This window comes from Panthera onca, chromosome B4 (genome assembly GCF_046562875.1).
Source record: "Panthera onca isolate mPanOnc1 chromosome B4, mPanOnc1 haplotype 2, whole genome shotgun sequence".
NCBI lineage: Eukaryota > Metazoa > Chordata > Mammalia > Carnivora > Felidae > Panthera > Panthera onca.
This window is the reverse complement of record NC_138345.1, coordinates 55,072,620-55,360,977: the sequence shown is the minus strand read 5'-3', so window position 1 is coordinate 55,360,977 and position 288,358 is coordinate 55,072,620. Positions and strand designations below refer to the sequence as shown.

The 288,358-nt window shown below is 36.9% G+C and overlaps 3 protein-coding genes across 12 annotated transcripts in view; 2 read left to right on the top strand and 1 right to left on the bottom strand.

Annotated features, from left to right (window-relative positions):
• Positions 1-9,560, bottom strand: part of CMAS (cytidine monophosphate N-acetylneuraminic acid synthetase) — an 18,810-nt gene extending 9,250 nt beyond the window's left edge. Inside the window, exons 1-3 of the mRNA XM_060658154.3 lie at positions 9,198-9,560; positions 3,794-3,936; positions 3,492-3,647 (exon numbers count right to left, since the gene is read on the bottom strand). Coding sequence (XP_060514137.1) covers positions 3,492-3,647; positions 3,794-3,936; positions 9,198-9,457 — 559 coding nt within the window. The 5' untranslated portion in view covers positions 9,458-9,560. The remainder of the gene's footprint in view (positions 1-3,491; positions 3,648-3,793; positions 3,937-9,197) is intronic.
• A 74,084-nt stretch (positions 9,561-83,644) lies between these two features.
• On the top strand, positions 83,645-212,756 carry ABCC9 (ATP binding cassette subfamily C member 9). Of its 7 annotated transcripts, none has more exons than XM_060658159.3 (42): positions 83,645-83,828; positions 83,996-84,129; positions 85,255-85,369; positions 87,883-87,943; positions 89,488-89,649; positions 92,022-92,163; positions 97,910-98,031; positions 106,648-106,814; positions 107,814-108,056; positions 109,950-110,144; positions 111,989-112,141; positions 112,616-112,771; positions 115,814-115,948; positions 117,999-118,161; positions 122,558-122,598; positions 123,497-123,639; positions 132,519-132,627; positions 137,320-137,427; positions 143,222-143,294; positions 144,187-144,292; positions 152,318-152,356; positions 153,742-153,843; positions 155,516-155,600; positions 156,811-156,891; positions 167,341-167,478; positions 167,799-167,924; positions 171,784-171,880; positions 173,966-174,195; positions 174,857-175,005; positions 175,239-175,308; positions 177,332-177,489; positions 181,446-181,538; positions 186,144-186,246; positions 195,282-195,383; positions 195,965-196,085; positions 197,393-197,523; positions 198,246-198,324; positions 200,211-200,319; positions 202,269-202,372; positions 204,941-205,074; positions 207,056-207,118; positions 212,078-212,756. In XM_060658159.3, the coding sequence occupies exons 5-42, from the start codon at positions 89,508-89,510 to the stop codon at positions 212,213-212,215; spliced, it is 4,650 nt and encodes a 1,549-aa protein (XP_060514142.1). In that variant the 5' UTR covers positions 83,645-83,828; positions 83,996-84,129; positions 85,255-85,369; positions 87,883-87,943; positions 89,488-89,507; the 3' UTR covers positions 212,216-212,756. The 7 variants fall into 7 exon arrangements, with proteins under 7 accessions (XP_060514142.1, XP_060514141.1, XP_060514147.1 ...); XM_060658157.3 differs by lacking the exons at positions 83,645-83,828; positions 83,996-84,129 and adding exons at positions 84,637-84,907; positions 207,795-207,970 and having other exon boundaries at positions 212,078-212,190; XM_060658158.3 differs by lacking the exon at positions 83,645-83,828 and having other exon boundaries at positions 83,856-84,129.
• A 15,714-nt stretch (positions 212,757-228,470) lies between these two features.
• Positions 228,471-236,229, top strand: KCNJ8 (potassium inwardly rectifying channel subfamily J member 8). Of its 4 annotated transcripts, none has more exons than XM_078450036.1 (5): positions 228,471-228,521; positions 228,856-228,994; positions 229,847-230,288; positions 234,474-235,715; positions 235,780-236,229. In XM_078450036.1, exons 3-4 carry the CDS (start codon positions 229,915-229,917, stop codon positions 235,372-235,374), a joined length of 1,275 nt encoding a protein of 424 aa, XP_078306162.1. In that variant the 5' UTR covers positions 228,471-228,521; positions 228,856-228,994; positions 229,847-229,914; the 3' UTR covers positions 235,375-235,715; positions 235,780-236,229. The 4 variants fall into 4 exon arrangements, with proteins under 4 accessions (XP_078306162.1, XP_078306161.1, XP_060514148.1 ...); XM_078450035.1 differs by lacking the exon at positions 228,471-228,521 and adding an exon at positions 228,603-228,701; XM_060658165.2 differs by lacking the exon at positions 228,471-228,521 and having other exon boundaries at positions 228,609-228,994.
• Positions 236,230-288,358: the final 52,129 nt, after the last annotated feature.

The window sequence follows — 288,358 nt, the reverse complement described above, 5'->3', positions numbered from 1 at the left end:
TCCATCTGCCTGATAGAAGAAAGGGTGTGTCCTTTTGGAGGAAAATAATATATTCAGTTGACCTTTGAACAATGCCGGGGCTGGGGCACCAACCCCCCACATGATTGAAAATCCACATACAACTTTTGATTCTCCCAAAACTTAGCTACTAAGAGCTTACTGTTTACCAGAAGCTGTACCAATAACATAAAGAGTCAATTAACCCATATTCTGTTTATGTATTGTACTGTTAAAATAAGCTAGAGAAAAGAAAATGCTATTAAGAAACTCATAAGGAAGAGAAAATACATTTACAGTATTGTACTGTATTTATTGGAAAATATCTGTGTATAAGTGGACCTGTGCAATTCAAACTTGTGTTGTTCAAGGGTCAACTGTACTCCAGTCTCTACGTCAGGCATATGACAAAATTTGAGTCATGATGAAGAGGCACAAATACATTAGCCGTAATTAGAGAAAAACAGTTGTAGAAACAGAACTATAAATGACTCAGATGTTGGAACCTGCAATTGAGGATTTTCAAATAAATATCATAAATATGTTAATGGTATTAGAGGAAAAGATTGAAAAACAAAAAAAGATGGAGAATTTCAACTGAGAATGTAATCTCTAAAAAATAACTCCAATGTACATTCTATAAACATATAACTGAAATAATTCACTGGACAGGATTTACAGTGTACTACATAAGTCAGAAGAAATGATCAATGAACTCAAATATGTCAACATAAATTACTTAACATGAAGTACAGAGAGAAAATCAACAAACGATACAGAACAGACTGTGAGAGACCGGCTTAAAATTGTTTAAAAATACACTTAAATCTGGGTCCCAGAAAGAAAGGAGAGAGAAAAATGTGGCAGAAGAAATATTTGGAGAGATAATGGCGTAGAATTTTTGCAAACTGATGACAGATATCAACCTATAAACATGAGAAGGTTAAAAGAATTCTAAACAGAATAAACACACACACACACACACACACACACACACCCCACAGCAGTACAAATTGGGAGTCAACTATGAAAAATTAAGATACAGAGAAAATCTTAAAAGCAGGGGAAAGGGAAAAAAGGGAAAAAAAGACATTATATTTAGAGAAACAATGATCAGAAAAACAGCTGATATCTTAAAAGAAACAATGGATGGTAGGAAATAATGAAATGACACGTTAAAGATGCATCTTCAAAGGGATAACATCTTACAAATGCAATCTTAAAATGCTGAAGGGAAAAAGGTAAATCAAAATTTTATATTCAATGAAAGTACCCTTTTAACATAAGGATGAATTATAGACATCTTTCAACAAACAAAAGCTGAAAGAAGCTGTTACTAACAGGTACACACAGTAAGATAAAAGCACAGATAAGTAGAAAGAAATGAAGAATAACAGAGAAAGATAAATATGCAGGTGGCGGTAAATGATAATTTTAAAATAATTTTTAAAATACCATTAATTGCTTAAAATACAACCACAATGTATTGTGCAGTTATAATATATAGAGAATTATATGTAACAATAATAGTACAAAACAGCAGGGGCTAAATAGAAATTTACTTTTGTAAGGTTTTTAATTATTTGTGAAAATACAAATTCAGGCAGGCTATAACAAACTGAGGGTACAAAGTGTAATCTCTAGAAGAGTGATGTTGAATAGAAATATAGTGTGAGCCGCATATATAATTTTAAATTTTCTAATGGCTACAGTTTAAAAAGAGTAAAAAGAAGCAAGCGAAATTAATTGTAATAGTATATTTAATTTAGCCCTATGTATCTAAAATGTTTTTTAACATGTAATTAATATAAGAATTATTAATGAGATGTTGCATATGCTTCTTTCATACTAATCCTAGAAATCTAGTATGTATTTTACACTTAATGCATATCTCAATTTGGACTAACCACACTCAAGTGCTGACAGTACAAGAGGCTACTATATTAGATGGTAAGGTTCTAGCATTAACAACAAAAAAAAATTACAAAAAGTTATACAATATGAAACAGAAGGATTTTTCAAATATTGATTAATCCAGGAGCATGTTTAGTAGTACTGATTTAATAAACAAGGAACATAAGAACAGAATCATAAGAAATACCATTCTAGGTTAGAATCCTTGTTCTTAATAGCATTCTGTTTTACAGTGGTTCTAGGAAAATATATGACAAAGACAAAGCTCTTATCCCTAACATTCACGTCTCAGTGTTAAAAGATATTTATTCAAACATTTCTAATTTTCTTAAAAATACTTATGGATATATTTTATATGGCTTTGTCATCTATTTAATGTACATATTTCTTGAACTTCTTTAATCATATAGCATATGAATCTCAATATTCAGTTTAACACTGGGCTTCCTTGATTTGCTTCAAAAACTTGTTTTAAAGCTTTAATAGATTCTTCCTAGAAATTATTTCCTCAGAAATAAGAACTTCTGGGCCACCTGGGTGGCTCAGTCAGTTAAGCATCCGACTCTTGATTTTGGTTCAGGTCATGATCTCACATTTTGTGAGATCGAGCCCTGCATTGGGCTTTGTGCTGATGGTGTGGAACCTGCTTGGGATTCTCTCTCTACCCCTCCCCAACCTCAAAATAAATAAAGAAAAACATTTTTTAAAAAAAGAAGTAAGAATTTATGAGATTTGGTAAATAAGTTCAAAGTTTTATACATATAACTTAACATAGAACCTGGCACAGAGAAGATACTCAATAAACATATACTGAATGAAGTCAATCAGTAAGTATATTTACTGGTACATTTTATCGGTTTGGATAACATTCATATGTTGAGATAGAAGAGTCTTATTTTCAGCCCTTCTTTATCCTCTTGATTGCTCTGTTTTTGCACTGTCTCCAGTTTCACTGCATCTTCCTTACTATCTCCTTTAAGTTACACATGTTAGAGACAATTAGGCCAGCTTTCCTATATTCAACAAATGTCAGGGCACCTAACAGAAATCACACTGCCTTTCCTTACGCATGTTCCAACACTTCCCTATTTGTTGTTCATCCTATTCTTTACTGCATATTTTACTAGTTTATCTAGCTAGAAATCTGGATCCAGCTAAATACTATGGAACTCTTCTTATACAGGAGTTACATATTTTGAGAAGTAATTCTACAATTCATTCTTAAGGTCCTCCAGAACTTTTTGGTTGATTTCTATTCCCATGATTCTAATATAATTTAGGAATTTACCAAGCAAGTCTAGGACAAAGAATTATTTCACATCTAGAAAAAAATGACATGCCTGCCTGCCTCAAAAGGCAAATAGTGTTAAAACGTCCATTTATAAAATGTTAAAGCAAAGAATTTGGTCTGTCTTGTTTCAATAATCACAAGACTTAGAACTGATTATAAATGTCATTGCCTACTACAGTTAAGAATCACGTGTTCTCTTTTACTGTTCCCCTCCTGCCTAAGGATTATTTACCTATGAAAAAGCTGATTCTCCACAAAAGCTAAAATAAAGACTGATATGACAGATTACCTCCTTTCTGAATTTCACTCCATCGAAACTGATGGCGTCGCACAACAGAGAAAACAGAATCGTATCCTTCTTCTCGAATCATTTCTGCAACTTTTTGAAGGTCAGTGGGATGTAAACACGGAGAAGTTGCTTGAATATTTCCCACAATGTCAACCTCTTAAAAAGACAAAACAAATGAAAAGAACATCAAAGTTCTTTGCGAGAAATAAAAGATCTTAAATTCAAATGTGAAAACAAGTCTTATGAAACAATTAGCAAGTTAGAAATTACATAACATCTTGAATAAACTATCAAATTCATACCATTATGATAATTAAGAAATTCTATGATGGCATCTAGTGAGGTAGAACTGTCTTTTGAAACTTCAGAACTTCTTCGATGAACTTGGGCACCAAATTGTTTGGCCACATTCTCAATTTCATCATGGTCTGTTGAAACCCACACACTGTATGGATATTAAAAAATAAATATAAAAAGCCAAATCATTAAAAGAAACCACTAAAGATAAAGAGGAGCTCTGCAACCCCAAAATACAGCTTACGTAATATGAGAATAGTTTTTATGCCATCAAAAAATAATTGCAGAGCTGAAGTATTATAAAATTTAAAGAATTATAAAGTATTTTGTATATAAACTTTAAATGTCTGAATAAAAATGCAGTATCTACTTTTAACATAGAGAAGGTGAAGGTATGATGAGAAGATGGTAAAGACAGTAAAAAGTGAACAGTACAACTTCACTTTACAACTTCAAAGGTCCAAATGTCTAATCTGTATGTATGAAAATAGCATCCCATATGTAGACTTAAAATACAATGATCATCATTTATTAAAGGGACTACGCAAGCAGATAATTTTCTTTTGGTTTAAGGGAATCAGAAGAGGGAGAGCAAAAAAGAAAGAATGAGCAAGTGAATAAAGAGGCCTAATAAAATTTAAAACCAGTACAGAGTAAAGCCTAATGCTAATGGCTTTAGCCTCAAATGAAGTCATACAACATCTAACAGGATGAACAGGAATATCAACCCTGAAGCCTACGTACATTATTTCAAATCATAAACTGCCATTTCATGGACACTACAGCACAGGCCTGTCGTTAATCATAAATCCACACCCTAGAAATGAAACTTCATGTTTGTTTTTTTTCCCAAGTATGTTAGGCAACATTTACAAAATCTATTTATTCTGAGGTTTACTAACACAGCACTGGACCACTGTTGAAAATCAGGCTCTTATAAACTCATCTCAAACAATAACTTTTTACTAACTGAAAAATTATCTCAGCATTTTCCTCAACTGCTAATTATCCAAATTTGTATGCAAAGTTAGTAACTTGGAAAGTATCGTTAACTTTGACTCTGTGCAGGCCAGAAAAATCTACCTCAATTACTACATCATGGTTTTGAACAAAATAATCTCCAAAGCGTCTTCCAGCCCTGAAAAACACAATCAGGCAGCTACAATTTTCTTCAATTCCTTCCTAGGGTAAATATTTGTCAAAGAAAGTAGAGGTCAGGGGCAGCAAGATTGCTCCAAACTTGGGACTGTAGCTTTAGAATAAATCAATTAAATCCAAATAAACACATTTTAACTGAGGTTCTAATACATTAAGCATACCAAGACAAATGAGTACCTGCTCACAAGAAACTCTTCAACCTGTTAAAGAAAGGGTCAGCCCAGGCCAAATCTGGCTCACAGCCTGCCTACTTCTGTTAGTAAACTTTTAATGGAATACAGCTATGTTCATTCACTTATGTAATTTATGGCTATTTCCACAACACACAATAGCAGAACTGAGCAACAGAGACCATTCAACCTGCAAAGCCTAAATTATTTACCATGTGGCCCTTTACAGGAAAAGTTGGGTGGACCCCTGAAACAGAATAAAGCCACAATTCCATTAATTCTTCAAGGTCAAAGCATGCTAGTATTAGGAAGAATTCTGAAGATAATTACAACTTTCTCATTTTACAAGTAAGGTAACTGTGGCTCATGGAAGAGATGAAGATTGTAAAAACCCTCCATACAAGGGGAAAACGTCAAGGATGGATCACACACTATATAGAGATACTATTCTAAGGGCTGTGTATACCACTACCTCATTTAATTCCCTCAGCAAGCCTATGAAGCAGATAATTAAGTCCATTTTGCAAATGAGGAAACTGAGGCACAGATGTTAAGTGATTTACCCAAAGTTCCAATTAACATGTGGTGAAGCTAGGAATTCAAATCTAGGGTCTACGACTGTACTTTGCTGCAATAGTGCACGCACTAAAGAAGGTATGAACAATGCTGCTATGTGCAGAAAACAAAGGCACAGTTACTTTCCGTTGAGGGGATCAGCAAAAGCTTCACTAAGGACGTAGTGCTATTCCATTTTATTACCTTTTTAAACTTTCCAGATCCCTAGAAATGATGTCACATAGCAGACAGCTATGTGAACTAAACAGTAAAATCACATTATTATATAGTATTGTAAGTCTGAGAAGGCAGGAGTCAGATTATGCTCATTTTTCTGGTTAAGGAAAATACTGGTTTTATGTCTTCAAATTCTATTACTAGTACAGTAGCGGATACCATAGGTGGCTGGAAGTATAAAGTACCATTCCTATTGTCAAGATGATTATACTCTAGTCTAGATGTATTACATAAAACTGGTACAGAAAAAGTTCTCAGGAATCATTTATTCTTTCATGGAGTTTTGTACAAATGCATTTTAATAAGTGGAAACAGGAAAATCACTGCTTAATATATACATATATTTCCAATCATTTCGTAGCAAAATCCCCTATGTCTGCTATAATGGCTGTCTGTTGGGTTTTGACTCCCACCATCTATTGCCCTTTGGTGATCATATTCCAATTTCTCTCTTGATGAAACTGTCACATGGTGCTTTAGGGGGGGCTCCATCACCGGCTCCAAGAGTGGAAGAGGCCCTAAAGTGTACCAGTACAAGCGCTGTTTTAGCCAAAGTGACTGGCTCAAGGATGACCCAAAGAGACTTTAAAGCTGCAAAGAGGGCAGCTCTTTTTGGCTGGACTGAAACCTGGAAGGATAGGAACAGTAAAATAAGGGGATAAACAAAGCTGGACACTAATGCAGATAAGGTCAGGTTTAATTTGTTAACGATGGCATAAACTAACTCAAATTCCTCCCAAAGGCTGGAGACTTCTTAAAGGCAGGTGTGTTAAGGCAAAGGTATCGTGTCGGGGCTAAAGGAGGTCCGTCCATGTGACTAGACCATCTGGATTTGTCAACTGGTGCTTATCCAGATCAGAAGCACACTTCTAACTTTAGGATGGGCAGCAAGGTGCAAATTGAAGCAAGGTGCCCATCAAATTTAGGCCCTTAATTTTCCCACAGGGACTGGGAGGGAGTGAGAGTTACCTACTGGGATGTTTGCATTTCAAAGAGATAGCTCTCAGGTCCTTGAGGAAACAGTTTTGGATGGTAGATTTACATTGTGAAGCATGGTGAAGAGGGCTGTAACTGAAAACTTTTCTAAAGTAATTGTTCTGAGAGGGGGTTCAGAGGCTCCCTGCCTGTCACCAGGTTGTCCCTGGAACAAACAGTAAATTCTCCTGGCAGCACTGAGTTTTCTCAGCCATCTTAAGGGGGTTGGGGGGCTGAGATCATCCATGGCCTTAAGCTGCTAGAAACCATACTAGAGTTCAAACAAGTTCTTCTGCGCCAAGTTGTTTTGAGGCACTCGGCATAGCCACCTGACACTATAAAGGGAGAGCCTATCCAGAAGAACCAAGAAATAGAAGATTCTGGGGCACCTGGGTGGCTTGGTCAGTTGAGCGTCCGACTTCAGCTCAGGTCATGATCTCATGGTCCGTGAGTTCGAGCCCCGCGTCGGGCTCTGTGCTGACAGCTCAGAGCCTGGAGCCTGTTTCGGATTCTGTGTCTCCCTCTCTCTCTGACCCTCCCCTGTTCATGCTCTGTCTCTCTCTGTCTCAAAAATAAATAAACGTTTAAAAAAAAAAAAAAAAAAAGAAATAGAAGATTCTGGTGATGGAGGGCACTGGCACCATTCCCTTACCTTGCTTGATTTGTCTTGAAACTATTTATCGACACCCAATATAGTATATATTGTTTGTATACCGCCTGTTTCTTATTATAATGCAAGCTCCCTGAGACTAGGGACTGAACCCACTGCTGCTAGTGTTACAACCTCTGGTTAAGGACACAGAACAGTGCCTGTCACTGTAGGTAGTCAATAAATATTTGCTGAATGAATAAATCGTTCTTTGCCTTTGAATCTCATTGTACCTGAAACAAGCCTTACCTTTTGTTAAGCCAGGTTGAAAGGAGTTTCCTGACATGCTACCTAAGAGTTGTAAATGAGTTTTGTTCTTAATCTACTGTGAATGTAAGTTTTGATCTCTACTTCATTTCACAGAAATGGCATATCACTGTTGTCTGGATGCACCCTCTCTCGGTCCTCTTATTTTCCCCCAGTGTGCACTCTTTGTAGGGATGAAAAAATGTCCAAAGCCTGTGAGCTCCCCAATGACAAGAATCATGTCACTTCATCTTGGTGTTTCCTTAGGTGTCTATGGCAGAAATTAGGGCTCAGTAAATGTTTCCTGAATTGAACCAAATCCCCAAGTCCTTCCCTATCTCTGCTTTGCACACTTCCTACTACACTACTACATTAGTGTTATCATCTGGGTGCCTGCTCCTATTTACCTTGCTCCACCCAGGGCTTCGTTTGGATTAAAACATTAAGAAAATTCGTAAATTCTTACTTTGGGAGTATCTTTTTTTAAACAAGACTAGTTTAATGAAAATCATTTACCCACATATTAATGTGGGCAATTAATTTGCTCCAAAAACAATCATCTCTTTAAAAACCAAAAACCCAGGCATCAAAAAGTTAAAATAATTTACTTTCCACGGTAACAAACTGAAGCACAATTAGCGTGAAGTTACTATGTGTAAACTCATTCCTGACACTGAATTCTATCTTCTTTTATGAATGACATCAGCTTGTAACTCCTGACCAAAATGGCATATGGTAATGGCTCTGAATGATGAACAATTAAAACTGTCTTTAGGGCAGAGAGGTTCCAAAGATATGATAAAAACCATTTAGAAGCATATCATAAAACAGCCTGCTGTACGTTTTCTATCTCTTACCTATGTACAAATGTAGGTAGCTTTTTAGATTGTGCTGACTCACAGGCACATAGCTTGGAGTATTTTTCAAAGGTCAGAAAGAGATCTCCAAGCTGAGCTTGAAACTCGAAAGCCTTGACACCTCACTCCATTCATGAACCCGATGCCTCCCTAATCGATCGGCACCAAGTGGTTATCAGAGGCTGAGCACCAGGGGAACCCCAATGGCCTCTGTCTACAAGAGTTCACATATTACCGCAGAGGTTTCGTAGGGGTGGCCTCCTTTACCCTGTGAGTCAACCAGGGCGGCGGACACGGTTGAAAAGGGGAAATCTCCCCTTTTACTCAAGGCATTCTCAAGGGCAGGGACAGGAACTGTCCCAGGTCAAGACTATTAGCAGCTACGGAACAAGGAAGAAGCTGGAGCACTTCCTCCCTGGGCTCTCAACCGGAGCCCAGCCAGCCCGGATCTTGCACACCCCTTCTAATAACAATTGCCCTGGGAGCCCCAGCTCTGCCAGCGGCCCGGCTCCCCGTCCCGACCCCCGCCCAGGCCGCGCCGCCCACTCTCGCACATGCGCACCTCTGGAAGACCCCCGAATCCAGGGCCGCACGCAGGACCCAGCCAATAAGCGGGACCCCCGCCAGGTGCTTAATGTTCTTCAGGGGGATGCCCTTGCTGCCGCCCCGGGCCAGAATTAGGGCCGCCAGGTGCGGGGGCTTCTCCACACCTCGGCCCTGGCCTCCGCGGGAGTTGCGCTGCAGCTTCGGCGGCCGGCCCCGGGAGGGCCGCCCCCGCGGGTTGGAGACGGAGGTGGCGGCCCCCTTCTCCACCGAGTCCATCTTCCTCCCACGCCTTCTCCCCAGCTTCTCCACATCCGGGAGCTCTTCTCTCGCTACCTCAGCTCGGCGCCGCCCGATCTCCCCGCCCGACAACTCGCGGGGGTGGCTGTTCCTGGCCCCGCCTCCGCCAGGGGCCGCCCCTCGCGAGGCATGCCGGGAATTGTGGTCCGGGGCCACCTCGCCTGGATCCACAGGCCAAGGAGGCTCTGGCAGGGCGACCCCAAACACACGCCAGGCGGTGAGAGTTGAGAGATAACTGCAAAGAAGTTCAGCTTCTAGAGGGAGGGGGTTGATACTATACGGAGGTGTCTAAAATAGGCAACATAGATTATAGATTTATTGCTAAAGAACTTCCCCACTTAAGAACTGTAATAGGTTTCCCACTGCGCATTAAGATGCACCCTGACACAAATCAGTCTTGTATTTTAAAATTACGTTTTAAACATATATCTTTCTATGTTCCTGACTCTTTATTTCCAAGAGATCACCTCATCCGAATGTCCCACAGTCACCTTAAATTCAACGTGTAAAACCTCAACTCTCCATATGGGCTCAAACTGCTCCTACCTCTGCATTTTCTATCATCATCACTCAACATCTAGTATCAAAAGCTTGGAAATCAACCTTGACCATTCCCGTGCAATGTAGTAACAACCTATTCTTGGTGTTTTTGGTTGTTGTTATTTTTTGTTTTGTCTGCTAAACATCTTTTCCTTTTACACATTGTTACTTGCATTATCTGGTGGGGCTTTCACTCACATCCTCTGCATTGCAGCCGTGGGTGTGTGACCTGAGCTGGTCAATATAGTATCTCATCTGCCTGACTTAGCTGTGGTCTAGGGAGGGGCATGTGACCAAGCAGAGCCCATTGGAATCCTTCCCAGAGACTCTGGAGAGGAAAGGATTTTTCTCTTGCTGAGTTTTCGGGTACTAAGAACACTATAACTCTGACTCCTCAGGGCAGGATGAGGGAGGGAGAGTGGGGGGGTTGCTGTTCTGAAATGGGCTGAGAGACAGATGTTCACACAGAAGAAAGCAGGGCCAAAACATGCAGGGAGAAGAGAGAAAGAGCCCCGATGGTATCATTTAGACCTCTTGATCCACCAAGAAGTTCAAAACCATGTATACACATGCACACACAATCTCTTTTTTATAGATTTTTGGGAAAGTGTTTCTGACCTAACACACATTTTGTTTTTCACCACTTTGCAAGCCTGAATCTAGAAATACAAAGAATCTCCTTGTCTCATAGAGACTAACATATCCAGAAGGAATGGGAAGTGGTATTGCTGTTTCTTATCAAGGGGGGTAAAAAGGCCTTTGTGCTTCTCAGGTCTTGACTCTTTCTGAAAGGGAGACAACAAGCCTCTAGTGTTTTAGGTCTTAGGAGGGGCACTGGAAACTTCACTTCTCTTTGGCTGTGAGGTGGCTGATGGACTAACCCTTCCAGGGACTGGTTCTGGGAGAAGGTGCTACACTGGCAAATGTGGGGAAGGATGGCTATGAATATATCAGTGCATGCCTGGAGAGAGGATATAGGCTCCAAGAACCATCCCAGAAGTCTAGGCCAAATGGTCAATTTGCCCCCACTCACTGGCTCTTTGAATAGAACCCTTGCAGTTATTGTGCTTCAGAGACACCAACTGATTTTTTTTTTTTTTTTTTTTTTTGGTAACCATGTGAGGAGGACATCTACTGCTTCTTACACACCACAACTCTTTTTCCTTTCCACCTCAATAACAACCTTAGTTCCCACCACCGATACAGCTGACATTCTCCACAGTAATTCTCTAGGGTTCCATAAACCCTACTGGGCCTCCAGCACCGCAGTAGTTTGACTCCTGTGACACATTGGTGTCCTCCAAAGTGGAGACATGACAGGTGCCACTGATGTTACTTATCAAAGGGATTGCAGCGATTCGCATAAATGCTGTGAGAGCGTGGACTACTCCAGGAAGACTGTTCCTTCTTTGTAATGGCATCTAGAATACTGTGTGAGTCAGAGTATGTGTTCAGTAAATGTCAGGGAACTGCATTTCGTATTACTTTCCCAGTCTCTGCCCACACATTCTTTTGTTTATAGTTGCAGTCTTATGATAATAAAGCATTTTGTGTTCTTTGTATTGTTACAGTACAATTTTGGTTAGACTTCAGAAGTGGCTGATTTCAATCTTGAGAGAGAGAGCAAGACAGCGAAAGCATGGTAGTAAAAGTGGAAAATAATTCCTCTAGTTCCATATATGGCACAAGGAAGTATGATAAATATTTTTTTCAGGGGCACCTGGGTGGTTCAGTCAGTTGAGCATCCTACTCTTGATTTCAGCTCAGGTCATGGTTCAAGCCTTGCACTGGGCTCTGCACTGACAGTGCACAGCCTGCTTGAAATTCTCTCTCTGCCCCTCCTCCACTTGCACGCACTCTCTCTCTCTCAAAAATAAATAAACATTTTTTAAAAAAATATATTTTTCAGTAAAATTAGAGAATGCTTATTTAATGTATTTTTCTGTCTAATCAATAGGCATAAAGTTTTAGTTAAGCAAGATGAATAAACTCTAGAGATCTGCTCTACAACATTGTACGTATAGTCAACAATAATGTATCATACACTCAAAAATTTAAGACAATAGATCTCAGGTTAAGTATTTTTATCGCAATACAATAACTTTTTTTTTTTAAGAGAAAGAATGACTTACCAGGGGAAAAAATGTTAGCTTGCCTTTAGATTAGTGTGGAGGAATAAAAATAAACAACCCTCAAAGCAAATATTCGGATTCATCCTTCCCTTAGAGATGAGTGTGAAGTGTTGTTGCCAAATAATAATTCATTCATATTTATAGTGAAAGAACATATTTTTATATTAACTCTTGTTTTATGGTTCTGTATGTGAACATAATGCACAGAGGAGTCCTTTCATTCATTACTTGTTCACATTCATTGCATTCTGTAAGGTGGGTGTTGTGCTGGACTTTAGAAATACCAAAGCAAGACGACCAAGACACAGAGCTTAGAATTCTGATGGGAAGACAGGCAAACCCTGTAGAGTGTGGTTTGTATAGTGAAGGAAGTGCATGTGCTGAGGTAGGCCAAGAAGTATTTAGGTGAGAATGAGATTTTTCTTGGCTAAGATAACTCTTGAAATACTGTTAAAGCAGAAGAATGTTCTATGCTGAGGGAACAGCATTGTGGGAGGCACAGAGGAATGAAAGAGCATTATAAATGGGGAAACTTTAAGTAGGTCACTATAATTGGAGCGATGATGCTTGCTGGTTAGTGGCAAAACATGCAGGGTGGCTGGGGTGCTCAGTCAGTTAAGTGTCTGACTCTTGGTTTTGGCTCAGTTCATGATCTTACAGTTCATGAGTTCAAGCCCTACATCTGTCTCTGTGCCGATGGTGGAGGGCCTGCTTGGGATCCTCTCTTTGCCTCTCTCCCACTCATTTTTTCTCTCTCAAAAACAAAAAACAGAAAACAAAAACAAAAACAAATGTGCAAGAAGAGACGAACACATGGACCCCATTACAGCACATCAAGGTATTATGGGCCAAGCTGTGCTAAGGAATTGATAAAGAGCAGGGATATGACATAAATGACTTTGTTCATTCTTTCAACAAATCATTATTGCATGACTGCTGTGTGTCAGGTACTTTTCTGGACATTCGAAAAACAAACTGAAGATGATGTAAAGAGTTTAATATCTGAATATATCTTAAAAGTATAACTAATATAATTTGCTGACAGACAGCAGGATATTTGGCCTGACCGTTAGCAGGAGGGAGCTGTTATTAACTGAGATGGAAAAGACTATAAAAGGACCAATTTAAGAGAAAAATTAGGAATTCTGTTTTGTGTATGTCATTATGAAACGCATGTTAGACATCCAAGAGATATAAAAGTGGGCTATTGAATATATGGTCTGGAGTTCACAAGAGAGGTCTAAGGGATAAATGTAACTTTGGAGTTATCAGCATACAGTTATTCAAACCCATAATACTAGATGAGATGTAGCAGGTGATGGTAGATAGAAAAGACAAGGAACTAGGTGAGATCAGGTAAAATGAAAAGTTGATAGAAAAGAAGTCCAAAGACTGAGCCTGGGGGCTTCTACCATGTAGGAGTTCAAGAAATGAAAAGGAGGCAACGAAAGAGACAGAATGGCCAAAATTTAGAAAGGTAACCAGTGTGGTAGCCTGGCATCAAAGTGAGCAAAATTGTTGGAGGAAGAAAACGTGATCAATTATATCAAATGCCAGGATGATCACATAAACAGAGGCTGTTATATTTAGCAATGTGGAGTCATTAGTAATATTAAGGAAAGCAGGTCCACAGGCTTGGTTGTGGCAAACCCGCAACCAGAGTGGATGAAAGAGGAAATGGGAGGAGATAAGGCAGAGATTGTGAGTACAGGCAACTAAAGAATTTTGGGGTAAGGACAAAAGAGGAAAAGGGCAGGAGTGGAAGGGCTAAATGGGGTCAAAAGAGGCTTTTATTCCTTAAGAGGTGGAAAATAATAGCATCTTTGCATGGTGATAAGGGGAATTGGAAAAGGAAAAAAATATTGACACAGAAGAAAGAGGGAAGAATTACTGCCTGTCCTTTAGTAGACCACAGGAGATGTGATCTGATTCTAGGTGGCAGGACTGGCTTTGGCTAATAGAAGAGAAGATGGACTTTAAGGGCACATGTTCCAGTGTGTGGGTTAATGTGGTACCAAAACCAGGCAAGAGATCATAGGAAAAGTACAGACCAATCAATATCCCATGTAAATATGGACACAAAAGTCTTCAAGAGAACTAGTGTATTAGTTTTCTATGGCTGCCCTAATAAATTACCACTAACACGGTGGCTGAAAACAACAGAAATTTATTCTCTCACAGTACAGGAGGCCAGAGGTCTGAAATCAGTATCTCCGTGCTAAAATCATGGTGTCAGCAGGACAGGGCTCCTCTGGAGGCTCTAGGGGAGAAACCATTCCTCGCTTTTTCTAGTTTCTGAAGGCAGCTTGAATTCTTCACCTTGTGGCTGCATCACCCCAAACTTTGCCTCCATGGTTATATTATCTTCTCTTCTCCTGTTTGTAATCTCTCTCTGCCTCTTTCTTATTAGAACACTTATGACTGAATTTGGGGCCCACTCAGATAATCCTTGATAATCTTCTCATGGCAAGTCTTTAATTTAATCACACCTGGAAAGTCTTTGTCCTGTAAGATAACATCTCTCTGGGGCTGTCAGAGAATCCAACGTCTTAATTCCAGACTCATTCTTTCCCTCTGTTGAATTTTGTTTCAGGGGCCCAACTATCCCCTTTGAGAGTTCCCTCTCAGTCCCCCAGGCATGTGTATGTAAATGAACCCCCACCACAGACACTAGGTGAATTATTTTACCAGATGCTTCCTTCTGCCTCTGTGTAGGTTAGTTTAACTTGTATAAAAACTGTGGAAGGTATATCATGCACTATACCTAATCTGTACCATGGTGCCATCTAACAGCCAGGTATAAATTTCAGTTCTGGCTTAAGTGGGACCATTTTTTTTAATGCTAGAATTAATTGAGATATCATAAAAGTGCCTAGCCCAGAATCTAGCACATAATAAAAGATTGGTGAATGGTAGGACTCATTATAATTTTTTAATGTTGTTTAATCTCACCAGCAAGTGGGTAGGAATGAAGTCACATAAACATCTAAATCTAGCAATCAGTCAGTCTCCAGGGATGAAAGAATCCAGTCCTATAAGAATTCCCCTTTCTGTTTGTATTTCTTTGAGTGTCTAAGGAATATATGCTCATGAAAATGAAATTCCTGGCTGTCATTTACAGTTGCAATTGCTAGAGACCTACAGCTCCTGGAGACTTTACTTCTATTGCTGGAGCAAAGGTAACACTTTGTAACTAGAGTTTTAATGTATAGATTTTTACTGAGTTATAATTACAATATATGTATGTTTTATATTCTGTTTTTGTTTATATATATTGCATTATAAACTCTTTAAACTTATTGTTAAGCATTATTTAAAAATCACTGTAAGTTGACAGAATATAATTTATTTCACAATCCCTTATTGCTGAAATTTTTATATAAGGTAATAATCCCTAGTAACTGCATATAAATTTGTAATTATGTAGGTGATAGTTCCTGGAACAGATTTCTAGAAATGAAATTACTTGATCAAAATGTACTGATTATCTTCCTTTGAATCCAAATTAAATTTCAGTGCTATCTGGGTATTCTGGCAACTATTACTAGTTATGTTTAAGTTATCTCTCGCTGTATAATAAACTAACCTAAAATATAGCAGCTTAAAACTACAAATACTTATATCTCACAGTTTCCAAGGGTCAAAGGGCTGGGTTCTATCTCAGAGTTTCTCATGAGGTTTCACTTAAGATCTCAAATGGAGCCACAGTCATCTCAGGGCTTGATAAGAGCTAGATAATGCAATTCCAACATGGTTCACCCACATGACTGTGGGCAGGCCTCAGTTTCTTGTGGGCTATTGGACCAAGGTCCTCAGGTCTTTGCTGACAAAGGCCAAAGGTCTCCCTCAGTTCCTTGACACATGGATCTCTCCTTGGAGCAGCTCACAATATGGCAGCTGTTTTCCCCAGAGCAAGTGATTCAAGAGAGAGCGAGAAACAGAGCAACCAAGGTGGAAATGATAGTGTCTGTTAAAGGCCTAGTCTTTGAAATTGCACACTGTCACTTTTGTTCTTTTTTTTTTTTTTTTTTTTTTTTTTTTTTTTTGTTAAAAGTGAGTCATTAAGTCCAGCCCACACTCAAGGGGAGGGAAACTGGACTCCAATTTTGGGGTGGCACATCAAAGAATTTGTAGGCATATTTTTAAAATCACCATAACCTAGGAGTTGGGCCGTCCTTCCTTCCTCCCATTCCTTCTTCCTTCTCTCCTTCTTCCCTTCCTTCTTTCTTTTCTTCCTTACCCATTCTTTTTACTTGTTGAAGAAAAGAGGGTGTCCACCCTGACTTCAGATTCCTGAGAAGGATCCCCAGAAGACTAGATTAAAACTTCCAAATAGGCAAAAAATTGGTAGAATTTTCATAAGCCCATGATAGAACCAACATGGTCCTCAAATCATAGGAGTTCCCAGATAGTGTGATGACAGTGCCTGAAGGGGAGAAATTTCAACCATAGCCAGACCCTATTGCTGGCACATAACTCAGGATGCGCCTCCCTTGAGGAGAAGAGATAATAAGCAGTGTGAAAGAATCCTGAATAAGAGGGCTTCCACAGTAAACAAAATTGCTAACGGTTTGGTGTTTACGGCCTTGTAATTATTAAGATTTGAATTGGCATTTGATACCTCGAATGAACATATCCATTTTTGAATTTAAATCAAATGATTAAACACACACATGGATTTGTTAATGCCAAGGAAATTACTCCAAAAAGCAGGGTGGAAAGGAACTGCAGAAAATAAACTTGAAAACTTCTGTGGAGCAAGCGAGAGAAAGTTTAATCTGCGGGGAAATGCCACTGTGGAAACTTGGATTATTTGTAAGACTTGAAGGACTCTCTGGACCTTTATCTGACTCTCCCTGCCAAATTCATACTGATAACGATTTAGGAGGAGAAAGAAAGGGAGATGCCTCAGAATGCTGAGCTCAGAGTCAGGAAGGACTTTAGTTACTTCAGTCTTAGAGCTCTGTGGGAAGAGTTGATAGGGTATGGCCTGGAGGTAGTACAGCTGTTTGCGGTACTAAAAACAAAGTATCAGATCCTTATAGGCACACACAACCATTGTTCTGTGACTGGCGTAGGATAGAAGGTGGGGATGGGAGATGAAGCAGGTAAACTGTAACTGACAGAGGTGCCATCCTCTGTTACAGAGAATGTCAGGGCTGGATCCCTGGGTGGTTCAGTCTGTTAAGCATCTGACTCTTGATTTCAGCTCACGTTGTCATCTCGATGTTAGTGAGTTCCAGCCCCGTGCCAGGTTCTGTGCTGATTGTGCAGAGCCTCCTTGCGATTCTCTCTCCCTCTCTCTCTGCCCATTCTCTCTCTTAAAAATAAACAAATAAACTTAAAAAATTAAAAAAAAAAAAAAGAATGTCAGGTGGGTCAGGAAGCAATCAGGATTTAGTGTTCCATAAAGCTATGGACCTGGCCCCTCAAAGACCAGATTTAAGTCCTACAAAATAAGAGAAATTTTTGCCTAGCATTGAAAGGAGAATCTTCTGGAACAATACTCTGCAATGCAGTGAATTAAAACTGACCATCACTTTGATAATGTTAATGGAAAATGGCCGTTCTCTACAGGCATGTATTGTTTTTCAATTTTTAATGTGTATTTATTTTTGATATATAGAGAGAGACAGAGTGCAAGCAGGAGAGGGGCAGAGAGAGAGGGAGACACAGAATCCGAAGCAGGCTCCAGGCTCCGAGCTGTCAGCACAGAGCCTGACATGGGGCTCGAACCCATAAACCGTGAGATCATGACCTGAGCCGAAGTCTGGTGCTTAACCAACTGAGCCACCCAGGCACCCCCAGGAATGTATTCTTAATCATAATTAACATTTACTGAGAACTTCTGTGTCATGCAGACTTCTGGTCTTTGTATACATTATTTCATTTCATCCTTACAATTATTCTTGACCACTTAACATCACCTCTGACTGAAGATAATAAAACTGAGCCTTACTGAAGTCTCCAAGTAACTTTAACTCTTGTTCAAAGTCTCACAGCTGGCAAGTGGGCAGGGGGAGATTTGAATGCAGTCTCAAACCCTCCAAACTGGATTCAAACCCCTATGCTATGAGAACAGTCTGGAATGACTTTTTTTTTTTTTTTTTTTGTAACGATTTAGTAGTTAAAGTCTGACCTGCTGGGGAAAGGAAAGAACAGAGGACATACAGACTCAGAATAGACAGGATCTAGCAACAAACGTGTCTGTAGCATGGTCACTTCTCTGGTATAGGGGGTTTTGAGGGCAAAATGGTGAAAAGCTATGGAAATAATGAGAACATAAGAGTGAGGTAGTGCTGAAAACATCAGCACTGAAATAGGGCCAATGAAGAATTCCACTATTCACTGTGCACTTGCTGTAAAGGCACTAAGTCTGGGATACGGCAAGAAGGAGGTATTCCAAAAGAAGCCACCCAGCAAGTAGAGACACCCTGATCAGAATGTCACCCTGATCAGAAAATATGAAAAGGGTGGATCGTCTGACCAGATCATTGTCCCTGGATATGCCTTGAGCAGAAGATAGCTGCTAACCACAGGTCACATAGGCTCAAATCAATAGGACCCAGCCTGTAGGTCCAGCCCCATTCCTGCAGGAGTCCATTATGGGGAAAAGGAGGCTATGGACAAGGATAAGTAATCTACAGAAGATGTCACAAAGTTGCCCAGTTTCCTGGTCACATGCACTGCTTCTGTTCTGCATGGGCATGGGACTGACCAGCACATTCCCTTCAAGCACGTAGGAGTCTATGACCCTGAGAGGAAGCCAGAAATACCAGAATGCCCCAGTTAACACATTGCCCATTTCTCCAACTGCCACAATGTTATGTGTGGGTGGGGTGCAGAAGATCTTTGCGTGGAATTGAAATATTCTTCAGAGAACACAGTGTCTATGTTGTATGCTCAGTGGTCTATGTGTTCAGATCTTCCTTTTACCACTTATTAGATTGACCTTGAGAAATTATTTACCTTCTACAAGTCTAAATTTTCCCATCCATCTGATAGGCTTGATAATAATAACGACTACATCATAAGATTATTTTGAGGACTAAGTCACAACATACAGAAAACATTTACCACAGTGAATAGCATATGGTAAAGGTCCTATATGGGGGATTATAGAAATATTTATGTATTAGAGAAAAAAATGTTAGTTCATGAACTGGCACAATGTTTCGTGTTTTATAAGAACATTATTGATCATTTTTTTTTAAATGCACAATGCCTCAAGAGGCTCATTGAGTAAAAAAGATGAAATTTCGGGTAGAAAAGGTAAATAGCATGACCTGGATGAGCTGGAGTTAGAGCATATTTAAGATGCTTGCTGTGCTATCTGTGCTGTTCTGTAAACACCTTCTGTGCCTTCCTGTCTTCAGCTAGAGTCGGCTACTCACACAGCCTCTGTGAGGGCCCAGGGCATGGGTTGGGAGAGTGTAGTCCTCAGGGCCATGTGGGGCATGTGGAAAAGAGTGTAAAGTGGATAGAATGCACAAGATGGGATGTGTAGAGTGGGATTGAGAATGCTGCAAAAGCAGGAAATCTGAGCTAGTGATGAGCAGGAGAAATGCAAGCCTCCCAGGAGTTCTTGGAGACACTCAAAAGGAAAATGGATATCCAACTACATGTGCAATGGGAGTTTGAGCAAATTTTATTTAAATCTTGAAGTACTGGGTAGCCACAGCAGGTTCAAGGACTCTGAGGACTTAGAAACAGCTGATACTTAGGTTACAATTATTAGTTTGATTCCAAACTTAATCATATTGGTCAATAATTGACAAAAATGGTGATGCATCTTGAAGTACTCATTTATCTGTGTTTTCATGAAGGCATTTGTGTTCTGCTGAAGGAAGGCACAGTGGGCTGAATATAAGCTTGCCAAAGCCAAATCCTAATCCCCAGAACCTGTGAATATGATACATGGGTAAAAGCGGTTTTGCAGCTGCAATTAATTTAAGGATTTTGAGCTGAGTGGATTATCCTGGATTATTCAGGCAGGGCCAGTGTAGTCACAAGGGTTCTTTTTAAAAAATTATTTATTTATTAAAATTTACATCCAAGTTACTTAGCATGTAGTACAATAATGATTTCAGGAGTAGAATCCAGTGATTCATCACCTACATATAACACCCAGTGCTCATCCCAACGAGTGTCCTCCTTACTGCCCCTTGCCCATTTAGCCCATTCCCCCACCCACAACCCCTCCAGCAACCCTCAGTTTGTCCTCTGTATTTAAGAGTCTTTTATATTTTGTCCCCCTCTCCATTTTTACATTATTTTTGCTTCCCTTACCTTATGTTCACCTGTTTTGTATCTTAAATTCCACATATGAGTGAAGTCATATGATATTTGTCTTTCTCTGACTAACTTCACTTATCATAATACACTCTAGTTCCATCCACGTTGTTGCAAATGGCAAGATTTCATTCTTTTTGATTGCCGAGTAATATTCCATTGTATATCTATACTACATCTTCTTTATCCATAAATCAGTGGATGGACATTTGAGCTCTTTCCATAATTTGGCTATTGTCTACAGCACTACTATAAACATTGGGGTGCATGTGCCCCTTTGAAACAGCACCCCTATATCCTTTGGATAAAACCTAGTAGTGCAATTGCTGGGTCATAGGGTAGTTATATTTTTAACTTTTTTTGAGGAACGTCTATACTGTTTTCCAGAGTGGCTGCACCAGTTTACATTTCCAGCAGCAGTGCAAAAGTGTTCCTATTTCTCTACATCCTTGTCAACATCTGTCATTGCCTGAATTGTTAATTTTAGTCATTCTGAAAGATGTGAGGTGGTATCTCATTATGGCTTTGACTTGTATTTCCCTGATGATGAGTGATGTTGAGCATTTTTTTCCTGTGTCTGTTAGCCATCTGGATGTCTTCTTGGGAAAAGTGCCTATTCATGTCTTTTGCCCATTTCTTCACTGGTTTATTTGTACTTTGGGTGTCGAGTTTGATAAGTTCTTTATAGATTTTGGACACTAACCCTTTATCTGGATATGTCATTTGTAAATATCTTCTCCCTTTCTGTCAATTGCCTTTTAGTTTTGCTGATTGTTTCCTTTGCTGTGCAGAAGATTTTATCTTGATTAGGTCCCAGTAGTTCATTTTTGCTTTCATTTCCCTTGCCTACGGAGACACATTGAGTAAGAAGTTGCTGTGGCCAAGGTCAAAGAGGTTCTTGCCTGCTTTCTCCTCTAGGATTTTGATGGCTTCCCATCTTACATTTAGGTCTTTCATCCATTTTGAGTTTATTTTTGTTTGTGGTGTAAGAAAGTGGTCCAGGTTCATTCTTCTGCATGTTGCTGTCCATTTTTCCCAATACCATTTGCTAAAGGGACTGTCTTTATTCCATTGGGTATTCTTTCTTCTTTTGTAAAAGCTTAGTTGGGCATATGTTTGTGGGTCCTTTCTGGGTTTTCTATTCTGTTCTGTTGTTCAAAGTGTCTGTTTTTGTGCCAGTACCATACTGTCTTGATGATTACAGCTTTGTAATACAGCTTGAAGTACAGGATTGTGATGCCTCAAGCTTTGGTTTTCTTTTTCAGGATTGCTTTAGCTATTCAGGGTCTTTTGTGGTTCTATACAAATTTTAGGATTGTTTGTTCTAGCGCTGTGAAGAATGCTGGTGTTACTTTGATAAGGATTGAACTGAATATGTAGATTGCTTTGTGTAGTATCAACATTTAAACAATATTTGTTCTTCCAATCCATGAGCGTAGAATGTATTTCCATTTTTTGTTTGTGTCTTCTTCAATGTCTTTCATAAGCTCTCTATAGTTTTCAGTGTATAGATTTTTCACTTCTTTGGTTAGGCTTATTCTTAGGTATTTTATGGTTTTTGGTGCAATTGTAAATGGAATTGATTCCTTGATTTCTCTTTCTGCTACTTCATTATTGGTATAGAGAAATGCAACCAATTTCTGCGCATTGATATTTATATCATGCAACTTTGCTGAATTCATGGATCAGTTCTAGCAGTTTTTTGGTGGAATCTTTTGGGTTTTCCACATATAGTATCATATTGTCTCTGAGGAGTGAAAATTTGACTTCCTCCTTGCCGATTTGAATGCCTTTTATTTCTTTGTGTTGTCTGACTGCTGAGGCTAGGACTTCCAACACTATGTTGAATAACAATGATGAGAATGGACATCCTTGTCGTGTTCCTGACACAAAGCTATCAGTTTTTCCCCACTGAGGATGATATTAGCAGTGGGTCTTTCATATATGGCTTTTAAATCTTGAGCTATGATCCTTCTATCTCTACTTTCTTGAGGGGTTTTTATCAAGAAAGGATGCTGTATTTTGTCATATGCTTTCTCTGTATCTATTGAGAGGATCATGTGGTCCTTATTCTTTTTTTTTTTATTAATGTGATGTGTCACATTGATTTGCAGATACTGAACGAGCCCTGCATCCCAGGTATAAATCCCACTTGATCATGGTGATACTTCTTTTAATGTATTGTTGGGTCCAGTTGGCTAGTATCTTGTTGAGAATTTTTTCATCCATGTTCATTAGGGAAATTGGACTATAGTTCTCCTTTTTTTTAGTGAGGACTTTGGTTTTGGAATCAAGGTAATTCTGGCCTCGTATAAGTTTGGAAGTTTTCCTTCCATTTCTATTTTTTTGGAACAGATTCAAAAGAATAGATGTTAGCTCTCCTTAAATATTCAGTAAAATTCCCCTGGAAAGCCATCTGGCCGTGGACTCTTGTTTTTTGGGAGATTTTTTATTACTAATTCAATTTCCTTACTGGTTATGGATCTGTTCAAATTTTCGTTTTCTTCCTGTTTCAGTTTTGGTAATTTATATGTTTCTAGGAATTTGTCCATTTCTTCAAGATTGCCCAATTTGTTGGCATATAATTGCTCATAATATTCTCTTATTATTGTTTGTATTTCCACAGTGTTGGTTGTGATCTCTCTTCTTTCATTCTTCATTTTATTTATTTGGATTCTTTTCTTTTTCTTTTTGATCAGTCTGGCTAGGGGGTTATCAATTTTGTTAATTCTTTCAAATAACCAGCTCCTGGTTTCATTGATCTGTTCTACTCTTTTGTTTTTTTTTTTAATTTCAATATCATTGATTTCTGCTCTATATTATTTTCTGTCTTCTGCTGGTTTTGGGCACTATTTGCTGTTCTTTTTCCAGATCTTTAAAATGTAAGGTTAAGTTGTGTATCTGAGACCTTTATTCCTTCTTTAGGAAGGCCTGGATTGCTATATACTTCCTTCCTATGACTGCCTTTGCTGAATCCCAGAAGTTTTGGGCTGTCCTGTTATAATTTTCATTGGCTTCCATGTACTTTTTAATTTCTTCTGTTAACCCATTAATTCTTTAGTAGGACGTTCTTTAATCTCCAAGTATTCATAGTCTTTCCAAATGTTTTCTTGTGGTTGACTTCAAGTTTCATAGCATTGTGGTTTGAAAATATGCACGGTATGATCTTGATCTTTTTGTGATTGTTGGGGGCTGATTTGTGTCCCAGTTTGTTATCTTTTCTGGAGAATGTTCCATGTGCACTTGACAAGAATGTGTTTTCTGCTGCTTTAGGATGCAATGTTCTGAATATATCTGTTAAGTCCATTCAGTTCATTGTATTATTCAAAGCTATTGTTTCCTTGTTGATTTTCTGCTTCGATGATCTGTCTATTGTTGTAAGTGGGGTATTGAAGTCTCCTAATATTATGGCACTATTATCAATTAGTTTCTTTATGTTTGTGATTAATTGATTTATATAGTTGGGTATTTCCACATTGGGCTCATAAGTGTTTACAATTGTTAGGTCTTCTGGGTGGATAGATCCCTTAATTATGATATAATGCCCTTCTTCATCTCTTGTTACAGTCTTTATTTTAAAATCTAGTTTGTCTAATATAAGTATGGTTACTCCAGCTTTCTTTTGGCGACCATTAGCATGATAGATGGTTCTCCATCCCCTTACTTTCAATCTGAAGGTGCCTTATGTCTAATATAGGTCTTTTATAAACAGCATGTAGATGGATCTTATTTTCTTATATATATGTATACATAAGTATGTCTTTTTGATTGGAGCATTTGGTCCATTGGCATTTAGAGTGAGTACTGAAAGGTAGGAATTTATTGCCACTGTGTTGCCCGTACAGTTGGAGTTTCTGGTGATGTTCTCTTGTCCTCTATAGTCTTTGTTGATTTTGGTATTTTTTGTTTTGTTTCATCTTTTATCCCTCAGAGAGTCCCCCTTAAAATTTCTTACAGGGCTGGTTTAGAGGTCATGAACTCCTTTAGTTTTTGTTTGTCTGGCAAACTCTTTATCTCTCCTTCTACTTCGAATGACAGCCTTGCTGGATAAAGAATTCTTGGCTGCATATTTTTCCAATTCAGCACATTGAATATATCCTGCCACTCCTTTCTAGCCTGCCCAGTTTCTGTGGATAGGCTGCTGCAAACCTGTTCTGTTTTCCCTTATAGGTTAAGGACTTTTCTCCCTTGCTGCTTTCATAATTCTTTCCCTGTCTGTGTATTTTGTGAATTTGACTATGCTATGCCTTGGTGATGATTGATTTTTGTTGAATCTAATGGGAGTTCTCTGTACTTCTTGGATTTTGATGTCTCTGTCTTTCTGCAGATTAGGAAAGTTTTCCACTATAATTTGCTCACATAAACCTTCTAACCCTTTTTCTATCTCTTCATCTTCTGGGAATCCTCTAATTCAGATGTTATTCCTTTTTAATAAGTCACTGAGTTCTCTAATTCTTGTATCATGCTCTTTTGCCTTAATTTTCCTCTTTTTTTTTTTTTTTTTGCTTCATTATTCTCCATAATTTTGTCTTCTATATCACTGATTCTCTGCTCTGTTTCATCCATCCTTGCTGCCATGGCATGCATTTGAGATTACATCTAGGTTATAGCATTTTTAGTTTTGTCCTGACTACATTTTACTTCTTTTATCTCCATACAAAGGTATTTTATGCTTTTTTTTCACCCCCAGCTAGTATTCTTATTATTGTAGTTCTAAATTATAGTTCAGACATCCTACTTATATCTGTGTTGATTAAGCCCCTGGGTATCATTTTTTCCTGTTCTTTCTTTTTGGGTGAATTCTTCTTTTTGTCATTTTGGAGAAAGAAAAAGAATTAATAAAATACAAAATTAAAATTAAAAACTTAAAAACAACACAAAAAATCAAATAAAGGAAACAAGATCCTAGGTGTTTTGGTCTGGTTGTTGAGAAAAGCTTGATATAATAGAGAAGAAAAGGAAAGAAAAGAAAAAAATGTAAGAAAAAGTTTAAAAATTAAAAAAATATATATATGATAAAATAGAATAAAATGAAATAGAATTTTAAAATTTACAAAAAATAAACATAATAAAAAGAATTAAATTTTTTTTGTTTATTTATCTTTGAGAGAACACAAGTGGGGTAAGGGTAGAGAGTGGGAGACATAGGATCTGAAGCGGGCTTTGCGCTGACTGTCTGAGAGAGGCAACCCTAATGTGGAGCCCCAACTCACAAACTGCAAGATCATGACCTGAGCTGAAGTTGGAAGTTCAACTGACTGAGCTATCCTGGTGCCCTGACACACTTTATTTTTATCTTCTATGTCTTCAACTGTATTTTTAGCAGTACGTATTTTCCCTTGTGCTCCTTTCAACTCATTTTGTTTTGTGAATGATTTTATATTTTCTCTTCTTTTCTGATTTCTCCCAGCTTATATTCTATCACTTTCTATTTCTTCACCAAACTTCTCACACTCAAAGAATTATTAATATTACTGCTGTTAGTTAAATAAATGAGCCTATAAAAGAAATTGTGTTTCAAGTTGCATATGTGTCTGGGTATTCAGAGTAACGTCAAGGTATTCCAGATAATATGAGGAAATGTTGAGGAAAGAATGTTGTGTTACCACCTATAAATATAATTGTATAGTGGATTTTTGCTCAGGTGTTATCAAAGAGTGTATCCTGAAAATAGGGGCAATCAATGGATGAACCTTCTTATAATAGCTAATTCTGCTCTTATTGATAGTATATAGTAGAAGTGAGTTTTACTAGTATGTGTCATAAAGAGCAATGTCTAGTGAAGAGTTTGCTAATACAGTGCCTGGTAAGCCTCCTATGGTAAATAGGAAAATAAAGCCTAAGGCTCATAGTATAGCAGGGGATCATTCAATGTTGACTCCATGAAGGGTGGTGAGTCAGCTAAATACTTTTATTCCTGTGGAAATAGTAATGATTATGGTAGCTGATGTGAAGTATGCTCATATATCAATGTCTATTCCCAAGGTGAACATGTGGTGAGCTCATACAGTGAAACCTAGAAAGCCAATAGATATTATTGCTCAGACTATTCCTATCACTGCTCCATGTTCTTGTATTATAGAGGTAATTGCTTAGTTAAGATTTGCTCATGTATGTTAAATATCTGGTGGTAATTTTTGTTTGCTCCTTGGTAACATTATTCTAGTGAGTGTTCTTAACTTGTTAGTTGATTTTCCTTTTCCTTTCTTCTTCTGCTTCTTCTCCTTCTCCATCTAGTACTTTATGTGACTCCTGAACAAATTTATTTTTTAAAATTTATCAGTGAAACAGATCATTTCCCCAGTTATTTGCAGGAGTTTTAGGGAGTGAGAGAGGACCAACACTTTGTGGCAGAATAGCTGGATAGGTAACCATAAGTTTTGTTTATTTGTTTAACAATATAAAATCTCTCTTCCACTGCTGTAGAGACAGATTGCTTCATTAAAAATGGCTCCTTTCTATGACTTCTCATTTGGCTTTGCCTTCAACAATATTTGGAACCAAACTGAATTCCTGCAGTTAATGCATGTTCCTTCTAACTATTATTGTAGACCTGGGATATAAGTTTTTGTACCTTTGTATGTGTGCCTCTGTTCCAGGAAATGTACTTTTATTTTGGATCTTTTGAGCTATACAGCTGCAGCATTCGCCCCAACCCCCTCTGTTTCTTTGTGAGCATTTGCCTGCTTGATCCTCATTGATTTTGAAAGCTCTTTAACCTATTTTATGGTTTGGAGTTTTAACTGTCTTCTAGTTTTGCCAAAAACAACTTTAGTGTTTTGTTTCTCTTTTTCTTCATTGGTTTTGGATGATTTCCAGGAAAGGAAGGCAGAAATGCCAATTTTATGCCACTATTTTCAAACAGGATATTTCTATCTTAAATTTAGACATTCCTCATCCTTGCTTTCCTCCCCCCATTTACATTCTTCCTCTTTGTAATTTATCTGAGTTCATAGTCTCATCTGAATGAATTACTATCAAATTGTCATCTTTATCCCTGGCTTCTCTTCTTTTGATTATTCTCTCCTTTGCCTATTGTCATCTTCACATGGATATTTCTAAGAAATCCCTTATATTACTGTCCTTCTCTATACTTTTATGTTCCTGATCTTAGTCAATGGCATCACAGTTCTCTCAGGTCATCTAGCTGAAAATCCTAGAATTAAATTTGTGTGCCTCTTTTTGTCCATTCTATATTCAAAATTTTTCCTACATCATCTTTTTCTTTTTATTTCCACTGTTATCACTCTAAACTGGACCCCACACATAGATACTGCAAACTATTATTCTTGTATGCCTTATCCAATGCCAATTCAACCATACACTGTGTCAGAGTTAACTTCCTTAAATACATCTCATTGTGTTATTCTTTTCCTCAAAAACCCCCATGGCTTACCAACATACACATAAAAATCTCTTTGACCTTCCTTAAATTGACATCTGGACTGTCTACCAACATAAAATTGTTTCCTACGAATACTCTTCATTCCTTTATTACATAACTTTATCGTTTGTTCTTTACCTGGTAGGTCTATTTCTTCATCCTCATTTGCTGATATTCAAGGTTCTGCTTAATGAGGCAATTTCAAAATATCCACTTGTAGTTATTTGCTCCTTTCTCTACACTCTTAAAATTCTTTTTTTTTATACTTATTTTTTGCACACATTGTTGCATGTTGTGCATGTGTTTGCCTTCCCCATTCCTATCAATTCCTGAAACACAGGAACAGTGCCTTTTTCACATTATATTATCCATATCACATAATATATAGTATTTGCATAATGAATGTAATTTCTTGATTTGAATTTAAATAAGTTATGCTAACAGATATTTGTAGTATATCCTAGTGAATAAACATACAAAACTTATTTTATATACAATAATTATATACATATCTTATATATAATTATATATATTGCTAATATAGTATATTATATATAATAATATGTATTATATATATGTATTTTTTTTCTTTCTTTCTTCTTGGATTCTACTTTATTTGGTAAAACTCAGAAGCTAACAACCAATTCACTTCTCTCTGAGGAAGGCAGTTGACCAGAGACAAAAAGTGTTGCTTGGGCATCACCCAAGCAATATAAAACTATCTCCAGGTTTTATGCTCAGGCAATCCATGGCCTAGTGGTCAGGCCTCCAAATCCAAAGCTCTCAGAAGAAATAAAAGAGAGTAGAAGGGAGCTCTCATTTTGAGACAACAAAATCTTCTTGCTCCTCTTTTCCCCTACCCACAACCTGCCCATCCTGTAGCTTCAACAAAGATAATAGAAGACAAAGTATGAATGTGAGAGATAGACAGGCATACACACACACACACACACAATTTTCTTTCTTTCAAAGAGCTACAAAATCCCTGCCTGGAAGGAAGCCAATTGGCAACACCACTCAAGGCTTGGTGGTCCAAGGTGATCGTTGGAATCATGTGGAACTGATAAAATTAAGGGGAAAAAACATTTCACTGTCAGCTCACTTCCAGGTCTCCAGTGAACTGGTTTCAGTTTTAGGAAATCCTCATTTCCAAAAGAAGTGGACTGTGGCCTCTGGGGCAGCTGGTTTAGGGAAAGGCTTCCCATGATAAGGAAGTCAATGGTGGGAAATGGAGAATCAGGGTAGGAGGGCAAAGCCTTTGAGGAGAGTGTAGGAAAGGAGATCCTTGCCCTTGGATATTTATAAATAGATAATATATTATGATATATAATAAAATTATCAATATTATTTATTGTGTTATATAACATACACTTAAAATTTGTTTGAATTTTTATGTACTAATACAATATCTTTTAGTATTCCTTTAGTTTTTATTTTCCAGTATATATTTTTTAAAAACCCCTGCATCTACCTTTCCAATGGTTTGAAAAATTTGCATGGTTGAGGTGTATGTATCCTGGTTATCAGGAGATTTAACGCTTTTTAACTTGTTGTGGTGTTTACTGTCCTTCCTCTGCAACATATTACTAATTGATAGGTATTCTTTCCATTTATTTCTCAAATCACCAATAGCACAAGGTTGTTGTAGATTTCCTGAGTTTTAATGACAGTTTGGGGTTATAGAACATTGTTAGAGTGCTCAGCACAAAAACTTCCCAGCCACCTCTGCCATATGGAAGTTATCACTGCACAACCTTCTTAGGATTCTCCTTGCTGATTTCTTGCTCATCTATTCCTCCCAATCCTCAACTATTTTGCAAGATACTTCTCCATAATTCCATAACTCCCAAAGTAGTTATCTATTTTACCTTCCAGGAAAAGATTCAAAATTCTTGTTGCTTTATATATCAAGATGCTTTTATTATTTTTTTAAATTTTTTTTAACGTTTATTTATTTTTGAGACAGAGAGAGACAGAGCATGAACAGGGGAGAGGCAGAGAGAGAGGGAGAAACAGAATCGGAAACAGGCTCCAGGCTCTGAGCTGTCAGCACAGAGCCCGACGTGGGGCTCGAACTCACGGACCATGAGATCATGACCTGAGCCGAAGTTGGACGCTTAACCGACCGAGCCACCCAGGCGCTCCAAGATGCTTTTAGTAGGTACAGAAAACCCTATGCAAAATGGCTTAAGTCACAAATGTTTATTACCTCATACATGAAGTACAGAGATAGGGAGGTTCTAGCTGGAGTTAAAGGTTAATGACACCATAAAGTACCCTGGTTCTTTAGAGTTTGTTTTTCTTATCTACAATCCTTAGTGTATTGGTTCCTTTCCCAGGCTACCTCTCTTCACAAAATATCTGCAGCAGTTCTCAGCATCATAATTAAACACAACATTGAGAAGTACAGAGAGATTGTCTCCTCCAGTTTCTTATTCTTAAGGGAAGAGAAATCTTTCCCAGAAGCCTCCACTCAGAACTCCCTCACATACCTATAGGAAGCCCCAGCCCTCATGCATCACTGACTTAGATAGGCAAGATTTACTTCTGAGTTAGGGATATGCCCACTTTTGCATAGGAATTCAAATTCTCAAAATATTGTAAGCATGGAAGAAGTAGGGAATTAATTTTGTATAGGCAACCAATAGTGCTTGCATACTTCATTATGCATTACAATTTAATACTTTCTGTTCTTTAAATTTTTTCTGCCTAAAAAGATCGATGGGGGAAACTCATCTTTATAATCATACCAATATAGTGAGGTATCTTCTCTAAAGAGAAGTGCAGTTTTTTTGTTTGCTTATTTTGTTTTGTGAGGAATTCTGCTTTCTTGGGCTCATCAGCTCAACCTGCAGCAATTAGCTATTACACAACATGTTTTTTCCATCTTATGATTTTTTAATTTTTAATTTGTCTTCAATTTTGCAAGGTCTTAGTGAGAGCATATCTAGGTCTTTAAAATTACTCAATTTATTTATTTATTTATTTATTTATTTATTTATAAATGTTTATTTATTTTTGAGAGAGAGAGCATGCATGTATGGGCACATGAGCTGGGGAGGGGCAAAGAGAGAGGGAGACAGAGAATCCAAAGTGGGCTGTTTGCTGACAGCAGGGAGCCCGATGTGGGGCTTGAACACATGAACTGTGAGATCATGACCTGAGCCCAAGTTGGGCCCTTAACTGGCTGAGCGACCCATGTGCCCCCCCTTTTTAAAGTTTATTTATTTATTTTGAGAGAGTGAGAGAGACAGTGAGTAAGGGAGGGGCAGAGAGAGAGGGTGAGAGAGAATCCCAAGCAGGCTCCATGCTGTCAGCACAGAGTTTGACAAAAGGGGTCAATCTCCCTACCCTGAGATCAGCACCTAAGCCAAAGTCAAGAGTTAGACTCCCAACTGACTGAGCCGCCCAGAAGCCCCTAAAATTGTCTCCTTTTCATCAGGCAAATTTCCTTTTTCTTGTTGTAAGAATCAGAAAGAGAACTAGTGTCAACGGAGTATTGGGTTTTTGGCTTCATTGCCTTAACATCAATTAACACTTTGCCTTGGCTCTTAACCTAGTAGTGATGAGGCACAGAAAACCACTGGATTACTTCAAGAAATTTATTCTGCCTGGTTTATATAATCTTGACTACTTAAATCCATGATAAATATCCTCTTTGAATGTACAAATAATGAATACAGCTAATAACTTTAACATTTGCTTATCACTATATCAAAAAGATGCATCAAATGTATATTTTTCAACGTCAATATATTTTAGTATCACATTAGTGTTTTCAAAAGATATTTTATGTTGTCTTGATAATATACCAGGTGGCATAAAGGTCAAAACTCCAAAGACTGGGGTTTAATGACCATGTCTGTATATATTTTTTCTTTTATAATACATAATCTCAAGACCTTGAATGTCATAAATGTCATCGGCTATTTCAATTTTAAGGGATACAAAATAAAAAGTAAACTGAAAAAAATTAGTATTCATGAGATAATACAAATCTGGACGAATGTAAAATGTAATCCCATAGCCAGATTATACTTTTCTCACAAATCTTGCCAAAAATATGTGTGAATTATTTGATTATCATATGTAAGAAAAGACAACCAAATTAGGAGTCTTGTTTGCTTAAGGTTTAAGTAGAAACCAATTCAATTCAATGTGCACTTACTGAGAATGTATATAAGATATGTAAGCAATATAAAGATGATAAAGTACTTAGAGTTTAATTAACAAGTTGATACAAAAAATCATTTTAATTTATGTTACCTAAATCAAATTATAAACTTATTAGTATTACTTATATTTATAAATTATATATAGATCTTTTTATATACAGACTTTATATTTCATTATGTCAGATCCTATCACCAACATGATCTGCTATCAACTAATTTTGATTTGCTGTTGGAAGCCCTGATCACAACAGAAGAAACTCCAATGATACAAACATAACTAAGGATCCTACATTTAAAAACTCTTCAATAGAGTGCTTTGAATTCCTAAGAGGCAACAATAACCTACATTTTGAATTAAAAAATCAGAATTGAGTGAAATGAGATAGAAAATTCTATTAGTTTAACTAAGAACAATGTCCTGCAAACCTGAACCCAGTGTTCAGAAATCCCTGAAATCCCTGAAAAACACCTCCTGAAGAGCCAGGCCCTGGACAGTGTATGACCCTCCTTTAATATAGCAGGGCTTACAGGTGCAGAGCACACAACAAGCTTTTAAAATGCATAAGAGACAGAAAACTAGCCAAAATGATTAAACAAAAGAATTCTCCTCAAAAGAAATTCCGGGAAGTAGTGACAGCTAACGAATTGATCAAAACTGATTTAAGCAATATAACAGAACAAGAATTTAGAATAATAGTCATAAAATTAATTACTAGGCTTGAAAAAAGCATAGAGGACAGCAGAGAATCTATTGCTACAGAGATCAAGGGACTAAAAAATAGTCATAATGAATTAAAAAATGCTATAAACGAGGTGCAAAATAAAATGGAGGCGGCCACAGTGCAGATTGAAGAGGCAGAGGAGAGAATAGGTGAATTAGAAGATAAAATTACACAAAAAGAGGAGTCTGAGAAAAAAAGAGATAAAAAAAATCTAGGAGTACAAGGGGAGAATTAGAGAACTAAGTGATGCAATCAAACAGAATAATATCCGTATCATAGGAATTCCAGAAGAAGAAGAAGAAGAGAGAGAAAGGGGCTGAAGGTGCACTTGAACAAATCATAGCTGAGAACTTCCCTGATCTGGGGAAGAAAACAGGCATTGAAATCCAAGAGGCACAGAGATCTCCCTTCAGATGTAACTTGAATCAATCTTCTGTATGACATATCATAGTGAAACTGGCAAAATACAAGGATAAAGAGAGAATTCTGAAAGCAGCTAGGGATAAACGGGCCTTAACATACAAAGGTAGACACATAAGGGTAGCAGCAGACCTATCTACTGAAACTTGGCAGGCCAGAAAGGAATGGCAGGAAATCTTCAATGTGATGAACAGAAAAAAAAATATGCAGCTTAGAATCCTTTACCCAGAAAGTCTGTCATCCAGAATAGGAGATATAAAGGTTTTCCCAAACAAACAAAAACTGAAGGAATTCATCACCACTAAACCAGCCCTACAAGAGATCCTAAGGGGACTCTATGAGTGAAATGTTGTAAGGACCACAAAGTACCAGAGACACCACTACAAGCATGAAACCTACATCATCACAATGACTCTAAACCCATATCTTTCAATAATAACACTGAATGTAAATGGACTAAATGCTCCAACCAAAAGACATAGGGTATCAGAATGGATAAAAAAACAAGACCTTTCTGTTTGCCGTCTACAAGAGACTCATTTTAGACCTGAGGACACCTTCAGATTGAAAGTGAGGGGATGGAGAATTATCTATCATGCTACTGGAAGTCAAAAGAAAGCTGGAGTAGCCATACTTATATCAGACAAACTAGGCTTTAAATTAAAGGCTGTAACAAGAGATGAAGAAGGGTATTATATAATAATTACAGGGTCTATCCACCAGGAAGAGCTAACAATTATAAATGTCTATGCACCAAATTCGAGAGCCCCCAAATATATAAAACAATCACAAACATAAGCAACCTTATTGATAAGAATCTTCTAATTTCAGGAGACTTTAATACTCCACTTACAACAATGGATAGATCATCTAGACACAGGATCAATAAAGAAACAAGGGCCCTGAATGATACATTGGATCAGATGGACTTGACAGATATATTTAGAACTCTGTATCCCAAAGCAACAGAATAGACTTTCTTCTCGAGTGCACATGGAACATTCTCCAAGATAGATCACATACTGGGTCACAAAACAGCCCTTCATTAGTATACAAAAATTGAGATCATACCATGCACACTTTCAGACCACAATGTTATGAAACTTGAAATCAACCACAGGAAAAAGTCTGGAAAACCTCCAAAAGCATGGAGGTTAAATAACACCCTACTAAAGAATGAATGGGTCAACCAGGCAATTAGAGGAGAAATTAAAAAAATATATGGAAACAAATGAAAATGAAAATACAACAATCCAAACACTTTAGGATACAGTGAAGGCAGTCCTGAGAGGAAAATACATTGCAATCCAGGCCTATCTCAAGAAACAAGAAAAATCCCAAATACAAAATCTAACAGCACACCTAAAGGAACTAGAAGAACAGCAAAGACACCCCAAACCCAGCAGAAGAAGAGAAATAATAAAGAGCAGAGCAGAAATAAACAATATAGAATCTAAAACAACAGTAGAACAGATCAATGAAACCAAGAGTTGGTTTTTTGAAAAAATAAACAAAATTGATAAACCTCTAGCCAGGCCTCTCAAAAAGAAAAGGGAGATGACCCAAATAGATAAAATCATGAATGAAAATGGAATTATTACAACCAAATCCCTCAGAAATACAAGCAATTATAAGGGAATACTATGAAAAATTATATGCCAACAAACAGGACAACCTGGAAGAAATGGACAAATTCCTAAGCAACCACACACTTCCAAAACTCAAACAGATAGAAATAGAAAATTTGAACAGACCCATAAACAGTGAAGAAATTGAATCAGTCATCAAAAATCTCCCAACAAATAAGAGTCCAGGACCAGATGGCTTCCCTGGGGAATTCTACCAGACATTTAAAGCAGAGATAATACCTATCCTTCTCAAGCTGTTCCAAAAAATATAAAGGTAAGGAAACTTCCAGACTCATTGTATGAAGCCAGCATTACTTTGATTCCCAAACCAGGTGGATACCCAGCAAAAAAAGAGAACTACAGGCCAATATCCCTGATGAATATGGATGCAAAAATTTTCAACAAGATACTAGCAAATCGAATTCAACAGCATATAAAAAGAATTATTCACCATGATCAAGTGGGATTCATTCCTGGGCTGCAGGGCTGGTTCAACATTCGCAAATCGATCAATGTGATACATCACATTAATAAAAGAAAAGGTAAGAACCATATGATCCTGTCAATCGATGCAGAAAAAGCACTTGACAAAATTCAGCATTCTTTCTTGATAAGAACCCTTGAGAAAGTCGGGATATAAAGAACGTACTTAAACATCATAAAAGCCATTTATGAAAAGCCCACAGCTAATATCATCCTCAATGGGGAAAAAGTGAGAGCTTTCCCCCTGAGGTCAGGAACATGACAGGGATGTCCACTCTCACCGCTGTTGTTTAACATAGTGTTGGAAGAGCTAGCATCAGCAGACAACAAAAGGAAATCAAAGGCATCAAAATTGGCAAAGATGAAGTCAAGTTTTCACTTTTTGCAGATGACATGATACTATACATGGAAAATCCGATAGACTCCACCAAAAGTCTGCTAGAACTGATACATGAATTCAGCAAAGTCGCAGGATACAAAATTAATGTACAGAAATCAGTTGCATTTTTATACACTAATAATGAAGCAACAGAAAGACAAATAAAGAAACTGATCCCATTCACAATTGCACCAAGAATCATAAAATACCTAGGAATAAACCTAACCAAAGATGTAAAAGATCTGTATGCTGAAAACTATAGAAAGCTTATGAAGGAAATTGAAGAAGGTACAAAGAAATGGAAAAACATTCCATTCTTCTGATTGGAAGAATAAATATTGTTAAAATGTCAATACTACCCAAAGCTATCTACACATTCAATGCAATCCCAATCAAAATTGCACCATCATTCTTCTTGAAGCTAGAACAAGCAATCCTAAAATGTGTATGGAGCCACAAAAGACCCAGAATAGCCAAAGTAATATTGAAGAAGAAGACCAAAGTGGGAAGCATCACAATCCCAGACTTTAGCCTCTACTACAAAGCTGTAATCATCAAGACAGCATGGTATTGGCACAAAAACAGACACATAGACCAATGGAATAGAATAGAGATTCCAGAACTGGACCCACAAATGTATGGCCAACTAATCCTTGACAAAGCAGGAAAGAATATCCAATGGAAAAAAGATAATCTCTTTAATAAATGGTGCTGGGAGAACTGGAAAGCAACATGCAAAACACTGAAATTAGACCACTCTCTTACACCATTCACAAAAATAAACTCAAAATGGATGAAGGACCTGAATATGAGACAGGATACCATCAAAACCCTAGAGGAGAAAACAGGAAAAAACCTCTCTGACCTCAGCCGCAGCAATTTCTTACTTGACACATCTCCAAAGGCGAGGGAATTAAAAGCAAAAAATGAACTTTTGGGACCTCATCAAGATAAAAAGCTTCACACTGCAAGGGAAACAATCAACAAAACTACAAGGCAACCGATGGAATGGGAAAAGATATTTGCAAATGACATATCGGATAAAGGGCTAGTATCCAAAATCTATAAAGAACTCACCAACTCCACACGTGAAAAACAAATAATCCAGTGAAGAAATAGGCAGAAGACATGAATAGACACTTCCCTAAAGAAGACATCCAGATGGCCACAGGCACATGAAAAGATGCTCAACGTCACTCCTCATCAGGGAAATATAAATCAAAACCACACTGAGATACCACCTCACGTCAATCGGAGTGGCTAAAATGAACAAATCAGGAGACTATAGATGCCGGCGAGGATGTGGAGAAACGGGAACCCTCTTGCACTGTTGGTGGGAATGCAAACTGGTGCAACCGCTCTGGAAAACAGTGTAGAGGTTCCTCAAAAAATTAAAAATAGATCTACCCTATGGCCCAGCAATAGCACTGCTATGAATTTACCCAAGGGATAAAGGAGTACTGATGCATAGGGGCACTTGTACCCCAATGTTTATAGCAGCACTTTCAACAATAGCCAAATTTTGGAAAGAGCCTAAATGTCCATCAACTGATGAATGGATAAAGAAATTGTGGTTTATATACACAATGGAATACTACTTGGCAATGAGAAAGAATGAAATCTGGCCTTTTGTAGCAACGTGAATGGAACTGGAGAGTTTTATGCTAAGTAAAGTAAGTCAGACAGAGAAAGACAGATACATTATGTTTCACTCATATGTGGATCCTGAGAAACTCAACAGAAGACCAGGGGGGAGGATAATGGGGGGAAAAAAAGTGACAGAGAGGGAAGGAGGCAAACTGTAAGAGACTCTTAAATACTGACAATAAACTGAGGGTTGATGAGGGGGGGCGGTAAACTGGGTGTTGGGCATTGAGGAGGGCACCGTTGGGATGAGCACTGGGTGTTGTATGGAAACCAATTTGACAATAAATTTCATTAAAAAAAATAGTCTGGACTATTTCTCTCACCTTGTTCTTCACAACCTGCCACTTTCCTTGGTTTTTATTAACCTTACTTCACAGACATTTCTTGCAGAAAATTTTTGAATAAGCAGTTTGCAGAGAGGACTACAAAAGGTGATTATTGAATATTTTCAACCTCTAGATGGTGTGACAGATTTTCTAATACTGTTTAGTTTGCCAAGTAAACAAAATTGTGCAAATCTTTTATCTTTTTTGTCTACTTTTGATTCAGTCTTTCAAACACATCACTCTTGTATACCTCACACTCTTTGGCCATACAACCTTCTACTAGGTTTCAGATAACCAAAGAATTTTTTATCACAACTTAATTTTTCCTCATAAAAGTTTATAAATTGAAGATGACAAATTGGCTCAGTAACTTGAAAACGGATTTTTTTTTGTTCAAGTGGGATCTGTTTGAGGGTGCTCAAGAAGTGACTTTGTAAATTCAAAGGGATCCATTTATAAACTGTGAGTAATTTATTGACTGGAACATTTCGTCAGATGAAATATATAGTTGTACAAAACACAAATGATTATATGATGTATGAGTGTATGTACAAACACACACACACATATACATGCACACTTGCTTTTGAATTGAGTATATTTTTTTCCACACCTTTAAAAGACAACAGATAAATAAGCCACTTGATTTGTGTAACATTTAGTTGTAGGCAGACAAATTACGATTTTTTAAGGTGCAGTCTGGTCAGTATTTTTTAAACTCTTATTATGTAGAAGATGCTAGAATGAGTAAGAGACAAGTTTTGTCCTCAAAGATTTACTGAAGGATGTTATATGAGTAGAGTTAACAGAAAGTGGGTGGAGGAATGTGAGTACCAAAGGACAAGTAATAGAGTTTGGGTCTTTTTTTTAAATCTTTTATTTATTTTTGAGAGAAAGAGAAAGAACGAGTGGGGGAGTGGCTGAGAGGGGAGACAGAGGATCCAAAGCGGGCTCCATGCTGGCAGCAGAGAGCCTAATGAGGGGCTAAAATCCACAAACCTGTGAGATCATGACCTGAGCCAAAGTCAGACATTCAACTGACTGAACGACCCTGATACCTTTAGAGTTTGGGTCTTTAAAGGAAAAACAAATTACTTTCAGTTCAGAGTATAAGGAAAAATTTCAAGGAGTACCTGGCCTTTTGAAATGAGCCCTACAGAGGGACTGGACCTGACAGGACACTACCTATCAGACACTCCAAATGTTTTAATTTTTTGGTGATTTAATTTAATTTTTAATTTTTTAATGATTTATCTTACCATTTTATAAATAGCATGTGTATATTGCATATGTACATATTACTGTATATTATGGTTACTATGACCATCAGCTTTTGTAGTTTATCTTGGCTTCCTCCTCGCCATTCCTATTGCTATAGTACACACTTAGCTCCATGAGGCCAAAGTTTGCTCAGCATTGCACACCCAGAGCTTGCACACAGCAGAAATCCAATAAATACTTGTTGAGTGACTGAACAAGGGAAGCATAGGGGAGAGGAAGGAAGGGAGGGAGGAAAGCATCAAGATAATTGCATTTATAATTTCTTCATTTTACTTATTAACCTCATCTTTATTTTTTTCAACTTTTTTTTTTTTTTTTTTTTTTTTTTTTTTTTTATTTTTGGGACAGAGAGAGACAGAGCATGAACGGGGGAGGGGCAGAGAGAGAGGGAGACACAGAATCGGAAACAGGCTCCAGGCTCCGAGCCATCAGCCCAGAGCCTGACGCGGGGCTCGAACTCACGGACCGCGAGATCGTGACCTGGCTGAAGTCGGACGCTTAACCGACTGCGCCACCCAGGCGCCCCTAACCTCATCTTTAAAGTTCACCATTTACCATTCTATAAATGACTTACAGAATAATTGAAGTATTGACAGATGAGATGATCTTTGATTTCCTAACAGATGCTGAGTGTTTAAAGCACAGAGGGAAGAAAACAAAACAGTAAAACAATGACATTCTGTTATTATGAAAACACAAAGACCTATGTCCTGCTAGAGTCTATAAGTTAATCTTATGAAATGAATATAATATTTTGTGTTGATTCCAAAGGAAGTAAAAATAAGGAGAGAATAAAAAGAAAAGATGTTGAATATCAAATTTGGTTGAGGTCTATGAATATTTGAAATTTAATGATAACATTTTAATTCAGGTCTGGTCATTGTCTATCAAAGAGGAGGAGAAGAGTGTGTATAACACACATTAGTTACAGAATTTGGTCCTCAGTCTCCTCAGTAGGCCAAAGCTTACAGGCCACCTCCCCCCCCCCCCCCCCACAGAACTCTCCCTGTTTAATATTTTCCTATCAAAAATGACTTCTGGTTTTTCACACCTTAACTTCATAGAATATATTTATCTCTCATTACAATGGTTCTCTAAGTATAAACTTTTTATTCATACTACTAAAACGGAACATAACTTTATTCTTTTCACTTTTTTTATTAGAATTCCTTTTAATACTTAATTGTGGTTTATAATTATGTACTTGAGTCTACTCAGCAAGGTATATTTAAGGAAGCCTTGCTTCTATCCTTGTTTCCTGTGATCTAATCTCTTCTTTCTTCTGCAAGGTATTACTTTTCATTTTTTTATTTGTCCATTTTAAAAATTATAACACGATAATACCTAATATGATAATACATAATATACTCTCTCTCTTTTCCTAGATAAATGATAAATTATACACAATTTTCTCTACCTTACTTTTTTCATTTAACAATATATCCCAGAGACAGTTCTAAAGGAAATATAATATATTAAACAGGATGATTAGGGAAAAGATTTGGCCTTGCATTCCAAATAAAATTGAAATCACTTATAAACTTTTTGAAAAATATATCTGTGTTCAACAAATGTTACTGCGTGCAAAACAGTTGTTTGTTAAACAACCATATTGATAATTGTTTGGTAATCAGAAAGTAATGTTTTAAGCTATAGTTTGGTACATACATATGTATGATATATGCATACGTGCATACACACAAATGCTTCAGTGAGTTTTAACAAAACTCACTCATTTTATAAAATTGACTTTTGGGTTGATGTGGAGCATGTTAGTTATAATTCTTCTTTGTTCAAATAATGCGATGTATTCTCCAAGTTAGTGTTATTACACAGAATACCTGATTTCCAGAAAGAGATTACTGATAATAAGAAGATACCTGTATTTTATTTCTCTTTCCTAGTTGCCAGCACGTTATGATTTTACTACCAAACAGTAGATGGCACTATAAGTATACACTCATTAAAAGCCAAATTAATTTCTAATAAACTCCAACATGTAATTTATATTATTTAATATTTGAAGTTTTTGTGCCTAATGCTGTTCAAAGAGGAATGGACCATTGTCTAGAAATATATTTCTGGTATATTCAGAATTTCTATTCAATTTTATTTGAAATACTACTAGTTGTCATTACTAAAGGTTTTTATGTCGATAAAGATGATGTTATGGATACAAAGTCTACACTTTCACATTTTAATTCAGCACGGTGAGTAATTTTGATAGGTTAATCCTTTCAGTTGTAGACTATCTAAAACACGGACTGTATATATTCCTTAACTACCAATGAATAGACTACCCATCCCCCATGTTAAAAATATTTTGATACTTAAAAAAATATCAAAGAAGTCTCAACGTCAAAATCAGAATTTTGTTGGTCTTCTCAACTTATGCTATGATTTTTTTCTTTCACTTTGAATTTTTTATGGTGTTTTTGAAAAGTTGCCAAAGACCTTTACGTTGCTAAGATATTTTTTCTCTGGCCTCATTTTGTTTGACCTTTAGCAGCATTTCACACTGCTGATCACTTTTTGTTTCTGAGAACATCTTTTTTTCTTGGCTTTCGGGTCACCACATTCTCCTGTTTTCCTTTTACCCCACTGGCTGCTGCTTCTCTGTCTCAGCTGTGTCTTCTCTCTCATTTTCTAATCTTTAATGTTGGAGGGCCCCAATATTGGTTTAACTTCTTTTTCCTGTCTACATTCACTTCCTTACTGATATTATCCAGGTGTGCCGCTTTAAATGCAAGTAAAATGTCCACATTTTAGGTGGAGTCCAAAAGACTCAATTGTATAAAAGGAATTGCTGCATTATTTTAAGGTTAGCGTGATGCAAAAGAAGAGGAGTGATTACTAATTGAGTGATATTTACATTCTAAAAAATTATGGGATGTGTTGTTGTGAGTTTGTGTGTCATCTGAGTGCAGTGACCACCTCTGTGGTGACAATGTTCAAATTTGTATTTCGAGCCTAGACCTACTCTCTGAATTCCAGACATATAGTCAACTGTTCATCTGCCAGTTTTATCGATATCTACTAAAAATCTCAAATATGCCCAAATTTTCTTCCCATCTCCAAGACTCCTACACCATGATCTTATTTATCTCAGTTGACATCAACTCTGTATCCTCTCAGTTGATGAAGCCAAAAACACTGAAAGTTTTCTTGACTCCTCTATTTCCAACCTGTCATGAAGTCCTGTTGGCTCCTTTAACTTCAACGCATCTCTCACCACTTCCACCGTTAACACACTTGTCCAATCAATCATCATCTCTCATGTGAATTATTGCAGTAGCCTTCCAACCAGTATCTCAGCCTCCACTCTGACTGCCTTCCATTCTATATCCAGCAGAGCAGCCAGAGTGGTCTTATCAAAATGTAAGTCAGTTTATGTTACTCTGCTTCTCAAAACTCTGCAGTGGCTCCACACTTCATTCAGAATAGAATCAAAGTGCTTATAACGAACTACAAGGTTAGATAGGATCTGGCCCTCAATACAACTTTGAGTTCTTCTTTTACTCCTTTTCCTCTCTGTCAGTCCATTCCAGTCCTACTGGCTTTTTCCTTGCTTTTCTTCAAACACAACAGGTGCAATCTTACCTCAGGACCTTTGCACTGGCCATTCCCTTTTCCTGAAAGCCCCTCCTCTTAGTATTTACATGTCTTGCTCTTTTACCTCCTTGCTTTCTTCACCTCTCACACCAAGGAGTACATTGAATGTCCTGTTTACAATTTCAAACTTTATCCCTCCCCCAGAATCCCATCTCTCTTACCGTATTATTTTTTTCCAAAGTTCCTGTCACCTTTGATAAAATATTTATTGTATTATTTATTTGCTGCACTAAAATATAAGCTTCATATGAGCAGACATTATTATCTTTTTGAATCGCTTTTCTATCAGTGCCTAGAACAATGCCTGGCATATTGTAGATAACCAATAAATATTTGCTAAATGATGCATGAACACATGAATAAGTGGTGAAGAAGGTAGTACACCACAATCCTTTCAGTATTTGGGATCTCTAAATATCACTTGGTTTTCACATAGCAACTATCACTCATTTTGAAGAATGACTCATTGTTATGATAGTTTGTTTTTTCTTTTAATGCTGGTTGAAACAATGGTGGACTCACTAGAATGAAATTCCAAAGTAATTGGCAATGTCCTAGTTAAAAATATAACTTGCACAACTTAAGGTTTCGTAAGTAGGTGCCTAATATGTAAGGGAAGTTTAATATCTAGGTTGTTTAGTAAGGAAGGACACGGACATTAACTCGGTTGTCAACATACATATGACAGCATAGGCTTTTCACTTATATATTGTCATTTATTTTTTGCATTTCTGTGAGGAACATGCTGCCTTAATTTTGCTGACATGGAGGTTTCTGCTCAGGAAGATAAAATGACTTAAAATTACTTGACCAACATCACATAGTAGCTGGTAACACAGCTGGGATTCAAACCCAGCTTTGCTCCCCAAGCTCACAGTCTTTTAGGACACCAGCTACCTTGCCTCTTTAATATTTTTAAAGGGAAATATGTTTAAATATGTATTATACCAAGACCAGGTATGTGAAAAAAATCACATTGTCCAGTGATTCTTGAATATTTATAGCCAAGAGTTAGTTACCTCATCTTCTGGATTTACCTCAAGTTCCCACCTAGTTCCAGGATGAATTTTATTTTATTTTAATTGAGAAAAAAATAAGTGAAAATGAAACACTGGTGTTAGGTTTCTATGTATATACCCTAGATCTGGATAAGTGGAGGGAGACTATTTCAAGTCATGTTATACATTGAACCCTTTAGTCCTTTTATAAAGAACAAAGCGGTTTAATCTGTATAGTAAAATTATCCTGAGAAGGATACAATCAGCCTGATTACACTTTAACAGCCACTATAGATTTTTTTGACTCCCCTCCCCCAATTAACCTATTTACCTGACCTAAATTTGGATGGGAAAATGATAATAGGACAAAATACTTTTCTCTGAAGTACATTCTTCGGGTACCTACTCTGGCTCATAATGACTCCAAGGGCAAATCACAAGCAAAGTACATGCAAAGATCATATGCTGTTTTGAAGTGAAATGAGGTTGCCCAGCTCACACATTGGCTCTCCACCCCCAGACCTCTGGAGGCTGCTGCTGATCAGACAGAACCCATGTTGTCTCCACACCCGTTCTGTAGCCACACCATCAGGAAAAGTGTTCTCCTGGCACTTAAACTATAGCTCAGAGTCACAGAAAGTTCTTTCCTCTCTCATGCCCCAGTGTTAGTAAAGTGACTTTTTAGGGCTGGGGATGTTTCATGTCCCTTTTATTTTGGGATTTCACGTCTTGAGACAGCTGGTGAGTGTTAATGACCAGGCCCCAGTGCTCAGGTCTGCACGTCCACTCTTCCCATTTCAGAACAAGGGAAACATCCTGGGAAGTAGTTCTCACAACACAAAGGAGACACTAAAGCCTTGGGACGATCCTCAGTGGGAGAGGAGCTATTTTTCAATTTGGCTTGGGACCAAGTACTGAAAAATGTGTAACCATTGATTACATATTACTCCTTTTGGCCAAAAAGTCAAAATTATACAAACACACAAGAAAACTTACTATATTTTTCCCACATTCTTTCTTTTCCCTAGATATATTGTTTAAAATTTGCACAGTTGTACAGAAGATCCCATGGGAATGACACTTCCCACACGAACAGCTTCCTTGCTTATAAGAGATTCAATTCAATTTTCTGGCAGCTGAGGGGCCAATTTAAGTCTAAGTAATTTAACCCTAGAAGTCCTCTTATGCCAGTATGTGGGGGAAGGGAAGGAAATGAAAGATAAATGCAAATCTCTATGAGTTGAGAAAAGATTGTGCTGTGTGGTATTTGGCTTGGCATTATCTTCATGCCATATTTGCCTGGTGATACAAAAGAAAAGGTAAGGAGATATAATTACATAGGTATAGGCATTCATACAAGATATACTGAGATATATTATGGCGTAACTCAGGTCAACTGCCACATGTTAAGATCCATATTCTAGGAAATAAGCTAGTTGTGGGAGATTCAAAGGTGAGTTACATTCAGTCCCTGCCATGAGCTTTGCCATCTAAACAGAAAAAATGGGCTAGAATTTAAACATGGTACCTCACAAACCAAAAGCAAGGATAATACCTACAACAAGTAGTTATGATCGATTACCTTACAATCACTTTCAACACAATGATGCTATCCCTGTGAGCCACTCTCAATCACAGGGATGAAATGCATTAGCAATTTTAGCTAATGAACTGGCTAGACTAATGAGCCATCCAAAGCAAATTGAAATAGAGAAATAGTTTACCTATCTCCAGGACATAATTTATATTGTCATGCAACTGCATTTTACTCCTATGAAACTCAAATTATGACATTTTCTAAACAGAAAAAAAAAATGGAGTATGAGTGAAATTGGAAGGGTTCAGGGAGGCATTCTGTTTCTTTGATAAATGTTGTTGTTATTTTAGTCATTATACTATCAGAGCCCCCATAGTGTCCTGCAGCCCTCATATCTCAAGGACTCAGGAAGACCTCATTCTTTTTATGCTATGGGGATTCACTCTACTTCACATAAAATTCTGATAAAATTCAGTCTACAACAAAGCCTACAGAGAAATGCATTGAATATTACTTTATGCCATGTTCTATATCAAATGCCTGTCCATATATCATTTTATCAGCTTGGTAACGGCTCTCTAAAGAAGCTGATATTATTCTTGTTATTCAGAGGAAGAAATTATTTGAGATTAACCAACTTGCCCAAGGTTACTCATCAATTAAGTGGTTATATTGGGATTCTGAGCCAAGGTATAAACAGTGACCAAAAATGATAAGATATAATTTGTTAATAACAAGCATTTTTGCTTTATGTATAATTGCTAAATAAAAATATCTTTGCTTTTGCCAGAGTGGCTTTGAATTTAACAAAGCTTTAATTCCACTTGAAAGAACAGGGTTGTATCAATGTACTAATTAAGGTCAAATACTTTTCTCAAATAAAAGAATGATTTCTTTTGAGAGAAGAAATTGAGAGAAGGCTGGAATGTTAAGAAAAATCTGTGTTTTTTTTTAATCCTTCCTTTTCTGGGAAATCAACCAATGTTGTCTTGTTGATATAATTTCTGCCAAGACATTGAAAAGTACCATATATCTAGAATATATATGCTCTATAGAGTAGCCAGAGAAGGGGGATACTTTAGTGGTGGTGTTTGAATGGGAAACAGGAAATCAGGCTTCAAAATAGTGTTAGATAATGTGATTCAATTAGCCTCAAAGCCTAAACATGCTTTTCTTTTTTATGCCTTAATATTCTTTTTTATTCTTTTTTCCACAGTGTAAATTGCTTTTACACTGTGAAGAAAGTATTTGTTTAGTAAAAATGTAGGTAAGAATTAACTTTTAATACAGTGATAAAATCTTACAGAGCATAAAATTTATTTAAAAACACATACACATATAAACAATCCTTAAAAAGACAGAATATCAAAAACAAATCAGCTTCCTGCCTGTCCTGAATAGTCACTTTCTTTTCTGTTTTATTTTTAAGCTTATTTATTTATTGAGAGAGAGAAAGAATCCTAAGCAAGTCCTGCACTGAGTGTGGAGCCCCAACAAGGGGCTCTATCTCACAACCGTGAGATCATGACCTGAGCCACAATCCAGAGTTAGACACTCACCCACTGAGCCACCCAGGTGCCCCTCTTTTCTGTTTTTAATCTCTCCTAAAGTTGGGATGAGAATAGCTGAAAATAAGCTTAGTCTCTGAACTCTGGTTCTGGAGATCTATTTATCTGCTCTTCAGTTAGTTCATTATCTCATTTTATAGCTTCTGTAACACTTAGAAGAAATAAAACAATTCCCTTTGAGATCATAAAGCTATGAACACATATGGGATTGCAAGATATAGAGAAAATATATATTTATTATCATTTTAATGATAATGATAACAATTTTTTAATATAATTGGCTACTTTATCTCTAACGATTTGATTTACCTGTGATGTTTAAGAGAAGAAGGTCTTTGCTTTGGTAGTGAACCTGGGAGGATGTAACATATGTAACTACCACAGGTCATGACCCAGCCATGTGGAAGATGCTGGTTCACAATGGGGGAAATAAATCCAACACACAGGAAGACGCAAAAGTGAGAGAGAGAGAGAGAGATGGAAACAGAGAGACAGGGAGACAGGGAAACAGAGAGACTGAGAGAGAACTGATGGCCTCGAATTCCTGATTCTAATCCCTGGGGGTCCTCAAGCTGCTCTGGCTCCTGGTTTCCTGCAGCCTGGCTTCCCATCTTTAATTCTGCAAGCTACACCAGCAGCTTTCTAGTAAGGTCTCCTGTATGGCTTTCCATTTGCTGTTGTTGCTGCTGGTGTGTTGTGATTTTTGCTTAAGCTTGCTCAGTTGGAGTTTCTGTCCTCTGCAACCAGAAGCTCTTATGCATATAAGAACGTTATCATCCCAAGTGTTGAACTCGAGCTGTTCTGTGACCAAGAAGCAAAGGATTATACAGGGTATTGGTCCAGCCTATGAAATAGTTTTCAGGGGCTAAACATCAAAAAGCCTGGAAGACTCCATGGTAATAGTGCTAAATTCTGGTTTACCTGAAAAGTCCCAATTTACACCCATGGTCATGTTCTCCGGTCTGCTTAGCGTCTGTCTCAGAGGGTTGGTTTTTTTTTTTTACGTTTTATTTATTTTTGAGAGAGAGAGAGAGACTGTGCACAAGTAGGGGAGGGGCAAAGAGAGAGAGAGAGAGAGAAAGAGAGGAAGACACAGAATCCAAAGCAGGTTCAAGGCTCCAAGCTGTCACCACGAGAGTCCATATTCACTGAAAAGTCAAATACTTAATTTCCAATTATCAAATAACTCATGAAGGATATGTAATTTACAGAAAATGTTTGTTGACATTTATCATCACTAACTGTATGAAAACCAAGAGACATGATCTACTGAAGGAGAATCAGCATCTACTTGAAAATTGAGTTGTTATTTTTAGAAGAATGTGCCCAAAGACAACCATTTTATAAAGTAAGCTGTAATTTGTGCATTTATTATAAATCACTCATTTAAATCAGTAACTTTTATTAATTGTTTCATGTTTTCAGTTTCCAAGTTTGGTCATGCATCTTGGAAAGAGAAAAGATATTAGGCCCCAAAAATATGTATTTTTTTGTGAATGATTTATTTGTTGACAAGTAAGAATAGAACATTCATGTGAGAGAAATAAATATAGGTATAATAATACCTATATTATTATAGGTATATTATAGGAAGACTAAACCTTAAGTTCCTTCTGTATAACAGTTGTTTAATAAATACTTGTGAGCCAAATAGGACAGGATTTCCATGGGTTACTAGATGGATGTTGAATATCTTTCAAGGGCTGCTGCACTCTAATTAGCAATTTTAAATGTTGTCAGTCCTTTCATCAACTTGTGCAGGATCATCTAAAAGTAATTAATACCTGCACATTTAGAGATTTCACTAAGAGGGTCCTAAATATAATTGCAACAGTTCTTTTTGTTGATACAGATTATTTTGCAAATGGCTCCTGGCAATTATAAAGAATGAAAAACAGCTGTTGGCTGAACTCCTGGTTAAATTTAGGAACCCCTTTTCTATGCAGGGCTACTATTTCAGGGGCTGCTTGGGTGTCACTTTGCCCATAATTATGACTATATTTCTATTTATTTATTTATTTTTAATGTTTTTATTTTTATTTTATTTATTTTGAGTGGAGGAGGGGCAGAGAGAGAGGAAGAGGGAGAATCCCAAGCAGGCTCCATGCTGTCAGCACAGAGACTGACAAGGAGCTCAAGCTTGTGAACCAAACTGTGAGATCATGACCTGAGCTGAAATCAAGAGTCAGATGCTCAACTGACTGAGCCACCCAGGCACCCCATGACTATATTTCAGTTTACTAGATTTGCCTGTAATAATTAGGTAAAAATCTTCTTTCTAACAGGTCTTCAAAATGTAATGGTAGTTCTTTGTGTTTTCTTCTGTCAATCCTATCCTTTCATTGACCTACAAAAAAAAATTACATGCTGAATGGATCTTTAGAACTTTTTTAGAAATTAAACAAAGCTTTTAATATGCTAATATTTTCCTAATTTAATAGTTTTAAGGATTAAGTTATTTTTATTATAATTTGCATGTCATTAAGCAAGGAATTAGGATAAAATTTATCTTCTAAAGAAGTAAAAAGACTATATAGTTTCACTTTTCTTCCTAGTTTCAAAGTCTCTCTCTCTCTTTTTCCCCTCTCTTTCCCATCCTCTCTCTCTCTCTCTCTCTCTGTGAATGTGTGTATAACATCAGACCTTTAAAATTGAAATTGGACTCTAATTATTTGGAAATCCGTGGCAAGTTAAATGTAGGAGTGTGTTGGGCAATTTTCCAAAGAATTTAGTCAAAGGAAATAGCTAAGGCTGATAATTAGCAGATAGTTTGTTCATTGCCTAAATTCAACTGATAATTGCTCATAACTGTTTTTCTTTGTTTACATAATATAAATTTGACCCCACTGTACCAAAATATATTGCTGACAAAGAAAGTCCAAGACATTCTGACACTCAAATTTGCTCTTACTCTTCCCTTCCATGTAAGAAGACTTAATTAGATAGACACCTCAATTTATCATCTTATTCCAGAAGAACTATGGTCCAGGCAGATTATCACTGGTTCAAGGTTCTCTCCTGTATCCCCTATTTAAACTTTCCCCACAAAGCCAGAATTCTCCACGGAGGTTTCCTGCATGTGAAGAGTAAAGTGGGAACATTTGTATGTTAAGGTAGCATAGTGATGTAGTGGTCTCGAATCTCACTCCCTTAATACCCAAACAAGACTAGGCACAAATGATAATGATAGGCAAAGCTAACGATTCACCAAAACAAACCAATCACAGAACAGATTGGGGCATACATTTTAAAATGTCAGAAATTTTATCTGTCGATAATGGAAGCCAAAGAGTGAGGTGGTTGAGCTTCTTTCTCAGCAGCCTCATCCAAGAAGCAAAGGGGGAACTGATAAGACCCTGAGAAACACCACTTACAGCCTTCAGCTTGGTGAGAAGCCAGCTAAGGAAAGAGAAGAAAGTACAAGAAAAGAATCTATGTATATATAGGTCAAGCAAAATTTGTCGAGAGTGGAAATCCCTGCATCCCGTCAGAAGACCTCAGTAGAGGTTCCATGGCACTGAGCTGAGGTGGAGAAAATGAATCACAACCCAGAGAGGTCACACCTTGACTAGATGTAAGAGTCTCTGATGTAGGATAATTAAGGGAATCTTGGAAGATCAAGCAGAATCTAGGTCCTTAGCAAATATTTCATTCAGCCCCATCTGGGTTTTCTCCCATCCTTTCTCCATACCCCAGACTATCACCGGTGTACAGCCTCTGATACTACAAGTGTAGAATATAACGGGGTGGGAGAGAATAGCCCAGGGTAACTGGAGAGAATATTTTTACTATCCCTCCCCAGAAAAAGTTCAAAACCAATCATTTAGGAAAATGTCTGTGGGCATAGAAAGCTTCTGAATTGCTTCACAAGCTTGTTTCACATAGACAACTAAAGGAAGAATTTTGACATTAGTCCTCCAAGTGTGTCAATAAAACATAGCTATATTTTTCTAACCCCAAAGAGTATTAACACTCTTTCCCACAGTTATTTTGACTCTTCTGATGTTCCCTTATAATAAAATTGTCATTAACATCTGTTTTAAGCAGCAAGACATTCCCACGGTAGCAAAACTGATGATTTTTTCATATGAAGAATGTAATGGAAACACATGAATTGAGGGAAACAAACAACAACTTGTAAAATCTTTGGATTCAAGAAAAAAAACTTTGATTAATTAATATAAATCTTATTTTGTGGGGAGGAATGTGAGAAGGGTACATTAGTCACAGTAGATTCTTCTTTACTGAAAACCTTAGAGAAGAACCAACCCATAGCAGCACATCAGTTATTCTGAGACAAGACTCAACTAACTCTTCTCCATCTTCCTGCCCTTTCTGGGGGCTCTCTCAAGATGGAAGGAGCCTTTCAGATTCAGTCTTTATTGTCATTAATGGGTCTTTGCAATGTGGCAAGACAAAAACTTTTCCTTAATAGCTCTAGTACAGGATAAACCTAGGTGCTGAAAGCCATTGTATGTAACCAGAGAAAGCACTTATTTTCACTATTACAGCCATTCAAAGGCTAAAACTGCTGATATTTCCCATTCCTACTGATATAAATTTTTACTCATTTCCTTCATGAAGAGAAGTAATGAAAGAGGGCAAACACCACAGAACTAACTTTGTCCATATGTTCTTTTTAGAAAGGTTCTTGATTACTTTCATGAACAAGAGCTCTCCTCAAACTGCTCAAAACTCATGTAAGTCTTGTGGATCCTTTTAAACACCACATTGTGGTATTGTACCCAAAATAAGTATGCTTCACAAAAGGCAAGGGGACAGTTGGCCTAGCAAAAGCATTCTATGTAAGTGTCTCGAGATGTTGACTAACATTTTAGAAAGTTCTTTGCGTAATTAAAAATTTAAAAGATTAGCTAGAAAAAATTCTCAAAGCTATCTCGTGTCTCTCTCTCTCTGGTCTATTCTTGTTTGATGTACAATTCTCCTTAATTACATTCCTTCTTTTATCTGTTTGAGAGATATTTATTGGGAGCCTATTAATATCTGCTAGGCATTGGGTCTATCGACTGTTGACAAAAACAAATACTCTCTGACTTCATGGAGTTTTAAGTCTACTACAAGAGGCAAAACCAAATTCATGCAAATGACTACATAATACCAATTTATAAATTTCAATTTTTCCAGTTGCACAGAATTTATTACTTTTATAGGTAGTCATCTTATTTTTATAGTGCTGTAAGAAAATTCTCCTAAATATATTTAGTAGTGTGGGCCATCATATAGTGTGGGCCTCAGGTAGTGTGGGCCATCACTTTTCATATGCTTCTAAGGAGCCATCCTAATATGTTTGCACCATCTTCTTTCCTCTTTGCCAGGGTTTTAAATCCTGTGTCTCAGGGAAGTGTTCTCTAGAGAATTCAAATTTACGTCCCACCCCTTTTGACCCACCCTCTGAATTCAGCTCCATGTAGATTCTACAGCTCCTTTAGGGTAGAGTGCCTTTTCTCCTTTATCAGGTCTAATATATCTTGGCTGAGTGACTGCTATCCTAAAAGCTGGGAGGGCAAGTGAGGGTAGATCCCCCCTTCGTGGGGAGGAGTAAGCTATTTCTGAGGCTCACATGGCAGGGGAATTTGGGGATTCAAGAATTTCAGATGATCCCATCTCTGTGTCAGGATCTCATTCATTCCCGTACAAATGATAAGATGACTAACTTAAAAAAGTTCAAGGATTCAACAGTGAATCTACTAGAACAACAACAGCAAAAGCTCAGTAAGTTCTCCAGTTTCATTACAAATAAACAAAGCCATAAATTTCCTAAATTTAAAAATCAGAATTTATAGGGGCGCCTGGGTGGCTCAGTTGGTTGAGCATCCGACTTCAGCTCAGGTCATGATCTCACAGTTTGTGAGTTCGAGCCCTGCATTGGGCTCTGTGCTGACAGCTCAGAGCCTGGAGCCTGCTTCGGATTCTGTGTTTCCCTCTCTCTCTGCCCCTCCCCTACTCATGCTCTGTCCCTCTCTGTGTCTCAGAAATAAATAAAACATTTAAAAAAATGTTAAAAAAATAAAAATCAGAAGTTATAAAATACAACTTCAAGATGTTCTATTCATTCCAGTATAAGGGTTAGGTATCGCATTTTGTTGCTAACAACAGTTTGTTAAAATGTCTAATTTTTAAATAATAAACTAATTTTCCTATAGAACCATCACAACCTATAAAATACAACTTTAAAGTCTTACATTTACAATATTGTATCAGTTATGAGATGCATTTTGCTGCTAGTAACAGAGACTGAAAATAGAAGTTGAATAAATAAGACAAGAGTCTCTTTATCTTTCACTAAAAAGAGGCCTAGAGATAGGTAGCCCAGAGTTGCTATGGCTCTACAATTGTTAGGCTTATCTCTTTCTGTCTGTCATTCTTACAGAGCAGCTTTTCAATATCAAGTTTATTCCATGTTTCAAATAGCTGCTGGAGCTCCAACCATCACACTCATAGTACCAAAAAAACAGGAAAGTGAAAGTCACATGGTGCATGCATCCTATCTGTATGTCTCCACTTTAATAGAAATTTTCAAGAATGTCATCTAACAACTTTCACTTTGTCCCACTGGCCAGAAATTAGCCACAGGCCACACCTAGCTATAAGGAAGACAAGGAAATATAGTCTTTTAACAGAGCCATCTTGACTCTTTTAACCATCTTTTAAGCCATCTTTTAACTTTGCCATCTTGAATCAAATCAATGTTAAGAAAAGGACAATGAATATTAGTGTTGGCAAGTAGTAATCACTGCCATAAATAGCATTTAGAATTACATAATATTGAGCACTACTGAGGATTTGTTCTTGGGCATATAAAATAAGATTTGAACAAATTAAATTTTACTGAAGTTGAAAAATATCTTTGAATGTAATTAGAAGTACAATGGTGGCTTTGGGTGGGAGAAACCCAAGGATAGAATAGATTGTTGTCAAGATGCTAGCTTTTGTTTTGTGTGGTAGTTTGCAAGTGCTTATTTAATTGTTAAAAATTAATAGTTAACTAAATGCATAGGAGCAGACCATTCACAAACAAATAGTAAGAGTGTGTCATGAGCCAAGATTTTTTATTAATCTATTTCAAAAAGAAAGTGCAATTTTGAAATCCTACTTTTTTAACTAAAAAATGACTGTAAAATGTATATGGAAGTGTAAATGGGTGATAAAGCCAAGAAAGAAAGAAAGAAAGAAAGAAAGAAAGAAAGAAAGAAAGAAAGAAAGAAAACTGGGAGGGGAGGAGAATAAAGAAAAAAAATGTGCACTCTCAGATTTCTAAAATTCCTGACACATCATTCTAATTAAGCACTTTGCCTCTGAGAAGGAGGAACCAGATCCTAGTCATTAAACCATGTTGCTATTGATTCATGGTGACATCCTTCGCATATTTTATTGAGAGTAATGGAAAGGAATTCGTTGTTCATCCTCCTACACTAAAGAAAGATGATTATTGCTGTGCTTATACTACTATATTTTCCCATGACTCATCTACAGGTTTCAAGGTGCCTTTTTATGCTGTGTCGTTACCACCTTCTGCTGCAGAGACCACCGGTTACCTATTCCAATATTTATTCCCTCTCTTTCTACTTCAGTCTTATTCATAACCATCAATAATGTGAACATGGAAGTGTGTAACTACCAGAAATTTTCCTTAAAAGACAGATGGTGTGCACCCTTTGGCCTTTCTGCCATTTCTTCCTTCCTGCTGCCTATGAGGCAGAGGTAACGCATTTGGGAGCATGATGGATGGGAGAACTCAGTGCTTCTCTGGAATCCCTGTGACTCCATGGAGGCACTGTTTCAGGCCTGGGCTGCACTCTCTGATCTTTATTGAACATAAATTAGCACAAACTTATGCTTTTTAGCTTCTCTAGTAAGTAGGGTCTCTGTTATATGCACTGACTCCAGTCCTAACTGACACACTTTCTTTCTCTTGGTTATACGCCAAACTATTTTAAGAATCAGAAGGCACAGGAAACCAGCAGCAGACTGCTAGGCAGAACCCACATTCTGAAGCAGGATCTTGAAGATAGTGGTGCAGAAGATTCTTTCTACTGTGCATTGGAAGATTCTTTCATATGCACATTCATTATATTTTACTGTTGTATCTTACAAGTAGGAAAACTACCTCTTCCAAAGCAGCTCCTTCATCCTGAAAAAATGTAAGCGCTCCTTACACTAGCACTACATAAAAAATTGTATTTAGAAATATGAAATGGAGCATTAGTGAACCAAAATTTTCTGGGATTGATTAATATGATAGTTTCAGTACAGAAAGCATGTTTGTTGAAGTGTAAGCTATGTATATGATATCCAGACATGGAGAAGTATGCCATTCCTAAATGTTTGCACCTCAATATTTTTGAAATGTGTTATTTAACATAAGAAATACAGTTGACCTTTGAATAACATGGGTTTCCACTTATATGCGGATTTTTTAATATATAAATACATTACAGTACTGCAAATGTGTTTTCTTTTCCTTACAATTTCTTAGTAACATTGTCTTTTCTCTAGCTTACTTTATTGTAAGAATACACAACGTAATAAATATACAAAATATGTGTTAATCAACTGTATATGCTATCAGTAAGACCCTGGTCAACAGTATGCTATTAGTAGTTATGTTTTGGGAGGTTAAATGTTTTACACTGGTTTTCGCCTGGGGGAGTTCGGCTCTCCTAGCCCCTGAGTAGTTCATAGGCCAATTGTGTATCTTTACTAACACTGTTACTTCAAATGGAAAGTCCTTGATCCAATCTGAAGTGGCAGTTACAATGATCCCAGTCAACAATGTGCAAGTCAAAAAGTTTGGTCAACCAGAGGGTGGAGGAACATAGATTTAGGGGAGTTGGATAGGAAAGGTGAAAAGTAAAGAAAAGACTGGGAGCAAATGGCAGGCTGTTGAGAGAGTGCAGGAGAACTCTCATTGGGTAAATCTGACTGGGTAAAATAAGTTTTGCGAGAAGCTATCACTAGCCCTAAAGGATCATGGGATTCATGGCTATTCAGTAGTTCTAGCCTGTGACATACAGACAAATTCCTCAAAAGTCTATGGACACAATGTCCAACCATCAGAGTCACTTCACTGCTAAGTTGGAAAGTGCTAAGTTGCTTCTTTCTGAGTGTATTTTAAGCATGTACTTCATTCTTTGAAAAATGTGGAAACATTTTTTAAGAATTAGTTATTCAATGTTTTCATAGCTAGTAAAATAATGCTGTTGTATGATAAGATGTTTCTAAAAATTTAGGTGCCATTATACAAGGCATATTTTAAATTTAAAAATTTAAGGTAGAAACGGTTTTAATTTTTTCCCCATTCTATGTATTCTCTCCGCAGTTTGGTTGAAAGGACATTTGTTAGGAGTCAATGCTGCACTCCCAGATGGAGATATGGTGATGACAAGGACCCTATCCCTGATTTGCATATAAAATACTTTTAGTGTGTAAATGCTAGAATTCTTTCTGCAGTTATCTTTTCCATTAGTTCATTTAGCAAAATGCTTAGGTTGTTTCACAAATATTCAGTGTTTTGACTCAGCACTAGGGGGAGCAACACTGCAGAAGAAAAACAAAATTTGAGTTTCACAACCATTATAGGAATAACGAAAATTACAAAATTTCAGAAGTGAATGGCTGAGAAATGGTAGGATGTCTAATCACAGATTTGTGATGGTGAGCAACTTCCATAACCAGTCAGGAAAATACTTTCTAAGTGAGGTTAGATGGTGGAAGTTGACTATGCTGCTTTGGGTTACTGAAATCTTTTTAAGGGAAGCTTTTCCAAGACTGGAACTTTTTGAGTCCATACATAAAACAGTCTCCAGGAAACTAGAACATATCACTTTCAAAGACTGTGCTGCCAAGTTTTGCTAATCAGCAGGGATAAGGCAAGGATAAGTAGGTAGAACAGTTTTTGGCCAAGAGCAATACAGTTATGACCTGGTCTTGGCCAAAAACTAAAACTAAGTCCCTAAAACGAAGGACTTTTAGAATGAATGATAATTTTATAATGCAAAGAACATACTATGTTATTTCCTTGTAAGAACTTTTTTTAATTCAAGAAATTTTGAGTCGAAAACAAAGAATTATGGGAAAAATAGATTGCAATACTGAGGATGGAAAAATAGCACCCTTGGACCAAGTGCCTATTCTTATGCTTTATATATGTTGTCATTTAGGCTTCCCTTGGATGATAATGAGATTGGTTATGCCAACCATATTTTTCAAATTAGAACACAGGCTCTGTATGAGCTAAGCATTACACTAATACTTAATTATTTGTTTTTCTCACTATAATATATTTACATAATAAATATGATCAGAATCTATACAAAACATGGTTAACTTTATTTTATATTTAATTTAATTTTAATTTAATTTTATTTTTACCCTGACGAATAGCTTTAGAAGATGAAGACTTTATTAAAATACAGTAGAAAGACATGGTTAACTTTATTTTAAAGTTGAATGCAAACACTGAAAGTGCATGTTATCTGAGAAAAACTTGTAGTATTTGGTATGATATTCCGCAGAAAAATAAATTCTTCAAAAGTAAACCATATATTTTATTACCAAAAGAGGAAGCTCAGCCCATATGGTTCTTAACTTTTAAAAGTGGTGGTTTTAATCTTAACTTACTTGAGCTGAATATATCAAGAGGATGTGTTTATTATCAAAATTCACTAATACCCTATAAACTCTCTCTAATTCCTTATGCTGGTTCAGATGGTGTTGATGTCACTGTCTTTCAGTGGTTTCATAACATGAATGTGTTGATGTGGACATGAGGATATGATGTACCAACTCAGATCCTTTCCAGTGTCCCCTAGTGTTAGTGACTGGTGAGTAGGACATACTAAACTCACAGCTGAGAACAAAAGACACTGAATTCACCTTTTAAGCACAAAGAATGTCCCTTCTCTCTTACTCCTAAGTTAATGGGGCACCCTATTGTTCAATTTACAAAGTGGTGGGTTCCCACAGAACCCTGAGGGGAAAGAGAAAAATAGTCACCTTCTTGAGAGTATAGTTACTGAAATATCTAACCAGCCCCTAGTCCCCAAATTGGAGGAGGCACTAGACTTGCATGTTCCTAAATTTGGGTTCTAAAAATTGAGGAATACCATTGACTTTTTATCTGGAGATTTATGAAGACAGAAAGCCCACTTGTAAGTGGGTTCACAGAAGCAGAAGGCCAGCAGGGCATGAAAGTAGCATAGAGTGCCTATAAAGAGGAGACATTAAGGGCCACCATACCCTTATTCCTAGAGGGCACAGAAGTTAATATTCAAGATTCCACCTGAGAGAGCCCAAAGTTGAGCAGAGAGACAGGAGCCCCTTAGATTATTGTTCAGTAGAATGTATACTCAGAACGTATACTCAGTATACACCCTTCTGCGTGTATATATATATATGTATGTATATATATATACACATGCATATATGTATATATATACATATATATATACACATGTATATATGTATATATATACATATATATATATATACACACATGTATATATGTATATATATACATATATATATGTATATATATACACATATATGTATACACACGCACGCACACACATATATATACCACAGATGAGGGTTTGGGGAGATGTACATTGGCTAAGTAAACCCCAGATGCCGTCTACATGGAGACTCCCAAGTCACTGGAACCAATGACATCACACTGAATCTGATGGAGGACAGGGACCTCCTCTCATCCCTCTGAAAACACCTGACTGTGACTTTGTCTTTGGCCAATTCCAGTGGTCAAACCAGAGGGTAACATTGGTGGCAGATGCCTCTGAGGAGGAACAGATAAGAGGTGGGCGAGAAAATCAGGGAGGTGGAGAAGGATGCCATGAGAATATGACTTAAAGCTGGACAGTATACATTTCCATGAAAAGATTAAGGGACACATTTCAGTGGGCAGGATTGAATTCATCAGGAAGGACCGAATCAGCATGAGTAGTGGTTCAGTCTTTAAGCCAAACTGCTATGTTTGAATCCTGGCTACTCTGTTCACTAGCTATCTGACCTAAAGCAATTAATTGTCCCTGCACCAAAGTTTTTTGAAAAAACTAAATGAATTAGAATAGTATCTTGGACATAAGAAACAATTAATACATGTTAGATATAATAATGATGGTGATGATGACAAAGTCACCACCCAGATACAAGTAGGCTCGTAAATTTGGTACCAGTTAGGGAAAATACATCCTAATTTTGCACATAACTGAGTTCCAGTGCTTGATCTACACCTCTTTCAATGTTTATGTTTATATGAAGCACAATATAAAGTTAATTATTAATTAAATATCCTTTTACCAATTATATAGTTATGCAGTTAAAATTGAGTCCATAAAAATAAATAAACAATTATAACCATTAAAGTGGTTATTTTACTCAAACAAAATAAAAACATTCTTTACTTTTTAAATCAAATCTTAAAACATGGATTTAAAATTCCCATCTCTTGTTGAAATAGATGGCCATCATACACACGGCTTTTTGTAAGATTAAATGTTAATTCCTTTGTTCTGCATGGAGACTTTAGATCTGGTACCTGTCTGCTCATCCAACCTCTTATTCTTCAGTCATGATGTCCATTCTTTTGCCTTTACAGAGTCTTTTTTCTGCTTGTAGACACACACACACACACACACACACACACACACACGATCTCTTTGCTATAGGCAGTTTCTTCTGTTTTGCTCAATTGTATTTATAACACTTTCCTCCTCTGAAATACCTTCCATGAATTCTTTCAACATTGATTTTCATTAATTTTCAACATTCATTTTAACATTCATTCTTTGAACAAATATTTCCCAAAAACATAATTGTGTCAGGCATCATTCCATGCCGTTGGAGTACAGTGATGAGCAAAGTTAGACAAGGTCCCTCATCTCAAAGAAGTGGCACACTGCTAGGAAGAGACAGATAAATAGGAAGACAAAAAAAATGAATAGCATTGACATTTAGGTCACTGATGAGGAAAGACCTTCTGAATCATAAAACTGCCAGGGCATATACTCTATAGTAACAGAGTCTTTTGTATGTTTTCATGGCTGTGTTCCCAGGGCCAAGGACAGTGTCAGGAACATAACTGATCCTCAATAAACATCTTTTGATACAGCCATGAATGCAATGGATACTTTTGGAATTCAAAGGCAGAGTGTTCCGGGCAGAGGAAAAAGCAAGTGCAAAGGTCTTACAGAAGGAAGGAGCTTGGCATGTTTGAGGAGCACAAAGTAGGTCAGGGAGCCAGAGGAAGAGCAGTAGGAAGTGCAGTCAGACAGGAAGATAGGACTTTATAGATTCTGGTCTAGGGTACAGTAGGAAGCCATTAAAAGCAGGTGGAAACTTTGCTATTGTTTTCTTCTCCTATCTTTATTATTCTTTTTATTCTACTTTGGGTTTTTTTTTTCACTTCTTGATTTTGACAGTTTACTCAATATTTTTTGCTAATTTTACTAGTTTCACTAATACATGAATATGACACTATAAAATTTCTCTAAGTGCTGCTTTGACTTTATTCCATAAGTTTTGATAAGCAGTATTTTTAAAATATATAACTGTTTTATCCCAATTTGTATTTCTTTGAGAATTTAATTATTAAGAAATATGTTCTTAAATTCCCAAACATATGGGCTGTTTGGTATTTTGTTTTTAATTTTTTATGGTAAGAAAACATGGGTCTATATAGACATGAGTCACATGGTATTTGTTGAGACTTGCTTTGTAGCCTAATATGAGGTCAAATTTTGTAAATATCCATGTGTGCTTCAAAATAATTTCTTTCTAATTATTAGATACAAGTCTCTCTATATGTGTATTATATCATGTATGTTAATTGTGTTGTTCAAATCACCTATATTTTTAGTAAATCTCAATCTTTTCATCCTGTCATAATCGTAATTCATATATGTTGTTAGGGGCATGTACAAGTTCAACAGTGATACATCTTCCTAATGAATTGCTCCTTTTATACAACCCTTTCAAAATATAACAGTGCTGTCCTTCCACCCAAATGTCTCTCATCTGATACCGATATGGCCACATTCACCGGCACTGTCATCTCATTCCAGTTTTCTGCTTCCCATATTTCACTTTGTATCTTTTCTTCTCTTTTCCTACTGCACAAATCATGTTTTTTTCAAAATATCCTGTTGTTCTTCTTATATTATCATATGGTAAAAATGTATTCATTTTCTATCCTTTAAGTGGATAAGTTCACAATGTTCATATATGGCATAGAAAGTGTAAAGATGACTAGCATTCTACTCTCCTCTCAGATTATATAAAATTGGTGGAATGAATTAACTCTAATCTCCTCAGTGATCTATGTGTGTTATTGTTACTGAAATTCATCTTGCTGTTAAGCCCTCCCCTCCCCACAGTGAGCATTTTTGTTGCAGGGATGGTAGTTTTCAGGGTCTATGCTAATTAGTTGAACCATATCTGTTTACCCACTTTCTTTTTCTGTTCTGCACTGTTTCTTACATCTCAGACCTTCCTCCTGGGGTCAATCTCTTTCTTTAGCGAAAATCTATTAACTACCTTATAAAATCTCACAGTCACTGTCTGAAAATGTTTTTATTTTCTCCTTCTTTAGTGATATTTTAATTTGGTTTAGTTTATACTGATGGTCATTTTACGCTTTGAAAACACTATTTTGCTCTCTTCTGGCCTCTGTCATTGCTGTCCTGGTAGTCTAATGATTCTTTCTTCATGGTTAATCTGTCTTTCCTATCTGGTTACTTTTAAGATGTTCTCTCTGCTTTTGTGTTTTGCAATGTCTATTTCAGATGTATCTACTTTTTCCTTTTCTTTTTCTTTTTTTTTTTTTTTTGTCTTATTTGGAATTGTGTTGTTTCCTCTCTCTCATGACTTCTGTAAACTATTGAGACATTATTGTTTCAGATGTTTCCTCTCCACCATTCTTTCTATTCTCTTCTTGGGAATTATGAGAAGTATGGCAAAGCTTTTCATTGTTTTCCTGTATCTCTTAAACTCTCTGTCATACTTTCCATTTTTAGTTCTCTCCATCTCTATCCTGGATAATTTATATATTCTGTCAAATTGTTTTTCTGTTACATGAAGTCCTTAGTAGCACTGAATACTTCTGTTGTTGTTTCTGCACACTCTGTCTCAGACAGATGTATGTTTTGTAATTTTTTTCTAGAGAGTGTGTCTTTAGAGGTGCTTGTTTATTTTCCTGAGAGAATCTCATGGGAGTTTGTTGGGTCACGTTCCTTAGAACCAGACATTTGAGATGAGGGTTCACTGGTAGTGTGTATTAAAGGAGTATTCTAGGCAAGCTGGTGAGGGAGTGGAGGAAAACAGGAGGGAGAAGAGGAGGAGTCTGAGCAAGGGTGTGACCTCAGGCAAAGTCCCATAGAAAAAGATCTCAGCCTGATTCTGGAGTTTAATTTATGTTGCCAAGTTGTTGCAACTGAGACTAGAGAGCTATGAAAATCGGATGGGAGAATGTGTCTTGGAGGGCAGTGCTCTGAAACAGGAGGTCCAGTGGTGCTGGCTGGGAAAGCATACCCCAGAGGGAGTCCCTGCCTCAAGAAACAGTAAAAATGGATCTGGGGGGTCTGGGTGAAGCCCAGACACTGACATTATCCACCAAGATGTCTCTGCAGGGTGATTTTACATCCGATTTAGCACTTAAGAGTACAACTGGCTGAGGACCAATATTTATGTTTGCTTCTCAGTTAGAGGATTCTCTGATACCATGCAGGTTTCTATTCTGAAAAGCGCAGGCCAAAGGAATAGATTTCTCATTTAAGATTTGTTTTCTCCCAAAGTGCAAACCACGATGAGCTTGCGTGTCAGTGCCCTGGCTGCTGAGCCACTTTTTTCCCTTCCTAGATCTACGTTAGGGACAGCTTCTCCAGGAAAGGCCTTTCAGCAAGGTTTCATTCAGTTCTACACCTTAATTGTGTTCTGTGTAAGGATTAAAATCTGATCCAGGTATTAGCTGGTCTCATTAGCCTTCCACACCCCTCTCCTACCACTTCTGAGGGCTGCAAACATGTTTGCACACTAGTCTGGTTAGAGACTTGGGGCTGTGTCTATGAAATGGCTCTTACTCTTCTTTTGTTTCCTTGTTTTTTAATTTTTAAATTTTTTTTCTTAATCTTTCAGTGTGGATCTTCTGTCTCTTTTCTCTTGCAGATGAGTTTTATGTGGAGAGAACTTCAAATTCAAACTGTAAGCAAGATTCTTATCCTTCTAGTCTTGGTTAAGAACCCTGTAGTATTAGGTGCTCAGCAGGGTCCTAAATTGTCCTTAATTATTAAGATCAGTGACAGAAAAAAATTGGAGAGAGAGTGTAGACAAAGCTGTGAGATCAAAGAGCTCCAGAGACAGAAGTGTGGAAATCCTGATATCCTCAAGAAGGATAGACAGGAAGAACATGTCACCACTGTAACCAGAAGAGGAGGTGAACATAGTTGTATGCTCTCTGGACTACAGATGTGTTTGATTTCTGTAGCATGAAAAGGATTGGTAAGGAATCCTCTCTTTTATTGTCTTTTTCTTAGAAAATAATTGGAGGTTTCTGAGAGAGCTGGGGAAAAAACTAAAATGCTACTTGCCTCAGTTTCTCTTCTATCCCAAGGAAACTGAAAAATTGTCATATGCTGAATGAATGACAAGAAATGGGCTTAAAGTCTTGAATGCTAATGGTTTTCTTCAGTACTTTCCTAAAAGTGCTGACTCAATACTGCCCCTCCTAACGTTGTCTTATAAGGTAGCAACCCAGATAAAGGTGTGCATTTTAGGGCATTTAGGCTTCCAGCGAGGAACACTTTTAACAAATGATTCCAATGTAGATTGTAGGATTGATGCTCAACTTCAAGGTTAGTTCCAAAGTATTAAGCATTATCTTGATTTCCTCACATGCAAATAGCTGGGCTGAAAACATTCTAAGCTGGTATTTGTGTAACACATGGAAAAATCAAATATAAGATTCAGGACTATTTGTGAGGAGTGTTGATTCTGCCCAATTTGGCCAGCAGACCTGTAAATTATGGTCATGTGAGGCCTGCTATTCTGTCAGGAAGAGCTCTTTAACTCTTTATAAAGACATAAAAAGGGTTTGCTGAGAATAACTGGACTTACACTGTAGATGATAATTGTATTCAGTTTCTTACAGAAATCATGCTGTAAAAATTATCAGCTACTCCATTCCTTTCTAATATTAGTTTCCCATTCCCTAGGAACTGGAGAAAACTCTTAAGCAAATATTGTAGTTATCTCAGATTGCATCCTCAGATATAAAAATATCTGCATAAGTCTGGAAAACTGGGAATGGGAAACACAACAAGGGTCTGTTTTCCAACCAAGAAAGAACTCCCCAGGCAAGAGAAAATAGAAGTACAGAAGTTTGATCAAATCCAATATATTATTGTCAGAAGGGAGTGTATTTGCATTTGTCACTTAGATTATCAATTGGCCCAGCCATCCTCAGCCTGACAGCATGGGAGCTACAGTAAAAAAGTAAGCAAAATCTCAGAAAGCTGTTTCTCTACAACCTCCATGAGACAATGAGTCTTCTGGAAATGGTGGAATCTGTACACATCGACAGAATGTTAGCTGCACTAGTGGTGTGGATAATAAGAAAGAGGTGGTTTCAACACCTTCTATTCTCTGCAATAGGAGCCCTGACTAGATATCAAGTCTTGGGCTACTTGGCATCATCAGTGGGCAGTGTCTGGGCAGTGATACTATCAATGTGTAACAATGGCATAGCTGCTACTCTTAACTTAGGCACAATTAGACACATTATCTCAATGATCTGGACCAGGATCTAAGAAAAGTAGTAGGTTTCCCCAAGGTAGTCAACAGAATGTTATTAAAACTCACGTGAGGGGCACCTGGGTGGCTCGGTCAGTTAAGCATCCGACTTTGGCTTGGGTCATGATCTCATGGATCGTGGGTTTGAGCCCGGTGTTGAACTCTGTGTTGACAGTTCAGAGCCTGGAGCCTGCTTTAGATTCTGTGTCTCCCTCTCTCTCTGCCCCTCCCCAGCTCTTGCTCTGTCTCTCTCTCTCTCTCTTTCTCTCTCTCTCAAAAGTAAAATTAAACATTAAAAAACAAAACTTGTGTGAGAAACCCACTGGATATTCTCAAATTTATTTGGAAAGGTCTTCTGGATGCTGTATTTCTTGAGGAGTAAGAAGGATTATAGATAGATAGCCTTTCTTTCTCTCTTTCTTTCTTTCTTTCTTTCTTTCTTTCTTTCTTTCCTTTATTTAATATTTAGTGATTTTTAAGGGATACAGAGCAAGCTGGGGAGGGGTAGAGAGAGAGGGGGACACAGGATCTGAATCAGGCTCTGTGCTGAGAGCAGGAACCCGATGCAGGGCTCAAACTCATGAACTGTGAGATCGTGACCTGAGCCGAAGTTGGATGCTTAACCAACTGAGCCACCCAAGCAATTGGCTTTTTCTTTTTTAATAGTTGTTTTTATCATCTTGTTCTTAAATTCAAACTGTTATGACTCAGGAAACGTAGGGGACATATGTATGGTCAGAAGAATGATCTCTGTTCTGCTTTCTTTTCCTGACTCATCCAAACTCTGCTCCTCTTCTGTGTATCTGTGGCAGATGCTGAGGTGAGCTGTTCAGATCCCCTTCAAAGGGCCTGCTACCCCACCACAAGGAGATGGGGGTGGGAGCTGACAATTCTCCAGCAATTGGTTTCCTTATGATCTGCATAGGTTTTTGAACAAAGATGAAGATTCTTCTCAGTGTGCTCCCCAGCCCATGACTGAGCAAAGTGGGCTCAGGGGCATGGCTTTGCTCTGGAGATTCCTGTCACAAGGCTGGCAGAGCTTTTGTCAGGTCTGTGTCATGGTCTGACAGTTCCCCTTGTCCAATCCTACTTCCTCCTCTTTCTTTTAAGGTCTTATACTTTCCAATCAACAGTTTGCACTCCTGACTCATCTCGGTACCTGTTTTCTAGAGTCCAAAAGGAAAAGGATCCCACACTGTCCTCATTCCATACAGTTCTGTGTTATGATATTTTGTGCAACACAGAATCCTTCTCTTCCAGGACCTTACTTCTTAATTATTTCTTATGCAGCCAGTGAATTGGGTACTGTTACAAGAGACCCGATTTTGGATTCAGACTAGGTCTGGGTTTGAATCCCAACCTTGCCTTATGTTTAACAATAGGAACTTGATCAAGTTATAAATTTCTATGAGCCCCTATCTTTTCATCCTTCCAGTATGGGACTGAGCTAGCAACAGATCCTTCACTGGATGGAAACCTGGATATATATAACTTATGTGTGAAACAATTAGACATCCTCCCAACAGTTCCAGAGTCAGAGATCGCATTTCATGCTCACTGTGGACAGCATGGATTTAATTACATTTATGTCAAGATTTTATTTTCCTTTATAAGAAGAATTTACCAGTAACATGTGTAAAATGGATGACACATTATTTTTTCTTCCTCCTATTAAAAAGAAATCCCCAGCACTATAAAATTTGCTTGCACATTTTCCCTTTCTCCTCAGAATTTCTAGTTTTAATCATATCTCATCTTCTGCCTCTCTTTGGAGTAAATCTTCTCTCCTTAAAGTTTGGTATATTTTCCTATCTATTGACTAAGTTTTGTTGCCATTTTCCTATGACAAGTGGTATTAACTCTTGGTTTTTATAATTACTAGTTCAGCTTTTGGATGAGAATTACATCCGTTGTGTTGTTTACTGTGTTTTGAAAGAAAGGTTTCACTCCATTTAACTTCCTCTTTGTCTTTTAAAATAACTACTTGAAATATTTTCCCTGGTGTTTTTCCAGAGAAACAAAAAATTGGGAGAAGGACGAAAAGACAAGGGGAATTACGGAAAATGTTTTAAGTTAGCTTTCTTTTTTTTCTTCTTTTCATTTTCCTTGCCAAGTTTAAACCCATGAAGTCTTGACTAAATACTAAGTACAGAAAAGCCCCAAACAAACTAAACCTGGTTCAAGTATGGTTACATATCCCTATATTACATTTTGATAAGGGATCTTTTTAGTGTAATAAGTATTTATAATAAATGAGCACCAAATAACACTAACATCTTACCATTTTATGGTGTTTTACAGTTTGCGAAGGGCTTTCACTTTATCTTCTTTTAATCTTGTCTAAAAATACCCCAAAAGCTGAACTGCTCCTTTTGGACTTTTCAGAATCCTGTTTATATGGTATTAAGAAGATTAAAATGATGTGTAATAGAGTGTGAAAATGGAAATCTTGCTTGAGACCTTAAGACAACAGAGACCAGAGATTCCAAACATGTACAGGACAGTCTTCCCCCACTTTCTGGGGAGCTCAGAGACTTGAGAGCAGTCACAAATCACAGCCCAGCAAGTACAACTGCTGGGAGTGGAGTTCTACTATATCTCACACTTCACCTTTCCATCCAACCTCTCGCCTTGTAGAATTACCACGGATGATGTGATGTCTGTTCACTCTGTCCCTCAAACTACAGGAGGCACACATAGAGTTCCACAATTGGTTTCCTTAAATCCCCTCTCCCATGACTTGGGTTTAGGAGGAAACTCCTCATACTCTTCCTCTTTAGGGGGCTCTTTTAAAAGACTGTTCCCAAAGTCCCCTTCAGAAATCCCCTTCTATGCTCTAACTCCTGACTCCTGTGGTCAAGGAACTATTAAGAGTTACATGATTGGTTTTGGCTAGCTAATTTTTCCAAGTGCTACAAGGTGTTCTTCCACATTTTGGTATCTGAAATCTGCTGGTCTTAGCCCAAAATTCTATTTTGAAAGCCAAGTACAAATAAAATTTTGAAAAACAGTAACACACGTGCACAGCTTGCATAGATAAATGTGTGCCATGAGAGCTGATTCTCTACCAAAATCAGTGACTCTGACTTCAGAATTCATCCCTGATACTAAACAAATGGGCTCACATGTTATGAGATCGTCACTCGAGATTTTTCCATGTCTACTTAAATATCAATGAACACAATAAAATTCAGCAAATATTCACTTATGGCTTTCTAGATGCCAAACCCAGAAAAAAATTAAAGAAACAAAGGTTTTTGAAATAATTTCAGATATGTAGGGGTAGAAAAATAAAAATCAAATTCAACATTCTCACTGGATGTGAGACTTAAATGGGACTTAACATAATAGCAATGGGACTTAACATAATAGCAACACATGAGTGTGGGGCTTTACAATAGGATGGGGGGGCACAAAATGTTGGGTGTCCCAGTTGGGTGGGGGCTGGCAGCACAGGCAGTGAAAGAATTCACCCAAAGAAGAACAAAAGAGTTGGAAGTTTATTGAATACACTGCAAGGGAGCAGCGGGACAGGACAGCAAAGGAGAAATGGCCAAAAGACGGTGGTGGGACCACAGTTATAAGGCAGAGTGAGGAAGTATGGGAACATATGGAGTTTTCCTTTTTTTTGGTAATCCTAGGAACTGTACCTTGTTGTCATTGGTCAGTTAGGGCTTCTGGCTATTTTGAGGCTGTTTGCTTTCAGCTCAGAGGGCACCATGGGCCCTTTTGCCTTGCTCAAGTTTCCATTGTTGAAGCCCGTTGCCTAAAAGCAGCCTCCACAATGAGATGGTTTCTATACTTTCTATAACAAAATCTATTGACTGTTGCTTTCTTGGGCACATAGCTGGATTGTTTTTCCCAGCTTTATTTACAGATAATGCATGACTGTGTGCGTGGCTTCAATCAGTGGAATATGTGTCACTTCTGACACGAGACTTTTAGGAAGCATGTATGCCTTTTCCACACTCTTTTTTCCCATCACTAGCTGGATGTCTTGCTCCCACCTTCAGACATTCTGATTTAATTTATACAGGGTACAGCCTTGGCATCAGGATTTTTAAAAGCTCTCAGGTGATTCTAATCACCTTCTTCCAGCAAAGCTTGGGAATCTCTATCCCAAGGGATAGCACAGCAAGCAGTTGGAAGAAGCTGAGGTCTTGAGTCACCACATGGAGGAAAACTGTCTGTTCATCAGGAACATAAGGTTTGAACTGTAATATAAATAAGGAATAAGGTTGTGGGGTCTCTTTGACAGAGCAGCTTAGCATTACCTTGGTTAACATACTTAATAATTTAGCAAAATGTGTAAAAGAAAAATCATAATGCTGAAGGTTGCAGTGATAGTAGTTTGCTCACAGGTATTGCTTTTGCAAAGATATATTATAAGTACATATGATATTAATATATAATATGAGAAATGAAGATATTTCTACCATGTAATCAGTAAGCTGATTTAGTATTATATGAAAAAATAATTCAACACAAGAAATGAGATGAGTATAAAAAACTTCTACATACGCTGAAGTAAAAAAAAAAAAAAAAATGTTTGCCTGCTGCCAGGTGTCCTATTGATATTAGAATAAAATTTAAGCTCATTACCATGAGTTTCCAAGACCGGGCGTGTTTGTGTCATCTTACCTTGCTCTTCCTTGCACTTACCATCATCCTTCAGTGGGTGATCTTCTATTGGTGCCTCAATAGGCACACAGCCCCTTATACTTCAGGACCTTTGCACATGCTTTCTTGTCTTAAAGCATAATTATCTTTCCTGGGGCACCTGGGTGGCTCAGTCAGTTGAGCATCCAGACTTCAGCTCAGGTCATGATCTCATGGTTGGTGAGTTCAAGCCCCTCATCCAGGTCACAGCTGTCAGCTCAGAAACTGCTTAGGACCCTATGCTTCCTTCTCTTTCTGCCCCTCCCCTGCTCATTCTCTGTCTCTCAAAAATAAAAACATAAGGAGCACCTGGGTGACTCAGTCAGCTGAGCGTCTGACTTTGGCTCATGTCAAGATCCCATGGTTCGTGAGTTCAAGCCCCTCATTAGGCCCTCTGCTCTCAGTGCAGAGCTCACTTCAGATCTTTTGTCTCCCTCTCTCTTTGCCTCCCCCCTGCTCATGCTTCTCTCTCAAAAATAAACACTAAAAAATAAATAAAAAATAAAAAAATAAACCGTTAAAAAAACAAAAGAAAAAACATAATTATCTTCCCTAACTTTTCTTGCTTTTCACCTGGTGTACTCTTTCTCACCCGCCAAGCTACAGCTTAAATTTAATTTACATAAGGAAACTTTCTGGTCTAGGTTTGGTCTGGCAATTATATGCTGTATACTTTTTCCTTGTAAGAACACCATTTTATTTTAAATAATGATTCTTATTTATTTAACAGTTTCCTTCCTTGCTAGACTTAAAGTCCTAGAAAAGCAGGAGGTATGTCTACTTTCTGTAGTGCTATTTTCTCCAACCACATATGAGACACATAGTAGATGGTAAGTATTTGTTGAAAGAATAAATTAATCCAAGTCGCAGTACTTTTTGTTACAAGAAATAATAGCTCATTGGAGCTGGTGGAAGCAAGATCAACCTGTTGGTTTTCAAGACATTGTTTTCACCAAGGACCAATGAATTGTACTTTCTCTGTCTTAACACGGATATCTTTTTTCCCAAATGAATCATTAAAAAAGGAAATGCACTCTTTAAAAGGCTCACATTTGCAGAATAAAAAAAAAATGTTATTACGTGACTCAGCCAATGTAATCGTTAGGGCTTATCTAAGTTTATTAAATGCCCCCAGGATCCGTTTCCCATATTAGCCTCTGTGATCTGCTGTTCCAGGAACAACATCATGTTGTTGGTTTTTTTTTTTTTTGTTTTTGTTTTTTTTTTAAATTTTGACTGTAACCTTATGTCCTTTTATAGCATTTCCTAAGGAAGTTTGTCTACATTCACATCCCCAGTAAGAGCCATTGAATATTCAGTATTAAATGCATGTGTATAAGTCTGTATTTCCAGATTTATAGGACACATAGTAATGGAGATATAGATCTTACTTATGCTTTTGTTTTGTATAAACATTGTGAGTATCCTTCATTCCTACAAACCATCCTTGGAGGAGCTGCTCTCTGGTTTCTATTGCTAGACTCACATAACAATAGAATGATTTGGAACAAAGTTCATTGCTTTAAAGACAATATACTTGACTCAAAATCCTATTGGGCTCACACCTACAAGTGTCCTCACTGATATCCCTCCAAGAACACAGCTCATTGCTCTTACCTTCTGCAGTTCTCTCCAGGTGAATCTCTGCTCTCATATTCAAAAGGCTTAAGGTACGAAAATACCCAGCTGTCTATGAAGGTTGCTATGAGCTAGTGAGCAAAGGCATGATTTAAGAGATGATAGAAGACTATTTGTTTGGCTAGAGTCCACCAGCCTTTTCTCATTTGTCCTCTGGGTAATCTATGTTTTGCACTTGAAGGGAGAAGAGAAGGAGTAGCAGCCACTGAGACCTCTGCCTTCTAGGTTACCTTGACTTAGGGACAAGTATGCTGGCTGGAACTTGAGTCTGTGCCTCATGGGGGAAACACTGCAAATGCCACCATGGAGGGGGCACTATGACCGCAATTACCAAAAAAACCCTCTGTAGCAATCAGTTTTATATCCTCAATGTGGCAAATGCTGTGCTAGATCCACAGTTGGGTGATACAGGAAATGAGTTGTTTGGGGAGAGTATCGAAGCAGGAAAGGATTCGGAGAGGGAAAAGCATAAAAGAGATCATTTGGGCAGTTGGATGAGCAAAAGCAAGGATATTGAGGTAGTTAGTACAGGAGGTATATCAAAGCTGTAAGTAGTAGAGTTTGGTTGGTATAGAAGGGGTCACTGAGGATGAGAAGGGGTCACTGGGAGGACCTTAAATGACAGAGGAGTCATGAAAGATGTGTGAGTGTGGCGGCGAAGTGTTTGGAGATGAGTTTTAGGAAGATGAATGTGAGGAGGAGCCAAGATGGTGGAACAGCATGGAAGTTTTTTGTGTGTCTTGCATCCATGAAATACAGCCAGACCAACACTAAACCATCCTGCACACCTAGAAAACTGATCTGAGGATTAACACAACAATCTGCACAACCTGAACCACGGAATTCAGCACTCTACTTCAGTGTATTCATTTTTTCAAATTTTCAAGCCATTTCCTTTTTTTTTTCTTTTTTCCCCTTTTTTCTCTAATCTATCAAGCCACTTTCAACACCCAGACCAAAACACACCTAGGATCTAGCATAATTTATTCTATTTTGTGTGTGTATGTTTGTTTTTTATTTTTTAATTTTAATATTTTTTTAATTTTAATTTTTTTAATTTAAATTTTTTCTACTTCGTTAATTCCTTTTCTCCCTTCAAAATGATGAAATGAAGGAATTCACCCCCAAAGAAAGAGCAGGAAGAAACGACAGCCAGGGACATAACCAACACAGATACAAGCAAGATGTCTGAACCAGAATTTACAATCACGATAATAAGGAAGATGAATGTAATATGTATGTGTAAAATGGTTTAGGCAGAGAGAGATCAATTAAGAAGTTGATACAATAAATAATGAGACTTGAAGAGAGAAGGGAGGCAGAGAGAGAAAAGAGGTGGATGGAAGTCATTGCTAAGTGTAACATAAATGATTTAGTAGCTGTGAGGATGGAGGAGGAAGAGTAAAAGAAAGTGGGCGATGAATTCAAGATTACTCCAAGGCTTTAAATCTGATTACCAGTGCAATTAAATAAAGCATTGGGAGGTGTGGCTAGTTTAGGAGTGGGGAAAGAGACACAGAGAAAGAGGAGTATACTATATAATGATAATACAGTATACTAATATACTATAGATATTTACATTTTTATTATGACTACAAAGCTCTAAAAATATACACTTTATTTCAGAAAAGAGAGCTTAGATTTTACCAAGGTCCTAAAGAGATGGAGAAATTTTTCCCGACCAACACTGATGTTCTGGGTTTTCCCTACTGACCTCCAAAATTATGTCTAACCCTTATTGCAATTGCTTGTTTACTTATCTTTATTCTGCAGTGTTCTCTAGTCTTCAGGGAGGCCGGGAAAATCCTTATTATATTCCCAGTATATTCCTTATTATATTCCCAAAGAATCTTGTAATTTCGCTATTTCCCACTACTTTGCTATTACCTAAGTTATGAGGATGGCTACTCAGCTTCCTACTTCACAGTTTGGACAAAGAAAGAGCTGACACAGAAAGAAGAGAGGCCCTAACCACCTGAGCAACAGAAAATTTAGGTTTGACTATTTGAATAGTGATTTCATTAGCCCATTGTTAACCGAATAAAGATATACAGTTAAATTCTAATCACTTTAGACCAAGAGCTGTATTTGGCACCATGATTCAGCATCATTACCTGTATGCAAAAATATTTCTGGAAGTTTACCTGGTAAACAATCAGTTGTGAAGCCACTCTACCACGATGTTTCTCAAACTGGGATATAGGCATTGGTCCCTTGACACAACAGACTAATCATGGAGCATATTCCTAGTGTGTTGATTTTACTGGAAGATTTGAGAAGATATGCTTTTTTTTTTTTTCACTGAGGTCAACTTGCATATATTATTTGGCCATTCAATAAATACTTATTGCATTCAGGCAGAATATCAGATTCTGGGAAGTATTGATTTAGAAAATGGATTTGGGGACATCTGGATGTCTTAGTTGGTTAAGTGTCTGACTCCAGCTCAGGTCATGATCTCACAGTTTGTGGGTTCGAGCCCCATGTCAGGCTCTGTGCTGACAGCTTGGAGCCTGGAGCCTGCCTCAGATTCTGTCTCTCTCTTTCCCTCCTCCTCCTCCATTCATGCTCTGTCTCTTTCTATCTCAAAAATAAAACAAATGTTAAAAAAATTTTAGAAAATGGATTTGGTAGTGGTATTAGGTCCATCGGGTAAAGTGCAAAATTCGTATGTATTTTTAAGTTGAAGCATAAGACCACAAGAAATTTTGATCTTGAAGTGGATTCCTTCGGATTGAACCATCATGTCCATGAAGGTATTATTCACTCTTCTCAAGTGCTCACAGTGACTCTTGGGAAGAGCTGGGGAGGTAAGCATGGAAAGCTGTAGAAGTGTGAGAGCAACGTGCCCTGAGGTGCTTCATGGGGCAGGCACAACAGTCTAACATTCCTGCTCTGTCTCTGAGTGGCCATATTTGTGAAAGTTCCACAACGTCTGGGAAGTAGATATTGTCTTCATTGAAACTAAATTCAGTTTCTGGCCCAAAGAAACTTCTTGTGGCCCCTGAACACTAGTGGTGCAAGAATGATTTTTCTCTTTGTTTTGAGTTTAAATAGAGAGTTGAAAAGGGCTGGAAATATCTTTTTACCTTTCTGCACGCTTACCCTGAATTGAATGCCTTATTAAATATACAGAAGAATACTAATAGTTTTTAAATACGCTTTATTTGATTTTGGAAACTGCATGTAATGTATATGGTATAGATAGGCACATGCACACAAAATACACATCTGGAGGGGTGCCTGGGTGGCTCAGTCGGTTAAGTGTCTGACTTCAGCCTAGGTCATGATCTTGCTGTTTCCGAGTTCGAGACCTGCATCTGGCTCTGTGCTGACAGCTCAGAGCCTGGAGCCTGTTTCAGATTCTGTGTCTCCCTCTCTCTCTCTGCTTCTCCCCCACTCATGCTCTGTCTCTCAAAAATAAACATTAAAAATTTTAAGAAAAAATAACAAAACAAAATGCACATCTGGAGTTTTATGTATACCTAGATGAATTCAGAAAAGTATTAAAATTAGACATACTTAAATATGCTCTGTAAGATTTAGTTAATCAGACATACTATATGGCACAATAAGAAATTACTTCTAGAATTCTGCCTGCTAAATTCTTAAAAAAAATTTAACATATTAAAGAGGTCAGTTTTAATAAAAATAACTAATTACAGAATTCACAAAGGGAAAGCAATTACATGACCTTTAATGTGATTTAATTTAATATAACATCTCTGAATGTCTGTTTAAAGGATTATATAGAAAATACATAGAAGTAGCATATCATATTAACAGGTTTCTTTTAAAATATGTATATCAGGTTATTTTTTTGAGTCATGTAATTAATAGCCTTGAAATGTTTACAATACTAATCTGATGAGCTATTGTCAAAAATACTCCAAATATAAATCATGTCATCAAAATTGTTATAATACTCAAATTAGCAAGGTCTAAATTTATTTATTTTTATTATTGTTAGAAGCAAAAAGTTTTATTATTTTCAGTTTGAGTAAATAGAAATAGTTTCCTTAAGCATTCCATTTAACTAATGACAAAAGTATGAATTACTAATTGTGGAGATAATTAGGTTTGCTAGCAATCCTGTCTTTACTAAATTTGAACAATGTTGGAGCCAGCCCAGTCCCTTTACTTTGACAAATAAAGTTGAAGTCTCTGTCCCATTTCTGAATCTACATTATTTTTAATCCTTGGTATCATTTACATAATTTTTGTTTATTTGTGTCATCAAGTCAATGTCAAAATTGCACCAAGATATAAGCAGAATATTTAGATTTGCTTGGCCAAATTAAAAAAAAAATCACTCATGAAGTTAATGTTACTGAGATTTACTACCAAGCCAATGAAAAGACAGTGTAATAGATATGCTCTAGAAAAGAATCTTAGCAGGAAAGTGGATGTTATTGCTTCCTGATGTGTCTCTGATTGTTTATAGACATGCACCTGAACTTTGGGGGTCACTGTCGCCTATCTAGAATGAGGAATCCTCCAGTTTGGAGGAGACTTAGACTTAAGGTTTACATGCAATGCAATTCTTTGTTGTCCCTCAGGGACATACTTTTGCATTCTATTCCTTTCTGCTTCACTTGGCCTAAAGTAGCACATAGAAAAATAAAGAGTAAAACAATTCACTTTTCATTCAACACATTTTCATTGATTGTTTGCTGGGTAATGCAATAGATATTGAAGCTACAGAGTTGAAAACGACATGGTCCAAGCTTCCAAAAATTTTAAAATCGCATTGGAAGAGAGACACATAAATAAGTATAATGCAAATGTAGCTCACTAAAAGATATAGACACCAGCAATTATAGAGCCTAAAGACTATAATTAACAAGCCATGTTCAATAGCTGGACAAAGAGGGGAAGAGCGTTTAAGACAAGTGGAGCAAAAGCATGCCCTGTGAGTAACTTGTCCTGTGAGTATTCTGCAAGAACAGTTAACGTATCTAATCAATTTTAATTTGGTAAATGAGTGATGTGTTACAATAGGAGTAGTATGTGACACTGAATGTCACATGACCACAACTAAGCCAATGGTTCTTCTCACACACGTGCGTACATACTGCAGGATTGTAGGTGATAATCTCCCATGCTTGGCTACTCGGTCTCAGGCCATGGTGTTTGGCAGAAATCAGTGATTTTTCAGAACATTAGAAAGTGCCCACAACTGGCACTAGTGTATGTTTTGTCACTTCAAAGCACCTATGGACAGTCCTCTGCTTTTTCATGCAAAAGTAAGGAATGTTTTCCTTCATTCTAGCTCAGACTGCCTGCAGATATAGACCCTTTCCTCTGCTGCCTTATTGCCAGTTACATTAAATATAGCATATGACAAGAATTTGTTAATACTGTACTGTAGTCAACATCCGTGTGGGTGTATACAATGACCCTCATGCAGAAAAAGATTCCATTGAAGCAATAGATAGCAGTTTTTCCACTAGTGATAGTGAAAGTCATCCTACACAATAACCCTCCTCTCTCTGGTCTCCCTCACATCAGCCCCGAAGGTTTTCAAAGGTAAGTGCAGGTTAATTTGTTTATTTTTCCTCATATTTTATATTTTCTTTATTATTTTGTATTATGTTACAGTATTGTAATCATTTTTATATGAATATTTTTGGGTTGTGGAATGGATCCTCTGAGTTTCCATCATTTCTTATAGGGAAATTCGCTTTGAAATACAAGTGCTTTGGATTATAAGCATGTTTACAGAATGAATTATGCCAAACAAAGGTTTTACTGTATTAGCAAATTAAATCTAGGAATATATAAAAGGGAGATGATGACATAACCAGGAGGAATTTATCACTGGAATCCAAGGTTGGTTTAATACTAAAAAATCCATTCATTTTGGCATATTAACAGAATAACATAACATTTACAGAAAACACGACATTAACAGAAAGAGCATACAATCAGCACAATAGATGCATAAAAAACATTTGACAAATTTCAACATCTATTTATGATAAACTCTTTCAACAAACTGAACAGCAGGAAATGTCCCTGATCTGACAAAAGGGATATACAGAAAACCTACAGATGACATCACACTTAATAGTGAAAAATTGAATCCTTTTTCAGATTAAGAACAAGCCAATTATACCCACTCTCATTATTTCTATTCAATATCATACAGGAGATACTAGCTAGTGCAATAAGGTAAGAAAAAGGAAACAGGAGACTGACCGGAAAAAAGTAAAACTTTCTTTATTGGTAGATGACATGATCATGAATGTAGAATGTTTTTAAGGAATCTGCAAAAACACTAGAAGTCATAAGTGAATTCAGCAATATTCCAGGGTACAAAGTCACTTCCATATTCTAGTAGTGAACAATTAAAAAATGGTATTCAAAGAATGCCATTTATAGTAGCATTAAAATGATAAATTATTGTAGGGTAGATTCAATGAACTATGTGTGAGACATACACACTGAAAAGTTGAAAATACAGCCGAGAGATAAAAGAAGACCTGGATAGAAAGATGTATTGTGTTCATGGATTGGAAGACTCAATATTGTTAAGATGTACATTCTCCCCAAACTTATTTATAGATTCAACACAATTAAAATCAAATTCTTATCAGAATTTTGTAGGAATTCTCAAGCTAACTTTAACTTTTATATAGAAATGAAAATTGCATTGAAAAGTCCAAATAATCTTGAAAATGAAGAACAAACTTAGAGAACTAATCATACCTGATTTCAAGATGTACTATAAGGCTATAGTACAAAAACAGAGTGGTAAAGGTAAAAGGATACATATGGGTCAATGGAACAGAACAGAAAGTCTAGGAAGAAATGTATATTTGTTCAAGTGATTTTTGACAAAGGTGCCAACATGATTCAGTGGGAGAACAGAACTATTTTTTTTTAACAATTTATGCATGAAAAAAATGAACTTCAACTTCCATCTCATACCATACACAAAAATAAACCCCAAATAGACCATAAACCCAACATAAAAGCTATGAATATATTTTATGTTTCTAGAGAAACATATTCATAACTTTAAAGTAGACAAAGATCTCTTAAAGAAGAAAGTCAAAGCAATAGTGAACAAACAAAAAGCAATAATTGGACTTGATCAAAATTAAAACATTTAAAAAACACCATTAAGAAAGTGAAAAAGCAATCCAAAAAATATTGACACGTATAGCTGACAAATGACATATCCAGAATATACAGATAGTCCCTGACTTAAAATGGTTCAACTTGTGATTTTGTAACTTTATGATGATACAAAAGGGATATGAATTCATTAGAAGCTTAACTTTGAATTTTAAAGTTTGATCTCCTGGGCTAGCAATATGCTATATGGTGCTTGGTTGTGATACTGGGCAGTGGGAATAAGCCGTAGGTCTCAGTCAGCCACACCCATGAGCAAAAACAAACAGTGTAGTTACAACCATTCTGTACCCATTCAACCATTCTGTTTTTCACTTTCAGTACAATGTTCAATAAATTACATGAGATATTCAACACTTCATTATAAAATATATTTTGTGTTAGATGATTTTGCTCATCTGTAGGCTAATGTAAGGGTTCTGATCATGTTTAAGGTAGGCTAGGTTAAGCTATGATGTTTGGTAAGTTAGGTGTAATAAATGCACTTTTTTATTTATGATATTTTCAGTTTACAAAGGGCTTATCAGGCCATAACCCCATTGTAAGCTAAGGCAGATCTATAGATGAAAAGTTGCAATGCAATAAGAAAATAACCAAATTAAAAGTTTGAATAGACACTTCATAGAAGAATTGTATCAGTTTTCTATTGTGGGATAACATATTTCCACAAACCTAAGTGACTTATAACAATACCCATTTATTGTCTTATATTTCTATAGGGCAGAAGTCCAGGTGAGCTGAACTGGGAGCTTTGCTTAGGCTCTCCCAAACACAAAATAAAAGGTGTTGGCCTGACTGGGCTCTATTTGGAGGCTCTGAGGAAGAATTCACTTCTGAGTTCATTCGGGCAGTGGGCAGAATTTAGCTCCTCATGGTTGTAGAAATGAAATTCCCATTTTTTTGCTGGTTGTTGGCTTGGGGACTGTGCTCATTTTCTAGAGGCCACTCTCAGGTTCTTGCCTCATGGCTTCTTCACCTAAGCAAGGAGAACCTCCTTCAAATCAAATCCTTCTCATTTTTCAGATCTACCTGACTTTTTCTTCTACCACTAGCCTCAGAAAACTGCTTCTAAAGAGATCATGTGATTAAATTAGGCTTATCTGGATTATCTGCCTACTATAATCTAATTTTTAACCTATTGTAACCCTAATTACATCTGCAAAATCCCTTTTGCCAAGTAACATAATATAACGTAATGCAACGGGAGTGACACCAAGAGCAAAGGTCATGACAGCTATCTTAGAATTATGCCTATCACCTGGAGATATGTGAACGAACAGGTCCATGAAGATATTCTCCCAAAACCATTAGTCACAAGGGAGAGACAAATTAAAACCACAATCAGGAAACTATCCACATCAAATCAGGAACGTAATAAAATTAAGTATTGGCAAGTCTGTGGAAGAACTGAAGCTCTCATACTTTTCTGAAAGGAATGAAGGAACGTTTCAATTTCTTCAGAGAATATTTTGGCAATTTTTGTAAAATTATATGTGTAATTACCACATGACCCAGCAAGTCCACTGCTTGACATTTACCCGAGAGAAATGAAAACTATATTTATAAAACTTTCATTGAAGCTTTATACATCATTATCAAAAACTGGAAATAACCCAAATATAATATACAGGTGAATTAATAAATTGTTGTGTATTCATACAATGGAGTTGTCAGCAATAAGAAGGCATAAACTACTAATCCATGTAACAACATGGATGAATCTCAAAAAAATATAATACTTAACCAAAAAAGCCAGGCACACAAAAATATATACTGTATGACTACATTTACATGACACTTTTGAATAGGCAAAACTAATCTCTAGTGATAGTTTCAGATCAGTGGTTATTGTAGGTGGGTGATGGCGAGATTGCCTAGTCAGAAGCACAAGAGAACTTCCTGGGGAGATAACAAATATTCTATATCTTTTGGGTGGTCATTTTTATGCCCAAAAGATTTCAGATTTTTCATGTATAGTGGATTGTTTCTATTTTATGAAAATTATACTTAAAGTTGATTTTAAAATATAATGTACATATTTCTAATGAAAACAAACAGATTTGTCTTCTTTTATTATTTAACACCATTCTGGAATTTGGAGTTGATTAAAATTAGAGATAGAATATAAATAAACTATAAGTATTTGAAAGTGGTAAGTAAGTTGTCTTAGTTTGGGTTGCTGTAACAAATTACTGGAGTAGTAATTTGTTGACTGGACGGTTTAAACAACAAACATTTATCTGTCACAGTTCTGGAGGCTGGGAAGTCTAATACCAAAGTACCAACAGATTTGTTCCTTAGTGAGGGCCTTCATCCTGGTTTGCAGATATCTATCTTCTCACTCTGTCCTCACATAGAGGAGAGCAGAGAGAGCAAACGCTAGTCTCTTTCTCTTCTTATAAGAACACTAATCCCATCATGGGGCTCATGACCTCATCTAAATATAATTATCGAGGACTGACTTCCTAATATTATCCCATTGGAGGTTATTTTAACATGTGAAGTTTGGGGGGAACGCAAACATATACTCCATAATACAAGTGTAACACTATTTGCAGATAAAATATTTTCTGCAAAGTCAAGGTAACATGGTAAAACAACACTGAGATTATTGAGAAAGCTTAGCAAAATTGCTCAATATAAGGTAAATATATAATCAGAAAATATAAACAAATAATGCATTCTAATGGGAGTACAAAATGTGAAATAAAAATATGAAATTTGTATGATTGATCATTACAAGAAATGTACAAACCTATATAAATTTGATAGATAAAAAGAAGACTTAAGTAAATGGGAAACCATGTTTTCAAATAGAAAGAAGACTAAAAATATGGGTTTTTTTTGTACATTATTTCCTAAATTTAATAAAGTTCCAACAAATGCCCAACAGAGAATAGCTGTTTCATTTCTCTCGGGTAAATGTCAACAGATAATTTTTTTTTTTTTTTTAATATATGAAATTTACTGTCAAATTGGTTTCCATACAACACCCAGTGCTCATCCCAAAAGGTGCCCTCCTCAATACCCATCACCCACCCTGCCCTCCCTCCCACCCCCCATCAACCCTCAGTTTGTTCTCAGTTTTTAACAGTCTCTTATGCTTTGGCTCTCTCCCACTCTAACCTCTTTTTTTTTTTTTTTTTTTTTCCTTCCCCTCCCCCATGGGTTTCTGTTATGTTTCTCAGGATCCACATAAGAGTGAAACCATATGGTATCTGTCTTTCTCTGTATGGCTTATTTCACTTAGCATCACACTCTCCAGTTCCATCCATGTTGCTACAAAAGGCCATATTTCATTTTTTCTCATTGCCACGTAGTATTCCATTGTGTATATAAACCACAATTTCTTTATCCATTCATCAGTTGATGGACATTTAGGCTCTTTCCATAATTTGGCTATTGTCAACAGATAATTTTGAAAGGAGTGAAAAGTAGACTGGAACTCGCAGAGTTAAAATATACTTTAAAGCTATAATAATCAAATTCATCAGATCATCGTAATATAGTTTTAAAAAATATGAAAAAAAATGATTCATTAAACAGAATAGGTGGCCCATAAACAGATCTTATTATAAAATAATGGTAAGTAAGTGACAAAGATCAAAGACGGTATTACACATCAGAGCAGAGGAAAAAGATTAAATGGTGATTGTGTAACAAATAAAATATTAACTTAAGTTCTCATCCCATAGCATATGCCAAAATAAATTCTAGAACAGAATTAAAACAAACAAACACCTTTAAGGGGCACCTGAGTGGCTTAGTTGGTTAAGCATCCGACTTCAGCTCAGGTTATGATCTTGTGGTCCGTGGGTTCAAGCCCTGCGTCGGGCTCTGTGCTGATAGCTCAGAGCCTGGATCCTGCTTCAGGTTCTGTCTCCCTCTCTCTCGGCCCCTCCCTCGCTCGCACTCTCTCTCTCTCTCCAAAAATAAATAAACATTAAAAAGTTGAAAAAAAACCCTTTTAAACAGATATAAATAAAAAGTTAGTATTTATTAACTAAAGCATTGGAATACAATGCAATAGTAAAGGCACCAAATTTGCTTAAGTAAACTTTCCCTTAGAAAAAAAAAAGCATCATGAATGCAGAGACCCTGGAGGTCTGACTCATCACTAACCTCTGTGACCTCCAGGAGATCTAGCCAGTGTATGTGCTAATAAATCTTTATAGAATGTATAAAAACAACTGTTTTTATTTTTTGTAAAGGCAGCACCACAATCGTTTTCTTAAACAACAAATTGGGAAACATATTTGTCATGTAGATGTGAAGATTAATATACTCTTGTAAAAAGTTCATGCAAATAATAAAAAACTTCATTAAGACCCATTAGATGGACAAGTATATGAACAAGCTATTCAACAACAGAGGGAATACAACAAAGATTAACGAACATTTGAAAAAAAGTTAATATTAATAACAAAGAATTGCATGTTATCTGTCAAATTACAGGATTTTTTTTTAGTTTATTTATTTTGAGAGAGAAAGAGAGAGAGCGAGCATTAAGGAAGAGGCAGAGAGAGAGGGAGAGACAGAATCCCAAGCAGGCTCCGTGCTGTCATCTCAGAGCCTAGTACTGGGCTTGATCCCACCAACCTTGAGATCATGACTTGAGCAGAGATCAAGAGTTAGACTCTCAATTGACTGAGCCCACCAGGCACCCCAAATTACAGGCTTTTTAAAAATAAGAATATTCAATGTTGGTTTCGGCATAAGTGTAATAGGTCATTTCATACAGTTTGGGGGTAGTTAACACAAACTTTTTAGAAAGGTAATTTCACATTCTATATCACAGCCCTAAAAATACTACTTTTGACCCTGCACTTACTTTTCCAAAAATGTACCTTAAAGAAATTATCTGTTGCAAAGAAAGAAGAAACTTTATTTTAAAAGCTCATCAAAAGATTAAATATGGTAGTGGAAAATCGGCAAATGTATGTCCAATAATCCCAGGAATATGGATTTTAAATTATGGTATAGCCAGACAAGGCATTATGCAGGCATTTAAATGATTTCTATAAAGATTTTAAAATTCTATCAGAAAATAATTGTTTTAAAAGGTACTGTGAGGAGACAAATTATTTTGTGATTGGAACAACATAAAATATGATAGAAAAAATAATAACGTTGGCATACATAGTAGCTTTTACTGAAAGGGCAGACACTCTCAACACTTTAAAGGGATTATCTCATGTACCCATTTACCCTTCAAGACTATGAAGCCATATATATTTTTTCAGTTTTCCCCATTGAACCGGTGAGGAAACTGATACAAGGAAAGATTAAGTATTTTGCCCAAAGTGTTTGACCTGAGTCAGGTAGCAGGGTTTGATAGCAGCTTCGCCCTCAGGTCCCTGCTTTAACTCACCATTAAAATGTAACAAAATGTTATCAGTTTTATAGGTTTGGGGGCTCCTTGGGCTCCCTTATACTCTTCCATAATTTCCAGTTTCTACAATAAGCATGACTTTTAATCTTTAAAAATCGTCTTAATAATAGTGATATATCGATATCGATATCGATATAGATATAGATATAAAGTCTCAGAGTCAACCTGATTATCTGTAGTGACACTCAGAGTCTAAATCTGGGGATTATTTGCACCTACTATTTCCAGGTGTCTCTCCCCAGCCGCCTGCGGAGCCCTAGGCCCCCCTTCCGGCTAGTTCACCGGGTCTCCCCGGGATCCACCCACAGTATCCGGATCCCCATTCTTGAAGCACGGTTTCTCTGTGCGCTTGCGCCGTGGCAGTCCGCTCCGGGGTGCAGTTGGCAAACTTCCAGGGGCTGTAGGACCACGGTCTTCGGGACCCTTCCAGATGTCGCCCCGCAAGGCCCCGCAGACCTCTAGCGGCCGCGAGTACAAGCTTCAGTCGCTGGCGGAGGCCCGGCTCTCACGAGGGAACGCAGCGACCTTCCCAAGACTGAGGCGCCCGCGGGAAATCCCCGGGGCTCGCAGGGCGGAGGTCAGTCTCTGTCCGCCAAGCGTGGAGGTGGGGTGGCCGCCCGGGCTAGGGCGCAGGTCCGAGGACCCGCTCCGGGTGCCCGCGCTCCTGGAGCGGTGCCCCTGGGCGGTCGCGCATGGAACCTGGGGGGCACCAGCCCGCCTGCATACCATCCTGTGTCATATTAGGACAATGGTTGAGAACAATGATGACTTCAAGCTGATCGAGGGCTGGCCCCGCAGAAAATCGCGTGTTAATTAAAGAGGGTTGCCCGGGGACAAAATTTACAGCTTGCGCCCTGGGGGCAGTTATTTACTGTGGGGTGAGTGTATTTTAAACACATTCTCTCCTTGAGAATTAATTCTCTCGCACGCAGGGAGCAAGAGTGGGGGAACTGTTTGTGCAGATGTGGAAGCCGAAGTCCTACTTTCGGGGAGCTAGGGTGACGGTCGCCCTTCGGAAAAGCGCCGCGGCCGGTCCGGAGGAGGAACCAAGTTTTCCCGGTCGCTGGGGCAAATATTAGATTTGAGCCCGCCTGGCTGCTGTGAGACCCTTGCACGCGCCCACACAGCCTGGCAGCGGGGTCTTCTGCCTTGAATGAGCCCCTCGTTTCCCAGGTCCGCTTGGGGGGAAAAAGGTGAACTCCCCAGATCCGCTTCCTTTTGTGGTTAATAAAAGGCGTATAAAACCTGGAGGGAAATTACAAGTGCAAGTTGAGTACCTTGCATGTTTTGACGTTTGAAAACCTGACTCCAGAGAATCATTGACTCATACATTGCAAGTTTCCGTGCTTAATGAAGTTTGGGGCACACATATTACTTGTGTTTGTGAGATCGCCGCATCGCGCACCCCAAGTTTGTCGCTCCGGTACGGAAAGCAGGGCCGAGCGGGGGTGGGGAGGGTCTCCAGTCCCAGGCGCGGCTGCACTCGGGGCTTCTGCCCAGTTTCCTGCCTCGGAGTTGTCGTGTCCGCCCCAGCTCAGAGCAGTTTGTGCAATTTAGAAACCCGATAGGAGGCAGCAGCTGATCTCCCACCACCCTAAAAATAATCCGCTCCGTCGCCCTGCGTGCTTCGCCTAGGGGAGGAAAACTGCCTTCGGAGTAAGTGCGTCTGTATTTTTTACATAAACATGATTTAAAAAATTTAAGAGTAACTGTAAACTGTCGATTTTGGCAATCAAAAGGCTCCCGCGCGCTCACATGGCGCTCTGACTTCAGGGAAGCTATTTCTAGGATTAAGGCACCCGGCCCCAGCCGGGGAAGAGAGGGCGTGGGGATCAGGTTTCCAGCTTTACTTACAAAACTTTGCCGACTCCTACTTAAAACCAGCCAGGAATAGTGCAGAGAGTTATTACTAATTTTTTTTTTTTTTTCTCTGAGACATTCTCCTGTATTGTTCATGAAGTTGCTTTCTATCTGCTTAATTTTTGTTACTCTTTACTTTTTAGGAGTTCTGCGTCTGGGTTTGAAATTTACACTTAAAACAGTGTAGGAAGCCGGTGTTTTGAAGGTAGTGCAAGTGCACGAGTAGGGGTTTGAAGCAGCGTCAAGCGACCGCCCAAGGTATTTACTTTTAACTTTTTGTTAAGTTTGGAATTAAAAAAAAATATATATATATATATATATATATCCCACTGGCATGTGTGAATCTTATCTTCTGAGTACCATTTCCTTTAGTGTGCGATAGAACTCCAACGGGTGCATTGAGATCAGGCACTAAATCAGGAATCAGTGGTCATTTTTGCTAGTGATTTTCCTACTTGGATCTGTCATTTGTAGATAGATAGATAGACATCTTTTAGTCATATTTTGTGAACCACTGACTGAATGAGAAATTTCAGAGGTTATTAGATTACATGCCCTACATTTTTTATAATGCCATGTTTCTCTCTCATAGTGTATAGTTAATCTCTGAATAACTAAAGAACGAGTTATGTTGTATATAAGAATTAAGTTTTTATATTGCTTTTAGCATGTTTTCTTCAGGTGTTTCCAGCATGTTTAAGTTCCCTGTGGCTGTTGCTCCGTTAAAACTGACACTTTCTTCTGGGTGAACAGGAAAGAGTGTTAGTTTTTACTTACTTTACTTTATAGTCATCAACTACATCCCAATTTTATAACTCCTGAGGGTGTGGAACTTCATATAATGCATTTCAAAGAATACTGAGGGTAGGATTCTTGCGATGAAATCATAAGTTTGGTCCTCAAGGAGTATTTTCTTTCTGTGTTTTCTGTTTTGCAGACCATCCCTGTAATCAGAGTTTCACTTTTGACATTTGTCTTTAAGATTCATTCAGTCAAGTTCTTCGACCCTGTCTGCTGTCATAAACACTTGAACATCTTTCAGTAGACGTGTGCTCGTGGGGAGAAAAGTGTCATGTCTTCCCATCTGGCCTCTTTTTCCTCTCCCTCCTCCTGGATGCTTGGGCCTCTGTCCGTGCTTAGTTGAACTAGACAGCTCCAGAAGGGGCAGGACTCAGGGGGGTCACGTGACAGAGTTTAGCCAGCAAGAGCAGCAGCACGTTACACTGTTCCCAAAGCGTCCCTGACTTAATCAGGGTTCTGGGAGGGAAAACCCTGAATGACAATCAGAGATTTAAACATTAATTAAAAGTCCTGATTGAATAAAATGCCTTTGGTAAACACAGTAATTATCAACATATCTATAAGTTTACTCCTTTCCTCTTTTTGCCCATGTTGAGTTGTAATAATATGGGCTGACTGTTAGGATGTGCCACATGTGCACTGCATGTTGGAGAAAGAAGCTAAGGGTCAAAGGGAAATGGATGGAGGAGGAAAAGACAGAAACAAAAACAAAAGGAGAGATGTGGTGAGAGGTAGAGAACAGGTTGGGAGCCCCAGGGAATGTGAGGTTAGAGATATGGTAGAAGGAAGAAATCATTCTAAAGCTTTCACTTTATTAATCTGAAGTGTATGCTTTAGTATGATCATATCATTGTATAGCTCCCTGTCTGGTAGATCATAACCTTTACATTATACCAAGAACTATTGGGATTAGTGTAGTCTGATTTATACAGTCTAAGACCACAGGTACTGTTTCTGTCATATGCACTCTTGGTTTCCCAGTGCCTAGCACATGTTTAGCATCAGTAAGTATTTTTATAGTTAAGTAATGGCCCAGAATTTCAGACATCAGGTACACGACTGGAAATGTTCTTTGACTTTTTCAACTTGCAGTAGTGCTCTGATACTTTCATTCCACCGTTACACATTTATCCAGAGGTTACTTGATTGGTAGGTTTGAGGATTGATTAAACATAGCAGGCAGACTTACTATAGCCAATGAAATATATGTTTTGCAAATTCAAATTATACTTTAGTGTCTGGTGCAATGATAATGATTAAATGTCAAGATTTATAAATGTGACCAATTGGAATAGCATAATTTTGAATAAAATTATAAAATTAGCAAAAGTAAAAATTATTTCCCGTTCATTCTAGGAAACAATTTATACATGTCTTTCAGTAAGAGTGAGATCAAGTTTCTTTTTATCATTTCTACTTAATAAAAGAAATAGTCTTAGAAGTTCCATTAGTAGCTATTATTTTTTAGGTGTTTGTTTTTTCTAGGTTTACGGACATACATCACTGTATAAGTTTAAGGTGTACAGCATGATGTTTAATTCAGATGTATTGAGAAATGATTACCACAGTAGGTGTAGTTAAAATCCATCACCTCATATAGCTACAAATTCCATTTTACTGTTATTTAAAAACCTCACACCGCTTTTAATTATTCTATGAGGCTTAGAGCCTTAATAGTTGCTAAGAATTTGCCAAGTATATACCCTCATCTTGAGTTGTTTTTAATATAATTTTTTCAGTGAGAAAAGGTCTCAACTAGAGATCATATCAATGATGTTCAATGAAAGGGCTTAACAGAAACAATATGTGAGAGGAATTCCATATAAGTATCTACAGACTGTAAGCACAGGCATTTTAGTTAGTTCTAGTAATATAAAGCTTATAAAACTTGTGCTTGAAATTTGGTTTTTCCAATAAATTACCTACTGTTGCCAGTATTTTTTGTGTAACACTCTTTATTTTTTTCCTAGGAAAAAATATTGTTTGTGACCATTGCTAAATCATTTCTCAATGAATGGGAAGAGAGAAAAGGTACTTATAAACTCATTTAAACTTTCGCCAACCTTTGATAATCTAACTCAGAATCCAGTGTGACATATATGTGTAAATTCTTTCCAAAGTCCAGAAAGGTTAAAATCTTAAATTCTACTTTTTTAATGACAGTAGAGAAGATGTTTAAAAAAATAGGTTGGAGGCTGCATGATGCAGTGGGAGAAAAATAGTTTAAGTCAGACACATGGATATGGATCACCACTTCTCTACTGGTTGGCAAGTTACTGAACCTCACGATGCCCTTATGTAAAATACAAATAATTAACATCGCACGGTTGTTATAAGGATAGTGTATGCAAAGTGCCCAGAATTTGGCAGAGACTAAGTAAATAGGAGGCATTATAAAACATTTTTTCAGAAGGCTAAAACTTTTCAGAATTTCATAGTAGTATTTTGATGAAGCAAATCCTTGCTCCTATACCATCTGTTTCAGCACAGCAATGAGAGGAATTAATTTAAAATTTGAGTCAGAGGGCACCTAGATGGCTCAGTCAGTTAAGCGTACGACTTTGGCTCAGGGCATGATCTTGGAGTTTCCCGAGTTCTAGCCCCACATCAAGCTCTGCACTGCTTGGGATTCTCTGTCTCTCCCTCTCTCTCTGCCCTTCCCCCACTTGCTCGCAAGTGTGCCCCCTCTCTTTCTCTCTCTCTCTCTCTCAAAATAAATAAACTTAATTTTTTTTTTTTAATGTGAGTCAGAGTATGTCAGTCCTCTGACCAAAACCCCCAGTGGCTCCATTTCACTGAGTAGAAGCCAAAGTCTCAACAATAGCTAGCAAAACCTCTGGTTTATCTTGTTTCCTTTCTAAATCTGTCTACTTCTACTCTAATGTAATATTGATTTCTAATTAAAAGACATGTTTTTTTGTTTTAAAACTTGAATAGGGTGCATTTCATGTAAGAATATTCTCTGACTGTGGGACCTGAGTAATTTCACTAAGTTGTCACTTGAGTTATATTTAATTTGTCTGAAGCACTTGGTTTTAATATCCTTCAGAGAAAGGCTGATTGCTGTTTGCAGCCACATTGGTCTCTGTGTATTCGTATTTCCTGCAGTGAAAAGGGATGGTAAATTTTACCAAACCTAAGTTGTTTGCTAATGCATTTTCAATGAGAGAAGATGAAAAAGGATTTGATATTACACTATTTTGTAATATCGGTGAATAGTTTCATTTTTTCTTTCTTTTTCTTGAGATATGACTATTTTTGTTCTTTGAAATCATTTTAGTCAAACACACGCTTCTTTAAGGTACCATCATTGGTAGATATTAATAATGACATATCTCCCAAGTTAAAATAAAATATCTTTCTCTGAAAAAAAAAAAAGATTGAAAGAGAATGATCTATAGAATGCACAGGCCTTTCTAAGAAATTCTCAAATGACTTTGGCATACAGTTTCCTGTTTCCACAACTGCAAAAATAAAGGGGGTTAATTTTATAATAAAACCTCTTCCTTAGGGCTATGATTTTATAAAAGGGAATTTAGTAATAAGAGGCTCTTTCTCTTTTCTCTTCCTTTTAGAGTAAACCATATAAGAAGAAATGAGCCTTTCATTCTGTGGTAACAACATTTCTTCATATAATATCTGTCATGGTGTATTACAAAATCCCTGCTTTGTGGATGCCCTCAACCTGGTCCCTCATGTCTTCCTGTTGTTTATCACTTTTCCAATATTGTTTATTGGTAAGTAATCTACTGTCCTATATTTCATCATCTAATATTTATTTTAAAAGGCTTATTAGTGGCTGAGATTTGGTATAATGTTTATTTAATTTTTCCGACATGAAAACTTATGCGTAAATCTGTAGGAAAAGAACAAACAAGTATCTTGTGCTTCCCAATTATTTATATTTGTGGCATAGGATATTCTGTAGATAAAATAGAAGTCAGATGCCTTCTTAGAAATGGACTTGAAGTAGTAGCAGCAGTTTTTTTAAAAAGGGGGAAAGAGAATTATATGAGATAGATCTAAATCCTTTGTTGAGCACTTGTTTTGTGCTGGTTGAAGAGAATGGAAAATGGGTAAAATGCTTATGAGTGGGCCAGCACTATTCAGAAGTGGCCTGGAATAGTACTTGGCCTAGAATATTCACTGGATTTGTTCAGTGAAACAGATGCATCAAAGTCAAGAGAAAAATGACTATCCCACATTGTAAGCCCATGTGCAGATATAGGAATACATTTTCCTGGGCATTAACTTGCTAGAACAACTAATTCTTGGGACTAGTGGGAAAGATTGCATGGGAAGTGACATGTTTGGGGACCTGAGGACACAGAACTTGCAAATTCAAGTAGGAGTGATAAGGGTGCATTCCAGGTAGAAAGAATACTTATGCGAACTATTTGGAAAGGAGTTAAAAATACAGTTTTCCCTACTATTTTTCAGCTTACATATAACAAAAATCCAGTTATTTAGAGCAATTATATATAATTTGCATCACTTCCCCAAAACAACCAAAATAGACCTTTAACTTAAATTTTTTTAAAATACATTTCATGTACAAAAATGACAAAGACTAATATAATAAACATCTATTGAGTCTATCATCACTCATCTTAAGGAATCTAATGGTGAGAATATAAGTGAATCCCTCTGTGTACAATTTCCTGAGCCTGTTACTCTTCCCACATCCTATGTTCCTAACCCTTCAAGAGGTAACCACTATCTGATTTTAGTGTTTGATACTCCCATGCACAATGTTGCTTATAAAAATAAATGAAAAAGCTACCAGACTGATTTTCTTAAGAAAATTAGCATAGTTTAACAATCTGCTTTAAAAGGAGGTTTAAAAATAATTTGTATGATTTTATTTCTTAATTTAACAAATGTTAATTGAGAGACTACTATGTACCTGGCATTGTCACAGTGATCAAAGAATTTCTGTTATATATCTTATCATGCAGAGGCCAGTGCAACTCTTGATATGGACACTAAATATTTGGACTATGATGGCCATATATAAAAACACAAATTGTTGTTTACATGGTGTTGCTGGTAGGACAATGCCCTTTGGCCAAAAGTAGCCTATATATTTTTTTATTGCAATACAACAGTTAATTATTCATTTTTGACATTCATCCAACTTCTTCAGGGCAATTACTGTGACAGTCTTGTCTGTTTGCATCTCGAGCCTCAAACACAGGCTGGCGAAAGAGTATTTGACTCAAGTAGAATCAGAGTGAACATTGTCAAAGAGGTGGGGAAAAATAACAGACTGTTCATCTATAATATTGGCTCCTTGAGCTAGTGAGAGATCATAAATAAATCCTAAAGAAGTATCAGGTATAAGGAAAGCTTGCCTGCAAGAGTTTACAGCATAAATTCTAGTTCAATATTTTAAATGTAACTAATCTTTCAATAATGAAGTTCATTTGGGAACAACTAAGACATGAATAAATTTGCTTTTCAAAGAATGCTTCAGGGGTCCCATTTGTTTTTGCAGAAATTGCTTCCTGCAATATTTTGAGTGCAAACCCCGATTCATTCTTGAAGTATGTGAGGTTTCTCCACAAACAAAAAATTTCTTTGAGAAAAACTACTACCACTGATGAATAGTGCTGGCCCACTAAAAGGTTATAATTTTTCTCACATGATATGCATAAGATTGAGTTGACTCAAGTAATGAGTTCTACATTTCATTACCAAATATGGCTTTTTTCATTAGTCCCCCTGCAGATCCCATGTTTTGAAAGAGTTTAGACACCAAATTGCTTTTATTAACATCATCATTAACTCAGTTTCCTTTTGAATGAATCAGGGACCTGTCAGTAAGAGCTCTGATTAGCATGAGTTAACCATGTTACCACCCAGAGTTGGTGTTATTCTTGAGCAGTGCAGCAAATGTCAATGTGTTAACCGAGGCAGTCTCATAACAATTGAAATTGTTAGTTTTTTAACATAATGAAAATAGACCAGGATTTTCATTGCTACCCTAGAAAGCACATCTCGTTCCTGTTTGAGGAACCACCCATCCCCCAAATGATATCACAATGTGAATTATTTCCATGATTATAATTACTACTTTCATCTTTCTATTTCTTCTCTTTTTTTCCAGGGTGGGGAAGTCAAAGTTCGAAAGTACAAATTCATCACAACACATGGCTTCATTTTCCTGGACATAACCTGAGATGGATTCTTACATTTGCTCTTCTCTTTGTGCATGTTTGTGAAATAGCAGAAGGCATTGTTTCTGATTCGTAAGTGATTCAACATAGTTACTATCATTACACTATACTAGTTGAGTATGTTGATATGGATGGGAGTTAAGAGAACACCAGGTCAGGCTTAACTTTTTTAGTTATGACTTATTAAGACAACAGCTGTCACTCATTTCATAGTAGTCCTGTTTATTTATGATTTCATTTACCCATGATCAACCGAAGTCTGGAAGCAGATGATCCTCCTTCTGATGTACTGTCACAAGGTCAATAAGGTCAGTAGTAGCCTAACATTACGTCACAGTGTCTATGTCTTTCACCTCATCATGTACTCATTTTATCATTTCACATCATCGCAAGAAGAAAGGTGAATACAGTACAATAAATTATTTTGACAGAGAGGGAGAGAAATCACATTCACATAACTTTTATTACAGTATGTTATTATAATTATTCTATTTTATTATTAGTTGTTAATCTCTTATTGTGCCTAATCTATGTATTAAACTTTATCATAGGTATGTATGTATAAGAAAAAACATAGTATATATAGGATTCTGTACTATCTGTGAGTTCAGGCATCCACTGAGATCTTGGAACATATTCCCCACAGATAAGGGGGCACTGCTGCCTTTGATAATTATGTGTTTTGTCTGTGTTTTTATGTTGCTACATAATTTCTCTGATAACAAAAATTCAGATCACTGTGGCTTGCGCTTATTCATGTGTTTTCTATTTCTTTGTTCCTTCACTTATGTAGCCCTTGCAGAAAGTTCTCTCCTTTTAAACAGTTTGATGTTTATATTACCAACATAGATATACATAGAAAGATTGTCTATATTGACGTATAGCTCTAAGAGTTATATATTTACATATAAATATATAACCAGTTCTCAAGTGTTTCAGTTTATTTTATAAAGAAGCAAAGGTAGATGAGGCAGGCATTAAAGATGTCTGAGAACCAGTGAGAATATAGCCACAAATTGAGGCAAAACACAAAACTGTCTTAAAATCAGGATTTCTCATAAAGCTCATGTTTTTGAAGGAATTTTGCCATTTATTTTTTTATTTTTTTTAAATGTTTGTTTATTTTTGAGAGAGAGAGAGAGACAGAGCCTAGGAGGGGGAGGGGCAGAGAGAGAGGGAGACACAATCCAGAGCAAGCTCCAGGCTCTGAGCTGTCAGTACAGAGCCTGTCGTGGAGCTGGAACCCATGAACCACAAGATCATGACCTGAGCCAAAGTGTGCAAATTAACCAACTGAGCCACCTAGGTGCCCTGGAATTTTGTCATTTATGAGAATGAAAAAAAACAGTTTGCATTTGGCAGTTAGAATATAGTGAATTCTACTTATAAATTTAAACATAATGTGGGGAAGATATTTTTATGACATACAAAAAATAGGAAATAATTTTGATAGGCAGTATCAAATAGAATTTTGAAATTATGCTAAATGGTACACCTTTTTTTTTTAGAGAGAGAGAAAGAGAGCACAGGCGAGCAAGTTAGTGTATGGGGAAGGGGCAGAGGGAGACAGAGAATCTTAAGCAGGCTCCACACCCAGAGCCTGAGGCAAGGCTTTGGGCTCTAATTCATGACAGTGAGATCATGACCAGAGCAGTAATCAGCAGTCTGTGCTTAACTGACTGAGCCACCCAGGCGCCCCTAAATGGTACACCTTTAATTAAAGAATTGATATGAAAGTTTTTTTTTTTTTTTTAAAGAAAGCCCTGAAATCATTTTCCTTTTATCTAATCAGGACCTTCCTTGACATCTGTTTATGTTTTTCTGTTGCAATTAATGAGGGATGAAACTTCTAAACTTTCGTCAGAGAGCCAACTATTTTGTAATGTTTTATGACAGTTCTTTTCATAGATATGCACATCTTAGTTTCCGATAAAAAGAAAAATCAGGGACTCTGAAGATATCGCATGCCTCCAAGCATTTAGAAGCTTAATTGGCAGGGTGCCTGGGTTGCTCAGTTGGTTACACGTCTCTTGATTTCGGCTCAGGTCCTGATCTCATGGTTCGTGGGATCAAGCCCTGCATCAGATTCTCTCTCTCTTTTTCCCTCTCTTTCTGCTCCCCTCAATAAATAAATAAACAAACAAATAAATAAATATTTTTTAAAAAGAAGCTTAGTTGACTATTATTGATTACTGTTTAAAACCCTTCGGTGTATTTGTATTATATTGTATTAACATAGCCAATTCTAGTCTTCATTTTTTATTCCCTTAACATACAAGCTAACTCAATGTGTTTCTATGTGTGTGTATAAAGTGAAAGATAGATTAGTCCAATATTTCCTAAAAACTTGACACCACGTAGGCAAGGATGCCTCCTTCTTTCCAGCCTCATGATTGGTGGGTAGATTCAGTCAGAGACTTAGAACAGAGGCTGAGCTAACAATGATGAAGATGTATGCTAATGGAAGAAACTTGTTTTATTGACGTGGTGATATTAGAGGCCCATCCTGAAACCAAGCAGAAACGCACTCTTGATTTTGTGTTACCTCCTCCCATTCTTTAGCTGCAGACTGCTTTCCCTTACCATTTTCATCCAAGCTTCTCAAAAAGTCATTTTCCAATGATTCCTGACCTCCAAAATTTAGTTTCTTTTCTTGTCTGCCTTGTCCTATTCTGGAAGCTGCTTCCACAAGAATCCTAGTGAACATTAATGACACCTTGATGTACACCTTTTCTTCCTTATCATACTTACTACGTTTGACACCGCTGATCGTTCGTTCCTTCTTATTTAAGAAAATATTTGTGAACAGTTCTTTTCTTAAAATATAACAAATGCTCATTATAATTAGTGAAACAATGCAAAGACTTTCCAAATTGAATATTTGGTTTTCTTTTTAGTAAAACAAATATTGAAGCTATTCATTTTTTCTTTTGAAACAAACATCCTTATCTGTTTTGCATGGATTTTTATAAGAAATGTCATTTTTTATGTTTCTATCTAAATAGCTTGTAGTTCTGGTTTATTTACTCTCCTTGGTCTAGGAATCATTTTTGGCTTGCTTTTTAGTCTAATATGGTTGATATATTATTAAAGCATGTAATTTGTTAAATACATTTTGGGACTTATTAACATTTTCATTATAGTTAAATATTTGATTATTTCATATGTTTTTTAATGAGAATTAGAAAATAATTTTCTATTTTCCTTGTTGGAGATAAAATTTTATTGAGTTTACTGATTAGATTACTCAAGTCCTGTGTGGTGATTATTTTTGTATTATTTAATTCTTCAAATTCTAAAAGTGTGTATTAAAATATTCACTATTATTGTTTTCATTTAAGCTTTTATTTTTTTCGTATTTTTTTTTGAAATCATTTTTTCTCCTCCATGATGAGGACAAAATCAATGCATTTTGATTTTCTTTCTTACTTTCTGAGTAAAGATTTTCTGCTATAATGTGATATATGTATGTCTACCAGAACCTTGAAGTCTGTGAGTCATACTCTAAAAATAACAGAGCTTAAGAAAAGAATAGGGTTGGGACACTACTCAAAACTTGTACAAGTTTGTAAGTAAACAACTAACAATATAATAGCAATCCTAATACAGATACTAGCATGCTTAAATCACACATCAAATCCCTAATAAAGAAATGCCACAACATAAATATAAAACCTTACTGTGGCTGTTGCTGTCTTTATTCATCCTTTACCATTGCCTTCCTTAATGATGTTTTGTCATTCTTTTTCCTCTTGAATTGACTACATAATTTATTTATTATAAATGTTTTCTTATTGAATATGTTTAAGGTTATAAACTTTTTCTGAATATGGTTTTGACAACATTATTTAAAGGCCTTGATATGTAGTATGCTCATTTTTAAATTTCCTAAATATTATGTAAGTGATTTTTTAATTCTTTCTTTGATTCAGTAGTAAAAGAATGCTGGAAGCATTTCTTAATTTCTGTAGTGATGAAATATTTATTTCCTACTTTTTGACTGTTTTGAAATATCTCTGGGGGTGGTAGGTGGTTTTTAAACCAGCTTTTACGCTATCATGGTACTTTAAAATTTTCATTACTGTGTCTATATTAATGATTCCAGGAATATCAGTGGTCATGTTCCAAATCTCTGCATACACTTGGCTTATTAGACAACTCCCTTTGCATGTTTATTAGACACCTTCACAGCCCGCGTGGCCTTGCTAGAACTTATTGGCTTCCTTTCTCCAATCTGCTCATCCTCTTGAAGTCTTATTTGGTTACCCACCCCCCATCCAGGCTCCTTGGTAATTATTCTCTACGTCTCCATCACCATCACCCTCATACCCTAACACTATTAAAAGTCCTGTCCATTTTAACAATGAATATTTTCCAGATGTTGTATTTCTTTCATGTTTTTGCTACTGAAATTTAATTCAGGCTTCTGTCATCCCTTGCCTGGTTTATACCCACAGTTTGCTAACTGCTTTTCTTCCTTGTATGTCTCTCCCCCTCTCCTCAGATGCACACACTACCTACCTACTGCATCATCCACATTATTACAAGATTGATTTGTCTAAAACCCCCCAAAATCTGACCATGCCACTTACCTGTTAAATTATTTAGATTTTCCAAAAGATTAGATTCTGGCTCCTTACCGTGGCATACAGAGCCTTTCACCACATATCCTGTTTCAAACTCTCTGAGAATATTAAACTACTTGGAATTTTGAACATGTTACACAGTTTCCTCCTTTTATGTATTTACACATTCTGTTCTCTCTTTTTAAAATGCTCTTCTTCCACGTTCCTGACTAGTGGATTCCTTTTCATATTTCCATTTCCACTGTCAACTGTACTTCTTCTGAAGCGACTTTCCCAAATGCTCCTTTTTCCCCCACTTTCAAACTAATCACTCCCTATACCGTTTATGTCTGAATGTATTTAAGTAATTTGAGAACAGTTAAATGTTTTACCAGCTTACATTATTAATGTAAATGGAGTTGAGGGCTGTCCACCACGTAAATCCAGTTCTGTCATATTTCTAATCTGCGTGAAGCTCTCTACTACCCTCAGAATGAAATCTGGTCTCTTTTCAATCATATTGAGTTGTTTGTGTTAGACATGTCTGGATCCTCTGCCTGGAACAGTCTTCTTCTCTTCCTTCTCTGAACAGCAGTTCCTCATTCTTAGGGCCTCAGTTCAGAAGCAGGTTCCTTCACACAGCTTTCTCTTCCTTACACACTAACCCTGCATGCACTTATAGTCCCTTCACCTGAACGATAATTTCCTACTTACTCTTGGTATCACCAACAGACTCTGGGCTTTATGACTATGGACACTATATCTTGTCACATTCACTATTGCATCTCAACAACTAATGCCTGGACGCAGCAAACACATTTGTGTTGAACGAATTAATAGAAACGGAGAAATCACTAACAGCCATATAGTTTAGGAAAGCCATCAAAAGAATAAGTGTACTTCTCACATACATTAGAGTTCACATTCATCCGGTAGTTTTTACTTGCTTTAGGTGTTAAATTATTTCAGCAGTTCTGCCCTTCAGAATAGGAGTAGTTACATATTTACTTTTGTTGTGAGTATTTAAGATCTTGTTGAGCTGTGGTACCTGCTCCTCTGTGTTGGGATAAACCCTTTGAGCAGAATTATGTCTCCCAATGGAGTCTACCTTTGCATGTTCTCGTAGCCACTGCTACTGCATTCTGTATATTAAATATCTTGTTATTAAGAGAAAGTTTTAGAGAACAAATGGAAACAAAATGAGAATCTGGAACCATCAGCTCTAGACACTGATACTGTACCGCTCTCTGTAGACGGCGGGAGTCACGGCATCTCCACCTCTTCATGCCAGCTGTGATGGGATTTGTCGCCACTACAACATCAATAGTATATTATCATAATATTGAAACATCAAATTTTCCTAAATTGCTTTTAGGTAAGTATGATCAAGTGTCCCCCTCAACCCCAGAACTATTTTTTTCCTCCTAGTACACTCTGTCTGTGGGGGGTTGGGACTGGGAAGCATGGGAAAAACACTGTAGTTTATTCTTCTCTAGTCTCCTGGTGAATGGGGAGATGAAGATACACTGAGTGCTCTAGGCTGTGAAAACTCTCAACCCCCAGGACATCCGTTCACAGATGCCCCTTGTGATGTGTTAGTGTGAGGCAGGAGCAAAGTGGATGGGTGTGCTAGCCTTCTGGCTAGTAGAGGCTGTACTCTTAAGAATCTGAACCCGTGCACCATCCTGCCCCAGCAGCAAGTTGGTGTGTCTAGTTGTGTGTTTCTGCCCCTGGCTTGGAGTCCTGAGGCATTTTCGGAAGGTCTCAGCCTTCACTGAGGCAGGAGCAATGTCACACTCTTCATAGCGTTGCTGCCGAGGTATCAGGGGACTTCGTGCAGCAGAGTATGCTTCACAGCATGCTGAAAACTGTACTGTCCCCAAAGCATGGCCCTTCAGATCTGCTTCATGCCTAACCTTTTCTTTTTTAGCCTCTCTTGCTTCCTTGTCCTATGGAAATAAGAGCATCTCTAAGGTGTTCTAATTTTATTTTTGCCTCACAATGAAATAGTATCACTTATCCAATTAGTGGTATTTAATACTTTGACCAATCCTTGCATTCCTCGGTGTACATTTTCTTTTTCTTTTATTTATTTTTTATGTTTTATTTTTTATATTTGAGAGAGAGAGAATGAGTGAGTAAGGGAGGGGCAGAGACACGGAGACAGAATCTGAAGTAGGCTCCAGGCTCCTAGCTTGTCAGCACTGAGCCCGATGTGGGGCTCGAACCCACGAGCAGTGAGATCATGATCTGAGAGGAAATTGGACACTTAACCGACTGAGCCACCCAGGAGCTCAGGGTACATTTGCATAAAGAGAGCTAAGATGAAGGTGTAGAACATGGATCATGGTTCGGCTTCAAGGACCTGTGAATATCCTAAAATAGCAGGCAGACCTATCTGTGTGTGAATGAATGCTTACAATTTTATAAGTTTCAGAGAGTTCACCTGATTGCTCAATGATGAATATAGAAATTTGTGAAAATAATAATTAAACCCCACAAATATTTTATTTGCCCGTCCAGAGGACATTAAAATTTTAAATGTATTAGTGGGAAATACTGATTATTTAATTGTGTTGCACCACATCAGATGATTGGGCAAAGGCAGTCTAACACAAATAAGTAGACTGGGTTAAATATTAATTTAAAAGGCTTGTCAAAGTCTGAATTATCTTAATAGAAGGCCGTCTAGTACAACATGATAAGCAGATGCTATCACAGAAATCTTTTTATGAGGATGCCAAGAAAAAGAGTGAAATTTTTAACAGCAATAGCAAAAATATATATACATACCATTGGATATCCAATATGCTAGACATTTAAGTTTTTGAAAAACTAATGATGAATAAGATATAAGAGTTGTAAGATATAATTAGAAGGGAAATATGCATCTTAATAATATTTTGAAGGAGATGTGATCAGAGTCTGGCTTGGAGATCAGAGCAAATACAAGACAGAGGGCACAATTTGATCATATTGTTGGATGGACTTACAGAGATAAAAGTCTAAGTTTCTCATTATTTTAGGAGAGAAATATTTGGGCCCAGAAAAATTACACTTATTTCCAGATCACAAAACTACTGATTTTGTCCCAACATTATATTATGAACATCACCAAATATACAGAAAGTTGAAAAAAAAACAAAAACAAGAGAATACTCATGTACTTAGATTCTTCAGTTTACAATTTATTCTGTTTATTTTATCACATGTCTACATCTTTCCATCCCTATATCCAGCCATCTTATTTTTGGATACATTTTAAAGTACATTACAGACATTAATATGCTTTACCTCCTAATTATTTCAGCATGCATATCATTAACTAGAGTTAAATTTTTTCTACAGTTCTTTTGGGGAGATAAAATTTGCATACTTAAGTATAGAAATTTTAATTTGCTAAATACACACACCTGTATAACCATATCATGATACAGAACAGTGCCATCATCCATGAAAGTTTTCCTGTGTCCCTTTACCAGTCAATTCTCATTTTCATCTCCACAGAGGCAAAATCTAATCTGATTTTTTTCCACCAAAGATTAGATTTGCCTGTTCTAGAACTTCACATAAATTGAATCATACAGTATAAATTCTTTTGTGTAACCACTTCTTTCTCTCAGCATTCTTTTCTTTTCTTTTTTTTTAATGTTTCCTTATTTTTGAGAGAGAGAGAGACACACAGAGCACAAGTGGGGGAGGGGCAGAGAGAGAGGGAGACAACAGAATCCGAAGCAGGTTCCAGGCTCCAAGCTGTCACAGAGCCTGATGCAGGACTCAGACTCATGAACCATGAGATCATGACCTGAGCTGAAGTCAGACACTTAACCAACTGAGTCACCTAGGCGCCCCTCAGCATGATTTTTTAAGGTTCATTCATAACATACTACAGATCAGTATTTTTTTCTTATAATTGTTGGGTATTATTCCATTGTATAAATATACCACAGTTTTCCGTTCTCTTAACAGTATCTGGACTGTTTCCAGGTTTTGGCTATCATGGAAGAAAAGCGGGTATAAACATTCATGTGCGATTTATTTATTTTGAGACAGGGAGAGAGAGAAAGAATGAGTGGGGCAAGAGCAGAAAGAGAGGAAGAGAGAGAGAATCCCAAGCAGGCTCTTTGCTGTCAGCACAGAGTCCAATGTGGGCTCCATCCCACAAACCATGAGATCATAGCCTGAGCTGAAATCAAGAGTCAGAAGTTAAGCAACTGAGCCACCCAGGCACCCATGGATATATGCTTTTATTTCTCTTGAGTAAATACCTAAGAGTGGAATTGCTGGGTCATAGGGTATGTAGGTAAATGTTTATGTTTTGTTAAGAACCCACAAGTTCTTTTCTCAAAGTGGCTTAATTTATATACTCACTAATAATGTGTAGGAGTTCCAGTTTTTCCACATGCTCACCAACATTTGATGATTTAATTTTTCTAATTTAGCCATGCTGGTGGGTATGTACCGATAATTCATTGTGGTTTTAGTTTGCATTTCCCTGATGGCTAATGATGTTGAGCACTTTTTGATAAGTTTATTAGTCATTTGTGATTTTTGTAAAGTGTCTCTTTGATATATTTTGCGCATTTTTCATTGAGTTGCAGGAGTACTTTGTACATACTAGATACTAGTATGTCATTGGATCTATGTTTTGAGAATATTTTGCTCCCAGTCTGTGGCATGCACATTCATTTACTTAACTGGGTCTTTTGGTGAGCAGATTTTAATTTTGATGTAGCATAATTTATCATTTTTTCACATCTAATTATTGCTTTCTGGGTCCTAAGAGATTTTTGCCTCTGCTCTAAATATGTTTCCCTCATTCTCTTGTGTGTGTGTTTTTTTAAAAGAAGCTTTATAGTTTTAGTTTTTATTTTTAGGACTATGATCCATTTAAAATTAATTGTGGTGTAAGGTTGGTGCCAAGCCTTTTTTTTTTTTTTCCCCGAGCGGATATCCATGTATTCCAGCATAATTTGTGAGGTAGACTTTCCGTTTCTCATTATATTGCTTTGGGACCTTTGTAAAATATTGAATCAAATTACTATTTAAGTATGATCTGTTTCTTGCTTCTATAGTTTGTTCCTTTGATGTATTTGTGAGTTTTATAAGATTACTATTCTGTTTTGATTACTATTGCTTTGGAGGTCTTGAAATCATATAGTATACCATACAACTTGTTGTCTTTGCTTTTCTCCCAAGATTGCCTTGGATATTCCGGTTCTGTTGTATTGTCATATATGGTTAGAATCAGGTTGTCAATTTCTACTCTCTCCCCAAAAAATTTCAGTAGGATTATGATAGGGATTGCACTGAATGTTTACAACAGTTTGAAGGAGAATTGACATTTTAACAATATTGAATTTCACAACCAGTTCTTCATTTATTTAAGTCTTCTTTTTTTTCTCTTAGCAATGTTTTCTATTTTTCAGGGTAGAGGTCTTCCATGTCTTACTAAATTTATCATTAGCTTTTTTTGTTTTCCCATTGCTATTATAAATAGACTTGTATTTTAAATTTCATTTCCCAGTTGTTTGTCATGTTTATGAAATACAGTTGATTTTGTATATTGACCTTATGTTTTGAAACCTTGGAAAATCTCTTATTTCTTCTAAATATTGCTTTATAGTTTTCCTAGGATTTTCTATATATACAAACATATCATCTGATAATACAGTTATACTTATTTCTTTTCGAACTTTATGCTTTTTTCATCGTATTGTACTAGCTAGGACCTCCAGTAAAATGCAAAATAGACATGGGGAGAGTGAAATCTTTGTCTGGTGTCCAATTTTAGGGGAAACAGCATCAACATTTCATAATTAATTATAAAGTTATTTATAGGCTTTTCGTAGATGACCTTTATCAGGTGAGTAAGTTTTCTTCTATTCAGAGCTTTCTCAGAGTTGTTTTTGTTTTTGTATTTTTAAATCATGAATAGATGTTGAATTCTATTAAAGATTTTATTCTGCATCCATTGGGACAATTATATTTCTGTTAATGTACTAAATTAATTACTTGAATTTTCAAATGATAAAGTAACTATGAATTCCTGGGCTATGTTACACATGGTCATGATATATTATCCATGCTATATATTGCTAGATTTTGTTTGCTAAGTTTTTTTAGATCCATGTTGTGATGCATATTGGTCTGTTATTTTCTTGTAATGTCTGTCAGGTTTTCATATGCTGGGTTATACTGGCTTCTGAAAATGAATTGGAAAGTTTTTTCTATTTTTCTATTTTCTGAAAGACATTTTGTATAATTAATTTTATTTCTTCCTTAAATGTTCAAAATAATTCATCAGTGAAATCATTTGGGCCTGGAGATTTTTTTTTTAATGTTTGTTTATTTTTGAGAGAGTGCAAGCGGGGCAGAGGCAGAGAGAGGGGGACAGAGGATCTGAAGAGGGCTCTGCACTGATAGGCTGACAGCAAGGAGATTCGAGATTCAGGGCTCTAACTCACAAACCATGAGGTCATGAGGTCATGACCTGAACCACAGTCGGTCGCTCAATGAACTGAACCACCCAAGTGCCCCTGGGCCTGGAGTTTTAACTAAGTGAGGATTTTATTTATTTTTATTATTTATTTATTTAGGTATTTATTTATTAACACACATACAATATTTAATTTAAACATAAAGCTTTGCATTTATGCACAGTAAATTGCATTCTGCTAGATTCAGTCTTTCCAGGGTTTAGAAATCCTTTTCTCTCTTTTTTCTTTTTAATCTTGATTCTTTTATTCAGAGTACACACTCTCTATTATGGGCATATGTCCTTCTTGCCTGCCTAGTCATCTAAATGAGGATTTTAAATTATAAACTTACTGTTCTATTAGACATAGACTTTTCAGAGTATTTCCTCTCATGTCAATTTCGGTAAGTTACAGGTTTCAAGAAATTTTCCCTTTCATCTAAGTTTTTTATTTGTCATGAAGTTGTTCAAGATATTCGCTGATTATCCTTTTTAAGTATACAGGATATGTAGAGATAATTCTTCTTTCATTCCTAATACTGGCAATTTATGATTTCCTTTTTTTCTTAATCAGTCTAGCTGGGGAATTAGCTGAATTAGCAATTTTCTTGATCTTTAAAAAAAAATCAACCTTCTTGGCTTGGTTGGGTTTGTTAATTTTCTCAATTATTTTTTTTTTCTATTTCATTGCTTTCTACTCTTATCTCTATCATTTTCATCCTTTTATTTTGTTCATTCTTCTTTCCCTAGTTTTTAAGATGGAAGCTTAGATCATTGATTTTGGATCTTTTTTTTCTAAAATAAATATTTAAAGCCATAAATTTTCCTTTAAGTGTTGTTTTAGCTGCAATCCTTAAATTTTTAATATGTAGTATTTTTATTATAATTTAGCTATAATACTAATTTCCCTAGCGATTTCTTCTTTAACATGTGGTCAATTACAACTATGTTGTTTAACTTCCAAATATCTGGAGACTTATAGATATCCTATTGTGTGGAAAGACTTGAAGTTTACCTTCATAACCTCTGTCCTTGGTGTTCATACCCTGTATAATTCTCTACCTTTGAGTGTGAGTGGGACCTGTGACTTGCTTCTAGCCAATAGAGTATGGCAAAGATGAAGACATCAAATTAGTTGAGCTTCTGTTGAAAGACTCCAGCCTTAGTCAAGGCCTGGATTGCAGTCTGGTGAGACCCTGAAGCAGAGAACCCACTTGACCCATGCCCAGGCTCTTGACCCATGGAAACTGTGAGAAAATAATTGTGTGTTGGTATAAGCTGATAACTAAACCTGTCATAATTTGCTTAGCAGCAATAGAAAATCAATATGCTTATTGTCCTTGATTTTTAATTTATTTTTATTGTGATCAGAGAACATATGTTATATGATTTCTGTCATTTTAAGTTTATTTTTTCTTGTTTTCTAAGTATGTAGCCTATGCCAGGACCATGCACTTAACAAGAATGTATATGCTGCAGGTGTTTGGGTGTATTTTTATAATACTAAGTATTATATAGCTTTATAAATATCAAACAGTTCAAAGTGGTTGATAGCTACCAGATCTTCTAAATCTTTATTAGGCATATGTGTATTTTTTTATTGTTGTGTCTCTCTGAAAAATCGACTGACCCTTTGTCATTATTAAAAGTTTTCAAAATTTCTGGTAATACACTTTGTCTTTTTTTCAAGTGTTTATTTGAATTCCAGTTAGTTAATATACAGTGTAATATTAATTTCAGGTGTACAATTTAGTAATTTAACACTTACATACAACACCCGGTGCTCATCACAAGTGCCCTCCTTAATACCCATCACCTATTTAACCCCTTCCCCTGTCCGCTTCCCTTCTAGTAACTATTAGTTTGCTCTCTGTAGTTAAGAGTCTGTTTCTTGGTTTGCCTCTCTCTCTCTTTCTTTTTCCCTTTGCTTGTTTGTTTTGTTTCTTAAATTCTACATATGAGTGAAATCATATGGTATTTGTCTTTCTCTGACTGAGCTATATCACATAGATTAGTACTCTCTAGCTCCATCTATGTTGTTGCAAATGACAAAATTTCATTCTTTTTTGTGGCTAAGTAACATTCCATTGAATATATATACCACATCTTCTTTATCCGTTCATCCACTAGTGGAAATTTGGGCTGTTTCCATAATTTGGTTATTGTAGCTAATGCTGCTATAAACATTGGGGTGCATGTATCCCTTTAGGTTAGTATTTTTTATGATAATACTCTTGGTCTTTAAGTCTACTTTATCTGATATTAATATAGCCACTCAGATTTCTCATGTTTACTGTTTTCATTGTATGTCTTTTTCCATCTACTTACTATCTGTTTCTTTATATTTAAGATGAATATCTTTAGTTAGCATGTAGTCTTTTTTTTTCTTTCTAAATCTATTCTGGCACTTTTCATTTTATGCTAAAACAAGATAGATGATGAGCTTATATGCCAGTGTTCAATTCTTTTTCTAAGGAAGTTGTGACCACCTTTAAACTTTAATAATTCTGATAAGTGCTGTACAATGGATCGTCTCATATGTGTTTTGGATTTCTTCTTTCTCATCCCATATTTATTTGTACTGACCTTTATTTAAAGTGTGAAGTATACTGAACCTTTTATTTCTAGGAAAGTCTCTGTGCCCATCTCATATTTGCTATAAAAGGCCGGCTGTGGGTATGAGATGGTATAGATGCCTACGTTTCTCATCCCACTACTTAAGGTCGAGTTTGTTCTGTAGGATCATTGTTCTTCTCTTCTCTTTGTGGAGGCCTGTGGTATTTTAAACCATTTGGGTGAGATGAGTTACTACTTGAATGCTATCTGGAAAGCAGAAACCCCATTATAAAGCTATATGCATTCCATAATAATTCCAGCATAATACCATTAGATTACCTATTGGATAGGTTACACAGATAACAACTTGTGAATTCTTCATATAATATAATTGAGGCTTCATAAGAAAAAAACACAAAAAACAAGACCAGGAGATCAAAGCAATTTTAAAGTCTACAGAATTACACATAAGTTCCGGAGTGTAGGTTATTCCTATTTACATGTCTCTTTCCATCTGTCCATCTATTACATATAATCAGAGTGGAAGCACTAGCATTTTTAAAAAAGTTTTATTTACTTATTTTGAGAGAGAGAGGGAGGGAGAAGGGGAGGGGAAGAGAAAGAGGGAGACAGAATCCCAAGCAGACCCCACACCATCAGCACAGAGCCCGATGTGGGACTCAAACTCACCAACCTTGAGATCATGACCTGAGCTGAAGTTGGACTGACTGAGCCACCCAGGCGTCCAGAAGCACTAGCATTTTAAAGTCATCACCATACCTTTAGTTCAAAACTCCATATATGTTGTTTTCTTAAAAAATAAAATTATGTGGAAATAGAATATTTAAAATTATATTTGTTCTTAAAGAGCATGATATTTATATTGAAATTTCAATGAAGTTTTTTAAAATCAGGGAAAAAAATGCATCTTTTTCCTTTTCCTTTTTATTTTTCCAGCCCTATTTCTGTATTGGGTAATGGCCTTTATTACAAAAACCATAAAATTAGTCAAGTACTGGCAGTCTGGTTGGGGAGTATCAGACTTGCGTTTCTGCATCACTGGCATGATGGTCATCTTGAATGGACTCCTGATGGCTGTGGAGATCAATGTAATTCGGGTCAGAGTAAGTATCTAATCATTTTTGTTTAATTACCAGAATTCAAGACTTGAATATTAGAGATTACAGTCAGCCAGAAATCATTTGTATTTAAGAAGACAAACAAATGTGTATCATCTATGTGTATAAAAGTTGAACTAATCACTAAGTTTCAGACCATTGGTATTCCAGAACCCTAGCATCTATTTATTCATTTGTAAATATTGATTGAATGATTGTGTGCCAAACATTAATCTCAGTTCATATTATAGATGAAACTGTTTGCATCAGAAAATTACATCATCCATGATGTGTCCCAAGCACACCTATATTAAGCAAACTATTGTATTCCTAGAAATTTCAAAATGAAAAGAAGATAATATGTTTACTGATTCCACTGATGAAGAAACTTCTACAGTGATAACTCTAGTTATATCCAAAGTCGCATAGCCAAGAGTCATGCCTGGTCTGTTATTACAAACCTGTTGTAGTTTGCATCACATAATGCTGTTATGTTGTGTGACATAGTTGTGAATAATTTTTTAATATTCATTTCTACCAGAGCACTTTGAGTTTGCTCTGAATGTCAAGATAGAAGCTGCAAGGAATAGTGGAGTATAGTTAGTGAACATCAGCCAAACGATGAATTATCAAAGAGTGACTCAATAATGGTGTCAACACATTTTAAAAAACCTAAGTGATGTAAAAATCTTTATTTAATTGACCCTATCACAGTATATCATGAAAGACTGATTCTTAGCAATAACTATATTTTAAAAGGATAATCTATAATTTTAGAATTGTCTCCAAGCGGGATTAAATGTGAAATTCTGGTATTTAACTAATTAATCTAGTCACAGTGAAAGGAAAGTATTTCAAAGAATATTTCCAAAGGAATGAAAATGTTTAGTAAAATAAACATTTTTGCCTGTTGAAATGAAAATGTAGAAAAGGTTAAAATTTTATTTTAATATGTGGGAAAAGAATTGGGTTAATTATCATTCTGTGGAATTTTTCTTGCCACAGAGATATGTATTCTTCATGAATCCTCAGAAAGTAAAGCCTCCTGAAGACCTCCAAGATCTGGGTGTGAGATTTCTTCAACCGTTTGTGAATTTATTGTCAAAAGCAACATACTGGTGGATGAACACGCTTATCATATCTGCTCATAAAAAGCCTATTGATCTGAAGGCAATTGGAAAATTGCCAATAGCAATGAGGGCAGTAACAAATTATGTTTGCCTGAAAGATGCATATGAAGAACAAAAGGTAATTTAGTATCTGTTTTTCATGCCCATAATTGTAGAAAATAGATCTATTAAATATAAAGTCACTAAGCTTAAATATCTATGGTTAAGGAAGAGCAGATTTTCTTCATCTGTCTTTCCCAGTAGTTTTGAGTCATGTGAATTGGGCCAATGAGAATATACCAGAAGGGCCAATGAAATAAAGTTATATTGTGGTAGTTGCCCAGTTCATACCTGAGGAGGGATAGAGGGAACACTGTCTTTTTTCTGAAACCAACTGGAAAGTTAGAATTAAGCTTAATGGTCATGTATATATGATCGTTATTCCCATATAATGTTAATAATTCATGGAATTGTTGTTATGAAGCTTTTCCAAGTATCTTGTCAATAATTTTGTTATATAACAGTAAAATAGATCATATCATTAATAACCACATTTAAGAAACCAAAGTCCTTAAATTAATTATTGACTATATTTTGGAGTCTGTATTCCAAACTTGTGAAACTGAATTAAATAAAGTTGTCTACCATTCCTATATGTTTGTCAAAACTGGTCTCTTCTGGTACTTTCTTTGAGCCTTTATAATTACTTTAAACACCTTAAATAGAGTTTTTGGATATTTTCAGTTTGTCTTATAATCATTCTATACAGTCATGTACACCATACATGGTGGTAGATGTATTTTATATTGCAGTCATCTATAAATATTATCATAATTGAAATTATTGGTATTCACAACAACATTGGAAAGGAGTAGGGTATGGTGAATCGGTGTGAGTTTTGTCTGTTCTAAATCAAGACAACAAAGCATTTATGGTAAATGATGAAAATGACCTCTGTTTTGTGTCAAAAATGTGTGTTATGAAATTAATATTGCAGGAAATGGTTACTACAAATGAACTTGAGTCATCTCTTTGGTTTCACCTCTGGGAAAAGTATTGCATAATATTTTTTAAACTTCTCTGCTAAAGTAAAGATTAAGAGTATAGCCTAAACATATTTTAAGTGTTCCTAGTACTCTTTATTACAAAGATCAGCTTGAACTTGGTGTGTTAATGTCTTGTATTAATAAACTTTTAAAAATAATTGTATTGTTCGTCTAACAGGGAAATGAATATGAGACACAACTGAATTATCTTCCATTGACTTGGTTTCTTTGCCACAGTGAAAAAACTTTATCTACCTCCTCTCTAAGACTTAATTATGATTATTAAGGTCATAAAATCCTTTCAACAAACAACAACATATGTGTGAAGCCGTGAGTTGGCTTAAGCATATATGCCATTCTTCAATTTTGCATTTCTTTGTTGAATAACTAGGAAACACAAGTCTAACACAACTTTAAAAAGTACTGACTACTATTCATGGAGACAGGAAATACCTGAAAGAGAAACAACTTGAAGTTAGGATGATCTGTTTTGTTTAGCTTGTAGTAAAATATCTGGAGTAAAATATCTTTAGCTTGTAGTAGATCTCTTGTGATCTAATAACTCCACAAATCTTGACTAATCTTTCAATAATCTTGATCTTAGTATTTTACTATCTTCTTTTCCATACAATGGTATTTGGTAATAGTCATGACAGAAATACATTTTCCAAACCAAAGAGAATTAAAAAATTAATTTGGCCTTAAGAATTTTGGGTTATCCTTTGACAACTAAAAATAAGGCAAAGTCTTTGAAAATGGCCTTTTTACTCCTCATTCTATTCCATACTCAGTGGCTACTGTTTGCATAGAGTGCAAGGATATGGGTTATGCATACTATACTAAAGGGACATTTACTTATAAACTTATAAACTTTACTTATAAACTTAACATATCATCAGAAATATCATAAGGAATTGCCCATAGTTGGTGAGGTTAAATGCCGCTCCAGTCATTTTATCTTTGGTTCATCTGTTTTTTTCTTTCAGAAAAAAGTAGCAGATCATCCAAACCGGACTCCATCTATATGGCTAGCAATGTACAGAGCATTTGGGCGACCAATTCTGCTTAGTAGCACATTCCGTTATCTTGCAGATTTACTGGGTTTTGCTGGACCTCTCTGTATTTCTGGAATAGTTCAGCGTGTGAATGAAACCCAGAATGGGACAAATAACACAACAGGAGTAAGTCTGTGGTGCTTTTGAAGGGGAACATATTATTGGCAGATTTTATTGTAATTGTTACTTTTTATTAATGCAGTTCTATGAACAGTTCTTACAGTCTTATTTACAGAGAATTGAATGCATTTAAAACAAAGAAAACAATTTTCCTTGTAGAGAAAATCATGTATTTATGTATTCATTGAATGGATCTGTTCAACAAAATTATTTCTCAGATTCAAAGCCTACAGGCATTTGATAAGTATCTACTGTGTGCCAGAAGCCATGCTCAGGAATTTCACGTTGATTATTTTCTTTGATCTTTTTAGCAACCCTTAGAAGAATTTTCATGCATGAGTACATGAGGGATGGCTGAGTCATTTTTTTAGAGGCCTGTGACCGATCATGTTAGCAATGCGATTTGTACTATATACATATTTCTTTTCTTATATGATAAACACCATCACCTTGATTCACAATGATAAGGGCAAGTCACATTATGATATTTTTATTAGATATTATGCTAATATTTGGGGGGCTATATGGTATAAGATACTATATATTTGCTGTTGTAAATATAGTCTTTTATTTTCTGTTCTTAAGAAAATCTCATCATGAACTTCCTAGTTTCTAAGATAAGAATTGATTTCCCTAGTTTCACAGATAGAAAAATCTAGTCTAGATGAATCAATTTTCCTTTTCTATTCTCTCAATCTGATTTCCTGTCCTTTTTTCTTCACCTATTAAAATTTCATGCATTTTTCAAAGCCTACATTAAATGCCATCTCTTCAGTGAAGCTTTTCTGATTGTTCTGGTTGGAATTTGACTCTCGTTCATACTCTCCAACACATTGTTGATTTCACCTTGGCACTTGCTGTAAATGCTATTTATAAGGAAGCATGTTATTTATGGATACACTTATCTCTCTGGGTGGTAAGCTCTTTAAACAGAATGACTGTGAACTGTTCATATCTGTGTTCACAATGTGTAGCCCATTTGCTTGCATATAGTAGTGTTCAGTTATTTTGAAATGAACCAGATATTTTCACCATTGAATGCACTTTTGTGATGTTTTGTCTCTACTAGCCTCATTGCATTCCATAAGTTCCACATAGAATTTTTCTATCATCCCTCTCCCTTACACATATTAATCACACATTTTTCTGAGAAGGAAGAACTTACACATTTGTATGTATCCCCATGAAAGAAAAGGAAGGGACCAGAAGTAGAATTTAATGGATCTAACCCACAACAGTATTGCCCAAACTGACATGATGTCCTTATTTGAGTGTTACCTTTCTCTCACTTCTAACCAAGTTACCACATAGTATGGTTCCAAACAAAAAGCAATCAGTTTTGTATATCCTTATGATGACTTCAGTCATATTCCTACTGAAACAATTTTATAAATTGTGTTTTGTCATTGGAAGTGTCAACATGGTGAAATCAATAGCCAAATTACATTTATCATTTATCTTGTTAATATAAATTATGTGAATATTAGACTAAGTCAAATAAATTACAGTCTAAATTGACTTTGATCTTCAATTACTACTTCTCAAGACGGAATATATCTTTTCCGAAAATGTACGTACATTTTTAAATCAAAATTTACCTTTTTACTGCAATCAGGCATTTCCAGCAATCTTAATGATCAATTTGGGATTTTATGCATTGAACTAGTTTGAATTTGTATCTGTGGACATGATGAAGAAAAACCAAAATTACCTTGGCTCATTCCACTGCTGCATTATAAAGACATTGAGTTTTTATATTTAAGAATTATGTATCGTTTGATAAATGTGATCTGTACACCTGGTATATGAAAAGACCAGTTCTAATTTATGTCTTTTTCTTTTGGGACAAGATTTCAGAAACCCTTTCATCAAAGGAATTTCTTGAAAATGCTTATGTACTAGCAGTTCTTCTTTTCTTGGCCCTTATTCTGCAAAGGACATTTTTGCAGGCTTCCTACTATGTAACCATAGAGACTGGCATTAACCTCCGTGGAGCTCTGCTGGTATGTACAAGCTTTGAAAGATCTTTGTTTCTTGAAAATGCCATATGCCATTCAATGACAGGAAGGGTAGGGGGTCTCAGTTTTGTTTCTCTTTCTGTTTGACTTTGACACTACAACTTCAACACTTCTACGAGCTACTTGATAAAAAAAACAGAACTAATTAGTAGACCCACTGAATTTTAAAAAGTTTTGTAGTAATATATTAAGAAAGCTTTTGAAATCTTTCATTTGATGATCTCTGTTTCAATATGTTTAAAGTCAAATATATGTTTTGATCATATGGCCAGTTAGGTTTGTGTTTAGCTAAAGACTGAAAGTAACAATTCTAAAATGAAAATAGTGGTTGACTGAAGAAGATGTCATTACAGGGATTTTTTTTTCCAAAAATTTTTTTAAAATGTAATATTTTCAATGGAAGTAAATAAACATAATGTTGATTAAGTTTAGAGCTTCAAATACACTCTTTTTTTGCAGGCCATGATATACAATAAAATTCTTAGGCTGTCTACATCTAATTTATCCATGGGTGAGATGACCCTGGGACAGATCAATAACTTGGTTGCCATTGAAACCAATCAGCTCATGTGGTTCTTGTTCCTGTGTCCCAATCTATGGGCAATGCCTGTTCAGGTAAATCAATATAAGTAATATTCTCATTTGCAGAGGAAACAAAACAAAAGGAGTATGAAATATTTAGCTCAGTAAAAGGTAACTTTTTGAACTTGCTAATGTTATTATGCTTTTTTTTTGGAGAGAGAGAGAGAGGGGAGAGGAAGAGAGAGAATCTTAAGCAGGTTCCACACCCACATGGCACCTGACATGGGCCTTATCTCACGACCGTGAGATCATGACCTGAGTTGAAATCAAGAGTCAAATGTTTAGGGGCGCCTGGGTGGCTCGGTTGGTTAAGTGTCCAGCTCCAGCTCAGGTCATTATCTCGCCGTTCATGAGTTTGAGTCCCACATAGGGCTCTGTGCTGACAGCTCAGAGCCTGGAGCCTCCTTTGGACTCTCTCTCTCTCTTTCTCTCTCTCTGTCTCTGTCTCTCTCTCTCTCTCTCTCTGCCCCTCCCCCACTCACACTCTGTGTCTCTCTCAAAAATAAACATTAAAAAAATTATTAAAAAGTCAGATGTTTAACCGACTGTCAACCAGGTGCCCCCTATACCCTTTTTGTAGAGAAGAAAACTGAGACTCAGAAATGCTCTGACAGGTTAAGAAAGTGGGGTTTGAAATTCTCCTGCTTAGGTTCAAATGTCTGCTCTACCCTGTTTGCACAAGTGTTTAAATCCTCAAAATATTAGTTTCCTTAGCTTTAAAATGGAATGATAACTGTATCTGCCTTGTAGAATTGTTGGCATCATCAAGACTAAATAAGTTAGTATGTGTAGCACATTTAGCACAGTGCCTAGTACTTCATGGACATTTAGTAATTGTTAGTTGTTATCATTGTTGACCAAATCCATGCAAGTCATGGAGCCAAGTCTTGACCCCTTTTATTTTGACAGACTCTCTTATAGCATTTCTAAAGTAAAACAGTTGTAATCCATCCCATTGTTTCAATAGTTGATGTATTATACAATGCCAAATTTTATAAGGTGGTAGGAACACTAACAAGCTGGAGGGCTATTTAGCTATTTTTTTAATGGAAAATAGTATTTTAGGAAAGATGCATTTTCCCCCTAATTGGGTCAAAATAGCAAAAGATATGTTTTTAGCTGTTTTCTCTGTGTGATGGTGAATATGTTTACCTTGAGTTTTGCATCCTGTAGATGGAGCTTAAACTGTAGGTCTTATTTTTTTAAGTTTATTTGTTTTGAAAGAGAGAGAGCAGGGGAGGGGCAGAGAGAGAGGGAGAGAGAGAGAATCCAAAGCAGGCTCTGTGTTGTCAGTGCCGAGTTCAATGCAGGGCTAAAAATCACAAACCATGAGATCATGACCTGGGCCAAAATCAAGAATCAGATGCTTAACCGACTGAGCCACCCAGGTGCCCCAACTGTAGATCTTATTTGATCCAGTCTGTCACTTATGTCCCTGTGTACCATGTTTATTAAAATGCATTCAATAATAAAGAAGATATGCTAGTTTTTAAATGTATTGTTTGCCTTTTTAGTTTTATCTTTAAAAAATTGTTTTTTGTAAATGCTTATTTATTTTTGAGAGAGAACAAGCATGAGCAGGGGAGGGGCAGGGAGAGGGAGACAGAGGATCCAAAACAGGCTCTGCACTGTGAGCACAGAGCCCCACGTGGGGCTCAAACCCATGAACCCTGAGATCATGACCTGAACCGAAATCAAGAGTTGGCCACTAAAGTGACTGAGCCACACAAGCGCCCCACCTTTTTAGTTCTAAATGGAAATCCAAGTCAAACAAAAGTGTGTATCAAATCAAAAGTGTGCAGTGCTTGACACAAAGTAGGATATAAAATCTGCTCAGTCTCATTTTATCAAAATGTACTTATATACAAGTCAAGTAAGTAGCCTCCTACGTGGTACAATTTAAAGGCTGCCTCTGAATGATTGCATCATGAGTGACGTTAAGGAAACTTTCATTTTGATTGGAATTCATAAAAAGCCTAATTGGTTGGGCAGTAAATATGTGCGCTTGCCTCCAAACGGCCACTATTAAGCTGTTACCATTGGCATACACTCAAAAGTTAAATGCTTTAACTGCATGAATATAGTTCATTAGTTGACATTTTTAGCCATGATAATCTGAGCTATTGTGGGGGAAAAGCAAGGAGAGAAGATTGCAGGGTCAAATCCTAAATTTTAAAGGAAGAAGAAGAAGAAAGTAACAAACCTGAGAGGGTTGGCTTACGTGGGTCAGCCCTGGCTTTTCGGAAATATTTTTTTTTTAATTTTTTTAAAGTTTACTTATTTATTTTGAGAGAGACAGAGACAGTGCATGCAGGGGAGGGGCAGGGAGAGAAGGAGAGAGAGAATCCCAAGCAGACTCTGTACTGCCAGCTCAGAGCCCAATGTGGGGCTCAAACCCACGAAACCCTGAGATCATGACCTTAGCTGAAACCAAGAGTCTGTCGCTTACGCAACTGAGCCACCCAGGCGCCCAAGGGAAATAAATTTTAAAAGGGAAGTGAGGTATGATGGGGTGCCACCTTTAGCTTCTCCACAGTTTTAATTGAGCCTAGGTTTCATGTCATCAAGTGACTTCTGGGATCATTGAGGATGTGAGGAGTTCAGATTATTCCTTTAGTCTGCAAACAACCATCCAGTACTCACATTATGATGTCACCTCCAGCTTTCCATCCTTCTCACCTGGAAAAGTTGGTACAATTCCATGAAAACGTGGAATATCAAAGTTACGGTGGGTGGTAACATTTTCAAGAAACATTTCATGTCCTTTTAAAAATGTGAAGACTGCCTTCAAAGGTCGGAAGCATCACAGGACCAGTCTGTAGCTTCATGCAGCAAATTGGTTTGACACCGGTTGCACAGAACATCATCCTAACAACAAATTCTGACTCCTTAGCTTTCCCCAAATAAATCATAGTAAAACCTAGCTGTTATAGTTGAGTTGACTTCCACATAGATGTATTAGTTAATTAATTAAGAATTAAGAAATCCTATGCTTTCACCAAAATGTATTGCCTTTCATGCTGCAGTGGCCATGCCCCTGTTCATTTTCCCTTTTCCATATGTTTTCCTTTCTAGATCATAATGGGAGTGATTCTGCTCTATAATTTACTTGGATCAAGCGCATTGGTTGGGGCAGCTGTCATTGTGCTTCTGGCACCCATTCAGTACTTCATCGCAACAAAATTGGCAGAGGCTCAGAAGAGCACTCTTGTAAGTTAACATCTTTTGGAAACTTTACTAGGAAAATCTAGTAAGCTGTCTCATTTTCAAAATAATAGGAAATTAATACATGCCACTCAGAATAATTTGGAAATTATTATGTTTCATTTCAATTCTTAGGCAGCAAATGTGTATTACATTTTTATTTTAAGTATTTATGTTTAAAACACTTTTCTTTTAAATGTTTATATTTATTTGAGAGAGAGAGAGAGAGAGGGAGAGCACGAATGGGGGAGGGGAATAGAGAGACAGGAAGACAGAATCTGAAGCAAGCTCCGTACTGTCAGTGCAAAGTCAGGGGCAGGGCTCAAACCCACGAACCATGAGATCATGAACTGAGCCAAAGTCAGACACTTACCCAGCTGAGCCACCCCGGTGCCCCGCAAGTGCACTTTTTAAAAGTGGATTTGAAATGTATGACTTGATGATCTTAAACTCAAAATGCCAGAATCACAATTCCTGATGGTTTTGTGCCATGAGGTGATGAGGCTTTGAACTTCTTCTAGATCATTGGTCTAGAGAATGTATCTACATCCATTTTGAACCCCCTGCATGTTAATTATTGACATGGGAGAATTGGATCAAAGAATAAATAAAGCATCAGGTTTATTGCTTCTGAAGTGAAATATCCCTAGAATTGAAGCAAACCACGTGATGATCTACAGAGTTACACTAAAGTATTTCACGCAGCTGCTCTGGCCGAGTATGCTCATGGTCAACTTGGCAAGCAAGAAAAAGCCCAATTATTGACCCCTTCTGGCTTCAGTTTTCCATGAAATCATTTCATTTGAGCAAGAATTGGCTTCTTTTAAAGAAATATTTGTAAATAATAAAATTGTTGACAGCATGTTCAGAAGTAAAGTTTGATTAAATATGAGCAAGGCTGCCTGTAAATCAGGCGTAAAATATAGGGATGCTGCCACTGATGGAATTGTTGCCCAAGTTGGTTTCTACTGTGACAAGCAAGTTGCACGTCATGCAGGTGGTTTTCATCACTGTTTTTCTGCTGCTTCTGGTGACGTTACTCATTATTTCCGTCTGAGCCATCTACCCGTCTTTACTTTAGGACATGAATACAGAGAGGTGAGGAAGAGGAGCACAAAGTGAAGACAGGACTCTCCTCAAACATCCGTCTTTCATTTAGCTGGTCATACTGTACTCATTTACTCATGTAACAATCATGTGATAGGCATCTAAAACCCTGTAGAGACCAGAAGGTGAATAAAAACCAAGCCATTTGCTACTTTTGCTCCCTCCTATCTGCCTTTTGGCCACTTGCACTGCTCCTTTTGAAAGTTCATAGGTCATAATGTACCTTACTAGAAATTCTAGTATTTGGTGGTGGTGGAAATTGCAATGGTTGAGTAAATTGTGGCTCTTGTAACTGCTAAAAATCTCTTTACACTTAACCCAAACTGTTAGTAATCAGTAAATCTAATTTTGGCCTTAAACAAGAGCTTATGAAGAAGTATGTGGAAATCTCTCAAAGTTAAAGGGAATACCCTTGGTTTCACAAAGTGTATTATGAAGACACAATGTGAACACACACAGTGTGAGCATACACAACCCTGACATTCCCAAATAAGAAGCAAACTAATTTTTCTTACATTCATTGTTTTCTCTTCTTCTAAGTATGAGTGATAGTGCTGAAAAGAAAATAAAACAAGTTTGATGTTAGAAGGAAGCATTGGAAGTCTCTGTATCATTTCCATAAATGTTTATAATTACTATCTGCAGACATTATTCAAGGAAATCACGTGAGACTTAAGAAACTGCTTTTATTTAACTCAAAGTAACAGGAGCGTGAGAGGTTTTAGGTGGAAAGAAATTGGAAGCCATTTCATTCAACTCTTCATTTTACACCTGGAGGTGGAAGCACAGAGGATTTGACCCCTTCTCCCGGGGATCTCAAAGCCATAATCAGTGGCAGAGCCAGGCAGAAATCAAGATCTGGTCCATCCCTGTCTGTTATATATATGGTCCTGCCTGTTTGAGTCACTTGGATGCAGCGTGCATTGTTTTCTATTTCTTTGTTTTATAGGATTATTCTACTGAGAGACTGAAGAAAACAAACGAAATATTGAAAGGCATCAAACTTCTAAAGTTGTATGCCTGGGAGCACATCTTTTGTAAAAGTGTAGAAGAAACAAGAATGAAAGAACTATCCAGTCTCAAAACCTTTGCACTTTATACGTCACTCTCCAGTAAGTTGCCATGGCGAGAAGGACCACCAAAAAACATGTGGTCTATTCAGCTTAGGTGGTGATCACTGAGACATTCTACTCATCAGAGGAAGCCCATTTATTTTCCACATGTGTGCTGTTCAGTAGCCACTAGCCACATGAGTCTATTTAAATTTAAATTAAAGAACAGAGTTAGCATAGGCTTAGAGTCAGGTAGACCTAAATTTGATTCGTTATAAGATGCGTGTTTTTGTCATATTACTTTACATCTAAAATTCTTGGTTTTTTTTCATCTGTAAAATGGGATGGGATGAGTACAGTACCTGCTATTGAAATCATCACCAGTTACAGTTGGGATGAATAGGTTTCCAGTAAAAATTTATTTATTTAAGTTGATTTGACTGTATTATTATTGACCTTCTTATCCCCAGAGATCCTCAAAAATTATCTGCAGTTGTCTTACCTATATCTCTGGAAGCTTATGATATTATATTTTCTTGAAAATTATACTTAGAATGCTATTTTTGAAAATCGACGGAAAAAAATGTCAATGCTTCCAAGTAAAAGAAGCCAAATTACATTCACATAAAACCCTCTTTTCCAATACATTTTCAAGAACTTTTAAACATGGAGCATTTTTATCTTCAACTCTAATTTTTATAAAGCAATCATTTAAAAAATTGTTTTTTTTCCCCCAGAGTGACACTGAGTACTCTCAAGAATAATTACGTTTATGTTAGTACATTTCTTACAAATTTAGCTGAACTACTACCACCAACATTTGATTTGGTTTATGTGTCAGTTTTGCTTATCTCTATTGTTCCCAAGACCTTGAACAAATTAAAGTTTTGGAGATTTATACATTGTTTCCTCTCAAATTCTAAACTAACTTAGTTCTTAGACATTACAAATACTTCTTTTGTGAAATAAATTTAGAGAAAATATTTGGTTTATATAGCTCATTTATTCTACCCTAATGCCTGATGCATTAGAAATGAAATGGGAAGGAGATTTATCTTCCAGCTCTGCACCACTGCTAATATGGTGTCAAAATGCTAGAAGATGAAATGATTGATATCCACTTGTTTATATAATAGTACTTGAAGCTGCTGACCCTGACAATACATTGCTTTTTGCAATAGACTGAAATACTCATGATAAGGATGGCTGCAGCCAGAAATAATGACAATAATAAAAATACAGTGAGATAGCCAGCCAATTTTTGGCATAAGTGGCTTTATACATATCATCCCATTTAATCTCCCAACATTCCAATAATTTAGATTCCACTGTTAACTCTGTTTTATATATTAAAAGATGGAGGTGGAGAGAGTTTAAGTAACTTGAACTTCTCTTACATCATGTACCTACTAAATGGCAGAGTTGGGTTGTTAATCCAGTTTGCTTGTCTCCAGACATGAGATTTGGGTTGTTTTTTGAATGTCAGATACAAAAGGAGAGGACGGAAGAGGCCATCACAGGGGAGAAAAACAACAGATCATGAAAGTAAAAATGCAGAAGCATGTGTATATTATAGGCAGCAGGAATTCTTGAGTCAATGGTGTAAAATTCCAGTTGAACCATTTTTAAGTTTTTTTTAAGTTTATTTATTTTGAGAGAGACAGAGAGAGCACAAGTGGGAGGGGGCAGAGAAAGAGAATATTCCAAGCAGATTCCATGCTGTTAACCAGAGCCTGACATGGGGCTCAAACTCACGAACTGTGAGATCATGACCTGAGCTGAAACCAAGAGACAGGTGCTTAACCGACTGACCCATGCAGGCACCCTGTGATATGGTTAAATATAGTATTCTTGGGGATTAGGAACTTGAACTATGGTTGATGCATAGAACTGGCTATATATCTCAACTCTGCCGTTTCATAGCAGTATGACTTTCACCAAGTTAGTTATGTCTTCCAAACCTCAATATTTTTCATCTGGACAGTGAGATGATAATAATACCTACCATGTAGGACTGTAGTAAAGATTAAAATAATGAATGCTGTACATGTTGACTGAGTTGTTGATTCTATTCCAGGCACGAGGTCAAGTGCTTCATACTCATTACCTCATACTAAGCACCTGGCAAATGGTCTGGTGCTCACCAACCTCCATTCCTCAGTTTCCTCATCTAAAAATTGGTGTAGGAGTGCCTGGGTGTCTCAGTCTGTTAAGTGTCCGACTTCAGCTCAGGTCATGATCTCACTGATTAGTGGGTTCAAGCCCCACATTGGGCTCTGTGCTGACATCTCAGAGCCTGCTTTAGATTCTGTGTCTCCCTCTGTCTCTGCCCCACCCCCACTCACACTCTGTCTCTCTCTCTCTCTCTCTCTCTCTCTCTCTCTTTCTTAAAAATAAACATTAAAAATTTTTTTAAATGGTGTAATAATAATACATCCTTATCACAGGTATATTGTGAGAATCAAATGAGTCAGTGAATGTGACACTGTTCAGTAACTGTTAAAAACATTTTATAAATAGTATTTGTAGAGCATCGTAAGAAGACAAAGATAATGAAAGCAGGAAGTCAACTGTCTAACAAAGTGGTTACTGCTGGGTCTTACAGGGCAAACTGACCTGAAATGAAAGACTGCCTCAGCAACTTGGCAGCTCTACAGCCTTGGTCAGTCTTTGGTAAAACCTCAGTTTTCTCATCAAGAAGCTGGGAAGTATTAAGAGGATCTTGGGGAATTAAATAAGATAAAGTGGATAAAGTGTTTAGAACAGTACCTGAAACATAAAAGCGCTCAATCAGTGGTATCTGAAAATATTGAAAAGCAGTTAAACAGGACACTCACTAGTAGAACAGAAGATCCAGCTTTTGTGAATCAGTGTTCTTGCCAGTCAAGATAATATCTGAAGGGAAGAGAAATTCTATCAATTTCCCAGTCTCCATTGCCAAATGGTCGTGTGCTATTTATGGATTTAATCCATTGGTAAAAGACGAGAAGACAGTATTAAATTTTTTTCTCTTTAATAGATCTGAGTTTAAATCCAAGCTCTATCACCTCCTAGTTTGGAATCTTGCATGTTACTCACCTAAGTAACACCCTAAGCACCTAAGCTGCTTTCTTATTATTGTGTGTGGTAGTTGTAATCATTAAATATGAGAACTATGTAAAGCACTCTTTTATCATACCTCAATGATGGTGACTTGTCAGCAGCAGAGCAAGGTGGTGGCAAGCAGTCTTTATTGGTTTGAATCCCTACTGTGTGACCTGGAGCTTCTCATTCTCATCTTTGTAATGGCATAGGAAGGGTACCTGCTACATGTACCCGGTGCAGATTGCTGTATAAATGTTTTTTTCAATCAAATAGCAGTTGTTCTTGCTCTTCCTCATTAAGGGGGGATTACTTATTCAAAGATGCGGACTGTAAAATGAATTATAAACAATGATGAGGGGAAAAGAAAGAAATACACTTAGAGAACAGGGTGACAGTAGCCTGAGAAACAAGATGGAGGCAGAAATGTGGCTCATCATCTGTGCTGTTATAAAACTCAGAGCAGTGTTTGGATTCCCAGTATTATACAAGAATTTGGATTTGATAACCAAGCCACATCTGGACCTGCAAAATCACAATCTGATTCTGTGTTCAGCGGTCAGGGTAGTTCATGAGAGTGGATCATGAGGACTGATGATGATTTATTTGTGGGTAGATTCTGTCCTGCATGTCAAGAAAACTAGGTTCTAGCTCTCACTCTGTTAGTAATTCACTTAATCTTTTAGCCCCGGCCCCTAAACTTCTATGGTTTATAAAAAATATAACTACAAATTATCAATTTGACTTTGTAATTTTATTGTGACCTCCAAATACTAGTATTTTAGACTAAATTATGAGTTTTTGTTTCAGTTATGCATATCATGTGTATCAAGTATTAGTGCAATATGTTTCTGGAGAGACATTTAAACTAGCAGAGGGTTCAGGATATGGAGTTGTTTTGTTAAGAAAAAGGTCTATACGTGAAAATAAATATCACTTTTGGAGGCAGAATGTGAAGTGATGTCAAATTCTTTTTTTTATCAGTGTAATAGCTTAATTTTCATACATTTAAGTTAGTTTAGTGGACCATGTGAAATACGGACAGAGAACACCTCAAGAATGCACATTTGTTAAAGTCTAATAATTTGCACCACTAAAGGAGCATTTTATCTGAATTTTGCGGTTTATAACATTTTATTAAAAACAGCTTTTCAGTAATAGAAAATATTTTCTGATTAAGACTCATGTGGCGGGGAGGGCTCATACACCTGCAAACAAGGAAATACCAACCGGGAAACGTTTGTGGACTCCAGACAAAAGGCACTTGGTCCTCTCTGTCTTCAAGGGAAGTTAAAGTAATAATAGATGATGCATTAAAGTTACTGAAAATGTTTCATAGTTGAACGAACCTAATATATTCGATTTCTCTCCACAGTCTTCATGAACGCAGCAATCCCCATAGCAGCTGTTCTTGCTGTAAGAAACTTTCTCTTGCTTTTGAACATGGAACAGAGTCAGTGTTTAGAAATGATTCATGAGCAGGAATGTGTGGGTGGTAATATATATTACTTCACCTCTGCCAGTTTTCTCTTTACAGTCCCCATCATAATAGTTCTAATCCAGGGTTTCTCGACTGTGACACTATGAACTTTTTGGCCCAGATAAGTGTTGTTAGGGCCTTTCCTCTGCCTGAGGATGGGTAGCAGCATCCCTGGCTTCTACCAGTTAGAGACCATTAACACTCCCTAGACATTGCCAAATGTGCCCTGGGGAGCAAAATTAATAGTAGTTGAGACCTAAACTGTTCTCATCTCCACAACCTGGTTCCCAGACATCCTTACATCAGAATCATGCTAGATCAACAACCAGAAGATTACATTATATTTCAGACTAAAAGGACAAACCTGGGAACTCGTATTTTATTTAGAAATGTAAATACATCTGCATCAAACACTAATGTTGGCAATTTTAGTAAAGATACACAATAGGGACCCTAAAGCAATGGAATATCTTAGTTTGCTCTTAGAAAATTTAGTATTGCTTGGAAAGAACCTGACTGGTTGTTAAGAACCCTAGGTTCACTTCACAGTTACTCCCCCTACTCAGTAATTTGACAGAAGTCAGTTTCCTAATCTATAAATAGAATCTATTCTGCCTTTCTCACAAATTTCTTGCTAAGATGGCATGTAAACCATTATGTACTCTACCAATAACAAGTATTATTTTTCCTCAGGAGTAATTTGGATAAAGCAATTGTTTTCATATTTGTAATGGACATATTGGGGTAGCAGAATATGTTAGGTTTCTAAAATCGAATGTAAGCATTTGTGAAACGTTCTCCAACTTTCTCTAAAGAACTTCTTTCTTTGCACAGACGTTTGTTACCCACGCGTATGCTAGCGGGAACAATCTAAAACCTGCAGAGGCCTTTGCTTCACTGTCTCTCTTTCATATCCTGGTCACCCCACTGTTCCTGCTCTCTACAGTGGTCAGATTTGCAGTCAAAGCCATCATAAGGTATGCACTGGAATGTCTGGAGTCCTTTGCCTGATTATGGAAGTAATATATGCTCATGGTAGTAAATTTGAAAAAGTATAAAGAACAACATTCAAATCACTGCCCATTGTTAAAATTTTAATATGCTACTTTTCAGTCTTTTACAACTATTTTTAGATGAAAAGAATTATGATTTTAAAGTAAAAATTTTGAATTTATGTAGCTTTTGATTCCTTATTTCACTTACTGGTTTTATTTTTTCTCTTCATTAAGATCATGATGTTCATTGGCTCTGCGATAGTCTATTGTTTTGAAGTCCTGTACTCTAATTTATTTAACAATTACTTCCTTATTGGGCATTTGGAATGTTTCTACTTTATACCTAACATAAATAATATAACTAACACTGAGATAAATGTCTGTTTTTGTCTTTAAAGTTTTCTCTGATTATTTTCTTAAGACAGATTTCTAGAAGTGGGGATACTAGTTTAAACAGTATGCATAATTTTAAAATTTTTATTAAGGTTTTTATTTTAATTCCGGTATAGTCAACATATGGTGTTATATTAGTTTTAGGCATATAATATAGTGATTCAATAATTCCATATATTACTCAATGTCCATCAAGATAAGTGTACTCTTAACTCCCTTCACCTGTTTCACCCCTACCCCTCCCCACCATCAGTTTGTTCCATATAGTTAAGAATCTGTTTCTTAGTTTGTCTCTTTTTTCTTTGTTCATTTGTTTTGTTTCTTAAATTCCACGTATGAGTGAAGTCATATGGTATTTGTCTTTCTCTTACTGACTTATTTTGTTTAGCATAATACTTTCTAGCTCCATCCACATTGTTGCAAATGGCAAGACTTCATTCTTTTCTGTGGCTGAATAATATTCCATTGTGTATGTGTGCATATGTATGTATATATCTCTTTATATCTATCTATCTATCTATCTATCTATCTATCTATCTATCTATCTTCTTTAACCATTCATCTATGGATGGATACTTCCATCATTTGTCTATTGTAAATAATGCGTCAGTAAACATAGGGGTGCATATATCCTTTTGAATTAATGTTTTTGTATTCTTTGGGAAAATACCCAGTAGTGGGATTAATGGATTTGTAGGGTAGTTCTATTTTTAAATTTTTGAGGAACCTCCATAGTGGCTACACGAGTTTGCATCCTCACCAGTAGTGAAGAGGATTCCTTTTTCTCCACATCTTCACCAACGCTTGTTGTTTATTGTGTTTTTGATTTCAGGCATTCTGACACTTTGAGATAATAATATCATTGTGATTTTGATTTGCATTTCCCTGATGATGAATGGTGTTGAGCATCTTTTCATGTGTCTATTGGCCATCTGTAGGTCTTCTTTGGTGAACTGTCTATTCATGTCTTCTGCCCATTTTTTTCTGCCCATTTTTTTCATTAGATTATTTGGAGTTTTTTTTTTTGGAGGGGGGTGTTCAATTGTATAAACAGTAAGAATATTTTTAAGGTCCTTAATGAATATTGCTATGTTGTTTTCCATTTACAGAGTGATAGGTCAAAAGGTGTACACATTTTTAAGATTTTTTAATGAAAATGGCCATAATATTTCTCAGTGAAGCTGTGTCAGTTTATATTTGCACTAGCAGTGATGGACAATGTTCCCATCAATCCATAGTTACTATTTTAATTTTAATTTAATCTGGAAAAAAATTTAAGTAAGGCTCATGGCTTCTGCAAATGGAAAGACTCTGCAAAACCACTCCACATTTTTCTCATTTTAAATGTGCTCTCTAGGGGCGCCTGGGTGGCGCAGTCGGTTAAGCGTCCGACTTCAGCCAGGTCACGATCTCGCGGTCCGTGAGTTCGAGCCCCGCGTCAGGCTCTGGGCTGATGGCTCGGAGCCTGGAGCCTGTTTCCGATTCTGTGTCTCCCTCTCTCTCTGCCCCTCCCCCGTTCATGCTCTGTCTCTCTCTGTCCCAAAAATAAATAAAAAATGTTGAAAAAAAAATTTAAAAAAAAAAAAAATAAATAAATGTGCTCTCTAGTGTTTTTAACCAGTGTATAGTTTGTCTCAGATTTACAGTTCCCCACAATGCACAACAATGAAAATAAATGTGATAAGATAATGACCATTTCCCACCATTTTTCTTGTATTGTATAAATAAGTATGCTACCAAACTATATCATATAATGCTGTTTGTGCCACAGTCTACTACATCTCATGCTGCATTACAAGCAAGAAAGTCTTAAAGTAGTATTTTGCATATTGTATAAGATCTTATAAATCTCAGCATGTTTCATAAACAGTCATATCATGTCTGGCTTTTGAAAGAACGTCAAGATATTGCAATACTGAGAAAAATTGGAAAATGGAGGCCTTAAATATATGACGCCTGGTGTTGTCATTGATATAAATGTTGAACATTTCTTGTAAGGTCTTTTAAATGAGATAATTTTCCCAATGGTTATGTATTACTAAGAAAACTGGTATCTGATACTTAAAATATCAGAATCTTCAGTTTTAGGCAATAGTTTATATTGGTTTAACAATGGCTTAATACCAAACAACATTCAAATGCATATGCATTATCTTATTATAAACTCAAGTTCTGATTGGTTACAGTAGTATAATCCTCTTCTGTAAGATGTGTCATTAGTAACCAATTCTGGAACTGTTAGAGTTTAAAGATCACTCCCTCTGGCCTCATCTGCCTCATTTTCTTTTCTTTCTGTTCTGACTCTGAAACAGTTGTACCGAACACTGACTGATTTTTGTAGCACCACTTCCAAATTAGGCAGTGCTCTGGAAGGGAAGCTACTTCAAACAATAAAATTGATAAATGGCCAAAGTCTGCTATTTTGGTCCTTATTTTCATTTTCTCCATTTAATCGCTGTCCCTCTCATGGTTTCATTTTTAATTGGAATTTGACTTTGTACCACAAGTGGGGATAGAAAACAGTTAGTTGGTAACTTATAACAGATAACTTCTATGAAGTCAGGAGGTTACCAAGCATCAAAAGGACTTTAAGAGTGTATTTGAAAAAAAAAAAAAAAAAAAAAAAAAACCAGAAAAAAAAACCATCAAAAAACCTAGGAGTTCCTTCCCACTCGTAGTATACAATCCTGCAGTAGTAAATCCCGGTAAAGTTGAGAGTGGATAATATTCGCTATATATTTCTGCATAGCACTCTTTCTTCGTTATGTCTCAGGGAAAGGCATTTGCCAGTTTGATAAAGACCAGTCTGTTTTCAAGGCTCAGCTCCAGATTTCCCAAGCCATAAGCCGAATAAAATCAGCTTATAAACACTTGCTTCTCTAAAATGAGTCTCAGTGGTTGATTTGTGGGTCCTACAGAGATGACCGACCAACAGGGGAGGCCAGGCCTTTTCCCCCCTGTGTGCTGGTTCTGGGAACCCCAATGAGCTTTTTCCCAGTTTTGACTGGGTTTGGCATTTTCTTCTGTGCCTGGGAGCCCGTGACCTGTCTTTGATGCCAGTTGGCCCACAACGAGCTGAGCAGCCTGTTTATAATTGGAGACTTTGGTGAGCTGATTTTGAAACCTCCTGTTCAGGACCGTGGAAGTCATAAGTTCTCTGCTGCATTCTTAAATACATTCTGAAATTCAGCGGGTTAGAATGGAGCACAGCATACTCCCAAACTCGTGTTATACATGCCTGTAAGAGACTTATATACTTCTCTATTGTAGGAAAATTCCATGCCACGTAAAATTCATTCCTACATGAAAATTCTACACTTTCTTTTTAAAATGTTTAGTTTGGGGGGGTGCCTGGATGGCTCAGTCGATTGAGCTTAGGGCTTCAGCACAGGTAGAGATCTCGTGGTTTGTGAGTTTGAGCCCCACACAGGGCTCGCTACTGTCAGCCCAAAGCCCATTTCAGATCCTCTGTTCCCTTCCCCCCCATCATGCCTCCCCTGCTCGTGTGTGCTCTCTCTCTCTGAAAAATAGATAAACATTAAAAAATAAAAATAAAAATGTTTAGTTTGGAGTGTCTGGGTGGCTCAGCCAGGTAAGCATCTGACTTTGGCTCAGGTCGTGATCTCACGGTTCGTGAGTTCGAGCCCTTCATCAGGCTCTCAGTTCTCAGTGCAGAGCCTGCTTCAGATCCTTTGCCTCCCTCTTTCTTTCTCTATCAAAAATAAATAAACATTTAAAAAATAATAATAAAATAAAACAAAGTATTAAAACACTTGAGTAACAGTGATTTTCCAAGATGCTTGCCTCACTTTTCCACTTTGCTTTATTTGTAAGGACATAATTTGTGTGTTTTTTGCTTTTCTGGAGGAGAACATAAGTTGATATGTTGTATCCTTTATAAATAATTTCAGTTTAGGTTTCTGGTATTTGATGTATCTTGCAATATCTATGTCTAAAAATATTATTGGCTAAGAGAAAAATGTGTAAAACCAATCCCTTCCTGTGTTGGAAAATAACTCTGTATCTTTTCTCTCATGTACCTCAGAAAGGAATGTAAGCTTGGCTAGTCCACTACAGTTACATTTGATCAAATAAATTGTTACTGATATTGATCATAGAGCATGCATACATGCATATCATCATGCATATCATCATGCATCAAATCCTAGTACTGCCATAGAATACATATTGTTCAACTTCAAGCACGTTATTTAGTGTCTTCGTAGCTCAACATCCTCACTTATCAAATGAGCACAATAGCTTATACTTATGGTAATTGAGATAATTAAATGAGATAGTATATGAAGAGTGCCCAGCACATTGCCTAAATATTTTAGGTACTCTACCCATTTCTATTTTACTAATTTACGCACATTTTATTAATCCCCACTTTGTGCTTCAGAGAGATATCTTCTGTGGGTCCACATGCATTCGTTAATACTTCAGGTACATTGCTAGGTATTAGGAATTGCAAAGATGAAAGGTAGAATGAAATCTGCAGGGAACCCACAGTCCAACTGGAGAGACCAAGAAGGGAAACTAAGTACAATATGGTGTGTTATGCTATTACAGAGCTCTACACAGAATGCCATGGGCCCATATGTAAGGCTCACTAAAGCTCATCGAGAGAGAAGGCAGACAGTCTGGTCAGTGAAGATTTAAAAGAGTTAGTGGTTCCTTAGTAAGATCTTAAAGAATAGGTAGGACTCGATCAGTTGAAGAAAAAGGGAAAACATGTTCAATCTGAGAGAACACATATTCACGGTGAAGGGGTGAGTAAGTAGGTGAGGAATCTTGGTACATTCAGAGGACTAAATTTAGTTGAGTGTAATTGGTGAAACTTTCTAATATGCAAAGTGGCAGGGGATTAAGCTGGAGAGTGAGATCCTGATCAGCCTGTAAATGATCTAAGGACACTGAGGGCAAAGGGGTGCCATTTGTTATTTTAAGGAGAGAAATGGATTTTTAATATATAACTCTGGCAGCATGGTGGGAATTACTTGACCCTTGGTCAGGATTCCTGCATTTTCCATAATTGCTTTGCCTCAGTGATTTCTGAAAGGACCTCATATGAATAAGAAATGCTTTTTGTATTGCCCATTTATTCATTTACCAGACATTTCTTGAGAAATTACTATGTTGTATTTTTGGCATTGGGCTAGATTCTGAAGATGAAAATCTTTGCTCTTAAGGAGTTCACGGTGTGTTGGGAGAGATAGACGATAACAAAAAATTATAAAACAGCACTGCCAGGGACCCTCAGCCTAGAATGATGGGGCCAGGGGCGGGGAAAGGAAGGAGAGGTTCAGAGAAGTGTTCATCTTGGGATCCTCTGATATTCATTGTAATTGGAGTTCCGAAGTGAGGTGTTACAGAGAGGAAAGAAGGTTCTCTCCATGCCTCAGTTACACTCAGAGACCACTGCTTTCTGATGTTTAGCAAGAATGGGGCTCATTAATTCCATGAAAGCTTCAGTAAGATTTGTGTGTCTACTAGAAAAGTGAAATGGAGAATTGAATCAACTGACTTGACTTAAATGTCTGAATCATTGGTTTATTCCTTCTTTGATTTATTTAGCATTCATTGAGCAATATATGCCAGGAACAGCTAGACATAGTTACAAAGGCAAATGAGCCTGGTCTCTGGACTTCCTTAGTGTGCAAAGACACAATGTCTGATTGTTTAAAAGGTATTCTTAAAAAAAAGGCTTATTTATTTATTTATTTATTTATTTTGAGAGAGAGCACAAGCACGTGTGTGTGTGTGTGTGTGTGTGTGTGTGCGCGCGTGTATGTGTGTGTGTATGTAGAGGAGGGGCAGAGAGAGAGAGAGGAAGAGAGAGAATCTCAAGCAGGCTCCAGGCTGTCAGCTCGGAGCTTGACTCAAGGCTGGATCTCACAAACCTATGAGATCATGACCTGAGCCCAAACCAAGAGTCAGATGCTCAACCAACTGAGCCACCCAGGTGCCCCTAAAAGGTATTTTTTGAATGGCAAAGCTGAGCTCCCTAAAATCCACTCTTCAAAATATAAGAACAGAATGACAACTAAACTCTATTAAGGTAAAGAAGATATTTTACTACTACTTCTAAGGTAGATCTTAGAAGTTCCTATCACAAGAAAAAAAATCCTAACTATGTATGGTGACGATGTTAACTAGACATTGTGATGATCAGATGGCTATATATATAAGTATCGAATCATTATGTTGTATACCTGAAACTAATATAAACGTTTTATGTCAATGATACCTCAATTTAAAAAGTACAGAAGAAAAGGCTGACATTTAAGATTTATAAGCTACCATTTCATAAGGCATTTCTAAGGCATCTTTCTATAAGTTCTATGTGGTCAGTATTTGCTGACAAAGACTTAAAGAAAGTACACAAACTAAAGCTCTTCTTTTCTCGTTCTTCCTTTGTTTCTTCCTTTTTCTTTTTTTCTTTCTGAGGCGTCTGAAATTATTTTTTTTAATAGCAGTAAAGTATACATAACATAAAATTTACCAGTTAAACCATTTTATGTGTATAGTTCTATCGTATTAAGTATGTTCACATTGCCGTGCATCCATCACCACAGTCCATTCCAGAATTTCTTCAGCTCCTTACATTTGAATCTCTACTCATCAAAAAATAACTCCCTGTTTGCCTCTCCTCCCAAGCCCTGGAAACCACAACTGAGTTTCAGTCTCTATGAATTTGACTATTCTAGGTCCCTTATATAGGTGGAATCATACAGTATTTGTGAGGGCTTTTTTGTGCCTGGCTTATTTTACTTAGCATAATGTCTTCAAGGTTCATCCCTGTTATCATAACTCTAATACATTGAGTCAGGAATTCCAGAACCCTGGTGCAGGTGCTATTGAAAACAGTATGATGGTGCCTCAAAATATTAAATATAGAATCACCATACAATGCATCAATTCCACCTTTGGGTATATGCCCCCCAAAATTCAAAGCAGCAAGAACTTGAATACATATTTGCACACCCATGTTCACAACAGCGTTATTCACAGTAGCCATAAATTGGAAACAACCCAAATATCCATCAATGGATGAATAAATAAATAAAATGTGGTATATACAGACAATGGAGTATTATTCAGCCAAAATTCTTCTTCAACAATTATCCTTCTTAGTTCTCTGTAAATGCATTTTGGAAGGTAATAGTTAGACCAGCACAATGGATTTTATTTACCTTTATGTTTCCAATGAAAAGAAGCAGTTGTTTTTGGCATTCAATGCCACCGGGCTTAAAGATGATAGGCAACAGACTGAGATAAATTTACTTTTCTTCATTTTATTAGTCTGACACACACACACACACACACACACACACACACACACACACACATACCCCACAAGCTTTGCAGACCTATTTGGAGGCACTTGACTACAAGCTTAAATGAAAAAAATATTAATTTTTGTTTCAAATCTTTATTTCTTAGTTTCCTACCAAAGGCAATATTTCCCCTGTGGCTGATGCTGCATGTGCCAAGCCAGTGTATCTACTTTTAGCAACCTAGCATGCTAAAAGGAACATTTCTTTTCCTCTGCAGCTTCACAGAATTTTCTTTAGCATATTATTTTATTTATAGGTGGATGCTTCCAAATCATGTTATTGTTTTATTTGGTTCTTTCTTTTTGCTCCTGATTCTGTAACAGTGGTTTTAAAAAATGCCTCCTAGGCAGGCCAAGGATCCTCGTGCCGTACCCAAGAAGACCATCATAAAGAATGTTTGCAAACCACTCTTCTAGAGCCATAATGTGCTTATGAAGCACTTTAGAACTTTGTGAAAATGAGTATTTTGATTCAGTAGGTTTTGGGTGGGGCCAGAGAATCTCTGGTAAGCTCTAGGTGATGCTGATGCTTCTGGTCCTCTGCCAATACTGAGCAACAACTGTCTAGAGGCCCCTCTTATTGCCAGGTTCAAAAAATATGTGTAATGAAGCAAGATGGCAGAATGGTCATGGACCTCAGATCTGTGTGTTATATGCTAAATGCTTTTAAGCAGGCTACTTAACTTCTCTATAACTTATTTCCCCTCATTTGTATAATTAGAATAATGGGTCCTTACCTCATTGGCATTATTATTTTTAACCTCTCTGTTTCAAGTTCCTCCTCAACTCTCCTGGCTTTGACAAGAAACAGAATTGCAAAAAAAAAGGTGCGAAAAAGTTAACTGAATTCAAAGGGGTGACAAATTGTTTCTAATTTCTCTGATACTTTTCTAGTTTTAGCACTGAAAGTCCCCAGTCCTGGGAGCCCATCATTCTTGGGCATTTTAGTTAGGATGTTTGTTCCTCTGAGCTAAATTCCCAGTTGGTGTTGAGAAATGACTCTCAGAGGTGGCTTGCTCAACATGATAATTGGTAAAGGAGATGCTTGTTTATTTTGGTAGAACTTCATCATTGGCACTTTTATTTTTAACCCCTTTTTTTTGTTTGTGTGTTTGTTTGGTTTTTGCAGTGTTCAAAAGCTGAATGAGTTTCTCTTGAGTGATGAGATTGGTGAGGATAGCTGGCGAACTGGTGAAGGTTCTCTCCCTTTTGAGTCCTGTAAGAAACACACTGCAGTGGTAGGTGCTTTTTCTTCTTACTGAAGCTGTGAATACGTAACAGTCCCAATATTGGATGATTTTCAGTGAGTGCAGTTAGAAGAAATTGTAAGCTTTACTTTTAACCTTTATGATGAAAAATTGCCACCTGCTTCTACAACAAACTTCAAAAGTCTAAAATTTATAAACATATGTATAAGGCTTGATATTAGAAATCATCTAAGAATTATCCCAAGAGGGAAAGAACATGTTCAATGAAAAAAAAAAAATTAAAAGGTTGTCTACCCCAGGGCACCTTAACCTCAGGGTTGAGCATCTGGCTCTTGATTTCAGCTCAGGTCATGATCTCACAGTTCGTGGGATCGAGCCCACATTGGGCTCTGCACTAACAGTGTGGACGCTGCTTGGGATTCTCTCTCCCTCTTTCTCTTTCCCCTCCCCTGCTTGCAGGTGCACATGCTCTCTCTCTCTTTCTCTCTCTCTCTCTCAAAAATAAATAAACATTAAGAAAAGGCTGTCTACCTGAAACTTTATATAAAAACAATACAAAATGAGCTTAACAACTCCCATATCATATTCTTCCAATACCTTTGAGCTACACTTTTTAGTTTACAAAGTGCTTTTTGATGTATTATATCTTTGACTCACTTAATATAACATTATATTACCTATTTTTATTTTTCAACTGAATATATTGAGTGTGTGTATTGTGTGGCTTGAATATGGCCATATTAGTAAGCAGCAGAGCAAGGATTAAAACCTGAGTCTTGTAACCCTTAAACCAGTTTATTTATCCACTACACAAATATTTACTCAATATCTACACAGCCTGGAAACATGGTCAATATTATTTTGTTCTGTATTTGTTACATGTAATGTGACATGTACCATGTATTTGCCTGTGTTTATAGATTTCAGGAATATAGATATGAACAAGGGATGTAGCTATGAACAAGGCAGACAACCTCATCCTTGTCATAGTTTGCTTTCTGAAGGCAAGAGTCAGATGATACATTTAAAAAATGAGATTTCACTTTGAAGAAAATTAAATAACGGATGAGAGAGTGACTGGTATACTGGAAGTAGAGTGGTCATTTCCCAGAAAGCCCCCTCTGAAGAGCTGGCATTTGGGCTGAGACCTTCTCAACAAAGATCTGGGGGAAAAAAGCATTTCAGGAAGAGAACTAGTAGTTGCAAAGACCCTAAGGTGAGAATGAATTCGGTGTGCTCAAGGAACAGAGGGACACTATTGTTGAAGCCTGGTGAAGAATGCAGAGACAAGACAACGTAAGAACAAGGATTGAGGGTCTGGACTGTACTGACATGCAATAGGAAACCATTGGAGGGTTTAAAGTAGGCACTAATATAATTTTGGTTATATTTTTAAAAGATCACTTTGGCTACTAGGCTACTAGGTTGACAGTAATCAGTGGGAACAAGAGTAGAACAGCTAGACCAGTGATCAGTGAGGAGATTGTTATAATCACATAGGCAACAAGAAATGATGGTTAGAGTTAGTTTTTGTGGCACTTGCCACAAATTGGAGTCTCACAGTGGACATTGTGAGAAAGTGATCAAATTCAGTGTACCTTTTTTTGGGTTGAGCTGATAAAGACTTGCTGATCGACTGGATAAGGAGGCTGAGAAGTGAGCAGGTCGAAATTGAGGTAGAATCGAAAGGCATATTTGCACATGGTAATTTTGAGATACTGATTGACATCTAAAAAGACAAGTCAGCTTTGGAGATGTAAACTTTAGAATCATTAGCCATTAATTAATATTTAAATCAATGAGACTTGATCAAACCACTTTCTTGAAAGGTATGTCGGAATAATTCTGAAGAAATTCTTTGTAATTATATGTATATATTTCATAACAATAAAATATAGAAAGATGTTATATTCTAGAGAGAGTCATGTTATAATTAATATTAGTTATTCATGTTACTATGAGACAAAATATGAATATATTTACTACTTGTATAAGCAAACAAAATTGCACATGCCATCTCTTGACTGGAATTAACTGAGGCTTGGAAAGTCCTCTTACCAGGAAGTCAAGCTATATTAAATTTTTCTTTAAATCATGTTTAAAACTACTAAAAATAGTTGAGATGAGCACTCAACTATATTTAGACTTGCTGTTTTCTTCTGCTTTTCTGGAGTTATTCTTTACTCCATTAAGTTATTTTATTGAGCGAGTGTGATTTTGTCTGAGAAGGAACTACCACCCATGCCTGTATACACTAGAGTAACAGTGCTTCAAAATGCTTGTTTGCTATTGTGTGGCCATGGACACAAAAACAAGAACACATTATAGAGTGGAGGAAAAAGTGTAGGAAAAAGGTTTCCTTTGAGGCAGCAGGAAAGTCAAGTATTTGATTAGAACCGGCGTTGTCATCCTTTGAGATGGTAGGAGATAACCACAGAACTTATTAGATCATCTCTCAGAGATGTGAGGATGAGCAGAGTCGATGACCCCAGGAATGGGGATGTGGTAGGTCATGTTTGTGGAGTTAGGGAAATCTGAAGAACCTTTTTGCATGAGATGAGGGATAGAAGAAAAATTGAACTGAGTAAAGGTTGCTGGAAGGAAAAAAGAATCCCCTTCAAGTGCATTCAATATCTTCAGGGTTATTGAAACCAGACTGGACTTCTGATGTCTTTCAGGGTCATTCATCACTGCTGATGGGCCAAACCACAAACGACAAACTTTTTTAAATGGAGTGAAAAAAGCTGTGTGTTTGAAAATAACACTAATGGAAACTTCTTCTTGAGAGCTTAAGATGCTATGTATTCTGTAAAAGCTTAGAGTTAAGTGGTTTTGGCTGTAGAATCTCCATGGAGAATTAGTGACATTCTAGAGCCAAAGTCTCTTCAAATTACATCTGTGGAACTCCGACTCAAATCTCTGTCAACACATCTCCTCCTCCCACCCTCTCCTTGGTTTTGTGAAGAACATGACGTCATTCCTTTTGGACCTCTGGGGCAATACTACTATAGAATTAAAGACTCTAGAAGACAGTGGATTTATGGAAAGGCATAGACCTGTCTCGTGAGGAAGATACACTTAGCTTAAAGGATAGTGACTTTATGTATCTCATGTGACATACTTCCAGGGTCATCTGTGAGATTGTGAAAAGAAAAACAAAACTAAAATAAAATTTCAGGAATAATCCCTATTTTTTTAAGTTAAATGCATTCAGTATTTTCTGTGGGACAGAATCACTGCTCGCTCTGCTCAGTACCTTTTTAATCTGTGTATTTATTTGCATGTAGCCTAGCAATGTACTACTTGATAATTTGATGTTCTGTTGATATAACAATTGATGGAAATTGGAAGAGCAGTATCTTGTTTGGATTAAATTACTGATTATTTAAGGACATTTTTAATTCCCATAGTAGAATTCAGTGGATTTTTCAAAAAACTAAACCTGCAATTCCAGGCCAAAAAAAAAAAAAAAAAGTTTCACAGTTCTAGAATACTTTGCTCTTATAGGTAATTTAACAGTTTAAAAAATTTTTTAACATTTATTTATTTTTGAGAGAAAGAGACAGAGTATGAGGGGGAGAGGGACTGAGAGAGAGGGAGACACAGAATTGGAAGTACGCTCCAGGATCTGAGCTGTCAGCACAGAGCCCAATGCAGGGCTCAAACTCACGAACCATGAGATCATGACCTGAGCTGAAGTCGGACACTCAAGTGACTGAGCCACCCAGGCACCCCAGTAATTTTAACAGTTTTAAAGTGTATTATTATTTAGCCTTCATAAAATCTATAAGGTAGTTAAGTAAGACGGATAATTTTTTTTGAAATACTTGTTCACTAGATCAAACTTTGAGCTTATAAATTTTTCTAAATTAGAAGTTTACAGAACTGAATTTTCTACCTTCTCTTTAGCCATGTGTCTCAATATACACAGAATTGAAGTCAAGTTAAGAGAATAACAAACTTCTATGACCTAATTCAAGTTCATTTTAAGTATGTGAAGACTGTCCAACCTCGGCTGGCATCCTCTGTATAATGAAATGCTTTAGTCCTTTGACAAAGAACAATGCTATAACATTTGGGAAAGACTGGATCATTTTGTTATGCTTACATCAGCATTATATAATGTTTATATACTTATGAAACAATATCCATGCATGTTTGGACCAAAAAAAATCCTAGATTGTTATGCTTTTTCTCACTCCGTAGTGGATCCCTGGGTGATCTGAGTTACATGAGTGTAGGAGATTCAAAATCCTCTTGATTCAGAGGGTGACCAAAAACGTACTGTTGGAGCATGTACAAGCCAAATGGTCTTACACGTAGATTCTAGTTTAACCTGAGTTAGTCTGTTTGGCTTTGACATGCATGCAGTTTTTTTACTGCCCAGGCATATTTACCCGGAGAGCTGGAGAAAGAGTATCCAAAACCTAGTTTGGGGTTCCACACTTTAAATTCCATCTGTTGCAAGTATCACATTTTTGTATTTTTAATTTTTCTTAAAAGGCTTGTGAATTAGGTTTAAAATTATAGCTTAACACTTTTTGTTATTATTTGCTTTTTTATTTGGAGAAGCTATTGAAATAATTAAAATATCATGCTCACTTTCTTTATTTCTTTTTCTTGGAATTCAAGTGGAGAAGTAGCAATATGCCTTAATGTTTAGTAAAACCTCTTTTTTTTGCATAAAACTTCAATTTGTGTTTTTTCCCACTTGGAATGAAGCAGCCGAAAACTATAAACAGGAAGCAGCCTGGGAGATATCACCTGGACAGCTATGAGCAATCAACAAGGCGCCTACGTCCTGTAGAGACAGAGGACATTGCAATAAAGGTTATTTTATTTCCTGGATTCTTGCACGAATAGAAACATTTATGGTACTATTTTATGGTGAAGTTCTGTATAAGTGTCCTAAATTGTGCCCTTAAAGTCTCTTTACAGTGATCACTAATCCTCATAACATTTTCAAAGTGTTCTGATGAGTTCACTTCTCAGTTCTTCGTCACCTCAAAACCACATTTCTTGCTCCAGCAGTATGTTTTAATAACTGGAGGGTGAGCCTTTCTTCTGAATCTGTGTTAGAAGCTAGCATCCAACGTTATTTCCTTTCATACTCTTATGTTCCTCTACCTAATAAATTGATTTATAGAGAACACCAATATTATAAATCCAATTTTTAAGGAAATAGATAGTAATTTCCTTCAACTAGGAGAGGCTTAGACCAGTGTTGCATGCATTCACCCAGTTTCCCAGTAAGTGTCTTTTATCTAATTTCAAACAGCCTTTTGTACTCTCCCAAGCAAGTGTGCTTAGGTAGAACAGGCCACCAGGGAATCAGCGGCTGAGGATTGATAGTGGGGATAAGGTCCAAGGAGGGCTCAGTGCGGTTCAGGAACAGATGCCTGAGCAGTCAAGGGCTTTGGGACATTAGTGCAGCCAGAGTTCTGGAAATTAGCCCTTTTAGAAAACTAGCTGCGTTGACTGCGGGGCTATCCAACTCCCTGTGCTGCCCAGGCCAGTCAGAGAGTGGGGGAGCCTCACTGGGGAGTATAACAGAGCCAAAGGCTACATTTAAATATCTCTCTCTGTATTGCCTGACACAATGCTTGTCCCACAATAGGCACTTAGCAATTGGAGCAAATGTGTTACTGGATGGAATAAGCTAATGCTACCTAGCCCAACCTCTGCCTTCGATTTGATGTGTGCCTTTTGGGCAAATTACTTTGCCTCCCTGAGCTATGGTTTTACCATCTTGAAGTAGAGATGCCATTTTAGTATGGTTGTTTCGAGGTTAAAATATGTCACATGGGAATCTTAAAGAGCTTTAGTGATTCTTAACCCTGGCTATACATTAGAATCTCTTAGAAAGCTGTGTGTGTGTGTGTGTGTGTGTGTGTGTGTGTGTGTGTATACATATATATATACATATATATATATATATATATCTCCCAGGCACTATTTAAAAAAATAGTTCTAGTAGTTCCCTAGACAATTAGAATGTGTGATGGGGTGTGAAGTACTAGGCCATGACAAAGTATGGAATGAGAGACTAGGAAGGGTCCTCTGTGCTTCTACTTCCAGTTATGCCCAGATAGCAACTAATGCATGCATGACTAAAGGAACAGGGTCAGTTTTTTTCTATTAACATTTTCTGTTCAATATAGTAAGAATCTAAAAATACATCTTTTCCATGTGCCTTGCTAAATTTGTTTTTATTTCGAATGTAAAAAAAAAATAGAGCCTATTATTTTTTTCTAAAGTTGACCTTTCACGCACAAAAAAACCCAAAAAAAAACCCCAAAAACAAACAAACAAAAAAAACAACTCTGCCAAAAAACCACAAAAATACCCAGAAAAACTGCTTAGCAATGGATACTACAGTTTCAGGCCCACCAGCAAGCCTTTCAGTTTTTATTCCTGTTGGAAATTCTCAAGTTGGTAATAACTCATTTGCTTTGAATCATTTTTTATTACATAAAAATAAAGCATGCCTTCAGAAAAGTACATAAAATATATGTGTGTGTGTGTGTGTGTGTGTGTATACATGTATATATATGTATATATATACACCATTAAGTAAAAAAGAGAACACCTATGGAACCTACACCAGGAAAAGAACATCGCCATTTTCCTCAGAAGGGCCTCCCAACACACACATTTGTTGTTCTCTCTCACATCTCCAAGAAACAGTCACCATGCTGACTTCTATAGTCATCATTTCCTTGATTACTCTTGCTATGCACACTTCCTTAAAAACACACTGTAGTTGTTTTAAGTTTAACTATGTGTGTGTATTTGTGTGTGTTTTGTTTCTTTTGCTCATGATGTATGTATAATTCATCCAGATTGTCCTGTGAAGTCGTACTTCATTCATTCTCATTACTGTGTAGTATTTCAGTGTTTTCCTTTATGGCTTATGCTTTGTTTTTTGTCTCATTCAAGACAAGTTTTCCTTCCAGAGGTCATAGAGATGATTTATAGTAGCTCCTAAAATCTTTGAAGCTACACCTTTCACTTTTAGTTCTTTAATCAACCTAGGATACATTTTTGTGTTTGGTAAAAAGTAGGGATGTGATGTGTAGGGAAATCAGTAACAAGTAGTTTGGGTTGTAAATTTAGCAGTAGTAAATTCAGTGGTGGTAATTTTACTACATTTAGTAGTAAGAAAGGTCTGATTTAATTTGTATATGATACCTGGCTGCCCTCATCCCACATATTGGTCACTGTCCCCACCAACAGTCAGTGTAGTCTTATACACACATCAGGGATCTTATATGTCTGGATTGATTGCTGACCTTTATTTATTTTTCTTTCATTTGTTTCTTTGTCCCAAATTCCACTGCTATGATCACTACAACTTTCTAATAAACATTGGCATCTTTTAGGATGTGTTCTTACATGTTACTCTTTCTCTTCTAAAATAGCTTCTCTTATCCCTTTTGTGGGAAAACGTCTTACATGTTTCAGGGCTTACAGCTCTGAATTTGTCCTTTTATTTATACTTTGACTTGGTATTTCCTTACTCCTTGCTTTAATGAGCTTTTTTATACACTACATTTTATTCAGCATTTTTACTTATTTTTACTTATTTTCAGCAGGAGGAAATGAACAATGGTCTGTGTAAGACCCTGCCTTTAAATTCTTAAAAATTGTTTTAATTGAGATAAAATTCACATAACATAAAATTAACTACTTTAAAGTGAACAATTCAGTGGCATTTAGAGCATTCACAATCTTGTGTAACCACCACCTCTCTTCCATTGCAAAACATTTTCATCACCCCAAATGAAAACCCCATACATGTTAAGCAGTTACTCCCCATTTACCCTGCTCTCTTGCCACTATCAATGGCCAATCTGCTTTCTGTCTCTATGAATTTGTCTGTTCTGGGTATTTTATATAGATGGGTCATGTAATAGGTAACTCATATCTATCTCGTTCCTTCCTTTTTTTTCCCTTCCTTTACTTTTAATACATTTTCCCCTTGTCCCTGATCCTCACTCCTATTCTGTACCGTTCCCCTGCCATTATGGTACCAGTTGTAATGTGCTCAATGTTTATGCCTAAATATACTCATATCCTTGTAAAATATGTGATAAGCATCCATGTGCTTTTGGTGTCCTGAAATGTTTTTATGATGGTTTGCTACTTCTCACAGCACTACTGTGTTCTATAGTATGAATCACTGCATTTTCCTTATCCCCTAGTGATGGACACTGGATTTGCCTCCATCTTCCTTCTATCACAAACCATGCTAAGAAGATCATTTTTGTACTTAACCTTTTATGAACCTTTGCAAAGATTTATTTATTTTTTTAATTTATTTTTAGAGAGAGAAAGAAAGCATGAACCTGTGAGCAGGGGAAGGGCAAAGAGAGGGAGGGAGAGAGCCAAGCAGGCTTTTGTTGTCAGCGCAGAGCCCAATGCGGGGCTCAGTCCCACAAACTGTGAGATCACGACCTGAGCCCAAATCAAGAGTTGCACGCTTAACCAACTGAGCCACCCAGGCTCCCCTGAACCTTTGCAAAGATTTATATGTTAGCTGATTTTCCAAGGTCAAACAACTAGTTAGGGGAACCAGGATTTTAACCCTGGTGGACACATGAGACTATTTTGTAAAAGGCAGGAGGGAGTGGAAGTGCAGATTGCAGCAGGAGAGATTAATGTTGACCCTCCTCCTCTATCCCTCTTGAAGGAAGCTTGTTCTCTTTTACGTCTGTGTAGCACCAAATCAAGAGGCAACACTGCATTCTTCTAGCTCTTCTCTGCTGCTTTCAGACCATATATTTTCTTCTCCTGCATCCTTGTGAAGCTTTGGCATTGTCTACCTTTATCACATCTATTATCAAAGGACCTCATCAGCACCTCCACACCATTGCTGAAGATTTGGGTGCCCGTTTCCTTGTTCATCTCTCTAGCTTATTTGGTGCCATGCATGGATGTGGTTTAAACTTCCAAGGGCCCAGCTATCTAGTATCCTAGCCCAGAAATTTCTTGCTCTGCTTTCACTCCATTTCCACAACCTTGCCTATGGTCACACCTGGCCACCACCTGAAACTGCTGCTCCTCCAAAATCATAAACTCCTTTATGTCAGTCAGTCACTGACACCACAACCCTACCTCCAACTCTCTCGGGCTTCACCTTTGCTGACACTGCTTTTTTAACCTTATTGAGACCTCCAGCAACTTGAGCCCCTTCCTTTTGTCTCAGTCCTTCAGCGCTTTCTGTAAGCAATCCAACTTTGTGCCTTTGATGCTCCTAGAACAGGCTGCTGAACTCTATGGAGGAAATGACACAATGTACCAGTTGGCAGAGCCACACACATTTATGACCTCCCCATTCCACTGCCCCTCAGTAGTTCCTGGTGATCCTTTACATGCCGCCCATCAGCACTAGAGACTCCTCAGTCTCCAGTAGCTCTGTCTTCTCACCTCCATCTGTGTCTGTCGTGTTGTATTTGCTTCTGTCCATGGTTTATTTACTCAACTGGTTGCAAGCTCCAAGCAAGCGGGGAGGATGCATTATACCTTTTTTGTAGTCTACATAAATACTAACACAGCACCTCACACAGAATGGGTGCTCAGCAAAATTTGTAAAGCAATCAGTAATTCAACCCTTCCATGCCACCCTCCTTCCAGGGCTAATATCTTGCACATCTACGTGATAGACAGTACTAAATGTCACACATCTTATGAGCTAAAGAAAACCTACATGGAAAATTACAATTTACTCTTTTCAAGCAACTTCAATCCAGGGGTTTTGTTGTACCTCTCATTTCCCATTTTTGTAACTATTAAACCTATCAAGTCCAGGAGCTCCTGGGTGGCTCAGTCAGTTAAGTGTCTGACTTCGGCTCAGGTCATGATCTCGAGGTTTTTGAGTTCGAGCCCTGCATCGGACTCCACACTGATGGTGGAGTGCGCACACTCTCTCCAAATAAATAAATAAACTTTATATAAAAACTAAAAACAAAAAACTATCAAGTCCACTTCACACTTCTTAATACAAATAGATTGCTTTGGGTGACTATAGGTCTAATGATCTTTGCTGCTTGTTGAGGTTTATCCCACTAAGATATATTACCTCATTTCTGTGCTTTATTCCTCTCTTCCTTTTACTCATTCCTTGAACTTCATTAAATGGCACTAAATCCACACACTTCAAAACCTTATTACAAAACCTTCCTCCTTGGCTAACAGAGACATTTTGTTGGAATAATTTGACATGATTTCCACTCTATACTTTGCATCATTAGGATTCTGGAAATTGCCTAGCAGTGAGAAAATAATCAATGCTGGTGTTACATTGGAAAATATTTGGGGTGATTACTTTTTAGTAAATGATCTAGTAATCCCAGATTTTCAGAGAAAATTGTAATTTTTAGCCTTTTCATAGTATCACTAATTCTTCAAAGACCCTCCTTTCATTTCCATTCTTTTTTTTTTCATATATACCTCTCAATAGTTACAATTCTAGCTAACTCTAAATTAGAATTTCACCACTGTGTGTTCTACCTTATATTGAAAGTCTTCCAGTGTCTTAAAGACAAAATGTATTTTAATGGAATTATTCTCTAAAACAAAATACATAATTTTATATTTTAACTTATGTATTCTTCTTTTCTAGGTCACAAATGGCTACTTTTCATGGGGCAGTGGTTTAGCTACATTATCCAATATAGATATTCGAATTCCAACAGGTGAGAGACATTTGTTATTATTTTTTATTTTTAATTATGACAAGTATGGATTTCCAAGGTAATTGATCTTAGCAAAAAAAAGATTGTTTAAACATTATTAACGTTATTTATAGTTGTTTATTTGCATCATGTAGCTCATAAGCCACTGTATCATCATGGAAGTGATTGGAAATAAGACTTGCCTTTCACTACAAAATGTGTAGACATTTGGACAAGTTATTTACTGTCCAAATAAGCTGATAACAGCTTGTTGCTGATTTGTCCATTTAAATAATGGGGTAGTTGATTTTTCATGTTGTTTGAAAAAGGATTTAAATAAAGACTATATAAGAAAATTATTTTCTATCCCTGAGACAACTAAAGTGTTCAAGTTATTTTAGGCTCAAATACCCAATAATTTTTGGTTAAGATGCCTAGATACCCGAATAGAAAAAATGTTTTGATCTGGCCTGATGGTCAATAGATTGAGATTTTTCTATTTTACATGCGTATCAAAGTAAGAAATTGGAGAAGTCGGCTTAATACCAGCCCAATCCCTTTCATCTCAATTAATCAAGTTGAGTCAAAACTGCCTTCTTCTCCTGAATGAATTGAATAAAAAAGTTAAAACTAATTGAGATTATTTAGGCAATTATTTCGTTGCTCTATTCACTAATGTCAGCTATTCTCATAGTTGGAAACAGTAAATCAAGACCTATATCTTTTAATTTTTCTCTCCTTTGTCAAAAAAACCCTCATGTATCAGAAAGAGGAGCTATTTAGAATAACTTATTGCTGGAGACCAAGTGTGGGCTATTGATTTTGAAGCCTCAGCCTTTTCTAAATGTATTTTGGTTTTATTTTACTAGAATTCCATGTCCTCTTGCTGTTATCCTTTATCTAATTTCTCTAGGTCAGTTGACCATGATTGTGGGCCAGGTGGGCTGTGGGAAGTCTTCTCTTCTCCTTGCTATCCTTGGTGAGATGCAGACACTGGAAGGCAAAGTTCACTGGAGCAAGTATGTGTATTTTTAATTGGTTTCTATTGCTCTATCATCCATCCGATGATCTTACAAAGGGAAGAAATGAGAGCAATAGATTCCTACATTAGGAATATGAGGATCCCCTCAGAAATAAGTGCAGCTTTCTAAAAAATTAAATTAGTAGAAACCTTAAATGTCATAAATTAAAAATTAGAAAACAGTTTCTTACAGAGGGTTATCATGGTATAAACTAGTATGATTGGGATTTTGTAAAGATAGATTTTCAAAGTTAAAAGGAATAACATTCAAAGAAATAATTTAAAAACATCCTATATTAAAAGAAGTTATGGAAAACTTACATTATTCATAAAGCTTAAATGCAAAAGAGCTGTAATGGTTCACTGTTCAGTGAAGAACTACCAAATAATCTTTTAAAAAATCTTCATAAGGGGCTGAGAAATCAGCTGTTTCTTTTCACACCCAACTTAAAGTAGGCGCTGGAAATATCTAGTAAGAGGTACATGGATAGGTCAAAGTGGTGTGTTATGCCACTGTAAAGACATGAAAAAGGAGGTATCTAGCATGGTGCTTCTCCTGAATATTCGAATGGTGGTCTTTGAAAAACATTGTGGTAATGAAGTGACTCAGAACCATAATATCATATAATTGTGCAATAAAGTGTTAAACCAATTTACTCAGTTCAGCTTACCTAGTAGATTCCCCATAAGCAGTTTATGAAGAAATTGGCTATAGCTTATCTAAGAAATTGGATTATAGACCAGTGTTTCTCAACAAAGTATGATTTTTCTCCCAGGGGAGATATCTTTGGTTGTCACACTGGGGGAACAGGTTTTCCTGATGTGGTTGGTATAGGCCAGGGATGCTGCTAAACATCCTACAATGCACAGGACCCCCTCCCCACTGCCCCGGCAACAAAGAATCATCTGACCCCAAATGTCAGTTGTGTCAAGGTTGGGAAACCTTGCTCTAGATCTATAGACGTTTGTTAATATTTTGCCCCTACCACTGTGAACTCTATTGTTGCTTACTCTGCTGTTCACATACACAGGTATGTCTCAAGAATGAGTAAAGACTATTTAAGAGCATTTTTAGAATAGAGTCTATGTTAAACTCCAGGCAAGAGATGGAAATGCTTGGATGTGAAATTTGAACGGGAAACATCCTATTTTAAGTATCATGAGTGAAAGGAGGAGGTTGGGAAATGTTGAGTGTACATTTTATTCCTACTGGGCCAATCTAAAATACGGTAGACATGAAACTGCTTAGTGAATATCCAGAAGAGAGCTTGGTAAATAATTGCCACCTGCAGTTTACTTCATGACAAGTTCTTGTTGATCACTAAGATCAGGCACCAGGCAATTTGCCCTGCCACTATCTCCTTCCATCTTGGATGACTAGAGGTTTTGAGAAACAGATTTTACTGGATTAAATTCTATTTTGTGACATGTACAGCCATCATCAAGTTACTTGGGTTTTATTTTCACCTTTGTTTGTCATTAAAACAGAGAGAAAGAATGGGAATCAGTGACAGCTTGAGAAGCTCAAGAAGCTTGAGATTTATTTTCAGACCTCTAGGATGTTCTTCTAATATAGTCTTCCCTTGTGTTATTTAGGATTCCACTTAGGCCAGATCAACTTCCAATATTATCATTAATAATCTTCATCATTTTGCTAACTGATAAATAAATGATATGAGAATTAGGGAAGTATTTTACATAATCTAGTATTTTTTATTTTGCATTCCTACCTCATTTCACAAAGGTAGGGAATTATTTTATTTAAAGTTACATAGTGTAATAAAGCTTGAAAAATAAAGATAAAGATATCAAGAAAAATTAATATTTAAATAATAATCTGAGAAGTAAATAGGTAGAAATGCATGCTCTGGAGTCCTGTGTATTGATAAAATATGGACCACAGATTCCACTCTGAGCTTCATTGAAGCTAAGCAAAGAGGAAACTAGAGATAAAAACATACACTTACTCAACAGAGGTTAAGAAGTCTCTCTCATGAAAAGAAAGAAAGAAAGAAAGAAAGAAAGAAAGAAAGAAAGAAAAGAAAGAAAGAAATCTCATGGATCCCAACAATAAAGCTAATAAAAAATTATGTCTTAGAGGTGGAGCCAAAGGGATGAAGGTGTGTAAAAGGATTTTAGATAATTCTAAGTATTTATAAAATCCTCATAACTTAAAAATCATCTTTTTATGAACATTGCCTTCATTCACTATACTCCCATCTCTTAATGGCAGAAGGACTAAGATTTTCTTCAAAAAATGTTTGTGTTGGCTTAGGCACACATGGCTTAAAAAACTAAGCCTCTAAAAGATTGGATAAGCTAACACAAATTCTATTTTCCTTTAATTACAAGAATTACTTTTTTTTCTCCTATGGAATCCTTAATATCTGATAAAACATATTTTCCTATTGGTAATATTCAGAAGATACTGATCTTCTTTTAAAGAGTTATTTATAATTACTCTTGATTCCATAAAAGGCTGTTGTGCCTCATCCAATAAAGAAAGGCAGAGAAATGTTATTAGAGCAAAGTTAATTTAGAAGTTACCAATATTGATTGGTTGATGAAGTACAAAACCTAAGAAGTGCTTTACTTCAACACACTGAATTGTTTGATGTTTTTTGGAAGCTCAAAAAAAAAAACCCCAATAAACTAAATGTTAGCATAAGGTGTCAAGTGCCTTGCTGCCATTATTTCACCACTGCATGTATCTCTGGCTGCATGAATTTTATTTTTAAATGTGCCCTCATAGACTGGAATGAGCAAAGTCCAATAAATACTCGGTCCTCTTGTGGTGATAAATATTTACTTTAGGCAGGAAAGAAGGTATTGCTGCTCACCCAAGGCACACCTACATGAGTAGAACCAAGTGTACAAAGACCTCTAAAGACATTTCTTTGGAAATTGCTACCTTTGACCTAGTCAGCCATGTTGTAGCCTCAGAAGAGAAAAGTCAGAGAAAGGAGGAAGGGACTAAAAAATTCTCCAGAATTGTTAGAATGCCAGGGTTTTTATTTCTGCATCTGGGTGTGCTCTATATTTGTTGAAAATCAAATGCTCTACCTGAATGAATTTGTCTTGATAAACAATACAACAATGAAGTTGTCTTGATAAACAATAATTCCTACTGACATCTTAGGAGCTAGAACTAAAATGCTCTACCTGACAAGTGGTTCCAGTGACAGAGTCTACACTGTGTAATAATTTTGATAATCATGTGAGACACAGCCATCATTTATTTTTGTTTTCCTTTTCTTTTCTTTCCCTCTTGCCCAGGCTGTCAACAGTCCTCCTGTCAGGCCTCATATGTGCTGATGTTCTATCTTCTAACATCTTGGCGTAATCAGCTTTATAATAGTGGTTCAGTTATTCTAAGACAGGTGAATTGAGGAGTTACTCCTTTTCATGTGACTTTACGTGGCATAAAGGAATAATAACACACTGAATCAGCTTTCCTGTATTAGATGCAGTGTAGTGTGTTTGGGCCCACATCTAGCTCCCATTCTTCTAAATATTATTTCTGATGTAAGCTTGCAAAAGTCACTCTTTCCCATTCCACAAGGTATCAGCCATAATACCTGAAAGCTGCTAGCTACTAAGTTTAATTTTTATTCTTGAAGGAAAATACACAAAAGTCCTGCATACAGAATGGAAATCTATTTTCCACAAGGGGATTTTCCATCTGGCCTCTTTGTTTTCTCTTGCTGCTTTCAGTGCTATTCACTACCACAGTGAATGGTGGAGGATGGGTCTGGACATGGACCCAGTGATTTTCATGTAATCGTTAAGATCTGATGTTTAAACTCAGAAATAAGTGTATTTATTTTGTAAGAGAAAAAGAAATCCTTTGAATTAGATTAAACATATTGCTGTTGTGTGAGAAGATTATAGAGGTGGTCTCTAGAAGTTAAGGACTCTAATATTACTCATTAAAAATGAAAGAATAGGGCTTCTTTTTATTTGTTCATGGAGGATGACTACCTACAAATGGACCAATATCTACCATATCTTCCTTACTCTGAGACTAGCATATCTCAGTATATACTAGTATATCTTTGACATGCAAATCACTGTGGTAGTTGTTGGGGAGGAAATAATTGAACACACTGTTCTCATGAAGCTTACTGCTTAGCAGGGAAGGCCACAAGGAAGTAAGAAAATAATTTCATAAGTAATTATTTGGTCAAATTTTTAAAAGTGCTAGGAAGAAGGACAGAGTTTTATAAGAGCAAATAATAGGTAACTTCACTGAGCTGAGTCTATGGGGTCAACAAGCCTTTTTTAGGGAGATGCATGAATGAATGATACTTGAACTTATATTTTAAGGATAAACCAAAATTAATGAGTCAAAAAGTAAAGAGCTGTAATACAAATGGAGATAGAAGGTGAAGAAGAATATTCTGATTCTCCTTCAGTCTTTCTGTGGTCTACTGTAGGACCCTCTTCCTTTACTTGGCCTTTAACTTATATCTTTGACTTCAGTTTCTCCCTAAGTATTAACAACACACCAGTGTACATTTCTGGCCAACATCTTTCTTCTGAAGATCTAATAGCTCCTTCAAAAAGTCTTTATATATAAACTGCATGTTGAACACATCTAAACTGAGCTCATATCCCTCATTATCTCCAATACCTACTTCTGTATCTTGGCAGGAATGTGTCCCCACCCACTGAAATCTGTTTGTGGATGCCCAAGTCAAAGCTCAAAGATCCAACCTGAATTCTTCTCTCTCTCCATTGCCCACACAGTCCAACCAGTCACTTTTCTTATGTCTGTCCTTAACACTTCTATGCCTATATTAATTGTCCTAGTTCAGGAGAATTGCATATGTGAACTATTCACTGTAATAATTCCCTCACCTTTCTTCATACTGTTATGAGATGTACCTTTCTGATATGAAAATCTAATTACTTACCTCTTGCTTATAATTTTTGCAATTGACTGGCCAAGAAATATTCCAAAGACCTTTGCATACTATATCAGGACCTCTCATGATCTGGTCCCTGTCTAATCCCCCCACCCTTAGCACTGTGTTCCAGTAACCCTGAACTGCAAGTTGTTTCTCAAATGCACACACTCCTGTGTAACTCCTTTCCTTAGATAGTTAGTCTCACTTTTTTTCTAGTGTCAAATCAGATATTATCTCTTTGACAGAGCCTTGTCTCATTCTCCTAGGTAGATTGAAATGTACCGTCTCTTCTGATCCCTCTGAACTGTGTTTAAGTAACTAGTGTGTTATTGGTCTCCTTAGTAGACTGATACACCCTATATCCAAAGCATGTTCTTTTTCTCTTTATCTGCTTTACATCTAGTCCAGGCCCTGGCTCTTTTCTACTTTTATTAGTGGAAAAACAGCACTCTCCCATCTCTGTCTCTGTCTCTATCGTGTTTCTGTCTATCTTTCTAATTTCAACCCCCACCCCCAGGTACCACCCTGGCCCCTTCCTTTTGTAGATGAGAAAAATCTTCACAAGTTCTTTCCCCTTCCTCTTATTCTCCTCTTGTCTCAGTCCACTGCACTCTGGTTTCTACCTCTGCCACTCCACTGAGACTATTCTTATTAAGTCCATCAGTGGCATCCTAATTTTTAAATTCATTGTGTACTTTTTGATCATTGTGTTAATTGACCTCCTGGTCCCTTGACATTGTTGCCCATAAGTTTTGCTTCAAAATGCCTCCTTGCTTAATTTTGACTCACAGGTGAGTTTACCTCAAAGCATTTGCCTGCTCCTCTTGGTCCTTTCTTCAGGTTTCTCTTCCTTAGTCATTCATTAAATAGTGATATCTTTCAGGTTCCAACTTTGTCCCCTTTTTTTCTGCCTCTATGTATACTCTCCGGACAAGCAGATAACTTCTGATGAATTTAGTTTTCTCTATTTGGTCCCGTTCTTTCTTCTATTATGAAACAAGCTACAGAGTAATCCATTAATTTCTACACCTGCTTCTTTTCATCTGTTTTCTGTCTTCCTCAAATTAACTAAAACCGTTGAGGTCATTCATTAACTTTTTACCATTTAAAAAAAATCCAAATTACTTGGGGCACCTGGATGGCTCAGTCAGTTGAGCGTCCATCTCTTGGTTTTGGCTCAGATCATGATCTCATGGTTTGTAGGTTCAAGCCCTATGTCAGGCTCTGCACTGGCAGTACGGAGCCTGCTTGGGATTCCCTGCTCTCCCTCTCTCCCTGCCCCTCCCCTGCTTGCTCTCTATCTCCTTCTCTCTAAAAGTAAATAAATAAACATTTAAAAACTACAAATTTCTTTTTTTAATATAATTTATTGTCAAATTGGTTTCCATACAACACCCAGTGCTCATCCCAACAAGTGCCCTCCTCCAAGCCCATCACCCACTTTCCCCTCACCCCATCCCGCATCAACCCTCAGTTTGTTCTCAGTCCTTAAGAGTCTCTTATGCTTTGCTTCCCTCCCTCTCTGTAACTGTTTTTGCCCCTTCCCTTCCCCCATGGTCTTCTCTTAAGTTTCTCAAGATCCACATATGAGTGAAAACATAGTGTATCTGTCTTTCTCTGCCTGACTTATTTCACTTAGCCTAATACCCTCCAATTCCATCCACATTGCTGCAAATGGCCAGATTTCATTCTTTCTCATTGCCAAGTAGTATTCCATTGTATATATAATCCACGTCTTCATTATCCATTTGTCAGTTGATGGACATTTAGGCTCTTTCCATAATTTGGCTATTGTTAAAAGTGCTGCTATAAACATTGGGGTACATGTGCCCCTATGCATCAGCACTCCTGTATCCCTTGGGTAAATTCCTAGCAGTACCACTGCTAGGTCATAGGGTAGTTCTAGTTTTAATTTTTTAAGGAAACTCCACACTGTTTTTCAGAGCGGCTACACCAGTTTGCATTCCCACCAACAGTGCAGGAGGATTCCCATTTCTCCACATCCTCGCCAGCATCTATAGTCTCCTGATTTGTTCATTTTAGCCATTCTGACCAGTGTGAGGTGGTATCTCAGTGTGGTTTTGAAAATCCAAATTTCCTGATACTAAAGCATAATATAAGCAAATATCACTTGGGAAAATGTAGATTTCATTATTTTTGGTATGTGAGCAACTTGGGTCAGAGAATAATCATTATTGAGAGGAGATTTTTAGTCTGAAATTGTTTTTTCCTACCTTAGTTAACCTTACCAGGATGTCATTAGCAGTGTGCAAGCGTGAAAATCTTATCATCAGTAGCTCTAAGCTAAGTATTACTAGACAACATACTTAGGTATATTTTCTCCATAAAAGCATATGGTGCTTTCCAGAGCCAAATGAGATCTACTTTTAGAGTTCCACTGGACTTTAATTTTGTGTGTAGTTTTTGAATTCAGGTCTTGAATTCAACTACATTATTCAAATTTAGAACAATAAAATGAATAGGTGTTTTTCCCCCATAATAGAGATATAACTAAATGTTATTAGGAAAACACCTCTTTGTACATAAATCATATCAAACAATAACCATACCCAAATGTTGTGGTTTGACCTATTGTACATGTCTGTCTTTCTTAGGATTCCTTAAGGACCAAGCTGTGTCTAAACCTTTCAAGTTTAGAGCCCCAAAAGTAGTTCTTTTTTTCATGCCATAGGATGGCTAATTAGGAATCTAAACAGATTAGATTTCAATTTTAAAAGTAGGGAGACTTTGGAGATACCAAATCCTTATACAGACTAGGAAACTATTGTAGGAAGATTACCTAAATTTATACAGCTAGATAGAACAGAGGTGGTGTAGAACCCAGGTCACTGTATGAACCCAGATGTTGTAATGAAACAGAACAGTGCTATCTATCTTTTGGAAGCTTACTAAGCAATTATTTCCTCACTGATGAAGACATAAAAGAAAATTATTATTTGTCTTGTTTGTCTTTGAAATTAATATCAAAAACCATTTGGGAAACATAGCTATTAATATTTCCAATGTTTATTTTATTTTTATCTGATATATGCACACAATCATTCTTATATTTATATTTCATAATTAATGAACATTGTTTGCCATACTTGCAGTGTAAATGAATCTGAACCTTCTTTTGAAGCAACCAGAAGGTATTATTTCTATTTTAATCTGCATTTAATAAGAATAACTTTCCTCCTCAGACTTTACCTAATACTCAGACTCTTACTCCTAGTCATTTTATTCATTCTGATGATGTACCAATTTATTTATTAAAGTGTACCAACATATTTCCAATAGCAGTGGTTCCCAACATTTACAGACTGCTAAAAAAAATTAATTTGCCGAACAAAATGTCCCATTGTGTCAACAGTTTTCCTCTCCATGAGTCATAAATGTCTCAACTTTGGCCGAAACTCAAACTGTTCTTAGTAAATTGTATTTGGGATTTCATAAAATAAAAGTACAAGAATATGTATATTGTTTATGAGTTAAACAGTGATGGGATCTGTCCATAAGCTAGAGATGGAAAGACCAGGGGGAGAAGAAGAAGACATGTCAGAAGTTGGGAACCACTGTTCTACTGCACATACAATTATCTCAGAGACTACTAGCATACTCTATATCATCATATCTTTTAAATTCCTAAGACATGTTTCAGGATTATCATTGAATATTTCTAATTACTCTTTTTTCTTAACCTTACTATCTTTTAACCGTGATTCCTTAATTAGTACTTACAGAATGAACTAACTGTGGAAGTGTGACTTTTAAACTGACCCCTTTCCTACCCCAATTCCATCATCTTCTTTATCTTCAACTCACATGTATTTTCCTGGTGATTGCAAATTAAAGTCTGATGTATAGACATCTGGTAGAATGTGTAAACCAAAAAAAAAAAAAAAAAATGGGGAGGAGGAAGAAGCTATAATTTTTAGGAAATAAGCTATTTCAATATGTTTTGAAATATGTAGCTTTTAAATGTGTAGTTATTTCAACATTGAAATGGATTCCTCAATGTATTATTGCTTTGAAATAATTATATATTATCTACTACCTTAAAACATTGTTAACATGAATAAGCCACAGACACAGTACCAATTAATGTCTTTTTCTAAGGTCTGCATATAAAATTCAGAGTTATGTAAGGTGCTTTTAATATAAAGTAAAATATCAGTGGCTATTGGAGAGAGTGTATTGCTATTGACTTTTTAATTATTTTAAAAATTGTAGTTATTTTACAAAATAAATTTTCAACCTATAGTTTATACCTCTAAACACTTCTTTAGCATAGCAAAATCAAATTTTGCACATTGAGGAACATTTTGATTAAATTCTAATCTTTCTAATTTAGGTGAAATACTTAACCATAAATAGTAAGTTTGGTGGTTATTAAAATATTCTTTCTTAGAAGCTTTCCATTTCTGTATTTAAGATATTTCATCAACTTTTGTTCTTCTTAGTTTTACTAAAATACACATACAGCACAACATCCTTTTATACCTTCGGTGTTTTGTTTATGTTTTCCATTTTCCAGTAGGAACAGGTATTCTGTGGCTTACGCAGCTCAAAAACCTTGGCTATTAAATGCTACAGTAGAAGAAAATATTACTTTTGGAAGTCCTTTCAACAAACAGAGGTAATTTTGAATGTAAAATTTAGAACTAAAATGAGCAACTATTTCTAATGCTTATGTTTGGTCCATGGTTTCTGGAACCTGCAGAGCCATGCCTTCCTTTTTTTCCTGCATGCCCTGCTTCCATCTTCATCACCAGGTCTTTTGAGTCAACTTTTTAAATAGAAGTCTGACTGGATGTTTCAGCCCATCCTGTATACTTATTGTACACCAAAACTAAGCTGCTGAAATGGAATCATGGAGGGTGGAGTGTGGAGGGGTGGAGGGGCTGGTGGTTGTGAGGGTGCTGAGGTTATTGATAAATAGAAGGAAAAATCCAAGGAAGAAAGAAAGTTACCTGTGGAAAGAAAAGGAAGAATGTGGGATCTGAGAGGTTCTAGTTACAAACAGCAGCCAGAATACACCATCTCTCAACCGTCTTTAAATACCACCAGAGTGTACAAAGGCATGACCCTTAAGCCAGCCTCAGAAGGCTAGGTCTTAAAACCCTAAGCCAAACCTTGAAAGTTAAGGAGAATTAGTTCAAGGGGGAGGCACAGGGAAGGGAGGGAAGAGGAAATCAGATAGTGTGGGAGGAAGAACTTAAGTTACATGGGATCATTTGGGACCCTGGGAACAAACCAGACAGAAAAGGATTTATGTATATTCACGGTGGCAAAATGGATTTAAACGAAAGCTGAGATGAGGTAGCGGATGCCTTAAAAGCCAATTTGATATAATTCTATGCATTCTGGGGAGGCACAGCAAGTTTTAGAAAGGGGAATAATGAAGTAACTGTGATGATTAATCTAAAAGTGTAATGATAGATACATAGGGATGAATCTGCGCTAGGAGCAAGGAGACATTTAGACATTTGTTGGAATAATTATCCAGGCATGCAGTGTTCATTGCCTGCCCTTGGGGGTGACTGCAGAAATAGAAAAGAAGAGACGGCTGACAAAAAAACAATTCTTGAATAAGAATGGAAAAATAAGAGCAGGGAGAAGAAGAGGGAAGAATCAATAATGACTTTTTAATATTTTAAGACTAGGTGATTGAGAAAATGAAATTATTGATATTTTCCCTAGTGCTCCCGTCTCCTATACTTGCAATTTATCATTTCCAGTCCAGGCGTTAAATCTGTTTGAGTATCATCAATCCTCAACACCTTCCATTTCTTTTCCCTTCAGCATGCATGATAATATGCACAGACACCCACCCACAACCTGTGTTTTAGCTCTTGTGAGCCTCTTGTTGTCCCTGAGATGCACCATGGCCTTTTCACCTTCATGCAGCTCCTGAAGTCTCCCTCCTTTCCATCATTTTCTTCCTAACAAGTTACAACCCATCTTCCAGATACAGCTTACATGTTGCCTCCTTTGCAAAGACTTCTTAGAGTGGTCAACCATTTCTTTCTATGTATGTTAGAAGCATTTTCCACCTACATCAGCTGTAGCACCTAATAAGATCCATTTTATTATATGTTTCTTTATCAGCCTTCTCCATTTACTAGTTTTATAAGAGTGGAAACCAAAATCTATTTATCTTGGTTTCCACAAACCCAATGTAGAGGCGAATATATACCAAGTTGTTCAACAAATGTTGTATTTTGGCTTCCAAGATATTGAACTTGGGACTTACTTTATGGGTAGTATATTAATAGTGATCTAAAAATTGAAAACAATTTCTCCCAAAGGTACAAAGCAGTTACGGATGCCTGTTCTCTTCAGCCAGATATTGACTTACTACCTTTTGGAGACCAAACTGAAATTGGAGAGAGGGTGAGCTATGTATAGTTTAATTAAATAAAACAAACATCTAAAAAAGTCTTCTGGTTGTCTTTAACCTTTAATGGAGCATAATGAAATCTGAGAGCTTAGGGGCTGTGCATTGTCCTAGTGGCAGGTTCCGGAAATAGGAGCACAGGAGCTTTAATGCCAGTCTTCAGTATCTGTTGGGTAACCACCATATACTTAACATTGTGCTAGCTACTAGAGAGTTCTCAAGGAAAATAAAGCAGTTCCTGCCTTTGATCAAATGTATTTTTACATACTTGGAGTTGAAATTGAGATTGCTTCCGACTTCTTCCATTCTTGTCAACATCTATTTATTCTTGTTAAAGTATCCTTTTTTCTTTGTGTAAACATGTTTAGTGGTGATGTCATACTGTTCTGAGCAGCTAAAAAATATTTATGCCTGCATACAATCTTTAAAACAATTTTGGCTAAATTTTTTAAGTTTATTTATTTTGAGACAGAGAGAGAGAGCACTCATGGTCATGAGATCATGACCTGAACTGAAATCAGGAATCTGAAATTTAACTGACTAAGCCACCCAGGCGCTCCTATAGTCAGTGTTCTTAATGGCTGTTCTTATTTGCAGCATAATATACTGTTTAAGAGCATGGACTTCTCTGAGCCTTAGTTTCCTCGTGTGTAAAGTAAAGGGAATAATGCCTAGACATTGGAATTGCTATAAGGAATAAAAGAAATAAGGAATGTAAAAGCATTTACACAAGTCTTCACATACTAAGTGGTCAATAAATACTAGTTTAAAAGTTGTTATAATTGGTACTTGTTTATAAAAACATATTGTTGTATAGACTGTTGAACATAATTGGCAATATAAATTTTAAGAGGTATATGTTAAGTAAACTAGAGATACAATTTGCAAAACTAGTAAAAATTTTGGAATTGCTGGCAGTGTTTAGTGCTAACCATGTGTTTGGTTATTAAAGCTTTTGTACAGCAGAGCTGTCTATCAGAGTGAAAGAAGAATTCATGTTACCACTCAAAAATTCTCTTAACTATGATTCAAGTATTGACTAATAGACAATTTTGATTTTATCTTACTAATGTTATCACAGTTTAATCAATAAATTACCATTACTTTAAAATTTTTGAAAAACAAGTTTGTATTTTAAAGAGAATTCTTCACCGTCAGATCATTTGCTTTTGGAAAGGTTGGATATTTACGGTTATTCTTCTCTAGGGCATCAACCTGAGTGGGGGTCAGAGGCAAAGAATCTGTGTGGCACGAGCTCTCTATCAAAATACCAACATTGTCTTTTTGGTGAGAATATGATCTTTGTTTCTACTTCATGTTTCCCTCTGGACAAATGAGACTTTAAAGATTCAAGTCAGGTTACTCAAGGAAAGATGGGTTAACTTCTGAAATAATAAAGAACATAAGGGAAACAAAATCTCACAGTACAAATCAGATCAACCCATAAGGCTGAGAGTTGGAGTATCCAGATTGGTGTCCAAGTGACTTAGGTGCCCTAAATTGTTGCTTATGTGAGTTTCTTAACCATGAGTATCATTAATGGAAAAGTCTGTATAGTGTTGGATCAACTGGACAGGATCATATGCCTTCTCATTTATGTTGGATGACAAAGAAAGAAAGGCTGAAAATGCACTCTTGGTGGATATAGGGGGAAGTAAGCATAGTACTCCATTACAGTGGTGTGCAGCTCAGACTGTGCATAAGCTTTGACTGAGAAGCTTTCTAAAGCTATAGAAATTTTGGTACCACCCTTGACCTACTGAATCATAATTTATAAGGGCAGAGTCTAGAGCCTGGGTCTTAAAAAAAAGCTACATGGATGACCCTCCTGTATATACTGGGTAAAAAATCTTGTTCTACCTATGGATCCACAAACAGATTTTGATGATTATATTGATTATGAATTTTGCCCTAGTTTGGTTCCTCTAGCAGGAGGTAGCCAAAATAACTGAACTTTTAAGTAGTATATTAGACACCAGCAGAGTATGTAAATGCATCCTTCCCCTGCCTTCTCCTTCTGTGCAATTATTAACCATCTGTAATTCTGGTTTCCAGACTTCTTTATAATTTTCATTCCATCTAAAATCTATAAGCTCTTCAAAAAGTAGGTTGGTTTTGAAGTCTCTCACGAAATGTGGATCTATTGCTGGGGATAGGAGTAGAATTTGGACATACTGGAAATTCACTTCAGGTGAATCTCCCTAAGAGTACCTGTCACCAAAATTCTCCAGAAAAACTACACCACAAAAACCATAGCAAGATCTAGCAGTAACTTATGTACTTGTAAATCCCTTCCATAGTGGATGGACCTACAACTGGAAATGACTTCTTGAATTTTAGGATCAGTTAATAGCTGAACCACCTGAAGACGAAGTGACTTGGAAATCTGAAAGAGACCAAGGTCTTATGGGTATTCTATCCCTAGTTCATTCCACTGCCTTCAATTTAGTGACTGTTACTTACATTCCACTGCCTTCAATTTAGTGACTGTTACTTATTACAATTGTAGAATCAGTTGAGAGTTGTTGAGAGTTGGGGTGTTGAGAGTTGGGATATCCAGATTGGTGTCTGGTTAACTTATTCAAAGAATTCATAGGGTTAACTTATTGTAGATTCCCATCCATTCATTATAGGATTACTTTTCATATTGCCTCAACAGCTTTTTGATGACTCTGAAGACAGATTGCTTCACTTCCAGGTGGCCTTTTTGGTCACTGTATACGTTTCCTATTGCTGCCATACCAAATTGCTATATTTTGTGGTTTAAATAATCTGATGGTTCTGTAGGTTAGAAGTCTAAAATGAATCTCACTGAACTAAAATCAGTGTCGTTAGGGCTGTGTTCCCTTCTGGAGGCTCTAGGGGACAATCCATTTCCTTGCCTTTTCCAACTTGTACAGGCTGCCCACATTCCTTGGCTCATGGCTGCCTTCCTTCATCTTCAAAGCCAGTAACTTTCTATCTCTGACCATTTTTACTAGTCACATCTTCCTCTCTTCACAGCTAGGAAAGTTCTCTTCTCTCAAGGATTCATGTAATTAGTTTGAACCTATTTGGATTATTCAGGACAATCTTCCAATCTAGAGGTTTTTAATCTTAATCATATGTGCAAAGTCCCACTTGCCATATAAGGTAACATTTACAGGTTCTGGGAATTAGGACGTGGACATGTTTGGGGGCCTTTATTCTGCCTACCACAGATGGCTCTTATCGGGAAGTTATTAAGTGATTAAAATCTACTTCCTTGGATTTTTCATTAATTTGTTTTCCTTCTGCTTCTACAGCAGCAAATATATTTCTTTTATGCAGTCATATTCAACATTTTAATATTATTTTCATAACTTGTCTTAATTTACTTTAAGCTAAGCAAGCTTAGTATTTTTAATTCTTCCACAATAATATAATTTTGATAACTTCTCTTAATCCTGGGTATAATAGTATTTGTCAGAGTCCCTTTGAAAAAGTGTGTTCTAGATGCACTCTGATCAGCTTAGATAACCTTACAACTATTGGATCTTATGATCTAAATATTTACTTCATTGCAACCTGAAATTGAATATTTTAGCAGCAAAAAATATTATTGATGTGTTTTAATAATTACCTCAGAATTATATCCTATAATTTCTTTGTAGAAAAATTCACAAGGTACTCTGAACCACAGTGTTATCCCATTTGATCTTATGACTGTGCTGTGAGTGTAGATGGTATCCTCATGTTAGATGAAGAAACATATGCATAGAGTGCCTTACCCAAGCACTAATGACTAGTGATTGGCAATGTCTGGGCTAGAGCTGCATGCCTTTTGAGTATTGTTTTCTGATCAGCTAAGAATCTCTAGTATTAAAAAAAATTATTACTGTCAAGTTAGCACCTGTATTGTCCTTTTTTCCCCTTCCTTTTGCCTTTTCCCATTATCTCCCTACCTTCCTTCCTTCCTCTTTTCCTTTCCCCATCCCTCTCTTCCCTTTCCCAAACCCTTCCCCTTCCTCCCTTCCACTCTTTCTTCCTTCCATCTTCCCATCCATTAATATTTAGTGAATGTCCTCAGTGCCAACTTCTGTGTTAGACAGAAGAAACAAAGGAGAAAAAGACTTCTCCCCTATCTTTCAGGATCTTACTTGTACAAATAATTACTTAGATGATGTTTTGTTTTACTCTAATTAAACTTTATCACATTAGCCTTTACATAATATCAAAGCCAAATGGAAACATCTTAATGGTGTATGAAGTATACTAGTTATTTTTGAAGCTTTATGGCATATACAAATGTGCTGTATCAGTGAATATACTTACAAGTTATTTCCAAAAATATATCCATACAAAAAATTCATACTATTTATAGATATTCTTTGAATATAATAAGAATACACTAGTGAGAACTGTATGTACGTATATAAAAAATAATAATATGCTCTTGAAAAAAGGAAGAATCGTTTATTCATTGAATTGGCTTTTGACAAATTGTTTTACTTTCTTTAAAAGAAGTATCTCCCTTGGGGCGCCTGGGTGGCTCAGTCAGTTAAGCGTCAGACTCTTGATTTCGGCTCAGGTCATGATCTCAGGTTCGTGAGATCGAGCCCTTCATTGGGTTCTGCGCTGACAATGTGGAGCCTGCTTAGGATTCTCTGTCTCCCTCTCTCTGCTCTTCCCCACCCCACTCAAAAATAAATAAATAATTTTTTTAAAAAAGTATCTCCCCTAAATCCAAAATGTTAATATACAAACTGAATCTTGAGAAATGATTCCCAACCCATATAACCTAGATTTTTATTAAGTTGTATAAAAGATTACACTTGACTGTAACACCAAGATGCTCCTTAATGAAGCTATGGCATATAAATGATAGCAACCATTCTTAAGGGATCTCTGTGATGTAGGCATGATTCTAAGTACTTTATACATATTAGCTCACTTAATTCTCAGAATAACCCTATTAGGTTTAGCATTATTACGATTATTATTATTATCGTTATCGTTATTACTACTGCTATTTATGGTTGAGGATACTGAGGCTTTGGGGGATAATTTATCTAAGGTCATATAGATAGTAATAGTGAAGCAAGGTTACAAACCCAGATAACCTGATTTCATAGCCTATGTTTTTAACCACCTTCCTTATTAAGAGATTCTTAGAAGTCAATAAACTCTCAATTGTGATGCTTGAAAGGGATTAGCAAAGTATTAATCTATTTATAAGAAAGTATAGAATCTATTTATAAGAAAGTATTTATAATCTATTTATAAGAAAGTAATAATAAAATAACACTTCTACAACACTCCGCAGAAACTTTTCCCATGCTACTTTATTTGATCTTTGCAAAAAGTTTATATGCTCTCTGAAAAGTCTCTTTATTACCCCCATTTTGCAAATGAAATAATTGAGTTTGGAAAATTACCCAGCATCAGAGAGGTGGAGTCATGACTAAAATTTGAGGCTCTTAATTTAGAGATAATGGACTTTACATTATGGCTTACTATCTTATACGTTTAAAGTCAGAATTTTATAGAAAACCAAGCTGAATTATTATTAAGAACTTGTTTCCAGTTCATGTGCTATTTCTACGTGAAAACTTCTCAGAATCATTTGGAATAGTTTGTATCACAAGGGAGTCTTACGGTTCTTATTGGAATCAGAGGCAGGAGGTTGTCTCAGAAACAATCAGATTACCTCTATAATCATTATCTGATTTTGGAAAATCAGTGATATGCTGGTAGCTAAGTCTTGGTATTATATCCTTGCTACCTTATTGGAAATGGAGATAGAGAAAACTTCACCAGTATAACCCTGATACTAATGGTATTTTTTCCACTGCTGTGGAAACATTGCTTTATCCCACATCACTTAATTTTTTTTTTTTACATTTATATATTTCTGAGAAACAGAGAGAGACAGAGCACAAGTGGGGGAGGGACAGAGAGAAAAGGAGACCCAGAATCTGAAGCAGGGTCCAGGTTAGGAGCTGTCAGCACAGAGCCCAATGCAGGGCTTAAACTCACACACCATGAGATCATGACTTGAGTCAAAGTCAGACGCTTAACCAACTGAGCCACCCAGGTGCCCCTATTCTACATCACTTTATACTGATACCTGAACTCTCCTTTTTAAAGTAATTCTTAAGTGCCATCAGAACTTCTCTATGTTAAAAGAAATTCCATATAATAGTAATTGATCTTTCTATCACTTACCCAAAATCTAACAATTAGAAAATTCAAATAAGAGATTTTCTTCTTGTTACTAAAAGAAGCTAAGTGACAAAAAGCTGATGTCTGTGATGATTCAAAAAAGAAACTCACTGGACAGTAGTAGAAAGCTAATTCAATCTCCTATGCATACATCTTGGAACATTTCAGAAATAATTAATGTTCATTAGGATGATCCATAGGTTCTGAAAGATTTTGAAAAATCTCCTATGTCATCCAGAGAAATTTCAGGACAGTCAAGATAATTGTGTCATTAAGTGCATTGTGTTTAGTTACCGTGTTTAAAATATATATACTCACATTAATATATGTATGTATATGTGTATATACGTGTGTGTTGATATCACTTTGTCAACTTATTACATTGTCCAAAATGTTGCATTATTTAAATGATCTAAACAAATGAGATTACAGTAAGCATGTCTCCCCTGTTAAATGTATTCCTATAAAAGCTGTTTGAGGACATTAATTACATCACCTCTTTATTCGTAATTATGAAATCAGTAAACTGATTTTTTAAAAACTGTTATAATTTTAAATCACCCTTTAGCTATCTAAATGCCTTGTTAATATTTCTTTTTCATACAGGCTACTCCTAAATACTATAATAAAGCCATCTTGCTTATAGCTTCTGTTGATGCAGGCAGAGATTGGTGGAGACTTTTGTGAAATTATTGAGTAATCATATCACTGGCATAATGATCACATACATGCATTTATTCTAACTTCCAGATAACAATTTCTATCTCAATAGAAATTGCTTTTACTTTTCATTGTCCAGATAATTATCCAGTACAATTTATCTGTATATATACTATAACCATGCTTTCTCAATTGTTTAGAAAATTTTCCCCAGTTACAGTTTTTAACTATTTCGCTATGTAGCATATGTGTAGTAGAATGAGTAGACTTCTTTTTTGGTCCTAAAAGACAAAGTACAAATTTGTTTCATATTGCATGCAAGTGCAATATGCAAGAACAGCAAAGAAGTAAGTGTGATGAAGAAGACATTTATGAAATTCCTTTTTCCCTGTTCCAATCGCTCTTCCCAATTCTTTACCAGAAACCTCTACTGTTTTCTACTGCTTGTCCCTTTAGCACTCCCTGAGTTTCTCTCAGTCCCCTGCCATGAGTAGCACTTCCAACTGGTAATTACATTATCTGCTCACCATGCTCTCTGCAGGTAACTTTGCTTTATAATTCATTATTTTCTGGAAAGATTCCAGTTTTCTCTAATAGTTTCTAGTTTTCTTCTTTTAAGAATTCCAAAATGTCAAGCATCTACTTTGATGCTGTATGTAACATTATAGAAATAAAATGTATGTTAAAATAAATAATAGGAATGTCATCACCAGCCAATTAATATAATTCCCTAAATCATTTTCTAAGTGACTTAATCACTTGGTACATGAAAGCTTCCTTTCTTCCCAAGACAATTGTCAGGTCAGTGGTAGGTATGGTATTCTTGTCATTACTACTATTACTACCAATAATATAATAAAGCTATCATTTACCTAGTGTCTATTATTTAGCTGGTAATATACTAAGTACATTATTTGTATTATCTCATTTAATCCAATTAATATTTTTATGCCTGTTTTACCATTTTTTTTCTTGTTTTATGTTTATTTTATTTTTGAGAGAGAAAGAGGGAGAGTAAGCACTGGAGAGGCAGATAAAGAGGGGGACAGAGGATCCAAAGCAGGCTCTGCAATGACAGCAGAGAGCCTGGTGCGGGTCTCAAACTCACAAACTGTGAGATCATGATCTGAGCTGAAGTCGGACGCTCAACTGACTGAGCCACCCAGACACCCCTTACCATATATTTTTAAGTCCTTGAATATATCTGTAATAACTGTTCAAAAGGCCACTAATTCTTACATCTGAGCCATATTGAGCCAGAGTCAATTTCTACTGACTGCTTTTTCTCTTTACTCTGGTTCAAACTTTCCTGTTACTTTATATATGTGTTAATTGTTTTCTGTATCCTGGATATTGTAAGTGGTATATTGTAGAGCCTCTACATTCTTAGTAGTTTCCTATGATGAGTGTTGATTTATTCTAGCAAAGGAAGTTAACTTAGCTAGAGTCAGATGCCACCTGAAATTTCTTTTTTAATCGAAGTATATTTGACAAATAATTTGTAACATATTTAAAATGTACAGCATGATAATTTGTTATATGTATACATTGTGAGAGGATTCCTATCATTGAGTTAATCAACACATCCATTACCTCACATCTTTACATTTTTGGACAAGGCAGGATGAAAGCACTTAAGTTCTGCTCTCTTAGAAAATTTCAATTTTATAATACAGTGTTATGAACTATAGTCACCATGTTATACATTAGATCCTCAGACATTTTTCATCTCATAACTAAAAGTTTATATTCTTTTACCAACTTTACCTATTACTCCCAGGCCCAGCCCGACAACCACCATTCTACCCTGATTCTGTGAGTTTGACTCTTTTTTTGTTTAATTTAGATTCCACATAGAAGTGATAGCATGCAGTATTTATCTTTCTCTGTCTGTCTTATTTCTCTTAGCGTAATACGCTACAGGTTTATACATGTTATTGCACCTGTCAGGGTATTCTTTCTCATGGTTGAATAATACTCAAGTGTGTATCTGTGTGTGTGTGTGTGTGTGTGTGTGTGTGTGTGTGTGTGAGAAAGAGAGAGACAGAGAAAGAGAGAGAAACATTTTCTTTATTCATACATCTTATCCATCTTTGACAGAAACTTAGGTTGCTCCCATACCTTGGCTATTGTGAATAATGCTGCTAAGAACATGGAACAGATATCTCTTTGAGAGAATGATTTCATTTCCTTTGGACATATATGAAGACGTGGGATGGTATTGTAGTTGTATTTTAAAATGTTTGAGGAATCTACATACTGTTTTCTATAGTGGCTACACCAGTTATATTCCCATCAAAAGTTCCCTTTTGCTTCATATCCTCACCAGCTTTTGTCATCTCTTGTCTTTTTGATCATAGACGTCCTAAGAGATGTGAGGTGATACCTTATTGTGGTTTTGATTTGCACTTTCTTGATGACTAGTGATGTTGAGCACATTTGCATATACCTGTCGGCCATTTGTATGTCTTTGGAAAATGTCAGTTCAGGTCCTTTGTCTATTTTTAAATTGGGTTATTTGGGCTTTTTTGCTATTGAGTTGTATGAGTTCCTTATATGTTTTGAATATTAACCCCTTACTGAATATGTAGTTTGCAAATATTTTATCTCATTCTATAGGTGGCCTTTTCATTTTGTTGATGGTTTCCATTGCTGTGCAGAGCTTTTAAATTTGATGTAATATCACTTGTTTATTTTTGCTTTTGTTGCCTTTGCTTTTGGTGTCAAATCCAAAAAAACCATTGCCAAGACCAATGTCAGAGAGCTTGCCTCCTATAATTTCTTCTAAGACTATTACGGTTTCAGATTTTTATTTAAGTCTTTAATCTATTTTAAGTTGATTTTTGTGTGCTGTGTAAGTTGTCCAGTTTCGTCAAGTCTTTTGTGATTTTCCCAATACAGCTTATTGAAGAAACTATCTTTTCATCATTGTATATTCTTGGCTCCTTTGTCAAAAATTAATTGGCCATATACACATGGGTTTACTTCTAAGCTCTTTATTCTGTTCCATTAATTATGTGTCACTTTTTATGCGAATATCATACTTTTGATTACTACAGCTTTGTAACATAGTTTGCAATCAAGAAATGTGATGTCTTTACCCTTGTTCTTCCTCAAGATTTTTTCCTTTTCTTTTTTTTTCCTTTTCTTTTTTTTTTTTTTTTTTTTTTTTGGCTATTTGGGGTCTTTTGTAGTTCCATATAAATTTTAAGATATTTTTCTATTTCTTAGAAAAATATTATTGGAATTTTGCTAAGGATTTAACTAGCTGGACATTTTATTATTAATATTAATTCTTCCAGTTCATGAACACAGAGTATCTTTCCATTTGTTCATCTCTTTAATTTTTCCACCAACGTCCTCAGTATATGGATGGATAGTTACCTCTTTGGTTAAATTCACTCTGGGTATTTTAATTTTTTTGAGTGATTGTAAATGGGATTTTTTTTCTTAATTTACCTTTCTATAGTTCATTCTTTTTTTTTTTAATGTTTATTTATTTTTGAGAGAGACAGCACAAGCAGGAGGGGGGCAGAGAGAGAGGGGTCAGAGCCTCCAAAGAGGGCTCTGCCTTGATAACTTCAGTGCTGACAGCAGTGAGCCTGATGTGGGGGGCTTGAACTTACAAACCATGACATCATGACCTGAGCAATCTTCCAATAGCTCTTTCAGTCTACTGGGAGGATCACAATCAGCACCCACATTCATGCTAGTTAGAAGCTGTGCCCTCAGGTAGTAGCTTGTAAAGTATGCAAACTCTGCTCAGGAAAAGACTGGGAAGAGGGTTTGTTTTTTGTTTTTTCTTTGTTTGTTTGTTTGTTTGTTTTTTGCCTGCCCCTTTGGCTCTGAGCCCTGGAGGGATAGATGTAGTAAGTGCTCACATGTGTGTTAACAACTGCTTTTTTGCTTCCTGTATTTCTGTGGGACTTATCAATGCAAGCCCCACTGGCTTTCAAAGCTAAGTGACTTGGGGGCCTGCCCCTTGGATAGCAGCCATAAAATTTGAGGCACTAGCTGTGTGGTCCCAACCCTTCACTCCTCAAAGAGAAGTTGGGAGTTGGGGATTCTCTCCAATTGTATGGTGCTGCGCAGAGGGTAAGGTTTGTGGTGAGAGTTGTCTCAGCCTTTACTGTCTTTTAAATGGGTATTTTCTCAGTTTTCCAATGTGTAGAAGTCACTCAACTAGTTTCTGGATTTCTCTCAGAAGGAATTGTTCTGTGTGTAGCTGCATAGTCAAAGCATCCATGGGAGGAGGGAAATTTAGGAGCCTCCTATGTCGCCATCTTGATGTGGAGTCTATGCCTATTTTTATTATCTAAATTTCAACTGTAGACTTATTTTTTGTTAAGTCTATTGTGGGGTTTTTGTTTTTTTTTAAGTTTATTTATTTATTTTGAGAGAAAGAGAGTGTATGTGAGTGGGAGAAGGACAGAGAAAGAGAGGGAGAGAGAGAAGCCCAAGCAGGCTCCATGCTGTCAGCGTAGAGTCTTATGTGGAGCTTGATCCCACAAACTGTGATATATGACCTGGGCTGAAATCAAGAGTCAGACACTCAACCAACTGAGCCACCTAGGCACCCCTGTTTGGTTTATTGCTAAAGGTTGTCATGAAGTGTTGTTTTTTGAGCTTGAAGATTCTAGATATAATAATGTAAACCACTTTGGATATTATTATTCACTTTTTGAATAATTTTTAAGGTAAAAGAGAAAATAAAAGCTTCATTTTTAATTTAATACTTTTTCCCAACAATTTAAACATGTACAGTCTGTTTTTTTTATAAATATATTAAGGATAATTTGCTCTTAGTTATTTGTATTTCTACTTTCTAGAGAAATTGAGTTACATCCAGAATATAGAAAATGTTTCATATTCTCTCCATTTTACTGATTGTAGGATGATCCATTCTCTGCCCTGGACATTCACTTGAGTGATCACTTAATGCAGGAAGGGATTTTGAAATTTCTCCAAGATGACAAAAGGACACTTGTTCTTGTAACTCACAAATTACAGTATCTAACACATGCTGACTGGGTAAGAATTTAAAAGAAGTGTCATACTCTTAAATACAGAGAACAAACAGAGGGTTGCTGGAGGGGTTGTAAGAGGGGGCATGGGCTAAATGGGTAAAGGGCATTAAGGAATCTACTGCTGAAATCCTTGTTGCACTATACGCTAACTAACTTGGATGTAAATTAAAAATAAAGAAAGAAAAGAAAAGAAAAACCATTAATTTTAATATTATAGTCATATAAGTAAATAGGCACATTAAGAAATCCTGTCTGAGGTAAAAGCAATTCATTGGGCCAATTAGGGCTTTTTGTCACAGTTCTGCTAATATGTGCTTTGCTTAGATCATAGCCATGAAGGATGGAAGTGTACTAAGAGAAGGGACTTTGAAGGACATTCAAACCAAAGATGTTGAGCTTTATGAACACTGGAAAACACTTATGAATCGGCAAGATCAAGAATTAGAAAAGGTAATTGCTCATAGTTCAGAAGAGTTCAGAATCCACTCCAGAAGAGTCATAAATATACTGTATAATTATCAAAAATTCTTCTAAAGAAGTATTATTATTTAATATTGATGATATAATGGTCCTCATATGAAACCCAAAGTAATTGTATGTGTATATGTATATGTATATAATTAATAATATAGTTAATAAATAGGTTACTTTGAAACTATAAAATTCTTTTTTTGAAACTATAAAATTCTAATGATATTTTTGGATGAAGTAGTCTCAGGTTTTTAGAGGATTTTGATTTGAATTTGAATGATATTACAATTATGTGTCTAAAAAAACAATTTTCTAAAGCATGGCATATCATTATTTTATCTTATTTTTCCTTCTGTGTATCTCATTTTCTTCATCTGTAATATGAGGAAATTTTCACTCACCACCTACAAATGGAGGGCAGTGATCAAAACAAAATCTAAGATGATTTTGAAAGAAGGAAGAACTGTGAGCTGTAGGTGAAATTGCCAAGCATGTCTGGAATAGGGCTGGGAAGTGAAGGAAGGTGATCAGGAGGAAATAACAATTAACTTTTACGTAGATGTAGTTTTTCAAGTCCACAATCTCATTTAATTTTCACAAATCCCCAGAAAAAAAGCAAATAAAATATGGGAAATAAGTAAAGAAAATATGATCTCACTTTTAGAGATGAGAAAACTGAAGCCTGGAAAGGTTACATAACTTGTAAGTTGGGTAGTACATATAAGTGGTACTAGTTGGATTTAAACCCAAGTCCGTAGTCAATGTAATTCCAGTATAGTGTTATGTATGATGTTATATTACATTGAATGAGATGATAACAGAGTCAGAAACCAGACTGATTACAATGAAAGAACAACTTGTAGTTGAAAGGTGAAATTATAAATTACATTAGTAAATTTTTCAAGTGTCTTTTGAGTCGAGCCTAGGAAGTGTCCAGAATTTGTTACTCCTGGCATGGAATGAGCATTATAAAATGAAATTTTTACATCAGCAAATTTCTGAGAATATCCAGAAATTAAAATGACTTATTTTATAAAAGAATAAAAGGATCTATGTTTCCATAGAGAGAGGAAGATAAAAAGTCAGACAGACCCTAGCATTTGTCTGTCTTCTCCAGATTTGCCAAAGATCTCAAAAACAAATTACCTAAGGAAGAAAAGATGCAAGTAAAAATCTTTAAGTAGAACAGGAAAAATCACAGAACCATTCCAATGGAGATATTCATCAAAAAATATATATAAGGTACAATCAGCAAGAGCCCACTTAAGAATTATACTGTGAGAAACTTGATTATAAACTTACTGGGATGGCTCCAAATGACATTTTTTTTATGGTGACCTAGATGCCAGGGACAAAAGGATATGACGTAAACTTAAGGAGTGGGGCCACTTATGGTTTACTTTGGAAAAAAGATCTGGAAAAAAAAAGAGGGAGAAAGTTGTTGGCTTGATTTTATAGTAATACTGACTATTAAACAAGCCAGGAAGAAAGTCCATTAAGTTGTATTTAGAAATGAAGAGATCACTTGAGATAGCATAGCTCTATAATTAAAGACACATTACAGGGTTATAAATCAGCTGGTGGAGATATGGAGCAAGTTAGAGTGTGGACAGAGCAAATGCAGTTGTGAGGTTGAACAGTGGCCAGTAAAAGCCAGTATGAACCATGCACCTGTCCAGAATCGTCACCTGGTGATAGAGGGTGGTTACCGCCACCTAAGGAAGGGCAGGCACCTGAAATTCATCCAAAAGCAGGGAGAATCACACTATGGGGAAAACAGTCTCTTGTTCACTTTGTTGTGTGGCAGGATCGAGTGTTTGCCTAGAGCACCAGTTCTCAACCAGGGCCCAGTTTGCTTTCTGGGGGACATTTGGCAACATTTAAAAATGTTTTTGGTTGTCACAGTGGAGGGGCAGGTGCCTCTGGCATCTAGTGGGTAGAAGACAAGGATACTGCTTAGCATCCTGCAGTGCAGCCCCCACAACAAAGAGTTGTCTAGTCAAAATGTAAATAGTGCCATGGTTGAGAAAGACAAACCTAGAGCCAAAGCAGATCAAGCAAGCAGAGAAGGATGGCAAAACAGTATCCTGTCACTGAGCTTTGGACAGAACTGTCAGTTTAATAAGGGGTAAGGGGGAAACAAAAGAATATGTTAAAAGGATAGCAATGAAAACTACAACAAGGAGAAGGAGTTAACACTTTTAGCTGACTTAAATGTTATCAAAAATTCTAGCTTGGATGACAACCATTATCTTCATCATAATATTAAGCAAAATAAACTAGCATCATTTGATGTTTCCTCCCCCAGTCTCCAGCCCTCACCCTGATCTGATCCTTAACAAGTATTCAATAAATATTTATTAGATAAATTAAACTAAATTCACATATACTTAAACCAAATATCAACATAATTTAAAATATTTAACTTGTAATGAGCTTAATACGTGCATTTACTTATAAGAGAAATGAGTAAAGATTTTTTTTAAAGCATCTTAGATGTTAAATCTTTTACTCACACAGCATGGAGAGTTGAACAAGAACCACACCTTCTGTTTCCCAATTTGATCACGTTACACATGAAGGAACAAGTCATCTTTATTTTTGTGTTTAATCACATTTGTAAGCATTAGTTTTCATATCATTAGGCAGAATTAAAGCTGATATGAAATTGTCTCCGAAAGAAGAAACACTATTCAAGAGACACTTTAGTTTTCATTCTTTTTTAACCAAGAATCTGGAGGCAATAGAGCCTTCTAGCAAGTATCCTGTATCACACATGTTGTGTAAGAGGCCAAAACAATAACAACAACAACCATGATCACTACCTAGAGACTGACCAGTAAGGGTTTATTAGTTTATTGATGTAACAGTCAAACTGCAATTTGTGTGTGTGGGTGTGTGTGGGTGTCAGAGAGGGGGAGGAAGCACATATACAGAAAGCCCTCAATTTACCAGATTCCAAAAGTCTGTGGGTCAGTTTTTTGGAACTCAGAATGCATTTTCCCGTAGAAACAAGGATATGGTTAGTTTCCCAAACTGTCCAGCAGCAGCTGACTTAACCCACAGTGTATCAGAAAGATACCACTAGTCCAGTTCCAAAGCCACAGGGACGAGGGTGTTCGAGGCAGAGGAGTGGAGAAAATGAAATTCTCCTCCCTTTCTTGAACACAGAACAAGTCTGAAGCAACCCTGAAAAATTGACAAAGTCTGTTCAGGGCACATTTCCTTTCTCTTTCTGTGTATTTTCTCCTCCTGGGGCTTCCTCCTAAACTTCTAGGCACCTAACTACCCTCATTTTTCATTTGCTTCAAAATTACCTACCTTCCTTCAATGCCTATTGAAGTCCTTTTCTTTTGTGCAGCTACCTTAGTGAGATGCTAAAGAAACTCACTCTGATTTAATAATTTATAATAAGAGGGGATGAGTGATAGTACTTGAACCAGTCTAGAACTGCATGCATTTTTAAAGGAAGATATTTTTTACCATGAATAAATCTTTAGTTAGAGAATTACAGGGAGTATATGAAAATGATGTAGAGATAGAAGAAGTAGCACTGGTGGAATTGCGCTTTAAGGTGGGAGGAGGTGTCCCTCTTTCTGGGGTCAGCTCCATTGTGTTGTTGCTACTTTTCCTGGCTTCTTACTGCCCAACACCTCTAAGCTCTGAAGCTTTACGAAGTACTCACAAGTACTCCTGTGTTAGGAGTTGTGGCTCTTCTACAGAGAGCCCGAGACTGACAAAGGTAACGAACGACTGGTACCTGTGGGTCACTGACTGGTACGTCAAGATCTTCCTGTGGTTGTGAGCTTCTTGAATGATAGTACAATGTTTGCTGTAGGATATGGAAGCGGACCAAACAACTTTAGAGAGGAAAACCCTCCGAAGAGCCATGTATTCGAGAGAGGCCAAAGCCCAAATGGAGGATGAAGATGAAGGTAGATCTTTCTTTTGTATCTGAAACATTTAAGTGGGATGTGACTGTTCTTCCTTGAACTGAAGCACGAGTGTGGCTGTGAAGAATAATGAGCCACTTTCCAGGGGGGAAAGACCTAAACCAAATACATAATACTGAAAATGAAATGAAAAGAAAAGGAGCAAAGGAAAGGTGTACATAATCCATCAACAGGCATCATGAGCGGTTTCTAAGTGTGTCTCAGGGTATTTGTGCTGTGTGAGAGAGAGCAGAAAGGAAAAGGCAGTATTTGTAAATAGATCTAGGCCCTTGTTCATAGAAGTTGGAAAGGTCTAGTAGAATGACCAAATCAAGCTATTAATAAAATGTCAGTCCTTCAGAAATAAACAATAAATAGGGAATAGGAAGAAAGTACCATTTTGAAATCCTTATATTTGAATCATTCAGTAAGTCTTTGTGGAGTTTTCATGACAATACAACAATGAAGAATAAGAGAATTCCACAAAAGCCGTTTGTTATGTTTCAGTTGTCTGGACCAATAAGGTACAGTAGAGAAAAAAAATGAGTTCCAGGAAAATTGAGGAATGAGATGAAATAATTACATTGCCTTGACATTTGTTGCCAAGAAGTTTATAAGATAAATTGCACTTAAGTCCTTAAGGTAAATACACTATGCTTCATGTTTCCTATACAGTTTTTGCTTAAGACTGCATTTTTACAAGCCAATTAAGAAACAGAGAAAATTGTAATTTCAGGCCAAAGAACACCAAAATGTGCTACCTTTACATTTCAGATGAGAACTATTTAGTATTTCAGCAAATACTCATGGAGAGAATGAATGAATGAACAATGAATAAATTGATTTTGCACTTCAATTCCTTAGATTTAAAAATATTTTCAAAGAATGTATGGTGCTGTAAACAGACATCAGCCTCTAGAATTTTAAACCAGTTATTTCTAATGCACTCTAAATGTGGAGTCATGCCATGTTACTCCCTCCAGTGTTCCAGGGGTGGGTATATGGCTGGGTACTGTACCCTGGGCTTCCTGTGTTAATCCATTCTCTCAAGGATAAAAGAAGACAGTACTACTTTCTTACAGAATAAAATGAGGTAATGAATATTCAAAAGCCCTGTATGGTACATATTTCCCACTAGGTTGCTGTTCCAGGTCCTGGTCAGTATGTCCATTCCAGCCACCACACATTGAATCTACCTCTACCAAAGGACAGATTATCTGAGATCTGTTCATTTACTGCATCCAGCTCAAAATATTAGGATCTTTGGTGATGCTCAGTCTTCCCATAGTGTCCATTTTTAGATCTGTGTGGTCTGAACCTATAAACCAAAGACAGGTTATCCATCTTTCCTACCCACAACCTGCTCAATATACAGTAGTGGAATATATAAACAGACAACTGCAATGAAAACTATCTCTGGAAAAGGAAGTGATGGGCAATGCACAACAGCCCCTGGACCACACAAATAATCACATTTTGCCAATCAGGAAATGCCAAAATTCCCTGTCTTCATAATGAAGTGTGTTCTTAGGACAGCCATCTTGGAGTTGCCAGGTGGTTTAAACATCTGAGAGGAACTCCTTGCCTACTGTCCTCTGCCCTCTGTAAGGTTTCTTCTTGCTCATGCTCCTCCATGACTGCATCTAAAATGGGCCATAGAGACTATAGATTATGCCCTTTTGGGTATCTACAAATTTCAGAGTCTGTTTCCTTCTGGTGAAGTTTTATGAATCCAGAAATTTAGAGTACAAAAAATTGTGTTTGCATAACAGGGTTGTGGTTTTATTGGCAACACAATTGTTTCAGTAACCTTGTAAACTTCTAGTCTACACTTCTGACAATTTGGTGTGTAATAAATTGGCAAATTATCTCATCTAGACATAGATGTTGTTTATTGCCTTGCCCATTCATTCATTCTTCACCATTTTTAAATGAAGTTTTTCCCTGCTAAGAGCATTCACAATTTCTAAGACTAACATTTGTATTTCTAGAATTTTGAGGCATATTTTTGTATGCTTTTTTTGTAGGATGATACATATTCTATCTACTGTTGACTGAATAAAGCTTAAACTAATACTTTATTTGCAGAGGAAGAAGAGGAGGAAGATGAGGATGATAATATGTCCACTGTAATGAGGCTCAGGACTAAAATGCCGTGGAAAACCTGCTGGCGGTACCTTACTTCTGGAGGATTCTTCTTGCTCTTCCTGATGATTTTTTCTAAGCTTTTGAAACATTCAGTCATTGTGGCTATAGACTACTGGCTGGCCACATGGACTTCAGAGTACAGTATAAATAATACTGGAAAAGCTGATCAGGTATAATGAATTCTGTTTTTAAATCATCAAGGAAATAATGCTGAGATTAACAGTGACACCCTTTTATTTAGTTTGATATTAGAATCCCAAATGCCATAGGATTTTTATAATGACTCAGTAAGTTAATTAGAACAGGACCTGAAATAGAATGAACTGTCAAAATGGAATTTATTATGATAACTTTTGTGTTTCAAAGTTTACTGTAAGAAACATTTAATGATAATGTTTGGTTTTGGATTAGGGGAGGTATATGCACTCGATATGTGTGTGTGTGTGTGTGTGTGTGTGTGTAACTTATACACAGCACTTTTGTTGTTATTTTGATGGTATTGATTTTTAACTACCTATGCCAATATATTAGCTGGTCATTCTGAGATTAGGGATAGGAAGGAGGAGCTCTACAGTGTAGAAAGCCAAGAATATTTCAAACCTGAAAACAGATTCTAATGTCTCATCTGCCCTTGGAAGAGAGTGAAGGAAATAGGTGGGGGACTTGGCTTTAGGGCTACGGTTGCAGTACTATCTTTAGTTCTCCAAAAACCGCTCTCCTTCAACTGCTTAAATTGACTCAAGATAATGAAGTTAAAGATAGTGTCTGACTTCGATATTTGGCGTTCTAGTAAGAAAAAGCTGTGTCTTTTTGTGTGTTGGTTGTTTTTAGACCTACTATGTGGCTGGATTTAGCATACTTTGCGGAGCAGGTATTTTCCTCTGCCTTGTGACATCTCTCACTGTAGAATGGATGGGTCTCACAGCTGCCAAAAATCTTCACCACAATCTCCTCAATAAGATAATTCTTGGACCAATAAGGTAAAAAAGTAACTAATTTCTTACTTCCCCACATAAAATCATAAAAACATGCATCTTTAAGTGAAATGTGAAATTTTACTGAGTTTGTTCAGTCTTTAAATAAGTGAATAGGGACCTTCTCATTTACTTGACTCCAAGATGTCCATTAGTTGCTTAGGTTCCAGATAGCTTAGTATTATTATACATCCCAATGTATGTGTATTATACATTCCAGTGTGTTGTTTATTGCCTAGATTCTTTGATACCACCCCCCTGGGACTGATTCTCAATCGCTTCTCAGCTGATACAAATATCATCGATCAGGTAAGTGCCTGAGTTACTTCCAAGTTCAAAAATAATTTTTTCAGTATAAGCAAAGTAACATTTAAGATAAACCATGTTTCTTGTTAGCCATAGAGAACATCTAAAACTTAAATGAAAGCCTATATGTATCTATATCAATATTATATGCATAAATGATTTCTAGAATCAAAACTTAAAGGAAACCTTAATTCAAAATAATTTATGTGGGAAGAGGATACTTAGGGGATCAGAATGAAATAAAGAAAAATAGCAAAGAATAAACTAACATATAATTTTTTATTAAAAAAGGAATAATTTTGTCAGTGTTGTATCTCCATTCATAGTAAAGTTCTTAAGAGTTTAATATTGATGCAGAGTGTCTTCCATAAGCAAAGGATAGAATGCCAAGGCGTCTTAGAGGTACTTTATTTCAATTAGATGGGCTCTTGCATGAGGCAATGGTGTGATATTTTAGAAAATATTGCAGAGATACCTAGTTTAGTTTTAGATCCTTATGCCTCTAGAAGTTGGTCCAGAAATTAAAGTCCTCAATCTCTAAAACTGGATCACTCCAAGAAGAGACCTCTTAGGTTAACTGGACAAAAGAACCCATCAAATCTAGCACTTGTCTTTTCTGATTTTTCAGAGTTGCTTTAGGAATAACTAAATTATCCTCAATTTAGAAAAAGAATGCTTGATGCATGCAGCTGACTATAAGTATGTTGAAAATGTTTCATGTTTCTTTGGTGTCAGTCACGATGCATCTAAAACTCTTCATAAGGAATGAATATGGGGAAAGAAGAGATAAAACAGTCCTTATTTGGACATGATTTTGCCACTTGGAGAGTCCAAGACAATGGGTACAATGAAAACCCAATTTGAAAGTTCAGAAGAGTGTCTACATAAGGTGTATAATAAAATTCAGTAACTTTCTCTACACTAAGTGAAAAATTAAGTGAAAAATAAATTCTATTCATACTAATGACAAAAACAAAATTAGAAACCTTAAATGAACAAAAGAGATCCAACAATCCCGGAAATCCTAAAAATCCTATATAGAGAAAGAGAATTTCCATTTCAGATACCCAGAAAACAGTATAAAAATAAAATACTCTGGTGATCACAGAAAACAAGTAGATCAAAAGAACAAAATGGAGAACTCAGAAACACCAGCATATGGAGAGATTTAACATAGGATAAGTGTGGTATCTGGAATCAGTAAGAAAGGATTGTTTTTTTTTCAATAAAGGATGTTGGGACAATTAGCTATCCATAAAATACAAAGCAAAGACATGTGGAATAAAGATACCCATATAAAAACATAAAGCTATAAATAAAACGTGGGAGAGTAGTTTTAGAGTTTTGGGGTACAAAAGGGCTTTTTAAGTAAGACACAAAACTCTGAATAAGGAAAAAGGCCAACAGAAATGACTATATAAAATTTTAAATTTCTATTGAGCTAAAAGCATCAAAGACAAATTTAAAATATAATAGATTAAGTGGGAGAAAGCTGGTAACATATATAAAGCAAGAGGAAAACATCCGTAATCTATAAAGAGTATCTAAAAATCAAAAGGAAGGTAAATAATCCAATCAAAAACATGCAAAGGATATGAACAAGCAGTTACAGAAAATTAATGTAAATGTCTTACTGGAGAGAAATAGCTGTTTTTTTAAAAGTATCAGCCATTCTAAAGAAAGAGATTTGTATATGGTTATGTGGGAAGATTTATAATCTATCTTGTCCAGTAAAATAAAACAAGAACACATGGACAAATAAGATTTATAGTATAGTGCCATTTACATGAAATTCCCAAGATAAATAGACTGATACACTGACTGATAAGTAGATAGGTAGATAAATGGATACTAAACTATGGGAAGTTAGTGAAGTTGGAGTGAAGACTTGCTTACAATGAAAAGATTCATATACTACTTTTGTAACTAGTTACATAACATTAATATAAAATGAATATTTTATTGCATTGTAACCAAAATTTTCTTTGAGCTAAAACATTTTCCTTTCAAACTACCTTCTTAATAGCACATCCCTCCAACTTTGGAATCTCTAACTCGCTCAACACTGCTCTGCCTGTCTGCCATTGGCATGATTTCTTATGCTACCCCTGTGTTCCTGGTTGCTCTTGTGCCTCTTGGGGTCGCCTTTTATTTTATCCAGAAATACTTTCGAGTGGCCTCCAAGTAAGTAAAACAAAGTTCTGTTCGTTTTCAAAAACCTATACATTTGATTTACTGTGATCCAGATTTGCTGTAGTGTTTTTCAAGATTAGGTATGGAATTTGGAAATGCAACCTATTTTTAACATGATGAAACCTATATTATGCTTCATTTGGAGATCTATTACAATTGTTTCTATAATTGGTTGTGTAAACCTTCCATAGCTCTGGATATATATTAACATGTGGATTTGACCTGTTGAGTTTTGAATCCACAAACTACGCCAAATTTTTCATTATATGGTCCTTTTGCTTAACATAGCATTGACAGAAAACCTGTAAGATCAAGGGTAAGTGATTTAATATTGTTCTATTCCACAAGTGGGAAAAAAGGGATAAAATATTGTAAAATGCTAAAATGCATTCTGTAAAAAACTAGAAGAATTTTAAAAGGTTAAAGTGGTAAGTCAGAGTGATGACCAGAAAAGTAGATAACCCTGAGTGTCTGATAGAAGGGCTGTAACTTTAAGAGATTGGAACTTTTCAAATTGGATCATTTAACACGTACTTGAGTACCCAGCTGAATATAAATAAAAGTAGCCATGAATCTTAAATTCTTCTATTAATGTAAGATTTATCACTTGCTGAGATGCATCATAGTTAAATGAAATGTAGTACCAGTTGTTTTAAAATTTCCAGTTTAGTTTTGAAGTCTTGCTATAAATAGTAAATTTTATATCATTGCAATAATCACTTTATTTCAACAAACACTTATCAAGCATTTTTGTGTTGAAAAATAATTGTGTAAGCCATGTGGCAGATGAAGAGATCCACCTGACAAGAACCTGTTCTTGAGAAACTTAGAATCTGGAGAAAATGAAGTATATATATATATGTATATGTATATGTATATATATATATATATATATGTATATGTATATGTATATATATATATATATGTATATATATATGTATATGTATATATGTATATATACATATACATATATATATATATATTAATCCTTGTATGTGGATTAAGTGCTGGAATAAGAAGGTAGATATTGAGTTTATTCAGTAAAATGAAAATATTTAATAAGACTTGAGTGCAAGGATGATGATGAAAATTTGGGGAAGGCAACAAGAAAGCCAAGATTATAGTTGGCTCTTGGGGTGCCTGGGTGGCTCAGTCGGTTAAGCGTCCGACTTCGGCTCAGGTCATGATCTCATGGTCCGTGGGTTCGAGCCCCGCGTCGGGCTCTGTGCTGACAGCTCAGAGCCTGGAGCCTGTTTCAGATTCTGTGTCTCCCTCTCTCTCTGCCCCTCCCCCGTTCATGCTCTGTCTCTCTCTGTCTCAAAAATAAATAAACGTTAAAAAAAAATTAAAAAAAAAAGATTATAGTTGGCTCTCAATATATCATATAACATTTTTTAATTTAAAAAATATAGTTATTTCTCCCTAGGGGTTATGAGTTAGGGTTCTTCAAATGTTATAGATCTGTATTAAGTATTTTTTCATTACCAGCCTCATCCTATTTTCCTGTAGCAAATTTAGACCGAAAGGGCGAAGTTAGTCATCAGTTCACTCTTTCATTTCTTACAGTACTATTGCGGATGCTGCTTCCTAGAGGGGCAAAAAGTTTAGTTACTGCATTTCTGCTGACTATTTCCAAATCTGTCCTTATCTTCTCACTATTAAATTAAATATTACAGTCATGTCTTACTTCAGTCACATATTCATTTGGCCTTATTATTGCCCCTTCACAATACAAATTGAGTGCAAAGGCCAGGCAAATATTCCTAGTCATTTATAAATTGGAATTGTGAATTCTGTTTATTTTAAGAAGGAATAATCTGTTATTAGCATTGGTAGTAAGTGACCAAAATATAGAGGAGATGATCATTTTTAAAGAATTAACACTAATAATGGATTATGAACCATACTTATTTGAAATTCTTTGAAAGTGAGTAAATATGGCCACATGACATTCAATTTCACAGACAAAAAAAAAAAATCCCTTTTAGATGTTGAGGCTCCACCGGACTCACTCATGTTGAAAAGCTCAAGCAGCTTAACAGACTGCTTTCTAAACACCACAAGGAATTAAAGTGGGAGACAGGAAATGTCATGGAATTTAGAATATCTGAAATCAAAGATCTAATGTGTGGTTAGCTCTGTAAGGAAGTGTTTCTTACAAGAATACAAGGTCAAGTTATATCGTCACCTGTTTGGTTTCACAAAATGTAGTCCTATAAACAAAGATTTCTCCTTCCTAATTTTTTCCCTTCACAACAAACCTCAAATGTAGTGACCACCTGTTGTTGTGTCAAATTTACAAATAGCCACTTAGTTTTATGTTTAAAAAGTAGCAAACACTCACATTCCTTCATATTCATTTTCCTCCTTCCCTCTTTCTTTTTCTTCCCTCCTCTGCATTTTCTAAAGTGAATAAATCCATTGTAGAAACTCGAAATAAATTTGCATTTGTTTGGAACGAGACAGGCTGCCCAGTATGGCCCAAGTTAATTGTTGAAGATTAAAGTAACAGTATAATTCAGTTGACTCTGGAAGGTGACAGTTGATGCCACAACTCTAAATCCTCAATCCCCCAAACCTAAAAACAAACAAAAAAAAAGTAGAAAAAAAGACTGAAAGAAAAAAGAAGGATGTTTTGAAACATATAGTATAACTCTTAGCCTATTTTCGAGAAATGCTAGCTTACATGGTTTAAGGAAATGTTTTCATGAGTAGTGTGCATCTTTGTGAAAGGGATGATCAGGCGTTTGTCTACCAAACATACATTGGATATTATATAGGTCCTTGGAGAACCTATGAATAAAAGTTCCATGAAGGCAGAGATTCAAACTCATTGTGGCCAAAGGCAATCTCATTGTCTTTTTCCTCAAATTGCTTTGTTCCATGTCCCTCACCCTGACAAATAACACTGTCATCTGTCAAGTCTGCTAAGCCATATTTGACTCTTTTCTTTTACTCACCCTGCTACAACTCGCTGATTGTTATAGTTTAGAAGCCTACTTCTGGAAGACTATCTCACAATCCTCCCCCTATTTTAAACCCCACTAGTATCACAGTAATTCAGAACTTTTAAAAATCTCTGAGATAGACTCTCCAAACTCACTTTTCTCTTTCATCCATTATAGCCTCCCAAGTTATGTTGCTTAAGCACAGCCTGATGATTTCTAGTCTTCAGTGACTTTGTCCAGTCCACCCGAGATCTTCTACTGTCTAGTCCCACCTCTCCTTTATACAAACTTTCTCCACCTTAGCACTCACAAAGGACTCTGGACCCCAGCCAGACTGAACTTGCTAGGTTCTTTAGTCTCCTGTGTTTGCTCTTGTTCCCATTAGCTGGAATGTACTTCTTCTTGACTGTTTGGTTGAAGCCCTCCTCAAAGCTTGATGAGATTTGGCCTAAATTCTACCTCCTCAAAAAAAAATATTACCCATCTTCTAGGTATGAAATAATCATCCATTCCTCTGTGTCCCTACAGCACTTTAGTTGTTTTATCAAGCAAATGTTTGTTTGTTTGTTTGTTTGTTTGTTGAGAGAGAGAGAGAGAGAGAGAACACATGGATGTGCAGGCAAGGAAGGGCAAAGGAAGAGGGAGAGAGAGAATCTTAAGCAGGCTCCGTGCCCAGCATGGAACTCAATGCTGGTCTCCATCTCACAACCCTGAGATCGACCAAAGCCGAAATCAAGAGTCAGATGCTTAACCGACTAAGCCACCCAGGTGCCCTATGAGTAGTTTTTTTTTTAACAACACATATATTTGGCTTGGACAAAAATTCATTATGTACCCATATTTCTCTTCTTCTTTAGATTATAAGCTGTTAAAGTTTTTGTTAACTGGGTTCTAGAAAAATAAGTTGCAATGACAAATAAAAACCTACCTGAGGATGAATACAGTAGTCTCTGAGCATGAATGCATAGGAAATTAATTTTGCACTTCTCTCTGCTCTAGGGACCTCCAGGAACTTGATGACAGTACCCAGCTCCCTCTGCTTTGCCACTTCTCAGAAACAGCTGAAGGACTCACCACCATTCGGGCATTTAGGCGAGTAAACATGTTTTCATTTTGTGGATTAAGCCATTACATCATCAACAAATATTTATCTACAAATAACTGATAACTGCTACCATTTTTTGTATGCCCACTGTGTGCATGGCAATGTTCTAAACTACAAGAATGAAAAATATGGCAATAAATGTTCAGAGTTAATTACCTAAAATTTTAACAAAAATAAAGAAAGAATGAAACAGCATATTGAGAAGACACTAGCTGTATAACGTAGACCATGCTTTGCAAACCCTAGCCCCGGTTTACTCATCTGTGAAATGGAGAAATCAACTGTGCTTCTTAGGTCCTTGGGCTAATTGAAAAATGCGTGTGAAGTATTAACCACAGTGATTAGTGAAGAAACACCCAATAAACAAGTTAAAATGAATGTATTATTGATAATAATAAAAGAAATATTAAATCAAGGTTATTTCAGGATTTAATCCATTTTCTTCAATGTTGGTAAATAGTGATAATCCAAGCTTTTGATCAAGAGTGTTTGCTTAACACTTAAAAAATTATCTGCCCTATTTACCCTGTTGAAGTAAACTCACTAAAGAAGGTGGTACCACTGAATATTTCATTTAATCTTGGAAATTGACATATTAAAGTATTAAGTCTTCTCGCAACCCTAAATGCAAATATGTAATGATTTCAATTAGAGATTTTTCTAACCTAAGACATATTTATATTATTTTACATATATAAACTTGAATTAAAAAGAATATAGAGGGGCACCTGGGTGGCTCAGTTGGTTAAGTGTCTGACTTTGGCTCAGGTTGTGATCTCATGGTTCGTGAGTTTGAGTCCTGCATCAGGCTCTGTGCTGATGGTGTAGAACCTACTTGGGATTCTCTACCTCTCTCTCTGCCCCTCCCTTCGCTCACACAGACACACACACACACACACACACACACACTCTCTCTCTCTCTCTCTTTCTCAAAATAAATAAATAAACTTTAAAAAAGTAGAATATAGAGATATAGAGATATAACCATCCACAACGTGTATCACAGAATTTCTACATAAAATCTACATAGACTTCATCATGAAACATTCACATTTTCTGCAGTGGTGTGTTTTCCCATCAGGGTGCCTCTTATTGGAGATGGTAAAATTATTTATTGACATTGTAGCCAGCAATGACCACTGGTACTCATAAGTGCATCATATTAAAGATTACATTTTTCACCAAATGAGTCCTTTGAAGTTATTTATTTGAGTATTGAATATATGCTAGGTACTACTCTTGATGTGGATATTTAAAGATGAAAAAGACATGGCCTTCCACTTCCATCCCAGATAAAAACCACAAAGAAAACAAGATAGCATGGCAAGTGAGGGGCAAGAAGTTACTGGATTCAGTCAAGCTGGTCAATGGGACAACAGAATACTGATGGGTTCGACATATAATAGCCCCTGCTCTGTTTTCTCTCTGAACAAGTTGAGATTATTTTCTAAGAGAGAGAGGACTAAAATCAGGTAAATTGTCATGAAGGAAATGACAGTTCAAAATGAGAGAAACTTGACCAAGAGTCAAGGTTTAGGCTTTTCATTTACGTTTGTCACTAGACACAAGGACAGAATTTAGCATGACTATTCCTAATTTTACATGAGGAGAAGTCTAGGTAGTTGTAAAAAGAACCAAATATTACGTGTTAAACCTTCACGCTTGAATTATGATTGAAAGAAACAAAAGACAACTTTTGGGTAGAAGTATCTGCATCATAATCATCCAGATTTACATCTTCCAGGGTTCCTTTCTAAAGTAAATATTAAATACCAGTAAATATTAAATAGTATCAGCATTTTTAAGCCAAAGGGAGTTTCAAAATGTGGGGCTAGTCCTGCTGCCATGAATAAAATTCTGGAGTCTTTACATTTGGTGCTTGTGGTCAAGAATCAAACATGTTCTTTTCCCTCCATTTCTTCCTTCCTTTCAGGCTCCCTGGATCCCCAGAGTCTTCAGCTCTTTTGGAAAGTTATTATTTACTGATTAGGCTGCTTTTCCTCCCCTGCATTCAGGGATCATGGTGTACTCACACACAGCAGTGTACTCCCTCAAGTAGTTTACCACGAAAGCATCACAGTTAAATTAGACTGAGATTTCAGGGACCTTTCCTTTTTTTTTTTTTTTTTTTTTTTGTCCAACAGAATAAAGGTCTAAGAATGTTCAGAAGATGAGCTGGATGTGGATGAAAAGATACAGACTGAGTGTGTCAAAGTTTCCATTAGGAAAACAGAAGGTTTCTTGCCAAATAGAAACACACAGAAAGAATGTTCACTGCATTTCCACCCCTCCCCTCTCGCTGCTGCTTCAGACCATTGCCAATTCCATTTACAAACTCTTTAAGAGTGTATCTGAAACAATATCCCAAAACTAAATGAGGAGTAAGAAGAGTCCCAGACAAAGCACTTTGTCAGAATAAAGTGTTTGATGTTTATCTCAAATGTAGCCCAGTGGCTTTGGTCCAATGGGCCCCACCTCCAATCTCTCCACTACCACTGTCCTCTACAGAGAGAACACTGTCTTGAGCCCCAGAACATGAGTTTTCTCATTTCTGTTCCTTTGCTCATGTTGTTCCTACTGCTTCCAGTGGTTTGTCCTCCCTTGTTCACCTGAAGAATTCAGCTCATCCTTTAAAACTTCACTCGCACCATCCCCACAGTGCTCTTTGAAACTTTGCTTAATCCTCCTTCTCCCCCTGTTCCTCACCTCATTCCCTGCCATCCCGACCCTCTGGTCAATACAAATCACCCCCTTCTTTAATGTTCAAGTAGCATTTTGTGCACGGAGTCATTATGACTAGATTCTGTGCTGTGCCATCCTTGTTTGTTAATACCACGTTTACCTCCTTCACTAAAGAATGGGCTCCTCGAGGGAGAGGTTATGTCTCGTTCATGTAGGTATTCTAATGTCTCATTTAGAGTTGGTGCTTCCTAAGTGCTTCTGAATGAGTGGATGAAAATCGACATAACACTGCACACAGAAAGATTGGCCCTTACATGGATAGATCTCTTTACAATTCATATCCACTATCTCAGTAAATCCTATAATCCTGTGAGCCATTCTACCTTTTCATTATTCACTCTATTCATCTCTAAAAGGGTCATCACAGGACAAGGTAGCCATGTTTCTCTGACTGCTCAGTCCCCTTCAAATGTGTTGCTGTTCAGGGCAGGTCCCCCTGTACATGGCATTTAGATCAAGGCTGCAAACTCATAACTCAAAGTGAGGTAATTATTTGGCTCTGATTGCCAAATCCTTTGATTACTGTAGATCAGATGTTGCTGTTTGACTCAGTTATCTGATTTATCTGGTTTGGCATATTGGAATGATCAGATCAATTGGACAAATATCAAGTATCTGCTTTATATTGGCCTGTATAGATGGCTTCATGGGCCAAGGGAACACCCCATCCAGGACTTTTTCATTCTTTGATATAGTGATGGTTTAATATAAAGTTTTGCAAATTGATTTGCAGATTTGGGGAAACTTTGGGAAATCGGTTATCAAACAGGAATCATTGCTGGGCTGTCAAATGAAATTTGGCTATTCCTCACAAATGCAACATGTAGTCAAGCAGTCCATATAAGAACAGAGGGTGGATAGACCACATTTTGATTTGGCATTTCCTCCAACCTTCAAACCAGTTATTTTGATTATATTATCCAGCTTTCCATTGTTTCGGTTATTCAGGAAAAAATAATTGAAAATGAAAAGAGACTATTTCTGTTATTTAGATTTATCACCATGTAGCATGAGTTCTGTGAGAGAGTAGCTCACATGTTGAAATGGATAAGATTTTTCTTAGAAGTTTCATTTATAACATGGATTACACAGAATTTGGTCTGATGGCATTGGTTGCCAAGAATGAACTTAATTTGGTCAGGAAACAATATCTAAACTGTATATGTCATAAAACCCTGTAGGTACCATAGACTAAGAGTTCCTTCCATGCAATGGCCATCCTTACAAATATTTTAGAATCTTGAGCGTAAGATACCACATCTAGCAAGAACATTTGCCATCTCCAAGGACCTCCATCCTCCACTTCTTGCCACCCAGTTTCCTTCTTTGGTTCCCAGAAACACCGGGCAGCAGTAGATATTTAAAAGTATATATTTTCCTGTTACACGTGCATAGTTTCCTGTCTTTCCTGGTCCTCATCCAGCACCTCCCACCCAACTCTGTGTCATTGGGAAAAGTAAAATATGCAATAAAAAGTAGGCATACTGCATTTCTGTACAACTTACTCTGGTTTTTGTAAGGCCCTTGCAACATAGGCCATGCCTTGTCTTTGTGGCTACAAAATTATGTGGAAATTTATGAAGTGATCTTTAATAGGAATTTGTCATCCAAAAGCTTCTTTTTCATAGCGGAGGTCTGAGAAAGGAGGAAACACCGAACCACACCCTCTCCAGCAAGCATACAGCAAAGCAGTAGCAGCTGGCCTTTATTTTGAAGTCGGAGTCCATTTACTAGTCATTCCATCCCATCAGTTTGTCACTGTCGAGTAAATAGTGTAGTAGTAAGTGTGACTGTTTCTTATTATTTCTCCTGTTGTGTGGCTAGCATGATAATAATTTTGTTTTCTACAGGCACGAAACCAGATTTAAGCAACGTATGCTGGAACTGACAGACACAAACAACATTGCCTACTTATTTCTCTCAGCAGCCAACAGATGGCTAGAGGTCAGAACGGTACGTTCATTTCATGATTTCGAAATGGAAACCAAACAAAAAAAGGGGGCTGATGCAAAGAGGGAGACAGTTGTAAAAATTAGTCTTGCGCTGAGATTCAGCACTAACCTCACTTTTCCAGACATTAAAATAGCTCAGGTTTGTTTATGTTACAGATGAAATTTGTCATAATGTTTTAGCTAATGGCAAGACAAATAGCCCAAAAAGCAAAAATTCATTTTGTGTTCTTTAGTCTCTAGATTACATAAGTTAATGGAATGGCAAATGTTTGTATAACTTCAGGTTTTTTTTTTTCAAAAAAGCAAATTTGACAAGTGAACAGATGTACTCATTTTCCTTCATTGAGCAGGACAAGCCTGGAAGAGATGGTGACTTTCTATGTTTTAAGCCAGTGGAGGATCACGTTAGCACAAAACATAAAAAACTGCAATTAATCATCTGTTGCCTTCTTCTTTCCTTTATGAAGTAGGAGAACAGGCACATGCTTTGGCATCATACAGACTTGAATCTAGCAAGTTAATTAATTTATTTGAGTCTTGTTTCCCATCTGTAAAATAGAAACAAGAATATGGGGGTGTGGCGATGAAAAATAATAATATAAGTCCTCTAGTTCACTGATTAGCAAATGCACTCGACAGATGACTTTTGAATGAATGGATGAATAAATAAATGAGTGGAAACAGCACCTACCCTGGTAAGTGGTTCATAAGCCAACCGGCTGGAGTATGAACCAGGAGATGAATGAGATACAAATTCCAAAAAGGAAGGAAATGTAGTTTGCAGACTAGTCTGCATAATCAGCACTATAAATAAGCTATTTTTGTGGTAATGATGAGTTGTCTGTAAACTTTTTAAAAAATAATTACTTGTCCATTTGTCAAAAGGAAAAGTAAGTTTATCTGTACTATTGTAAGGACATCGCGTCTACTAATTAAGCATCCCTACTGTATGCAGGCTTTCAAAACTCAACAGACCAGAGAGGGCAGATAGTGAAAGGAATTTGATGAGGTTAAAATGAAGGAAGCTAGGTTATAATCGTGAGTTGTTGATAGACGGATACAAATTGATATAGATTCTTAGAGCCCCCTGTGAGCTTTAGTTGTCATGATTTTCCGCTGGTTTAGAGATTCTTTTCCACTATATTGGTAATAATATAGAAATTATTCAGTGACATAAGACAATTATATTTTACAAATTTTAGATTGGTTGTTGGTAAGAAATTCCTTCCAGGTAGCTCTGGGGGCAGGACAAAATGTCTCCTGAATTACCTATATATAGATAGCATGAAAGCAGATGAAGTATTGCTTAGGATTTATAACCAGACTAAGACCTTATTTCTAGATCCTATCCAGAACCTAATTCCTCGTTTTAAGCTTCTATTTGTTTGTTTAAATTTGTTTTCTCTAAGGAAGAAAAAAACCCAATCATATCTGAATAACAGAATTAATCATGAAATAGCTTAATGAAAGAATGTCCCCAAACCACAAGGGAAAATATCAGTAGTTACCTTTGTTATCTGATTTCTTAACTTGGAGATCAAGCATGTTTTTTAAGGGGCAAGTGTGTTTGCTTTGGATTTGAGGTGAATGTGTGACTCGACTCCTGTTTCTGCTCTTTCACACTTCCTACTGTCAGGTTAATGGACAAGTGTTTAACAAGAATCTTCAAGCAAACCGTATGTTCTACTCTCATAGCCAGAAGACAAGATATTAGAGCCTTCAGACTGCCAAAAAAGGGGAAGTCAGGAAAAATTAGAGAGGAAGAGTGGCCAGATTCAGAATGGCTTAGTTCAGTTTGACTCATGGCCCGTTACTTTAACCCCCAAGTGAAAAGGCAGCAGACCAACCTGAATGTAAAAGAATTCTAGTTCCAACTGTAGAAACTGAAAGAAAATACTGGTATTTGAAACAGGAAGGGCAGACTTTGCTATCTATTTTGTTCCTTTATAATACATTTGTTAGTATGTCTTGTCTTTGTTTTCTGTGTATTATAATCCTTCCAACATTTGCTGTCTAATCTCATTACCAGAGCTCTCCCTTAAAAACCAATACAAAAATAAATAAGGAATCTTTGGCTTCTATTTCTTATGGATAAAAGTAAATTTTGTAAGGAACTTGTTGATTCATTGCAAACTTCCAGGAATATCTGCAGACAGAAATCAAGTTCCACAGTCTTTTGTATATGATTTGTCTCTTTTGCCTAATTGTGTGTGTCAATAAGTTTATATAGGATTATATAGGTTTATATAGGTGTGCACGCACACACACACACACACCCCTCTAGACAGCCCTCAGTGATCCAACTTAAAACTAGTCAGATTCACTCTCTTTCTGTTTTTTTTCTCTGAGTACATTGAGAGTGTTCGTTAGAACCAGGATGTTATTTAGAGTATGTAAATATCAGAATATTTATTTGAATATAAATGCTGTAATCCAAGAACATGTGCTACAGTAGGAGTATTGAATAAATTAACTAGATAACTCCTATTAGGAAATAACCTTTCTCTGAATTGTATACATATAAAGAACTCATTACTACTGTCCTCCTGTGGACATGTCCACATCACTGGAGACACAATTTCAGCTTGAAATAAATGGACCTTTTGTCAGAAACATGAATGTTGAGATATAGGACCTTGGAGACTAGGGTGTGAACTCTTCTCTGACCCTGACAGCTGTGGACATATTCTTGTAAGTCATTAAAAAAATAAGTAATGAAAACTTCTATTTGTTGCAGTGAATCTGCTTTGATCTTACTTAACCCACAGTATTGACATAACTCCTCCTTTCTCTATTCTTTGCCATATTACTCAGCAAATTAAGAAAAATATTTGCTTATAGCAAATATTCTTGGAGTTCTCAGAGCAGAAACACAACTAAAGTGGTACAAGGAAGGTTGGGGCATTGGGCATGAATCAGAAGAAGCAAGTGTTTGCTCTCCTGTGTGAGGGGAGATCCTGATGCAGATCTAGGGATTTCACCAACTCTAATTCACTCATCACCTTAATGAAGAGAAAGGGGAGAAAATTTATCGTGGTCTTCTGTGGCTATTTTTGCCTCCCTTTCTCTTCATTCTCAATTTGAGCTTTCAAAAGCAATGTCACTGGATTCCCTGGACGGAAAATCTCAAGAAGAAAGGAAGGGAAACCAGAGAAAACCACCTTTTGTGGGATTCGGGAAGATCCATGAGCCCCATCCAATTTTTGTCCATTCTCTAATTTATTTTAAATATATGGCTCTCATTTCTTTCCCTCATCAACTTAAGTGAGAGTTAAGACAATCACAAGTTATTCCCCTTCTCTGAGTGAACAGCTTTCCCTATGGAAGATGTAGCCCTGACCACTGTATTCATTTCATACTCCTTCCGAATTAGCAAAAATAGATAAAGGTCACCATACACTCACATCGAAAAAGGACAAGAGTCTAAAAGAAAATAATTGGCTGGAGGAAAACTAGCAAGACCGTGACCACCCAGGTTGCTTTGGCAGAGAGGGGAGCACTTTTCCTGTGGGTGCCAAGTGGAGGGGGCCACAATCACGTGCAGAGTGTCACTACAGCCTAACCTTTGAATGCTGCTTATGTTCTTTGGTTCGACATGGCGTTTTCTCTTCAGCCCTCTGCACTAAACACTTCCAGTTCTTTGGCACCGGTGTTTCCACTTGCGAAAATTGTGTAACTCTATCTAAAGGCTGTCTTTCCAAGGCTTTGTCTTGCTGTGTGGTGAAAGGATAAAAGAAAATTCACATCAGGAAGCCAAAAAGAAAGTCTTTAGAATCAACAGACTGAAGTGAAAATAGTATTCAGGGTGAGCTTGCACGAGAGCCTGTTTTATGAAGCAGCACAGAGCTGTTTGTGTGTTCATAACTCCACAACAGACAGGTGTGCACTGATCTTATACTTTGGAGGCCCTGATATATTCCCCCAGATACTCAGTGGTGCCATAGACCAGTACTTCTGAGGGCTACAAAAGGAAAGAGATTGAATCTCTATTAACTATTTGCAAGTCTGTTTTATAGAATTATAGTTTTCACTATAGAAAAGATAGATAGATGCCATTGAATCACTGGAAATCCAAGAAGAGGCCTCTCTTTTAGCTTTGAAAATCAAAGGCTTCTCTTCTGGAGGGAAGTGTTGAATTCACAAACTCGATGGAAGTTATAATTTATCACTGGACAGATAAAAGGTCCTCTGGTGGGGACCTCTTTGAGAACTGGCAGTTCACATAAGCAGTAGCTTCTATTTCCTAAACTGAATTTGTCATTCCATTGTATCGTTTTGACCACAGGTGCTTTTATTCAGTGAATTGATTGATTAGTATGTGTAAGGACTTAGCAGTAGAATAAATGCTGCCTAGTGACCACTAAGTGCTAAGTATTTGATCTCCTGTGTGAGTTATTCAGACCAGCTGCTTCTCCTTTCTTAATTAATTGCCTTGAAGCCATTTTGTTGTTCACATATTTGCGAAGAAAGGAAAGAAGGTATTAACTGTACAATCACTTTGTAATTCATTACATTGCTTAAGTTTAATGGTAAAGAAACAAAAAGTAGGGAGCTAGCATAAACTCTTACATTATCCACCAATTTCACACACCTATACTCTTGTCCTATTTGAAGGGAAGTTAATAGAATTTAGTATTTTTGCTATGAGTTCTCATTATAAACATTGTGCACAAAGCAGCTTCCTTTCTTATGCAGATCAAGGTAAAATTCTGATCAAATGCCTCCAAAAAATTCCAAATTCATTACAAAAAAATTTCTTTGAGCAGTGGAAATAATCTAGGAGTGAACTGAAAATATCTAGTTTGGTCTAACCAGAAGACAACATGGATAGTACTTTCTAAAAAAAAAAAGATAAAGAATATTTTTATTATAAATAAAATAACTTTGATATAGCTTTGATATAGGTACAGACATCCTGGCTTTTAAGCCCTCATATCTATTCGAATTTAGTGGACTGTAGATTTTGAAAATGGGTTCATCCACTGAAAATGTGCTATAAATGTACTTTAAGAAGCTATGCCTTATCACTGAGATGTCAAAAACATTATCTCTTAAAACCAAAAAACCAAAAACATTATCTCTTATAAGTAAATTTTGGTATATTTTATTTACTGTGATAATAATTAAAATAATAGTGTCTAATTATCATACTGGAAACCTTACAAGCAGTTTTAAAAACATTAGCCATATGAAAGAGAGCCAGAAAATATATATAAACTCAAACTTATTGATCAGCCTTTTCCTTTCCCTCCTTCATCTGTTTTTACTTCTCTTGCTGGCTTTATTGCCAGGGTAAACTATCTATTACCAGAATTACCATTTTAATGTAATAGAAAATAATTTAAATAATCATCTAATTGCATTTACCATTTAGTTCTATAACAAGTGAATCTAAGCCCCAATATAAAGTATAACGATTCCATAGTCATTTTAATGGAAGGGGAGAGGGGTGAGAGAAAGAGAAAAAGAGAGAGAAGGAGACAGAGCGATTGAGTACATAATGTTTTGCATTTCCTTTATAATGTTTATATTAGGGCTACTGTCTAATTTCCATTGTTGAGACTCAGTGATTATTTTGTTGTTATATTTTTAAAAGAATGTATGCAATTTTGAAAAAGAAAAGCAAAGCTGGAGGCATCACAATTCTGGATAAAGCTGTAGTGATCAAGACAGTATGGTACTGGTATAAAAACAGACACACAGATCAATGGAACAGAATAGAAAACCCAGAAATGGACCCACAACCATATGGTCAACTCATCTTTGACAAAGCAAGAAAAAATATCCAATGGAAAAAGTCTCTTCCACAAAGGTATTGGAAAAACTGGACAGCAACACGCGGAAGAATGAAACTGGACCACTTTCTTACATCACACACAAGAATATATTCAAAATGGATGAAACACCTAAATATAAGACAGGAAACTGTCAAAATCCTTGAGGAGAACAGAGGCAGCAACCTCTTTGACATCAGCCATAGCAACTTCTTACTAGATATGTCTAGGGATGCAAGGGAAACAAAAGCAAACATGAATGTTGGGACCTCATTAAGATAAAAGGCTTCTGCACAGCAGAAAGATAAAGGGTTAGTATCCAAAATCTATAAAGAACTTATCGAACTCAATACCTAAAAACCAAATAATCCAGTTAAGGCATGGGCAGAAGACATGAATAGACACTTTTCCAAAGAAGACATCCAGATGGCTAAAGACACATGAAAAGATGCTCAGTTTCATTCATCATCAAGGAAATACAAATCAAAACCACGAGATACCATCTCATACCTTCAGAATGGCTAAAATTAACAACACAGGAAACAACAGATGTTGGCGAAGATGTGGAGAAAAGGGAGCCCCCTTACACTGCTGGTGGCAATACAAACTGGTGCAACCATCCTGGGAAACAATATGGAGGTTCCTCAAAAAATTAAAAATAGAACCACCCTATGATCCAGCAATTATACTACTAGATATTTACCTAAAAGATATAAAAATACTGATTCGAAGAGACAAATGCATCCAGATGTTTTTAGCAGCATTATCAACAAGAGCCAAACTATGGAAAAAGCCCAAATTTCCATCAACTGATGAATGGATAAAGAAGTTGTAGTAGACATATATAATGGAATATTACTCAGCCATAAAAAAGAATGAAATCTTGCCATTTGCAACAACATGGATGAAGCTAGAGTGTATCATGCTAACTGAATTAAGTCAGAGAAAGACACATACCATATATGATTTCACACATATGTGGATTTTCAGAAATGAAGCAGATGAATATGGTAGGGGTGGGGGAAAGAGAGAGGCAAACCATAAAACGGACTGTAAACTATAAAGAACAAACAGGGTGGCTGGAGAGAAGGTTGGGGGGATGGGTTAAATGGGTGATGGGCATTAAGGAGGACACTTGTAATGAGCACTGGGTGTTGTATGTAAGTGATGAATGACTAAATTCTATTCCCGAAACTAATATTATACTATATGTTAACTAAATGGAATTTAAGACTTGAAAATAAATGAATGAATGTATGAATAAATCAATAGATGAATGAATGAGGCTCTTCTTCCCAATAAGGCCAGCTGGGAGAAAGTAGAGAATAGAAATTAATAAAAATGTGCCTTGTTTCAAAGCCTTAATGTGTACATTACCCACAGAAATTTCTCAGAAGCTGAATGGTGTATTTATTTATACCAAACTGAGAAGGAGGACCTTGCTCAAAGTATCCCCTGATACTAACTTGCTTTCTGGTACTTATCACAGAAACTTTTTATAAGTCCTTTTTAAAAAGATAATATAGAAATTACAAATTTACAGCATAACTTCAAAAGTACTAACTTTAGACAGAGGGCTGGAAGGAAAAATTCATATTGCTGTAAATATTTTAGAAGTATTTTGGGAGCATGTTGGCATTTGTAAGATGTAAGAGTGGCCCAGACTGGTTAGATTATGCATCCATGTAGTTGTTGCTTCAAATAAAGGGAAAATGAAGAAGAACTGTCTAATTGGGATGTGACAAGTTGTTAACACATGGTCCCATTGGAAGAAGCAATCCAAGGAGCATTTACTACCTCTTTGTAATTTACTGCCTCAAGAGAGTAACACTGCATGATTTCTTTCTTTATTCTTTATAAAGATCATGGGAATCATTATGGAATTAAATTTTAGTGCCTCTTTTAACCTTTGATGTTTTATGATGCACATAAACTTCTAAGCTTGCTTCAAACGTTTGAAAATCATCCAGAGGAAAAAAGACATCCTGATACATGGAGGTGGTGAAATCTAATGGGCATTTAATCTTTTTTAGTCCTTTCAAAGTCTTTGAATTAGGTATCATTTCTATTTTCCAAAGAAACTGAGTTTCAAAGGGGTTTAAATTATTTGTCTGGTAATTGGCAAAGTCAGGGTCTGAGCCCAGATCTCTGATTTCAAGGCTGGGATTACTGATTGCTCCTCAAGAACTAGGTCTTTGGAGCTGTTTTAAAAAGAGTTAGGAAAGCTCACATGGGAGATGATTTGAGTAACTTCACTTGTTACTCCAGCATGTTAAGCAGTCCATTACTGTCATTAAAGTCTTTTTTTTTTTTTTTTTTTTTGCTGTCATTAATGTCTTAGCATCTAGTTATTTGGCTTTTTTTTTTTGAGGGATCAGAGACATATCTCCACTTGAAAGGTCACAAGTGAGATGAGACTTAAAATAACTGTAGAAGTGCTCGTGCCTGAAATGCTACCTGCTTCTGGAACATGTGACTCATCAGCATGAAAAGTTTGAAAGATTTCTTTTACAAATGATAAGACATAACAATGACTAAGAGTGCTGGGAAATGGGAAGGAACAAGGTGTTTGAAAATGGATGGTTGTGCCCTGTTTCTTATTTGAGATAAAGACTGGCCTCAGTGAACTTTTAAAAATTTCACAAAAGAGTTTACCATTGAGTCATAGCTCATCCAGATGCTCTAAGACAGGCCCACACTTCCCATTTAAGAACAAATATAAACCCTTATCCTTATTTACATGGAATCTGGAGACTTAATGTCCCAAACTCTAAGCCTAGATATTTGACAAACAGTTTAGACAAGAATCTAAAGTTAACCAGATGCAAATTTCTGCCAAGCCCTTACTATATAGCACAAGGGAGCTAGATCACAACCCTGACATAAGCACACATGAAATTGAAGGTAGTAAATCAAGTTTCGAAATAATTACTTGTCCGGCAACACAATGCTATAGCAAGGGTGGGGGAGGAGAAAAAGAAACCCTATGTCTGATCCTGGTGGTGCCACCAACTGCAGCTTAATTTCCGGCAAGTTATTTACCTTGTATGAATCCATTTCTGCACAGATGCAATGAGAGTGCTGAATTACTTCCACTCCAGCCCTAATATTGTGAGTTGTCATTCATCCACATCTTAGGTAACCTTCCCCTGAAATTTATGTGTACTGTCTTAGTACCCACCTCTCTAAATTGATTGGTACCTTTTGTTTGAGAACTCGACAAAAATCTTTTAGCATTTTTTTTTTACTTGCTCCTTTTTAGGATTATTTGGGAGCTTGCATTGTCCTCACTGCTTCCATTGCATCCATCAGCGGGTCTTCCAATTCTGGATTGGTGGGCTTGGGTCTTCTGTATGCACTTACGGTAGGTATGGATGAAAATGTCTCTTTTCATGTAGTGTTGGAGGTGCTTTCTATAGTCATCGTCAGTTCTTATTCATGGATGTTAGAGGAGCAGTTTGAAATTCATAATGAAATGACATCTTGCAAATAATGGTAGGATGGGGCACAAGCTCAGCATTTTAGGACAGTGTGGATTCAGTTCTTATACTGTGAGTCAGTTTTTAGAAACTGCTCAAACTCTATGGTGATAGCACTCCCGAGGTGTGAAATCCCTGTCCTAAGTCGTTCACAACCCATTCTGAGAAACTAAAATGAATATGAATATAAATGAGAGAAGTACAAACAGGTAATACAACTTGTGCAGGGAAGCAGGGGACAGTTTACACAACACTGACATTTGAGGACACTTGAAGAAGAGTGGACACTTTCTTTGCCTGCTTTATCCCATGATACCCTCCCTGGTCTCTGATATCTTGCAGCACTTATAAGTCATAGCACATGATGTACACTAACTGTCCAAGTCATCCTATCCTAAAATATCCAGTGATTACAAAGATTGCTACTTTATTTTAAACGTGTTAACTTTTTTGTCACCTGACACAGATAACCAATTATTTGAATTGGGTTGTGAGGAACTTGGCTGACCTGGAGGTCCAAATGGGGGCAGTGAAGAAAGTGAACAGTTTCTTAACTATGGAGTCTGAGAACTATGAAGGCACCATGGGTATTGTTCTGAATATTATTTTGTTTCACTTAAGTGTTTTTTTTATATAAATGATAGTTGTGTGTCAGACACTGTCTTTTTTGCTTTTGTTTTCCACTTTAATATCCAGAGAATCCCTTCTCATCTTGACTTTGCTTTATAAGGTATACCTGAAATAATATGACTACTTAGGCCTGAAAAGTTTTGGATACAACCAGAATCCAAATAGATATTATTTAGTAATATTTAAAGAGAATTATAAAAAGTATTTGGACTTTATTACATTAGTTACCAGCCTAAACTATGAACTATTGTGTTTTCTTTCTCAAGATCAATTTAACTTAGATGTCAAGAAACTTGGATCTTAAAACTACTCACTGAGATTCTCAGCTTTGCTAGAATAAAATTGGCAGGAAATTCAATACTGAAGACGGAATGATCTTTCTTAATTTCATGCTTAAAATGCATTCTTCTGCCTAAATACTTCAATAGCTATCCAGATCTTCAAGGACAGAACCCAGATAAGTTAAGCTAAGATCACTAGACTCCTCATTAGTCGATCCTTACCCACCTACCCTAGTCTCATCTCTCATCATCTATCTACACACCTTTTACTCTGGCCATACCAACATACTATGGTTTCTTTCTATGGTTTTCTTTTTATCTTTTTTTCTCTTTATATATATTTGAAACAAATTTCACCACCCCTTATCCTCGTAAGACTCATCTCAGCCACCATCTCCTCTGGAAACCCTCCCGGAACTCTCAGGTTACCACCATCTGTGCTCCCAGAGCACCTTGGGTTGGCCTCCGTCACTGACTCTCCTTGCAGTGTTGCAGACACCAACTTACTTGAATGCTTCCCCCAGGACACAGTGAGCACCAGGAGGTGTGTCTTTCATCTCCATATTTCCAACACATTGCACAATACCTCTCACATTTTAAGTACTCAGATGTTTCATGACTGACTGACTGAACAAAGGAATGAATAACTATCTTAAAGAGAATCAAGTTATGGAATGCAGAAAAAACATGATAGTTCATGCTCCAAAACAAACACAAAATGACTATTTTGGAAGTTCTTAATCAATAGGCCTTTACTCTGAATGTAATTTTAATTTTAAAAAGACATAGCATTTGGTTCAGTATTACTTTAAATTTACCAAAAAAGTATATGTTTGTATGTATAAATGTATATCAGTATGCGTATGTTTCTTTCTGTCACTCTCTCCTTCCTTTTCTCTCTCTCTCTGTCCCTTTCTCCCTCCCTCCATTCCACTCTCTCTTCCTCTCTCTCTGACTTCCCCTACTCCACCCTCACCCCCCAGACCCTTCTCAAGTTCCAGAACATTGGCCACAGGAAGGGGAGATCAAGATTCATGATCTGTGTGTCAGATACGAAAATAATCTGAAACCTGTTCTTAAACACGTCAAGGCTTACATCAAACCTGGGCAAAAGGTATGGAATTCATTGCCATTTGTTTCATACAAAACCTTTGATGGAGCCATTTTATCACTACCTAAGCTCTTCAGACATCCAGCCAAGTACATTCTTACTGGGCTCATGTAACACTCCTGGTACTTTACAGATCAAATTATCTACATAAAAGAGAGGGGAGATAGGATCAGGATAAAATACATGTTCTCTAAGTTATATTGCCATTCATTAGTCTCCCACGAAGATCAGGGAAATCAACAATACATGTGTTTTTCCAAATTTTTGGCTTCTGGCTCAAAGCCATATTGGACATCCCCTTGAGAAATTTTGCATTTGTACTAGCTCTAGTCCCAAAATGGTTTGTTTTAGTTACTTTAAAAAGAGAAAATGTGCAGAAAAAAATTGAATCAGTCTTGTTTGTTATAATATCATCACTTCTAAGATGAAGTTGAATACTTACTTATTAGACCAACAATACACTAAACACAAAAATTAAGCCATAAAGGAAAAACAACACAACCACATACACATAAAAAGAGCTAGAATGAAGTCATTGAAGATTGGTGAGGATTCTATGTTTTCATCTTAATGATAATACATAAAGGAACCCTAGGAAAAGAATAATGATTTATTATAACTATTTAAATAGAAATGCAGTTTCACCATGGTATCTTGTCTAAATTAAAACTACTTTTGCCCATTTTCTGTGTCCTCTTCTCTTTGGGTGACATTTGCTTTTTTAGGTGGGCATATGTGGCCGAACTGGCAGTGGGAAATCATCATTATCTCTGGCTTTCTTCAGAATGGTTGATATATTTGATGGTGAGTTACTAACTCAGTTTTTTTTCATGACTATGTGGTGATTTTCCTTAAAAAAATGCAACATCAACTTACCTAATCCTGCAGAAATAACAAGCGAATATTTATAAGGACTTTGTGTCCTGCAACCCATGGCTTGAGGTAGGTGTCCCAGATAAACACTCTAGAAGTAAAGAATGAACATAGAATTGCTAATAAAATTATTAGCCTTGAACTCAACTCTAGAGACTGTTATTGAAGAATTCTAATAAACTGGTAAAACGAAAACAGTACCATCCATTTTGAACAGCAGTAGATTCAGGTCGCATTTTAAGAGAAAGGAATAGGGGAAACTAAAAATATATCCATTCCCATCAAAGGAAAAAAAGCAAGGAGATAAGTAATCTACATTATTAATTTTGCTGCATGACTCTTACTATCATCTTAGTAACATGGTTTAATGATGTTGAACATTTTGTGAGGCAGCAAAGCTGCAAACTGCCAAGCACATGTTGAAAACATACAAAAATATTTATGCATCCACAAAATTACTAATAATATGATACGTGGAAATAATTTAATCTTTGCTTTAGAAAAAATATGTCACATTATTTAGTCTATCAAGTGGCCTATAAATAGCCCAGCACATAAGCAATCTTGAATAAAAGGGGATCCAGCAATGTGCTTGATCATGAGCTCAAGGAAGTGCTTCCTATTATTATCTGAAATGATTATGCTGACAATTATAGTACTTCACATTTTTATTATACTTGACAGTTTATATTACTTAATGTAATCTACACAACAGCTTTGTGAGATAAAGAAGTCAGTTTATGAACAGCGCAGATGAACAGGAATTGAAGTCTCTTCAGGGTTTAGACTCAGAAGCAGAGTAGGCATCAGCCACTGGGTTAGCAGCCTGCCCTTCCATGGCAAGTAATAATACACAGGTACTTTGAGGACTTTCAGTGGCTTTGCATTGTAAGTCAATGACATAATCCAAAGACAATTGATTGACACTTTTCATTCAAAAAACAAAAACAAAAAACCTGTGGCTGTAACTGTACATATTAGATTAGCCTTTTCCTTCCTCACGAATCCAGAAACATGATTTTAGGCTCCATGTGAACTTTCAATGACTGATTCTCTTATTTAGCATTAAGCTATTAAGATTTTAATAGATAATGTGGTACTCCCAAAAGAAAGTTTAAGTTGATCACTTTGCTTCTTCTTGAATCTAAATCTAGCTGGAAAAGAGACTCCCACCTGCCATTTTTCACCTGGCCACTCATTTCATAGGGCAATACTGTCTTTACACAAAGTGATATGATAAAATAGCTTATCAATTTGAGGAAAAAACATCAAGATTGCACAAGTGTCTGATAAGTCTAAACACAGTATGGAGAAATTCATTAAAATTTGATTTGTATGTCATAGAATTTCCTTTCTTATTTGCAAAGCAATGTTCTGTTCAATCAATACAAGAGTAAATAATTTAGATAAAAATCACTGTCTTCAAGGAGTTATCATTGTGGTTAGGAGAAAAAGACAATTAAAACAGATAGGTAAATGTATATAGAATATCTTGTGAAGGAAAATAAACAGGGAAGGAGGGTAAAGGAATATCAGAAGAAAGAAGACCCATTAAGGAGAAAAAGTACTTTTGGTTTGTATGAACCACAGAAATTGAATAGAAACTGAGAATCTCTTTAAGGGAAAATACATAAGATAAAATATCACCAAAATGTATATTTTTCTTAGAGATGCATAATGATGTTTTTAATACTTAAATGGAAAGCTTTATCTTCTGAGTTTCAACCCTGAACCCGGCAAGTACTTTCAATTTGTAAATAATATTGTTTTTCTTTTGATTTTCCTACGTGCTTATAATTTTTGTTTCTCTTTAACAGGAAAGATTGTCATTGATGGGATAGACATTTCAAAACTACCACTGCACACACTACGTTCTAGACTTTCAATCATTTTGCAGGATCCAATACTATTCAGTGGTTCTATTAGGTAGGTGATGTATTCAACAGAAACCTGTATGCCTCAGGATTTACCTTTTGGCTCATGGGAGGGTTTTACTCAGAACTGTTTTTCAGGTAGGTGTGAATGATGTTATCAGGATGATAAGATCAGAGAGGTACCTGGCTGTCTCAGTGGATAGAGCAAGCCACTTGATCTCAGGGCTGTGAATTCAAGCCCCACATTGGGTGTGGCCCTACTTAAAATACAATTTTGTTTTTAATTAAAAATAAAAAAGCAATCAAACAAACAAAATAAGGATGATAAGATCAAATATTCTGACCAACAGTTTGGATTGGGAAACCCTAGAGTTGCTGAATTAACCTATAGAAGCCAGTCCCTTATATATTTCTAGGAGCTCTGCTCTTTAAGTTTGACTCCACAAAAGCTACTTTTTCTTCTGTACTTGGAGCAGCGATTGTTGACAGACATTTCTAAGGTGTTCTGCCTTTACAGATATCCTGCCTATTGCTTATGCGTCTGGCCTGGGCTCAGCAGATATTAAGTTCAGTGAATCCCTTGGCTCCCCTATCCCTCACAATTACTCTTTCAGCCAAAATTGCTTTTAAGAAGCCGCTACAATCTTCTCGATACCTAGTTTATGGTTTCCCACAGTAAAAAAAGAAAACGAAAGAAAGAATGGCAGTATCTAGGTATCTACTATCTGCTAAGTGCCTTGAATATATTGTCCCATTAAATCTTCAAAGCATTGCTCTAGTATACGTATTATTATCCTTATTTTACATACGAGAATTTTAAACCTCAGAGAAGCTCTAATTTGTCCATGTTTATACACTTAGTAAGTGGTAGAACTCCAATTCCAAATAATGTTCCTCTGACTCCAAACCCCACCATGGCATTATCTGCCGGGTCATGTCTCTCATTCCATACAACCTTTGTTCTCTCTGGCTCCCCTCCTCTACCTTAATTACAAAGAAGTATTTGCCACTTCTTTTTGTCTTGAAGAGAAAATGTATGTAAGGTTGCTCAATATTCAGCTGTAAAATCATTTTAATTAAAAGTTGTGTAGGGGTACCTTGGTGGCTCAGTGGGTTAAGAGTCCAACTTTGGCTCAGGTCATGATCTCATGGTTTGTGAGTTAGAACTCCACGTTGGGCTCTGTGCTGACAGCTCAGAGCCTGCTTCAGATTCTGTGTCTCCCTCTCTCTCTGCCCCTCCCCCACTCACACTCTCTAAAAAAAAAGAATTTTAAGAAAATAAGTAAAAGTTGTGGATGTATCAAGTTATTTAGTGATACCATAGTGAATTTCTATCTCTGAATATATTTATGATGAATACTACTATTGTGGTTGGTGCAGCACAGCTCATCTAAGATATCATTATATGTTCCCATATAATCATCAGTTCTGTGGAAACACTTTGCTAGACATTATTCAAGTTACATTAAATATAATATGAAACTGGATAAATCCACATAATGAATTTTACCATGTCATGTCTCACATATAAATATACTAACTGTATCATCAAAAAACATTGTTCATAACATTGAGGTCATTCATTTATTCATCAAACATGAATTGAATGCCTGCTCTATCCTGAGCACTGTTCTAGGTACCAGGGATATAATAATAACCAAAACAAACAGGACTTAAGATTTTTTTTGAAAAAGAGAAACCACACGTGTGTGAGTGCAGGGGGCCGGGGGTAGAATGAAAGAGAGAGAGAGAGAGAGAGAGAGAGAGAGAGAGAGAGAATCTTAAGCAGGCTCCATGCCCAGCACAGAGCCAACAAGGGACTCCATCTCACGACCCTGAGATCATGACCTAAGCTGATTTCAAGAGTTGGATGCTTAACCAACTGAGCCACCCGGGTACCCCAGGATTTACATTTTCAGGAAAGAATAGCAATAAGCAAGCATATGTAAAAATTCCTTTATTTTTATTTATTGACTAAATAACTTATTTCTTCCCCTACAGATTTAATTTAGATCCAGAGTGTAAATGCACAGATGACAGACTCTGGGAAGCTCTAGAAATTGCTCAGCTGAAGAATATGGTCAAATCCCTGCCAGGAGGTCTAGGTATATTTTCTAAAGAATACATTTATTTTAATATATGCAATTAATTCTATATATCTCTATCTATATTTTATGCTAGAATTACATAATTCATATTAAATCCCCTTATATTTAAAATAATTTCCAAAAGGTCATTAGTACACTTAAAATCTAATGATTTGCATGGGATGCAAAAGGATGAACCTTATAACAAATTCTGTTCTATATGAACACTCTAAAATATTCCTCTTAATACACTTAACTCTTCAGTCTTTTCACCTTTAGTGGTACAGGTCATTTTAATCAGAATATTTCCTTGTGATCATTCTACTCACATGATATACATGACCTCTAACCCTCAGTAAATGAGTAAAAGGATTGAAGAGGCTACTAAGTTCAAAGTGGAGGTACCATTTAGGAGCAGGCAGTTCTCCACATTGGCAACCATTTTCTTTGTTCCCAGGAGGGACTGTTTCTTATATTTATGTAACATAATTTTGTGAAGACATCATTTTCTATGACCTTGCTGCAGTATCAGTTTTAGCCACCTGTGTAAAGGATAAAACACGTACTCAAACAATCACTGATAAAAATTTAGCTCAAGAGTAAGGTGGACAACTTCTGGCAAATAACTGATGACAGAATAAAACAACAACTTGAATAATGAAAGAAAGTGATTAACAAACCAAAACAACAAAGTGTACAATGCAGTCTTCAACTCATAAAAATGAATTATTGTTTTGGACTTAAAATCTGAACTCATTTATGGGGTGCCTGGGTGGCTCAGTCGGTTAAGCATCCGACTTCAGCTCAGGTCACGATCTCACAGTTCGTGGGTTCGAGGGCCGCGTCAGGCTCTGTGCTGACAGCTCGGAGCCTGGAGCCTATTTCAAATTCTGTTTCTCCCTCTGTCTCTGTCCCTCCCCTGTTCATGCTCTGTCTCTGTCTCAAGAATAAATAAACATTTTTAAAAAATCTGAACTCATTTAAGAAAGTAATCAGAAAGATCAGAGCTGGTTGATTAAATTAAATAGTAATAAATTAAATATTAATTTAATTTAATTATTAAGTATTAATAAATTAAACATTTATTAAATTAGATTTTAATAAATAATTTTAATTGTTTTAATGAATAATAAATAAATTTTATTTTAATTTCAATAAAATTGTTTTAATAAATTTTAATTTTAATAAATAACATGTAGTTCCCATATTGGTTGTGTTATATTGGCATCTAGAAAGAAAATCAGCCTCCAAAATAAAACCATGTTTATTATTAGTTTATTTGGTTAGGAGGACCTACTCAAAAACAATATGATTTTAATTAGGTTCCAAGGCGAAGGCATCCCACAAAGAGAAATTGAGATAGCATGTCTTTAAGGGTAGTTTTATTGACCTTGCCAGTGTTAGACCGTGGGAGCAATTCCAGAGGTCTGGAAGAACTTTCCTATCATAATTTTTGACGTCTCTCATGGTAAGCCCAATAAGTCTACTTGAGAAATTGATAATGCATATATACCCTTCTTGTGGTAGAGACACTCACACCGTTAGTAGTTGGAATACAGGCAATGAAAACTTTATAGTCCTCTTCACTCACATGAAAGATGCATGCACCTGTTTTGAATCATGGGCATGATGTTCAAGGGTTATGGTACAGTGTAAGCAACAGGAGATTGTATTTACACAATGTAATTGAGTGTTGTTTATGCTCATTGTCCCCATAAAGATTATATCAACTGCTTGATAAAGATCTGGTTCAGGCCAACTCTGATGAAGAATATTCATCACCTCCATCACCCTCCTTATTTATTATGTAAATTAAAATTTGGAGAATAAAGGCATAGCCCCCAAGCATGAAAAATTATAAAAATTTGATGCAATGAGAATATGATCAATAGAAATTTACCTCCAGGACCCTAAGAAGAAGTGTTTGAAACCTAATAAAAGAGATGTTTTGGAAACAGAATTTATCTTAACTTCATAGTAGGACAGTTTATGACATATGGATGAAAGCAAACAAAAATGATAATGATGATGTAACATTCATCTATCCATACAATGTTTTATTCAGCCACTATGTCAGATGGACACACTGATGGACAAAAACAAAACCCAGTCCTTAACCACATGGACCTTACAGTCCAGTGGGATGGTATAATGAAAAAAGAATGGATACTAGAGTCAAGAATGTTCTGTTTCTCATCAAGCTCTACTACAAATTAGCTATGTGATTACGGGCAAGCCACTTCATTTCTCTGGGCCTTAGATAATTATAATAAATAATCTCCTTAGATAATTATGTTCAGTAATTAAATGACCTCTAAGGTCTTCCAGTCTTCAAGATGCCGAATGTATTTTATATCCTAGTATAAGGAGGTAATTTACAATCTGTTGTCAAAAATAGGATGGCCCAGGATCATCTTCATTTTCCCAAAGTAAAATTCCTCTTTGCCCTCCCACTATGAAATCTTCGCAGCAGTACACTGAGGTCCAGCGTGCTCTTGTAGGACATAACTATTTTCCCCTACTCTGCTCAAGGAAAATGTTAGTAGCATTTCTTTAGTGAAATCCTTGCTTCTCTCTCTGATGTAGATGCAGTTGTCACTGAAGGTGGGGAGAACTTTAGCGTTGGACAGAGACAGCTGTTTTGCCTTGCTAGGGCCTTTGTCCGCAAAAGCAGCATTCTCATCATGGACGAAGCAACAGCTTCCATTGACATGGCCACAGTGAGTAGATAATGTGCTCGCTTTTTAAATTGAAGAGTTGGAGAGACACACGTAAAAATTACAACTTATTTTTCCCCAACTGGGTTCAGAATCCTCAGTACTGTTGTTTTGAGTGTCTTCTCATTCATTTCTTTAATCAACGGATGATAGCACATTGAAAATTATGATAAAGGAGACATGACACTTTTAAAGCAATTCCTACTACCGGTAAACATAAAATAAACTTGCCATCACTTTTTGATAAATTCTTTTTTTAAAAAAAATTATTTTTGAGAGAGAGAGAGCAGAGAAGGGGCAGAGAGAGAAGGGGACAGAGGATCTGAAGTGGCTCTCTGCTATCAACACCAATGTGGGGCTCAAACTCACAAACCATGAGATCATGACTTGAACTGAAGTAGGACACTTCACCACCTGAGCCACCCAGACACCCCAGTTTTTGATAAATTCTTAAAGCAGTAAAATTCCAATGCTCAGTTGACAACAGTACTGTACTGTATTCAAGTGTTCAAGTCTTATGCCATGGAAGTTGTAAAATGAAGTATGCAAATTTCTATTTAATAGAAATTGATAAACAAAATCAATCATTATTTTCTAAAGCAATTTGAAGAAGAAGGATTCACTAGAACTGACAGTGGTCTTCTCAGTGTGATCACAGGAACAAGCCAGAAACTTTAGCTTTTGAAAGAAAATATTTAAAACTGTTAAATACACCCAAGAAGGATCTGTCTAGAAGAATGTGATGGAGTGGAGAAAATGTCACATTAAACCACAAACTGTATGAGCTAGCAATTAATGTTGTTCTTTTACAAGTTAACTTGATATTATACATTTGGCATCAGAAAGGACAAAAATAAAAAACATCCACAAACATATGGTATTCTCTTGCTGCACACTTTAGGTTGGGTAAAAAATATCCAGACATATGAAACAGTTTCATGATTATTAAGAGTCAATTATACATGGAGATGCTAATTTGACATCAGTTCTTTCTAGTAATTCTAATCAATTACAGAAAGTTGTATCTCCTTCTCAAAGTTAACATAATTTGAAGCATATAAAATAGTTTCTAATTAAGCCAATTCACTAAATAAACATAACTACATCAAAATTAGTATTAATTACTAATGACTTATAATATTGGGGATTATCGTAAGTATAATATAGCCTTAAAAGAGATGAGAGAGAAAGGGAGAATGAATTAATGGGCGATAGGCCACCTTAACTGGAAGGAAGTCTTCATATTAAGACTTAGGAGTCTTAGGAATCAGGTTGCCTGGGTGGCTCAGTCGGTTAAGTGTCTGACTCTTGATTTGGGCTCAGGTCATGATCTCATGATTTGTGGGATCGAGCCTCATGAGGCTCTGCACTGACAGCATGGAGCCTGCTTAGGATTCTTTCTCTGCCCTTCCCTGATCGCTCGCTCTCTCCCTCTCTCAAAATAAATAAACTTAAGAAGACTTAGGAATCAAGTTTTCCTCTAGGAGAGAGAGAATCATTACCCAAAACATCTTTCAGGGTATAATGGTAACAGTTTGTAGTGAGGATAAAAATGGTTTTTGCCTAGGTGGTTCTTCTTTTATGGGTCAAAATCTGAATTGGGGCATGTATTTTTACTTTTTCCCTTTTCTAACCCAAAGATTAACACCATTTTAGGGTTTTATTAGTTTTGAATACATACTGTTCGGTATAACTCAAGTGAGCATTTCCATGCCCATTTAATTTCATTTTCCCCTTCCAGTTCCCTGGTTAACAAGTCTATCAGTCATTCTGGGTTGATCACTGAGTTTTATTGGCCTTTTGAAGACACATACAGAACCCAGCATAAGCTTGCTGCTGGCACTGCCCGCTGTCATACCTTCCTCAGAAGACAAGAGCCGGGAATTCTCAGAAGCCTGGGGGTCTTTGGTCTTAGGGAGGAATAGTATGGCAAGAAAAAGAAGTCCAGAGAAAATTCAGACTTAATTTATTTATTTTTTGACAGGAAAACATTTTGCAGAAAGTGGTAATGACGGCTTTTGCAGACCGCACTGTTGTTACAATAGCTGTAAGTATTGGAGACAGGGTTATTTATTCCTCTTTGGGTTTTGTTCCAAGATTCAATAATCTTAACTTTTGGGCAATTCAAGTATATGCACGTTGAATGATATATTTCTCTGCCAGTGCTTCTGTGTGTGTGAAACACACACACACATACACACAGCTATGCTCTAAAAGTCTTTATATTGTTTTTCCCCAAACTGTCTGTTCTGCCTACCTCCCCTAATGATGTGATATCCTAAATCTAAGGATTCCAGCAGGAATGCCTGTGTTTTTTCACCAGACACAGATGGTAATTCACATGGGGTAATTCTCTTTTTGATAATCTGATCATCTGATGAGCAGTTTCAGAAGCAAAATTCTTCAAAATGACTACCAATTCTGCTACTACTTACACTTAATTTCTATGTCTCTATTCATTTAACTGTTTAAACAAGAAAGAAATCAATGAGATACAGCTGAGGCAGATACTTTCTCTGAGCACCAAATTGAAGGATCGCTCACATCTTTGTATTTGTCATAGCTTACTTAATGTAGGCCATGGTTTTCTTCTTCCTGTCTGCAGATGGATGGTTTCTTGCTCGCATTTAGGCTTAATGTTTAACAATAACTTTTTTAAATGAATCACCTGGACATTTTCCGTCTTGCTGACTCTTGTCTTTCCATTTCTCTTTTCTCTCCAGCACCGTGTCTCTTCTATTTTGGATGCAGGTCTTGTTTTAGTCTTCTCTGAGGGTATTTTAGTGGAGTGTGATAATGTTCCAAACTTGCTCGCCCACAAGAATGGCCTCTTTTCCACTTTGGTGATGACCAACAAGTAGACCGTCATCAGCTCCTCTGCCAACTAGCCCATTCTCTGGTAGTTATCTAGTGGCATCCCCTCAGTCAGGCAGGACTAATGCAGGGATTAAAGGGGATGGGGATATGGTGAAGGAACTGCCTATGGGGTATTCTCATGCAAACCAGCTCAACCTGCTGCTTCAGTTATGTTCAATACTTAATGAAGCACATGCATAATTTTAAGTACGTATATATGCAGGAGGTAGTATTTACGAAAACCCGAGAATCAGATTTACCTCTGTCCTATGGACCAATTTCACTATTCTTTGAGGATATATTGTAAGTGTCCTTAAAAACACTGTACATGTTCCTTATGTGCCCTGAAGATTGCTTTATTTAATTTACAGAACTATTTATGTTTAACCGCTGAGTACTGGGAGTGCTTGTATGCTTCCATTTTTGTGACTGATACATGGGGAAAGAGCACCTTTTGAAGTGCAGCTTTTCTTAAAGTGGTAGGAAATGACTCCCATCAGGGCCCACCTTTTATACACTGGGCCTAGGTAAAGAAAAAGCCACTTTTTTCTCACTTTCCCAATGAACTCTGTCCTGGAGGAGAGTTACCTGATTAAGTCATTCACACTGGAGTGTGAAGGATTTAATGGGTGAGAGAATTAGCTAACTTGAAAAACAGTTCTCTAATATTTTCAAGAATTTTCTCCCTGGAGAAGGTAGGGAGATATTTGGGGGGAGAAAGAACTTCCTGTTGCCCCTAAATGAGCAGGTAAAGGGGTGGGGGAAGCAGACCCTTGCCTACTCAAAAGACTAGTTTTCTGTCTTCTGCATGAAGCATGGTATTGCTGAGTAGCCCCATTTAGTCCACACCTAGATTACTTGAGCATAATTTGTATGTCTTTAAATTTGTTTTTAATCTTTATTTATTTCGAGAGAGAGAGAGATAGAGTGTGAGCAGGGGTGGGGCAGAGGGAGAGGGAGACACAGAATCCGAAGCAGGCTCCAGGCTCTGAGCTGTCAGCACAGAGCCCAACATGGGGCTGGAACTCACAAAGCGCGATATCATGATCTGAGTCAAAGTCGGACACTCAACCTACTAGCCACCCAGGCACCCCATAGCAAAATTTCTATTTTTAACCAAAAAATTATGTTCTCTTTCTTATCTGCCTACATTCACTGAATACTTTTCATAGACTTCTGTATCTTTCACCCATTCTTCATTTCAAGACCACTAATGTAGTCACTAGGATACCTCCCCATTGGAACACAGAAAGCCATGGGTAGGATGATTTACCGTGGGACCAACTTCTCTTAACAGGCTCTTAACAGAAAGAGAAAACCACCAACTTGTGACAGAACCCTTGTAGAATGATTCTTAGCTATGTTAACAGTTACTATTCTTTCTTCCCTGCTAAAAGCTGTTCTGTTAATTTTGTTGACTGAAACTGAAAATAGTGAAAGAACTTCAAAAGACAAATGTCTTTGGGTTCTGAAAGTAAGCCTTCATGCACGAAAATAGTGCAAGGCATTTATTTATGAAAGTGATTTATTCTTCACTCTTAATTAATTTCTCTAGAGCATTTCAAAAATTGCATCAATGCTATTATAATTGACACCACAGTTTCTCAAGCAAAAAATATTTTTGATTAATTGAATAGACACCACGTACATATTTCATTGGCCAAGATTTTTCCATGTTTTTATTTTTATTTTTTAAGTAAATGTTATTTTAGTAAAACAAGGCAATGTTTATTATATTCTATTTATGGATTTAAAGGCCAAATTCCTTTTTTAGCATCTATGATATGATGATTGAAGAATAATCTTTTTTGGAAGGAAAATACACAGCAGATATTAAACAATTCATTAAACTTAAGGTTTTTTTTTTTCTAAATGCATGGGTATACAAGTGATTCTGATCTTCTCTCAAAAATAAATAAGCAGTATCCTACAAATTTTGGTAATTCCTAAATATATATCATTCAACATTTATTATTGAGAGACAGAAACAGAGCATGAGCGGGGGAGGGGCAGAGAGCAGAGGTGACACAGAATCTGAAGCAGGCTCCAGGCTCTGAGCTGTCAGCACAGAGCCAGACACGTGGCTCAAACGCACAAACTGCGAGATCATGACCTGAGCTGAAGTCAGATGCTAACAGACTAAACCACCCAGGTGCCCCTATATCATTCATTACTAGTCAGTAAATGATAGGTTTGTTATGGATATTGGAAATACTGGTACATGTTCTAAGCTGGCATCTTTATTATACTCCGTATATGTCTTTCTTTTCACCTTTAGCTGTCCACCTATGTCTCTTTGCTTTTCTGAGAGCATAAGCATTGAGACTACTCCATCTACATGGCCCAGGGAAGAAGATAGGCCTTTGTCCCGGGGATGGTTTTAGGTTGGATGCTGGGTTGTAAGGAGAAGGAACTTTGGAAAATTGTGTATCAGATAAACAGATGGTTTTTCTGGGTCCGTCACTCCCATCAGCATTCTGATGTTTTGACCTGCATAGTCCACATCCAGTATGGTAGCCCTGAACCATACGTGGCTATTGAACATTCAAAATGTGAGTAGTCGAAATTAAGAGATACTGTAAGTGTGAAACACACAGGATTTCAAGAACTTAGTACTTACAGAAAAATGTAAAAGATATCATTAATAATTTTTAAATTGATTATATATTGAAATATTTTAATGGCTAAAATATATCATTAGAATGGATTTCATGGGATGCCTTGCTGGCTCAATCTGTAGAGCATGCAACTCTTGATGTCAAGGTTATGAGTTCAAACCCCACACTGGGTGTAGAGCTTACTTAAAAAAATCAACTGGATTTAATGTAACTTCAAATAGATCTCACCTGTGTACTTGTGGTTTAAAATGTGGCTTTTAAGAAATTTAAAATTACATGTGTCTCACATTTGTGGTTCACATTATATTTCTATTTCTCAGCACTTATCTTACCAAGAGAAGTGAAAAGCCCACAGCACAGACGTTTCCCTTGTAAATTTAAAAAATAAAAAAAAAAATAATAGTGTCTGACATTTAGTATTTGCTTGTATGTGTCAGACAAGATGCTGATTTTTTTTTTTACATGGATAATCTCATTTGATCCTCACCACCATTCTGTGAGGCAGGTACTATATTATTACCATCATTTTACAGATGTGGAACTTGAGACATACAAAAATTTAGTTTGTTGATCAGGATCGCACAACCAAACATGATGAAACCAAAATACAAGTCCAGTCTAACCTCAAAGTCCATGCTCTTAACCATAACACTAATAATGGTAGGCGAACAATCCTCTAAGGTACCAGATACTCCCTACAAAACAGTTTGATAGCAGGGTGGAAATATCTCATGCTTTGAAGTTAATAAGTCTGGTTTTAATCCTGGTTCTGCTACTTATTATCTATGTGATCTCCTGATTTTGCTTTATCTCTGTGAGCCACAGTGGTCTTGCAAACAAAGCAGAGAGAGATAACACCCACATTTGAGGAATGTTTTGATGATTAACAAGTATGTGTGTGGAGCACTTAATGTATAGCATATGCTCAGTAAGTGATAGTTTTTATTATTATTAGTTACTAATCCCAAAGCTTCTCTCCAAAGGGTACTAGGTGGAAAGAGAGAACAAGTGTGTGGCAGTGATGTCTAAAGACTAAAACATGGCGTGTCTAAAGTCCCGGATAATTCATTCTAATACTGCATGCCAGAATGGATTTCCTCATATTGTGTTCCCAGAATTGAACCACCTTCCAAGGTTCTTCAGATGTGTGTTAGCCCACAAATTAGTTGACTCCACACAAGAGATCGTTTTAGTCTAGACTAAATGATAACCCAACTGGTCCATGATGGTTCTTCTTATCATTTAATTATTTGACAAAATTAGCCTCCTTACACATCCATGACAGTACTGAAACTACTATATTAGCTACACTCAATTTAATACAGCCCATCCCAAACCCAGTTACACTGGCCAGCATTTAAAAGTATGTAAATAATGATATGTTAAATAAGAAAAAGAGGCTGTGTTTTGTGCACCTCCTAGTGCCCTGAGATAAAGAATTGTCCCTGAATAATCGATGAAATATGCATATTCCATAGCTTTGCCTGTACCTTGAAATCTGTAACAAATACATGTTTTTTTTTCACTCACAGCATCGGGTTCACACTATTCTGACGGCAGACCTAGTTATTGTGATGAAGCGAGGAAATATTTTAGAATATGACACTCCAGAAAGCCTCTTGGCTAGAGAAGATGGAGTTTTTGCTTCTTTTGTCCGTGCAGACATGTGAAGGGATGTCTTGAAACAATACATGGATTTAAAATAATGCAGTCATAACCTACTTAATGGATCATCAGCTTGACCTTCATAAAGTGGCTTCTTAAATTTTTACTCTTTCGTAAAGCTTATTTGTTGTGTTGTGGGACTTTGTACTTAGCAACAATGTCACTTTACCGATGACACTTTACTGTATTTCCTATATGGATACTTCCTTTTTGTTTTTCTTTCCTAGACTCTACTGCTTAAATAGGTTCATTACTGATGTTTTTCTAATGATTAAGCCACTTTACCTTTAAGAATAGCAGGTTGCATTAAAACATGTAAGCTACTTTAAGTGGTAAGTCAACAGCTATATTTTCTCATAATTTTAAGTCTGTTAAATAGCTCTCAGGTATAGAGGTTATCATGAGTATTCAGTATTGTTGTACTCTTATTTGTAAGAATATATTTTCCTTTTTGTTGGTGTCTCCAGTTGTTATTGGAAGAGGATTAAAAGGACAGGTTTTCTAATCAGTGAGAAAATAAAACACTCAAATTCATTATCTACTGAATGTGAATGTTCTGTGTTCATTAGTATTAGTAATACTGATGCTTCCTTAACCAGTTTTTTTTCCCTCATCTAAATTGTTTTCTGTTACCAAGAAGTCACCACATTTATAGTAGCTTTGTAAAGCCAAAGCCTTAACTGGAAAGATCATAAAAAGAGTTTGGACATTTGAAAAAGTATACTCAAGCTTCTGTTTTTCCCTGTCTAGTAAGGAGAGAGTTCTTAAGGTATCAGGCATAATGTGGTTTTTCCAGACTAAAGTTCAAAGAATAAATAGATTCAATCCTTCAGTGGCAGGCCAGCTAATGCTCTCTGTGATTTAACTCATCATTAGATGTGTTTATGATTTTGAGCCCTAAAATTCCACATTATTCAAGATTCAAATTTATATTTGCCTATATAAGTATGTATATAACAAGTGTCTATTTCAAGATGGGAGAGTATACCTCTTTTTATGCACAGTGGTGTCACACATGTATCCATTTTGCTCTAATTTTAACGTACATGTAAAAAGGAATCAAAATGTTATTTTAGTATTACTATGTGTGTTAGGAGTGCATCAAAAATGTATGGAATATTAATGCTGTTTTGCTTAAATATAAATTAACAAATTTTAAAATACCAAATTTATCTGCACTTGTCATGCTAGCAGCCAAAGCATTCTACTATAATTCTGTGCCCACGTTGTATAAATACCATTGATTCTCATATGAGGATCCATATGCATTGTTAGATTTTGAAGAATTATGACTGATGGAAAAAGAGAATTTATGCTTCCTCCATATAGTTCTTGTGTTCCATTTATTATATTATGTACTCACTCTTGGGAAATATGTAATACTTATTTATCCAAAATATATGACTGGGCCTTTACCTGAATATAGAGTCCTGATGTTTACCTAGTAAGTTCCACGAGGACGGACACAATGTCCTATGTTATTTTGCTTGAATTGTCACTCTTTGTTGCATATAAAGAACTTCACTGGGAGAAAAATCCTCTTACTGTTCCCCAAAAGCTAAACAAAATGGAATCAATAACTATTAAATCAATCTTGAAAATATTTTCTAAAATTTCTACCAATCTCCTCCAAGTATTTCTGGCATGGGAATGTTTTACAAGGCTGCATTTACATGACGCTTGTTATCAACTTATAGCTCATTCTCACAGAGAAATGGGGACTTACCCATAAGAGTGATTCCTCACAATATTTGTAAGTTATACTTCTGTACCAGCAATGTCAACAGATCCGCAGCTAATTACACTAAACCTAGAATCACGTTTATCATTCTAACACCCGAGTGGTCACTGGCTCCCTCATAACTTTTAGTCACTTAAGTTGAGTGTTTGTTTACAAAGCTAAACTGACTGAATAAAGTCAGGGATGATTTTTTAACTGTTTAATCATTTATTATATCACATGTTTGATCTACTGAATATAGAAATGACTCATCTTGAAATAATTCTTTACTAAATAGGTGCATATCTATAAAAGATGAGACTTAACCAAATCAAATTTTACACTCACAAATTTTACATTTAGCTAACCAAACTTAATTTTATAAATTTTAATTCCTTAATATTTGATAAAATCAATTAATGCATAAAAATTTATGTGAAAACCAACAAGATAACTAATATCACTGAGAGGTAAAAAAAAAATTTCTCTTAAAGGGTTGTGCATCCTCTATTTTTATGCTACTACTCATCATCCATTTAAAAGTCAGCTTAGCGCTAGATTAGATACCAGAAGACTGGTATTTGAGTTCAAGTAACTGATATTTGAGATCTGGGACCATGTCTGTTTTGTCTTTCTGCCCTTTGCATTTAATGGTGTCTAGCTTGCAGTAGGCCCTAATAAGTGTAGATTATTGATCCACTGATTATCTTACCACTAGCCATGTGCCTAGTATTATGGATTATTCCCTTCACCTTCTGTGTTATGTTTATTCTACTGTGAAATTATACTGACTTGGTATTATATCATAAATTACTCTTTTTCTTTGCTTGATTAAATAGGGTTATTATTCATTCACTTACAGTATCATTGGGTATCAACCAAGGTGATCAATAGATGTAAATTAACACCAATTGCTGAGATAATACCCTGCTTTGACAATTTTGTTTCACATTTGCCACAGTCATGCACTTCATTAGTTTTATATATAGGTCCTATGTGGAAGTTTCCATTAAGTGAAACAGCTATATGGATAAATTTTATGACATCTCTAATGAAATGGCTAGATGTCTGGACTTTTCCCTAAGGTTTATTGATCAATTTTTATAGCTGTCTTCCAATGTATCTTTTATCACTTATTTTGTACTACATTCTTTGGAGTTCTGTGATTTATAGTACTATGATAAATCCCTATTGATTTATCTAAAGTTAAAGGCAATCTTCTAACCTTAGCATTTTAGCATAAGAAACAGTAGTCAAGAGGATGGATCCTGTAACTTAAGTTTGATTTCTTCTTTAGTAATTACACATCATTCACAATGGTTTTTCTCAAGCACTAGTAAGGATCACCTGGGTCAAACTTTCCAGTGAAAGGGCTTCTGTTCTGGCAAGTGTCTCCAGATGAGATTCATAACTAGGCAAGTTTGGGAATCACTGACCCACCTCACTCATCACTGTAGTTTCCTTTTGTTATGCATAATGTGAAGTCAGAGAATAGTGAAGGTGATTTTCACATGTTTGCTCTCTTTCCTGACATTACCTTACTCCAGATGTCTAAAACAAGCCTTTCAGTGTCATTGAGTGAACCCCTTAGTTCCATCATTGAAACATATAGTTAAATGAACTGAATGTTACCCAAGAAGATGGGTTCTGAATGTATTTTCTTTTGTTTTGTGGTTTAATCAGCAATATGGAATCTAAGGGGAAAATGTCTTCACAAAAATACAAAGCTTCCCCTGCCCACATCTGAGTTAGGTGTTGAATCATTTGTATGTTATTCTGATGAATTTGGAATCATATTTCCAAATGTTCACAGTCCATAAATGTGAAGGGTTTGGGTAAGTTTCACTGTCGATACCTCACACTGTGGAATGAAGGTGAGTTATCTGCGATGATTATTCACCTTTCCATCTTCACATTTTTTTCTACAGGTGTTTGTCATCATCACTGATACATAAATGTTGATATATTCATTCTATATATCTACTACATAGGATTTAAATTATTTCTTTTTCTACAGGCAGTAGCAAATTTCCCTTTGCCGTTCACACCATGGTCACCAGTGCCTTCTTCCTAAATTAACAAAAAGTCAAAGGAGTCATACCTGGCTAAATAAGTTAGCTGACTCTAAGGAGAATGCTCTCTGTGAACTTCGTGCCACCAACCATCACAGATCATGTCCGATTATACACTACACACTAATGACAAAGAGCTTTGTTTTCTGACCATTTTTTTTATCACCTACCTAATCTGCCCATTGCATAAAATAAGTAATGTGTTTATATGCAGCAATAGTACAACGCTACTTAATGCCATTCCATTCCCATTTTTCTCTTAGAGCCACATTATGCACTTTTTATACACATTATCAGTTATTGTTAAGTGAAAGACTATTGACCTTTAATATTATCAGAGTCAAGTGGATTTAGACCAGCTCTTCCATATCTAGGTATTTGCTCTTTGACCCATAGTAATTGGGGCTTTGTTCCAACACTAGTTTAAGGAGCAATTAAAAAAAATTAATCTTTCAGACACCCAAAATATTTATCAAGTCTGAATGTAGACATAAATAGAATTCTCAACTGTTTAAATTCTTAAGGTGTACTGTTAACCCTCTTTCAAAGGTTACATCCTATCCTCCAACTCCTCAGTACATGTGCATGCCACCCTCCACATGCACATATATGCTCACATTTTATCTTGCTGTCCTAAAGAAGAATAAAGTTGAATTAACCTTTGCATCACATATTAATACAAATGCATTGATAAGCGTACAATGGCTAGCATAAAGAGAAATTCTTATAATCACAATAATCTATAAGTGTATCTTCTAGCCCTAAGGCCACCTTAGGAGGACATTTCACTTATGGATAGATCATAAAATGTGTTTCCAGTGATATGAAATTCAACTTTTTTTTTTCTATTATTTTAAAAAATAACAATGGCAACATATTGTTGGGTTATGTTGAGTGGGCTTTTTTTAGTTCAACAAAGAGATGATAATGGTTGTCATAAGGGTAATGAACCGAGCAGGGCATCTATGAAAGAAAGGTGGCTATCTTCTTATTAAGGGATGCTACATGAAAACAAACTTTGGTTTTTCATCTTGAGTAATACTGTTATGAATATCTGCTATGTGTTCACCTTTGAGTAAAAAAACTATTATTCAAGGAGATTATTTTTCAGGGTAACACAAAGCTTTACTGTATATTAAGATAGTATAAAATCTTTTTTTTAATTTTTTAATGTTCATTTTTGAGAAAGACAAAGAGACAGAGACAGAGAGTGAGCAGGGGAGGGCCAGAGAGAGAGAGGGAGACCCAGAATCCAAAGCAGGCCCCAGGCTCCTAGGTGTCAGCACAGAGCCCACTGCAGGGTTGGAACCCACAAACTGTGAGATCATGACCTGAGCTGAAGTTAGACGCTTAACCAAGGTGCCCCTAAAAATAGTATAAAATCTTCTGAAATAACTATCTTTATTTTACTTATTTTACAGGTAAGGATCTGAGGTTAAATTTTAAGTGTATCACCCCCAAATCACTGATCTATCTCCAGAGATGGCACTTCAAGCACCAGGATATGGGAGTGGGAGACAGGGATGTGTTGAAAACACACTTCTGCATTGGAATCTAAGGAAAGCAGAATTGTCAGATCTCAGAAGTGACGACTAGGCCAGGTCTAATGGCCTGTCTAAAGACAGTCCACTCCCTTAATTCCATCTTTCTGTCTCAAGCTTCTCAGCTTCCTTCTACCCTTCTGTGCATTCTATCCTTCTGTCCACTTCTTTCTCACTTTGCATGTAGCTTTTACCACCCACTCCTATCTCAGATGAAGGCTTCTAGCACCGGGGCCCACAACTATCTCTACTTCTCAGATTGTCAGTTTCAAAGTATCAAGCAAGGAATCTCCTTTGTCCAGCTCATCTTTCTATCTTACACATGACCAGCCCACTTTGTACTACTTCACTTTGGGTCAGGGATTGACCTCTGACCTAAAAAGCTTGTAGCCAGGCAGTATATGCCAATTGGAAGTAATATCTTATGCTGAGGAAAATTTAACACAGTCTGGAGAGTGACATGAAAGCAAGAATACAAACCAAAATCACAACCAGTAGTTTCAGAAAAAGAGTGATGATACCAAGCTGGCTACTGATTATTTTCCTTTGGAATAAAAGAAAAAGCTGAAGGGAGGGAGACCCATTCTTCTATCACATGAGCAGCAGAGTGAGCTGGTTGACTAAACCCTTTGGACATTCTTTACATGGTCCCACACCCTACCTTTGCTCCAGAGAGAGAGGGAAAGTCCAAAAAAGAATGTAATTTTCTTTTAACCAAGAAAACAAAACAAAATCTCCTGCCATAAGTAATCACCTCCAAACATTGACTTTTTAAGCCCAAGTTTTATTTCCCTGTGGGAATGACTGCATAGCTCACAGCCTGTGAGACGCTTTCTCACAACCACCCATTCAAAACAAGCAGTAACACCCACCTAGAATTGCACTCTCTCATCCATTTTAGGATCCTCAACACATATGACAATTACTAGCATATTTTAGATAGAGGCACCAAGTCCTCCCAGTGACCTGTCACTCTCAGACACTTACAAATGCCAAGCACTTGGCCCAGGCACTGAATTTGCTATGTCATTGGCAAACTGGAAAAGAGAGGTAGCAAAAGACTATGACTTGGGACAAGATTTCACCTGAAAATAGGAGCTCCTTTTCTTTGTTCCCACTTCACTGGACTTCTAGCATATATTAAATTCAGTAAAATATTATATTGGAAACACAAGGCATCTAGGCTTTTGGCCAGAAACGTAGGGAAAAAATTAGCAAGCCTAATATTTCATGAGAAATTCTTGGCTTAAAGAATATTTTAATAAAGCTTAGCTATGTGTGCCAATAAAGCAGAGAGATGACATAATGACTTATGATTTAAACATCATATCTCTGTAATGTCTAGTACCATCTTGTATCAAACAACACGAGAGAAACAAAATCCCTGGGGGAAAGAAGAAAAGAGCAATGTAAAATCAATTAGGATATCAGTAGAATGTGTATCGCATAAACCATTTCATTAAAAATTTGATGAAAGGATAATTACAATGAACAGGTTGAGCAGATATGACGTGAGCCTTTTAGTATCATCTCATTTAATCTTGACAACAATTCTACAAGGTAAACATTATCACTATTTTATAATTGAGGTTCAGATTGGCTAATTTGCCCAAGGTTTAGTGGAACAGAGATTCAGGCAATCTGACCTCAAGGCCCACACTCCTGGCCATGCACAATACTAGACTGAGGATTCACTTAGTGAATCTATGAACTTCTCCTGGAAGTAAATGATTTATATGATCTATGATACATAAAAGAATAATATGTTAGCCTATGGAGAATATATTGAAAAGAATTGGATCAGGAATTAGAAAACCTGAGTTCTAGTCTTGGGTCTATCACATATTGGATGTGTGGACTTGGATTAATCATTTTAAGCCTGAGTTTCCAAGTATTCATTCACGAAAAACAAAACAAAACAAAACAAAACAAAAACAAAAACAAAAACAAAACACAAAAAGGCATGATTACTGCTCTGTCGGCTTCATCAAGTTTTTGTGAATCTCTGATTAAATGGTGGTAAAAGGATTTAATGATTTGAAAAGCACATTCTGATATGATATTAGTCTTGAGAATCTACTACATATACCATATCTTAATAGTATGATGTGGGATTATTTTTTAAGTCACAAAATAAGCTTTTTCCCTCTTAAAAAATTGATATGCTTCCAACTTTACAATGGTGAGATGATATAGTCAAGCTGAGATATTATATAAAAATGGCTCTAGAATATTGATAGCCATGGGGTTCTGGAAAGAGCAAATGCAAAATCAGTCTGTTGGGGTATAACCTAGATCTCCTGGAAATTAAAAACAAACAATAAAATTAATTCACACTCAAAATTAAAACCACATGAGAAAGTGAACCACCATGAGGAGAAGCAAGAGACACAACAAATAGAAATATTAGCACAAGAACTAGAAATACTTTTTAAACTATTTTTTTTAATTTATTTCTTTCGAGAGAGAGCACAAGCAGGGGAAGAGCAGAGAGAATCCCAAGCAGGCTTCACACCTTCAGTGCAGAGTCTGATTCGGGGTTCAACCAACGAACCGTGAGATCATGACCTGAGCCGAAATCAAGAGTCAGATGCTTAACTAACTGAGCCACCCAGGGGCCCTAAGAACTAAAAATATTAAAACAATCTATAAGAGATTTAAAAATATGTATGTTTGCCAATGAGGATGTGAAAATGTACTCAACATCATTCTTCATCAGGAATGCAAATAAAGACAGCTAAAACTACAAAGACTAGCAATAAAAAGACTAAAACTACAAACCGTAGCAGGTGTTGGTGAAGTTACAACTTTCATACATCGCTTAAGGAAGTATAAATGGCACAACTTGTATGGAAAATGGGCTTTTTCTACTAAGGCTAAATATGTGCCTATACCAGGACTTACAGTTCCACTCCTGGGCGTATATCCAAGAGAAATGAGTGCTTATGTCTACAAAAAGACTTGTACAGAAACGTTCATAGCAACTTTATTCATAATAGTAAAAAAAAAAAAAACAAACCCCCCCCCCAAAAAAACTAAAAAAAACCCAAAAATTTATTTATGGGTAAATAAATGGTGGTTTAGTAGCACTTTGAAATACATGTAAAACAACACAGCCAAATCTCACACAAAATTAAGTAAAGGAAGGCAGGTACTGAAGAGTACCTACTCTATGAGTCCACACATACAAAGCTCAACAGTAAACAAAACAAACTAATGATGAAATAAGTCATAATAGTGCTAGCTCTGGTAGGGAGCAATGACAGTCAGGAAAGGAGCAGCAGGACATCTTCTAGAGTGATAGGTATATTTTATGTCTTGATCTGTGATCCATGCAGTGGTTAAATGGTGGTATGCACAGGTTTTTAAAAGGTGAGAGAAAGTAGATTAATTTAGAATAGCCAAATAGAACTAGCAAAGAAAAAAGAGCCATTAAAATTAAAAACTCAGGGTGCCTGGGTGGCTCAGTCGGTTAAGTGTCTGACTTTGGCTCAGGTCATGATCTCAGAGTTCTTGAGTTTGAGCCCCACGCTGGGCTCTGTGATGACAGCTTAGAGCCTGGAGCCTGCTTCGGATTCTGTGTGTCCCTCTCTCTCTGCCCCTCCCCTGCTCACGCTCTCTTTCTGTCTCTCAAAAATGAATAAACATTAAATAAATTTTTTAATAAAATTGAATTAAATTAAAAACTCAATGGACAAATTAAATAGTAATTAAGCTTAGATGATGAGGGACTTTTTTCCATTGGACACAGATCTAGAAGGTACCCAGAATGCAGCACAGAACAAGCAGATAAAAAATATGAAGCATAATAAGAAAATATGGAGAACGTATTAGAAGTTCTGAAACAGGTGTCTCAGAGGAGAAACAAACAAACAAACAAAGAATGAAGAGGATTTAAAGAGCCAAGAACTATTCCTAAAAAAAATCAGACTCAGATGATTTCAAAATTATTGCACTTTCAAGGAGGAACTAATCCCTATTCTATTTAAACTATTCTGATCCGGAGAGAAGGAAAATGCATCAGTTAATTTTACAAAGACTCATAACATTCATCCAAAACCAGGCAGAGAGAACACAAAGAGAATAATACAGACCAGTCTCACTTATAAATATTTATGCAAAAATCCTAAATAAGTATATGCAATTCAGCATTATATTAAAATAATAATTCACCATGACCACGTGCAGTTTATCTCAGGAATGTAAAAATAATTCAACATTTTTTAATCTAGTGACTTAATTCACTAAGTTAATTGGCCAAGGAAGAAACAAAAAAAAAATAACTTTGACATTTGCTAAAAAGGCATTTTATGTAATTCACCAGCCATTATTAATTTTTAAAAACCTAGAAAAGTAGAAAGAACACCTATCTACCTTGAAATGATAACTATGTAAATTACATATTCTGGAAGCATTGTCTCAAAATCACTAAGGAGAAGACCGTGCCTGTTACCACCATTATTATCCACTATTGATCCAAAAATATTAACAAATGCAGGTTAAGAAAATATTAAAATAGTTATAGTGATAATTAAATACTAATTAAGGAAGCTGTCTCAAAGTTATGATTTTTTTAGAACACATTACATTTTAAGTATATTGGTGTGTGCTAAATCCCTTACATCCTCACCTAGTTTCAGCTCTACAACTCTGAGAGGCAGACGTTAGTGTCTCCATTTTACAGAAGAGGAAATGAGGTTCAGAGTGATAGAGTATGTTGCTCAAAGCCACCAACTAAGGAAGAGGCAAAACTGACAACTGACCCCACATCTTTCTGACTCTAAAACTATGTGAACTTAAACAAAAGGTTACAGTATATTTCATGCGTCTTCCCCAGTTCTTCACTTTTTTAAAAAAAAAGATTGACCCAGGGGCGCCTTGGTGGCTCAGTTAAGCATCTGACTCTTGATTTCAACTGAGGTCACGTTCTCACGGTTCATGGGTTCAAGCCTCACATCAGGCTCTGCACTGACAGTGCAGGGCCTGCTTGGGATTCTCTCTCTTCCCCTCCCTTCCTCATGCTCTCTCTCTCAAAAATAGATAAACATTAAAAATTTATTAAAAAAAAGATTTACCCAACTGCATAATAAATTTCTGTAGGTTTACAGAAAGATTATATCATTACCCCATTTATTTTAATTTTTTTAAGCTTACTTATTCATTTTGAAAGAGAGACAGACAAAGCTAACATAGGAGGGGCAGAAAGAGAGGGAGAGACAGAGACTCTCAAACAGGGTCTGTGCTGTCAGCACAGAGCCAGATGCGGGGTTCAAACCCACAAACCATGAATGAGATCATGACCTGAGCTGAAACCAAGAGTCAGACACTTAACCGACTGACCCAGGCACCCCTTACCCCATTTATTCTAACAATAAATGAGGTGACTTGTAATTTTAAATTGGTAACAAATACCAACTATTTAATTCTGATATGAACCTGTTTAGAAAAATGACTTTGTGAAAGCTTTTCTGGCACTGATAATTTTTACCTAAAGGAAAATCCAGGTCATTTAGTAGCAGGGAAAAAAAATCGTGGCAAATGATCGTGGAGTCTAAATATCATTTTAAAACTTTCAACTTCTATAATCCCTTCTGCAACTGGCATTTATGAAAGGTGGCAATAAGGAGTCACCCTACTGAGAGTTCTGGAAAATGTCAGATTTCCCTTTCCAAGCACCATATGAGTCACTGATTTTTCAAAACATTGTGACGTGAAAGCTTAGCAACAGATCAGGACATTGTTGGGAATTGCTCTTTCCCTAAGAGCTTCAGAGAAGCCTGCAAAGAGTTCCTATAGCAAGACAGATCCCAGGCTCATGCAAACTTGTCTTTCTTGGCACAAGAATATCAAAGCATAATTTCAAGGTCACTATTCTTCATCTTCTCTTGGAAAAGACCCTACCCGTTTTATTTAGTACTAGAATTTTGTGCCCTACCAGCAGAAAATAATTACCACAGGTACTCTCCACTTGACTGAAGGAACCATTTTTCTCTTGGAAACACTATTATAGTAAAGCAGACATGTTGATTTCCTGGGTCCTTATTTTATTAGTGTCTTGGCTGGCTTCTTTTCAGTTCCTGGTGTCTTGATTAAATTCAAGAGTTGAGGAGACACCATTGCAAGTGTTGGTTAGTGAACACTCCGAAGGTCAGTGAGTTCTCAAAAATAATACTCAAGTCTATAAAATGACACGGGTCATGTCTTTTTTTCTCAGTCTTAGGTTAGGGAAGATAGTTAACTAGTAGTTAACTATTAGGAATCTGTGGGTCTATACCTTCCCCCCTTCCCACCTCCACACCCAGCTCTGAGATCTTTCAACCATCACCAAACCAAAATCAGCATTGCTACATTAATAAGAACCGACATTTAATATGTACTTTTAACAGGCTAGTCACTATCTGAGTGCTTGATATGGATTGTGTCATCTTGCCCTCATAACAATTCTGTGAGCTTCTTATACCTGAGTGGGCAAGAGAATCTCCAGGGGAACCTTTAAATAGGCTCTATTTTATTAGAGTATTTAAGCATTCTCATTAAAGATATTTTCATGTGGGGGCCTAAGATTTTATATCTTATTCTATTCTTGCTCAATAAAAACCTAGAGGGGCATAAAATAATGTTAACCAGGTATTTCTCATGTAGCTGGATGATGGAATAACAACCATCCCTTTGAGATACTGTCCAGTGAGAAAAGCACAGGATTTGGGTTCAGATGTTTTGAGTTTGTTGCAGCTTTTCATCTACTAGGTATTTGATATGGGGTAAGTTATTTAGCCATACTTTAATAGAGTCGTGTGTGAAAGGAAGAAAACAACCCAGCATAGCTGTATAAAGGATTAGGTCAATGTTTTTCAGAGCCTAGTATATGCAGACTCTCTATGCTTTGGGTAAATGGAGGGGTGGATAGATAAGTGAATATTCTTGCCACTTTCCCCCCACCTGTCTGTTTTTCCTCTTCTCCTTTCTATATTTGATCTTGTTCCTGTTCTTTGAATATACCAAACCATTTCCTTTATACTTGCTCTTGAGCTGCCTGAAGCACTCTTTCCCTCTGTTGATCAGCTGGCTAATCCTTCCTTCAAATTCCCCCTTCTTAAAGTGGCTTTTTCTGAGCCATATGTAAAATTGTCCATTTCTGGCTCCAGTTACTTTCAATACTTTTCTGTTTTATTCTCCTTATAAATCTTGACACCATTGATAACTACACAATGTATTACTCAGTTACTTGTTTGCTAACAGCTTCCTCCCCAAGAATGCCTTGGCACAGAGGCTTTGTTTTGTTCACCTAGATGTGTACTAAAAGGTAGTGATTACTACGAATGCCTCCCTTCCTGACTTGTGGATCCACACCTTGAGCTGCCTTAAGTTTGAGGAGCTGAGCATGCAAGCTGGGTGGATTCTTTTGCATGAATGGTGCTGATGGATATCCTTGAAGAAATGGGGTGACCTAATTTCAAGGACAGGGAGACTTTTTTGTACATAAATAGATACACATCTCAAAAAGAAATGGTCTCTAAACTCATTGGAACAGATAAGTAAGAAGAGTTATACTGTCATTGCCATTTCATGATAACTCAAAAAAAAGTGAGTTTATAACATGCTGTTTTGATTACTAGTTTATGTAAGAGTTTTATTAAGCTGATTCCCAAGCAATGTGTTCCAAAGTGGTTTATATGAGGACACTAATAAGGCAGCATACCAAGCAAATAGACCAACTGTTACTTGGGCTGCTAACATGAATCCTTTCCATTGTCATGTTGAAGACTCTCCAAATTCTTACGTCTAATATGGCTCAGGAAATCCAAGAGTTTGATATTCACAAGTCTAGTCAAAGGCAAGCACATTAAATGCAAGGACTTCACCCTTTATCTAGAGAGTACTTTCAAGGATTTCACCGATTTATATTTGATAACCAAAGCCATAGACAACTGGGAAAAGCATCAACCTAATACTTTCTCCACTTGTTTGAAGGCACCTGACAAACTTTGTTTTCAGAAAAATTAGGAATTGCATAAACTTCTTTATTCACAAATAAAATGCTCATAGGGTCTAAAAGGAACCTAACAGATGTTTACTTAAAAGTGAACAGATATCCTTGAATTGCTTCCCAGTCACATAAATTCCTCTGGTATGCAACATGAGCAGATTCTAACAGAATTTTTAACATCTTAAAGTCAAGAAAATCACAAGATTTTAAAAGTTAGCTCTGTTCTAAACTTATTACTGGTCTCCTCAAGAGTGGAGCACAAATTAGTCTTCACTAATCAAAGAACAAATAGGAAAATTATTGAAGAGTAAAGAAAACACGTGTAACTGTTAGTGGATGACAGCAAAATAATGATTAAACAAGTAGACCAATAAAATAAGCCTTAAGTAGTAAATGTGTTCTTAAAACATTGATTTCTTTAACAAGCTTCTCAAAGGTAAATTTAAATGTTCACTATTTGGGCCATAATAGGAGAATAGGAAGATCAAAAAGGAGAGAAACTAGATATCGATCAATAATAAATACAGCTGACTCTCGAACAACTTAGGGGTTAGAAGTGCCGGCCCCATGTACAGTTGAAAATTCACATATAACTTCTGACACCCCCAAAAACTTTACTAATCACTTACTTTGACTAGAAGCCTCACCGATAACAAACAGCATGTATTTTGTATATTATATGCATTATATACTATATTCTTACAATAAAGTAAACTAGAGAAAATAAATTGTTATTAAGAAAATAATAATAATGTTATTAAGAAAAATACATTTACAGTACTGTATTGTATTTATCGGGAAAAAACTGCCTAGAAGTGGACCTGTGTGGTTCAAACCCATGCAGTTCAAGTGTCAATTGTATTTTTCTGTCACCACAGTAAATATCACAGTCAGCTCTGACTTTTCCCTCTCCCACTACTGATTCTATGTAGCATTCTTTTTGTATATATTTGCTTAGCAGCCCCAGACCGCAATTCCTTTTTTAATTAATATAATAGTTTCCAGTATCTCCCTCTGCCAATCACAGAGTTTTGGAGCCCAAGGGACTCTACTCAGAAATGCACTTCCCAAAGCCATCATAGCCCCTGCTTCCTGATCAACCCTACTAAATCAGACTCTAACTGTGTTTTTTCTAATCAAAATCTTTCCATGGCTTACCCTTATGCATTGAAAACTGCCCAGACTCCTTTGTTGAGCATTTAAGGCCATCAATGCATTTATTTTCAAGTCCCCAATACGGTTTTCAGCCTTACCTTTTCCACATATTGATTCCAAAGTATTTTGTTAGCACCTCTGTCATTTGAGCTGTGGTAAGCTAGAGGCTTAGTTAGGACCCAGAGGTAAAGGACTCCCAGCCCTGCCCTCTAGTAACTCTCATTTAAGGGGGGGGGGGGGGGGGAAGGGGGGTGAGTGGCATGGAGACAAGTACATGAATAACCCATGTGTTGAGAAGAGTGGTGACCACGGCTGCCCAGGCAACACTGAACGCCAAGTGTCTAATCCTGCCATCTTGTTGACCTTGCTTCATCGATGGTAATTCATTTAGCTTCTGTTACTAAATCATAGCCCACTCCTGCCAGTACTTCATAATTTTGTTCATGATGTTTCCTCTCTGTGGAATGTCTTATCTTTGCCTTTCTGCATACCCCAAATATACGTTGTCTGAAGACTGGATCAGACGTCAATTCATCCATGAAGCTTTCCTTATTGTCTTTGTCTTACTATCTCTCATTTGAATTCCTATAGCAATTTGGTTGTATTTCTTTTTCTCATTTGGTTCACATCCTTGCTTGTATTGGAATTTATTATCAAACTCCCATTTCTCTCACTACAACCATTTGCCTCTTCAGACAGCAACTATGATTGTATATATATATATATATATACACAAAAAAAAAACCAAAAAATCTTTACAAAATAGGTGTTCAATGAATATTCCCTGAGCTAAAATCATAATAGGGAAAAAGTTGTACACCAAACTCAATTGTAAAATAGAACAATGAGGGGATTAACTATACAAATAGATCCCCACACACTTGTAGTAAATCTATGACATAAATTACTGGAAAAATTAACATCAGTAGAGAGGAGAGCTACCACTAACAGACCAGCATCCCCAGGCTGAAAGACGCTAAGATCTATCCACAATGGGAAAAAGTTCTTCACTGCCATTATTAAACACTAATTTTAGGTCTTTTGGAAATTAAGTGAACATACTGTTTATTCTCCATACACTTTGTGTCCTGAGTCTTGGAAAATACGTGAAATTTCCAAGAATTAAAGTTTCCATTAACACAAGTGCCAAATCAGGAGGCCTGATCTATGGGACAAAGCACATTTGTCTTTGCTGGCTCCTATTCAAAAAGCTATAGAAAGATATTCACTGTATAATCTTTCTTGTGCGCAATTGCTCTGTTTTATCTTTCAGACCATCTAGACAAGATAGAGAAGCTGCAACATTTCAGAAAGCAACCAATTACTGAAAAATGGCCATCTGAGTTCTAAGTGTTGACAGCGATTTTTTGTTGGGGGTAAACTTTCTCACTGGAAGGAACCCCAAATGTTTTTTTGTTTTTGTTTTTGTAGGTTGGGGGTGGGGTGGGGGCGGGTGTCTTAGTGTGCCTGTGTGCACGTGCGCGTTTAACTTCCTGAGAACTAGCTTTGGCTGGTGAAGAAACAGTTTACTGGGTTTCAGAACATCTTCCACCTGTATCATCCCCACTAGTTCGAAATTTAATGTGTGTGCACATTATGTGTGCACACAGCGTGAACACCTCGGAAAACTGTTTTCTGATTTCTATACCTGGTTTTATTCAATCTTAAGTAGCCCAGTTATCTACCCACATTACAAAATAAAAAATAAATTCTCTTTACGTCAGTGAACTTGGACTCAGCAAGTTCTCCCTCCTGAGCAGGGAGCCTTTTAAAGACTTGCGTGTCAAACTGGAGGCCCGGGGGGTCGCCGCTACTGGAAGAGAACTGGCCCTACAGGTCCCGCCCTCCCTACCCCCCCTCCCGGTTGCCCCTCCCCTGGCCAGCTCCCTACCTCCGCGGGTTGCGCCTTCCCCCACTCCCCTCCCTTCTCTATCTCGCCAACTCCGGCGGCCTCATAGATCTGGCGCACGTCAAAGCCTGAACCGGGAGGCTGATTTGTAGAGCATCAGCCCCAAGGTTCTCTTCCCCCAGCCCCTCCTCCTTGCACTGCAACGGTCAGGGGAGTAGCGCTGAACCGGGGGAGGGGAAGATCTACACCCATCCCCCTTCCTCTAGCCTTCCCGCGTTCAGACTCAGTTGCACCTTTTATTATTTTAACTCTTCTCCTTAGGACACGCGGTCCCCGGATTTGTCCCTCCGGCATTCGCGGTCCCTGCACCCGCGCGCCGGGATGGGAGAACGAGGGACCTGCCCGCGGTCGGCCGGCCTGTGTAGGGAGGTGCAGCTGCCGCACCCGCTGCCCAGAGTCTGTAAGTTTCAACGCTCCTCCCGGGGAGGGGAGGGGGAGGCTGCTCGCACCCCCGCAAATGATTTAAAATGCCAAACACAGCACAAGTTTTACAGTATTAGAGAGACTTTTCGGGGCACACTCTTCTAACTCTATCTTGCAATCCGCAGGTTATTGTCCGGGTTTTTCCTGCGGCTTGTATGTTTGTTTGAAGCCTTCGCTGTAAAGTTTTCAATTTACAATATTATGAATTCCAATGGGATTTTTTTTCTCTTTTTTTAATGCAGGTCATACTTGTTTAACATTTAAAATACTTCTTCATCGTTTTCAAGTTACATAGCACATCGCTTATTATTATTTTGTCAAATTTCACTAAACATGTTATTTATACTGCGCAAGAGGCCACGGCCTTTTCTCTGCCTACTTCTAAAAATAACGGAGGAAGAATTTCCTCTCTGTACTTTTCATATTGCTATATCGTCTAAATAATAAGTGGATCGTAATACCCAGCTGGTTTTAATTTCCACCATAGACGCCGCGTGTTTGTATCTTTGCACTAATCTACAGACGCGGTTAATCTCGGAATTATCATTGAGCCTGCTGTTTACAGGACGGCTCCTGGTTTTGTTTAACTAAGGCTCTGCTCGTGTTCATAACGATACGGAAAATTGAAACACTTCCGATTCGTACCAAATAATTTTTCCGCGACTCCAGAACTCAAGCGCAAAAACTAAAATCGTGTTGGGATTGATAAAATCATACCTTAGCTTTGCAGGTCACCTGGAACGTATACACATATCCCTGAATGCAAGAACTGAAGAGGTGAGAAAATGGGGGAGGGGGGAGTTTTAAAATCGTCGTTTGCCTTATGCAGGAGGACGTCCCGAGGGAAGAGGAGTCAGGTCAGAGACAGGTGAATAAGCTGGCTATGGTGACAGGACGATGTTGGCCAGAAAGAGCATCATCCCCGAGGAGTATGTGCTGGCGCGCATCGCCGCGGAGAATCTGCGCAAGCCGCGCGTCCGAGACCGCCTCCCCAAAGCCCGCTTCATCGCCAAGAGCGGGGCATGCAACCTGGCGCACAAGAACATCCGCGAGCAAGGGCGATTCCTTCAGGACATCTTCACTACCTTGGTGGACCTGAAATGGCGCCACACGCTGGTCATCTTTACCATGTCGTTCCTCTGCAGTTGGCTGCTCTTCGCCATCATGTGGTGGCTCGTGGCCTTTGCCCATGGGGACATCTACGCTTACATGGAGAAAAGCGGAATGGAGAAAAGTGGTTTGGAGTCCACTGTTTGTGTGACTAACGTCAGGTAAGAATGCAGTGGGATGAGGCAGGGATTGAAAACGGTGTGGGAAAAAATAGGAAACTGCCCTTGCTCTCCTCTTACAGTTATTTTTGTGGAAAGTGAAATAAAGCATTCCTTTAGTACCTTTGGGCACAAAGAAGTAAAAAAAACAAAAACAAACAAACAAACAAACAAAAAACTAATCTGACACATTAAAATCGTTTTAAAGGAAGCTTTATGGATGAGGAGTCTCTGCAAACGTGGAGCTTCAATCCCTCTGGCTAGCTTTAAAAATACTGCACTGGTTATTATAAAAATGGTTATGATTCAGAGGATTCCAGAATGCCTCACTCAGAAAAAGCACATATTTAGTTTTCAGTATGAAAAAGCTGCTGGCTATAGTTCTAGTGTCCACGGGTAAATATCTCTGAACAACAAAAAATATTGTGTCAATGCTAGCAATATTGTTCCAATATTTCTCTTGCCCATGACATTTCCAGCAATAGTGAGGGAAATGGGAAAACACTGGCAGAGAGGTGTCCTAGGTTAAAAATCCACTAAAATTGAAATAAGTAGCTACAAGCCCTTCTTTATCAAGAGTATCTTATATAATAGCTGGTTGCTAGCATTGGTTATGCTAAGATGCAGAACTAGAAAAAAATTAACTTTTAATGGAAATTGATCCAAGTTTTTCATGGAAGGGATTATACAGAAGTACCTTAATGTTGTGATTTTCTTTACAAGTTTTAATAGAGTAAAAACAAGACCGTCCTCAGACTGCCTAGCTTTTGCTTCTTTCTCTTGTAAGTGTTTCAATGGTAAGTAAAGTGAATTTCATTTCACTTGGCCTAAGAACATATTTTCACATGGCCTAAGAACAATTAGATGGGGTGATCTGTCCTTTAATTTTTGTTGGAAGGTGCAAAGAGATCATGTATATCGATTGCAAAAACAGTCACTCTGAAGCGAAACAATGGCAATAATACTGGAAACTTTGCCAGGACATTTTCTGAGTAATATTACAAATTCGCGTAGTGTACAAAGCAAAGCAACTTGAACAAGCACCATTCTGCCAGGCAGCTGTAAAGAATGAGACCTTTGCTGACCCTGAAATCTTCTGAACTTAGCATACCATTGCCAGAAGCGGAAACCCAGACTTTGAACTTGTCCTTGTCCGTCCTTCCATTTCCTAAGTACCTTCAATGCCAGCGTATCAGGAAGAGATGCAACATTTGTGTGCAGAGATCACACATCACAGATTTCAGCTCAGATTTTGAGAAGAGAAAAATATACTGAATTGATCCATTGCCTTTATCATCAAGTAGATATTATTGTGTCTTGAACTTTTCACAAACTTTTCTCTGAAAGAAAATATAGATGAAAAATGTCGGTGATCATCAGCGTACCGGATATAAAAGAAACAAAACATTGTGTTTAACAGGTATTTGTAGGCCAAGTATCATTTTCTATAATATTTCTCTTTAAGAAATTTATGGACACTGATATTGGTGAACCAATTTCATATCAAGATAAATTTTTAACAAACGTGCAGTAGATACTCATAAAAAGAGATTAAAAAACAATAAACCTCAAAAATAAATGGCAGATTTTATTTACAAGACAAATATTTTGGCTTTTCCTGTGAAAAAGAAGTCATGAAGCAGTTTATTAGAGATATAGCATTGGGGCGCCTGGGTGGGTCAGTTGGTTGAGCGCCCGACTTTGGCTCAGGTCAGTAATCTAGCGGTTTGTGAGTTTGAGCCCCGCGTCTGGCTCTGTGCTAGCAGCTCAGAGCCTGGAGCCTTCTTCGGATTCTGTGTCTCCCCCTCTCTCTGCCCCTCCCACGCTCATGCTCTATCTTTGACTCTTAATAATAAATAAATGTTAAAAAAATTTTTAGAAAGATATAGCATCAAAACTAACATCCTTTTGATGATTTTTTAAAAAGAACTTTATAGAGTGCACTGGTTGCTAAAAGCTGTTTTACTCCTAACTTTTATTTTTCACAAGATGTGTTCTGAAGCATTTTCATTACCCTGATGTATTCCTGCTGGTATGAATATTCCATTTACTGTGAGAAATGACGTCTCAAATACAGTGAGACAAAGTTGATCTCCTCAGCATGACAATTTTTGATTTTTAGCTTTGCTTCTTACCTAAAAAAATAACTTGAAATCTTTTAAGGTTAAAATCTTACTAATTTTATTTTTAACGTTTTCCTACTGTTTATACTTCATCTCAACATTTAGTTTAATCATAACCAACCGCACATAATAAAAATTTTTTCACCAAAAATTTAGAACTGGAAAACCTCCATTCTCTCCCAAAGGAGATTAAAAGATGTCTGATAATATTTCTTATTCTTTACATTTCCTTACCTTTCGTAAGTTAAATGTCCCACCATGTCATCAAAATTAGAAACAACTTAGAGTGATGGTTACTCACCAGTATGTCCAAATAACATTCTACCATTCTCATTTTAGGATGGCTCACTTTCTCTTTCATGTGGATGACTTTCCAACATGAGTCAGAAAATAAACCAACATGTTTTCTTTCATTCAGCCTAACTCCCTCTGTACCAGAACAAATGAACAGCTGAACACTTTCATCTTCTGAGGGTGTTTAGCATGACAGGTGTCCATAAAAGGCTGGGTCTTGTACCACGTAATATTTAGAATTAAATTCTTTCATAAAATAAACAATACATAAAATACAGCATATGAATAATCTCCCAAGCCATTAAAATGAAACGTGGGAATATTTACCGTCAGTCTGCTCCATGAAGTACATATACATAATTAGAAATCAGTGCTGTATCCAAGTTCCTCCCCTGGGGTCCATTCTTAATCTTTACGAGTTTTTGTATCATACAACACATCTTCTGTGTAGCTAGTGCACAAAGCAATTATTGTGGTTTCCATGAATCTTTTTAGCAGCAAAAGGGGTAAAAGGGCAATTTTTCACGTTCCACTGGAAAGCTAATCAACAGCATCATATATGCTTACCCCTCATGGTGTTGCACCAAAGGGCAGTGCGGATACTCAGTATTCAAATGTTTAAGCATTTTGCCCACTCATTGTGCATGGCATTTATAGATAGATAATACTCTGGAAGATAGCCTACGCATGGTTAATCTATAAAATTAGAGGACTTTGGAATTGGCATTGGGGGCACACATAGGACTAACCTTGTTTATGTAAAGAAGCCATGGCAATATAGGTTATGTGGGTAAGTGAATAAATTAACCTTAAGAATAACCAAATGTGGTGTATCTTAACCAGGGGAACAAATCAGACTTACCTGAGAGCTTTTTGTAAGTTTTGCCCAGTCAACTTTGAACTTACCAAATCAGTGTTTGCACTAGATATGGAAGAGAGGTACAATTTGAAAGAACTTCCCAAGAAAATACTGACACTTGTCCACTCTTTCCTTTTGCTTCTTTCAAAAGATCACTAAGCTAGAAGTGACAGAATTCAAGTTCTCATTAATTATGTGATCTTGACATAGCCACTTACAAATCTCTTTCTCAAATTTTTCCTTTAATGGCTTCAGTATTCACTAGAATTAGAGAACAAAATGGGACAATAAATTTAAAAAAAGTTTTCTTTCCGAATGGCAAGACATTCTTTTTTTATTAAAAATACTAATATTTTTGAGTCATGTGTTTTGTACCACCTTTAAGCACCATGCTTTGTCTGTATAAGGTATACAATAAGTGTTAGCCAATGAATATGATTTTAAGGGTTGTAAATAATAAAATGTTCATTTATTACTCAATACCTTCCCATATGACTCAAGTCACTTAAACACAGATATGCAATAAATAATAAACATAGAAAGTTTCACCAAGTAAACTATGCCTTTGTGAAAGTATTTCACAAAGTAAAATATGCCTGTAGACACAAATATGTATTTATTATTTTAACTTATTCTTTTAATGCTTTCATGTAAGTAGGCCCATCATTATGTGATGTAGAAAATAACAGAATTGTATCCCAGAAGTATGAAAGTGGAGGCATTATGATGAGAGAGGGGGAGAGAGAAAGTGCTTGTGTTTAGAATCAGACATTTGACAAGTTAAGTTGCCAGGTGTTTCCAAAAGTATTGAATAGCTTTTGGAGGAAGAAAATGGAAAATTCAGCTTAGCATGTTATTTCATTATTCAAAATTTGATCTGATGGCACCGTTTTCTGATATCACTCCTTACAGGTCTTTCACCTCTGCTTTCCTCTTCTCCATTGAAGTTCAAGTGACAATTGGATTTGGAGGGAGAATGATGACAGAGGAATGTCCCCTGGCCATCACAGTTTTGATTCTCCAGAACATTGTGGGTTTGATAATCAACGCAGTCATGTTGGGTTGCATTTTCATGAAAACAGCTCAGGCTCACAGAAGGGCGGAAACCTTGATTTTCAGCCGCCATGCTGTGATTGCCGTTAGAAATGGCAAGCTGTGCTTCATGTTCCGAGTGGGTGACCTAAGGAAAAGTATGATCATTAGTGCCTCAGTGCGCATCCAGGTGGTCAAGAAAACAACCACACCTGAAGGGGAGGTGGTGCCTATTCACCAGCTGGACATTCCTGTTGATAACCCAATTGAGAGCAATAACATTTTTCTGGTAGCCCCTTTGATCATCTGCCATGTGATTGACAAGCGCAGCCCCTTGTATGATATCTCAGCAACTGATCTTGCCAACCAAGACCTAGAGGTCATAGTGATTCTCGAAGGAGTGGTCGAGACTACTGGCATTACCACACAAGCAAGAACCTCCTATATCGCAGAGGAGATACAATGGGGCCATCGCTTTGTGTCCATTGTTACTGAGGAGGAAGGAGTGTATTCTGTGGATTACTCCAAATTTGGCAACACTGTTAAAGTAGCTGCTCCAAGGTGCAGTGCCCGAGAGCTGGATGAGAAGCCTTCCATCCTTATTCAGACTCTCCAAAAGAGTGAACTATCCCATCAAAATTCTCTGAGGAAGCGCAATTCCATGAGAAGAAACAATTCTATGAGGAGAAACAACTCTATCCGAAGGAACAACTCATCCCTCATTGTGCCAAAGGTGCAATTTATGACTCCTGAAGGAAATCAAAACACATCGGAATCATGACAGCAAGACAACCTCAAGAAAGTCTTTTATCAAGTTTTGATAGTTTGTGCAAAGCACTGTCAGACTATTCCAGAATGGAAACACAGTAATTTGTCCTTCTATATCTTCATGCACTAGATGATACTCATATTCAAGCAACAGCACTTTCTGTGTCAATAAACAGTAACACACAAGGCAGAGGATTCATGGCTGACACTTGTTTCATACATGCAGTATTTGCAGCTATATTATGTATAGGAAACAGTATGTTCTCATTTTTCTCCATTTGAAACCCAAGAATTGCATAATAGACCTTGAATATAAAAGTTGGCCAAGGAATGATTTGTTCAAAATGCTTAGAGGTTAAAATTTCATATATTAAAAAATAAAAAAAGAAAAAAGAAAAAAAGAAAAAAATGCTTAGAGGTTAAAACCACTAAAAGAGGTTAAAACAGATTTCTCTGTTTCTGTTGGTCACTCTGGAAATGCAAATAGGATGAAGGGCGGAAACCCAAAATTTTGTTGTTAACACCTTTTGTATATCAACCAGTATGTTATGTTGCCTTCTTTTTGTTTTTTTTTCCCAGATACTGTACCTGGTGAGAGGCCTGAGGCAAAACCTGCTGGTCTCTAGTTGCTTCTAAACAGGTTCTGTTCAGTCACTTCTTCACAATGACCTTTGCAGGTTTCCTCATCCTCCTGATGGCAGCCTATTGGTGGAACTGGGCAAGGAGCTTTAGAGAAAAGTAAGAGCATTCCTGTCTCATTTAGGACTGGATTGCCAAAAGTGACAGTTACTTTTTTGGCTTCTCACTTCTTACAAGGCCCCATAGGGAAATACTGTATTGAATATTTTATTAAAATATTTTCTTTGTATTCACTGTAGTTTTGTGATTTCTCTTTCACAATATTATCCCTAGTCAAAGCTCAAGGGGAAAAAAAAGCATTTTTAGAGGCATGTGAAAGAGATATACAGTGGTGATACCTCTCAGATCTTCTTGCCTTTGCAATTGGTTATTCCAAGGGCACTACATCTTTTTCTTTCATTTTGGTTTTATTTCCTTCCAAGATTTGAGATGTTTTCTTAGCTCTTCTTTCTGAGCCTGGTGTATCATGGAAATCTTACAACCTTTTTTCTTTGAATCTCCAACCTTCCGTCTTAAAACTATACTTCCTTCCTGAATTCAGGCCTACCATACATAAGTTTAGCTTTATTTCACTTGCTAAAGTGATATTTTCTATCAAAGCTTGAGTTAATCATCCTGAGCTCCTGTTTCTTCAAGGAAGGGATGAGGGCACAAAGACAAGCACTTACTTGAGAGGCTCTGGGTTTGCTCTGTTTCACATCAGAAACATCAGAAAGCTGAGCTCTTGTACAGCCTTTTACACAGATTTGGAGATTTTATTTTACTTCATTTATGAACATTTGAAATAGGCAGATAATCACTAATATATTAAAATCCTAAATTAAACAAAAGACTCATGATTCTAATCGATGAATGGAAATTGTTTGTTGAGTTACTGAGTTAATCATTTCTGAACAGTTCTAACCACTCCTTTGAACTCCAGACTCATGTAGCAAGCAGGTACTTGAAGCTGCACCTGGTTACCCCATATGCGTTTAAAACGTGCCTGAAACCAAACACTCCATTTTCACTAACAAAACCTACCCCTTATCCCCACACTTTCTTCCAATCAGGCCAAAACCTGGGAATCATACTTGACACCTCTCTTTCATACCTCACATGCCATGCATTAGCAAAACCTGTTAGGTCTGCGGTGGAAATACATCCAGAGTATGACCAATTCTCTCTACCTCTCCCTCCATAGTTCAAGCTGGGTGCTCATTACCCAGAATATATAGATGCAGCTCTACCAATTGTTAGAATATTAAACCATCTTTGGAAAAGGATGCCAAAGAAAAAAATAGATCTTAATAAGACCACCCAACGGAGGTTTCAGAGGTTGGTATCAGACTTCGTAGCAGTTCTGGTACAGGTGCAGGTCCCCCACTCTCACCCCGGGGCAGCTGAGCAGACCCAGAAAGGCAGCTGCCACACCAACAGTAAGACTGTGTATAATGCCTGCCTGCTGCCCCATAACAAGCCAATGTTAGCGGAGGTGACACAGGCTACAGGGTAGGTAGTGTTGGGTACAGTCAGTGGGACTGAAATGCAGGATTTTTGAGTCCAAGTGATACAGAATTCCCTGGCACCGGGGCAAATTTAGCTATGGAGCATGAGCAATTCCTCCATCCCCCTTCCAGCTGCAACCAAATACTAAATGCCAAACACCTAACGACCATCAGTTCAATGGGGAAGTCAATCAAGAAGTTCGATGGGGCCTCCTACGTCAAGTCATGGCTCAGGCAGGGACATCATTTTGCTGGTGACGTCCACATTAAAGAAAAGATCACAGTAATAATTCCTAAAAATATACAAACGTTTTAGAATACTACAAGAATTTGAGAACCTATGGTTTTTTTTAAATATATTTAACTGGCTAAAAAGTTTCAGGAACTATTTAGTTTTAGAAAACAGGAAGACTCTGTGTGTATGTGTGTGGGGGGGGGAGGGTAATTTTGACTTATGTATTGAATTTAAGTATTATTTTATATTAAATATTTAGTCTCTACTCCCACCCTAATCTTCATACAGCAGCCACAATATTCTTTTTTTTTTAATTTTTTTAATGTTTATTTTTAAGAGAGAGAGAGACGGAGTACGAGTGGGAGAGGGGGCATAGAGAGAGGGAGAGAGGGAGACACAGAATCGGAAGCAGGATCCAGGCTCTGAGCTCTCAACAGAGTCTGATGCGGGGCTTGAACCCACGAACCATGAGATCACGTGACCTGAGTCAAAGTCAGATGCTTATCCAACTGAGCCACCCAAACACCCTGAGCCTCAATATTGTTTTAAGTAATACTACATCGCAGTAATACTACATCGCACCTCTGCTTAACACCCTCCCGTGGCTTTCCGGTTTTCTAACAATGAGAACCAAATCTTTCCCAAAGCCCGTAAGCCACTACGTCTCATCACTCTTTCCCTTCTCTACCACACTGGCCTTGGTGTTCTTTTAAAAGGAACCATACATACTTTCTTATATCATGGATTTGCTTGTACCTGGAGCATTATCCCCAGAAAGCCTCACGGGCCTCTCCTGTCATTAGTTAGTGACTGGAGTGCCGTCTCATAAGACAATACAATATTATGGTTAAGGAAATAGACTGCAGCCGTACTTAGCGTCTGTGAGGTCTTGACAAATTAATTTTTGCACCTCATTTTCCCCATGCATAAAAGCAGAATGATTATGGTACCTACCTCATAAGATTTTGTAAAGAGTGAGTTAACATGTATAAAGGGCTCAGAAGAATTTAATTTCTTTGCCCAGAACAAAAGCTTGAAATGAAGGACTGCCTTGAAATTAGTTGCACTCTTAGTAAATGAGTAACTCAATGCATTACATTTGTTCTCTAAGACAGAGACAAAAGATCTTTGCAGTGTAAATCTAATCTCTTAAATCTGCACCAGAGACCTTATATCTGCCCACTTCCAGTTATTATGTTTCTTGAGTCTTTGATACCTGCCACTTGCCTATCATCAACTAGTATAATGTATAAAGCACTATAATGTATAAAAGGAAACATTTTATATACAGAGGATATTTCTGGTTTTACATATCTATCATTCGTTTATTCATCTGGTAATATATTTTCAATGTCTGACATTTACCATCTGGCAAAAAATAGCTAGGTGTGTTTCGCTTTATGAAAAAGGACCAGAAATTTATAGGCAAGGTAGGTGCTGATTCTGCTCTTAAGTAATCTAAGATGGAAAGTATGAGGAAACACTGGCTTGTGTATCAGAATTACAAAAAAGAGGGGTGCCTGGGTGGCTCAGTCAGTTAAGTGTCTGACTCTTGGTTTCAGCTCAGGTCATGATCTCACAGTTAGTTATAAGACCGAGTCCCACACTGGCCTCTGTCCTGGTTGCATGCCTGGTTAGGATTCTGTCTCTCCTTCTCTCTCTCTCTCTCTCTCTCTCTCTCTCTCTCTCTCTCTCTCTCTTTGCCTCTCTCCCCCTCACACTTGCTCTCTCTTTCTCAAAATAAATAAATAAACATTAAAAAAAAGAATTACCAAAAAGACACTTCCATCTCAAAATCAAAGTTAAGACCTACCCTTAGTACTAAGAGGGCATGGGAAGACAACAGAAGATCCAGGGCCATTGCACATATGGTTTTGCTGAGAGCTGCATGAGAACCCAGAACATTGTTAATCCTTAGAACTACCATTGTTTTCCTGCTTTACCTTATCCCAATATCAGTTTTATTCTATAATTTCTCATCATTTGCCATTTGTCTCAAGACTTTTCCTGAGTAAAAATCCTGTTTCCCAAGCCACAAACATTTCTAAATACCCCTGGCCAAGTGTTTTGGCACATAAGTGTCTCAGAACCAGCAGTGACTTAAAGAAATAACCTCAGTTCCCAGAGTCTAACTCCCAGAGAAGTTGCTAGCCACTTAGTCAACACGAGGCAGTATTCTTTCCCCTCCATTGATATGAATCATTTTTGTTGTTGTTGTTTAATAATTTGGCATTTAAGAAACAAGAAGTTTCCTCTTTACAAGTAAATTAATTATAGATGAAGAAGAATGACAAGTTATCTATGTCTCTTGGGGTTCGCACTTCCAACTTTTGTCATTTTCAGCATGTCGAAGGTAGAGGCAGATCTGAAATTAGTGTCTCTAAGGACCAGTGCATTAAAATAACCATAACAAATCCTACAGGCTGTTTAAGAGGAAACCCAAGGGCCATGCTCTTCCCATGATCTTTACGCACAATTCTCATCAATGGTGATGGGAATTTCCCCATAGACCTAGGAAGGAAGTGACTCTAATTACACCCCTTGATAATTTACTGCACAGATTCAAGTTTAAGTTCATGAAAATCTTAATCAGTCTTTAACTTCAGATCAAAATATCACATCGGAGCCAAATTTCATGTCAGATTATTCACATATTCATTAGCACTCTTTTTTGATTGTTGCCCCAGTTCTCATGAAGATTTTCTTGGCAGTACAGTATGACACCCTTCCCCCCAACTCTAATACTCTCTGGGGTAATTTAAATGAAACTATTACTTTGCACAGTGTTTATTTTAATCACTTGAAAAAGCAAAAATATTAAGGCTGGATTTCTATATACTATTGGATTACTTTGGTTTGCATTAAATAAATTTTGAAAATGTAGAAGACAAAATAGCTATCTGTAAAACTGAAGTTAAAATAGACTTTTCATGAAAAAAAAGGCTTCAATTATTACTCATTGACTATTGATAAAAGCCCACATTCTTTAAGCATGATACTCAAGGCTCTTTGTGGTCTGATTCCAACACATCTTTCCGGCCTCACCTCCCAGCTTCCGTCCGCAATCCTGCCCCTCTCCTCAATACCTTATACTGCTTCAAGTTTATTGAATGCTCCATTCAGTCTCTCACACAATTCTGCAAGTCTCTGAGGTTGAAATCTGTGCTTTTTCTATCCACCATAACTATAGCTTTTACAAAGCCTTTTCAAATCCTCTACCTTAAGTACTTCTTCATGCCCATAATGTGTACCTGTTTATTGGTCATTTCATAATAACTGGTACTATATAATGTTTTGATATCATATTTTCATATTCCTAACTAGATTAAAAGTCTGTCTGTTCCCAAACTACTTACCACAAATAAATGGTAACAGCAAATTGATAGTTACCTTCCCCCAAATCTATTCTTCCTTTCACAGCAACAAATTTGTTTAGCTAGTGATACTACCTTCCCTAGACTCTGTTGCTGTTAGTTGTAGTCACATGCTTAATTGGGGTCAACAGCCCATGGACAGAGGTCAATGGATGTCTTCCCTTTCTTGACTTTAAAATTTCTGAGCTTAGGGGCACCTGGGTGGCTCAGTAGATTAAGCGTCCAACTTTGGTTCAGGTCATGATCTCACAGTTCATGAGTTCCAGCCCCACATCAAGCTTGCTGCTGCTGTAAGCACAGAGCCTGCTTTGGATCTTCTGTCCTCCTTTCTCTCTCTGTCCCTTCCCCACTTGCTCTTTCTCTCTTTCTCTCTCAAAAATAAATAAATCTTTTAAAAATTCTGAGCTTATAAAATTAACAACACAAGAAACAACAGGTGTTGGTAAGCATGTGGGGACAGGGAAACCCTCTTGCACTACTGATGGGAATGCAACTGATGCAGCCAATCTGGAGAACAGTATGGAGGTTCTTCAAAACACTAAATAGAACTACTCTATAATCCAGCAATTTCACTATTAGGTACTTACCCAAAGGATACAAAAATACAGATTCAAAGGAGTATATGCATCCCAAAGTTTATAGCAGCATTGTCAAAAATTGCCAAACTATGGAGAGAGCCCTAATGTCCATCAATCAATGAATGGATAAAGAAGAGGTGGTATATATATATATATATATATATATATATATATATGTATACACACACACACACACACACACACACACACACACAATGGAATACTACTCAGCCATCAAAAAGAATGAAATCTTGCCATTTGCAACAATCTGGATGGAGCTAGAATATATTATGCTAAGCAAAATAAATCAGTCAGAGAAAAACAAATACCATATGATTTCACTCACATGTGGAATTTAAGAAACACAACAGATGAACATATGGGAAGGTGGAAAAAGAGAATAGAGAGAAGAAAAACACAAGAAACTCTTCAAGATAGAGAAAAAAATTGAAGGTTGAAAGATGGAGGTAGACGGCGGTGGGCTAGATGAGTGATGGGTATTAAGGAGGGCACTTGTCATGAGGAGCACTGAGTGCTGTGTGTAAGTGATGAACCACTGAATTCTACTCCTGAAACCAATATTGTACTGTACATTAACTAATTGAAATGTAAATATTTTTAATGTTCAAATGAATAGCTAAATAAATAATAAGAAAATGTCCTGAGCTTATATTTCTGCACCTTCTTTTTCCCTCCCATGGACCAGACACGTATGTGGTGGAGGTCAGCTTTCACCAGGCTAATGATGACAAAACCCAAGGAGCAAAAAGATGGAAAAACCTGTGACACTAAATGACTTTGTGGAATAAAGTCACACTAGCCTGGACTATCTACCTTTAGACAGTTAGTTACATGAGCAATAAAGAAATATATGTATATTACACATATATAATATTATATATATTTTTAATATATAAAAATATATATTTAATATTATATATAATATTAATTTTTTTAACATGTATTTATCTTTGAGAAACAGAGAGAGACAGAGCATGAGTGGGGAAGGGTAAAGAGAGGGAGACACAGAATCCAAAGCAGGCTCCAGGCTCCAAGCTGACAACACAGAGCCCAACACAGGGCTCGAACTCACAAACTGCAAAATCATTCCCTGAGACAAAGTCGGATGCTCAACCGACTGAGCCACCCAGGCGCCCCAATATATATATAATTTTAGTGGGGTATTTTTAGTTTTTCAAAATTTGCTTGTTTGTATATTTTACTACTACACTCAAGCTTAAATTTTATCCTAAATACTACAATGCTAAATTAGATCAAATGGACTCACAACCCACAGAATAGCAAAAGACATTTGTCATCCTCATATGCTACAAAAGGTCATATCTGTCATTTATATAGAACTCTCACAAATCAATAAAAAAGTACAATAAAAAGTAAAAAACAGCCAAATAGCAATAATTGGCAAGCAACATGAAAAAGCATATCACAAAAGAGAGTCTAAAGTGCCAACATATATATCAAAACATGTGCAATTTCACTAGTAACTAAAAAATGCAAATAGCCACAATTCAATACCATTTTATATCAACAGAAAATTTAATCTTAAAAACCTAAAAGCAAGTGTTAGACACCAAAATCGTTATTATGTAACAATAAAAGGGTCAGTATATCAAGAAGTAAAACAACTGTAAATATTTATGTGCCCAACATTGGGTATATAAGTTTATAATATATAAATGTAATATAAATATATAATATATAAAGCAACAACAGACAGAGCTAAAAGGAGAAGCAAACAGTAATATAATAATGGTTAGAAACTTTAATACCCCACTCTCAACAATGGATAGATCATACAGGTAAAGAACCAATAAGGAAACAGCATTTGAACATCACAGTCCTAAGACATATACAAAACATTCTATCCAACAACAGCAATACACATTCTTCTCAAGCATACATTGAACATTTTTGAGGATAATCTACATGTTAGTTCAAAAACAACTCTTAGCAAGTTTAAGAAGACTGAAATCATACCAAGTTGGTAAGCATGTGGGGACAGGGAAACCCTCTTGCACTGCTGATGGGAATGCAAACTGATGCAGACTTTTCTTATCACAATGGCATGAAAATAGAAATAACAAGAGGAAAACTGGAAAATTCACAAACACATATAAATTAAACAACAATATCCTAAACTAATGGATCAAAGAAGAAATTAAAAATGAAGTAAAAATTTCTTTTTTTAATTAAAAAAAAATTTTACTGTTTATTTTTGAGAGAGACAGAGCGTGAGGTAGGGGAGGGGCAGAGAGAGAGGGAGACAAGAATCTGAAGCAGCTCCAGGCTCTGAGCTGTCAGCACAGAGCCTGACACAGGGTTCAAACTCACTAGCCATGAGATCACGACCTGAGCCAAAGTGACACAACCGACTGAGCTACCCAGGTGCCCCAGAAATAAAAGTTTCTTGATACAAATGAAAATGGAAACACAACATAGAAGAAATTATAGGATACAGCAAAAGCAGTTGTAAGAGGGAAGTTCATAGCAACAAACATCTATATTAAGAAACAAAAAAGTTTCAAATAAACAATTTAATTCTACCCCTTAAGGACCTAGAAAAAGAAAAACAAACTGAGTCCAAAGTAGGCAGAAGGAAATAAATAATAAAGATGAGTGGCAAAATAAATAAAAATAGAGAAAGAAAAGCAATAGAAAAGGTTAACCAAACTAAGAGTTGGTTCTTGGAAAAGATGAACAAAACTGACAAACCCTTAGCCAGACTAACCAAGGAAAAAAAGACAAAGGACCCCAATTAATAAAATTGTAAATGCAAGAGAAGACATTACAACTTATACCACATAAAATCAAAGGATCAGAAGAGGCCACTCTGAACAACTATATGCCAACAAACTGGACAACTTGGAAGTAATGGAAAATTTTTTAGGAATATATAACTTATAAGGGCACCTGGGTAGCTCAGTTGATTGAATGTCTGACTCTTGATTTCAGCTCAGATCATGATCCCAGGATTGTGGGACTGAGCCCTGCATTGGGCTCCACACTGAGAGTGGAGTCTGCTTAAGATTCTCTCTCTCTCTCCCTTTGCCACTCTCCCCCACTTGTGCTCTCTCTCTGATATATATATATATATATTCACATACATACATATATATGCAGACTTATCAATACTGAATGAGGAAGAAATTAAAAATCTAAATACAAATTACTAGTAAAGAGATTGAATCAGTAATCAAAAATCTCTCAACAAAGAAAAACCCAGCACCAAATGGCTTCACTGGCGAATTTTAGCAAATATTAAAAAAAAAATTAACACCACTCCTTATCAAACTCTTCCAAAGAATCAAAGAAGAGAGAACACTCTAAAATTCATTTTCTGGGGCACCTGGGTGGCTCAGTTGGTTAAGCGTCAGACTCTAGGTTTCAGCTCAGGTCATGATCTCACAGTTTCATGATTTCAAGCCCTACATCAGGCTCTGTGCTGATAGTAAGGAGCCTGCTTCGGATTCTCTCTCTCTCTCCCTCTCTCCCTGCCTCTCCCCCTCTCACGCTGTCTCTGTCTGTCTCAAAATAAATAAATAAACTTAAAAAAATTAAAATTCATTTTCCAAGGCCAGGATTATTCTGATACCAAAACCAAAAAAAGGACTGTACTAGAGAAGAAAACTATAAGCCAACACCCTTGATGAATGTAGATGCAAAAGTTATCAATAAAATACAGCAAACTGAATTCAGCAGCACATTATAAGGATCATTCACCATGATCAAGTAGGATTTCTCCCTGGGATGCAAGAATGGTTCAACATACACAAGTCAATCAATGTGATACATCAAATTAATAACAGAAAGAAAGAAAAGAATCATGATTATCTCAATAAGCAATAAACAGAGAAAAGCATTTGAAAAAATTCAACATTCATTCATGATAAAAACTCAACAAATTAGGCATAGAAGGAACATATCTCAACATAATAAAGGCCATATATGACAAGTCCACAGCTAACATCATACTCAATAGTGAAAGGATGAAAGTTTTTCTTCTAAGATCAGGGAGAAAACAAGGTGCTCACTCTTAACCACTCCTAGTCAACATAATACTGGAAGTCCTAGCTAGGACAATCAGTAAAGAAAAAGAAATAAAATGTATCAGAATCAAAGAGGAAGAAGTAAAACTGTCACTATAGAAGACAAAATGATTTTATATACAGAAAATCTTTAAAATCTTTTTATATATAAAAAATCCATATGGGGAAAAAGGTTACAGAGTGGGAAGGAGGCATACCATAAGAGACTCTTAAATACTGAGAACAAACCGAGAGTTGATGGGGGGTGGGGGAGAGGGGAAAGTGGGTGATGGGCATTGAGGAGGCACCTGCTGGGATGAGCACTGGGTGTTGTATGGAAACCAATTTGACAATAAATTATTAAAAAATCCGTATATAAAGAATATATTTATGTATACAAAATCTTAAGTCTCACTCCACCCCCCAAAAATACCTGTTAGACGTAGCCATGACTTACATAAAGTTGCAAGATACAAAATCAACATACAAAAATCAGTGGTATTTCTATATACTAACAACAAAATTTCTGAAAAATAAATAAATAAATTGAATCAATTTACAATAGCATCAAAAACAATCAAATACTTAGGAATAAATTTAACTAAGGAGGCAAAAAATATCATGCTGAAAACTATAAGACATTGATGAAAGAAATCGAAGAAGTCACAAATAAAGGGAAAGGTATCCTGTGTTCATGGATTGGAAGAATTAATATTATAAAAATGTCAATACTACAGAAAGTCATATGTAGATGCAATGCATTCCCTATCACGATTCCAATGGCAATTTTTACAGAAGAAAAAAAAATCCCTAAAATCAATATGGAACCACAAAAGGTTCCTGCATAGCCAAAGAAATCCTGGGGGAAAAAAAGGAACAATGCAGGAGGTATCATACTTCCTGATATCAAGCTTTACTATAAAGTTCTAGTCATCAAAACAATATCACACTAGCACAAAAACAGAAAAATAGACAAATGGAACAGAATCAAGAACCCAGAAATAAACCCACTATAAACCCAGTCAACTAATATTTGAAAAGGACCCAAGAATACTCAATGGAGCAAAGACAGTCTTTTCAATAAATGGTTCTGAGATAATTGGATAGTCACATGTAAAAGAATGAAACTGGATCCATATCTTATACCACTCACAAAAATTAACTCAAAGTGGATTAAATACTTAAGTAAAAGAGCTGAAACTATGAAACTCATAGAAGAAAACATAGGAAGAAAATTTCTTGACATGGGTCTTTGTAGTGATTTTTTTGGATAAGACCTCATACAGCTCAGTAGAAAACAAACAAATAACCCAATTTAAAAAATGGGAAAAGTACCTGAGTACACATTTCTCCAAAGAAATACAAAAAATCAACAGGTACATGAAAAGATGCTCAACATCACTAGTTATTAGAGAAATGCAAATTGAAATCACAATGAGATTTCACCTCACACCTTTTAGAACAGCCATCATCAAAAAGACAAGAGATAATAAATGCTGGAGTAGATGTAGAGAAAAGGAAACTCTCATGCACTGTTGGTAGGATTGTAAACTGGTGCAGCCACTATGGAAAACAGTAGGAGGAGCCTCAAAAAATTAAAAATAGAACTACCATGTCATCCAGCAATTCTACTTCTGGAAATGTATCCAAAGGTGATGAAAATACTAACTTGAAAAGATATCTGCATCTCCATGATCAAAGAGCATTATTTATAATAGATAAGACACAGAAACAATCTAAATGTCCAATGATGGATGAATGGGTAAAGAAGTTATGGTAAATACATTCAATAGAATGATATTCAGCCATAGAAAATGAGGAAATGCTACCGTTTGTGACAACATTGTTGGACCTTGAAGGCATCACACTCAGTGAATAAGTCAGACCGAGAAAGACAGACACTGTATGATCTTATTTATATATGGAATCTTTAAAAAACAAAAAAGCAAATTCACAGAAAGAGGTCAGACTTGTGGTTACCAGAGGCAGGGGTGAAGGGAGGTAGTCAAAAGGTACAAACTTCCAGTTATAAGATAAATACTAGGGTTGTCATGTATAACATATAGTTAATACTGTTGTATGATAAATAGGAAAGTTATTAAGAGAGTAAGTCCTAAGAGTTCTTATCACAAGTTGAGAGTTTCTTTCTTTGTTCTTTTTTCTTTCTTTTCATTATCTAGATGCAAAGATGATGTTAGCTAAACCTATTGTGGTAATCATTTAACAATATATGTAAATCAAACCACCATGCTATATACCTTAAACATATACAGTAGGCTCTGTCAATTATTTCTCAATAAAACTGGAAGAAATGTTTTTAAAAATGTGTGCTATGCGGGGCACCTGGGTGTTTCAGTCGGTTGAGTGTCCAACTTTAGCTTGAGTCATGATCTCGCAGTTCATGAGTTCAAGCCTGACATCAGGCTTGCTGCTGTCAGCGCAGAGCCTGCTTTGGATCCTCTTCCCCCCTCTCTCTGCCCCTCCCCCACTTATGCTCTCTCTCTCTCTCAAAAAAAAATAAATAAAACTTTTAAAAAAATTTTTAAATGAGTGATATGCAAATTCCCCCCAAAATTCTGTTAGTATGGGGCTCAGTGCTAGAAGAGTTTCCAGGATGGTGAATACATCCATGTGCTGGAGAGGTATATATCCCAACTTCACAGGGACAGAAGCTCCTGAGGACCCTTTAAGTCCTTACCCTATATAATCCAACCCTTCATCTAGCCACTCATCTGTATCCTTTATTGGAGCCTTTATTATATAAAAACTAGTAAATATATATCAAAACAAAAAACAAGTGTTGGGGAAGATGAGGAATTTCATATACTACTAGTCGAAGGCGATTATGCCATTAGCACCTTAAAGGACTGTTTCATAGGATCTTCTAAAACTAAATATAACAAACTTTACGATTCAGCAATTCCACTTTGGGTATATTCTCATAAGGCTCGTGTACGAATGTTTATAGTATCAGTATTACAGCCCCAAATAGGAAAACAACGCAAATGTTTATCTATAAGATGGATATATAAATTGCAGTACAGTTATATGATAAAATTCTATAGCACAATGAGAATAAAAAACTTACAACTACTCACATTGGAAGATATCTCATAAACAATGTTGAGCAAATCAAAAGAGTTAAAAACAGCCAACACAACTCCACGGTGTTTACAAGTCAGGATGTCATTTACCTTCAGAAGGCAAAGGGCAAAGGATCGTACCTGGAAGACAGCATGGGGGGGCTTCCATGGTTCTGTTAAGGTTTTGTTTCTTGAACAGTGTGCTAATTACTTAGGTATATTTACCTTGGGAAAATTTATTGAGCTGTACATCATCACTTGTGCACTTTTTTATAACCACAGTTCCATTCAATGAAATTTAAAAGAATTTCAGCACACAAAATACATTAAAGAGAAAAAGAATGAGAGGCAAAAAACGAATCTCTTAAAACTAATCAACACTGATAGAATTCTACTTTTCTAATTATGTGATAAATGCACTGAATTTTTCTAAATTGACTATCAAAAGATCCTATAAATTAATGTTATTTAAAATTCACTTAACTCCATTGGTATCACAATCTATTAGATTTACAGCTCATGCTAAAGCCTGAATACAATCATTCGTTTATTATTTATTTATCAACTACTCAGTGTCAGATACTATGTTAAACTGTGGGAACACAAATGATAACAAAGTCATCGCAAGATGCCTACAGTCTAACGGATTACATTTAATTATATTATTTCTATGTTATTGTGTATATAATACACATATAACACATACATTATGTATATATTATATATAATTTTATATAACATATTTAACATATAGAATACATATAACATATAAGACACATAATGCATATGTATTATAATGCTGTATAGTATATATAGTTATACGTAGTAATTATATCATATATACCATTATATATAATTACAATATAGCAATTATTTATTTTATATAACATATTTAATATTTTGAGGAGTTAGAACACTCAACTGTGTTCAACACAGTTTATGTCCTCAATGAATCATTTATTTTCTTGTTTATTTACTTAGAGAGAGAGAGAGAGAGAGAGTGCACATGTGTGCAGGTGCATGAGCAGGGCAAGGGCAGAGGGAGAGGGAAAGAGAATCTTAACCAGGCTCTGCGGTCAACATGGGGCTTGACACAAGACTCCATCTCACAGCCATGAGGTCATGACCTGAGCTGAGATCAAGAGTCAAACACTTAATTGACTAAGCCACCCAGATGCCCCAACCCTCAGTAAATCTTAAGCATATCATTATAATTACTATTATTTTGGCAGTAACTGGAATGGTGTGATGCTCCCACAGTAGTGTTAACCAAAAGGCAGAAATGAAAAAAGAATATCTAGCAGAAAAGGCAATAAGAAACCATGAAAAGGGAAGACCAGTAGATTTATTCTAGATCATCTCCCAAGCTCTTAAAATATCCACTGTGACTGCACAGGAATACGATGAAGGGTAAATCCCATCTTCGACCAAAGACACTGAAAATTGCTACCAGGCTATCAACTCCTAAAGTCCCTCCTCCTCCCCAAGTTGTGTGTCTAATTTCACAAACAGACATATCTTAGACATGAGTGTTTAAAGGCAGAGAAAGGAAAGAAAGAGGCTATCAAAACTCTCTTCTCATATTAATCTCCATCTTTATGTCATAGGTAACAGGCACATACAGAGGTTAAGTGGCTTAGGATCAGAGAAGCATGAAAACACTGAGTGCGTACAAGTAGGATGTTTAGGGAAAAACAATAAGCTATGCCTAAAGCTTGTCCTCTTGTCACTGACATAAGAAAACCAAAAAAATTTTTAAATCATAATTAATTTATTGAAGTCCCATAAATAAGAGATCTTTTTATCAGTGGGAGAGAAACCCCGAGGAATCCCTGGAAAATGTAAAGATGAAACGGACTTGCTGCGAAAATCAGTCAGAGCTGAGTCATATTACCCAGATTCACCAAAAAGAAGGTAGAGAGTCTCTAGACAAGTAGTTTTTCACAAAGGTCAGGAAATATCCAAAGTTCATAGACCGTAGGGCTGGGAGCAGAAGCAGGAGCAGACAATGATGTGGGGACAGTGCGGGGCTGTGCAGATGCGTGATGCTCTGCAGACAGACAGTGATGATTAATTGGTCCTGTAAGTAACTAGGCATCCGTTACCCTCAGGTAAATTTCTAGTGAGGCCACAGGGGCTTTCAGCCTGCAGATAACCTAGGCCATCGCAAGTGATACGGAGAGAAAGAGGATGTTTTTAATCCAAGGATTAAAAGTTTTATTCAATGCCCTTTGTTTTTTGTTTGTTTGTTTGTTTGTTTGTTTGTTTGTTTTTTATGAAATTTATTGTCAAATTGGTTTCCATACAACACCCAGTGCTCATCGCAACAGGTGCCCTCAATACCCATCACCCACCCACCCCTCCCTCCCACCCCCCATAAACCCTCAGTTTGATTAGATTTATTCACAGAATACAAAGATGGCTGTCTTAATATTAGAAAATCTATTAATCAAGATATTTTTTTTTTAATGTTGTGTTCATTCTTTCATTCTTTCCTTTCTTTTTTTTTTTTTTTTAGAGTTAGAGTGGGAGAGAGCCAAAGCATAAGAGACTGTTAAAAACTGAGAACAAATTGAGGGTTGATGGGGGGTGGGAGGGAGGGCAGGGTGGGTGATGGGTATTGAGGAGGGCACCTTTTGGGATGAGCACTGGGTGTTGTATGGAAACCAATTTGACAGTAAATTTCATATATTAAAAAAATAAAAAAAAATAAAAAAAAATAAAAAAAAAATATTCAATGCCCTTTGAAGTTTCCTAACATTTGGTCACAACTTATGTTTAAAGATTATGTATGTTGATACACTTTTTGACGGATCACAATTTTGGCATTTTCTAAAGAAACTACATTTGGTACAGACATTAAACCTTTTTAAACAATTACCCAGGAACATAACTCAAGTTACTGTATTTCCATTCTAGGTGGATCTACATTAGGCAGAAAGGATTTCTGGGGTAACTTTGCTCTTTTGCAGTTGAATGGTGTTACCCTGCATTTTGGAGAAATCGCAAGATGATTTCAAGACTAAAACTAAGCTGTGCAGGACACTGCAGTAGCCATGGAAATGTGCGTCATGATAGAAGCAACGTTACGGAGAAACACATATAGAGAGCTTAATCTGGAATGCTGGAATGGCAAATATCATAAATACAACAAAGAACAACTGTTCAGTTAACACACAGAATTTATCAAATTTAAATAAAATTTCTGGCATTTGAATCAAAGATTTTCTGTGTGCTCATTCAAAATAAAACTATTTTGTCTCCGATTTCCTTTTGCAAATTACCAGTAAAGTCAATTATACTTCATTGGGGGAAATTGTGACTCTTTTTTCTTTTTAACTTAGTAGAGAAAATTTCAAACATATGTGGAAGTGGAGAGAATAATATAATGAACTACACTTATTCATCAGTCACCTCAGTAATGACTAACGGACCAATCATTTTTTCCTCTTTTACCTTCCTATGCTTCCTTCTTTCCTTCTCTCATTGTTTGAAGGACTCCCAGCATCATATACTTTTATCTATAAATATTTTACTACATATCTAAAAAGATATGGAGGGCTCCTGGGTGGCTCAGTAGGTTAAGTAGTCCAACTCAATTTTGGGTCAAGTCATGATCTCACTGTTCATGAATTCCTCACTGACAGCACGTAGTCTGTTTGAGATTCTCTCTCTCTCTCTCTCTCTCAAAAATAAATAAACAAACTTTAAAAAGATATGGAATCTGTACAAGCAATTATCACACCCAGAACAAAACTAACAACAATGTCTTCATGTCATCAGCATGCTCCAAAATTAGCATTGCCACAGCCAGGGTAATGCTTATCTTCAGTGGCAATTAGAAATAAAAACTGACAGAAAAGTTTATATATATTCGATAACACTACAAGGTAGCAACAAGATTAGAATTATTAGGCAGGGTATAGAATATCTAGCCCATCAAGAGACCATAAGTGGTAGAGACTAGCCAAGGAGGGGCACCTGGGTAGCTCAGTCGGTAAAGCATCTGACTCTTGACTTCAGCTCAGTCATGATCTTTGTGGTTTGTGAGATGGAGCCCCACATTGGACAGCATGCTGACAGCACAGGGCCTCGGATGCTCTCTCTCTCCTCTCTCTCTGCCTCTCCCCCTACTCACATGTTCTCTCTGTCTCTGTCTCAAAATGAATAAATAAACATAGAAAAGACTAAACAAATCCAGTTAAAGTCAAGAATACAAAAAATAAACAAATACATAAAACAGAGAGTGGGAAATGGCAGAAATAAGATGAATTATATCAATGTAAAAGAGATGCTTCTGGAAACAGGCACTAATGGGATTTTCACAAATTATACTTGAATATAATTTGATATTTTGCTAATTTTAGATAGATACTATTTACCACTTTCTACTTTTTAAATTCAAGTCAAGTTCACACTATGGTCCTTTTAGACCTCTTAGATACTCACATGCATGGAACCATTTATTTGACTCCAAGAACAAAAAGGAAAATTCTTTATCATTGATTTTTTTTCTTTAAAATAATGTGATTTACATTTTCTGCCTTTTACAACTATTAATTGGTACCAGTGGACATTATCAGTTCCTGTATCAATAATTAGCACCAGAGACAAAAATACCATTAAAGCCAACAAAGCTATGGGGACACCTGGTTGGCTCAGTCAGAAAGCATGCACCTCTTGATCTGGAGGTTGTAAGTTCGAGCTCCACGTTGGGTGTAGAGATTACTTAAAAATTTTAAAAATTATAAATAAATAAATAAATAAATAAATAAATAAATAAAACCAACAGAACTATGAAATCATTTGTGAAAACTTCCCATTATTTCTTGTGGTATTTCTTGCCTTTTAATTCAATATATCAGCTATGTATGTAATTATAATTGTTTGGCACAGTAACTGGATGTAAAGATGAATATAATAAAACTGCATTGCTAAAGAAAATTATAATCTAATGAACAGATGGTAGAAGGTTTAAAATAACAAGCAGAACCTGGCAAGACCACTATTTCAACAGGTAGAGAGAGTGAGGAGTATATCAATTCAGAATAAATGACACTGAATCATTCATTCATTCATTCATTCATTCATTCATTCATTCAAGGTATGTTTGTTAAATAACGAATGGCACTATGTTAAACGAGGTGGGAACACAGCCATGAGCAAGACAACAAAATCCCTGGCCTGAAGGGGGCGCCTGGGTGGCTCAGTCGGCTCAGGTCTGATCTCATGGTTCGTGAGTTCAAGCCCACAGCACAGGGCTCTGCACTGACAGCTCAGAGTTTGGAGCCTGCTTCAGATTCTGTGTCTCCCTCTCTCTCTGCCCCTACCCCACTTGTGCTCTGTCTCTCTCTCTCTCAAAAATAAATAAATAAACTTAAAAAAAATCCCTGGCGTCATGGAGTTTATCATGTTGTGAAGGAGGACAAACAACAAAAAGGTAAATATACACACACACACACACACACACATATATATGTATATATGTGTATATATATGTATATATGTGTATATATGTATTATATTTTAATTTTATATTATATTATAATCGAATATATATTATAATAAATATATTATATAATAGATATAATATAAATATTATAATATATATTTTTAAACCACAAGATGATTTCTGCTGGATATAAAAAGTGATGAAGGAAACAAACAGGGTTATGTACCTGACTGGGTGGGGCAAGGGCAACCCTTTAGGTGGGATCATGCAGAAAAGACTGTAAAAAAGGCACCATTTCTATTGAGGTCTGGACAAGAAGTTGCCAGGGGAATGGCAATGAGAACGGTAAAAGCCCAAGACAGGTCTTGTTCAGAGGAATAGAACAAAGGCCTTGTGCCTGAGTGAAAGAGCCTTTGGAGGGTCAGCACAAAAGGCCTCCATTTTTATTCTCGAAGCAATGGGGAAGCATTGAAAGGATTTAAGCAGGGATTATCATAGCCTAATAGATATGTATATATATACATATATGTTTACAGTTTATTCTGGTGGCTGTGAGCAAAGTGGTAGACAAAGGGGCTTGCTCAAGTATAGCAAGAGGGGACAAGACGAAGTCTTATGGGAAAAATAAATGAGAGGAAGAAGGATGAATTCAGAAGGCAGATTAGGAGTTTATAGAAGGCTTTGAGTGTTGGGATGAGGAGTATGAATTTACATTTGAAGGTAAGAGAAAGTCTTTAAGCTTTTTTAAACAAAGGACATAACAGTGGTTCTACTTTATGAAAACTATGTCATTAACAATTTGCTGGATGGTGCAGAGAAAGGAGAGACATGAAGACCAGATTGAAAGTAATTGTAGTAGCCGAGGCAACAGGTAATGAGGGCTTGAACTAGGATTAGAGTAGTTACCATTAAAGCCAACAAAGCTATGGGGCACCTGACTCTTTTTAGATGCACAGGACATTGTGAGAGAGGAAAACTATGAAATTTGAAGCTGATTTATTGAGAAGACAAGGGGGCAACAGGGGTCAAAGAAGAGTAAGTATAATCTATGTTGTTTTTTTCATCATTTGAAGATCCAGGACAGAAAGCAGCACGTGTGTGTGTGTGTGTGTGTGTGTGTGTGTGTGTGTATGTGCAGGCACACATGTGTGTTTATGTGTATATTTGGAAGGCATGTGCATAGACAACTCAGATGACACCACAGAAGTGGATATTCCTGACAGGGAAAAGAAGAGAGAAAATGCTAAGTAGAGCCAGGAAGAAAACTTGCCAAAGTTCAGAGAGATAGGAAGAAGGGAAAGTCTGTAAAGAAGATAGAGAAGTATAAGAAAAGCAAGAGAAAAACCTGGGAAATGTGTCACAAAAGCCCTAAAACAAGAGAACTCCCCAAAGGATGGGAATGAACAATAGTATCGAAGTGACAGAGAAAGTTAGGAAAATACATCTCTTTGAGTCACTATGGTCATTTTCAAATCATATTTTAAGGTGATTCAATATCCTGATTTGACCCAGATACATATGACTCAAGAGGTTCATCAGAGGCTATATGCAAGTATTGACCAACTACTATCAAACACTTGGGAATTTCCACATTAAGCCAATTGGTTCCATATTAGCAGCCAAAGATATCTTGGTGTTTCTCAGATGTTGAAGCATTTTCTCACAGTTCAGAGCTTAAAACCCCTTTCCCAAGGCAACCTCCACTTTTCAGTTTCAGATGCTTTCTTGCCTGTACTAATGTGTTACCCATCTCATGGAGTCTAAACGTGGTGGGAATATGTACATGAAACAGATTATGCTTTCTCCAAGCACTGTCTTATGTATAACATGTCAAATTTCCCTTTCTGATGGGGAAGAAAATCTTGTAACAAATTTTTGCACAATTTCCAAAAACATTCTCCACTTAAAAATTCCAATCACATATCAGATTAATAACTTCTATTCTCCTGTCCCTAGAAAGGCTTGTAGCCCAGGGGACTGGAAATAAATGAGTGGATGTGGCCTGCTCTTTTTTATCTTCCTCCCTCTCCCTCACATTGGAGAAAAGTCCTATCATTAGGACACCTCCTCTCTCTTCCTTTTTGGCATCATGGGTATTGGGGAGATAAGAGTGAGTAAGTGATATAGTAGAAAAATATATAACTGGTGCCCAGTATGTTTCCATGTTGCTAGTAGCCTCCGCCAGTGTCGTGGTCTCTATCGACATGATGTGTGTGTATTTTTCTTGGGGTGATTATAGCTTCACCATTATATTACTGAGTACCCCCTTCAGTGAGGGGTTTACCACTCTTCATTCATCCTTTGCCAGTGGCCATGCCTTCACTACCTCTGTATTAGTTATCTTTTGCTATATAACTTAATAGCTTAAAACAACATACATTTAATATCTCAAAGTTTCTGAGGTTCAGAAATCCAGGCATGGCTTAGTTATGTCCTCTGCTTCAAAGTTTCTAATGAGGCCCAAACAACTTTCATCTGAACACTTGTCTGGAAAGGAATTTGCTTCTGAGCTCATGTGGATGTGGGTAGGATTTAGATCCTTACAACCTATTGGATTGAGAGCCTCAGTTCCTGGCTGAATGCTGGCCAGTAGTCACTCTCAGTTCATGGGCTTCCTAACATGGTTGCATACTTCACCAAAGCATGCAAGCCAAGAAGGCAATGGAGAGAGTCAGCTAGCAAGATGTAAATTACAACCCTAGTAATAAAATCCCGAAAGTGACATTCTATCATCTTTGCCATATTCCAATAGTTAGAAGTCACATGGTGTGAATATTAGGAGACTGAGATCATTAGAGGACATTTTAAAGTCAACCTGGCATAGACATTTGGACCACCCTCTTCCTCCTGCCCCACCCTCTATCCCTAACTCCTTCACTTGGAGCCTCAGAAAGAACTGAGTTCCACTCTTGCATCCTGCAAAGGCCACAGAGACTCTGTCTGGGTGAAGTTGCTTTCATTTTCCCAGGGACATTATACCACAATATCTTCACTCCATTGTCACAATCAATTCTAGCAAGCCTTATACCTCAGACTTCTCTAAACAATGAGACCAAGTAATCATAAAGGCTTTGAAAACTCCAGAGAGCATGAATAAAACTGCCAGAAAGTCACCTATGCGCTCCATGCTGAGCGCATGCTCCATGCAAACATCCATCCAAAGAATGAGGTGGCAGTCTTCACACTTTGCAGGCAACCCTAGACTTTATGAGGGCTCTCTTGGAGACCTGTCTCATAAAGAATGGGAGGAAAAGCCACAGAACCCCCACTAACACGTGACATTAGCCATTTTTCCTCTTCTCACAATCGTCTTACATAGGCACAGAAAGTGCAGACAGGTTGGAGACTGTGGCTGGCGATGGGAGTTGGGTTCTGTCATCTCTTATAAATGCTAGGGGTAGGGGGTGAAGAGGCTATGGGGTTCCCACAATTCAATAAGGACATGGGGTATGTAGTATTCTTTGACCTCACTGTTGAGCCCCAGTTGCCAATTCTGGGAAAAGAGAAAGTCCCTCTAATCATCATCTTACACATGCAAGACTGACAAAAACTTTAGGTGGGCATTTCCTAAAGCCTTCCCCACACCATCCGCCTAGAACCCAGAACCCTTTTAGCTGATCTAAGTACTGGTTCCATTTCATGTGCATCCTACCACACCACATCTTTAATTCATTTTTTTTCTTTTTTTTTTTTAATGTTTATTTATTCTTGAGAAAGAGAGAGCGACAGACAGAGCATGAGTCGGGGAGGGGCAGAAAGAGAGGGAGACACAGAATTCGAAGCAGGCTTCAGGCACTGAGCTGTCAGCACAGAGCCCGAGGTGGGGCTCGAACTCATGAACCTTGAGATCATGACCTGAGCCGAAGTCGGGCGCTTAATGAACTGAACCACCAAGACACCACAAGTTTTTTTTTTTCAAAGTGGTCACTTTGCCTATTGTTTTAGTTTAGGATTTGTACTCTCATTCTCTCTCTATTTCCCTAAAATAAAGCAACTTCACTTACTTCCAAAACCTCAATTATTTGAAGACACTAGAATCTGTGCCTGGATTGCATCTCTATTTATGCATCCTTATATTTTAGTGCCTGTTAGCAGGGCAGGCACAGGAGGGTTCCTTAGAAATGTCAAGTTATTTCTCATCTTCCAGAGAAGGATGAGGAAATTATAGATTCTTTGAAAGTTAAGATTAAAAGGAAGCTCTGATGTTATGTAAGGCAACTCTCTTTGCTCTATCGACAAGCATCCTAAAGGTCAAGTCATTTGGGAGAGGTCAAACCAATTCTCCTGGCTTTTAGTATTCTGCCTTCTCCACTGTATAATGATATAGTTGGGGGAAAATATCAAAATAGTTGGGCAGAAATATCAAAACCATACCATACTTATCAAAATTATAGGTATCACATGTATTACACTATTTAAACTACACCATATATACGATGTTATTTTAACTGAACTGCTACATTTTTTCAACTAACGTGAAAAGAGGTCCTAATTTTGCATATTATAAATGAATTGTGCTATTTTGTTTTATGAGCATTGAAATCAGACCACATATACAATGCTTACCGAAAGTACTTGCTTCTCCACTTAGGATGCTTAGTGACCCATGTTGGGAGTGAGAAGGCAATTGAATCTTCCAGAATATGAGAAAAGGAACTTTTCTATTGCATCTGCCAAAAGGGAGACTCCATTTTAGTTAATAAGAAGGTTGTATTAATTCAGCATTTGGATGAGGTCCAAAGTCAGTTGCAATAAATCTTGATAACTACAGCTCATTTCAAGCCAGAGCCAGGCAGTTTGTTTACTTTAAACGCTTGCTCGATGGGTTACTCCCCTGGGAAAATGACCTTGTTTTCATCTCAGGCCCAAGGGAAGCTTCTTACACTGTGGAATCTTATTCTAGAACATGTCTGGAAAGACAAAATTTCAGCCTATACTCAGCTAGCACCATTCACTACAGTAGAGGTTTTTTAAAAAAATAAAATTAGGAAGATCGAAAAATTTTAACCCTTCCTCTCTTCCTACCCCCACCACCAGTCTGAAATCCCAGTTGAGAACTGCTGACCTACATTACTGCATTCCCTTTTCCTTCCAGTGCATCATAGATGATAGAGGTCACAACCCCCTTGAAATGAAAGGAAACTCAGGTGATTCTGTGGGTCCTGAGTGGGTGTGAAGCAATGCGAGAGGTAAGCCTTCTGCAGACAACACGAACATCTGGGATAGGCAGAAAGCAAATTTGGATTGATCTTCTGTAATGTGGAACCTGTTGTCACTCTAGGACACCTTCTTAACTCTCTCCTCAGAACACTAACAATTAAGCAGGTATTTGCTACGCATGCCTATGGTTAGGAAAATAGGCCTCTCTTACACACACTTCTAATTTGTAAATACACCTTGGGTGATAACATCTTATGTTATTTTAGTCATTGACAAAAATCTCTGAGTTAGTTATTTTTTTTACTTTTTCTTAGACCTTTGCTGAGGAAATAAAACTGCAGTAAAAGAGCTTTGTAGCTAGAAAGGAAACATCAGAGGGAAAATTTTGGAGCATCTGACTTCACCTGCTTAAAAGGCTTTGGAGGAGAGTTATAAAAACATGGATGTAAGCCATGATCTCACCATCTCCAGAAATCCTCATGTCTAGAGAGTGGGGAAGGGGGAAGGAAAGACAAGATGAGAAAAAAGGGACAAAGGTACATAAGAAAAGAGTGAAAACAAAATTAGAGTAGGTCACTGTCTTACCTAGGGCACACCCACCAGGCCGTTGAGTTTACACACGGTAAATTGTCACTCTGCTTCTGGAGCAGGCCTTCCACTGCTGGTTCCTGCAAATACAGTCCTGTATGCCATCTGAGGTCATGCAAAAATCATGCTGACCAGCACACTTACCAAAGATACATGAAGACTGCAACAGCTTGTCTAGGACCATGAGAACAGGCACCATGGTGAAAACCCCAAGATGACTCAACATGGGTATCAGGTGAAGCAGCCTAGGCTGGAGGATGGCACCCTGTGCAAGGGAGAATCTTTCAGGGAAGACAGGCCAGCCTGCTGCTTCTGCTGGCGTCACTACAGGGCAGAGGTGGAAAAGGGAGAATGGAGGATGAGAGGCAACCACCTAAAGCTGCACACCCAGAGTCCTAGACAAGCCTCCCTAATCACTCTTCAGACATCTCAGAACACAAACTCGAAATAGATTCTCCAGGCCTAAATAGGAAAGAGATCCTTTAATGCTCCATTCTCTTAGAAAATTTACTCAAGACACTCTGGCTGGAAGAATAATCGGGGGGAAAAATCAGTATGTCCCACCTCCTAATGATCAAAAAGAAAAACGGAGTGATTTACCCATGCAAAAAGTACAGCACATTTCCAGCTACACCAGGTAGGCTGAAAGGCAGGTGGAATTTTCATGGTAAAACAGATTTCCAAAAGTAAGTGTTGTCCTACTTCGTGTTCCATATTCATGGCATTCAGTGTTTATTTGTGTTAAGACACAAATAAGTAATATTTTATTTTAAAAAATAGCTTCTTCACTGAGCTACCCAAATTCTTTTAAGGTCTGGGCAAGGCACTTAATGCCTTATGATTTGCTAACTGATAGTGAGCTATCAAATAAGTTTTGGCAAGGACCTAACCAGAAATCTATCATGTAAGCCATGACTGTATCTACTTATAAAGTAATAGAAGAAGACAACAGACTGTCTTTATTTCAAATTTCATAAGCCTTGAAAACTAGAAGCTCAATAATAGAAGTTTGCACTTAAGCAATTATTTTAAAACATATTTTGCAGTTGTGACTTTAACACAAGAGAGGCTCTTCCAAATAGCTAGAATGCGTAGCTTGATGTAGAAGATATTGGCCAGCAGCTTCACCTGTAGTTTGTAATATAGAAAGAGAGCACATAACTGTCCTGGGGAGGTACTCTGCTAAGATACCACTATTAGCACAGGAGCAGCTTCCTCAGAGAGAGACAAAGACCAAGAGGCAATGACTCCCATGGTGATATACTCAATTTCAAGAAAAATTAACTTATAAAAATAAGGATTTATAAAACAAATGAGTTTGGGGTGGTCACTCATGTTACAAAACACAATCCCACACAGTGACATCAGCAAAATGGCAGATGAGGAAGCACCAAGCCCTCCTTCCTTCAAAGAGAAACTGAGTTAACAAATATATACAGGCAAGAATAATTCTGTGACCTCTAGAGACCTGTTGAGAAGGCACAGCACCCAGGCCAATGTAAAACCAAGAAGGGATTCCAGGAAAATGGGTGGAAATCATTTTGCAAGTTTTGCATATCAGTCCACACCTCCCTCCCCATGGGCTATAATGCTAGTGCAGCACAACTGGGAAGGGGTTCTCCATAACGGGGCTTTTCCTTCTGGACAAAACAAAGGAGTAGACCGTGCATCCAATGTTCTGGCTTGTCGGGGATCTGCCTAATTAGACTGATTTTTGTCTCTTCTGATGCCAAATGCTGACTGGACTGGTGGCATAGTATGGAAGCTACTAGAAACAGGCTTGTACCCAGGCACATCAGAGTACAGTTTCACATGCAACTGTCCAGGGAAGCAAGAGCTCAAAAAATGTTGGAGAGGTCCTGGAACCCCTAGCCAGGGTTGGTGAAGGTCTTCTTCTGCAGAAAGACAATAGGCAAAGACTAGGAGAGGTGGTTTTTTCAAATGCCCAAATCTCAGCAAAAGATTAAGAGGCATACAAAAAAGCCCTGTGAGGAAACAACAGGTAGAGGTGAGAGAAGTAAGAAATAAAATCAAGAGAGGGTTGGGGGGGGGGGGGATGCGGATAACAGAAGGTAACCAGGAAATTAGAAAGTCTAAAGGGGTGCCTGGCTGGCTCAGTCAGTTAAGCATCCAACTTCGGTTCAGGTCATGATCTCACGGTTCGTGAATTTGAGCCCTGCATCAGGTTCTGTGCTGACAGCTCAGAGCCTGAAGTCTGCTTCTGATTCTGTGTGTGTGTGCCTCTCTCTCTCTGTCTCTCCTTCCCTTGTGAGCTCTCTCTCTCTCTCTCTCAAAAGTAAATATGTAGACATTAAAAACAAATCTAAAAAAAAAAAGAAAAGAAAGTCTAAGAATAGTCCTCATTCTCTAGCTCCTCACTAGCACCCAGAACTCTATCTGGCCCCCTAAAGACTCTCACCTTTCTATTATTTTCCTTCCAGGACACTCTGTGCCAGGATACTGGAGCTACCATCATGGCTTGTAGTTTAAGGAATCCTTATTTCTCTGTCTGGCAGTTGAAAAGTGTGGAAAAAGTTGCTCAAGTCCCAGCAGAGAGAGAAAAGTCTGGCAGGTATTCAAAGTATAAAATCTAAATACATATTCTCAAACAAATGCATTTATTCTTAGAAATTGAAAATACTCCCTTATACTTCAGGTGGCTTATGAGATGTAAAAGATTGCTGTTGATGTTCTGCCCAGATCCTAGGAAGAGGGCACCCATCCCTCATCTATTTTGAGCCGGCTACTAAGAGATCAGCACTACACCTTTTTCCCAGAATTACCATGGTCTGACAGGAACTACTTTGTATGGAAATGCCTGGAAAATTATAACTTCCCTCTTTAGGGTTAGCCTGAGGCCAATGAATGATTAATTTAGGGTTATAAAAGCCTAGCCCCTTACCTCAATTTGGCACAGTACAGTGACACATTTTAAATTCTAGAACTCTGCATGGGATTGGTGAGCTCATACTGTAGTTGAATATCTTTGCTTGAATTTTCCCCATGCCCTACCCTGCTTCCCTCAGTTTTTTACAGGTTTTTCCTCTGAGAGAACTACCTCAATGACCTGCAAAAGAATCCCAAGATCTGACTCTGCTTCTAGGAACTACACCCAAAACATAGGGACAATAGATTTTTTTATGAATGGGCCTCCAAACCTAATTATCATATATGCTGTTAATAGAAAAATGCATTAAAAAATTCTGCTTCTGAGCAATCACAGACTAAATAAACTACTCTTTTGCTGAAGACAATAAAAAATTGGTGAAGTATTTTTTTAATTCTGCTGAAAGCGTCAGAGAGCTAATAAAATAGTAAAGAATTATGAGATGAAATCCATGGAAAGAGGGAGGCTTAGGAAGATGAGCTAGAATTTAAGGCTACTTTCTTCCTAGAAGAATTCACCAATTCTATGCAGGTGAAGACAAAATGGTGATACATAAGGAGACAAGATGATATGAATAAACTAGCAGAAATAACAGACAGTAGAAATAGACCCAAAAGAGCTCTAGATATTGGAGTTATCAGAGAAGTACTTTAAAACAACAGTACTCATTAGGTTCAAGGAAATGACAAGATTAAAAATTTTAACAGTGAATTGGAAATAGACATATCTAACAGCAGATTAGAACTCAATAGGTAACACAATTAAAGGGTATGGCAGCAGGTAACAAAGAGTGAGGAGAGAATTACCGAACTGAAAGAGAGATCAGAAACTAAAACCATAAATCCATAATGAAACATGAAGAGACAAATAGGTAGAAAATCTAAAAGAGAAAGTAAAAGACATAGAGGATAGAGTGAGAGACTAACAATAGCAATACTTATATTTGGAGTCCCAAAAAGAAAGAGAAAGGAAAGGTCAAAAACAATATTTGAAGAGAGAACGGATGAAAGCATCTTAAAACTAATAAAACCAGATTGTAGAATCCCTTAAAAATTCAACCAGAGACTTATTTAGCCAACTTTCTAAAGACAAGTTTGTGAAATGTAAACATACTTTAAAAAATATCTGTGGGGCGCCTGGGTGGTTCAGTCGATTGAACATTGGACTCTTGGTTTCTGCTCAGGTCATGATCTCACAGTTCATGAAGTCAAGCCCAGCACATCCACACTGTCACTGCAGAGTCTGCTTGGGATTTTCTCTCTCCCTCTCTCTCTCTGCTCCTCCCCGCTTCATGCTTTCCCTCTTCTTAAAATAAACATTAAAAAAAAAATAAAATAAAAATATTTCCGGAAAAAAAATTTAAATTTTAGAGATAACACGTATATATATTATCTGTAGAACTGAAATAATATCACTTGACAAGATTGTTGTAAGATCAAATGTTGTAACATGTATGGACACCATCTAGAAATTAACTGTGATCTCAAGTGTTTTAGTGATAATTCTAACTTCTTTTTTTCACTAGGAGCTAAATATTCTGAAAAAGCCTTTATTTTATGCCACAATAAGTCTTCGAAATGTTAGGTTAAAAAAAAAAAACCTCCATATAACTAATACATTTGAGTCAAATAGCAAACACCCTTAATAATGAGTTATAATTTATTAATTATTCTCCTTCTTAGCCTTTATAGTTTTTGAGTATAATATTTATCAAATAAGAAGTTGCTGGAATAATTTGGAATTACTGGAGCCAAGTGGGGTTTTTGGCATCAAGAAAGGAATGTAGAAGGAAACCAGCAGGCCAAATGTATGACTGAAATTCAATAGTCTTTAAATGACTGTGGTATGGGATCAATATTTGTTTATATGCTTTTGAGGATAAAGATCATGAAAGTTCCAGGGTTTATGTGATTCCCAAATAAGTCTTTTTTTTTTTTAATTTGTATCTGATTTTCAAAAAAAAGTCACTATTAGATAATTACTGAACGTTTACAATGCCAGGAAGTTGGGAAAGCAGAAAACTTGAAACTAGCTAGCTCATAAACATTTTAGTGACCTAATAAGAACTATTTTCACCTACAGATATTGATCAAACTCCAGAAGAGGAGAGAGTATTCAGCCAAGTTTACTATCCTCACATGACCTATCTTGGCTGTTTATCTTTTTTGCCCTCTGCTGAAGTTCAGATCACGACTTTCATGTTCAAATAGGAGGATAATTTACTAAGCAAATTAAAGGAGCTGGCTTCCAGAGCCAAACAAGCAAGGGAACACCACAAACATCTTAGTTATCTTCTGGGATGTTTTTCTGGGATCTTTAAGTGATTGGCAACATACTTTATATGGCACACATAATCCTGTTGCTCTTAAAGTTGTCATGTCTTGTTTGACAGTCATAGATATAAATGATAGCTCTGTTTTAATGAATGACATCTTTACATTTCACTGTTCTTAAATATACTTCAACATATAGGAAAAATAAAGAAGTTATTAGTAGCAGAGTTTTGTGCCTTTGGAAATAGAAATCAATAATTCTGAATTCTAAAGACTGTGTGTAACTAATTGGTCTGACCTTTAACGAAACTGAGTTCTTGTTTAAACAACAGAAGTTTCATTATGTGGAGGAGGCCCAGACATTAATCATTACACAGAATCAATTGGAAAAGATAGCAACTGCTTATCCTAGCCTCAGATTTCTATACCATAAAGACTTTATTTGTTAAAACCCAGTTGATATGAAAATGACTCTTGAAACTCCCCAAACTAGGGGCGCCTGGGTGGCTCAGTCGATTAAGCATCCGACTTTGGCTCAGGTCATAATCTCATGGTTCTTGAGTTTGAGCCTGACATAGGCTCTGTACTGACAGCTCAGAGCCTGGAGCCTGCCTCGGATTCTGTGTCTCCCTCTCTCTCTCTGCCCCTCCCCTACTCGCACTCTCCCCCACCTTCTCTCTCTCCCTCTGTCTGTCTGTCTGTCTCTCTCTCTCTACCTCTCTCTCAAAAATAAAGCATTAAAAAAAGAAAGAAACTCTCCAAACTAAATAGAGTTTTTCTTGACAGATTGGCAGATATCACATGATTTCACTCATATGTGGAATACGAGTAACTTAACAGATGATCATAGGAGAAGGGAAGGAAAAATAAGATATACACAGAGAAGGAGGCAAACCATGAGAGACAAATACAGAGAACAAACTGAGGATTGATGGGGGTGGGAGGAAATGGATAATGGGTATTAAAGAGGGCACTTGTTGGGATGAGCACTGGGTGTTATATATAAGTGATGAATCACTGGATTCTACTCCTAAAGCCAAGACTACTAACTTGAAAATTGTATATATATAGTTATATATAATATATATAATTGTAATAAAAATTAAATAGAATTTTTTCTGAAATGTTCTTTGTTATAAAATATGGTTCCCAGAATGGTTCACACTTTGTTATTTGGAGAAGCTGTGGTTTTTTTTTTAAATCTGCATCTAGGGGCACCCGGGTGGCTCAGTCAGTTAAGTGTCCAACTCTTGATTTCAGCTCAGGTCACGATCTCACAGTTCGTGAGTTCAAACCCTGCATCGGGTTCTGCGCTAACAGAACTTGCTTTATATTATCTGTCTCCCTCTCTCTCTGCCTCTCTCTCTCTCTCAAAAATAAATAAATAAACATTAAAAATTTGTTCTAAAAAATCTGCATCTAACCTCAAACTCATTCTGCTGTTATTGATGAAAACATGGAAATAAGAGCAAGTACACCACATGGAAGACTGTCTAGACAAGAATGTTAGGGGTTATGACTTAAATAATTTGCCTAATGCTAAGCATTAGGCAAGACATCCAGAGAATAGGATCCCAGCCATTGAACTCACAATTTTAGCCAGACACACAAACAACCGAATCATGAATCGTAAGTTACAACAGCTAAGAAAATGATATACGTTTCGCAGGTGTGAATTTTGATGTTGACTTACTTTCTAAGCAATAAAAGACTAAGAGATACCAGAAATAATCATCATAAAGATTATCAATGCATATTATTAATATCAATGCATATTATCCAGTTTCAGAATTAGCCACCTGACTGAATTTTGAAAGCAGAATTTTTACATTTAGCAATCATGGGGATGCATTTTTTAGCAGCAGTATATATAAAACATTGTATTGCATGGTATTAGGAAAAGCAAATGATGCTTAGCTTAATTCCTAAGCATAATTCTTTGTGTGCATTCATTTCCTAATTTCCACTTTCCATTTCTTCTTGCCTTCATGATCACTGGCTTTATTTGATGCATAGGATAGTGAGCCAGTAAGATCATTTTTTCCTTTTCTTTTTTCCTTTTAGAGTAAATTGTATATGCAATCATATGGATATAAATGTCACCCTGTCTCAAGAAACCAGAAAAACCAAAAACCTCAAATACTATTCTTGTCACTTTTCCAAAAGGTGCTAAAAGTTTGACAAAAAATCAGCTTTGTGATTAGACACCTACACTATCATACAATTCACAAATTTTCAGTCTTTACCCTGCTATGGAAATTACGTGGTATTTAGGCTTTGACTAACATATAACAAACACCTCTGGAACCTTTGTTTCCTCATCTGTTAAATGGGGATAATGCACAGTTCTCATGAGAATTAAATTAGTTAATGTATGTAAAATGCAAAAACAACAGGGGATCTTTAGTACACACTCAATAACAGTGAGTGTTATTATTGAATACCATATTTATTAAATAATATAATCTAATAGCATATTCATTTAAATAATGTAATCTTCAAGTTTACACACTGTCCAAGTTTATCATGCTAGAAAAAATAATGAAAAAGAGAGAGGACAGATATATTTTTAAATTATCTACAATGAAATCTCAAGGAAATGAAAGCATTTGTCTTATGTTTTAGGGAAATAGAGCATGAGAATTAGAGGAAACTCCATGAGATACAATTCTTTCACATAGGACCCATTCAATAAAAAGACCATAGCTGATCAATAGGAGTGGGTATAGGTTGGTGCATCTTGAAGCTGATAACAGGTGAGGTTCTCTTTAAGATAATATACATAATTATTATATATACATTATTATAATAATATAATATATAAATACACTTAATACACAAATACTGTGATATAGATGGGATCCATATACATAAGGATCACAGAAACTTAAATTTCATTAGCTTCATGGTGGATCTGTCCCTGCTAGTGAGATAAGGTGAGGTTCATAGCCTTCCAATAGTGGAGGGTAGAAATAAGAAATAAGGGTTAGTGTTAGCACTTTGAAAAGGAGTTGTGGAGGGCACCTGGGTGACTCAGTCGTTAAGCATCTGACTTCAGTTCAGGTCATGATCTCAGTTTGAGTTCAGGAACCATGTCGGGTGAGCCAGAGCCCCGCTTTGGGTAAAATACAGGAGCCCCGGGTAAGCCCCACTTCTCTCCCCTCCGCCCCTCTGCCTCTCACTCACTTGAGCCCTCCCTGTCTCAAAAAGAAGAAGAAGAAGAAGAAGAAGAAGAAGAAGAAGAAGAAGAAGAAGAAAGAGGAGGAGGAGGAGGAGGAGGAGGAGGAGGAGGAGGAGGATAAAATAAAAGAAAAGTAGTTATGGAAGTCAATTAACATAAAATTTCATTTACCTTGGAAACTGCAGCAACTAAGAAGCCCCATCTATACGTTCAGAGAATGTAACATGGATACATACACACTATTAGAGTAAGATCCTGTTAAGATCATATTCTATAAAAGGTGCTGCTTACCACCAAAACCCAATATCAACACCAAGGTCGAAGTAGAGTGTACATAGTCCAAATATACAAAATAATGTCTACATAGACTGTTTAACACTGGATTACCAAGGGATTTGTCTGGAGTGTATTTCATTATTTCATTTAACAAATTCTCCTTGGGAGGTTACTATGTGGTGGGCATTTTTTTAGGCAATGAATTGCAACAGTGATGGAACAGATTTTAAAACAAACAGGGAAAGCAAAAACCTTTGTGATGCTTACCTTCTCTTCAGAGAGCACACACACATACACACACACACACACACACACACACACACACACATCACAAATCAGTAAATCTCATAGCACATTTGCTATGCGCCATGAAACATATACTAGGGAAAGGGAGAGGGGAGGATATGATTTTAAAGATCTAGGCCAGGAAAGGCCTCACTGTGAATGTGATACTTGAATAAAAGACTTGAAGGAGGAAAGATTTAAAGTAGCAAGCTATGTGGATATCTGAGGAACAAGAATTCCAGGAAGTGGGAACGGCAAGTTCAAATTGCCCAGAGCAGTGTCTGGCACACATCAAGGGCTCAACACTATGTATTCAATAAAAAGGAAAAGTGGGTTGGACTGATCAAGATGAGTTTTAGGAGGTGACATGGGAAGGAGAGCCGTTTGGTTTTCCTTCTGGAAGGGGGTCCTGCAACAAAGGGCAGAAGAGCTGATGCCTCTACGGTAGAGGTTACATGACTCTGCAGCACCAGGGGCTGCTGTGCCATTACTTGAGATGGACCCCCTGAGCACTTGGTCCTGTCCTGCCCCCTCAGCATGGCTTTAACTTTGTCCTCTTCAGTACCAAATTCTTGGCCTCCACGAGAAACTCCATTCCTCCCCTCATCCCAACAGCTCTAAGAGGCCCTGGGCTCTGATGTGGCACATTCCTGCTTCGTTCCAATCTCAGCCGCGGGGACCTCAGCTTACTTACTTCACATGACCATTCTACAAAGTCCCCAAGAATGGCACTGTTGTTTTATAATGGTGATTGGCATGAAGCAGTCTCCTATACTACCAGGACAAATATGGCACTCATTTTTTCATAATACCAGGCAAAACTATAAAGCAGATTCTAGAGTCAAGTAAGTGAACTGAATCAGGAGGAGGAAGTTGTTTACAACTACCGAAGAACTCACCTTCTATGCTTCACAAGGACGAGAACACAATTCAGAGAAAATCCGACAGATTATTGCATGCACACTACAATAGCGCACTGAACTTCTTCTAGTTACATTTCCTGAGTTACAGTTCATTTTCATTGGCTCACATAAACACTCAAGTCTGTAAAAGTTAGTAGTGTGAACAGTGCCAGGCTAAAAGTAGACTGGAAAGAATTTGCTTATGTAGACAACTATAATAATTTGAGAGACTGTAATGAGCTATGGGTTAGCCTATCATTTATTCTCGCATCCCAACATGATCCTCTGCTACAGCCGTCCTGGGACATCCATGCTTTCACTTCCCTGAAAAGGATCTCAGCAACTAAAACTCTAAGTCTTTAATTTATTGAGTACCCACTATAAGCCAGGCCCTGAAGGAAGGGTGCTACATACAGTGCCTCATTTAAAATCACCTCTACCCTGGGGATGAAGATACTAATATTATTATCCCTGTTTTACAGCTATGAAAATTTAAGCTCAGATAAGGCAAGTAACTTTCTCAAGGTCACCCAGCTTATTTGTGTCTAACCCTGGATTAAACCACAGAGCTATGGGATGCTAGAGCTGGAGATTTTAACTACATTCTCTACGTCCCCAGGTGTAAATCCTGATAGGACAGCAAGATCAGGCAGATGGCAGGTACTGTCAGCCTGACAGTTACAAACAGCTTCCCAAGATACCTCGCTGGGATAGACATTATTTGTCTCCCTTTCCCCTCACAATGGAAGCCAGATTTTGTTTGGGGTTGGAATATACCTACCTAAAAACTTTTTTCATCTTTCTTTGCTGCCACAGCTGGCCACATGACACATGGCCAATAATATGCAAATTAAATTCTGCAGGGCGGTTCTGGGAAAGGTTGTGTTTCTAACCTTTCCCAGAAGGAAACGAGGGACAAGACTGACCCAAATCTTCCTTCCTCCTTTCTTCCTGCCCCAAATGTGACCAAGAGGATAGTGGAACTTGCAGCTGCCACTTTAAAGCCATAAGGGGAAATCTAAATCAAAACAAAGCAAAACAAAGCAAAACAAATCTCGGCGATGAAATTGAACTCCTGAACCCACATCAAACTACCTACTTCCAGACAACTACTTATGAAAGGAAAATAAATCCTTATTTATTTATGCTATTGCCAATAGACACTGACCATTGGAGCCCAGCTTAATCCTGGGACAGTGATCTATTCTTGTGTCCCAAACACCATCAATCAAAGATTTAAATGTTCACAAGTTACAGAATCAAGGTTTGACTAGGTACTTTGATGTCAGCCATCTCCTCTCTTTACATAATGCAATGTTTTTCCTTTCTATCATTTATTTTCTCCCTTTTCTGTGTGTATGTTTGTTTTCTCCACCAAATTTCATATTCATTCTAAGACAGGGAAGCACTATGCATATACCAGGAATTGATAAATACTGGTTTAATAAGATACAATAAATCAAAGGGTAACTTGAACGCTGAGACATGTTTCAGGTAGATTTAGCTCTCGTTTGTGTTCAACACTTGCTTTCAGGCTGATGGTTTATTTTTTTTAAACAATAAAAGTACACACACAGTTATATCAAATATTGGTACTATTGAGTGGCAGACCAATAGGAACAATCACGTAATGATCTCCAGTCTATCTCTGTCTTCCTCTGAGTCTTGTGCAACTAACGAAATCAAGGAATGTGTTATAATTTGGCTTTTGGGTAAGTCCCAGCTGAAGAAGGACCATGACCTGACACCTTACGCTCAGGATGGCTAGGGTAGAGGACTCAGTTCAGTCTAGTGAAAAGAGACATCATTTCCCAAAGTTACCGGAGGTGTCTTTCTGAAGGCTTCTATCTACACCTATCCTTGTGACATCAGCAGAGAAACGAAATCACCTGAAGATTAAAGTGGCTACCAGAGATGTGTGGTGTTAGAACTTAAGGCCATGGTACCCAAAGTGTGGTCCCCAGATCAACAGCATCAGCATCATCTGGGGACCTGCTAGAAATTAAAATTCTAGAACCCCAGACATCTGTGTTTTAACAAACCCTTGAGGGGATTGTGATAATGCTAGTTTGGGAACCACTGCTTTTTACTAGGTTAACAATGATAGAAGGAAATAATTGAGTGACTGGGCAGAATCTGAAAGAAGAAAGAGAGAAGGAATGAAGGAGAAGAAGGGAAAAGAAGGCAAGCATTATGGTCGACTGTGGCACACTTTTCATAAATATCCCGCACCCTACCATGACAAAGTTCTGTGCGTATATAGAAACTGGTGAAGGGGCTGAGTTCGTGGGTACAGGTTAACACAGGAGGGAAAGAGAAATTGTGCAAACGGAGGGAACATGGAAGGCCCCACTGGTGTCTGAATTACACAAGGAATCTCCCTAAATTAGTTCTCCATGATGACATTTGACACAGAATCTAAGGTTCTCGTAAACACTTATCTGCTTCCTGTCTTTCCATCCTAACACCCGTGTATAAGTGCACTGCCACCCTATACACAGACACACGCAAACCTTCCCGGATTTAGAAGAATATCGTATTGCTTCAGAACTTCTCTAATTGGACTTTTATCAACGTCACTCCTTGCTATCAGGTCTTGATGTAACATCCTGATATTGTTTCTTCTCTCGGATCACCCATGAGATTCCGGGTTCTTCCTGGAAGTGGATTTCCTGTTATCTTTAAGGAATCTTGGGAGGAAAATATCCTTTCAAAAGCAGTTGCTGCCATTCTTCTTCAAAATGGGATTTTAACCTTGCACTTACAGGTATTTTCACTCTTGCATTGATTTGCAGTTCTCTCCATGAAGGAGTTGAGCTCCTTCATGACAGGAACTTGGTACTATTTACCTTTGTGTCCCAATGACAAGTAACAGTGCCCGCCACATAGTGAATACTCCGTACATGTGTGGTGAACAAGTTAACGAAGTTAACGATGTCATCAATAGATACTAACCTTTCCAAGGCCTCACTGCTCCCCCTCAACTCCTGTGCTAGATACCTTCCCTTTGTTCCCCGAATCCACTCTCCGCTACCTCCACTCCCTTGCTCTCTGACTTCTTGCTGGTTTGGCCAGTGGACAACGGTGACAGGAGACTGGAAGGAGAGAGGACACTGAGGCCAGTGCACATAATCCCCCACTCCCTCCTTCCCTGTAAAGTCACCTTGAATCGATTGTGTCCCTTGACTTAAGGTCACTCGCTTAAGGTCACTCCATGTTCTTCTACCCTTCTAGTAACTTCTTCTTCCCCTCATTACTTTGGATTAAAGACTAGTAAAGTTTCTGCTGACCCTAGCCAGGCTGATGCATTTTCCTTTGTAGTTCCACTACACTCTGCCCACACCCATGTAAATAGACCCATTTTTAAACCATCCTCAAATGATTCTTATCTGAATGTGCCATCTGTCCAACGCTGGGACACTGATTCATGTAACTGCCAGACAGAAAAATATTGGAAAACCTTACATATCTTTAAATATGCACCAACAACCGGGTTGTTCTCAGTATATGGTGTTTTTGCATAAATATGCTATTTTAAGTATTTCATAAGTATAATATTTTACATTGGAGGAGTCATAAAACTTACACCCTCCCTAGTCTCCCGAAGACACAGTGCAGAGGGCACTGAGCCAATATGTGTCTGTCTGTAAAATGCTCTAGAAGAGCCAGGATTCCTGCCAATAACTTCATGCAAGCAAAAGATTTCAGAGAATGCACAAATATACATATAAAACATATTCCATTTGGTTTTCACATGCATAATACAATTTTTCCTGTGGGTGTAATATCTTTGATTTATTTCTTTTGGTTTTTGGTTTGTTAGGATATTAACATTTTAAACCTTTCTTTTCAGAAACAAAACCACTTGTAGAACTTCAAAATATATACTTTGAAATCTACATATTTTTAAAAGCCCATCAACTCTTAAAAACTGAGAACAAACTGAGGGTTGATGGGGGGTGGGAGGGAGGGGAGGGTGGGTGATGGGTATTGAGGAGGGCACCTTTTGGGATGAGCACTGGGTGTTGTATGGAACCAATGTGACAATAAATTTCATATGTTGAAAAAAAAAAAAGAAAAAAGAAAGCCCATCAGATGGTTGTGCTTGGAACCTGGAGGGGAGCCCCAGTATATATTATAATGGCACAGGGTTAGTACGAGATATTTTTACCTGTTAGATTTTTTAATAATGTTTTGTAAGTGTAGTACCACAGTCTGGAATTGTAGGTAAGAAAATACCCCAGGCAACAGAGGGCCCCACTTGTACTACTCCACCACTGCAAGGGACGAGTCATTAATTTTGCTCCACCTTGCTATTCTCACTTGTAAAATGAAAGAGCTGAAATAAATAATCTCTAGAGCTCTTTCCAAATCTGCAGTTTTTTATCCTGGTGTCATTAGGAAAAAAAAAAAAAAAGGAATATAGTACATGACTTTTCACAACTCAGTCTTCATAGCTACATACAAACTGAAAATAACCCCAAATGATTTGAAGCCCTGTGTACATTATTTTCCAAGTAAGAAAAATTCAACTTGCCCCCAGAAAAATTCTCTAAATTATTCCTGCCTATAACTCCTGCTTCATTCACCATTATTACCCCAGCTAATTTAATCAGTTCATGCAGTTACTGAAACACCCCCTTCTCCAAATCTCAATCTCCAGCACTTCTTGCTTCATGCCCTGTGTGTAAAACGAACACAACTGTCCACACCACCTTCTGGTGCCTCACTGGGTCTATGATGCCCAGATCCACTCCTTAAAACTGTATGACCGAAGTGCTTCACCAAGTGACTGTACATTGCTTCCCTTCTTTTGTGATTTAGATTCACAGAAAATCATCCTCTAGCCTTTCAATCTCAGTCCTCTTGAACAACTTCACATTTCTTATTTTGGACTTCTATGCCAAATGTATATCCAAAAACGTACCCAAGTTCAGCCCTTTTCTGTGACTACTGTTTCCTCCACACAGCTTCCCTGGGTTACATTCACTCCTTGATGGCACCTTCGAAGATGGTATGACCTCAGCAACATCTCCTTTGCTTGTACTTATTCATTCAACAAACATTCAGTGGTAGTACCCTATACATTATCGATAAATGCTTTTATCCTTTCACACATGAGTATTTAATCTTGTCTATTTCATAACCATTCATTAGTCCAAGGGATAAGTATCTGCTTGTGTTTGCTTGCATCAGCATAAACCTGTATGAACAAGGAAGCACATCTGCTCACCTTAGCATAGTCATGGCGTGAGCTTGCTTTTGAAGGCCTTACAGGCTTTCAGAATGCTCCTGGCATGGGCCCAAGCACTAGTGAACACTGTGGTATATGCTTAGATCTCTTGCTATGATGAAAGACTTATTCCCCCTGCTGCTGGGAGTACGGCCTCCAGATGGTTCCTAGTACCAGCTTCCTTCAAATATTTCGTCAACTGCAGAGAGTCAACTTGTCCAAGTCAAGTTTTTTTCAAGGATGTCCCAAACGCTAACAGTGTTTGGCATGGGACTAGAAAGGCCCCTCTCTCTCATCTCCACTAAGGGAGGTGGCATGTCCTTCAGAACTTCCCATAGAGTTTACTGAGTCTGTCGTTGAGAGTGCCTTGAAGCTAGACTTTTTCCTCTATCTCACCTTCTCTTCATAAGCATTGATCCTAAGGGCACCCTGTTAAATCCCTCCTGCATGCTGATGTCCATCTTAGAGTTTGTTTCTCAGGGACATCAACCCACAACACACATAATGAATTAGAAAATGTACCCACCATTAAAGGAGTAGGAATATAGACAGAGAGCCCACCTACAGCAGACAAGATCTCAGGTCCCACTTTCATTTTAGCTTTTTGGAAAGAGAAATGAGATGCAGAGAGCATATGTTAAATAAGCAGAGCAAACTGATTCAGCAAGGTGCCTGTACTTTTCTAGTCATGGTAAATCCTATAAAGCCCAAATTTGGTACGGAGGAGTAAACATTTATTGAGCAACTATTAAGTTCTAGGCATTTTATACACATTATTTCATTCACTCTTTACGGTTACTCGAAAAAGGCTAACACACCCAGAGAGTTAAGGTAATTTGCCAAACATGACACCATTAATAAGTTAGTTAGAAACAATAGGACTTGGACCTCTGTGAAGGATACGTGGATATAAGTTTTTAGCTCTTAAAAATAGAGGCAGAAATTTAACTTAAGTTACTCTCTTTTGCATGACTCTTTAATACAGATTTTAAAAAGATTTATACTCTCTGATTAAAGTGGAAACCACTGTTGCCAAGTTTGCCTTTCAAAGCCATGTTGGAAGCTCCTACCAACTCTCAGTTGCAGAGAAAAACAATCCCTTCTCGCTCTTTAGGATTTATACAGTCAACAGAACAAGACCTTTGCAATCAAACATTATCACTTTCTGAAGATGGCAACATGTTATCTACCAAGAACTGCTACTATTGGTACATATAAAGTAATTTTGTGGAATACAAGGTTTTGGTAATCTAAGAAGAAAATAATAGAAGACATTAAATCATACCTTTTTTTAGATCAATATATCGCTTCCTTGGCTATTTTTGTCAAAGACCACCAGCCCACCCCACCTCCCCATAAGCTATTTAAACTCCTGTGAGGGGCTGTTTAATTTACGGCCCAAAGAAACCTGTTAAGTATTACAGAATTGTGCCAAGAGACTGCTTAACTGGGCTTTTGTTAACTGATCTGAAATTTTCTGAGCCGTTTACAGGATTCGAAAATTTCAAACTGAATTTATATATGTTTATAAGAGCCAGAAAAATCAAAGTGAAAGGGACCAGAGAGAGCTTTGGAGTGCAGGTCTCTTTCTCATGTAGACAGTTTAATAGCTTCATGTGAAACAACACCATGCTATTAAACATTCTTTTGGAGAGCCTATTTCACCCATAAAGCAGTGGATTTCCTGCGAGTATTGCAATATGTTGCCATTGGCCCTTCACCACTGGAAGGCTGCTGTTGGAATCCTGCAAAACTGGCTCTCTGTGATTAACTTGAGCAAAGATCACATTCAGCAAATTGTAAGAAAGGACAATAGGTCACTGGCTCACAAAAAAAAAAAAAAAAAGTACCATTTCCCTAGATAGGTCTCTATCCTGGTGGCGTTCATGTCTTAAGTAACGTCAAGCCCTTATGGAGCAATCCATCTTGATTTTTTTCAACTTCCTGCCAGCCTCTGTGTCAGAGGAAATTAAATACCTGTCTTGCAATCTTTATGTCCTGTGTAAACAAAGTGTCAGAAAAATTCTCAAAACCCACCAAATGTCAATTTTTCTAACATTAGGAATTTTTGTATTTTTCACACATTGCTTTGAATTCTTCTAATGGTAACATTGACTTTAAAACTGTAAATGGCCTTGATTAAAGTGGCTAGGGTTGCCTGGGTGGCTCAGTCAGTTGAGCATTCTACTCTCGATATTGGCTCAGGTCATGATCCCAGGGTCATGAGATCAAGCCCAGCATTGGTCTCCATGCTGACAGCACAGAGGCTGCTTGGGATTCTCTCTCTCTCTCTCTCTCGGTCTCCCTCTGGTCCTCTCCCCTGCTTGTGTACTCTCTCTCACTCTCTCTCTAAAATAAATATTTTTTAAAATTTAAAAATCATTTAATAAATAAAGTGGCTAAAAATGGTGAATAGTAATAGTGATCATTTATTAAACATATACTCCTCTTTACTATGGGCCAATTACTAATTTATTCAGTTGGCACATATATTATCTCAACAGCTCTAAAATAATATTCAGAAAGGTTAAGTTAAAAACTATACAACTAAAACTTAGTCCCATGCCTAGAGACCTAGAGACTTTACACTGTGATTGTAACGCTTAACCATACAACATGGTCTGAGTGAAGCTAGAAGGCAAGTGATGAGCTCTTTCCCCTTTCTCCCTTCCAGAAATGTTATTTACAATCCTTTCACAAAGCAAGAGAAGATGAGGAGCTTGGTACACTCATATTTTATCAGACAATGACTTTGAGAGAAAAGAATTGAACCTGGCTTCAGCCTGATGAAATTCTTACACATAGGGCTTGCTGTCGTGATTTTATTTGGCAGATGCATACATACATACACATACACATACACTGTAAATTACATATAACATATATAAATTATATATACATATATAAAACACAACAGTATCTGTAGCAAAGAAATAGTACATAGGCATTTATGCAGAAGATACAAAAATGTTCAATGGAAGAATTCAGTAAGGGAATTCTGCCAAGATATTCATATTCTGTCAATAGTTGAAAGGTATACCTTTTGATTCCATTTTATAAATGAGGAACCTGAGGATAAAGTTAAGTACCTGGCACATGGCCACATGGATATTAAAGCTAATTATCTAAACTAAAACACTCCTTCCAATTCTCAAACTGTCAACTTTCTTATCATAACAACCTCACCATTTCCGGCTGATTTCCAACAGCTGTTTTTGTTATTGTTCTCGATGTTATTTTCATTTCCTGCTCTCCATTTACATAGAGATATTTTCAGAAAAAAATCAGCCTTTCAGCCAAGATCAATTTGTTCTACTTTAATTCTCACCAAATGATATAATGTAGGGTTGACGCTGGTGGTGGTCGCCAAACTATGCTGACACCAAAATCACCTCGGAATCTGGAAAGACATACTCATGCTATGTTCCTATTCCCAGATATTCTGATTTAATTAGTATGGGCTGTGATGTGGGGATCCAGGTGTTGTAAAGTTCCCCAGGTGATTCCAGGATGCAGCAAAATTTGGGAACCTTGGCCTATGCATTTTTTAGTCTTTTCTTGGGCTGATATCTAAAACTCTCAGTTCATGCCACCAGACAATTATCATTCACTATCTCTCTTTATTCCAGTCATTTGTGGATATCCAGGACCACCCCCCTGGGAGGTCAGCAATGGTCAGTCCAAAAGGACTTCTGCCATAATTCTTGGTGGTTTTCCTATCCAGGTAGACAAGCCCTCCTTTATCTTGTCCTTTCAGATTCATGCCTCTTTTCTTGAATTGTGCCTGTCCTTAATTCTGCCTAACTCACCTTGGCACAATGATATCTTCCATATGCTTTACCAATAACTACACCATTCCCCAAGTTCAGTTTCAAATGTACCTCTCTCCAGCCCCACATCTTACCTTTTAAGATTGTGTACTTTTCTCCCTGACTCTAACAATTAGGTACTCAACTTTATTTCCACCTGTCTTTGGACCTCCAATTTTTCTACAACCTCTTCACTGTCCCTTATCCATCTCATGTTCTCACTTCCTTCTTATCCAGCTTAGATTCTACAATTTATCAGTACCATTACTCCCATACACATGCCCTCTCACCTTTTTTCCTCTCCATAGTAGTCCTCTGCCAAAACTCCACACCTGGTTAAATACAACCCTGTGTCTAGTTTTCTTATGCACCAAAGGAGGAGAACAGAGTTGGGAAAAAAAATGCATTCAACCATGTTGACTGGTCTCACTTTAAAATGATGATTATTGGGGCGCCTGGGTGGCTCAGTTGGTTGAGCGGCCGACTTCGGCTCATGTCATGATCTCACAGTCCATGAGTTCGAGCCCCGCGTCGGGCTCTGTGCTGACAGCTCGGGGCCTGGAGCCTGTTTCAGATTCTGTGTCTCCCTCTCTCTCTGACCCTCCCCCATTCATGCTCTGTCTCTCTCTGTCTCAAAAATAAATAAACATTAAAAAAAATTAAAAAAAATAAAATGATGATTGTTAACTTAAAATAGACCCTTAATGCTGCCAGACAATTCTACTCATTCCCCTAATTCATTCACTTACCCATTTTCCTAGCTCTGCACTCTGAGTTGATGACCTAGATTCTTATTCTGCTGAAAAATATGAATCAAATTACAAGAGAAAATCCACATGGGTCTACTATAAAACCTATCACACCGTCTTTTCTGGATGCTTCTGCACTTGATTTTTCCTCCCGTTCTGGGGATGAACCTCCTGGGCTCTTGTGTAAATCCATCTCTTCCACTTGCACACTGAATTCTATTGCTCTCGCTTACTTAAGGACCTCATTCAGGCCACATTCTATTTTTTTATAAGTCATTGTTGTTAATATAAAAACTTACTATAATAGTTCCTGTTTGAAGAAAAAAAAAATCCTCTCTTGACCCATTAACTCCCTGTAGCAACTGCTTCCTTTCCCTGATTGAATTTACTGAAAATCTTCTCACAAGATTACCTGTTCTCATTCTCTCCATTTGCTCCACAGATACATTATTTCCCTGAATATCCCCTTTTTCTCTTGAGGCCACACTAACTGGGCTATTGTCCCTCTACTGAAATAGCTTTTTACATGGTCCTATATGACCTCCACACTTCCACATCAGAAGGTCAATTCCTACTCCTCATCTTGACCTCAGCAGCCTTGGAGACAACGCACCATTCCTTCCATCTTCAATCAACTTCTTCACTTGGCTTCCAAGACACCAGTTTTTTTGGTTCCCTTTCTACCTGCCCAGCTGCATTTCTCATTCTCTTTATTGGTTCTTCCTCATCATCCTAAACATGGTTCTTGGGAATCCTTGTATTTTTACACTTTTTTTTTCCTCTTCATACACTTACTCCCAGGTCGTCTCCAACAGTGCCATGATCTATGATCTCTATGCCCAAATGATTCCCCAATTTTTTTCTTCAGCCAAGACTACTTCCCTGAACTCATCTCAGGTATCTACTTACCTACTCAACATGATCACTTGGATGCTAACGGTCATATCAAAATTTGTAAGTTCAAAAGCAGACTTTAGCAGCTGTGGGCATGTGTCCATGAGGCCTACTTGCTGCAGCTGGACTCATGAAGAGAAGGGGAGAAGAAGAAGATGCATTAGGCTGAAATGAAAGAGAAGGGAGATGAGGCAGGGGTCCGAGTAAAGTGCCTTGAAGCTGATTAAAAGCCATAGAGTGAGCTATGAGTTAATCATCACCTGCTGCTCTAGAAAGTGCTTCCAATGTCTTTACATTGTATATTAAAGAAGTTTCTTTTCTTTCCTTCTTTTTTGCAAGTCTCAATCTGATTTTGTTGACCTAAAAATAAAAGGTCTGAAAATATGATAGAAAGAAAGCAAGAAAGCAAGAGGGAGGGGAGGGGAGGGGAGGGGAGGGGAGGGGAGGGGAGGGAAGGGAAGGGAAGGGAAGGGAAGGGAAGGGAAGGGAAGGGAAGGGAACTCATTTTTTATTGCTTCCAAAACAACCTGCTATTCCTCTAGTGGATCCCATCTCATAAATTTCACCCTATTTCTCTCAATTGCTTGGAAAAAAACCTTAGAGTCATTTGTGGCTGTCTTTCTCTCACACATCACATCCAGTCAGTCAGCAAATCTTGTTGGTTACTCTCAATATGTGTCTTAAATCCAAGTACTTATTACCACTTTGACCATCACCACCCTAGTCCAAGCCACCATGGTCACTCACCTGGACTGTTGCAATTAGCACTCCAAATGAGCTTACTATTTCTACCACTATTCCCCTACAGTTTTCCCTCTAGCTATTGCTGGAGGTTTCCTTTTAAAATATAAGGCATATCGTGTCCCTCTTCCACTCTGTAGCTCCCAGTGATTTACTGTCTCAGAGTAGAAACAAGTTCATTATTTGGATTACAAGGTCCTCCATTATCTGCCCTTCTGCTATCTCTGACAGCCCTCTTATCATGGTCCCCCTGCTCAATACACTCTAGCTACACCGGCCTCCTTGCAGTTACTCAAACATGACAAGCTCACTCCCACTTCATTTGTATTTCCTGTTCTCTTCCTCGGGATTCTTTTCTGTCAAATCTGCAGAGCTTCCTTGCTTTCTTCCTCACTTTCTTCGGGTTTGCTCACATGTTACCTTCTCAGAAAGCACTTCCCTGATCACTCTACACAAAAATTCACCCTACCTTTTAAAACCATTTACTGCCATCAACACATTATTCCCAGAAGTCAACCAAATTTTGATGTGAAGGGCCAGATAGTGAATATTTTAGGCTTTGGGAGCCAAAGTCTCAGTCATGACTACTTAACTCCACTGTTGTAGTGCAAAAGCAGCCACTGGTTAACATGCAAAGGGATGGGCATGGCTGTGTTTTAATAAAATAACATTTACACAAATATGTGGTGGGCCATATTTGGTCTTTGAGTGATAGTTTCTCAATATCTGCATTATATAGTACCTGTTTCTTTCCTAAACTCACCCTCTAGAATGGAAACTCCTTTTTAAAATATATATATTTCTTTATTTATTTTGAGAGGGAGAAAGAATCCCAAGCAGGCTCTGCACTGTCAGCATGGAGCCCGATGAGAGGCCTGAAACCACCAACTGTGAAATCATGACCTGAGCAGAAACCAAGAGTTGGATGTTTAACCAACTGAGCCACCAGGTGCCCCTAGAACAGAAACCCCTATTGACGAAGACTTTTCTGTTTAATGTTTAATGTTTCATTTTAGTAGATGGTCAATTAACAGTTTTTAATAAATACGGAATATTACATAAATCTATTTCTCTTTGTATAATTGTTGCTTCTGTTACTATTCTGTCATACGTTGATCAGCACTAGATGACAATAATTTTCAAGAAGTAGTTGTCCATGTTTGGGTAGAAATTTCAGCAGTTTCTACCACAGAATTATATTGTTGAAAAAAGGAAAATCTAGTGGTCACTGGTAGAGTTTCTTCATAAAAAATATAAAATCAATCCTTTGCATGTTTTGTGGTTATGGGCATTATTCTTGCTATTTGGCATCTTTGAATTGCATTTTCTTTTTTTTTAATAAAAATTTTTAATGATTATTTATTTGTTTTGTAAGAGAGTGTGTGAGTGGAGTAGAGGCAGAGAAAGGGGGAGAGAGAATCCCAAGCAGGCTCCATGCTATCAGCGCAGAACCCAATGTGGGATGAGATCATGACTTGAGCCAAAATCAAGAGTTGGATGCTTAACCGACTGAGCTACCCAGGTGCCCGAAATTATGTTTTCTTAAAAAACAAAAATTGAATTGAATCTGAATCAAATTGGATAATAACCTAATCTATGTTTGATGTTTTAAAATAAGGTAAAATTAAAATTAAATATTTTAATGGCCCTTTTAAAAATATTTCTCTCTAAATAAAGAAAATGGTCATTACTTCCAGTTTCACAAATCATAGAAGATGCGCATGAGCTCAGGCTCTCAAATATACGTCAGGCCTAGGAATCCACATGAATCTCTATATAGACGCTATAGCGGCAGATTGCTCCAAATACTGTCAGAATCCCACTGCCATGAAACTCTCAAGTTGTTAGCTCAAAAATAAATGAAAACATATGATTCTCAGCAATCCAACCTACTGGCACGTGTCTACAGTCACTGATGGTGGTGATTGCTTCTAAACATATGTTCAGACTAAAGTATCAGTGCCTATAATTTACTCAAGTTTAGTATTTTACTATCATAAAATTTTCAGCTTTATAGCTTGTCCTGAAACTAAAGTGCAAGTTTCTTTTCTGAAGTTACTTGATCTCTTGTGTGCTCCTAAATTATGTCTTTAAAAGCTTCCTCCTGGTGTATCTAATAGAAGCTGTCCTAAGATGTCAAGATTTCTTATTTTCCTAATTGTCTTAGAAAATGAAGAAAGTTTTGAGACTGTAATGAGTTCCCCAAACACAAAATGCTTTGCACTCAACACCTCCCAAGAACAACTCTGCTGCCACCATCAGTTAGAGATTTTTGATCTGCTATTAGATTACTGTTCTGATAAGAACATAAAATAAGAATTAAGAAAAATCTTCTGTAATAAAAGGCAATCTTTGCTTCGAAATTGTTGATCAAAAGCCAAATAGCTAGACAGATAAAATTATCCAAACTAATTAAATTTATTTCTCATCTCAAGATGCTGTTCAGCACAGAAATCTTTGGAAAATAAGTCTACTTTTGTTGGACTCACTCTGAATATAAAAATCCTCTGTCTATCTAGGCCTTGAGTTACCACCTTGTACTTTTCTAAAAACAAAAGTACACTTGGTTTACAATGCATATTTCTAAAGGAAAATAAACTCATTTTATTCAGATGTTTGTGAAACCAAACACGGACACCGTCATCCCAGGAGCAGAATTTATGGGAAAAAAAAGAGAAAAGATGGTTCTGGGATAGTTCAAATCCCAAAGGAAGAGAAAGACACATATCACTTAGCAAGAATTCCCACCAGAAACAAGAACACATGCATTTGAGACCATGAAAAACTGAATGAAACCCAAAAACAATAGACAGATAAGGAGGCTTAGATGAGTGAAAACTATTTTTTGTTGTTTGTATTACAGTGTTACAACTAGATTTTAGGGCAATTTTCCAGTGATAACTTTTTAAATTCCATTCGAGTGTGAAAGTTCTTCAAGGTATTTACTTCAATATTTTAATAAACATTGGCTTCGATAGGAAACACCAATGCGTTAAAAATTCTCAGGATTAAAATTTTTGCTTGAGATTTATTGATGGAGAAAATTCATGTCTGTGTTCTAAGGAAAAGTATCAGATAAGTAAAATAGCTGTGAGAGCTACTTCGGAAAGTCTCTTCAGGAAACATTCTTTGCAGATGTAAGTTATCATCAGTTAATACCCTGCTTCTTACGCTCTTGGACTATGGTGCAGGCTGGCAATTATTTCTCTTCCAGCATGAAAAGAGTAGTAGTCTGACTTGAAAGAAAGAACATACTGAGTGCTATAATATTCTCTGTCAGTGTATCTCAAGGAATATTAAGGCTTAGTGTAATGCTATGCAAAATCCCAAATAGATACTTTTAACTTGGCAAATAAATAATCTTAAATTTCTGTAAGGAGATCAAATGGGCAAGAAAACCAATGAATTTTTGTAAGGATAAAAATAGTGACATGAGGAATTTCTTTCCAGATGTTAAAATTTACTGTATTTAATGGTATAACTTACAGTAAAATTTACTATAAAGCGATAATAATCAACACTGTGGAGCTAGAACAAGCATGAACAGGTCAATGAAATAGAATAGAGAGCCCAAAAATACACATGAAACTGGCATATGATACATGTGTTACCAGTAAGAAATTATGTAGTATGCATTAAAATATGCAATAAATAAGAAAACATATAATGAGTAGGAAAAAAATTCAATAAATGGATCTAAGAAATTGATCAATTAATTGAGGGAAAAAGTTAAATATTAAAACTTCAGAGCAGAAAAATCTAAGTGAGGAAAAATGTAAATAAATATTTTCAATGCTTTATATGCAAAAACTCACAAAGAAAAAAATTGTTAAATTTAATTTTTTGCAAGAACTATTAAGAAATGCTGTATCAAAATTAAAGGTAAACACTAAAGGAAAAATAAATATGAATCTAACAAATATGGGCTCAGATACTGTCCTTAATATACAATTAGTTCTTATGAACCTGAGAGTAACACATGACATAACAAATTAAATTGAGAAAGAATTGGGGCGCCTGGGTGGCGCAGTCGGTTAAGCCTCCGACTTCAGCCAGGTCACGATCTCGCGGTCAGTGAGTTCGAGCCCCGCGTCGGGCTCTGGGCTGATGGCTCGGAGCCTGGAGCCTGTTTCCGATTCTGTGTCTCCCTCTCTCTCTCTGCCCCTCCCCCGTTCATGCTCTGTCTCTCTCTGTCCCAAAAATAAATAAAAAACATTGAAAAAAAAAATTTTTTAAAAAAAAATTGAGAAAGAATGAAAAATGGACAGGTCACAAAAGAAAAAAATTAAATGGAAATAGATAATAAATAGGAAATAAATAATGTCTTTAATAAGCAAAGAATGTAATTTAAAATAATAAAAATGTGTTTCTAAAATTAAAAACATATATATATTCAACAATAATACTGACAGCGCAAAAATGGAGGCAAAGGGCACTATAATGGACTGTTGAAATGATAAATTGGTAAAGGTTTTTATTTTAAATAAAAATATTTAAAAATATTATTAAAAATAAAATGAAAAGTGAAACAATTTAAATGTCCAACAATAAGTAAATAGTTGAATAAATGATGGCTGGCAAGATTATGCATTTGGATAATATTTCATAGCAAAAAGATTATTATGAGCTATTTAAAAAAAAGCATCAAAACCATATCTAATATGATCACAGATCACAGGTTGTACACACACACACACACACACACACACACACACACACATTTTCAAAGGATAAGATCCCAAAAAAATAGAAGAACGTATTTGCTGCAATTTTTTGACGATTTCAGGTTTGCTTTGCTATCTTGGCTTTTCCCAGAATATCCATGGGAGGTACGTATTGTAGTTTTTAGAAATTATATTATTTAAAGTAACATATTTGCAGCCACCAAGCAGATGATGTCTGGACTTGACTATAATTAAATGAGGTAGTCTGTGTCCTCAAGAAGCTTATAGTTTCACTCCATACAACCTCATACATTAAAAAAATTCAAATACATATGACAGGGTATATTCAAATATCAAAATAGGCAATAATTTGTCTTCTGAAATTCAGAGGCACTGGGGAGTACAAAGTCTAGGAAGGGTACCTGAGGTGGGTCCTGAAGGAAGATAGAAATTTGTGTAATTAGAAAAGATAAGTGATAAAGACTTGAAAATAAACAGTCAGGACTGGCTCTGACAATACATCTCATATTTTCTATCCACTCAATGGTTATTTTACAGTTGTAAGGTATCTGGAAAACCAACATAAATATACTACTAACATACTAAAATACAGCATTTAACAACTTTCATTTTCTAACAGATCTTCTGTAATAACCTATATCTTTGAGGAAGAAGCAAAACGCATCTCAAAAACTGACAAAGGATGGTGCCTGAGTGGCACAGTCGGTTGAGTGTCCAACTTCAGCTCAGGTCATGATCTCATGGTTCGTGAGTTTGAGCCCTGCTCTGTGCGAACAGCTCAGAGCTTGGAGCCTACTTCAGATTCTGTGTCTCTCTCTCTCTTTCTCTCTCTCAAAAATAAAAGTAAACATTAAAATAAACTGATGAATGAGTTATTTAAATGTAAGAGAATTCTAAAATTTCTTCACAATTATAGATCGGCAACAAGTTTGGCATTGTGACTACATCTAAATTCCTTGGAGACAAATGCAACTATCCACTACTAAAAAGTGGCTGTGGTGAGCAGGACTCATATATGTGCTATGCAGGAAAGACAGAACTTTCCCATGACCTAAAGAGACTCTGCAAAATGACCACAGATGGTTTATACCAGAAAAGCTGGAAAAATTATATGAAGTCCTGTGAAAAAAATCTTAGTTTGGAAAAAAAATAAGAGGAAACAAATAAATAAGAGGTCCCCAGCAGCCTCCAAATTAAAGAAGGTCTCTCTGAATCAGCTTTTCTGAGATTTTAACATATGGACTTTCTAAATCACAAAGGTCCAGAGAGAAGATGAGAACCAAAGTGAGTTCCAAATCCCTGAGTTTTATTATCCCAATGTTAAGCACTAAAGAGATTTATGGGAGCCTCTCCCATAAATGTTTTTAGTGTACTAACAAAATGGTTTGTTCTCACTGGACCTTTTTATAAAGAAGCAATGCAGTGTGCCAGAAAGAGTCCTGAGTAAATGCTTAGTAATCAGAACTCTGAATACCTTGATCATCATCTTGGGGAAATGGCATCTGAAACCTAACTTCACAGGGTTTTCACTTTCACTATCTGCAATGTGAAGATCATGTCTGAAAATGAATTAACAAACGTTCTAATTTGGCTGGGAAGATGGCTGCTGTTCGGTAGCGCTAGTCAGAATATTCAATCGGAAGACTCCAGCTGAATTCAGGAAAGTCTAAAAAAAGCAGAACACCCTCTAGACCACCAGGGAGAAGCCTTAGGATCCCCAAGGCCATAAATTCTACATTAGAGCTAGAAACCTCCAGGCCTGACCCCTTCATTTTACTGAAACAATACCTCATTGATGAATGCAATCTAATGACAGGCTTGAGGTAAACAGTACTTTATTTATAAGGTAAATAATAATTACAGGTAAATGATATATGTATAAGATATGAAATGATCGACAGATGAAAAAACTTGAGGTGTAAGAGAAATTAAGTCCCTTGTCAGAGATGAGACAGCTAAGTGGCAGAGCTAGTAGTTGAACATAGTGCTGACCATTCCAGACCATGCTCTTATTTTTTTTGTAAAGGAGTGAATGTTTTATTCTTTAGTGTTTAATAGAATACCTAAAAAGTCACATAATCAATGATTCATTACTTCACACACAGGGAGGAAACCTATGTCAAGTATTTCTATCATACAACTGGGTGTGAACTGGGCAACGCCATACTCTTAAGCAGTTTGCTCTACCTTCTCCAAGAGGGAGGAGCTGGGACCCAGCTGGGGCTAAGAATTTCTAAGTACCTCCCAAATAAGTGTTAAGAAAGATCTAATATCAAAAAAATAAAAAAACAAGTATACTGAATTGCCTACTGGAAATACAGTATAGAAACTAAAACTAACCAAATAGCAACTTATTGGAAAAATCCACATTTTAATATTATTTTAAAATTTCACTGAGATGTTTTGTAGAATGGAAGATGTAACCTCAAGATATCAACAT

Excerpts from the sequence above, each read along its gene's own strand:
- ABCC9 (XM_060658159.3), top strand. The coding sequence starts at position 89,508 with ATGAGCCTTTCATTCTGTGGTAACAACATTTCTTCATATAATATCTGT. Across the intron at positions 118,162-122,557 it reads ACTTTATACGTCACTCTCCA|TCTTCATGAACGCAGCAATC; the intron begins GTAAGTTGCCAT and ends TTCTCTCCACAG. Across the intron at positions 181,539-186,143 it reads ACCACCATTCGGGCATTTAG|GCACGAAACCAGATTTAAGC; the intron begins GCGAGTAAACAT and ends TGTTTTCTACAG.
- KCNJ8 (XM_078450036.1), top strand. The coding sequence starts at position 229,915 with ATGTTGGCCAGAAAGAGCATCATCCCCGAGGAGTATGTGCTGGCGCGC. Across the intron at positions 230,289-234,473 it reads GTTTGTGTGACTAACGTCAG|GTCTTTCACCTCTGCTTTCC; the intron begins GTAAGAATGCAG and ends CACTCCTTACAG.